Genomic DNA, 282,781 nt, shown 5'->3' with positions numbered 1-282,781 from the left:
ACGGCCACTCCGGCCGGCCAACTTTGGAATAATTTATAGGTTTACAGCCGTGTGTACTAAACGGTCCCTTGCATTTCCTAAATGATAAAAGTGAATAAAACAGAAATAATAGTAAGTACGAGAAATTCACCTTTAGTGACAAAGAAACATAACTCATACTTTTTTATTATTGTCATTCACAAATCAACAATACAAATATAAATTCCGGGGCCAACCCGATTGAATCATAGGCTAAGTGATTATGCACATACTGGTGGTGGTGGTGCTGGTGGTGCATGGGAGAGGAATTAACCACCTTATCTTGCTACCTGATAGAGTCGGTGTGTGCGGATGGCTCTTTTGATGTCAGCATGAAAAGTCAACGCCCACTGAACCTTTATTTGTCACGTGGTATCTTGCTGACGGGTGCCAGCTGTCATCTTCGTGTTTTGCGTGTTTTCTGGGTAGCTTAACTCTTTCCTTATTCCGATCTGCCCGGCGATCGACATAGTGTTATTGTATACGTGCGTGGCGTCTACTGTCTGTAGTGATGAATTGCAGAGAAGTGTGAATTTTATATTTAGGATCTGAGATCACACGAAAATAGTGCAGGCATTATGATTAAAAGATTCAAGCATCGAACCACATGAAAGACTATCAGCCGCACAGTGAAAAATGGGGATGTAGCAAAACCCAAATCGACGTTGCAACAAATGTAAGGATTCAACTCAGAATCTAAAAACTGAGTCGACGTTATGCTGATATGCTTGGTATAGCACAGGCTAATGGATGAGAGGACTGGTAAGACTCTGGCCCATAAACGGCAACAACACTGCATAAACCATCCTTATTCAACAATAAAAAATTTCTTTATCAAGGCATTACTCATTACTTGTATTAAATTACAACAGGTCCACACCATTGCAATTTAAGTCCATCAGAGATTAGCATAGGCAGACACTCGTTAAGACGCGACGTGTGTCACCTTAAATAAAACAAGCATTCACTCCAACAGAATTAAAATGTACAATTTTGCAAATCGTGACCTATCTCATCTTGGAGAAACACAAGACGGCCTAGACCGAATCAAGAATATAATATAGCTAAACGTGACGTATGTCGCCTTTAAGAAACCAGGAATTTATTCATCCAGAACTAAAACATATAATATAAATAAATGTGACCTATGGCAACTTCAAGAAAACAAGAATTTAGTTAAACGGGATACAAAGATAAAATATAGCTTACCGTGACGTGTACGTTTTACTTTAACACAATCAAAAGATGTAATACAACTTGTATGTGACATAGATCATTTTTATTTTTTTAAAAAAATAAAAGTTTACTTCAGAGAATCCGAAGATATGATATAGCTTAAAGTGACGTACGCAATCCCAGGATTTAGCAAAAACAACACCTTTAATTAAAACCACCTCAAATTGTACACTAGCTGGATGTGAGGTGCAGTACCCTTAAACAGAAGCGGATATCCCTTTGTGTAAACAATCTAGACCCATGTCAGTGTGCAAAACCATATGCCCACCGGTCAAGCTTGAATAGGATGTAATAAGAAAATTGTAACTGCCAAGGCTCGCTATGAAACACGCTTTCCAGGCCAGGGACGTCTCGCCTGTACTCCTGCCCGTCCACATGCGGACACACAGCAGTGGCCAGTATTGCGCCGCGTTGTTGCTGCTTGCTCAGCCGAGACCTATGGAGCCGACATCCACCATGTTGTTCCTGCCCGGCCAACTAATGGTGCGGGCCAATAGTACAGCGCCAGCAAACCACGCGTGGTTACACTATAGAATCACGTGACTGTTGACAGAACACTGGCGAGAGATCAAGGCGGCATTATAACTCCCCATTTCTGTTCTGTATTTGTCAATGGATTTCCTGCTAACATCATTACGTTAAATGTGGCTTGTTAAAATACGAGTATTGGTGATGAGTTATTGTTTCAACAGCGTGCCTATTCGGTTTTACAGTAGTTACTCCTTGATTAACTTTGCGAACTGCTGAAGCACATACGGTGTTCCATTACGCACATGTGCTATGTACAGTGTATAATGTAAATACTGCTTATGAGTAGAGACTTGGTCTGAAAAAACGTTTCTTATAATTGTTCAAATAATACTTTGACTTAATGACAACATAATCGACGTAAACAAAGAAACCTGTAATGTAAATACACTCGTCGTCATCTCATTTAACCTATCAATTGTTCCCTCCACACGCTAAATACTCGTATAACACATTTTTAATGGAAAGTTCTTTTCTGGTTTGAATAGTTTGCTACTAGAGAATATCAGCTGCCATAGAAATTCTAAGTCACTGCTTCGCATTTTGAAAGCTGTGAATACGACTCGAGAAACTACTACAAAATTCCAACTATCACTCTTGCTCAACTCTTACTGGAGCAGACCAGAGAGGAAGCAGAATGCTAAACTCTGAAGTGATCATTTGTCAGTTGTTGAAGGCAATCATTAAGCAGACTAGTAATACCACGTCGTGAATGACAAAGGGACGAGAATAACAATTATATTGTCACGTAGAGGAAGGTGTAATTAGATGAATGACGAACACTAACTTCACTTAACGAAGGTTTATTCAGCACTTCCACATACAAGAGCATGGAGCAAACTGCCTCCGGCCAGATCACATACACTATATATACATCTACAGAACATTCCTGTACAATGATTCTTGACATCTGTGGATACTTCTAGAATCTACTCGAACAGAAAACAGAAAATAAAATTGTACAGTCCAGGTGAGTTCTGAACTCACGACCCTCCATGCAACATTCTACTATCATAACCAGCACACCATGGTGCTACTCGGGTTCTGCTGCGATTATATAACAATTTTTATTTTCAACAAAATTTAGTATAACAATGAACTCAGCACTGATCAAATATTTCGTAAGGAGACAACAAAAACTGACCACAAATTAATTAATGTCAATTAAATAATATTGTTTTTGTAAGTTAGCTCCGTACACATAATTTCTGGAAAGCTTTTGTCACCCGTTTTCCCAAATGGTGATTTTGTATCTTGAAATATTCAAATAAAATTGATTTTGTAGTACGATGGCTTCCTGTTGATTCAATGTTCATTATTGCTTCATCGATAGATGTACATATACTGCTGCGAAATTCTAACATAGCTCATGACAAGAGCACTAGCATTACATTTCTTTGCCAGCTTACCCTTGCCTTACTGCAAGCGGTACGGTGTCACCAGTCTTGACCCGTTAATCGGGTCGCCACAAAATTCCAGTGTGCCAACCTCTACGGCTCTGAGTAGTTCGTGCAACCTAAGTTCTCAATTATTTGCTGAATGTCTTCCAATCTGTCTTCATCTTCAGTTTTTGCCATTTGTCACCGTTTTCCACACATTCCTTCGATTCTGCGCACAACATCCTCATTTCTTACCTTATCAATCCACCTAATTTTCAACATTCGCCTGTAGCACCACACTTTAAATGTCCGATTCTCTTGTGTTCAGGTTTACCACAGTTAATTTCACTACCATACAGTGCTGTGCTCCAGACATAAACTCTCAGAAATTTTTCCTCAAATTAAGGTCTATGTTTGATACTAGGAGACTTCTCTTGGCCAGGAATGCCCTTTTTTGCAAGTGACTGTCTGTTTCTAATGTCCTCCTTGCTACGTCCATCATTGGTTATATTGCTGCCTAGGTAGCATAATTCCGTAACTTCATCTACTTAGTGACCATCAATCCTGATAAGTTTCTCGCTGCTCTCATTTCTGCTACTTCTCATTACTTTAGTTTTTCTTAGATTTACTCTGTCCATATTCTGTACTCAATAGCTTGTTCATTCCACTCAGCATACTATGTAATTCTTTTTCTATTTCGCTCAAAGAAAAAAGATAGCAATGTCATCAGTGAATCCTATCATTAATATCCTTTATTTCCATAACTACTTATTCGATGTATTGATCAAACAGAAGAGCAGAAAAGACTACATCCCTGTCTTACACCCTTTTTAATCCGAACGCTTCGTTCTTGGTCGTCACTCATATTCCCTCTTGGCTCTTGACCAATCTCTCCGTATAGCTTACTACTATTTTCTCAGAATTCCGAACATCTTCTATTTTACATTATCGATAGGTTTTTCCAGGTCGACAAATCCTATGAATGTGTCTTGATTTTTCTTTAGTCTTGCTTCCATTATCAGCCGAAACGTCATAGTTCCCCTCTGTGGCACCTTTACCTTTCCTAAAGCCAAAATGGTCGTCATGTAACACATTCAAATTTAATTTTCTTTTCTACTCTTCTGTATATTATTGTTGTCAGTATCTTGGGTGCGTGAGCTGTTTATTGTGCAATAATTCTCGCACCTGTCAACTGTTGCACTATTCTGAATTGTGTGGATGATATATTCCTGAAAGTCAGATGATATGTCACCAGACTCATACATTCCACGCCCTAACATTCATAGTCGTTTTGTTGCCACTTCCCCCCAATGTTTTTGGAAATTCTGATGGAATGTTGTCTAACTCTTCTGCCTTATTTGATCCTAAGTCCTCCAAAGATCTCTTAAATTCTGATTCTAGTACTGGATACCCCGTCTCTACTAAATTCACTCCTGTTTCTTCTTCTGTCACATCAAATCTTCCCCTTCTTCACAGACGCCTTCAGTGTACTCTTACCACCTATCCGCCGTCTCCTCTGCATTTAACAGTGGAATTCCAGTTGCACTCTTAATGTTACGACCGTTGCTTTTAATTTCATCGAAAGTTATTTTGACATTCCTGTATGCTGAGCCTCGCGACGATCATTTCTTTTTCGATTTCTTCACATTTGTAATTCAGCCACTTTCTCTTAGCTTCCCTACACTTCCTAGTTAATTCATTCATCAGCGATTTGTTTTTCTGTATTTCTGAATTTCCCTGAACGTTTTTGTAATTACTTCTTTCATCCATCAAGTGTAGTATTTCTACCATTGCTGATGGTTTCTTCGCAGTTACCTTCTTCGTAGCTGTGTTTCTCTGTCCAACTCCTGTGACTGCCTTTTTCAGAGATGTCCATTGGTCTACAACTGTACTACCTACTGAGCTATTCCTTAATGTTTCATTTATAGCGTTAGAGAACTTCAAGCGTATCTCGTCATTCCTTAGTTCTTCCTTATCCCACTTCTTTGCGTCGTCGCGCATTAATTCTTCCTGACTAATGTCTTAAACTTCACCCTACTCTTCATCACTACTACGTTGTGATCTGAGTCTATATCTGCTCCTGGGTACGCCTAACAATCCAGTTTCGGAATTTCTGTCTGACCATGATGTAATCTAACTGAAATCTTCCCGTATCACCCGGACTTATAGGCACTCAGTCCGGAACCGCGCGACTGCTACGGTCGCAGGTTCGAATCCTGCCTCGGGCATGGATGTGTGTGATGTCCTTAAGTTAGTTAGGTTTAAGTAGTTCTAAGTTCTAGGGGACTGATGACCACAGATGTTAAGTCCCATACTGCTCAGATCCATTTGAACCATTTTCACCCGGACTTTTCCATTTATACCTCCTCCACTTGCGATTGTTGCACCAAGTATTCGCTATTGCTAGCTGAAATTTATTACGATCTCAATTAATCTTTCTTCTCTCATTCCTTTCCCCAAGCCCATGTTCTCCTGTAACCTTAACTCCTTTCCCTACAACTGCATTCTAGTCCCCCCATCATTATTAGCTTTTCGTCTTCCTTTATGCACTGTATTGCACTTGCAGTATCAACATATACTTTCTCTCTCTCTGTCTCTCATCTTCAGTTTACGACGTCGGCATGTACACCTGAACTATCGTTGTCTTCGTTGTTTTGCTGTCGATTCTGATGAGAACAATCCTATCACAGACCTGTTGACTGTAACACCTTTTGTCCTACCTTTCTGTTCATAACGAATTCCATTTCCATTATACCAATTTCTGCTGCTGTTCATATTACGTGTACACTGATCCAATACCGCATCTAGATTGAGTCTTTGCATTTCCCTTTTTAGATTTTCTAGCCTCCCTATCACATTCAAGCTTCTGACATTCCACGCCGAGACTCGTAGAACTTTATCCTTCCGCTGATTATTCAATTTTTTTCTCAGTCACTTGCCCTTTGGCGCTCTCCTCCTGGAGATACAAATGGGAGACTATTCCGGGATCTTTTGCCAATGAAAAGATCATCGTGACACCTTTTCAGTTACAGGTCACATGGTATGTGTCTTTAATGCATTGGTTTCCACTGCCTTCTGCATCCTAATGCCATTTGTTCTTGCTGATTCTTCCGTCTTTAGGGGCAACTTCCCACCACAAGGGGAAGGGAGTGCAATCGCTTATAGAAGTTATTTAAACCACCTTATGTAACTTGTGTTTACTTGCCTCGAACTTCCTGTTCTATCAGGACTACCCAGTAAGTTCGCTCTTACTGGTTTATCGACATGAAATCAATCTCACACAGTTACTATCGATTTGTATGTTACTGATGTTTTAATTGTATCTTGTTTACTAAAGGAATACGAACTATTGTGAAGCAGCAAATGGCTTTCTGTAAAATCTGCCTGCACTTTCCTCCCACCTCTTATCTTATCCTAGGGCGTCCATTGAGATTTCAGCTATGTTCACAACAACATTTTTTATACATTTTGACAGTCTTTCAAAGCAGGTAAGAGGTATGCTGTAACAGCATGAGACACTGTCTCAACAACTGGAATTTCAGCATCAAAATTTATACATGAAACAAATGGATTTGTCTGCATTATACCCAATGCTAAAGATACATTCACTGAAGATGCTAAAGGCACACTCTTCAGTGTCGACACAAGTTCCAAATTCTGAACCTCTTAGTGGCTGGTGAATGAGTAATGTTTCGTAAGCAGCTTTGAGCTTAGTAACAGTAGGATTACTGTTATCATCACACCTCCTGAATGAACTGAAGAACGGGTCAATGTGGTCTTGTAACCCTTGTATGTCAGTAAGAATTAAAGTTTTGGTGTTGGTCTGTTATAATCTCCTTAAACCCTGCCTCAACATAATCAAGGAAATCAGTCTTTCGGTTTGTATACAAAACGGAGGGTCCATTTGCGCCCATCCTTAATTCCTTTTTCAGCTTCGTCCTGTTATCATAACATATGGTTAGCTGTTTGCAATGACATAAGTGCTTCATCTCCTTTGGCAACAAGTTCCTTCTACTGAAACAATCAACAACACAATCCATAAAACGTGATATAACTATTGGCTCATAATCTCTGCAGTCTTCTAGCTGGAAAACTTTGTCAAGGAATTAGAGCATTCGCTACACTGCTACTCAATGTCTGTGCAGTAACTGACATTCATTTTATGACACTACCATGTTCCATCCTTACTTTTGTGGTAAGATGAAGTGTCCCCATTCTCTGTAAGGCAAGCAGTTTCAGTACATATTCTCATTTAATACGATGTATATTGCCATCAAAAATTGAGCTCTTACTAGCTAAGGTATTACACACTATCTTTAATATGTGAAGTATAGCAAGAAAAATGCTCACATTAGCATTACACAAGGGGTGTTTAAAAAAAAATTTCATGTTAGACACTGAAAAACAAGCACCTAGTTTCCCTACCATTACAGTATTCCATCAAAAGTTACTGATATCATCTCAATATCAGCATCTAAAGCAAATTTTAAAGCCTCGTTTTGTAGTGTAGACTTTTCAAGAGCACTTATTCCATTTACTACAAAGTAACCAACTGCATGTTTCCAAGAATTATTAACAGTATTTGCCACATAAATCAGTGCCTCGTTTGGGACAGGAAGGATGTCATAGCAGAGCTCTGCATCATAGTCAACAAACCAAACAAACTTATTTCCGCAAAATTCAGTGAGTTTCATTATAGTAATTTTATCATGAACTACTGACCTTTTATTCTGTGAGCAACTACTGCTTCTTTGAAGATCCTGGACTCCCATCGACAACACTTTACCATTTTCTCAGTGTCTTTGACAAGTAGAGGCTGATTGAAATTCCTCCTTAACGTATCTGTATGCCTTGTTGCTATAGAAATTGAGTCAAAGCAGACATCTGAAGAGCTGCTGGGTACTTTTCTCTTGTTTGACCTGAGCTGCCACGCCTCTGAGGAATCTGGTGGCACCATGTGAATGCAAAATGACGCCCTCAGAAGAGAACTGTAAGGGTAAGGCAACCTGTTCAGCAAACATTCTTGCAAACCCTTCATTCAAAAGCTGTCAATCCTTCCACTTCCCTGTATGTATGTACTAGAAACTTGTACACGTATGGTATAAGAAAGTTTTTGAGACAGCCGGCCGGAGTGGCCGAGCGGTTCTAGACGCTACAGTCTGAAGCCGCGCGACCGCTAAGGTCGCAGGTTCGAATCCTGCCGAGGGCATGGATGTGTGTGATGTCCTTAGGTTAGTCAGGTTTCAGTAGTTCTAAGTTCTAGGGGACTGATGACCTCAGAAGTTAAGTCCCATAGTGCTCAGAGCCATTTGAACCATTTTTGATTTTGAGACACAAATACAAACTTCAGTTTACAGGACCATGACACAAGACAAAAAGGAAAGTCTCATGTCGAGTCAGTAAGGACATCAGATTTTAGAACTTCTACTACAAATAGTACAAATTTCTAACAGTCTTCCAATCAATATTCGTTCAGTATTAGTACACTTTGTCATATGTGTCTAAACTCTTATTCACACATGCTCTGTACATCCCACCACGAAGGAGACCCTAAATTGATGTGATGAGAACACAACAAAACAGAATTAACAGAGACGATTTGTGCGCAGTGCTTATGACCATCTGTACTAGATTTAACAGAGTTAAGCTTTCAGGAGAACCTCCACTTTGACAAAAGTTGCTGCTTTCTCATTTGTATTAAACCGCTGTTGTTTATCTACAACAGTTAGCGTAATATTTACATGAACATACTGATACTTGTCAAAACAATGCCTGGATCTGTGGTAACAGAACTTTGCTCAAAATGTGTGCTACTTCTCATGTAGCTAACAGCCTCAATATTATAATCTAGATTATCAGATAATTTATAAAATTAATAACAGTTTGGAATGTTTTCAATCTGTAAACACTCGGAGTACAGAGTATCGTACGTTAAATAAATCAATCATGAATTCACTTATAAAAATATTCTTCTGAAGATAGGTTATTAATAATTCAAAATTCAAAATTTTCTTCTCTTCCTGTGAGTTGATAGCTGCAAATTAATTTCCTGTTTTTTCCCTGAGTTGCTTTTTCACAACACTTGTCACTTTTCTGGTTATACAAGGAACAGCCAAATCATTTTCAGTAAAACTGACTAGTTATCTAAAACGTTTGCTTCTTCCAGCATTCGCTTCAAAACTGGAATGGTGGCTGAAAACTATAAAGCACTTCTCTGCTGCACCGCTGAACTAAGCGAAAATTTAAACGAAAGAGAATTTTTCCTTTTAGTCTAAAGCATGTCACGCCACTGTAAGTTGTTATGACACTGGTGCTTGAAACATTACTTTACTGAAGCTATACTTTTACAGCTGCGAATTTTTCCTCTTAGTCTAAAGCATATCACGCCACTGTAAGTTGTTATGACACTGGTGCTTGACACATTACTTTGCTGAAGCTATACTTTTACAGCTACTGCTAATACCCTCACAACGACGCATTAACATATCGTAAATATCTAGACCTAAGGAGACGCTTTAGCACGTGAACTTTAAGTTAATCATGATTTGTAACTTAGAGGTTTATGAAGTTCGTGTTTATTTATCGTAAGATGTTCAGGAAAACCAAATTTTATTGGCACGGCATCACTGTGTAGCCACTTCCGTCCAGTCTTCGCACTGTGGAAATAATTCTCCTGGATGTGTTTGGGACAAGGCAAATGTACGAAATAGGCTTGAAATTTTTTCGATTCAGCAGCTGTATCCAAAACAGCCTGCATCCTTCATCGTTAGGGAACTTATAGGGAAGAAAAACAGTATGATTGTGGAAGAATGCTCCAACGAATTTTTGACACTGTGATGTGCACCTGAAAACATATGCAACACTGTAAACCGATAATTTGTAACAGTGTCTTCCCGGGTACAAACATATTTCAGCTATATTGTAGCAGTTTCAGGAATTGCAACTATATTAAACTAATAATACTTACACTTGAAAATTAATGTTAGTGCCCTTTAAAAAAGCTGTCTGCACAATCATAAGCGCAACACAACATCATTGTCTTGCCAATAATCATATGGTATAGCTATAGAGACATCGGTGCCAACAAAATGACGTTATGCTCAGTCAGCTAATATCTATGTTCGAAGCCAGAAACACACTCCTCCCCTCGCCAGCGAATAAACGTCCACTCCTCAAGGAACAGGCAACGTCCTCTGGCGAAGTCGTAAGGTACTAAGCAATTACGTGGCTTTTATGATATCACCAGAGCATGTAGAAATCGCTCATGGTACTCCCCCTGACTTGTCGTGGTTATGACGAAAAAGGATTTCAAAATAAAATTTCCTATCAAATGTTTATTATTTACGAAATATACGTTATTTTAAAACCTTGGAAAGACAAATATTTTATCCAAGTTTAAGATATTTTTGGTCGTTTTCTTTTGTGTTCGTGTTCTCCAGTGTCTAATTAAGGATCAATAATATTCTGCCAACATGCTGCAATTCCATAGCTCCAGAAACCGTTTTTCCATTATTTCTGGTATAATGTCCCGGTGAAAACGATCCTTGTGTTCATCATTTGGATGTTCGTTCAGAGGGAGAAAGTCAAGACGGTAATTAAGAAAATGTAATTCTCTTGACGTATAAAACTTCATACTTTTGAATCATTATTTTTTTATGCAGTCTCTTTGTAGTCATCATATTTACGATAGCCAAAAACGTGCATACAGACTGACTTGGAGGCGTTCCATACATCTTCAGTCTCACGTGACGACTTAGTGAAATCTATATTTTGCATTTGGGGGCCAATTACACTCCCTCTTCAGTCTTTGCGTCGCTGGTACCGTAAATCTTCGTTTTCAAGTGTGTAAATGCTTACCCTTATCTGCCAGCGCTTTTACAGACATCTTAGTTAACCCCATTTCAACATGCAGGGATGGGAAACACACATCTTCAGGAGTTACTGACTGCTCATATGACTTATTTTACGTGGAATGTAGGTGTTTCGCTCAGACGACGGTTTACGTACTTGACGTTCTTCCTTGTTGCTTCTATCCCACTCGCACAGAAGGCAGCAGTACTTCGTGTAACCTGGTTGTGTACCAGTCAATAACCCTATTAGTGCCAGAAATTCACACAGTTTACAGTTATACATATCAGACTGTAAGTAAGTGGGCAAATCTCGCATAGTTTCATCGGCTTTTCTTGTTAAGAGTTATCCAATTGAAACTGAGGGATGTTTATTACCATTATGGAGGACTGCCTTTACATTTGATTTAAGGGAACAATAAGGAATTAGGCTGAAACCTTTGATATCACTACAGGACACAAAACTCTTTGGAGGAAGAGTAAAAGATTTCAAACTCACTCTGGCGTCTCCTACATAAAGTCACTTCGATATTCTGACCGAGTAAATTTAATCCTCGCTATCGCAAATCTAGTAGCTCAGATGTTGCCTGTGACAGATTTAAGCCCATACAGAGGTCGTTAAGTTCTCCCTGCCTAATACCATGAGGTGATGTTGACTCTGGTGGCAATTACTCCCGACCGACGTATGCTGTGCTGGTTGCTGCTGTTGTTTCGTTCACACTGCTGTGGGATATCATCACTTTATGTTGTTCATCAATGATTCAATTACTTGGTCGGTAAAGAAGTACAAAAGAACCTGAACTGGCCGCATGGCTGAGTGCAGGTCTGGATATTGAAGATAATTTTTTAATTTTGTAGAATACACTCTCACTTTGGTCAAGCAAAAAAAGCAATCAGTGGCATGGTCCTTCTGTTCCCGCCAAACCTTCGGCACCATAAATGAGACTGATGCTCGAGAACCCTAGAGCAACTTACGTAAATTACTTGCACAAGTGACATAATAAAGATCCTCAACTCTGCAGCCAAAATACAACTCTTGTGCCTTCTAACAAAAGTACGAATATGCCTCTGCTTTTCACTGTAATATATATTCCCCACGTAAGTAACAAAAAGTATTAGGGTTATTTACACACTCTCTGGGCAATTTGTACAGAAGTTTTTGACAGAATATATTTGTTTATCATAAACTGCACATAAGCACAACACAAAATACAGTAGTAACTGCCATTTCAGCATAGCGCCAATAATCTTTCTTTGAAACTGCATGAAAACTCAACTGGTGGCAACAAAAGGCAAAATTGTCTTCTGTTTACGGGAACTAACACTCGGTGGGTCCGCCGCTCGTGGTCTCGCGGTAGCGTACTCGCTTTCCTAGCACGGGCTCCCGGGTTCGATTCCCGAACGGGTCATTGATTTTCACCTGCTCCGAGATGGCTGGGTGTTCTTGTGTCGTCTTCATCATCATCATTCATCTCCATTACGTTCGGGGGAAATCAACGGCAAACCACCTCCGTTAGGACTCTGCCTAGTACGGCCGTGCGGGTCTCCCGCATCGTTTCCCTACGCTCTGTAAAGCAGCATAGGACTTAATTTCCATTTTCCAACACTCGATGGATAAACAAAGAGATCAAAATACAGAGGAGAAAGTTTCCCTATGACATGTGAATTCAAACTTATTTAAATTAAAGGCTTATTAGAGAAAAAACTAATATCCAAAAGGAACTGTAGTTATGGAGAAAAAGTAACATCTAATCTGGATTCAGCAGTCAGAAATCAGTCATAACCACCTTCTTTCATGCAGAGGGCAAAATGTTGTGCAGTGTGATCAGCTGCCTGTGACGGTGGATCTGAAAATGGGAGTGTCATGAAAATTGCCTCTGTGTGTCTCACAATAAAGAACTGCTCCACGTCACACGTAACATTACTGATTGGCTGAAAGATCTATCGTGTTGCTTTTAAATCCTAGTTTTAGTTAAATACTGTTCTGTTTCTTTTGTATCCTCTTTTTACACTAGTTTCGTGTGGCAAACTATAAATAAATATGCGAATTAGTATTGCAACGAACATGTTGTGTACGTTCAGAGGGCAAATTTTCGTGGAGAACTGATGAAGTCTAGTAATAGAAACTCATCTTGCGTAATGTATTTTTTTTCACATTTGAAGACATTGTCCAATTTCCGCTTTCTGTTCTTAAACTGTTGTTACCTTATGGAATGTATCTTACTTTAAAGGCCCTGAGCGAACCGTGTCTCTAGGACAATTAGATCAAACTCGACAGAACTGGTCCATATCGTTGGAAGCAAATTTTAACATCGCCAAACCTCTTGGAGCACGTACACATAGGTCATAACAAAGACGGTGTTATTAAAAATTGTTTTAAGAGGGGCGAATAGGGTATGTATGTCGCCGACGATTGCGTCATTAGAGATGTAGCATATGCTAGGATTTAACAAAGATAGGGATGGAAATCGGTGACGTCCTTGACTTCAATCAGTTAAGGAAAACTCACAGGAAATCTTACTACAGGTGGCTGGACGGGGATTTGAAATCGCTCCACTCCGGTGGGACATAAGTTCCTTAATCACCGCGACATCTCGCTAGATAGCCCCGATACACTTACTATGCACCAATTATCTCTGGTAACTAGTAGATATGATCCACATTAACACACTGACGCGTGGCGATACCGCTATGCTCTCATTTCTATTAATAGAAACATTCCACTTAAATTAACACCTGCCGCTCCAGCAACAACGCTTCTCGTCGGTTTAGTTGTTAAACTACTTCCTAAACTTTCTTTGATCTTTTAAATAGCGTTTCAGACCGCATTTCTTTTGGTCCAAGCTTAGTCAGCCCCGCTACATTATTTGAAGTTCTTCTTGGCCGTATAAACAGAAAAAATAGCAGCCAAATATACCAATTTGAATTTGTGAGTAAAATGTAGAGATTTTACAACGACCTACTCATCGTTATCTCAGCCACGAATACGAAAATGTCTTTCTGTAAAACGGAAAATAATTTTTTTGCTTAAATTTCACTTCTAAATCACGTAGCAAAGGTCTGTTTCATATGACGTGCTCTACTAAGGTCAGCGGAGATACAGACTGCCCACGTAATTTTCCGCGAAATAGTATAACGTCAGCGGAGATACAGACTGCCCACGTAATTTTCCGCGAAATAGTATGCTCTCTGTCTTTGTTTTTATTTACAGTATCATCTGGAGCTTTCATTCTTTGTTTTCAAAGATAATATGTAGTCAATTCCGCTAATGTTCTATACGGCTGACAAAACATGTCAACTTGGATAAGGTTTTAGCAAATAAAATTAGTATTTCGTACCGTCTCTTATGGTTTTAAGGCTGTTAGCCTCCTACGTATCGGAACCATATTTGCAGCTTCGTCTTTTTTGCTTTCTTAGTGTATTCGAACTGCATTTTCTCTTGTACCAACAATGTACTCTACTCATATATTGCTTATTCAGTAAAGCAGACAGTTTTATATCTGACAGTCTATTGCTCGGGGATTGACAATGTTTGATGCGTTTCACTGAAGTATCTTCATTCCAATGCTGCAACACGCTTTGCGCTTCTAGACATATTCTCTTTGGAATATGAAACTTCACACATGTTTTAATGCAGGATTTCTCAACAAACACGCCGAACAAATTTTATCGGGTTCACAGGCAAGTCACAAAACCATTGTCCATAATCTTTTCCTCAAGTTCTTTATCCCTGGCCCGAAGACTAAAAGGGTTCTTAAAGACGGTTCTGTTAGTCCGATGATAACCCTGTAAGATTTCTCTAGATTTTTCCATTCTTTACGAATTACTCTAAATGAATATGCCACAATAAATGTCGTTTGAGAAGGGCTACACCTCACTCCAGTTACTGCGCAATACCGTGGTCTGCCCCATGTGTTTTGCATTTAATAAAATTTCTGTACAGATCTTCATTCAGTATGGTTTTTACCGTGTTTCAAAACGAGGTGAGTGCGATTCTTCTGGCTTGCTCCCCCCACTGCTCAGCATCATCGCCTTAAGACTGTGAAAAAGTGCTCTGTCAAAGTTTTATCAAGTTGAAACGGTACCATTCAACCGAAAACCAGAGAACGATCGTATTGTATATTACATTGACAACACCTTAAACTGTTTTAAAAATATCTTTTTGGGTGTTGATATATTTGCCTTTCCTCACACAAGTAATAATATATTGCATTTACTTTCATCATCAACTACCACACGTACTTTCAGAATATTCTTAAAGTTGCTACTGCAGTCTTGCAAAGAATTCGATCGAAGCTCTGTTTCTCGGTGGCTTAAATGCAAATCCAGCACATTGCAACAAATTTCCGGTGTTACAGACGTTAAGGTAAGTTGTGATAAGTAAGAAAAGTACGATGATGAGTAACAGGAATATTGTTCCAATCATAAGCAACTCAGACGGTGTTGTTCACGAAGTTCGTTGACGCCGAATCACATCTGAAGTTTCTTCTGATGCATGATAAGACTGTTTACATAATTTCAGCTGATGTCCCACGTGCCTGCAGCGGTAAGTACGTGACTTCGTAATAAGCGTTACTTTTGACTTGCTGCTAGAAACCACTTTTTGAACTTAACGACCCGGTCTACGTTGTTACAGTACAATGGCAAAGAGAACTTTCATATAGGACATCGGTAAACCTGGCTTATGGTTACTTGAGACGTTAGAGTTTAGCCTGAAAAACACATTCTTTTTAATATTATCTCGTCTGAGGTTTTCAATTTAATATTTATATTCTCGAACTAAATACCGTTTGCACAACAATCTTTGGTTCTTTCAAACTTTCTAGGTTTCACCTCCTTAATTTCTTACCTCTCTCCAATTTTTTCAGTTTTGATCTGCAGTTCATAACCAATTGTTATGATCAGAGTCCACATCTGTTCCTGGAAATGATTTGATGTTTAAAATCTAATTTCGGACACAGTCTCACCATTATACAATCTATTTGAGACATTTGTGTCGCCAGGTGTCAGCACAGCTGAACCCTTTCGCGAAAAATAGCGGCTTTAGTTTCTCCTTACCTTCAGCCGTTCGCAGTAGTAACATAGTAAGGCGGTGTGGGCTAATGGACGCCATGTTTGTTTAAAAACTAAACTCCGCTCGATCAGACCACGAAGGCCCAACGGTACCGACCGGCCGCCGTGTCATCCTCAGCCCACAGGCGTCACTGGATGCGGATATAGAGGGGAATGTGGTCAGCACACCGCTCTCCCGGCCGTATGTCAGTTTACGAGACCGGAGCCGCTACTTCTCAATCAAGTAGCTCCTCAGTTTGCCTCAAAAAGACTGAGTGCACCTCCCTTGTTTAGCCTCTCCGTAAACGCCCCTTCGTTATGCCTACTACCTATTCGTTATGGTTGTATCTAAAGTACGGATACGGTACTGTTATACATATCACTGAGGCACGAAATCTACCTCGTGTCGATAATGCTCATTCTTGGAGGATAGAGGTTTTCCATCATACGTTACAAATATTTGTGAACCCTATTCTCAGTAACGGATTACAGTCAACTGGCTGCTGTCATAGGAAGTGAGGTTAATGCTTTCCAGGAGAAAAGTAAGTTACGACTTGCATGTTAGGAAGTAATTCACTATGACCATCATTCTTTGTATTACCTGTCTGGTCTTTTGAATTAGTAGGTTTATCTCATTGTTCATCTGCGGGTATTGTGTATTTCATTCTTTTTTGCGCCTCTTGTGGCCTTTTCCGGTGTATAGGGTATATCCGACGTATCGAGAGCACATTTTCCGTGAAAAGTTATGGAAGAAGTGATCGGAACGTGTGTTATTTTTCCTGAGCGTAGAATTCTAATACCCGACTATAGCATGGAGGCAATGGTGAAGCAATCTCAGTAATCTGTTCCCGAGAAGTGTCCAGCTGGCTTTTTCTGTATGTCAAGAGTCATCTGCGATAAAAAATAATGTAATCAGGTAGTTTGCGGAAAACCGAAGTTACGTAAAAAAAAGTGAACCGACTATCAGAGGCAAGGAAAAATTCAGAAAACGGAAAATGAACACATTGGAAGACATCATGTTTGCGCCAGTGACTGTTAAACTTTTTATTTCCTCTACTGCAATTTCGCCCTTAGGCCATTATCAAGTGCAGATGTTTTGCCTTTAAGCCATGTCAACTTTATACACATCTGCACTTGATAATGGCCTAAGGGTGAAATTGCAATAGTGGAAATAAAAGGTTTAACAGTCACTGGCGCAAACATGATGTCTTTCAAAGAATTTTATATGACTGTGAATCCCAGTTATGAAAAGTTAATAGATCGCATTGGAATTCAAACAGCTCGTTGGAGCCGCCGACGGTAGCAGTACAACAATAGTGTGCTAATGACATGTGTACTAGTCGCAGCTTTAACGTTCAGAGGTAAAAGGTGTGAAAAGTCGGTTTTATACGACAGTAAAGAAGACACTTGCCATCACGACTGCAGAGTGGATAGAACAGCCTTTGCACTGTTAAACTTTAACGTTAAGTCACAATGGATATTTCACTACTGCACAGAGTGAGGTGAAATATGGGTTTTTGGTTCCTTTACAGTAAGTGTGTAATCGGGAACCGGTTCAGTTATTACGATGTTTAAATAATGGTAAAACGGGGATTCCGAAACCAGAATTTAAACTGCAAAATATTTTCAGTAGCAGATGTGGATTCTGACCGTAATTTGTTGGTTATGAACTGCCGAAGAAAACTGCAAAAATTGGAGAGAGGTGTGAAATGGGGGAGATGAAACAGAGATGAGTTAAAAGATCCAGAAGTTTTGAGAGTTTCAAAGAGATTATTAAGCAACAGTTAATGAAACAGGAGTAAGGAAGAAATAAGAGGAATGGATAGCCTTGTCAGATGAAATAGTGAAGCCAGTAGTGGAGCTGTTAAAAAGAAACAGAAATCACAGTAAAAATCCGTGGATAACGCACCAATGTTAGTGTTTCATTATGAACAATTAGTCTGATTTTAAGGAAGCGTGCAGCAGCAATTTCAGTATTTCCAGGGATGACTGACCTCGCCTTATGACATCAGCCCGCATCACTTTGCTGTGTTGCTACTGCGAGTGGCAGAAGGCAGGGGAAACCTACGCAGTCATTATTCGTGAGGGCACGCAGGTGTATTTTATAGTTACATCAGACGGCATCCTCTTAGGTAGGAAATTCGGAGGTGAAATAGTCTCTCATTCGACATTCGTATTTTCGTGCGAGGACTTCTCAGGAAGATGTATTCAGAAAACGAAAACTGGCATTTCACGAGTCGGAGCAGGAACTGTAGGATCCCTTAATAGGGCAGATAAGCACAAAAATTTAAAAAAGGGAAATGAGTAGGATGAAATTAGATACAGCGGGAATCGGTGATGTCTGTTAGAGAAAGAAAGGACTTCTGATCAGATCAGTACAGGATTATAAATGCAAAATCAAATAGGTGTTACACAGCAGTAGGTCTAATTGTGCATAAGAAAACAGAAATTCGAGTAAGCATCGTGAACGCCTTATCGTACCAAAGATAGACACGAAGCTAGCACCCATCGCAATAGCGCGAGTTTTAATGGTATGTAGATGTGCCTATATTGAAGAGATTGAAAGAAATAAAAGAAACTAACAGAGACGAAAATTTAAATACGATGGAAGACTGGAATTACACTCCTGGAAATGGAAAAAAGAACACATTGACACCGGTGTGTCAGACCCACCATACTTGCTCCGGACACTGCGAGAGGGCTGTACAAGCAATGATCACACGCACGGTACAGCGGACACACCAGGAACCGCGGTGTTGGCCGTCGAATGGCGCTAGCTGCGCAGCATTTGTGCACCGCCGCCGTCAGTGTCAGCCAGTTTGCCGTGGCATACGGAGCTCCATCGCAGTCTTTAACACTGGTAGCATGCCGCGACAGCGTGGACGTGAACCGTATGTGCAGTTGACGGACTTTGAGCGAGGGCGTATAGTGGGCATGCGGGAGGCCGGGTGGACGTACCGCCGAATTGCTCAACACGTGGGGCGTGAGGTCTCCACAGTACATCGATGTTGTCGCCAGTGGTCGGCGGAAGTTGCACGTGCCCGTCGACCTGGGACCGGACCGCAGCGACGCACGGATGCACGCCAAGACCGTAGGATCCTACGCAGTGCCGTAGGGGACCGCACCGCCACTTCCCAGCAAATTAGGGACACTGTTGCTCCTGGGGTATCAGCGAGGACCATTCGCAACCGTCTCCATGAAGCTGGGCTACGGTCCCGCACACCGTTAGGCCGTCTTCCGCTCACGCCCCAACATCGTGCAGCCCGCCTCCAGTGGTGTCGCGACAGGCGTGAATGGAGGGACGAATGGAGACGTGTCGTCTTCAGCGATGAGAGTCGCTTCTGCCTTGGTGCCAATGATGGTCGTATGCGTGTTTGGCGCCGTGCTGGTGAGCGCCACAATCAGGACTGCATACGACCGAGGCACACAGGGCCAACACCCGGCATCATGGTGTAGGGAGCGATCTCCTACACTGGCCGTACACCACTGGTGATCGTCGAGGGGACACTGAATAGTGCACGGTACATCCAAACCGTCATCGAACCCATCGTTCTACCATTCCTAGACCGGCAAGGGAACTTGCTGTTCCAACAGGACAATGCACGTCCGCATGTATCCCGTGCCACCCAACGTGCTCTAGAAGGTGTAAGTCAACTACCCTGGCCAGCAAGATCTCCGGATCTGTCCCCCATTGAGCATGTTTGGGACTGGATGAAGCGTCGTCTCACGCGGTCTGCACGTCCAGCACGAACGCTGGTCCAACTGAGGCGCCAGGTGGAAATGGCATGGCAAGCCGTTCCACAGGACTACATCCAGCATCTCTACGATCGTCTCCATGGGAGAATAGCAGCCTGCATTGCTGCGAAAGGTGGATATACACTGTACTAGTGCCGACATTGTGCATGCTCTTTTGCCTGTGTGTATGTGCCTGTGGTTCTGTCAGTGTGATCATGTGATGTATCTGACCCCAGGAATGTGTCAATAAAGTTTCCCCTTCCTGGGACAATGAATTCACGGTGTTCTTATTTCAATTTCCAGGAGTGTAGATAGTAGGAAAAGGAAGCCAAGAAAAGAATGGGAAAACATGGACTGGGGAAAAAGGAATGAAAGAGAAAGCCACTTAGTTTCACAGAGCATAATTTAATCATGGCTAATTATTGCTTCAAAATCGTTAAATAAGACAGCTTACGTGGAAGAGACCTGAAGGCACAGAAAGGTCTCAAACAGATTGTGTTATGGTAAGACAGAGACTGAGACACAAGACTTTAAACTGCAAATCATTTCCAGATGAAGATGGGGACTCTGGCCATAATTTATTGTTTATGAAGTGCAGACTGAAACTGAACAAACAGGAAGAAGCTAGAAAATGGAGATAAAACTCTGGTAAGTTGAAAGACCCATACGTTGTTGACAGTTTCAAAAGGATTATTAGGCAACAATTAACTGAAGCTTGGGTAAGAAAGAAATAGAATGACCTCTACACTGGCTGTTGGAGCAGGGCTGGTGGTGGTCAAGAAAGCACCCTGTACACCACCCTGGACACTGCTGGAGTGGTAAGGTGGTAAGTTACATGTCATAAAAGCAGGTATCACTCTTTCGTTCCATGCCGAAATGCTTGGGACGTGGTGGTGGCAGGCAACGGTCAACACACCAAAGGCGCAGGCCAGACTCGGCCGGTGAGGCATGCTTGGATCTGCAAGCGACCCTTCGTCACGTGCCAGCAGGTGGCGACCGGGCGAGGCGGCGTGGTTACTGCTTCGTCGGTTTGTCACTGACGCAGGCACTGAAGCAGGGTGGTACGTGAAGGTCAGAGCAGGCAGCTGCGCAGACTGGTACAAAGACACAGCTCAGTATCAGACACACTGGAACGTGCTGACTGAGACAGCACAAGCTGTCTCTATGTTAAGTGGCCCAGACACGAACTACGGACCCCCAAGGTAGGTGGCCTGCAGTATGACACGTGGCAATCTGGTGAGCCCGAATGCCCATGTTTCTGTAAATAAAAGCAATCGATCATGGAAGAAGAAAATGCGGTTGCTGTATGAGCAGCGAAACAGAAGTTATAGCGAGTTTAATTAAGAGAGGGGAAGAAGAATTCAGTTTGATATCGAGCGTGAGGCAAGCCGGCGCGGATCGCGGGGTGGCAGTGCCGAATGCTTCCGGAGTGAACCAAGTAGGGTTCTGGCGCGGAGTCACAGTTACTTGCACGAGCCAGGAGGCAGACGAAGGAACACAGCCACGGTGGTGGCGAACACATTGGAAATAGTGGACTGGTCCTATCAGCGCCCTCCAACAAAGAGAAAATAGTTCTTGTAACAAAGAATTCAGATAAAACAGGACGCAGCAGCAAAAATTAGATAGCATAATTCCGTAATTTGAGTGATAGATGGTCAATAAGAATAAGTTGAGCATGTTCGACTTTAATAAAAGTATGGCAGCTGAAGTTATAGTGGAGCAAAGAGAGAGAATGATGGCAGGAACGCCATTCTTAGGCACTCATAGTTCTGATGGGTAACGGGACGGATGTGTGTCAGCGTCGCTTGCCCAAATCTTGTAAATAAGCTTTGCATTTTGGTCAAACTGAGCCAGTGTCTTTGCAGTCACTTGAGAGTGGGTTACGCAATTTTATACTAGTGAATTAAATGTTTGCTTTGGTCGGGGACGATGACAGGGGCGTAGACGAACGTAATTCACTTAGCAAAGCTTATTCTGTGCAACAACACGGATGCCGGCGGACATGCAAGTCAATTTCGGCACTTGCTCATGCTGCTGTACTTCTCATTTGTGATCAAGCAATTATCGACGATAAATTGTTGGTTACGACCACTACTGATTCTAATTGTGGGACACTTGTGCGGTAGTATGGTGTAGTTCCGTGTCGTTCCTTGGGAAAGAAACTGTCGTTGTGTTGGGATGCAACGCGTGCCAAAAAGCGCTTTTAGCGTGTGAGAGAGCAATTGGGATTAGCCTTTTAATTTGATTGGAGGCTGCACCAGTGGCGTAAGCACCGCACAGCGGGAGGGAGGGGGGGAGGGGCGGGCAGGCAAAACCGAAAGGTCGCCGTCGTAGCGGATTCTAAGTCGCGCTGTGCAAAATTTGTGGGATTTTAAAAACGTTGTAAGAAGGTTTTATGAAGGCCAATGAACCTCAAGGATATACATCAGTTTTACGATGCATTTGGTACTTTCTTTAGCAATGGCAAACATTCGCTTCACCGCATTAGGCTTTTGATTTTGTAGAGGAGCAGAATTCAGAGGGTGGTGAACAACGCATGAGTGGTTGCACTGCAGGTACAGTCAGGTAAGTTACGGGCGTAGAAAGTGGGGAGGTTGACTACGCATCTAATGCGCAGGTAAGTCGTAGATAACACACTCCACGCATCTCTATAATGGTATCGCTTATCACATGTCATCCAAGCTGGTCCAGATGTGTTGTAACGTAGTGATTGTTATTCATCCTTCTCCTTTTTAGACACCGATGGTAGTTCTTATTTTGTTTTTGCTGGTGGTGGTGACTAATATTGTCCGTCTCAAATGGGCAGAATACAGGGTGAATCTCATAAAATTTGCACCGAAAATATTGCGAGAATGGATGATAGATGTATTGATATGCGGTTTTCACAGAATGGCTTGGCAGTCAGCGGCTCGTATTGCTAGCTACTAAACATACTGTAATAATAAAGTGTATTTTTGTCCGAACATTCAACTTTCTAAATGGAGTAATGCCTATTGACATTTACAAATAGAAAGTAGGCTGAAAAAGAGTGTCAGTAGTTTAAGAACTTTCAGAATTGCAGTAGTGTTTGTTACAATATTCTAGTGCGAGTCGTTTCGAAGATATCGTATTTTGAAATTTCCCCACTGATACTAGTGTGTTCCATACAAGCTGCTTAGTTACCAGGCTCGATGTAGTTAAATTAGCTTACAATGTGCTTGTGTGTTCCTTAAGTGCACTACGACTTGCTGGTCAGTGTGTCACAGTCCAAGCAGTAGGTCGTGAGTTCAAATGGCTCGGAGCACTATGGGATTCAACTGCTGAGGTCATTAGTCCCCTAGAACTTAGAACTAGTTAAACCTAACTAACCTAAGGACATCACAAACATCCATGCCCGAGGCAGGATTCGAACCTGCGACCGTAGCGGTCTTGCGGTTCCAGACTGCAGCGCCTTTAACCGCACGGCCACTTCGGCCGGCTGTAGGTCGTGAGTGGACGATGGACGATGGGATTTACCAATGCAGAAGAATCTGGCATTCTCGTGGCGTATAGAGAGTGTACTAAGAATGCATTTCAGTCTTGGATGGCGTATGTGGCAAGATATCCCAACAGATATCAACCATCTTGGCAATTCTTTACCAACTAGTTATATCCAAGTGACAACATAACAGAAGGAAGCAAATGACAACAGAAGAAGGAAACTAATGTTCTTGCTGCTGTTGGAATTGATCCGCACGTTAGCTCCCACGCAATTGCACGAGGAAATGGCACGAGTCAGGCAATTATCCCACGCATTATCCATCGACATCGATTCCATCTCTAGTACCTTCCGCCGCGGAAGTCGAACACGCGGCAGAACAAATGGACGTGGTCAGCCCATAGAGGGCTATTACGCGCTGCGGCTCTCCCGCAGGGAGGGCGCCACCGCTAAGCCACGTGCAGACAGCGGCCAATAGCCGCTCCCTCCGGTTTCGTATACAGGGTGAGTCACCTAACGTTACCGCTGGATACATTTCGTAAACCACATCAAATACTGACGAACCGATTCCACAGACCGAACGTGAGGAGAGGGACTAGTGTAATTGTTTAATACAAACCATACAAAAATGCACGAAAGTATGTTTTTTAACACAAACCTACGTTTTTTTAAATGGAACCACGTTAGTTTTATTAGCACATCTGAACATATAAACAAATAAGTAATCAGTGCCGTTTGTTGCATTGTAAAATGTTAATTACATCCGGAGATATTGTAACCTAAAGTTGACGCTTGAAACCTCCGACATTCAGTTGCGTGTTGTAACAACCACGGGCCACGGTCGGCGAGCAGCATCTGCAGGGACACGTTTACGATGACGACCGTGTTTACGAGTGTGGCTGTAGTGCACTGTTGTGGTTTGGTCTAGCTGTCGCAGTGACCGCATGTAGCGCTTGCTGCTATTTTTATTCTGCGTTCGTCTCCGCACGCAGACCAACTGTAGTACACCGTGTTACCAGACGTGTGTGATAGTGTAGTGTTGTAGGAACTGTGACCATGGTGTATTCGAACTCTGAAAAGGCGGAGATGATACTCATCTATGGCGAGAGTCGACGAAATGCAGCTGAAGCCTGCAGGGTGTATGCAGAACGGTACGCGGACAGAGAGCATCCAACGTGCTGCACATTGCAAAACATCTACCGCCAACTGTATGCAACAGGTATGGTCGTAACACGCAAACAGGTCCGTAACAGGCTCGTCACAGGAGAAGCGGGTGCAGTTGGTGTGTCAGCTGCTGTTGCCATGAACCCACACATGAGTACACGGGACATTGCGAGAGCCGGTGGACTGTGTCAAAGTAGTGTCATGCGTATACTGCATCGTCACCGCTTTCACCCGTTTCATGTGTCGCTACATCAGCAATTACATGGTGATGACATCGAGTGCAATTCTGTCAATGGGCATTAACAGAGAATGCGTTGCAGTTCTACCTGTTTACCGATGAAGCGGGTTTCACAAACCACAGGGCAGTGAATCTACGGAACATGCATTACTGTCCGTGGACAATCCTCGCTGGCTCAGACAGGTAGAGCGACAGCGACCGTGTATGGTGCGGAATCATTGGCGACCACCTCATTGGTGCTCACTTCATTGCAGGGGCCCAAACAGCCGCAACATACATCGCGTTTCTACAGAATGATCTGCCAACGTTGCTCGAAAATGTCCCACTGGAAACGCGTCGACGTATGTGGTATCAGCATGATGGTGCACCTGCACATTCCGCAATTAACACTAGGCTGACCCTTGACAGGATGTTCGACGGGCGTTTCATAGGACGTGGAGGACGCATAAATTGGCCAGCCCGTTCTCCTAATCTTACACCTCTGGACTTCTTTGTGTGGGGCACGTTAAAGGAGAATGTGTACTGTGATGTTCCTACAACCCCAGAGGATATGAAACAACGTATTGTGGCAGTCTGCGGCGACATTACACCAGATGTACTGCGGCGTGTACGACATTCATTTCGCCAGAGATTGCAATTGTGAGCAGCAAATGATGGCCACCACATCTACCCCTCCTATCAACTTTGATCCTCCCCCCCCCCCCCACTTCCTGTGTCTTTTCCTTCAGGCACCCTCCCACCGTTCTCTCTCCTTTTCCCCCCATCCCCCTTCCTCCACCCCTCTTCCCCCAGGCTTCCCCTCGCCCTTCCTCCCTTCCCCCAATCTCCCCTGCCCGTGGTATCTCTGCTCTCCTCTCTCCATCCCCCACCCTCCTCCTCTCTTGGCAGGTCCAACGACTCGCACACGCTCAGTGAACATTCGCGCGCTGATCATCGCCATCAGTGCCTCGTGTGTGTGCCTTTGTTTTGTGTTTAGTGTTCTTTCGCCGTCACGCCACCACTGTTCACGTGTGCCGTCGCAGTCATCCGTGTTATGTGCACCGTGTCAACAAGTGTTAGTGTTTTTTCTCCTCCAGCGTGAACGGCTTCATGTTTATTGTTTTTCGTGTCTACAGTTTTTTGCCCGCCGTTTTTATTGTATTATCTGTGCCACCTGTGTGTCATGTTATTGTACCACTCACGGCTGAAGAGCAGCGTAATATGCTGCTGACAGCCCGCCTTGTATAAGGTGCTTAAAACAACAATAAAGAAAAAAAAACCTAGTCCAGCCAGTCTGGTACTCGCTCTGGATTTCGTTTCTATCTCCGCGGTACTGCGTTCTGGTCGTTGCTCGTTGTTGACATTTGCCTGGCTCTTGTTCCGAGTGGATTTGTGTTTGGTGTTGTGGTTTTCACAAGCCTCCATTGTTTATCTCTTCCTTGTTGTGTCGCTCATAGTCGGTCGTGGTCGGTAGTTGTCAGTTGTCGTTGGTCTGTCGTCCGACTCGTCCTGTGTTAACCTGCTGGTGCGTGCTCCACCGCCGGTGGCTTCCCCGCCTGGCGGCTCCGATCAGCAGTCCAAGGCGTTCCCGTTGTTGGTTGTGGTTATAACATTTGGCGACGAGGTAAACGGAACATAGGAGTATGGAAGAGAAATTACTCACTCTCTTAGAGAAACAGCAGCAGCTCATGCGACAGCAGCAGCAGCGGTTGCTCTCGGACAGGGTCAATAAGCGGGATTCCCTCCCACCTCTTGCCCCAGGTGCCCCGCTTTCGGACACGTTCCCACGTCCGCCGTCGTTCCCACCGTTCAACGACGCAAAAGAGGATTGGAAAACGTACCTGCATCGTCTGAAGCAACATTTCACGGCCATTCAGGAGTCAGATGACTCTCTGCAGCGGTCGTTGATCTTGTCTTGGGCCTCACCGGACACGTTTTTCTTGCTCCGCAAGTTGGCACCGTTGAACGACCCCGTGGCTCTCTCCTTTCACGAGATCTGTGTGTTGCTAACTAACTATTATTCCCAGCGATTCCACGTGGTTGCGTCTCACTTGGAATTCCATCAATACCACAAGCAGCCGGGTCAGTCCTACCGTTCCTGGGTGACGGATTTGCAAGGCCTCAGCCGCAAATGCAACTTCACGTGCACCAATCAGCTGTGCAAGGCGTCATACGCAGATTCGGGATGTGGTTGTTCAACTGCGCCCGATCCAGAAGTCCGCACCGCGGCGCTAAAGTTGGACAACCCCTCGTTGGAAGACATTCTGCGTATTGCCCATTCCTTCGAAATTGCTCAAGCGACGAACGAACGTCTCATGGCGCGGCCCCAGGTGGCAGCGGTCGAGTCCACTTCCCAATTCACTCCTTATCGCCGTCGACGGGGTGCAGTCTCCATAGGGCACCGCCGCTGAGATTCCTCGCTGTCTGACGTCTCTATGGCGTCCAAATCGCCGGTCGCCCCTCGACGTCGGCCGCGTGGCCCCCTCCCGTCGTGCCCCCAGTGCTTCTCGGCCCACACTCGACCTGACTGTACCCATCGCTGGAAGACCTTTTCGCTCTGTGGGAAAGAGGGCCACCTTCGATCAGTCTGTCGTAGCAGCTCGACCCGCCCCTGTCCCGCCCCTGCAGGCCAGCAGGAGGCCGCCCATGCTTTACACGCAGTCGCCCCTCGGACCGACACATTGGCTCAAAGTTATTCCTCACCCTACGCATCTTTAACGAGGACGTCCGTTTCCAGGTCGATAGGGGGGCCACAGTTTCTTTGGTCAATCTGACGACGTATGCACGTCTCGGGTCTCCAGAATTGTCCCCACTCTCTCGGAGGTCGGTCGCCGACGGCGACGGTTCCATCCCTCTCCGTGGGCAGTTTTCTGTCATGGCCATGTACGAAAACGTTCCCCGGCCCCTTACCCTATTTGTGGTGGACCACCCGTCGGCTTCGGACATTTTTGGACTAGATGCGTTTACACGGTCTGGCTTTTCCATTCAAGACGAAGTGCAGTTCGTTTCAACTACGATTCCATTTCAGGTCCTAGACGATCTGTGCGCGTCCTTTTCCTCCCTGTTTTCGGCAGACCTGGGCTGCGCTTCCGATTTCCAGGCACACATCACTTTACTGCCGAACGCACGGCCTCGCTTTTGTCGGGCTCCGCCTATCCCGGTAGCTTTGCGTGCGGCCGTCAAGCAGGAACTCGATCGGCTCCAGGCTGCGGGGGTTATCAAGCCAGTACAATCGAGTGCCTGGGCAACGCCCTTAGTGGTCATCAAGAAACCCAATGGATCGCTTGGTCTTTGTGGGGATTTTGGGACTACGGTCAACGTTCAGTCTTTGGTCGAAACTTATCCCATTCCTCGACAGGAAGACCTTCTCGCTAAACTGGCAGGTAGCGAGTACTTTTCTAAGATTGATCTGGCAGAAGCCTATTACCAATTGCCGTCTGATGAGGAATCCCAGGCCATTGTCGTCATCAACACGCCTTTCGGTCTCTATAAATACAAGCGTCTTCCGTTTGGCATTTCCTCTGCCTCTGCGATTTTGCGGCGGTATCTCGAGCAACTTACGCAACCAATACCGGCTTGTGTCAATTACCTCGATGATATTTTAGTCACGGGGCGCACGCGCCAGTAACATCTGCGCAACCTCAGTTCCTTATTTCACGCCCTGCAGGCTGCGGGTTTACGTTGTCGAGTGAGAAGTGCAGTTTTTTTCAACTTAGGACATTCGCTCAGTAAAGACGGCATTCGCCCTTCGGACCGCATTGTCGCAGCCATCGATGCCCTTCCCCGTCCACAAAACTTATTCGACCTCTAGGTATTTTTGGGGAAAGTCAATTATTACTTAAAGTTCTTACCCCAAGCCGCCCACGTCGCGCATCCTCTAAATCGCCTGCGTCGCAAAGGGGTACCTTACACGTGGACTTCTGCCTGCGATCAGGCTTTCACCCGCCTGAAGACGTTGCTGAAATCTGCCCGTTGCCTGACGCCTTTCTCTCTGGATCGTCCCTTGGAGGTGGCGGCCGATGCCTCAGCGTACGGGATTGGGGCAGTCCTGGCACACAGGAATGAGGATGGGTCGGAACAACCTGTGGCATATGCATCCAAGACGTTAGCCCCTGCGCAAAGGAATTACTCTCAGATCGAAAAGGAGGCTCTTGCCATAATTTTTGCAGTTCATAAATTTCACATTTACCTGTTTGGGGCCCAGTTCACCCTCCTCACGGATCACAAGGCCTTAGTGTCGCTTTTCGGGCCCCATTCGCACCTCCAAGAATGGACGGCTCGGCGTCTCCAGTGCTGGGCGTTGTTCTTGCCTAATTACACTTACACCATCCGCTATAAGCCCACCAGTCAACACACTAATGCAGATGCCTTGTCATGTCTCCCAGCAGGACCCGATCCGGAGTTCGACCAGCAGGAAGTCCTGTGCTTCCACATCGACTCTGCCCGCCGGGAGACTCTCGATTGATTTCCTCTGACAGCCAAGCAAATCGCCGCTTCCAAGCGCAGGGACCCCATTCTGCGGCAAGTCCTCCGCTATGTGACACATGGTTGGACTCCCTACCTTACCCGACATTTGAAAACTGACTTCAGCCCGTGGCGTCACGTCTCACACAGACTTTCGGTGATGGAGGACGTCCTCGTGTTGTCCATGGACTCGGACGCCCATCGGGTGATCATCCCTCCGGACTTTCGCCACAGCGTCCTGCACTTATTACACCGCGGACACTGGGGGATGTCCCGCATGAAAGCGTTGGCTCGACGACATGTCTATTGGCCAGGGATCGATGGAGACATTGAGCACCTGGTCCGTGGTTGCACAGTGTGTGCGCGTCTTCAGGCTAGTCCTCCACAATCCTTCGCGCCCTGGCCAACACCCAGCCAACCCTGGGACAGGATCCATCTCGATTTTGCAGGCCCCTTCTTAGGCTCCATGTGGCTCCTCATCATTGATGCCTATTCCAAATACCCATATGTGGTTCGCATGGCGTCCACCACCTCTGACGCCATCCTCACCGCCTTGGCCCAGGTGCTGGCCATTGAACGCCTTCCTCAGACATTGGTCACACATAACGGGACCCAATTCACGGCATCCTCGCTCCAGACCTTCTGCTCCGCTAACGGTATCAAACAAATTCGCTCTCCCCCCTTCCGATCTTCATCCAATGGCGCGGCGGAACGCCTGGTCCGCACTTTCAAACAGCAGCTGATGAAATCCGTGGAGCCGTCGGCCACCAACTCGGACCTCGTCTTGTTTCTAAGCACCTACCGCACTACACCGGTGGCCAGTCATAGTCCTGCCAAACTCCTTCACGGGCGACAACCTTGGACCCTCCTCCACCTGCTGACACCATCCCCTTCTGGACCCCGCTCTCGCCCCTCCCGGCACTATGCATGGCCGTGTGGGCCCACTCCTATGGCAGCACACCTGCATGGTCGTCCGCTGCGGTGACAGCGGCTCATGGGCGGCGAGTGACGACCGTACAGACACACAGAGGGCTCAAGTGTCGCCAACTCCTCCCTCAGGTCCCTGCCTTGATTCCTCCCCCACCGCCTTCCCTGCTTCCTAGTGTGGGCACGTTCCTCGAGGTGGCGCCCTTCCCTTCAACCTCCATCTCCTCGCCGGCTCTGCAGACACTCCTTCCACCTCGCAGGGGTATATAGAGACACCCACTGAACCCCTGCCCGCTGGTGACACCTTGATGGATGCCGTCCTCCACTCCACCAGTGGTCCCTCCGGACGTCTCACAACCCTTGCCCTCGTTCCGTCCTCCTCGGCCTCGTCCGGGGCATTTCCGCTCCTATGCACCAATTTCGGGGGGGGGGGGGGGGGGGGGGAGGGATCTAGTACCTTCCGCCGCGGAAGTCGAACACGCGGCAGAACAAATGGACGTGGTCAGCCCATAGAGGGCTCCGCCTCCGCAACGGCTATTCCGCGCAGCGGGTCGCGCGCGGCGAGGGCGCCACCGCTACGCCACGTGCAGACAGCGGCCAATAGCCGCTCCCTCTGGTTTCGTATATAGGGACCCGCTCTGCCCTAGCCCAGCGCCGGCCGCGGTGGTCTAGCGGTCCTGGCGCTGCAGTCCGGAACCGCGGGACTGCTCCGGTCGCAGGTTCGAATCCTGCCTCGGGCATGGGTGTGTGTGATGTCCTTAGGTTAGTTAGGTTTAAGTGGTTCTGAGTTCTAGGGGACTTATGACCTGAGATGTTGAGTCCCATAGTGCTCGGAGCCATTTGAACCATTTTACAACACTGTTCCGCTGCCAGCCCACCTTGTATGGGGTGTCCAAATTACAATAAAGAAAAAAAAAAAAAAAAAAAAACCTAGCCCAGCCAGTCTGGTACTCGCTCTGGATTTCGTTTGTATCTCGGCGGCACTGCGTTCTGGTCGTTGCTCGTTGTTGACATTTGCCTGGCTCTGGTTCCGAGTGGATTTGTGTTTGGTGTTGTGGTTTCCACATGCCTCCGTTGTTTATCTCTTCCTTGTTGTGTCGCTCATAGTCGGTCGTGGTCGGTTGTTGTCAGTTGTCGTTGGTCTGTCGTCCGACTCGTCCGGTGTGTACCCGGTGGTGCGTGCTCCACCGTCGGCGGCTTCCTCGCCTGGTGGCTCCGATCAGCAGCCCAAGTCGTTCCTGCTGTTGGTTGTGGTTACAACACCATCCATGCCACATCTCCCTCCATCAAGAGCTGCATTAAACGATTATGAGAATCGTGCTAACTTCTGTACGTGGGCGTTAAGACAGGATAGGCCGGCCGGTGTGGCCGAGCGGTTCTAGGCGCTACAATCTGGATCCGCGGGAGCCAGGTTCGAATCCTGCCTCGGGCATGGGTGTGTGTGATGTCCTTATGTTAGTTAGGTTTAAGTTCTAGGGGACTGATGGCGTCAGAAGTTAAGTCCCATAGTGCTCAGAGCCATTTGAACCAGGATACTCCAGACGTATCAAGTACCCTGTTTATTCATGAAGGCACAATTACCAGTCATAGCTAAATAAACCGCCGAAAAACGAATCTCCGTTCATTTCGTCATGGAATGTGAACGTGTGGTGTCGGGTAGTGAACCATCAGCTCTTAAGCCAGTTTTTCACATTAAGTTCTCTGAATTCGCAAGTATCGCAGTTTCCTATCAGACCATCTTCAAGGTACAAGAAGGAACCTGTGGTGCCAACACGATGGCTGTCCAGCTCATGGTGCACGATGTACTATAGCATGCCTTCACGAATTGTTTCTAGATCGTTAGGTTGGAGCCAGAGGACCTGTACCTTCGCCCAGCCCGTTCCCCGGATTTGACGCTTGTATATATTTTTCTGTGGAGAAAGCTGAAAGACTGTGTCTACAAGGACATACCATATACACCCGATGACATGAAACTATCTGTTACTACAGTCTGCTCTGAAATTTCGAATGAAATGCTAGCACGGGTACAGCAGTCTTTCCGTACCAGACTGGAAGGTGTGTTGCCGCTGCCGGTAGTCGTTGTATACAGTTTCTGATGCTCAGTTGTCTCGCTGCTGTCAGAATCCACATAACTAGTGAATGCACTTGTATTATGTTTTAGCGTGTGCTACAAAGCGAATTTCTTATTTACGATACCGTGGATCGCAGCTCCTATAACTCTGGAAGATTATTACTATTTCAATTTTACATTCAGAATTTAGATGGAGGCGATGAACTTCACGACGGCGCTTATCAACAATAGAGGTACGTGAATGTGTTCATTTCTTTCCCTTCCTTGCCGTCAATGTCAATTTCGATAGTTAGGTCATATTTTCCGCGAAGTCAGAACCTGCAATCTTTCTTTTCACTTAATTGCAAAGTCCGATTATTTTCTTTCTCAGATGAATAAATGTATTTTAACGACAATTCGTTTTACTCAGGCCAGGGGGAATGACAGTACTTAGAACATACGCGCCTCTATCCTGATCGTAAGTTCACATACAACTGAGTGTGTACCGACATTGCTATACTTATGACCCATTTCCATGACAGTAATAATTCTTACTTTGAACCACTCATCTAGGCACTACAGTCTGGAACCGAGCGACCGCTGCGGTCGCAGGTTCGAATCCTGCCTCGGGCATGGATGTGTGTGATGTCCTTAGGTTAGTTAGGTTTAAGTAGTTCTAAGTTCTAGGGGACTGATGACCTCAGCAGTTAAGTCTCCTAGTGCTCAGAGCCAGCCATTTTGAACCGCTCACTCGCGAATGTACGTTCCCTCTTATATTGTGTACTCAATCGGGTGTATTACTTAATTACATTATTTTTAATATTCAGTAGCTTAGTCTCCACAATAATTGAACTTTGCCTATGTCGCAACGGCGCTTCAGGCGAAATATTTATTACGCAACATTCATACGAATTCTCATTTCAAAATTACGACACCGGCTGACTGTTTCCAGCAATTTAAACAGGGCGGTTGCATGTGTTACACATGGTCAGTTTACTGCTGCTACGGTGGGGAGTACACTTCTCCAGCCGCCTGTTGCTCATCACACTGCCAACCGTAGTTTCCTGTCGCGAAATATACGGGAATCAAACCGTCAGGGAAATGGATGGTTCCATTGACACTCTTTATACCACAGCGTGAGGCCTTTTTATGCCGATTCTGAGCGGCGGTTTGGCTGTAATGTTTTCCTCGGCTACTCATAAGAAAATTCCGAGAGTTCAAATCCGGTTGTCATGGTTCTGATCTCCATGTGGGGATCAAATGTGGATAAGAGGAGCTGCAATGATCTTTCCATCATGTGTTGCGTCCACGGTGCCGTTGTGAAGAACTGTGGTGAAATTTCGTGCCAATAGGATACCATTAACAAACCTTAGAACTTACATGAACTTCAGAGCGTGGCCTTCTTTCCCCACGTGTCGACACCTTGCTGTTTGAAGTGTTGCCGAACCCGAGGGTAATGTCGTAGGGAGCTTCCGATTTGCACCATTACAGAATAATGTTGTAGGCACCTTCGGGCAAATTTCAATCTTGTGTGCCAACAGAAGGCTATTACGAGGCATCTAAAAAGTGGTCTTTAAATCCAGTTGCGCAGTGTAAATGCACTAAGACTGAAAATTTTGTCAGTGAAGTTGTTGCACGAAAGTACTTCATAGAAGTTCAGCCTCTGAAAATTTATTTTAAAACACGTAACATCATGCGCATGTGCGGTCGCTCAAAGATGGATAGAGGTGAAAACTCGCCGTGTCGGACCACATATTTTCCCGACATCAAACTGTACCTCTAAGGGATGGAAGCGTCATACACGTTCCTTACACATGTAGTTACTAGAAAAATTTGACTACATACTTTTTATTCTGAAAGCAACAATTGTACGTGCAGTTCTCTTAGTTCCTCAAAGCTAGCCTCCACTCTCTGAGAAAAAAAGAGGAGGAGGGAGAAAGGTAGGAGGAAACTAAATGAAACTTCATGATAACAGGGTGTGTGGTGTTATTAAATGATTAAAAAATCGAATTAACTTTACGATGAATTTGGCAGTATGAGCCCACTTGCATGTATGTTGTTGCACCCCTTGTGGACTGAATGAATGCATTATTTGAGTAGCAAGGATATCAAAGCATCTGTACCCTTGCCTGAGGCAAGTTAGCCCGTAACTGTTGTAACTGGTCCTTGACGTCCGAGCTGGTCGTAGACATTTTGTACCGGGGACAAGTCTCGGGAAACTTGTTGTTCACGTGAGTGCCGCCCCATCACGCAGTTCATAGGAAAACGTGTCCTGTGTGGACGAGCATAGTTGCGTTGAAAAATGTCACCACGATACTGTCATACGCGAGGTAAAACTTGATGTTGCACTCTGTCAGTGACGTACTGCTCTGCCATCAGTAACGTCAATGACTAGCAGCCGTGACCTGAAGTCATACCTAATAGCTGCGCCTCTGCAAAACATTGGAAGAAGAGGGACCTATCCCCAAGTCTCTGCTATAAATGGGGTAAGGATTGTGCAGAGCCGCAGTTCATTACACACAATGAGACGCCATTTACCAGCAGTCCACGCATCCCGATCAGGGCATCACTCGAGATACAGGCAGCCCTTTCTGTCAACATTAGCCTATATATTGGTCGGTGGTACACTTGCTTGTGAAAGGTAAAAGTCTCTTGTTTGAGTTCTAGTCCTTTTTGTTTTTTGTTTTCTAATCATCGGTCTTCAGCCTGGTATGATGCGGCACAGTGGAGTAGCAATTGCAATCTACGTCGTCCTCAATTATTTCAGGGATGTGTCCTGTGTCGTCTTCCTCTCTAGTTTTTAACTTTTACACTTATCCCTAGTAACACGGAAGTTATTTCCCGATGTGTTAACAGATGGCCTATCAGCCTGTCCCTTCTTCTTGTAAGTGCTTGCCACATACTCCTTTCTTCGCCCATTCTGTAGAGAGTGTCCTCATTCTTTGCCTTATCGGTTCATACAGTTTTCAACTTTCTCCTGTACGTCTGATGCCTCTATTCTGTTCTCTTCCAGTTTTGCCACTGACCATGTCTCACTGTCATACAACGCTGTGATCGAAACGTTCATTGTCGGACACTTCTTCCTCAAATTAAGGTCTGCCTTTGATACTGGTAGACTCCTTTTGGCCAGGAATACCCCTTTTGCCAGCGCTAATCTACTTTCTGTCTCCTCTTTCTTCGACCATCTGCGTTATTTTGTTGCCCAGGTAGCTGAACTCATTAACTTCATCTGTTTCGTGATCACCAGTTACGTTGTTAAGATTTTTACCTGTTCTCATTTGTGCTACATCTCATTAACTGCCGCGTTAGGTAGCCGCGCGGTCTGTGGCGACTTGTAACAGTCCGTGGAGCTCCACCCGTCGGAGGTTCGAGTCCTCCTTCTGGCATGGGTGTGTGTGTTGTCCATAGCGTAAGATAGTTTAAGTTAGATTAAGTATTGTGTAGGCTTAGGGACCGATGACCTCAGCAGTTTGGTCTCATAAGCTCTTATCACAAAAATTTCCAAAAATTTTCTCATTAATTTCGTCCTCCATCGAATTATTCTCAAACCATATTATCTATTCAATCCTGTTCCTTCGATTCAACAGGGCCTCTAATTCTTCTTCCCTCACTCAGGACACCAATGTCATCAGCGAATCTTAACACTGATATCCTTCCCACTCTTCACCTTTCTTTTATTTCAGTCATTGCTTCTTCGTCATATAAATTGAACAACAGTGACGAAAGACTACAACTCTGTCTTCCACACTTTTTAATCCGTGCTCTTCGTTCTTGGTCTTCCACTCTTATTGTTCCCCCCCGGTTCTTGCACGTATTGTATATCACCCGTCTTTCCATATAACTTACAGCTATTTTTCTCAGGACTTCGTATCTCTTGCATAGATTTATGTTGTCGAACGCTGTCTGCAGGTCGACAAACGCTATGTGCATGTGCAGATTTTTCTTCAGTCTTGCGTCCATTATCAGCTGCAACCTCAGAACTGCATCTCTGGTGCTTCAATCTTTCCTAAAGCCAGTTTATTTCACTTAAATCGTTGACCTTTCTTAATCTTGAAGGGGGCCGCTGAACACACTATTTAATCAGCCTGAACAGGATATCGTCTCATGGAAAGGAAGAGTGCTGGATGTAAACGGTTAATCATTTCCTCAAGTTCATGCATAGTGAAGTTGGCAATCTGCATTATCAGAGAATGACTAGCAAGTGGGACAGTCGCAGTTACACTGCAGGCGGAAGACATAGTCCCATTGCAATGTAACTTCCTACACATAAAAACCACTGGTGGGTATGTAACAGCACTGCAGATTCACTGTGGTAGGAAGGACGATCATCAGAATACCTTAGTGATGAGCATTACTGTTGTTACTGGAGCCTAGTATGGTATATGAGACGTGCACAGCTGAAGAATACGAAGATGGCGTGTAGGCATGTGGGACAGGGTTATCAGCGGTGGGGAGACTTTGAAATGCGTCTCATTGTGGAGCTCCAATTAGCCCACTGGTCGATTCGTGCAATATCCAGGTATTTGGGGCATTCGGATGTGACAGTGCCCCTATTTTAGACTGCATGGTCATGTGCACTGGCGATCAACGGTCAGGTGGAATACGTTTGGACATCACAAGTCAGAATCGGAAGGCTGTGCGTGCGCGAAGCACATTGTAACGCCTTCACATGTGTATTACCATATAAGAAAAACTAATGGACTTCCAGCAACATTGTGTATCATATCACATCACAGGGCGGAGAAAACCAGCAGAGGCGACGCAAACGATCAACTGTTGTAACATTATTTGTTTATGGTTCAAGTCAATTTTTAAAATTTTCGCAAATTGGGACTATATATGTAAAGTTTGTTGTACTAGAGTTTGAAGTTCTTGGCACTGTATGTAAGTAATGTATGTAAAACACTATGTAATTTGTTTACTACGTTAAATAACTTTCTGATGACATATTGTATTTAAAAATATTTGTTTCTATAAATTGTTCATGTTGATGTAAATCTGACAATTTAAGAAATGGTCACGCTTAAGAACAATGTAAGTAATAGGTGTTATGTATAGGCCAGAGTGCTTTGGTTTGAAACGAAAGTGGCTCTCGGGAGTGGAAAAGATGGCAAGGGCGAATTGGCGTGTTACCTAAAGAAAGTCACACAGTCTGTTGGCAGCAGTGATTGAGGCAACACCTTTGTGGAGCAGGAGAAGCTTTGCCTTCGAATTTGCACAAAAATGCCTCGAATGAAAACTGCAAACGGCCTACGGCATAGCTGCGAGTTGTTGAGCTACTGTACATAAAATTGAACGACGCCAAGAAGAGACATTGAGACTATACAGCAAGATGCTTGCAGGCCGTACTGTCGGTAGTCTAGCCGTCGTAATTGTTCGGCACAACCACGCCTACAGCCACCACATAAGATTTTTTTTTGTATTTTTAGCTGTATACAGCGTGAATCATTAATTTGTGATTTAATAATCATTCTTGAACTTTAAAGAAACTGGTTCACCTTGTCATTTCGCCCTAATAATACATCTATATAGGGTTAATTCCTGGTGTTTGATTAATCCGAGTATCCTGTTTTCCAGACTTACGAAGTGCCAAGGTATTATAGAGAGGCAACATTTAAATTGTTTTTGTGTAAATAATAATGTTTCCTTAACTATTGAAAAGTGGTCTAGTAAAAGTTTGCTTACGTAAAATTCAGAGTGAAGCCAAGTTACTAAACCTGTTAAATGACTATACCCAATTAGTTGGAAGACTAATAGCTTTTGAAAGAAATTATAGTAAGAAAGAGTCTTTCTTGAAGTGAAATTTTCAGTTTAAATAGTGTGTGCTTTAGTATCTAAGTATTTTAGTATTCAAGTCTGTTGATTATGGAAAGTGCTTTTCTAAGGTCCCCCTCAACCAAATTTTTTTAGCTTCCTTGATGTTACATACCGGGTTTTTTCTCTTTTAGAAACTTAATGAATAATGGTGTACTCCAACATTAAGTGGAGTCATATTGATTTGAAGAACCAAATTAAACAGTGGCAAGAAGGTAGGCAAAATTCATACTTCTGCTTTACCAATACTTCACTATTTCATTGCCTGGATAAGCTGGCGACCATTAACACATGTTTTAAACCACTAAATGAACTTGGAACTGAGTTGTCCATGCTTCAGGATATTATTCATACTGCGTTTCTATCTAACCGCTGGGTAAGATCTTAGGAAAAGAAGTGAACAGTCTGATTTACTTATCCATTAAACAGAACACATGGTCAAATCCTGTAAAAAGAGTAACTCTATTGATTAGCTTCCCCTGTAAACAGGACTATCCTCCATTACTGCACTTTATTTCGAAACTAAACTCAAATTTACTAATAGGATTAAATGTGGCAACACACATAGGCTTTCTGTTATTTAGGCAAAACCATACTAAATTACAATAGTACTGGTAGCGTTATCCTGTGACCTTATCGCAGGAAAGAATAACTACTCCACTGTTGGCATATGACAGAGGCATGCGATACGTAGCACGGATAGCTCATCAGACGTTGCTTCGATGAGTCCCCTGGTCACATACGGTGGTCACACGTCTTCTGTAACAGGTCAGGCGTTATCCGAACACGAAAGAGAGAATCACATCGCCATCCACATCTACGTGGTTACTCTGCATTTCACACTTAAGTGCCTGGCAGAGGGTTCATCGAACCACTGTCATACTACTTCTGTAACATTCCTCTCTCGAATGGAAAGTGGGAAAAAGGAACACCTAAATATTTCCGTTCGAGCTCTGATTTCTCTTACTTTATTATGATAACCATTTCTCCCTACGTAGATGGGTGTCAACAAAATATTTTCGCATTCGGAAGAGAAAGTTGGTGATTGAAATGTCGTAAATAGATATCGCCGCAAAGAAAACCGCCTTTGTTTTAGTGACTGCACCGGCCGGGATGGCCGAGCGGTTCTAGGCGCTACAGTCTGGAACCGCGCGACCGCTACGGTAGCAGGTTCGAATCCTGCCTCGGGCAAGGATGTGTGTGATGTCCTTAGGTTAGTTAGGTTTAAGTAGTTCTAAGTTCTAGGGGACTGATGACCTTAGAAGTTAAGTCCCATAGTGCTCAGAGCCATTTGAACCAACAGTGACTGCCTCCCCAATTTGCGTATCATATGAGTGACACACACACCCCTATTGCGCGATAATCCCCATTGCGCGATAACACGAATCGAATGAAATTGGGAGTTGCAGGACCAGTGGGACATGATTGCCATTTAAATACTGATTGATATTGCTTGCTTAAAACTGATTAGAGATAATCGAAGAATGCACACAAATTTAATTATGGTACAACGGGAAGAGTTAGTGGTAAATTGTTATGAATAAAAGAAATTTGTGTTGATTTCTTAAAACCGAGAGTACATTTGTTTACGGCGCGGCACGTGCTTTATATAGAAAGAGGACAAAAAATAGTCATATCAGTAGTATCAAGGATACACTTCCGAGCACTGGCTGCCAGTTGCTAAAGGAAGCTTTCCTTTATTTTGTTCCATTACTGTTCACATTCCGTTGTGATCAAATATACACTCCTGGAAATGGAAAAAAGAACACATTGACACCGGTGTGTCAGACCCACCATACTTGCTCCGGACACTGCGAGAGGGCTGTACAAGCAATGATCACACGCACGGCACAGCGGACACACCAGGAACCGCGGTGTTGGCCGTCGAATGGCGCTAGCTGCGCAGCATTTGTGCACCGCCGCCGTCAGTGTCAGCCAGTTTGCCGTGGCATACGGAGCTCCATCGCAGTCTTTAACACTGGTAGCATGCCGCGACAGCGTGGACGTGAACCGTATGTGCAGTTGACGGACTTTGAGCGAGGGCGTATAGTGGGCATGCGGGAGGCCGGGTGGACGTACCACCGAATTGCTCAACACGTGGGGCGTGAGGTCTCCACAGTACATCGATGTTGTCGCCAGTGGTCGGCGGAAGGTGCACGTGCCCGTCGACCTGGGACCGGACCGCAGCGACGCACGGATGCACGCCAAGACCGTAGGATCCTACGCAGTGCCGTAGGGGACCGCACCGCCACTTCCCAGCAAATTAGGGACACTGTTGCTCCTGGGGTATCGGCGAGGACCATTCGCAACCGTCTCCATGAAGCTGGGCTACGGTCCCGCACACCGTTAGGCCGTCTTCCGCTCACGCCCCAACATCGTGCAGCCCGCCTCCAGTGGTGTCGCGACAGGCGTGAATGGAGGGACGAATGGAGACGTGTCGTCTTCAGCGATGAGAGTCGCTTCTGCCTTGGTGCCAATGATGGTCGTATGCGTGTTTGGCGCCGTGCAGGTGAGCGCCACAATCAGGACTGCATACGACCGAGGCACACAGGGCCAACACCCGGCATCATGGTGTGGGGAGCAATCTCCTACACTGGCCATACACCACTAGTGATCGTCGAGGGGACACTGAATAGTGCACGGTACATCCAAACCGTCATCGAACCCATCGTTATACCATTCCTAGACCGGCAAGGGAACTTGCTGTTCCAACAGGACAATGCACGTCCGCATGTATCCCGTGCCACCCAACGTGCTCTAGAAGGTGTAAGTCAACTACCCTGGCCAGCAAGATCTCCGGATCTGTCCCCCATTGAGCATGTTTGCGACTGGATGAAGCGTCGTCTCACGCGGTCTGCACGTCCAGCACGAACGCTGGTCCAACTGAGGCGCCAGGTGGAAATGGCATGGCAAGCCGTTCCACAGGACTACATCCAGCATCTCTACGATCGTCTCCATGGGAGAATAGCAGCCTGCATTGCTGCGAAAGGTGGATATACACTGTAGTAGTGCCGACATTGTGCATGCTCTGTTGCCTGTGTCTATGTGCCTGTGGTTCTGTCAGTGTGATCATGTGATGTATCTGACCCCAGGAATGTGTCAATAAAGTTTCCCCTTCCTGGGACAATGAATTCACGGTGTTCTTATTTCAATTTCCAGGAGTGTAGTTTCCCAATCGCTCTTGGTTATTCTGAAACTTCCTGGCAGATGGAAATTGTGTGCCGGATCGGGAATAGAACCCGAGACCTTTGAGTTCCACAAGCAAATGTTCTACCGGCCCAACTATCCAAGTACGACCGTCGATCTGCCCTCACAGTGCCCACTACCGTCACTACTCCTACTTTCCGAACTTTACAGAAGTTCTCCCATATACCTTAAAAGACCAGCACTCCAGCAAGGAAGGTTATTACGAAGAAATGGCTTCGGCTATTCCTTAGGAGTTTCAAGAAAAAATGTTCACTCTGCAGCGGAGTATGCGCTAATTAGAAACTGATCAAGCCTTCTACCATCGAGAAATAAAAACCGGGCCTCGAACCTGGGACTTTTGCCTTTCGCAAGCAGGCGCTTTATCGACTCAGCTGGTTTACGACACACTTCGTACGAGTATTAGGGAGGTTGTTGGTTACGATTGCTATATTCTCGGTAATGCTGTAATTGCTAAGTTGACAGACGACGAAAGATGTATTCAGCTTGTAACACTGACAGGCGGCACCGTGCACTTTTATAGCTGTAAACGTGAAATATTCAACGTTATAATTTGCTACGCTTGGTTACGTCTCCGATCCGTTCGAGTAAAAATGGTTCGAATGGCTCTGAGCACTATGGGACAGAGGTCGTCTTACCCCTAGAATTTACAACTACTTAAACCTAACTAACCTAAGGACATCACACACATCCATGCCCGAGGCGGGATTCGAACCTGCTACCGTAGCGGTCGCGCCGTTCCAGACTGAAGCACGTAGATCCGATCGGCCACACCGGCCTGCTCCGTTCTAGTATTTAATGGTTCAAATGGTTCTGAGCACTATGGGACTTAACATCTGTGGTCATCAGTCCCCTAGAACTTAGAACTACTTAAACCTAACTAACCTAAGGACATCACACACATCCATGCCCGAGGCAGGATTCGAACCTGCGACCGTAGCAGTCGCGCGGTTCCGGACTGCGCCCCTAGAACCGCTAGACCACCGCGGCCGGCGAGTATTTAATCTCTTAGTCGATATGGAATCCGTACAGGTCATACTGCCGTTCTGCACGGTTATACAAATAAGTGGCGAATAACGATATGGGCAGAAACACTTTAAAGTCTGAAAGTGAGTCAGTAATGTGCAAAATAGTTTTAAAGAAACATATGGCTTGCTATATTACGATCCAGAACTGCGAGACCCTCGCGTTGTGCGACGAGCAACCGCGGACGTGCGTCATTTGCGGCTCCGCAGTATATCTAAAACGCGGACGCCCGTCTACCAAACCGCAACGTCAAGCCCGCGTCAGTGAAGCAGGAAGACCACCACACACGCAAGTACTGGTAGACAAGCCGTCACCAGGCGAAGAGCTGCCGAGGCCGAGTGCGCAGGCGCACGCCGAACCCGGCGCGACGGTAAACAACACGGCAGGAAACCGCGAGCCGGCTGCCAGTGGCGCAAACACAAGTAGGCGGAGGGACGGTTCCGACAAACAGAAACTTCAGTATGAAGACACAGGACACCAGCCTACAATACACCGTACGCAGAACTACGAGCGAAGAAACCTGACGTTATCTGTCATATTACAATTTCGAGACATTTTGTGCGTACGCCGGCCGCGATGACCGTGCGGTTCTAGGCACTTCAGTCCGGAACCCCGTAACTGCTACGGTCGCAGGTTCGAATCCTGCCTCGGGCATGGATGTGCGTGATGTCCGTAGGTTGGTTAGGTTTAAGTAGTTCTAAGTTCTAGGGGACTGATGACCTCAGATGTTGAGTCCCATAGTGCTCAGAGCCATTTTTTGTGCGTACGCGAAAACTATAGCAGCAGGTGACGAAAAAGGTGACAAAGAGAGCAGAAATGACGACACCTCAACGGGCATATCGGCCACCGAGAGAGTTCATCATAGGCAGCAGTCTCCGAAATCCAAACGAACGGCGGTGAAGCAGAAGCTCGATGAAATACAAAAATGAAGAGGTCAAGTATTTTTTCGTAACTATTTAGACATCGAGTGGACTGCTGAACTAATTGTTCAGAATAATTTCCCTCAGCACGATTTCGGGCGACCTTTTATGTGTGCTTCCGACTTTAAACATAGATTTTCGCCAACATATCGAGGGTGACTTCAACTTGCCCTCGATATGTTGGCGAAAATACATGTTTAAAGTCGGTGGTAGGCATTAAACGTCGCCCGAAATCGTTCTAAATGCCTATTCAGAAAATAATTTTGAGCCCACTCGAAGTGTAAATTGTTGTGAAAACGCCTTGACCTCTTAGCATCAAAAAATTCTGACGAAACTAGGAGTAACATGACAGATAGGGGTTAGTGACCACAAAGTTATTGTAGAGAGACTGAATACCGGAACATAAAGACCAATCACAAATAAAAGCACAATACATTTATTTGGAAATACAGATAAAAATTCGCTTAAAACCTTCGGGAGACACAGCGTTCACTCTTCCCAATCCGACTTTGAAAAAATAGACAAGATGTGCCTTAATTTCAAAGAAACAGTATCGACGGCCGTTGAATGATGTACACCACCTATTTAATTAAGAGATGGTGCTGATTCCTCACAATACTATTGCAGATGCAACGAAGAAAGCATGCCAAATTTAAGAGATCGCAAAATCCTCTAGCTTAACGAAGATTCTCAGAAGCTCGAGATTTAGCAATAACTTTAGTGCGAGATGCTGTTAAATTTCCAAAACGAAGCTCTATCTCAAAACCTGGCAGAAAATCCAGAGAGATTAGATACCTCCAGCTACCCTTAGATATTGCACCTTAGAAGACAGTCATCTTTAACCCGCCGTTTGGGTTGTATAAGTACAAGTTATTCCCCTTTCGCATTACCTCAGCCCCTCCAGTATTTCAGCGATTTCTGGAATAGTTGATACAGCGTATTCTGTCTTACGTCAATTACCCGTAAGACCTTACTGTAACAGGATCCTCCCAACGGGAACATTTGGAAAACCTTTGCACGCTGTTTACCACCCTGTGAGACGTGAGCCTTTGTTACTTGCCGGCCGCGGTGGTCTCGCGGTTCTAGGCGCGCAGTCCGGAACCGTGCGACTGCTACGGTCGCAGGTTCAAATCCTGCCTCGGGCATGGATGTTTGTGATGTCCTTAGGTTAGTTAGGTTTAAGTAGTTCTAAGTTCTAGGGGACTGATGACCACAGCAGTTGAGTCCCATAGTGCTCAGAGCCATTTGAACCATTTGTTACTTGGAGAAGTGCAGATTTTTTCATCAGGGAGTGGAGTACTCAGGGCACTGGTTCTCTAAAGATGGAATCGAGCCACCTAATGAGAATGTTGCCGCCTTAACATCTTTACCTCACGTGACGAACTTACCTGAATTACAGTCATTTTTGGGAAGCTCAGCTATTATGCTAAATTCTTACCCCACGTGGTCTACGTTGCACATTCCCTGTCAGTTGCGTAGAGAGGGGACCCGTTATACCTGGACCTCTGCCTGTGACTAGGCTTCTGTCGAATTGAAAACCATGATAAGATCTGCTCAAACGTAATTTGAATCGCGCGCCAAAACCAAGACAACCAATCAGAGACTGTGCTCGACATCTATTGAGCAGCCCACAGAGCATCCCAGGGTGCCCCAGAGAGCATCCCAGAGTGCCCCAGGGAGCTAAAACACCAAGAAGAATCGCTTCTCGGCTTTTGGCAAGATCAATGTGTAGTATTTGTGGCCCTTAAAAGGGCCGATTTGAGAACTGCTTTCAATGATTATATAAAGTACAATCACCCACAATACGACAATTTTCCAAAGAAGCAGGACCACTAGCCTTCACCCATAAGTGAATACTACAATCGGAATTTATCTTACAACGTCTACGACAAGACAAAGACAAACTCCCGTGCGGTAAAAGGTAGGAACCCTCACTAGCAATAATAATCTCAGAAACAGGTATAGTACGATAAGCTAGTATTTCCCTAGTTTCAAAGGATTCCAAACCTGCTCTTCCTGCATTGTTACAAGCAACGAAAGCTACAGTTATCCATCCGCATCCGTTACCCAAACTGGAAGATGAAGAAACTTTCATTAAAGAAAAATTTAACTTCGCACCACAAAATAAAGTAGGTCCATGAATAAGAACAAATTGAGTAGCTTTACCTACTCCTCTTACTTCATCCATTCCCCCGAATGTCCGTTCGTTGTGACAGCTGATGCATCCACCTCTAGTATCGGTCTTGACCCATAGGAAGGGATGGTTCCAAGCAGCCTATAGCATACATATCCATGACCATGACTCTGTCACAGTACAACTATTCACAGACCAAAAGGATACCTTGGCAATAGTGTTCAGTCAAGAAATTATTCTCTAGTTATGGATCAAAAATCTGTTGGTGGTGTTACTGATGCCATGTTCCAACCTCCCAGAATGAAAAGCCCAGTGCCTCTAGCAATGACCGTTGTTCCTCAATGCCAACAATTATGCTATCCCATACAAGCTGATAGTTCAGCATTCTGAGATTGAAACATTGTCCCACCTACCAGCTGGCCCAGACCCTTATTTCCACCAACAGAAGGTCCTCTGGTTCCACATCAATGCCAAATGATATGTTGGAGGGTTTTTCCTTTATAGTGACGTGTGTTGCCGCTCCAATGTGCTGAGACCCCACCCTCGACAGGTCCTTTGCTATGTAATCGATGGCTAGCCCCATTATGTCACTCGTCAGTTGATGACACAACTGCGCCGCTGTAAAAAGCTTTCTTTCAGTTATAGATGATACTGAGCTGAATGCATATTGAGTGGTTATTCCAGCAGAACTGCTTGCTGGCACGCCGCCATGTGTACTGGCCCGAGATCAATGGCGACATCAAAAGTAGTTGCACAGAATGTGCCCAACACCAGGCGGCATTCCCTCAGTCCTCCGCCCCATGGCCCACACCTAGCCTGCCTGGGACTGGGTTCTATGCGACCACTCATTGTGGATGTTTATTCAAACTACTCCTGTCATACACTTTGCATCCATCATGCCCAAGGCCAGCCATACTGCCCTAACCCACGTTGTGACCATCAAATGGTTCAAATGGCTCTGAGCACTATGGGACTCAACTGCTGTGGTCATCAGTCCCCTAGAACTTAAAACTACTTAAACCTAACTAACCTAAGGACATATCACACGTCCATGCCCGAGGCCGGATTCGAACCTGCGACCATAGCAGTCGCACGGTTCCGGACTGCGCGCCTAGAACCGCGAGACCACCGCGGCCGGCTGTGACCATCAAACGGCCACCTCACACGTTAGTCTTTGACAATTGGCCACAATTCGTGGCCTCTGTCCTCAAGGATTTCTATGCCGCCAATCGTAACAAGCACATCTGTAGGCCCAAATTTCACCCTTCCTCCTGTGGTGAAGCTGAATGTCCGGTCTGGACTTCTAAGCATAACATGAAGAAGACTATCAAATTCTCCACCACTGTGATGGCCCTTGCTTTGACCAGTTACCGCACCACATTAGTTGACAGTCATGGACCCACAGAGTTCCTACAGGGTCGCCAGTTCGCTCGTTTCTTCATCTGCTTGCACCGACGCTGTTAGAACTTCACTAGCGCTCTTCCCAGCGTTACACCCCTGGCACAGTGCTGTGGCCATGCTCCTATGGGAGTGCTGGGGATTGCACGGCAGCAACGGTAATGCTGGTCGACTGGCAATGAGTTATGCCAGTCCAAATGCAGAAGGAGCTCGAGTGCCGTCACCACAACCAGCTTCATCCTCGGATAGAAGCATTACCTTTGCATCCCCCTCCTCCAGTGCCTGCAGGTGACACGAAGGTCAGAACCCCAGGCAGTTATTGTGAGTAGCTTGTTATTGCTTTGACCCTACCCTCAGAATCCCTTTGGATCAGTGGCTCCCCCTGGCACGCCCATCTCCATTGTTCTTGCAATAGACACTGTAGACCGCACTTCCTCACCACAGCCTGCAGTAGCCGAGACCGCACCTCCATCCATACGTTCGATACACCTCCCATGGCACTGTCCAGGCGTTTCTGCCTGTATGCACCGGTTTTGGTGGGAGGGATCTGATACCTGGCTTCAACTAAGTTGAATGACCACCGGAACAAAGGGACCTGGATGGACGGTAGAGGGCAGTGGCGTGGTAGCGCTGCACTCACCTAGCGAGTGCACCACAGTCTCGCAACGTGAAGACACCAGCCAATAATGTCCCTCGCGGCCTGCATAAGTACCGCCGCACCTCGACCACTCGGTCAGTCGTGTACTCCATCTCACACCGTTCGTTACTATCCCCAGCGTACTAGTGGCTACTAGTCGACTACTTCACTTAGTTTTCCTCTTTGGTCTCGATTTGGATTGTGGCTCGTACTGTACCTGTTGACAGCTTTGTGCCGCAAGTTCGTTGCACTTCGTTGTTACATAGGTTGTTCTATTGACTTGCTCTATACGTGTTGGGTCTGCCGTTCTGTCACCCCTGTTGCTCGACTCCGGCGAGGATTTGAGTCCCATCGACAGGTGGTCGTCCAGCCGCGTGTCGTCATGGTTTCTTCTTTTTCTGGCTTGTGCACCGGTGTCCGGCTACTCGCAGATATAGCATATAGGACACGTTCCTCCAATTGAGAGGGAAATGCCATATGTCTAGGAACTCCCGGCGGGCAGACCGTCCGCCTGGTACAAGTCTTTCGAGTTGACGCCACTGCGGCCACTTGAGTGTTGATGGGGATGAAATAATGATGATAAGGACAACACAACATCCAGTTGCTGAGCGGAGAAAATCTCCGATCCATCCGGAAATCGAACCCGGACCGTTAGGTTGTTAACGGAAGCAACACTAAAGAAAAATAGAGAGACGTTCATAGTATCCGTCGATCACGAAAAAGCGTTCGACAATGTAAAATGGTGCAAGATGTACGAAATTCCTTAAAACAGGAGTAAGCTGCAGGGCGAGACCTGTCATACACAATATGTACAAGAGCCAAGAGGGAATAATAAATGTGGACGACCAACAATGAAGGGCTCGGATTAAAAATGTTGTAATACAGGGAAATATTCTTTCGCCGCAACTGTTGAATCTGTACATCGAAGAAGCAATAATGGAAATAAAAGAAAGGGTCATGAGTGGGATTAAAATTCAAGGTGAAAGGATATCATTGATAACATTCGATTATGACATTACTATCCTGAGTGAGACTGAAGAATAATAACAGGATGTGTTAATGGAACGGTGGAGTGCTGAACTTGGATTGAGAGTAAATCGAAGAACGACGAAAGTAATGAAAAGTAGCAGAAATGTGAATAGCAAGAAACTTAACACTAGGTTTGACGGTCACGAGGTCGATGAAAATAAAATTCTGTTATCTAGGCAGCAAAATAACCGATGACGGACGGTGCAAGAAGGAGATTAATAACAGATTAACACTGGCAAGAAATACATTCGTGTCCAAGAGAAGTCTAATAATATCAAACATAGGCCTTAATTTGAGGACGAAATTATCTGAGAATGTACATTTGGAATACAGCATTGTAAGGTAGTGAAACATGGGCTGTGGGAAAACCTGAACAGAAGATAATCGAAGCATTTGAGATGTGTTGCTAAGGACGAATGTTCAAAATTAGGTGGCCTGATAAGGTAGGAGTGAGGAAGTTCTGCGCAGAATCGGAGAGGGAAGGAATATGTGGAAAACACAACGGACAGGATGGGTGGACATCGTTAAGACTTCACAAAACAACAAGAAAATGCCATTTGGTGATATGTGACAACACAATATGTAAATCCTAAACCCAAACTTGTTTACTTCTCAAATATCAACTGACGTAGTCAGATTTATATCTTTCTGTAGATGTCAGATGAAGCGTACTATAATAAAAAATTCAGTGCTTATAGTGTTAATATACAACTACTGTAATCACTGGAATACGATATGGCAAAGAGAATTATGAAGTTTAGGATAGGTACGTCGTCCTAACAATGACTCTGAAACATGGCATGCGTGGGAGGGCACGCTGGTATCAGAGAAGCAATGCAGTCGGTGGACGCGTTATTACCAGCAGGTCTGAGCCGTGGGGCGGGCTCGTAAACCGAAGATTGTCCTGTCTGGGCTGCAGGGACCAAAGAAGAAAACTCTGACAACAATTTATGGCACTTTGCAATATTAATTCGGATATGGATCAGTTTTTGAGAGTGGTTGCCGTCCACCAGCGTCTCCTCAAGATTCGACGACACCAGAATCAAAATACTGTAAGATTGAATCTTAATGTGACGAGTAATTTAAACTACAAATCCCAGAGGCTCCCTAGAAGACGGTAATTGTCCTATAATTTAGATTTTTGTGCTAAAGTAAATTGTGTGGTGTACTACACTATTGTCCTATGACACTGATCGCAATATTTCATTTGGCATGATTGTCATTAATATGGAACAAAATTAAATGGCTCAAATGGCTCTGAGCACTATGGGACTTAACTGCTTAGGTCATCAGTCCCCTAGAACTTAGAACTACATAAACCTAACTAACATATGGACATCACACACATCCATGCCCGGGGCAGGATTCGAACCTGCGACCGTAGCGGTCGCTCGGTTCCAGACTGTAGCGCCTAGAACCGCTCGGCTAAACAAAATAAAATAAAATATGTTAGTTACCAGCACTCCGCTGCAGAGTGAAAATATAATTCTTCAACAAATCTGTAGTAAGGAAGCCCCGATTTCTGGCTTCATTTCTGTCGAAAATATTGGTCTTTAGGATGTAAGTTTGCAAGCAGGTTTTTCAGCGCTTTGCTGTCTTCCACACAGACCACAGTGCTGCACCAGCTGAGGCTGTGGTGCTACTGCTTCACCCTGCATACTGGCAGCGTTCTCGGCGGCACCTGCCGCCTGGTGAGTACTGCAGAACAGGACTGCTCCTCTGGTGACACGTGGACCACAAACAGCCTCTCAGATCTCTGTTACATCAGTGTCTACAAACACCTAAAACATTGAAAAGTTTCTGTTTGATCAAAACCCTAACGATAACAAAGTGTGAGATGTTCACAGAGACTAATAAATGTGGTGTCATCTCAATATAAGAAGCGACATTCCAGGCCTACCAGGAGGCATCTCAGTTACTCTCAAATTTGCTTTTTTGGAACACCAAATTTAATTTCTGAATTTTAATGGATAATGAACTATTATTTAGCTGTTCCTATACAAATTCCTGGGTACCACTGATTGTTTTATTGAAAAACCAAGAACGTCATGCAGTTCGTGGTGGGAAGGGGCAAGGGAGTGTGAGGGGTAAGATAAAATTTACATTCTCTCTTCAGCTAATACGTGTAATGTAAAAAATATATTTATCTAACACGAACTAGAAATTTAATTACAGACGACTAACTCTGTGGTTTAACTAAGTAAAAGCACTTATTTTGTTCACAATTTACTAAAAACTATTGACCGTGTTTATTTTACATCTGTTTCCAGATAAAAAGGAAAAGTAATGGAATTCTGTAGATTTTGAACTTGACTTGTATAATAGCCGTTGTTTCGGCCTAAAGGGGAAACGTAGGGAGAGAGAAAATGGTTGGGGTTTTCGGGAAGAGGTATCTGAACAAAACTGATGGAACGGGAAGTAACGTGGTATGTAGGAGACGAATCGTGATTGCAAAGTAAAAAGGGGATTCCGTTATATGTGGGATGGAGAGCATATCACAAGGTTATTTTTGAGCGGGTTTCAGAGAATATAGATGTAACGTTGAGGTTATTTTTGAGTGGATTTCAGATAATATAGATGTAACGTTGAGAATATGACCCGCTTTCTGTTCTGTAAAATACAGCATTTCAAATCTAGGATGGATGTGATAGAGTAAATATGGTTAAAGGATTAAGAGATAAAGAGGGAACTTTGGGAGTGAAGAAATATAGGCAATAGTGACTTAGGGGAGACAAGGTTAGATTATGCCTATGTAATTTTGAAGGACGGAAGATACACTCAGTTTCCGAGTACAACTGTAACTAGTTTTGGTCCATTGTAGGGTCTCTGCAGGTAAGTGATGTTTCTTGTAAATTTATTATCAATCTTTCATACCTTACCGTATCAAATGATTGGATACGATGTTTGCAGAGGGTTAAGTGAAAGGTCTGTAAATGGACTCTACCTGTGCTTCAAATATGCACTGGATTTAGGTAGCAGAACTCTTTTTGGAAAACCAGCATGCAGGATTTGAATTATAAGGATAGTAGACAGAGAAGATGTACACTACTGGCCATTAAAATTGCTACACCAAGAAGAAATACAGATGATAAACGGGTATTCATTGGACAAATATATTATACTAGAACTGACATGTGATTACATTTTCACGCAATTTGGATCCATAGATCCTGAGAAATCAGCACAGAATCCAGAACAACCACCTCTGGCCGTAATAACGGCCTTGATGCGCCTGGGCATTGAGTCAAACAGAGCTTGGATGGCGTGTACAGGTACAGCTGCCCATGCAGCTTCAACACGATACCACAGTTCATCAAAAGTAGTGACGCGTATTGTGACGAGCCAGTTGCTCGGCCACGATTGACCAGACGTTTTCAATTGGTGAGAGATCTGGAAAATGTACTGGCCAGGGCAGCAGTCGAACATTTTCTGTATCCATAAAGGCTCGTACAGGACCTGCAACATGCAGTCGTGCATTATCCTACTGAAATGTAGGGTTTCGCAGGGATCGAATGAAGGGTAGAGTCACGGGTCGTAACCCATCTGAAATGTAACGTCCACTGTTCAAAGTGCCGTCAATGCGAACAAGAGGTGACCGAGACGTGTAACCAATGGCACCTCATACCATCACGCCAGGTGATACGCCAGTATGGCGTTGACGAATGCACGGTTCCAATGTGAGTTCACCGCGATGTCGCCAAACACGGATGCGACCATCATGATGCTGTAAAAAGAACCTGGATTCATCCGAAAAAATGACGTTTTGCCATTCGTGCACCAAGGTTCGTCGTTGAATACACCATCGCAGGCGCTGCTGTCTGTGATGCAGCGTCAAGGTTAACCGCAGCCATGGTCTCCGAGCTGATAGTCCATGCTGCTGCAAACGTCGTCGAGCTGTTCGTGCAGATGGTTGTTGTCTTGCAAACATCCCAATCTGTTGATTCAGTGATCGAGACGTGGCTGCACGATCCGTTACAGCCATGCGGATAAGATGCCTGTCATCTCGACTGCTAGTGATACGAGGCTGTTGGGATACAGCACAGCGTTCCGTATTACCCTCCTGAACACACCGATTCCTTATTCTGCTAACAGTCATTGGATCTCGACCAATGCGAGCAGCAATGTCGTGATACGATAAACCGCAATCGCGCATTGGCTATAATCCGACCTTTATCAGAGTCGGAAACGTGAGGGTACGCATTTCTCCTCCTTACACGAGGCGTCATAACAGCGTTTCACCAGGCAACGCCGGTCAGCTGCTGTTTATGTATGAGAAATCACTTGGAAACTTTCCTCGTGTCAGCACGTTGTAGGTGTCACCACCGGCGCCAACCTTGTGTGAATGCTCTGAAAAGCTATTCATTTGGATATCGCAGCATCGTCTTCCTGTGTGTTAAATTTCACGTATGTAGCACGTCATCTTCGTGGTGTAGCAATTTTAATGGCCAGTAGTGTATGTGCTTACCACTGGACAAGAATTTGAGACAATCGGTAGTACGGTTTATACGAACAGGAAGATGCTAGTTGCACATTTTATGAAAGCATCAGTAAAATATCCTTTTCTAAATTACAGTTACAGGAATGAGTCTATAGGAAGCATGTAATTATTAAAGTTCGTTGTCTTTGAGAAAAACTACGGTCCGGAAGTTTTCTACTACTCACGACAGCAGTATATGTGAAGGAACACATTACACAGGCCCGCAAGAGCGCTAGGAAAGAATTATGGCATCCTTTGATAAGTCTGTTGTGACAACAGTGTGACTAATTGGTTGTAGCGTGCTTTATGATACACATGTTAAATACTTCTGATAACCGTGGTTTCATAAGCTTCGTCTGTGATACGTTGCACAGTTACTGGAAGCTAGAAGCAAGGGGTGACAACGAGTTATGAGTGGTTTAAGAACATCAAAGAGGAAGGACTGTTGTGGGTGCCTTTGTCAGGGTAATAACTCTATGGGCACTGTGATAGGAAGTGAGGGTGTTCGAAGTTTTCAATGCGTAGAAGAGTTGAGAGAGAGGAATTAGAGTTTTACAAATGTTGACCCAAATATTAAATTAATGTTAAATTAATATTTGGGTCAACATTTGTAAAACTCTAATTCCTCTCTCAAACCCCACCCTATGGGGAGAGAGGAGAGTTTTAGTTTTAGAGAATCAAAATTTACGGAGTAAATAAGTATTTTTTATTTATCCGTAACCATTTTCCATGCAAAAATGAGAACATGGATTTTCTTGAATTACAGCGCCAACTACCAAGAATCAAGCCAAATGTTTAAGACACAATGTACATAGTTTTTAATGTAGAATCTGATTCTGTAATAAAAATTGGGGGTTTCCATTTGAAACTTTGAAGTTGCCTCCTGACCCACCTCAGGGGGCTTGGGTGGCGGGCTAATTTTAGCACCACCAGATGTATCCTTCGAAAATAATCAACTTTGGATTCCACACATTTTTTTCGTGTGAAGCTTATTTTGCGAGTTATTCTGGTTTGTCAACTTAAAATTTACACCCTGTATGTTATGTCCTTTATATTATTTTAAAAAAATCATTAACAACTGTGTACCAATAAGATTGTAACAATAAGTCCTTGCTGTTAGATTTAGAAGTATCCGACCCTCCTTAGATTTCAAAGTGGTGGGTTATTCTGTACTGTTAATGAAAGAAAGAAAGAAATGTGCAGTGTTCTGCGGTGCCCATCGTTCTCTCGTACCTTCCCATATCAGGTAGGACTCAGCGCTATAGCAAACCACGTCGATTGTGCAATAGTGCGACAGATCGGCCAGCAGTCTCTTCTTAACCGCTGCCGACTCAATCATGGCTGCCCAGGCATGCGTTCATTTACATCCAGCTCACTCGTCCAGAGGTGACCCTGCTTCCTTAAGATGTGACATCTTCTGAGAAACCCGGCGTTACCGCTTGCAGCACATCGCGGCCTCATTGCTTGACTCCGGAACGCGCTAGTGCAGTGTCCCCCTCGCTGTCAGCGCCCTCGCAGTTCGGCGCTGCGCGGGCATGGTTCTAGTCTCGGGACGTGGGGGCTTTTAACTTATATTGCAGACGGTAACGTGTACTGACGGCACATCCATGCCGCCACAAAACTGAAGCCTTGCGGTAGAGATGATGCTGCTGGGAAGCTCGCACATATCCATTAATGAACCAGAAGGCTGCCATAAAGAACACAGCTTTTACAACCTTAACCTTACATAAAAGAGACACACGACTACAAAAAACATCTCCACTTGAGTGGCCTGTACCTCTACAGGCATAAAAAATGAGTTTACCAAAATCGTAGACCACCACAGACAAGAAACCTCCATTAAAAGCACGTACATCAATTATTTCACAACCTATATCTTTATCACTTTGCCATCACCAACACCCTTAAATATATCTGTTCTTCAATACAAATCTACCTTACACAACTATCAGTTATGTTGAGGCATTTCAGTCGATGTCAAAAGACACAAGTAAAACTAGACATACACATACAGAAAACCTCCAGAAAACTAATGCTTAATCTGAAAGAAAGGCGCTAAAATTACATTAACTCTTTGGATGTCCTGCCATCGAGATAACTGGAGTGATGAACCGTACTGTAAATACGTGACCCCAGAAATGGAACATGCTTACGCAAGACCACACCAAAATAAACATTTTACAAACGTCAGGATAGTTGTCTATAAAGAAGTGGTCCGCCTCCCCACTTTAAAGTGCTAAGCAATACTTACGAAAAATTGCCGGATTCTATGTCACTTGAATTTACACAGGTCAAGCAACTTCAAGGTGAACACCAGTTCAGCATGTCCCACGGCGCCAAATATTCCCTTCAAATATTAGGTACTCCTCAAGTAGGATTAGCCCAGTTATGCAGAGTAACCGACTCAACCGCATACTTAAGAGTCTGGAACTAGCGTGATTCGGTTGGCGCTTTAACATAGGTTAAAATATTTAAATCTCGCTTGGTGGGACTTGATCAACCAAACGCGTACTCGCAGCCGAGCCTGAATAGTTCCCCCTCTTCAACATAGTCAAAAATACTCGAAAAGTTTTCCTTAGAGGACATTGACTGATTAGATGTGTACACGCATCCACGCGACGCAGGGTGAGTCAGCCCCTCCTCGCCCCCCCCCCCCCTTCCACCTTCAATATGGCCTTCAAATACCTACAAATAACAATGATTGTATTCAGATAGTGATATCCGTCGGTATCCTAATAGTGATAATGGGGAAGAACCGTTTTAGGGGCGCAACACCGCACGAAGTGGGTCCCATCCTTAAACCGTCAAAAGAACTGATAACATGAACATACATTAATGAAGGTCTTCCCTACAGCCTGTAATAGCACCATTCTAATTGGCCATAATGAAACAGAACAATAAACAGAGTAGTATTTGGCACAGTGAGGAACTTACACTGCGATACTAAAAATAATAAAGTACTGTCTCAATTAATTCTGCTTATAACTATCAGCTCCCAACACCCATAACCATGCTCTGCCACCAAAATCTGCTGTTCCTTACAGCATTAGGACTGGGTTGAGCTGCCAGCGATCATACTCTTTGAAAGTTCCATTTAATGAAATATGAAGAACCATTTTACAATGAATTTAAAAATGTCTTTGATTTTAAAATTCGAACATTCAGTAGTATTAACGGGTTAATTGCCCCTGAAAAAGACCAAAATTTCAATGTGTAACACTTAAGATATAAAATCAGATACGTGTAATAGACCTCGAGGGTATCCACATAATATTAAAGCAACTGACATAACTGAATTACCGAGGGCTCCTCACCACAAAAATTTTAAAATGCATAACAGATAAAAAAAAGTATTTTACCGAGGCCAGACCACTGCATACAAACCTGTTATAGTTGTGAGAACTCTTACATGAAAGCTTGAACTAAATATGGTACACCCAGCCTGGTCAAGAAGAAAATAATTTACCGGCAGTATTATCAGACACATGCAGTATCGAATCAGTTTGAAAATACCAAAAAAATGAACAAATTATTTCACAAGTTCTTAAAATAATTTAGATCTTGCACTCAGAACGGGCTTATAACAACAAATCACTCAGAACAAATAAGGTTTCTATCACACTCCCTGCAAGAGGCAACCAGTGAAGACTCAAGCACTTTTGCAGAAAATGTGCCAAGGGTTTGTTTCGATAATACATGCTCATGTGAGTTGGCAACAGGTATAACAACATACATAGTTCATCGACTATTATAGCAAAAACTGTACTGTATAAACAGTACACCGTACTCAGAAACGACCGTAATTTTGTAACAAGCCCTTGCAACTCACACTATAAACATCAGTCGCTCTAACGCTGACTAGAACAGTGTGTACTCATAAATTAATGCACTCTCCTATTGGGACACTACCGATCAAACCAAGGAGATAGTAAACAAAAAGTTGCACCAAGAGTTAAGGGAAGCTCTGCGTGGCAACACACGCACACAGGTTAATAGCGCTGCCCCATGCTGTCTCTGACAGGAAGCGGCAGAAAGCTCCTTAGTGAACAGTGCCGGAAAGCCGTAACTTCACTGCTCGGCCAGTGCACTCTTCATATCAGCCGAGTATACTACACCTACTCAGGCGCTTCTACAGATCTATCCTGTTGGCTGGATGGTGCTTCTTGGTTCCCCCTGATGTGCTGTCTCTGCATTCCCGGATCAGGCAGGACACGCAGTTCTACAGCAAACCGCATCGGGCATGCTGTTCTACGACTGATCGGCAAACACACTCTTCTTAATGACTGCCAATTCAATCATGGCTACCCATATATGCAGTCAGATCCATCCAACCTGCTTGTCTGGCAGTGCTTCCAAATTCCGTATGATGTGCCCTCTTCTGCGATGTCCCACGTTCTCACCGGCCGCTGTGGCCGAGAGGTTCTGGGCGCTTCAGTCCGGAATCGCGGGGCTGCTATGGTCGCAGGTTCGAACCCTGCCTCAGGCATGGATGTGTGTGATGTCCTTAGGTTAGTTAGGTTTAAGTACACTGCTGGCCACCGTAAATGCAACACCAAGAAAGACAAGAGGTAGCACAACAAAATTTATTTTGTAGATAACATGTTGACCAAGTATCAAATGATTACGTTTACAGACGTCTGTGACATGTGGTTCCTGCCAGAATCAGTAGCCAGAGTAGCCGCCATTGTTGAAGATCACCGCTGCCACACGTCTCGGCATTGAGTCAAAGAGACGTTGGATGTGTTCCTGGGGTACAGCAGCCCAAGCAGCTTCCACACGTTGCCAAAGATCATCCGGTGTGGCAGCTGGGGATGTAATCTGGGTCACTCGTTGAGCAACCATGGACCACATGTTTTCTATCGGCGAAAGATCGGGAGAGCGAGCCGGCCAGGGAAATAATTCAATCTGGTTATTGACGAAGAACCTTTGGACAATGCGTGCCACGTGTGGTCGCGCATTATACTGTTGAAATATGGCTGTGGCCGAGCCCTGAAGGTAAGGAAGGACAACTGGCTCCAGCACCTCGAATATGTAGCGCCGGCTATTTAAAGTACCGGCAATGCGTACTAGAGGCGTGCGAGAGTAATATCCAATACCGCCCCATACCATAATACCCGGTGCAAGACCCGTGTGGCGGTGCATAATGCAGCTGTCCAGCATCCTCTCTCCACGGTGTCTCCACACTCAAATCCGACCATCGTGGTGCTGCAGACGGAAGCGTGCCTCGTCAGTAAAGACAACGTCATACCATTCTGCCGTCCACATCCGTCTGTCATCACACCATTGGCGACGGAGACGTCTGTGGTTCTGCGTCAATGGTAGACGAAGCAATGGACGTCTTGCGGGCAGACCACTCTGCTGTAAACGGCGTCGAATGGTACGCGCAGACACTGGATGATGCGTTACAGACGCAATGTGCTGTGCTATGGTTCGGGATGTCACTGAGCGATCCGTCACTGCCATGAGCACAATTTGCCTATCAGCACGTACAGTGGTGCACCGACGTGAATGCGATCGACCACGTCGGTCCGTCGTACTCTCCCGCATCCAACGGTCACATATCCGCATTACAGTTGTTTGGTTTCGTCCAACACGACTAGCGATTTCTCTATATGATAATCCACAATCTCGGTAAGCCACTATCCTTCCTCTGTCGAACTCGGATACTTGATCAAAAGATGTTCGCTGTTGTCTACGAGGCATAACTGATCGTCTTGTGAAACAACCACAAGGTGAACACAAGTGCCGAACGTACACTCGTCGAAATCGCCAAGCCTTAAATGGCGCTATGGGGTGGCGCCACAGGCGCGCGCGATGTGCGTCTGCGCTGAAATTCTAATCAGTTGCATATCTCATCGCTGCAAACTCATGGTGTAAATTTCACTTGATTTGGATGCTTCCTTCAGGGTGTTGCATTTACGGTGGCCAGCAGTGTAGTTCTAAGCCTAGGGGACTGATGATCTCAGATCTTAAGTTCCATAGTGCTTAGAGCCGTTTGAACCAGACTGAACCACGTTCTCGTTTGCAGCGGGCCGCAGCCTCTCTCCTTGGCAACAGAGGACGCTGGCTTAATGTCACGCCTCCTGCCAGTGTCGTCACGTTGCAGTACCGGTACTGGCACAGCTCTAGGAAAAGGAGACTTTGATTTCTTTTTCTTTTGCAAGAGTTACTTGTGAATGTGAGAGCCTGACGTATCGAATAGTGAGTAGTAGGATTATAACATACTGTTGCGGGGTCACTCGCTGCGTGGCCCAGTAGCTACTCAGGCGCAAGTGGGCACTGCAATAGTGCTGGGCTGACGTTCTGCAGTGCAGCTGTAAGGGGTTGCGACCGGAAGGTGTGGATGAGCAGTAGTCACTTGGACGCGGGTGGAGGTGCAGTCGATGTAGGCAGCCAACACTTTGTTAACAATCACATCCGAACGTTGAGCGCTGTTTATGCAGCAGGTGGGCAGCCGGTGGACTCCGAGCACATCTGCACCTATGTGATGGCAGCGTAAGGCAGGGCAGCAGGGCAGCAATGAAACAGCTGGTAGCCAGGGCTTGGCAGGCATACCTAGCACGACTACCCAGTGACGAACGGGCTGGGAAGCAGCAGCGGTTGGCAGCAGTTGCCTACTAGCCCAGAGCTGGCTGGAACTCGCCGTGTGCCCCATTCCATGAGGCAGTGGCAGAGTGCTGCCTAACTAGGTTCAGACAGTTCAGTAGTCAGGTCATGGCAGAGACTCTGTTCGTGGTGTAAATACAATGACAACTGGCATGGAATGTGCATTATAGTACGGCCCAGCTGTGCCGATGATGACGGGCTGGGGTATAAGTACTGTTGCTCTGGCTGACTTTGTGGAAGAGCCGTGTTTCTGTATCACATGGAAACATCTGGATCAAAGGTCTTTGGCCAGGACACAGTTGTCGTCACGCACCAGTTGATCACTATCCCAGACTCGGCAGGTGGTTCACAGATATGGACAACATGGAAACAGTGGCCTCTACTGAGTTTCCAGTATAGGAAGGGTTGTTGACTGGCTGGCCTGCGGGGACAGCCTCATTTTGGTGCTGGGCTGCGCTCTGCGACCCTGCAGTTGAATGCCGCTACGAAGTTGGCTGTTTTAGCAGAAGTCTAAACTGCTACGGATTGTGACATCACGCAACCTATCTGATTAGAAGTAAGTTATTGTCACAAATCACTTGAGTAGAGCGAGTATAAATACAACCAATTCAGCCGTTAGCACCACTTTCAATGGTGCCATTCACTCGTTTGTCTGCATGAAAGTCCTTAGTCATATGTGTAGCCAAACAGCTACAGCTTCACTAAGCAATACCATCTACTAGTCTGTGACCACCAATTAGCTCTGATGGCACCAGGCTTCGACTGGATTCGCCGAGGCGACGCCCCTCTTTCGGCTCCATCACCTGACGCTCCTGCCTACATTCAAGAGTCCCAGGATGGACGTGGAGTTTCTGCTCTCCCGTAACAGCTTCCTTGGGTTGCAGGCCGTGTACACCAGTCCAGCAAAACCTCGCAGTACGGCTACGGCGCAGCTGGTCGCTAGTCTTGCGTCAGCAAGGCCGCGTCGCCAGATGCTGCAATTACACCGTCTCAGCAATCTACTGCCTCAGCCTCTCTCGCTGCCGCCAGCCAGGGTCAGGACATAACTGCAGCCGACGATCTACCGTTTGAGGAACGCCAACTAATGAAGTTTTACTGAGCCAGCTTTCTTAACTCTACATTCACCATGGTACTGGAAGACGCCATTCCTACAGTATCCTGCGCAAACCATTTTTGGGGCAAAAGTAGTCATGCTGTATGTGGCACTGTTGTCGGTGTAGTGTTCAATGCAAACAAGTCACGATTACTCTATACTTTATTGATAATTTTCTGAGTTTAACCCTAAGTTAGTCAGTCAATTAGCAAGTGTAATTTCCCATGGATCATTTGTATGATTAATAGTAATGATGTGTAATGGCTCATTTTACATTCACTTTCATATCTGAATATGGCTACACGCTGAACATTTACCTGTTTCATTTTTCATAAAAAGATGTCGGTGAAATAATAAGCTACCAAAAGTGAGTAAGTAATATATCTTTTTAAAACGGATGGTAAAAATAAGTGTAGTAACTACAGAGGTAGAAGCCTCCTGGATTTATCTTCCGTAAAATACGCTTACATTGCCAATAATTGTACGCTGTAATATTGATGTTGTATATGAAATGAGGGTTCGTTCATCTTCACCAGAAGTTCTTTGGCATGAATACCATCACAGCAACGTATATTCTGTGCGTATATTGTTGTCACTTGCCAAGGCGGTGTAAAGTTTAATCAGAAATCAAACCAAACTACAGGCAGGCTTAATAAACAGGAGTCATACTAAAACTTGTTTGCACAGTCGTCTGATCAGCTTCCCACTTGCCTCCCATTAGCAAACGCATCGTATTTATTACTTATATTTATTTTTCGGCATCACCTTTTATGTAAAACCTCTATCGTAGCTTGTTGACGATGTACAAATCGACGTATTTAAGAAGAATTAAGAACTGAAATTCATCCGGTGATAGTTTCAAAGTGTGACTCTGTGACTGGTGCCGTGTATGCTGAAAATTCTACTGTTTGGAACACTTCGCACATTTCCTTCATAGATGAGAATAATTAGACCGTCAATCGCTTCAGTTCGCGCGCTCTTCGTGTCGCTTCGGCGTAGTAGACCTTCCACGTTTGGAGTTAAATCGTGTAATACATGCACACATTAAGAATACTATTGTCGAAGCGGCTGATTATACCTGCTGGGACAATATAAAACTAAAGCCGTTAACAATGATTCCCTTTTCTCCCGTCACTATCAACTTTATCTAGTACACAACATTATTTTCAATGGATCTCCCTTTTCAGTTACTAAGATAAAATCAGCCTCTATTATCCATTTTATTTCAGCGAACTTTAACACAGCGCTTCACCTCTGTTTACGTAGATGCATATGTAACAAACACAGTACTGGGATTCGATTTCTATCGATTCTGCTTCACCCGATGACCCATGCGGCGAGTTCGATAGTTTGTGCCCGGCGAGTTGAGCACCGTTGTTGCCGATTAGAGGATCTTTGGTTTTCCCTCTGGTGAACAGAGGAAGTGGGACGTGCGAAAAGCAAAGGGGCGGTCGCAAATCGGCCGTTATGGTGGATAGTGTATCCGGTGGAACGTACGGGCTTCCTGGAGAACAATTGGTCAGCATTGCCGGCGCACCGTTTTCTGCGTTTTCAGCGTTTTCCGTGCAGAGCGGTGCGATTGTTGACGTGCCTTGCTGGGCCAGCACAGGGCATCCTGGACGCATCTATTCTCAAAGTACCTGGTTCCTCCCGGAGAATTTGGCACGACTTGACGAAGACTACCGGTCATATCCTCTTCTGCACTAGACTGGCACAGATTCAGCAATTTCTTCGGGTTACTTACTAGAGAAGAGAGCCCGGTTCCGCTTCCTTATATTTATGGTGAGCATGTATGTAGTCCAGCTACTTGTCTCCATCGCCTGCTGTTGGCAGTTTTGAAGCAGTTTGGCGCTGGCCTTCACCACTTTTTCCTTTTTTTTTTTTGCGCTGGGCTCCTCCAATTTTAAGTAAAGTGCAAATTGTTATTTGGTGTTTTAATTATAAGGTCTAGAGCCCAGCACCTAATTCTAGTCGCATCTTATCACTATATTGGCCTTATAAAAGACATCTTAGTGGCACTAACCAAAACTGAATTAGGGGACCATTAAATACTCTGTTTTATACTGATGACAAGATAATTATGCAGGAAACACAAGATAATTTAAGAAGAGCAGTATTTGTATTGAGCCAAAACGCAGTATATTATATCTTAAATACATCAGCAAATAAGTCTAAGGTAACTGGTCCCAAAGGAAGGAATCCAGTCAGATCGAAAATAATAATAAATGAGAAAATTATAGAACGACTATCCCACTTCAGTTATCTAGGATGTGATATTGGTTTTACCTTGACAAAGACATTAAGAAGAAGGTTAATAAATATCGGGCTATCTGTAGAACAATTGGAAGAATTGTGGGAAGAAAAATAAGAAAAGAAAAAGAAATGAAATTCTATAAAGTTACGTTTGTACCTACTCCCGTATGCGGTTCCGAATCATGAACAGGAACATAAAAAAATCATGTATACAAGAGGCTGTAGTAAAATCGATAAAACAAGGCGTGAAACAATAACATCAGATTTAAAAATATTTTCAGTTAATAACATGATAGAGGGAATAGAAGATGGAAGGACTATGTTGACAGAATGACAGAAAGTAGATTGCAGCCGGCTGCGGTGGTCGTGCGGTTCTAGGCGCTGCAGTCCGGAACCGCGTGACTGCTACGGTCGCAGGTTCGAATCCTGCATCGGACATGGATGTGTGTGATGTCCTTAGGTTAGTTAGGTTTAAGTAGTTCTAAGTTCTAGGGGACCGATGACCTAAGATGTTTAGTCCCATAGAGCTCAGAGCCATTTGAACCATTTTAAAGTAGATTGCCAGAAAAGATAATGAGATACTGGTGGACTCGAAAGAGACAGCTAGGTAGACTCGTAAGAGATGGACGGATAACAGAGGCCGCAACAGGTCATTACAACACCTAATACTTGGAAGGAGATGATGATTGATGATGGACTTGTTTCTTACAACCACCAGGTTTTTCCTTTCCTACTGGATACAACTTTCAAGAAAAATAAGTGGGGTTTTTTGTATGACGTTTAAATAATGCCTCACTCTGTTGAATCATATGTAAACTTTGCTAAAATAATCCCTCGAGAGCAATTGAAGGTCTTAAGAACCTATGACAGAATCATTAAACTAATATCTTGGGCTGTGGATGCTAATTTGAAGGCTGCATCTGCGTTGATTAAGATGCGGGTAATACAGGTTCCACATTTAAGATACTAGTATTTTGATCGTTAGCTGGTAGTGATTCCGACTTTAAGTGTGTATCTCGCTCGAAACTGTGAACTATAGTTAGCATCACGAGGCAAGTTAGCATTCAGTGGCGCTTTAATCTTAACTTAGTATGAGTAATTGGATTTCTTTTAGAGTCGGGACAAAGGATTTGGTTTTATTTAACCTGTTCACTTCTTAGGACACCTTTGCTGCACATGGTTTAGTTCAGTACCTATCCTCTCTCAGCTTGTTGTCGCAGGGGGTATGGATCCAGATGTCTACGTCTGGGGTCTGTTGTATCGTCTGGTGTTTGTGCCCTGACCTGACGTCTGGCCGCTCTATTTCTTCATTGTAATTTTCAGGTTCTGGTGTGCCTCGGCATGACTTCCAAACTAAATTACTGTTGTTTGATGAATCGTAATTTAGGTGAAAAAGACTTTAAAGGATATTTAAATGGTTTCGCGTCTGGTGTTTCGTAATTAATGCCTTATTGAGTGGGAAAGCTCAGGTTTAGTCTTCACTGTGGTTTTTTTTTCTTAGTTGGGAATTGTATTGTTGGTTAATAAATGGTTTTCAAGAGTACTTGGTAACAAATGATGTTCAATACTTTTCCCCAGGCCTGTTAGCCGGTGTCGCCCTAGGATACAAGCTTCTCTTTCCTGTGTCATCCGTCAGCCTTACAGTTGGGAGTCGTCTTAAAGCGGACGCAGTTTCTTTAAAATATATGGAAGAGGGACTGAGGCAAGGTTAATCCCTGCAGAAGTGGTTTCTTAAGTATCCCTTGAATTACTTGATAATTCTGCGTTTATAACCAGCAACCAATCAGGTAGCACCTCTAACAGTTTATGAATAAAGGCAGCTGGCATTTTACGCTTCCAATATTTCTTGGATGTTGGAGGGAATTATGTGCCCTCATCTCTATTATCATATGGTCTAATTACCGCTGCAAGTGAGCATTCTGAGTTGTATAAAAAAGTGTTCTGTTCGTACCCACCCTCCCTGTCAGTCTGGATAACGCTGTGTTCCCTGATTATGAAGCGCTCATTTGTTGTGAGCCCAAGCTCCAAAACAGCACCTACCTGCTGTCTACGAGAGGATCCTTGGAGTGTGCAGCCCGATAGAAGTGGTCCCGCAGATTCTCTCGGGGTGTTTGGTGGTCACGAGAGTATGATAAACTCATCCTGATGCTCTACGAACCACGCATGTACACTGCGAGCTGTGTGGGACATTTCATTGTTCTGCTGGTAGATGCGAACAAGCCGAGGAAAAACAAAGTGCGTGTAGGGGTGAACATGGTCCCCAAGGATAGATACACAATTCTATTGATCCATTTTGTGTTCCGAAATCACATAATCATCAGGGGTATGAAACGAAAATATTTCGAAGACAATAACGTTCCGTCCTCCGCTATGGATCCTTACAACGATTGTTGTATGGTGTTTGCTTTCAGACGTTTTACGCCGAACACGCCAACGGCCATCTGTATGATGAAACATCAAGCGCGCGAGTCAGTGGGCGTCCAGTTGCGATATTGGCGTGAAATTTCAGCCTCGCTGATGAACAGCAGTTAGCATGGGTGCAGGAACCTGGCAGCTATTGCAGAGGCCCAAAAGTAGCAACTATCGATGATCGGACTTTCAGGAGACATTGTCGGTAGTCCCTTGGTTGATCTGGATGGTCAGTTGTTCAACAGCTGCACATCTATGTGCACATCTCCACAACCATCGTTCACCCCCTGACCCATGGTGCACCGCAGGTGACTTGGCGCCAGTTTTGGATAGAGCCATTTTGCCACGCATAGTATAGTTTAACAACGGCTGCAAGTGGACAATGTACAAACTTAGGTTTTTTGGAAATGCTTCCAACCTTGGACCAAAAGTCAATCATCATGCCTCTTTGGACGTCAGACAGATCGCTCTGTATCCACATAACGACAACGATTGTTTTCCGTCCCGCCCCCCCCCCCCCCTCTCCCCCCAACACGCTTTATATATCCCCCAATGTTAGTGCGGCCATCTGCCGTCTGTGAGTGGTTATTGCACGTAGGCGGTGGTCGCGTTAAAGAGACTGTACTGCTTATTCAATACTGTCCATATTACATTATAGCGTAGATTCCATTGCATGCTGATGGCCATTAAAATTGCAGTACCATGTAGGCTACATTTACAAACGTTACAGTACCATGCTTGCGCATACAAATCTTTAGCGTTTCACTACAACCACATAAAGTTGGTAAGAATGGTGCCACGCACACTCTGCGTGTGAGAAAAGCGGATTTCCTATTCATAAATCGAAGCTGAACGTCAGCTGGTTAAGAGGATGCAGTGTTACACCTGGAGTAAAAGCGAGGAACAAATCGGACTTTGACAGCGGCAGCATGGTGGCCTGTCGAGACTGCAGGTTATCGTTCTGCGGTGTTGCTACTCGGATTAGTCGGCATCCCACGACTGTCGTCTGAATATGGAATCGACAATTGTGCAATGGCCATACAAAAATCTACAAGGGATTTCAATGGCTCCGTGTGACCATCGCTCGAGAAGACAGACATTCGGCCATGCCGGATAGTACAGCCCGTATAGCCACGACACTGTCTATTCGGCAAGACAGGTCTCAACACTGGCAATGCGAGGACACCTCGAGCACCATGGACTACCATCACGGCGAAATAGTTGCAGATATCCTCGATGCGTCAGCACAGGCAGTCGCGCCGACAGTGCTGCGATGAACGATACCGGCGGCCTCAGAAATGGCAGCACGAGTCACTGTTCTGTGCACAGCATCAGGATGGATGTATCCTTGTAAGGGGGCTCCGAGAAGAGCGACCACGCTAGACCGCGTTGGTCGTCGTCACGTGGGCCTAAAAGCTATCATGAAATTACGAGGTGAGATCGGGCACACAACATAGTCTCTACTTAACACAGCAGGTAAAATGGATAGCAACCACCACGCTTGTTACGTTTTAAACAGGTGGTTGTGCGCTGCCTTCGAGATATACATGAGACTATATTTGGTATAAGATAACTCGAGACCACATCCTGCCTCTGCTGTCCCGACTTAGAGAGTTTATTCCGCTAGTGCTCTGACCAACTCTTTCTCTAAACATCCTACTCACGAAAAATTTCAGGTCACTTGCAGGGATCGCCGAGAGGCTGGCGCCCCACCACTCCCCAGTGACTGACACTGATGTCTGGTATAGAGTGGAAGCGGCATGAAGTGACGAAAACGCATCTGTCATCCCAGTTCAGCTTGTCTCGAGGTCCAGCCGTTGTTGCTTCCAGACGTGGCAGCTGTGCGTACTACGTATATTTCTCACGCTGTACTTCCCCGAATCATTTACACATTTAATGGTGTACTCTCCCTGCTGCGTAAGCAAAATAAAAATCATTTGTTATACGCCATACCTCAGGAATTTCAGTGGTCAATAGAGTAAAATTCCATTAACTGTTATCGCTATTCTGGAAAGTAATGTATGCTAACGATTCAGATATGCATGAAGCAAGTTGCGGATGTCCAGTGCCGATCCCTCCTTTCATTTCAACAGTAGTCTCTTCACTGTATATTGAATTCATGACACAGACAGTAATTGATGTGGGAGGACTTTACTACTCGACTGATGTGTCAGAACAGAATGCGATGTAGAAGTCTTCCGCTTTGATACCAAATTGCTTTGTAGTCTTCTCCCGACACGAAATTTAAGTGAATTTTCTCTAAGAACCTGCAGGTGAAAAATAGGTCCGCAACTTTTTGTTTTACAATTGAAATAAATTGTTGTATTTCAGTCATAAGTTGCATTAAGAAGTATTTTCCTTTTTTTATTTCCTGATGGTGACCACTTTCCGACACCTGTGTCCATTTTCCTACAAAGAAAATTACAGCTGACATGACAATTTTACACAAACGAGCCGCGCGGAGTGGCCGCGAGGTTTGAGGCGCCATGTGACGGATCGCGCGGCTCCTCCGGCCGAAGGTTCGAGTCCTCCCTCGGGCATGTGTGTGTGTGTGTGTGTGTGTGTGTGTGTGTGTGTGTGTGTGTGTGTGTGTGTGTGTGTATGTTGTGTTATTTGCATAAGTTAGTTTAAGTAGTGTGTATGTCTAGATACCGATGACCTCAGCAGTTTGGTCCCTTAGGAATTCACACACATGAATATTTTGAACACAAACGAGGCAAATATTCATACTGCAGTTTTGGTAATATACAGGTAGATATTTGCAATACAATTACACTAATGCAGATGTAAGGAATATAAATTTGTCTTGGTTATTTAGTTTTACGCGTTGTTTAATAGTTAGAAACTATATCGTAAGTGTAACAAATCCAGGCGGTATGGCCCATTCAGTATCGGTAAATTGACCACATAAGATGGACATTAGGGAACTGGAGTGCAGAGACACCATTGGTTATTAGGTAAAATTCTAGAGGCCACTGACAGCGGCGCGCGTCGAATATAAATTTTTTACTGACTAAACAATACATTCTTTTACTTTCGTTAGTTTAATATAGACTTAGAAACCCTGCAGGGGCAAAAATTCTTTTGCTAAGACCGCTCGTTGGTCTCCAGTTGGTCAAAATGCACCAAATACATATATATTACGTCATAACATGACATCACGTACAGAAAAAGCTACAACTGCGTGAGCTGCACACAGTAATTATACTGTTATGCATTGCGCATAATTTACGTCTGGTCCTTAAAAAGATACAAGTGTTTACTACGACTCTAAACCAATAAGTGCTGCAGCCCCCGCTCCAAAAATAATTTAGCCCGCCAATGTACAAGAAGACTGCTCATAAGTAGGTCATCGCAGCTGTAATATATTTAAAAAAAAAACACAGCAAAACGGTTTCTCGTACAGGGACTGCGGCGAGGCGGGGTCTGTCGTCTGCCTTCTCTCTAACACTTAACGAAGGTCCACCTACCTCAATATGCTTTTTTCCGACGTCCCTTCACTCTGTGGTAGCAGATACGTGCTACGCAGTGTAAAGCAGCGTTGATGAAACCACCACCTTATACCTACCACACAGAGGCCGCGTAACTCGAGTTGAAAGTCAGTTCCTGAAAGTTCATATTTAAAAAATCGGGTGTTCGGCGGATGCAGTCCACTTGCAGAAAGTACTTAAAATTAGATTGAATCTACTTTTTCATATAGAAACACATGAAATGATAGCAAGTCTGTATTTACTATGGTAATACTCTATCATTCAAAGTTCACTGTTTGTACAACATAGTTACGCTCGAAAAGCAGCCAGAATTCTTGCAAGACCGACCCAACATTCGGTCGCTTCAATGGTCTTCTTAGTAAGAAGTGCTGGCCAAAGTATTCCGTACAGAGCACGAAACATGCCATTTGGAATTGCTACTACGACCAGAAATTTCACACGCTCATAATTTTCAAACTATTTAATATAAAAACACCAACCTTTCATTAAAATGTTCGTAACACCAGTCGCTTCAGTCACGAGGTATTCGAACTCACTATTTTTTTTATTTTTCAAGAGTATTTTTACGCAGCTATATAACATGGTGTTATGCGTAGGCCGGTTACCAAACGACTATCTCGAACTATTCTACTCGCTGCCCACTCCACTAGATTCGCACGGGAACAGCTTAGTTCTGATTGGCTGTTGATCTAAATGACCGATCAGAATGTTCCTTCCAGGTCATTCTCGCGGCAAAACTTGCCTTATCCAACCGATAATATGATAGTAATTAACTTCATGAAAACTACAATTTCTGGTACATTGTTCATCAAAATAAGCGAAGTACGAATTATCTTCCAAATTGATAAATTAACTTATTCCGTCTCTAACTTTCATTCTGACTGCTTTTATACAAAAGGAAGCTCACACCGCCGTACATCATCTGAATCATGGTTGCACCATAACTTTCCCACGGCCTGTTTGCAAAACGTTTTATGAAAAATGACATATTAAGTTTTAACGTATGTCCCACACAGACTCTCTCAATCATTCTCACGCACTCACACAACAAAATATAATCAAATAATAATTTTGACCGATTTTTGTATTATGTAATGCACAGTGACTAAAGTGTTAAAAGAAGAAAATTCTGATTGATTGATTTTTACGCACTGGTAACTTTGTAATGGCTTCAAATGATAATGACAGTCAGTCTGTTCTTGTTCCTAACTTGGCTTTAAAAGACAAGCGTTGGTTTTAGGAATTTTAGGTAATTTTCATTATTTCCAGAACTATAATAGAAAAAATCTGAAATTTTCACATTGTTTCATTAATAACAAAAAAATGTATACCAAATTTAAACAAAATCGAATAATAACTAATATGGGTTATTTAGATTCGTAAATGGTATGAATCTTTGTATTGATTGACTGTTACGCTATGGAGTTCCCACGACAGGCAGTGTCAGCTGCGCTGTGAGTAAAGCGACAAAAAAAAACATAGCCATCCTGTAGCCACTGTAGCAAACGGCTGCGTGCGTTCCTGCAACGAATGTCATCTCGTAATAACTTGCTACGTGTTCCAAGACTAAAAAGTAGACTCAAACAACCAGCCTACAGAAAATCACTCATAGAAAAATCACTTCTAACAGATTTACACAATTTCATATATTGTGCTCTGATTAGGAAGAATTACATTTCCTTTTTTGCAAACTAAACAGCGCAAATGCATCCAGTATTGAAACTTAAGCTCCACTAATTAGCGATACCGATGAAGTGAGCGAAATTCACATTTTTTAAAACATTAAGGAACATCGTAAAATTAACAACACCTTTCCTTCTACACAATAAAAGTCTTATTATACAGCTCAGCTTAAATCTTCAGTGCAAACTGGTGCGAGAGCACACCCCAATATTAAAACTTAATTAAGTTACAATAAAACAGCGGAATAACGAGAACCAAATAAATAAACAAACCCCACCATCCCTCTGGAAATAGGGACATTTTTGGGTCACCCTTCGCCGGTTCAGTTCTGAGCCACTTTTCCCCTCCTGGGAAATCCTCCAGCCCTCTCCTCCCCTTCTCCTCCCTCATCTGGAAACTGGCAGGAAAAAGGCTCAGTCTGTTCCGAGCTGTTGATGGGAAAATATATCAAGACACAAAATTCAAATCAGTGTCAACTGACATAATAATATTCTTTTTTTTCATTTTAATAGTTCTTTAATCGGGGCTCCTGGCTTCCTCACCTCTACTTGGGTAGAGTTCACGCCTGCACTCGCTGGCCCCGCTAGCCATGTAATAAGAGTAATCACTGAGGAATGGGACGAAGTGCGATATATTAGCCGCTGTTTTGGGTCACCCACGCGTAAATAAACCGGTCAGGCAGCCAGCATGCTGTTGTCCGCGCCTGCCCGCCGGGCGCCGCCAGAACCAGGTGGAATGCAGAGCCTGCGGGCCAATGGCGCATTTCGAGATTGCACGCACCAGCGCGCTCGTTGTCGTTGTCACGTGGTGACCCGTGGAATTATCACGAAATAGCGTATGTGTCAAGCGCCCATCCTCCACTCCACACAGAGCCTGTCGGGAGCCACGTAGTCCGCCGGATAGAAACCACTGTCAGAGACAGCACAGCCTGCTGCCGCTGGGAGCCGCATGCGCTGATACCGGTCCAATCTGACATACATGCGTATCTGCTCAAGGAACCGCCGTTTATTCCCATGGCCGTCGAACAAATCCTCAGACTGCGGCATTCCTTTGATGGGGGAATTCCACATTCGATTCTTTCTCTGCCTCTCTCCGCTTGTTACTTCCTGTTTGTGTGAACACCAGCATGAACCAACATGCCCGAACATGCAGACTGAGGTTTTCATCTCTTTTTGCAATACTGTGTCCCTATTGGCTAATTCTGAATCAGTGGACCAATATAAACCCTACCCTCACCCCCCAGCCGTCCTCATTCTGCTGTCGTCCGTGGCTGAACCGAGTGGTCAGCATGGTTATCATCTTTCACAGTCTTCATTTGTTTGATTGTGTGCTGCTCGTTTACGTTAAAAAGTGAAACGTTCAGCCAGCAACAACAGCCATCGTACTGGAAAACGCCATAGGCAAGGAGAATTACCAGGTAAGCACATATTCTACGTGATTACTTTAGCTTTTCTATCTCACAATTCATTCACTAACAATTGTATTGAATACATGTCTTCTTCTTATTGTTTCAGCGATGAGCTTGAAGTTGAGAGGCTGAAACAATAGCAGCAGTAGAATCAGCATAGTAAGTACGTAATGTCTTCTTCCTAATGCTGTGTGAATATGTAATATCATTTTTTTCCATTAGAAATTTATTTCTAAAATTAAAGCGCATTGCTGTTTGTATGCATGGTACTTTATTGTCTGAGACACATTTTTTGTTGTTGTAGAAGATTTAGAGGAAGAGAAGCACGAAGGGGTAGAGGCTGTGATACCTTCTCCATCACTGCTGTCGTGTAAGTGCATATTCTAAAAACGATTTCGTAGTTTTGTGTGTGTATATATTTTTATTTTATTAGATGAAAATGTTGCAAGTGGTTTCAGCGAGATGGATCGATGGATTCGCATTAGTCTGGGCCAGAATAGTTTCATGCCTGATTGGGTAGAGGTGGTGGAGACTGAACTGCATCAATGTGATGAGATACCAGAGGAAATTACCAGTGACCTGAGGGATACGTCACCGAGCGAAAGCACTATAGGCAATTTTTATACATTCACTGCTTGCACGTAATCAGTGTTCTTTACTTGCTGTAGTAGCGGCAGCAAGTAATGTCTATAACACGGTAATTTTTTTTGTTTATTGTTCTTCTTCCAGCAGGTGTCTCACCACAATACACCATGGCGCAGGAACAGGGTGTTGTAAGGAAACTACCAACACGACGCGATCCTGTGCAGCTTGCTCTGTAAGATGCCACTCGTTGCCGTGAGAGAAGCTGAAGCAGCCACCACTGCAACCTACACCTCCACTGGCCCTGCACCAGCTCTGCTCTGGCGTCCGGCCACTCTCTCTGTAGCAAATAGCTCAGCGGTGCAGCAACAACCATCTCCGCAGCCACAGCCAGACTGCTTATACAGTGACAACGCACCATCTCTTACTCTAACACGTTTTCGCCTGAACTGCAGGGTATGTGGACCTTCCTCCTCCTCCACACAACTGCCCCATCAGCAGCAGTAGCATGGTCGTCAACTAGTTGTAGGTAGAGTAATAGTAGGAATCCTATGGCTAGCGACAGCTCTCCCCCCTCCCCTCCCCCTGCCGTTCTTTTAGTGGAGGACATCATAATAGTAACACATACTGCAAATAGAATACTCGGTGACTGCCGACGCCTTTGAGGAGCGAATCTCGTTAAATAGGGTCAACAATCCATCAGGAGGGTACCGAGACCCTGAAAGTTTTCTGCAAGCGTGCCTTCCTGTTATGGAAATGGAGCTCCTCAAGGTTGTTAATGAGATATCCCACCGTTAAATGCAGTGCCAAGCTGTGCATCGAACTGTCGCAGCTCCCCCCCCCCCCCCCACCCACCCACCCATCCCCAAACCGGGATCTGGCACTGAAGAGATAACCTATCTTTGCGGGGGGGGGGGGGGGGGGGGCTAATGGCATGATACTGAGGAGCGAATCAGTCATCGATTGGTTTTGTGAGTCCACCTCGAGTACTGTACTGGACTGGTTTTTCGAGAGTCAGCCTAAGCACTCAGCTGAATACTACGCATTGAAATCCATACACATGTATGACACGTCCAGTAAATGGAGGTTCAAGCTACTGATAAGACGACATGTATTAATGTCGAAAATAAAACCGACCAGGGTTGACTTGTACGGTCAGTCCTGGCTTGCGAAAGAAATTGCATAAAAGATCCATTGCAAACGCCTCAATAGAATAGATATCTTGACATTCATAAGTGTTTTAACTTTGACAGAATCGAATTCACTGTCAAAATCGATGACATTTGGGGTGGAGAATACTGGAATATCGGATCATGTTTATGAGCTGAGTTCTCAAAATCTGATGGGTGTAACATGCATGTGAACATGCTGCCATTCTCTACAGGAAAAAGACATCATTTTGTGTTGAATCACGGACATGTCTCGACTCATTCCATCCCAAATTAGTAAACACACGCATAAACAGTAATGAACAGGATATTTACTTAAAGTGTCAGAATGCCTTTTCTTCAGACAAATTATTAGCAGCACATCTAGCAGACTGCGCGTCCAGCGATCCAATATGTTTTATTATGCATACTGAGGAAAAGAAATTCATGAAGAATGCTCACCATCAAGAGCGATGCCTAATTGTGGTGTATGCCGACTTCGAAAGCCTGTTATCTCCTGTAACATATTATGAAGGTGACCCTACAGCCTCACATACTACCGTCACAGAAAAACACGTACCACATGCAGCAACATACCAAGTTGCATTGTCCTATGATTCGAGTCTTAACCGACACAAATCTTATGTCAGGGGCAATCCTGTTATTTGCCTTCTCACTGAGCTTGAAAAACTTTCACGAGAGGTGAATGAATATTTGTATAATGAGGCTGTTCACTGCCATATTTGTGGGTTGCCACTAGATACAAAAGCAGAAATGCTTCATAGAGGCCACTACGATCTTACAGATATTTCTTGTTGAACACTTAGCTAATTTGGATGTGGAGAAAGATCAGGTCAATGTCCTACCTGATAGTGTTGAAAAACGTATTTCATTCTCCAAACGAAAGATGCCAAGAATTATTCTCCACTTCCTTGACTCGCTACGTTTTACGTAGGAACCACTCGAGAACCTTATTGAAACTCTGCCTCAGAAGGATATGTACATCGCTCGAAGTGCATCCCTCACCGTAGAAAAGTTTCAAATTATGAATAAGAAGTATTTGGATAGTATGGCAAAAGTCGACGAAACCACGCTACTGGGCATAAGTACATTCTCCAGCAAATTTATAGGTAGTGCCATAACGAATGCAGAGTGTGAGAATGCTGTGAATGTCTGGTGGGAACTGAACATCTAGACTTTAGGAGAGTATATACCGCTTTACACGGAGACAGGCGTGCGCTTGCTCACAGATGTTTTCAATAAATTCCCGAGTCTATGCGTCACAACATATTTCTGGGTCCCACCTTTTATTACACAGCACCTGAGTTGCCTTGGGACGCTAGGGTCAAGGGAACATAGCGTGGCATTGAACTATTGACCAATGCTGATATGCTTGTTTTCTTTGAGTGAGGGATCTGCGGAGGATTTCATCAATGTGCCATTAGCCGCGACAAGGCAAAGAACATACATCTGGGTGATAAGTTTAACACATCCCTTGTTTCGAGTTACATCAAGTTCTAGGATGTCAATAACTTATACAGGCACGCTATGCAACAATTATTGCCGACTAGCGAGGTTCGATGGGTGTCCGAACCTGAATGTAAGGGATTAGGTGGAAAAATTGATAGTGTGTCGGATGATTCTGATGTGGGGTGTGTAATGGAGGCAGAAGTCACATATCCTTTTAGCTTGCGTGATGCGCACGCCAATTTGCTGCTCTGTCCAGAGCAATTAGGTCCTCGAGGAGGCGCCAACTCAACATTAATAACAACAATGGGAAATAAGCAGAGATACTCCCGTAATCTCCAGCAGTGTCTCAGATTGGGATGGAACTGGGTAGAATCATTTGAGCTATCTCCTTCATGCATTCCATGAGGAATTCATTTGAATATAAAACAAAGAGCTTCTGCGATATGTAAATCTGACACGTATTTTTTAATTAATGAATAATTCAGTGTTCAACGAAACCACAGAGAATTTGAGGGAATGTCGTGAAATTTTTATTAGAACTTATTGGGATGGGCGTTGAGGCGTAAGAAAAGGCATCAACCAACCAAATTTTAAATGGGTCACAATATTCAATGGGAACTTCGTTCTGTGGAGATGGCGAAGGTTGCAGTACTTTTTTTTTTTTTTAATTTGGGGTAAGGCCTTATGGAGCCAAACTGCTGAGGTCATCGTTCCCTAAGCTTACGCGCAACTTAAACTAATTTGCGCTAAGGACAACACACACACACCCATGCCCGACGGAGGACTCAAACCTCCAACAGGGGGAGCCGCACGGGCCGTGAAAAGTCGCCTCACTTAGACCGCGCGGCTACGCCGCGCGGCTCAGTACATTTCACAGAACCTATGTGGCGACGTGCAAACTAAACCTCTCAAAATTACACATATAACACTTTCATTACGAGTTTGCGAAACCTCATTTCGATGATCCTAAGTTACATTGTATTGACACATATTTCTTAATCTACTGGGTGAACAGCTGTGATCCATATGAAATAATAAGTTGCCACAATGAAGAATTCAACAAGTCTTCATAGTCGGCCAATAATTCTAACAACATTGTTCCACAGAACGAGAAGATTATGATAGACGAGGCGAATGGATCACCAGTTGTTGGGTTTGTAGGTCTGCACATTTGAAGGCGGCACTATGAGGTGGGCTTGTAGTTTGCCTCTTGGGGCATCGAGTGCCTTTATAGCAGTGTTCATTGTACACCACTGCAACTGCAGCATATGGTACTGCAAACGAGTATTCGATCAAGAGAGGAAGAAGTGTACACTGTGTTGCAGTTTAAAGTCAATTTGACGCCTCATGACGATAAAAGTCATTTGTGATGACGGGGTTGAAACTAACCCCTACCAACGCTATTCACTTGTTGAGGAAGAGGGGATGGGGGTTATGATTCAGTGGGAGGGAGGGAATGAGACTGGGTGTAAATGTTGCAGAATAATATGACCCTGCTATCATAGTATAAGTAATTGTATGTGTGTGTGTGTGTGTGTGTGTGTGTGTGTGTGTGTGCACTCGCGCGCGCGCGTCTTCAATAATGTTCACACCTCAAGATGCTATGGTGAAGCGCTCTGGTAAAGCTCAACCACTGTTCATTTATACAGCTCATTGCACAACACCAGTGAGATGGTAATAATTAATCATATGGTCGTGTAGAACTAGAGTATATGCTGCAGTGTTTTCTGGGAAATTTTCCGGAGCTTCAAATTCATTCCATACATCTACAGGTCCGGATTTAACTACCAGTATCTCGTTCTGTTTTGGGCAGTCTGTTTCGTCGATTGTCACCAGCACCTTGAATTTCCGTAGGCTGGGCAGACATCCTTCCCCTTCATAGTTATGAAGCACAGAACCTCGCATACTTTCACGTGCTAGACTGTATACATTTTCATTCCACTGCAGGTGTAAATTATCGTACGGGTAGAATTCGGTTTGCAGATAGACTTTGGTAATATTTAACCTGCTGTTGTCAAATCTGGTGGAATCATTCTCTACACTCCCCCTTCTATCTGTCTGAAACGCATGTATGATGAACCTGGGCGTCTCTCGGATTAAGCTTCAATAGCCGACGCTCCTTTGTTTGCAGGCGGTCCTACTGGGTACTCGAAAGCCTTCCATGAATGGAAAGATAACGGTAGAAATGCACCACCGTTACGAACTTTTAAAAGCTTCAAACGCTGCTCATCTGATGCTGCAAAGCGTGACTATTTCCATATAATTTCAACGATGGTGAACTCGTTTTTCTCTCGAGCTCCTTCAATGTATGAGTATTGTTATCTGCAGCACTCCGTATCAGAATAAGTTTCTGTTTAACATTCAGAACAATTCGTCACATGTCTTCAAAGTATCCCATAAGAAGTTTTGGAGAGATACAGGTTGATCAAAAAGTCAGTATAAATTTGAAAACTGAATAAATCACGGAATAATGTAGATAGAGAGGTACAAATTGACACACATGCCTGGAATGACATGGGGTTTTATTAGAACAAAAAAAATTTAAAAAAATACAAAAGTTCAAAAAATGTCCGACAGATGGCGCTTCATGTGATCAGAATAGCAATAATTAGCATAACAAAGTAAGACAAAGCAAAGATGATGTTATTTACAGGAAACGCTCAATATGTTCACCATCATTCCTCAACAATAGCTGTAGTCGAGGAATAATGTTGTGAACAGCACTGTAAAGCATGTCCGGAGTTATGGTGAGGCATTGGCGTCGGATGTCATTCAGCATCCCTAGAGATGTCGGTCTATCACGATACACTTGCGACTTCAGGTAACCCCAAAGCCAATAATCGCACGGACTGAGGTCTGGGGACCTGGGAGGCCAAGCATGACGAAAGTGGCGGCTGAGCACACGATCATCACCAAACGACACGCGCAAGAGATCTTTCACGCGTCTTGCAATATGGGGTGGTTCTAATAACACCGCATGCCATTCTAAGCATGTGTGTCAATTTTTACCTCTCTATCTACATTATTTCATCGTTTATTAAGTTTTCAAATTTATACTGACTTTTTGATCACCCGATACACGCACTAAAACTCTTGTACTCTTCCACTGTTCTACCCCCTGGCTCGTCTATAAACAATCCCGCATTTTCTAAGCCGTTCAAAGCCGAGGGAGAGGGAGAAACATACGTTTTAAGATTGGATGCTATGCGTACATTTTGTGTACGGTCAGTCTCGACCCCATTAAATTCATATCGTATTTCATCAAACAGTAATGCCAGAGCATTACTTGTAAATTTCGATACCACTGTAAAGGTAGTATCCCTTTTCGTAAATGATCCCTCAAACCGTAAGAAACTCTTGCTTGGAGGTTAAAGCATCTTGGTACTGGATGACAATCGTAATTTCATCGTTGTTATTAAATGTGGCTTATGCATGAGTTTTATCCGAGAAAAATTTGCGGTGTGCAATACACTCACCATATTCCACTGGGCTAGTTATATCGAACAACGCCATTGCGAAGTTTCAGACCTACTGATTTGAGGAACAGGTATTTCGAACATATTATCAACTTGCTGCCTTGTTGCGCCGCACTGTGCGATGTAAGTTGGTTTTATATCTTATGCCCATCTTGTTTTCTGTGACAATACGAGGATGCTGGGAAGCTGTTGCATGTTCTGGATAGTTGAAGTTCGCCGCCGCCGCTTCTGATCCAGCAAGTTAAAAGTAGCTGCCACAGCTTCCGGTCTTCCAGCAAGGCGGCGTCTTTGTTCTTGCTGAGAGGTTTTTCTTAGCTGCTTGAAGGTCGCCGCCACTTCCGGGTCTCTGCACATCAGAGATAACTGCCGGTATCACTTTGGATGTAGTCGTACAATGATTTTCTCAACACGAAAGTTGATGAATTAGTTATTCTGGTGACAAAGCACAGCTCCAGATACTACATTGCCATAACTGTTACTGGGAGGTAAATAGCGTGGGTTTTTCGTTTTAATATAGAGGTGGAGCCCCTCCACGCCCACACCGGCAAGATGGCCAACAGAAAAGGTCTACTGCCGTCTCTGCAGGGGGTTAGTTCTCACTAAATTGAGGTCTCGCAGGGTGTGGGTCCTGCGATGTCTGCGTACGTCTGGTTAAGGTTAATCATTAAAACGAGCTCATCTGTAGATGAGCGTTGGTAGGTTTCTCAACGATTTTATACCTTATTCCAGCTGATGAGAATACCGTAAATTGTACGAATCAATCTATTGTTGATATAAGAGTTTGTTGCAATGTTACACTCGACAAGCTTTGTAACGACAGGAAGTAGATTAACTGACTGGTCGGATCTCTGTTTGTGAAACCCAGTAGCCATCCTATCGAAACTTTTTGCTTCCAATCACTCCATTCGGTGTTTTAATTTCGTATATAAGTGTATTGATGTTTGCACGTAGCACAATTGCATTTTCAGACCGTTTTAAAACGTCGTTTAAACCGTCTGTATCGTATGCACCAGGTTCTATTTCCACGACTTCTTTTTCATCATTAATTTTCAGATGAAGTTCGTTGATGGCCTCTGTGATATTCGAAATGCTGTTACATTGCCTTGGCTTTATCAGCTAAAATTCGATCTTTAGCGTAACGTCGTGGGAGATCTTTATGTTTTGCATATGCAATGTCGTGTTCCAAACACCCGTCGTCAATCACGTTAACCCATTACCGGCATAATCCAAACGTTTTTCAAGGCTTTGTACCAGGTAGTTAAACCCAGTAGTTATACCCCAGAATGTGAGTTCAACTGGAAGTTTGTCGACAATACCACCACATCCTATAACATGTCCCCCATCAAGCATGTTAAGCTACAGTGTTGTCTGTGCTCTGTTTGGCTGTGCTCTGTGCACCCCATTATAAAGCCTATCATCAGCGTCAATACAATTGTTTTGTGTTGCAGGAAAACCAAGCCATTTAACTAGTTCTCTATTCCATCAACGTCTTATGACTCGCTCTTTGAGAAACACATGTTGTTCTGAGCTCTTCTGCATTTCTTCTGTGTAAAAGCATCCTGAAATTTCAGTGCCACTGCCAATCCTTTAAATGTAAATTCTGGGACTTTTTTCTCTGCAGTTAGAAAACTGTGAATACTTCACTCGATCAATATGGGAGGTATGACTGCTCAAATACTGTCTTGCGTTTTGAGATACAGCATCAAATCACCTACATTAGATTTCTGTTTACATGGATTCAGCATTTTAATATGACAGTATACCGTATCCATGAGACCCATATCGTGAACATCGATTGGTCTCATTGTCATTGTGCTATATTTCATTCGGTTATGCGGCGTAATTATTATTTGTATGAGGTGAGAAGAATAAAACACATCCACATTCGACCTATTGTTCTTCTGTTCAGACTTTCCACAATACTCGCCTTCAGGTGGGTGTATGTTGGGTAGTGATGTATTCTATACTGCTGCATCACGGTCTTGAAGTACTTCAAATGATTATCAATTAATGAATGGTTATCTGGAAAGTAGTTTGCAAACAGAAACTGGGGGAAATTAACCAATGTGGAACTCTGCAGACTACTGTAAGTTTCGTGTACTACAAAATTGGTCTAGATCACCGCCCAATTTAATTAAAATAGGGAAAATTTAATATAAGAATAGAATTAATCACTGAATTAGTAAGCATAACTAATATGTTAATATTACTAAAAATATCGAAGTGAATTTATGGAATGAGCATATTCGAACAAATAAGTACAAACGTTAAATCAAATAATTCAGAGCAAACAGGAGCTTAAGATGCAACAAAGAGAATAAGATACAAATGGTTCAAACGGCTCTGAGCACTATGAGACTTAACTTCTGAGGTCATCAGTCCCCTAGAACTTAGAACTACTTAAACCTAACTTACCTAAGGACATCACACACAATGTTCGAGGCAGGATTCGAACCTGCGACCGTAGCGGTCGCGCGGTTCCAGACTGTAGCGCCTAGAACCGCTCGGCTACCGCGAACGGCAATAAGACACAAGGCCTGCCTTTTTCCCTCCAAAAACGCTAGATGGGATACTTTAAAAATAATCTTACAAAATAGGACATGTTTACCTGAGAAAGAGTCACCACTGTTTAACATAACCAATTAAAATAAAACATATTAAAAATGCACCACGTAATTGTAAACTACGATCTGTCGCTGTCTCTTATTTAATTAACTCACTTACATTATTATTATATTGAGTGTTGAGGTTTTGTTTAATTTAATCGTATGGCTGGGGTCCCCCGTCGGGCAGGCCGTTTGCCGGGTGCTGGTCTTTCAATTTGACGCCACTTTGGCGACCTGTATTCGATGAGGATGGTGGGATGATGATGAGGGCAGCACAACACCCAGTCTCTGGGAGGAGAAAATTTCCTGACCCAGCCGGGAATCGAACCTGGGCCCAGAGGATTGACAATCCGTCACGCTGACCATTTTTTTGTCTATTTTTTATTTATATAGATATCAATGTGAGAACAGTCATCGTTAATCAAGCCTGGAAAACTAAAACAGAATGAAGACACCATCGCAGATAGTAAACATAAAAAACATGAAAATAAAGCTACCACTTCGTAGTCAGGCTCCCCAGCGACTGCGCCCAGTGATAAAGACAGTTCAATATGTGATCGTTTGCAGTTCTTTGTGACCTCATCTACCACTGCCTGGAACATTACAGCTACACGGCGGACTGTGAAAGCCTCTCCATAGGTAGTTTGCGAAGCATTGTCGATATCTGGTATGCCCATAAATAGCATGATGTCTTTCTTGCAAATAGAGCTAGAAGTCGAGTAAATTTTTGTGTCCGTCACGACAGAGGTAATGGGCCGCATGACCACGTATCCATGTGACGGAGTTGGTTCGAGTCTTGGGGTAAAATGTCTCATCAGGAAACAATAACGTGCGTGCAGATATATGCTCCGGCATAACTCGCAAGAGAGAAGCCAGCATCTGCCGCACTAGGTGCCAAACCGGTTCCGCCTCTCCACAGCTGAGGCGGTGCTCGTCCGAATCTACTGTATTACAACCCACACAATTGGGAGATTCTGCCATGTGGATATTGTAGAGACGTGCTTGCGTAACCAGCTTCCCATTAACGACTCCGTACCATTGGGAAACAACATCGGAATCAAGAATGGCATCGTGTACAGTCTTCCACACCACGCGCCTCCGTACGTCAGGATATTTTAGTTCGACCACATTTAGGGGGTGGCGTTGCAGCATGTCGTGATATAGGCGTCGAGTTGTGGCCATTCGTGGTGGCGTGAGCGCTACACTGGAATAACTTTGTTCTAAATAGAAACATCCTATATAAAAGAGGGGCGCTGGGATGTCCTGTAGTGACATGGGCGCTCTTAGTGAAGCAGGTCGTAGCGCCGTCAGAAGCAAACTCGTGAGGCTTGTAGGACAACGGCGCAGCAGACATAAATGTGAGCTAACATAGGGGGCAATGGCCCTATCATGGACGTTAACTAGACCGAGACCACCTTTTTCCTTGCGGAGGGTATGAGATACGTATCTGAACTTCAGTGACCAAGTATCCCAGCGCTGCCATAATGCTACGCGCCAAGGGGTTCGGAACAGGTAGCGTTTGGGCGACATGCGGTATGCGGGACGCAAGGTATACATTGGCATAATACGCCCGCTGAACGATGTTGAGGGATCGCAAGCACTGATTTGTACCTCCGGCCCGAATTTGGTTAAGAAGGCGTCGATTATTGATCGTCGTCGCGCGTCGCATTTCGTTCATGGAATCTAAGCCCAAGCAGCGGACAGTATCACTGAAGCGTGAGGGGACAATTTGTTTCTGCGGTAGCCCAATCCCGATGCTCAAGGCGACGGACTTGTAAACGTTGATTTGGCTACCAGGAGCTGTACCGGAAGTTGCAATCCAGTCCAAAGCTGCCGCCATATCGTCAGCTCCACGTATGACGAACATCAAATCATCCGCATATGCGGTGCAGCGATAGATGGAGCCGCCGAACTGTATCCAAGTGAGCCTGTCTCGGAGGCCACACAACAAAGGTTCTAAGGCCAATGCAAATAACAATGTTGATAATGGACATCCCTGTCGTACTGATCAGCGGATCGGTATGCGTGCCGTCAGTCTTCCATTAACAAGAACTCGAGAAGTAGCACCATGCAGAAGGCGTGTCAGCACTGTGATAAAGGGGTCGGGGTATTCCGTGCGCCGTAGAACGGCCGTGAGGAAAGTGTGGCCCACAAGGTAAAAAGCCTGGCTAAAGTCCATAGACGCCAGTGCAGCCGGCAAACGTATCACCCGTGCAAGGGATACGAGATCTCTGTAACGACATAACGCAGTTCTGATGTTGTTGGGTCCCCTCAAGGACGCCTGATCGCTGGACAGGACGTGCAGCAGTGTGCCGTGAATGCGTTCTGATAGCAGCCTCGAAAAGATCTTGAAGTCACTGTACAATAACGTTAAGGGGCGATAATTGTGGACATGATTCCGTCCCTTCGGCTTATGGATGGGGACAATCAGTCCTTCCAAGAACGACGCAGGCAACGGTATACCCGGGGACATCAATTCCTGACAAATTTCAACCCAACACGGTACCAACAGTTGTTTAAAGGCTCGATAGAACTCTAATGGTAATCCGTCGATTCCTTGTGATTTATGGGGAGCACCTATACCAATGGCGTCGAGCACTTCCTCTTCTGTCACTTCTCCCAGTAAAGTCGGTACCATGTCTGGTGGAACTGTACCGTGGATATGTGCTGAAACGGTGTCTACCGTCGCCATATCAGGGAGCACTGCCGAATAAAGGTGGGCATAATGCCCATAGAAGGCTTCTGCTATATCTGCTTGTTCTACCACGTGTCGACCGTCGTCCGTCCGATGGCGTACTAAGGAGACGAGCTGCGCTCTCGCGCGATTGACTATCACCTGCCTGTCAGGTGAGGGCTCCATAGCAAGACATTCCCGTAGGACGGTATAATAAAAGTTTTCCCTGATCGTCCTCCATGCCGCCGCTTCCCGGCCGTAAGCCATCAAGGTGCGCCTAAGAGCAGAGTTCGCACATTCAATCCGCCAACTGAGGGTCGATTGGTAACGACCAGGACGCTGTAAGGACGCGTTCCACGACTCTTCTATAGCACCTTTACATGCAGGCTCGTCCAGATGGGCGACGTTCAGTTTCCAGGGGGGGCTACTGCGCCACACACGTGCTGGTTGGAGGGCAATGGTGCAAATATAGGCTGTGTGGTCGGTGAATGCAGTTGGCCAGAGCTCTGCTGCTCACGTCGCTGTCGAAAGCGTACTTGTGACGTAAATGCTATCTAACCGACTGGACGAATGACCTGTATAATGGGTGTAACCATGAGCTGGGCCATGGATGTGGCGCCACGTGTCGATCAGGCGGAAGTCACGCACTAGCATTTATAATTCCGCACACGGGACGTGATGTGGCTGCTGATTAGACGAAGATAATGTACAGTTAAAATCTCCTCCGATCACCATATCGTCTTTGCGGCCCATAAATAGACGCGTAATATCTTCCGAAAAAAAGCGGGCCAGATCGTCTGCCTGATCCTGAAGGGGCATATACATTGATGAGTCGTACACCGTTGACAGTTACGGCCATGGCTCTTGCACTCGGTAAGTACAGTACGTCCGTAGCCGCCAAGCCTTCCCGTAGCAGGACAGCCACACCACAATCGGTAGAAGAGGCGTGGGAGATGTGGACGGTATATCCGCAGAAGTCAGGGAAACTAGCGACACATACTTCCTGTAAGAGGGCCACGTCGATGTCCGCCGCATCGAACATGCGTTGTAGCATTGTCAGTTTGTGTGGTGCCCTTATCGTGTTGATATTGATTGTGGCAAGGCGAAAGGTATGCTGCCTAGCCTCTTCACCTAGGGTAAACGCCTTGGCAATCGAAGTCTTTCACGCTAGGAGTGGCATCCCCAATGCCACCCCCTCCCCTGTCACCCGAGCCCTCTCCAGGGAGTTCCTCAGCATCGTCCGACCACAGTGGGTGCCAAACGTTGCTGTGTAGTTGATCGGCACCTAAATCTCTCTCACGCACGTCGTCTTTGATAGAGGTAGACGGAGCGCCATCCATCGACGTGACCTGCTGCATCTGCGGTGCAAGAAGTAACTGGGCACTCGTAGTATGGGCAAGTGAACCGTCTACACCACTTAGAGCCTCAGCAGGCGCAGCGTCCATGCCGTCTGACAAGATGTCACCTTCTTGACCGGCCGTGTGTAGGAGGCAATCGTCAGAAGGGGTCCGCCGACGTCGCTTGCGTCGTCGAGGCGAACGTTGCTTTCGAACGTCGACATCCGTATCCGAATGAGGGAGGCAATCCAGCGTCGTATCACCTTCCGCTAGGAAAGCAGCGGTCGGGACAATGTTCGCGTCCACGTCCATCTCGTCCTGAACGTTACATTGCGTCTGGATTCCGTGGGACTGTTGCTGCTGTTGTTGCTGTGAAGGAGGCGACATATGGGTTGGCACCGGGGGTCCTTCCTCTTCCTCCCTTGGTCCTTCTGACGTCGATGGATGTGCCCGATCGCCCGTTTCATCCTTATCTATGGTGCGCATCGTCGTCTGAGCGTACGTGAGAGGCAGGATTGTCGTCCCCGTCGGGGAACGGAGTCTCCCACTAATGTCTGCGTAATTCTACGTTGTAAGCAGCTCGATCGAACATGGCCTTCCTGCCCACATCCGGAACGGGTACACGGTTGATTGCACGACAGCCACCTATGTTTAAATAGGAGGGCACATGTTTCTTGAGGACAGGTTTAATTTGGCGATCACCATTGTAGACCTTATACGTCGAAAAAGTTTGCCACTTTTCTGCAACATGGCTGATGACATTGCCATATGGTCGGAAGGCGTCCTTGACAACTTGCCGGCAGCGGTGGCCGAGCGGTTCTAGGTGCTCTCTCCGGAACCGCGCGAATGCTACGGTCGCAGGTTCGAATCCTGCCTCGGGCATGGATGTGTGTGTGATGTCTTTAGGTTAGTTAGGTTTAAGTAGTTCTAAGTTCTAAGGGACTGATCACCACAGCTGTTAAGTCCCATAGTGCTCAGAGCCATTTGAACCATTTTGACAACTTCCTCTGGGACCTCGAAGGCGAACTCAAAAACCCTTACAGTCCTTAGGCCAATGTCTGCATGATCCACCGTCACTGCACCCATATGCCCGTCAGAATGTTTGAATCTGAGTGAGTTCGCGTATTTAGACACCACTGTCGTGCAGACCTCTGCACTGGCCATTTTAACATAAACCACACTCGCCGTTATGGAAAAATGTAGTCCGACGACAGTCGCCGGATCTAAACGTAGATCGTCGCGTATGAACTGTTCAATTTCATAGACTCGAGGACGGGCGTGATCTGGTTGGAAAGTAATTTTGATCGTATCGTGGCGCCATGTGTGTGCCATAGTCGCACTGACCTCGGAACAAATACAAGTCGCGCCGCGAGAAGGTAAACACAAGCAAGCGGTCACGGTCGCGCACGGCAGGGCGCAGCGGACGTCCTCGCCCCACCGCAGCCAAAAGCAGACTGACCGTTTAGCTACCGGGGGCGGACAGTGTTGAGGTACGCTGCAGTGATAAATAAAAAAGAAAGCTTAGGTGCATCGAAAAAGTTCACTTAAACATACACGATTCACACATACAAGAAAAAGAATTGTGCCCTTCACAGTAAGTCAAAGGCTTAGGAGTTCATCCCTATCGTTGTGATTCAGTATTGAGAATAAGAATACCATGGAATACTTTCCAACAAAGAAATTTATCTACGTCACCTTGCACATGAAACTACCGTACAGTAGCATGAAACAGCCGCAAATGCCATGGATGTTCATGAACAAAGCAAAATTGTTAAGAACAAGAAAACTTCAAGGACACAGGCGTAAACCTTATAGACACATCTATCAACAAAATACGAGACAGGACTAAGAGTAAAAGCTCTTTAACATGGGCCGGCCGTGGTGGCCGAGCGGTTCTAGGCTCTACAGTCTGGAACTGCGCGACCGCTACGGTCGCAGGTTCGAATCCTGCCTCGGGCATGGACGTGTGTGTTGTCCTTAGGTTAGTTAGGTTTAAGTAGTTCTAAGTTCTAGGGGACTGATGACCTTAGAAGTTAAGTCACATAGTGCTCAGAGTCATTTGAACCATTTTTTCTTTAAGATGGTAATGAAATTACACACAGTGAAATCACCATCACGTGTTATGAAAAATGCTACACGAATTTAAAATAAAAACGAAATTAAAAGTAGAATGCGTAAAACACATACAGACGAGGAAAGCTCACATATAATTTCCAGTTAAATGAGAAGTCAGCCAACTGAATTTTAAGCCAATGCTGGAGTAACGACGTTCCTACACCACATGTCCTGCCTACACAGAGCAAGGACCGGTAAAACTTAGTACATACAGAAAAATATAGTCTGAAAAATTTAAGAATTCGATTACTGAACTTGACAATGAACTAGCAGGTCAAACGTGTACATCAGTTGGAATAGCTATACACCATCACACATTAACACACTCACCAGTGCAAAGTCGCTCTTAAAATCACCGTCTCCACTCACCAAAGGTCCAGTCTCGTGTGACGAGACCATGCTCTCCCTGCAAACGAACTTCCCCCCAGGTATCCCGAAGAGGTCGGAGAGGTCCTCCCCGCCACTAGCTTAGCTACTGTCGAATGACTACGAAAGGGTACAGAATCTCTTTGCCTTGACTGAGAAAGCTACGTTGGGTACACTGCTGTTACCACAGCACACAGCCAGATGCTGTAATGTTACCGTGCATAATACAAATTTAACGTACACACTAACTCACACATTCAGAAAGGATTTGGGAGCACAAAATATAGTTAATGCACGTAGGATTACATGCTTACTGGAAAAATTGATACTTTAATGTAATTTTGTGCCACTGAATGGGGACAAACACGAAGGACAAAACTAAATTACAAATAACTGAGCAGGACAGCACGAAATACAAATTAAATAACACGAAACTAATCTCAGAGAGACGTTTCAACCTATTATAAAACATTCCACTGTGACCGGTTTGGAGGTTATCTGGGTGTCAATTTGTTCCTGTCCGCAACAAACACTCAAACATCTCTGCGACATCTCTCACCGTCTTTGTCTCTGCAGGAAATGTCCAGACAAATTTGGAGTATCATTAACCATTAACATATAATTGAGCCCATTATTTACATGTGAATATTCCCACATATCTACAATATCAGTCTGCCATAAGTCATCCAAACCTGTAAACATAACGTGCCTATGAGGGTATGTATTACATGCTGGTTTGTGCAGTTCTTGAACTACTGTCTCATACTTACTCGATTACACGTCTCTCTCTAAGCTCAGAGATTACTGAAACAACCTAATTCGAATGAGCAGTATTATCAGTAGCAGTTGATACCTTGAGCAGTCGCAGTCAATCTTTTAGCTTACTGAGGTCGCCATAGTATACAGGGTGGTCCATTGATTGTGGCCGGGCCAAATATCTCACGAAATAAGCGTCAAACGAAAAAACTACAAAGAACGAAACTTGTCTAGCTTGAAGGGGGAAACCAGATGGCATTTGGCAATACGTCCGCAGCTCGTGGCCGTGCGGTAGCGTTCTCGCTTCCCACGCCCGGATTCCCGGGATCGATTCCCGGCGGGGTCAGGGATTTTCTCTGCCTCGTGATGACTGGGTGTTGTGTGCTGTCCTTAGGTTAGTTAGGTTTAAGTAGTTCTAAGTTCTAGGGGACTGACGCATGTTGTCAGGCGTTGTCGGTGGATAACGATAGCAAACATCCTGCAACTTTTCCCCACAGAAGGAAATCCGGGGACGTCGTATCCGGTGAAAGTACAGGCCTGGTACAATGCTTCGATGACCAATCCATATGCGATTCAAAACCGCTTCAACCGCACGCGAGCTATGTGCCGGACATCCATCATGTTGGAAGTACATCGCCATTCTGTCATGAAGCGAAACATCTTGTAGTAACATCGGTAGAACATTACACAGGAAATCAGCGTACATTGCACCATTTAGATTGACATCGACAAAATGGGGGCCAATTATCCTTCCTCCCATAATGCCGCACCATACATTAACCCGCCAAGGTTGTTGATGTTCCGCTTGTCGCTGCCATCGTGGATTTCACATTGCCCAATAGCGCATATTACGCCGGTTTACGTTACCGATGTTGGTGAATGACGCTTCGTCGCTAAATAGAACGCGTGCAAAAAACCTGTGTTCGTCACGTAATTTCTCTTGTGCCCAGTGGCAGAACTGTACACGGCGTTCAAAGTCGTCGCCATACAATTCCTGGTGCACAGAAATATGGTACGGGTGTAGTCGATGTTGATGTAGCATTCTCAACACCGACGTTTTTGAGATTCCCGAGACTAGTGCAATTGGTCTGCTACTGATGTGCCGATTAGCCGCAACAGCAGCTAAAACACCTACTTGGGCATCATTATTTGTTGCAGGTCGTGGTTGACATTTCACACGTGACTGAACACTTTCTGTTTCCTTAAATAACGTAACTATCCGGCGAACGGTCCGGGCACTTGGATTATGTCTTCCAGGATACCGAGCAGCATACGTAGCAAACGCCAGTTGGGCATTTTGATCACAATAGCCATACATCAACATGATATCGACCTTTTCCGCAATTGGTAAACGGTGCATTTTAAAACGGGTATTGTATCACGAAGCAAATACCGTCCGCACTGGCGGAATGTTGTTTTTTTTTTTTTTTTTCCTTTATTGAATTTCAATTCCCCCCGAAGGGGGCGGGCTGGCAGCAGCTTAGGACGCCGCTCTGCAGCCTACAGGTTTTCTGACAAAGAGCAGGAGAATAAATAATAATAAAAAACAGGCGATAAAATCGGGGACTCATTGAGTAACAAGGTGAAAAGAAAATGGGGAAATGAAAACAAACAACAGAGGGATGATGAAGCGAATAAAAATACATATGGAGCAGACAGGGGAAACAATAGACAATTAAAAAAACACGGCGACAGTCTGGATTCTGTTCGCAAAGTATATAAAACGCACACCCAGCGACAGCATGGTTTCTGTTCGCAACACAACACTGAATAGTCACTAGAACACAGCACGAAAAAGTCGGCAAAGGTGACACCACAGTCGAGAGCAGGTGGGGGGAAACTGAACAGGAGATGGGAAAACAAAAAGGGGGGGAAAGGAGAGTAAAAGCGAAGGGGGGGGGGGAACCGGGAAAGGAGCTGATGGAGGATGAGGACCCATAAGAGGGGTGGGGGGCAGACGCGACAGGGAGGGGGGTAGGCAGAGGAGGGGAATACTAAAGGACTGGGGGGGAGAAGGGAGGTAGGGAGAGGTGTAGTGGGGAGGAAACAGGACAGAAGGGGGGGGGGGAGGAGGGAGCCCAGGGAAAGGACAGAGGAAAGGAGGGGGAGGGAGGATCAGAGTTGATAGGAAGGATAAATGGAGGGAGAGAGGGCATCATCCGGGAGGGGGAGTTGACGGAAGCCACCTTGGGAAAGGAGATGGAGGGTGTAGAGATGGAGGGTAGGGGGGACACAACGGTGAAGACGGGGCAGGGGGCGAGGATGGGAGAGGAGAGGAGCAACCAGGGGGTGAGGGGGTTCAAGACGGCGGGAGGTGTAGAGGATGCGGATATGTTCGAGGAAGAGGAGCAGATGGGGGAAAGGAATGAGATCATAGAGGAGCCGCGTGGGGGACGGGAGGCGGATACGGAAGGCGAGGCGGAGTGCATGACGCTCAAGGAGCTGGAGGGACTGATAGAATTTGGGGGGGGGCAGATATCCAGGCAGGACTGGCATAACAGAGGATGGGACGGATTAAGGATTTGTAGGTGTGGAGGATGGTAGAGGGGTGCAACCCCCATGTCCGGCCAGAGAGGAGTTTGAGGAGGCGGAGGCGGTTGTGGGCTTTGGATTGGATGGATCGGAGATGAGGGATCCAGGTGAGGTGACGGTCAATGGTGAGGCCAAGGTAGGTGAGGGTGGGGGTGAGACGGACAGGACGTGCGCAGACAGTAAGGGAGAAATCCAGGAGCCGGAAGGAGCGAGTGGTACGACCTACGATGATTGCCTGGGTCTTGGAAGGATTGAGTTTCAGGAGCCATTGGTTACACCATGCAGCAAAAAGGTCAAGGTGATTCTGGAGAAGGCGTTGGGACCGTTGGAGGGTAGGAGCGAGGGCGAGGAATGCGGTGTCATCAGCATATTGCAAGAGGTGCACTGGAGGGGGGGGGTTGGGGCATATCTGCTGTGTACAGGAGGTAGAGGAGAGGGGAGAGGACAGAGCCCTGGGGCACACCGGCAGAGGGGTAGAAGGTGCGGGAATTGGCATGATGGATGGTAACGTAGGAGGGGCGGCGGGAGAGGAAGGAGGCCACCAGACGGATGTAGTTGATAGGAAGGGCGTAGGTTTGGAGTTTAAACAGGAGACCGGGATGCCAGACATGGTCGTAGGCCTTTTCAAGGTCAAGTGAGACAAAAATGGCGGAGTGACGGGAGTTAAGCTGGAGGGAGAGGAGATGAGTGAGGCGGAGGAGTTGGTCATCAGCAGAGAAGGAAGGCCGAAAGCCACATTGGGTGTTTGGGAGGAGGTGGTTTTGGTGGAGGTGGAGAAGGATGCGCCGGGAAAGGATGGATTCCAAGAGCTTGCTGAACACCGACGTGAGACAGATAGGACGATAGGAAGAGGCATCAGATGGAGGCTTATTGGGTTTGGAGAACATCAGGATACGGGAGGTTTTCCACAGGTCGGGATAGAAGCCAGTGGCAAGGATGACATTGTAGAGGGCGGCAAGGAGGGAAAGGAAGGAGGGAGGGCAGTGTTTGAGGTGGCGGTAGGTAACGCAGTCGTGGCCGGGAGCAGTGTTGCGTTTAGTGCGGAGTGTGAGGCTGATGTCCTGTGTAGTGATGGGAGTGTTAAGTGCAGATGGTGGGGTGTGGCCCAAGTACTGGAAGCTAGGAGCAAGGGGAGGAACAGAGGTATTCGTACGGTCCATGACATCAGGGAAGAGGGAATAATCAAAGTGGGGATCATCTGGGATGGAAAAAACATCAGAGAGGTGGGAGGCAAAGTGGTTGGCCTTACTGAGGTTGTCAGGAAAGGGACGGTCATTAAGGAGGAGAGGGTACTGGGGGGTGGGGCGGTTCCCAGTAAGGCGGTGGAAAGCAGACCAATACTTGGAAGAGTTGATGGGGAGCGTGGTGTTGAGGTGGGTACATGTCTGGCGCCAGGCTCGGCGTTTCTTCGCAACAAGCAGGTTGCGGATGTGTCGCTGTAATTGCCGGTGGCGGGTAAGTGTATCCCGGTCACGAGTGCGGAGAAAAGAGCGGTAGAGGCGGCGGGACTCCCGAAGGAGAAGGACGGCCTGTGGAGGCAGGGCGGGGCGGTGAGGGTGGACGGCTTTGGTGGGGATATGGGTGGCGACGGCGTCAGACAAGGTCTGGTGACGGAAGGCAGCAGTGCGAGAGATGTCATCAGGAGACTGGAGGGTAAGGTCGTGGCTGTCAACCTGGGTGTGAATGGAATCCCGGTAGGCATCCCAGTTGGCACGGGAGTAATCATGGACAAGTTTAGGAGGGACGTCAGGGCGAGGAGCGTGGCGGGGATGGCGACCGTTAGAGATAGTGAGGAGGACAGGAGCATGGTCACTGCCAACGAGGTCAAGGACATCCGCGGTGATGCGCCCAAGGAGGTTGGGAGAGGCAAGGACATCATCAGGAGTGGTGTTGGATTCGGGCCGGGTGTGCTGGGGCAGGGGAACCAGGTCTCCCTGGAGAGTGGTGAGAAACTGATGCCACCGCCGGAGGTCGGCAGGATCGCGGCTGTGGATATTGAGGTCGGCGGCAATCACGTAGGTGGAGAAGGTGCGGTCAATGTGGGCCAGGAAATCATACGGGATGGGGGTGCGAGGGCGGACATAAATGGTGGCACAGGTGATGGTAAGGGCGGGGAAGAAGAGGCTGAGGGTGAGATGCTCGGCAGGATTGTTAAGGAGAGGTTGGGGCCGGACAGGGAGGTGCTTGAGGTGGCCTATAGCAACTCCGCCACGTGCCAGAGGGTACGGGTTATCGGTACGATGTAGGGTGTAAGGGGCAGTGGAGACGGAGATACGGGGCTGAAGGAAGGTTTCATTGAGGACGAAGGCATCCACGCGGTGCTGACGTAGGGTGTGGAGAAAGAGGAGTTTGTGGGTGGGCAGGGAGCGAATGTTGTGGTACAGGATACGGTACGGTTGTTGTACCATGGGAGTGGAGAGTTAGACGAGGGTGGTGGCGGAATGTTGCGTGATACCACGTACTTATACGTTTGCGACTATTACAACGCCATCTATCACAAAGCGAAAAAAGTGGTCCAACTAAAACATTGATATTTCTTTACGTACTGCACGAACATTTAATAAAAAATGAGGGTTCCTATTTAAAAAGCGCAGTTGATATCCGTTTGACCTATAGCAGCGCCATCTAGCGGGCCAACCACAGCGCCATCTGGTTTCCCCCTTCAAGCTAGACGAGTTTCGTTCTTTGTAGTTTCTTCGTTTGATGCTTATTTCGTGAGATATTTGGCCCGGCCACTATCAATGGACCACCCTGTATATAATGCTGGGGTCGATAGCTGACTCTTTTATACAGGGGATCAACACCAATGCTGTATCGAGCATCTAATATATATTTATATATATATTTATATATTTATATATATTTATATATTTCGCTGCACTGGTTTCCCACATCCCAATGTACACTAGTTAACTGCAGTATTTCACCATACATCTCCAGATATTTGGATGAATAATTTACAGTTTTTGTGGAATTTAGATAAATGAGGTTCATTATACAAGTTGTTCTTTGAATTTCCTTATCACCTATCAGTGTCGTCTTTTCTTTTTCCTTTAATTCATAGGCGGTGTACCCAACATATATCCTTTTTCACAACTGACATCAAATGTTCTTTCTACCCAGTACCTGGATCAGAATAACAAACTGACTGACGTTAATCTGTTTACAGGGCTGCTACCATAGCAACGGCGAATCAGAGAACACGCTTGGTCGCACCTTCTGTTCTGTTCGCCGATGTCAAATATCTCTCCTATTGCAGGTAGCGGCTAATGCAGACGGCGCTCACGGTCGATAACATAAACAGTTGTGACCTGTTTCATTGTGTCCTTTGTTTCTCTGTGCGGCGAGTTTATTTTGCGCTATGGATTATATGAAGCTTGTAGTGTAAGTGTGCAAAAACTGTGGATATTAAACGGAATATTCAACGATCTGCACGTATTTTGCATGGTCAGACTCGTGAGTTTGTGTGCCTGGTTCGAGAATTTTTCTAGATGGAGAGACACAATCGTGCAACGCTGTTGCCTCTAACTAAGGTAACTGAAAGAACTGCAGACGGTTTGAAGATAGACAAAAATTCTGTGTTCAAAAATTTTAAGGAGAAACACTGTGCAGAAGGGGAAGAGCCTGGTTCATCCAAAATGCAGACACCCAGTAAAAAGAGGACAGAACCAAGTGTAACAAACTTGTACTCCTTTCAACAAGATGGTGTTTGTCACCACATACAGAGAAATCAACGTCCAACGATAAAAAAATTGTGCATTACTCTTCATGAGACAGAGTTATTCAGTAGCAGCAAGATGTCTTTGTTAACGGATGTTAGAGCACTCAGTTTTCGGCACAAAAGATTAATGGATAGGACATTATAGTGGAGAGGGGTGACATCGTAGTGTGGCGGTGTAGGTTCTTCAGGAACATCGTTAAAGTGGCATTTGAAGACATTGTGTGGCACGACAAAACCTGGAGAAACACAAGTTATTCCGTCAGAAAAGATTGGACAGATGATAGCGTATGTGGAAGTTCTGCAGTTCCTGTCAAAAGGGCGCAAGAATAATTGTCCTGCACGCTGGAACTGCATCCGGTTTCGTACCTAGCTGTCTCCTCGTTCACAAATCGAGGAAAATAAGTGAACCACGATAGTTTTCTGAAGTGGTTCAAAGGACAACTATTGGAAAGCTTAAATCTGCCAGCTGTCATTTTAATGGATAATGCCGCCTCATTCAGTTATTAAAGATAAACCACCAGCGATGGCAACGAAAAAAGCCGACAATGTTGAATGGTTGAAACGACACAGTGTGAAACTTCAGGAGTGTCAAAGTTCAGGACGATTTATATAACGCGGAGCTCATGGAAATAGCGGGAAAAAACCACAGTTTCTACAATATTTCGTGGACGAGGTAGTTAAAAAAATGGCCACAGGGTCCTCACACTTCCAAAATACCACTGCCACTTCAACGCCATTGCAATGATTTGAGCACATATTAAGCATTACGTGGCAACAAATAACAAAAGCTTCGCTGTGCAGAAATTGAAAGATGTTAGACGACGCAGTTGCACAAATAACATTAGAGAAGTGGAGTAATTTACGCTACACAGAAACGGTTGTTGAAACAGCATGGGAAAGTGAAGTGAATATAGGGAGTAATATTGAAAATATAATTGTGTCCTTGGGCAATTCCAACGACTCGTCCACAGACCGAAGCTCAGATAACGACAGATTTGAGAAAGAAAGTGATTCTGAACTATGAGGCATTTACCGTTTGCCTCAATTCGTCTTTATTTTTGTGTTTATGTTACGTTATTTTAACTGAATGGTTTATACTGCACTTGTACAATACATCTCATCTCATTATTAAGAAATACATCTCTGCCCAAGAATGACACTCTACATGCATACAACAGTGACTGGTAAGTATGCAAGCAGTTTATTTTATTTTTATGTTGTTGGTTATTGTATTTACATGAACGATTCAGATCCTTTTTAACACCTCTTTTGTATCGAATACGACAATTGAGGGTGATTCATTCAGATTGTTGTAAAAGATAGTGCTTCTATTGAGATACACAAATAATAGGATTTTTATCGTTTTAGACACGGGAGTGCGTTTGTTAACCTACAAAGATATTACAATCCGAAAAGCGAACTCAGAGTCGCACGTTAAAAGACGGCGCGAGAAGTTAGTCCAGTAAGGAAACACACAGCTATTGCTGCTGCTGCTACAACGGGTGCGCACGCAAGTGCAAACCGACAACATCGCCCCCTTCCATGCTCATCTGTGCTTCGCTGTCAATTACTTTATTATTCTCACCTGGATATAGCATCACAGTGATGATTAATACACTACTGGCGATTAAAATTGCTACACCAAGAAGAAATACAGATAATAAACGGGTATTCATGGGACAAATATGTTATACTACAACTGACATGTGATTACATTTTCACGCAATTTGGGTGCATAGATCCTGAGAAACCAGTACCCAGAACAACCACCTGTGGCCGTAATAACGGCCTTGATTCGCCTGGACATTGAGTCAAACAGAGCTTGGATGGCGTGTACAGGTACGGCGCCCATGCAGCTTCAACACGATACCACAGTTCATCAAGAGTAGTGACTGGCGTATTGTGACGAGGCAGTTGCTCGGCCACCATTGACCAGATGTTTTCAATTGGTGAGAGATCTGGAAAATGTGCTGGCCAGGGCAGCAGTCGAACATTTTTTGCATCCAGAAAGGCCCATACAGGACCTGCAACACGCGGTCGTGCATTATCTTGCTGAAATGTAGGGTTTCACAGGGATCGAATGAAGGGTAGAGCCACGGGTCGTAACACATCTGAAATGTAACGTCCACTGTTCAAAGTGCCGTCAATGCGAACAAGAGGTGGCCGAGACGTGTAACCAATGGCAATCCATATCATCATGCCGGGTGATACGCCAGTACGGCGATGACGAATACACGCTTCCAATGTGCGTTCCCCGCAATGTCGCCAAACACGGATGCGACCATCATGATGTTGTAAATAGAACCTGGATTCATCCGAAAAAATGACGTTTTGCCATTCGTGCACCCAGGTTCGTCGTTGAGTACACCATCGCAGGCGCTCCTGTCTGTGATGCAGCGTCAAGGGTAACCGCAGCCATGGTCTCCGAGTTGATAGTCCATGCTGCTGCAAACATCGTCGAACTGTTCGTGCAGATGGTTGTTGTCTTGCAAATTTCCGTATCTGTTGATTCAGAGATCGAGACGTGGCTGCACGATCCGTTACAGCCATACGGATAAGATGCCTGTCATCTCGACTGCTAGTGATACGAGGCCGTTGGGATCCAGCACGGCGTTCCGTATTACCCTCCTGAACCCACCGACTCCATATTCTGCTAACAGTCATTGGATCTCGACCAACGCTAGCAGCAATGTCGCGATACGATAAACCGCAATCACGATAGGCTACAATCCGACTTTTATCAAAGTCGGAAACGTGATGATGTGCATTTCTCCACCTTATTCGAGGCATCACAACAACGTTTACAGCAGGCAACGCCGGTCAACTGCTGTTTGTGTATGAGAAATCGGTTGGAAACTTCCCTCATTTCAGCACGTTGTATGTGTCGCCACCGGTGCCAACCTTGTGTGAATGCTCTGAAAAGCTAATCATTTGCATATCACAGCATCTTTTTCCTGTCAGTTAAATTTCGCGTCTGTAGCATGTCAGCTTCGTGGTGTAGCAATTTTAATGGCCAGTGGTGTAAAATCAGGTACACCGTCATCTTTCCCTAACATCGCTGGGAATCTATCAAGAGATTCAGTAACTGGTTTAAAGGTTTCTCTCTGTGTCTACTCTCAATCCAAATGTCCCAACCTTAGCAGTCGTAACTTTCTTGAAACAGCCTGCTGTGGCCCATTGACCTTATGTGTAGTCAACATCTTCTTACATACTAAGTGGGGTGCATCGTACATACATACCGTCCAATTTCATCAGCCTTTACAGTACATCTATTTTATTTCCATCAATATTTACATGTGAGTTGCCTGCTTTCTTTCTCAGAAGGATCTGGGTGTATGTCTCTGGCTCCTAAAGCGTAGCACCTAAGTCGTTGATCTTTCTCAGCAGGGTCTCAGCTTACGTCTCTAGACCCTTAACTTTATGTTCCAGAGGTTTAAATTTTCCATCTATGAATAGAAACATTCTCTGTCTATGCATACCTATCCTTTTGGGCTGAGTGCCTGACATATGAGTGAACTTGCCCGTTGTGTGATGCAAACGCAGGTACTCATCAATTTTTTCATATCTGTAGGGAAACTCCTTGCAATTACGTCTATGCCTACGGTGATTCAGTTATCTTGATTTATCAATAACTAGAAACCCCCATTGCATATCATTTCAACTATCTGGGCAAATCTTTAAAAAATCATTGAATGGTTGGCGCGAGGTATATGTGTTTTAAATTCATATTGTCTTGTTTGAAAGCTGAAATGAGATCTGCATTATGTCTCACCAGCTGTTTCAGGATTCTGGAATATGTCTGACACAAATAAAATATTCCAGCACCCGTATGACGACAACAACAGAAATATCGTAGAATTTGATCCTTGTGTCCCCCAGCACCACCATTTAATATGAACATATGAACATGATATTTGGCTTTACTTTTACTGGCGGAAGAATTTGACTACTTTGACAGCAAGTCACGGATGTTGCAACATTGATCCTCTGAAGTATCTATTGCAGTGACTGGTGCTTGGTCTGGAACGGCGTTTTCGAAAATACACATTCATGCTCAAAGTGGACTTCAACCATGTGTGTTAGCAGCGACATGAGGATATTTGTCTTGGCGAAGCTGGATGCGCCTACAATTGTCATCCATTTATTATTGGGTAGCAGAATCCCGTTTTCTTCTTCTCGTCTTCTTCAACACCATCAAAGGCCTAGTCACATACAACAATGTGCTAATACCTTAACCACCTTGCCATGATATCAACTACATCAGGTTATGGTGTGCTTTTTTTGGTCTATCATTCAGTTTAACAATGACTGATACCACTGCCTGTGGTGATGAGGTGATTCAGTGCTTCAGACAGCTTGGTGCTGCTGCAGTATTCTGTTCATTGGAATGAAAATACCGGTAGCAGTAAAATTATTATGAAACATATGAACAAAACGAAACACGGGTTGCAGTAATATACATATTTTTATTCAACAGCCATATGTTTGGGGTACTACAGCAAAATATCAACTCGTTCTTTCCTTACCTTCACACCTGTACAGAATTTAGCAAATAAAGCTTTCTCGTATCCACAGAATTCAGTGTGTATTTCTCTCAAACTGGAGGGTGCTCCTTAGCTTCTTCTTTGACGCAGTTTTCTGAATCGTCTGCATTCACTCTATACATACGGAGATAGTTCACATTGTCTTTATACACAGTTTGAACAGATGGCACCGGAAAGTTCAGTCTTTCCAACACAACAAATAACACTATCCATAGGACAAATAAATTTTTAGCAGTGGAGTGTTGCCAATAAATGGGCCAACCTCTACATCCTACATCTCATCATGAGTGCTGCACTGCATATAATGAATCTGTAGACAATGTCAGGCATACACATTAAATATCTGGGGGAGTGGACAAGATGGACAAGATTCAGATGTCATCTGTTGATTGATGTAGAGTCCTGCACGACACAGTTCATCTCATTCTAACTTTGTAAACCGAACTTTGACATTTCTCAATGCATTTTCAGTCTCTAATACACCATACTAGTCACTGTCCATTGATACCTATACACCAATAATTAAGCCCTTTCAACAGCTAGCTGTTAAATTACAAGTTAAAGCGGAAAGCAGTAGAGTACAGGGAGGAATCAGCATCTCCTCATACACCACATCAACACTTCATCCTTGCAGTAACACCAGAATATTCTGGGATGGAGCATGTGCCACAGACCCATACTGACCTGCACTGTGTGGTGTAGGGCCCCCTGCGAAGTTCATCCGAGACTTGGGGACTGGCTGGATGTCTTAACCACACTAAGCAATGAGCTGGATAAATTACAGCAGCTCATTGATCTGCTCCAACACGCTGATTTGGAGCACTACAGGATCCCATGGTGCTACTGCAGCTGCTGGCCTCAACAACCAGGAGGTCGCTGCAGGTCCCGACAAATCAGAGGTTGCTGCAGGTGCAGATATGCTACAGGTCGCCGCCAGTCTGGACAGGCTGGAGCTAGCAGCCAGTCTGGACATGCCTGATCTCACTTAACAAAGAACATTGAACAATAGGATTCCAAAACAAAGACATGGGTTGAAGAAAGACATGGAAGTGAACCAAATGTACTTACTTTTACGCTTCTTCTGTTAGCTGGATATGGAGGAGGATCTCAGATGCTGTTGGCACTTCATGGCTCTTTCACTGGCTGACTGTGACTGACATCACATCCATCTCATCTTATGCCAGTTGACACCGATTTCAATATCATATTAACAATCGTTCCACACCAACAGATCTGCACAGACTGAGTCTCTTCCCCATCAATTTCCAGGTTGTGAATGGGACAGGCAGGGGATAGGGGGAGGGGAGAGCGGGGAGGGGAGAGGGCGGATGGGAGATTTGCCAGGCCGAACGATTGTGCTCCAGCCAATATATGTCACATGTGAGGACCACAAAGATAAGGTACGAGAGTGGAACAGGAGGGGAAATGACAAGTAGTGGTAAGAGGTGTCTTTCGCCATGCACACACAACAGTGTAGTTGTAGATGCAGAACAGAACTGGGAAGGAGGGGGGGGGGTGGATTACAAATAAGTGTGCATTTCCCAAAGGATGTAGAACGAGGAGGGGAGAGGGAGAGGTGGAGGTTTCTCAGAACGATGGATTATCATAAAACAATCCCAAGGGGTCATAAATAAATTAGTATAATAATCGGTTAAGGAGAGTGGAGGGTAGATAATTTGCTTCTGATTGTAAGTTGCTCCCGAATGTATGCAACTCACACAAACAAAATGCACCAGAACTGGCTTCACCCCAGTGCAATAGGTTAATGTCCTCTACAACCACCAATATTTCGACTGGCGAACAAGTCGTTATTTTAAAGGCAAGGCAAGACTTTGGTTGAAAACTTAAACCCTGGTCTGGTGAGGCTACATCACATCATATTCACTAAAACTGCTCTAGTTCTCAGTGTCCAAGATAGTAGGAAGTGAATCTCATCCCACAAAATAACCATAGCAGTACAAGGTAACTGGATGCACATTTACCACATATTTGATCACTGAGTTTTATGTCTAAAACAATTAATATGGGCAATACAATATGAATCACTTACAATCATTTATTGAAATAATAATATAATCAACTAATCCAACACTCTGAGTTGTGTAATCCAAAGATCTTCAATAAGAACAGCTCTGTTTAATAATTTTAGTCTGGTTGTGGCTATGGATGATTGGTTCAAATGGCTCTGAGCACTATGCAACTTAACTTCTGAGGTCATCAGTCGCCTAGAACTTAGAACTAATTAAACCTAACTAACATAAGGACATCACATACATCCATGCCCGAGGCAGGATTCGAACCTGGGACTGTAGCGGTCGCTCGGCTCCAGACTGTAGCGCCTAGAACCGCACGGCCCCTCCGGGCGGCTACGGATGATTAGCGCCAGCTGGAACTGTAGGCTGGGACAGTAGCAAGCAAGAACTGTAGGACGACAGGAACTACTGGGGAGCTGATCTAACTTTGTAGTGTAACCTAAATTGGTTCCAATTCATAAGCACTGTATAAGCAACGATAGTGGCACGTCTCTAGGTATCACTGTGTACCCTTTGACTGCATACACAGCATTACACCAGTCAAGAAATACAGCACACACTGTAAACAATTAGGACTACCAAACAAAAGATGACTGCATATGTTGTCCATTGTTATAACTCTAAAGCAAAAAAAGAAAGGAAACAACATACATTGAAAGACTTATCTGGATGGGACATAAATCGGTAAACATGATTTAAATGTGAAGACAAGAAAATTATTACGTTTTCGCAAAAATTAAATGATTTATTCAAGTGAGAGAGAGCTTCACAAACTGCACAAGTCAAAAATGCATTGTTCCACACCTGGCTCATAAGTGGCAGGGAGTTGGTGGCACAGGTGCAGTTTTGATATAAAATTGATATGCAAATTAATTATATTGATGAGTTTATGACTCCCCACCATCCTGCCAACCCCGCACCAGACCAAGCGCATCACCACCACTGACCACATCCACCCCCACTTCTGGGTATTGTCACGTGTTCTTCTCAGCCTGCACATGGACCCCAAAACCCCTCCCTCCCCTCTCAACCCTCCTCATCCACCAATGCAACCTACTGGCGGGAATTTCGAAATTAGGCGGGAATTTCTTTCTCCCAGGGCTGTTCCTGATGTCCCACCCCCCCCCCCTTCCACCCCCCCACCCCCACTTGGGAATATGCGGGAAATTAAAATTGGCCGTACACTTTCTGGGACTCGAACCCTAGTCCTGGAAAGAAAGCCCAAGTGCACGCCCTTAACACAATGACACCACCAGAGGCAGTTGGAATTGACGGAAAATTAAAAAAGGTGGTGCCCTCTCTAGCTCTCGAACCCTGATTCTACTAGATGGAGAGCACAAGTGCACCCCACAACACATGGAAACTCTCCAGATGCAGGAGAGGAAGGTTATGTTAGTGTACTTTATTTACTTTGGTCAGGAAGCCGATACAAAGATCGATCCTAAATACATAATTAATCATAAAGATCAGGCCTAATTACATAAGGATAAACTAAAATCGCAATACATTTCAAAAACTGACGATACCATGCAACTGGCGTTATCCTGTTGGGAAAAAATTTCGCAGTAACACTCTAAACTAGTCACAGACACACTCAAACTGTACCCTACACTTACAAGCTGACAGCAAAAAGGCAGAGGTGAAAGGTACCCTTTATTCTTTCGGCTTAAGGGATCCTGGTGTTCACCGGATGGAAGAACCACCAACCAAATACACTCCTGGAAATTGAAATAAGAACACCGTGAATTCATTGTCCCAGGAAGGGGAAACTTTATTGACACATTCCTGGGGTCAGATACATCACATGATCACACTGACAGAACCACAGGCACATAGACACAGGCAACAGAGCATGCACAATGTTGGCACTAGTACAGTGTATATCCACCTTTCGCAGCAATGCAGGCTGCTATTCTCCCATGGAGACGATCGTAGAGATGCTGGATGTAGTCCTGTGGAACGGCTTGCCATGCCATTTCCACCTGGCGCCTCAGTTGGACCAGCGTTCGTGCTGGATGTGCAGACCACGTGAGACGACGCTTCATCCAGTCCCAAACATGCTCAATGGGGGACAGATCCGGAGATCTTGCTGGCCAGGGTAGTTGATTTACACCTTCTAGAGCACATTGGGTGGCACGGGATACATGCGGACGTGCATTGTCCTGTTGGAACAGCAAGTTCCCTTGCCGGTCTAGGAATGGTAGAACGATGGGTTCGATGACGGTTTGGATGTGCCGTGCACTATTCAGTGTCCCCTCGACGATCACCAGTGGTGTACGGCCAGTGTAGGAGATCGCTCCCCACACCATGATGCCGGGTGTTGGCCCTGTGTGCCTCGGTCGTATGCAGTCCTGATTGTGGCGCTCACCTGCACGGCGCCAAACACGCATACGACCATCATTGCCACCAAGGCAGAAGCGACTCTCATCGCTGAAGACGACACGTCTCCATTCGTCCCTCCATTCACGCCTGTCGCGACACCACTGGAGGCGGGCTGCACGATGTTGGGGCGTGAGCGGAAGACGGCCTAACGGTGTGCAGGACCGTAGCCCAGCTTCATGGAGACGGTTGCGAATGGTCCTCGCCGATACCCCAGGAGCAACAGTGTCCCTAATTTGCTGGGAAGTGGCGGTGCGGTCCCCTACGGCACTGCGTAGGATCCTACGGTCTTGGCGTGCATCCGTGCGTCGCTGCGGTCCGGTCCCAGGTCGACGGGCACGTGCACCTTCCGCCGACCACTGGCGACAACATCGATGTACTGTGGAGACCTCACGCCCCACGTGTTGAGCAATTCGGCGGTACGTCCACCCGGCCTCCCGCATGCCCACTATATGCCCTCGCTCAAAGTCCGTCAACTGCACATACGGTTCACGTCCACGCTGTCGCGGCATGCTACCAGTGTTAAAGACTGCGATGGAGCTCCGTATGCCACGGCAAACTGGCTGACACTGACGGCGGCGGTGCACAAATGCTGCGCAGCTAGCGCCATTCGACGGCCAACACCGCGGTTCCTGGTGTGTCCGCTGTGCCGTGCGTGTGATCATTGCTTGTACAGCCCTCTCGCAGTGTCCGGAGCAAGTATGGTGGGTCTGACACACCGGTGTCAATGTGTTCTTTTTTCCATTTCCAGGAGTGTAGATCACATCTTGGTGGACCTGCACTTTAGCCATAGAGTCATGGACGACAGATCGTATAGAGGAGCCGACTATGCGTCAGACCACTTCCTTATTGTGTGCAGGCTTAAACTGATGTTCACCTACATGTATAAGAAGAAGGGGACACTAGAACCTACTCTGAATGCTGAGAAACTACGAGAAAGTGCCATTAAAGAACAATATGCTATCGAAATCAAAAACTGATTTGAAGTCCTAGAGATCCTGGAATCGAGAGAGAACGTGGAGGAAAGGTGAAAAGAAATAAAGTCCACGGTTCTAAGTGTACCGGAGGATATATTTGGAAGAAATAAGATAATGAAGAATAGGAAATGGTTCAACGAGACATGCCAGAAGGATACACAAAAGAGAAGGAAGATGAGAGAGAAGTGGCTAGCTCACAGGGAGAATGAGCAGAAAAGAGAACTTTTATCAACATCAGAAGGGAGACAAAGCGAATCGTAAGAGCAGAGAAGAGAATATATCTAACCAGTTTGCTAGAACAAGTTGAGGCAGAGAGCCAGAACTCAAGACAATTTTTCCAATTCATAAAAAATCGGAAACGTTGATTTCAGAGCCCTACTTTTTTCACTAGAGATAAGAACGGCAACTTGATAAATAACAAGGAAAGAATTGTAGAAAGATGGAAAGAATACTTCTCAGAACTGTTGAATCGCCCAGACCAAGACGAGATATTATCTGCACAAACTACAGAGAAAAGGAAAGATGAAGAAGAATGTGAAGTTAGTGAAGAAGACGTGCAGATCGCAATCAAAGGACTCAGAAACATCATAGCCCCAGGGGAGGACAGAATAACATCACAGTCAATCAAGGAGGGAGGTGAGAGCTTACACTTAGAGATATATAAACTGATCCAGTTGATATGGGAGAAGGAGACACTGCCAGAAGAATGGAAATTGGCTATAATACGCCCAATATACAAGAAGGGAAGCAAAATGGAATGTGGTAACTACAGAGGAATCAGCTTGTTGAATGTAACGTATAAGGTGCTGTCCATCATTATCCTCAGAAAATTGCAACCATTCATAGAAGACAATATACAGGAGTACCGAGCTGGCTTTCAACCAAACCGATCGACAACAGATAACATTTTCACACTAAGACAATTGTTTGAAAAACACTGGGAATATGATAAAGATATCTACAGCCCGTTCGTCGATTTTCAACGTGCATATACAGTCGAGGAGTATGAAAGGGAAGCAGTGGTTGGGAATGGAGTGAGACAGGGTTGTAGCCCATCCCCAATGTTATTCAATCTGTATATTGAGCAAGCAGTAAAGGAAACAAAAGAAAAGTTCGGAATAGATATTAAAATCCATGGAGAAGAAATAAAACCTTTGAGGTTCACCGATGACATTGCAATTCTGTCAGAGACAGCAAAGGATTTGGAAGAGCAGTTGAACGGAATGGACAGTGTCTTGAAAGGGGGGTATAAGATGAACATCAACAAAAGCAAAACGAGGATAATGGAATGTAGTCGAATTAAGTCGGGTGAAACTGAGGGAATTAGATTAGGAAATGAGACACTTAAAGTAGTAAAGGAGTTTTGCTATTTGGGGAGCAAAATAACTGATTATGGTCGAAGTAGAGAGGATATAAAATGCAGACTGGCAATGGCAAGGAAAGAGTTTCTGAAGAAGAAAAATTTGTTAACATCGAGTATAGAGTTAAATGTCAGGAAGTCGTTTCTGAAACTATTTGTATGGAATGTAGCCATGTATGGAAGTGAAACGTGGACGATAAATAGTTTAGACAAGAAGAGAATAGAAGCTTTCGAAATGTGGTGCTACAGAAGAATGCTGAAGATTAAATGGGTATACCACATAACTAATGTGGAGTTATTGAATAGGACTGGGGAGAAGAGGAGCTTGTAGCACAATTTGACTACAGGAAGGGATGTTCTGAGGCATCAAGGGATCACCAATTTAGTACTGGAGGGCAGCGTGGAGGGTAAAAATCGTAGAGGGAGACCAAGAGATGAATACACTAAGCAGTTTCAGAAGGATGTAGGCTGCAGCAGGTACTGGAAGATGAAGAAGCTTGCACAGGATAGAGTAGCATGGAGAGCTGCATCAAACCAGTCTCAGGACTGAAGACCACAACAACAACCTAACAGCGTACACAGGAATAGCCTATACAATGCAATGCGTGACTTCAGAATCCCTGAGAAGCTACTGAGAATGCTGCAAGATTGTTTGGAAGGGTCAAAGGTAGCAGTATGTTTCCGAGGAGCCACATCATAAACATTCGAGATTAAGACAGTACTCAGAAAAGGGGATGCTCTCTCATGTGTTCTATTCAGTGTCATCTTAGAGAAAAGGGGACTGATGACCTTAGAAGTTAAGTCCCATAGTGCTCAGAGCCATTTGAACAATCATCTTAGAGAAAGTAATGAAAGTGTGTAGGCAACAGGAGTGGGCTGCATGAGAAATGGACGGTAACTGCAACTGTGTCGCATATGCAGATGACGTAGTACTACTAAGTGAATCAAAGCATGAGTTGAAAGAAATGTACCAGAAAATGGACTATTATGCAAAGAAGGTAGGGCTCAAAGTGAATCGAGACAAAACAGAGTTATTGCAGTTAGGAAGAAGACAGCAGGAAGAATTTCTTGAGATAGATGGCAGGATTCAAGAGAGTACACCAGTTCAAATACTTAGGATCTTGGTTTACCACGGACGACAACATAAAAATTGACATCAAGGAAAGAATAGCAGCTGGAATGAAATGCATGCATTCCCTCAGAGAGACGCTCGTCTCTAAATCGATCTCAGTGAACACTAAATGAAAATCTACAACACAGTGATATGCCCAGCAGTAATGTACGGTTCAGAAACATGGAGCATGACGAAGCGAGAAAGAGAAAAGCTATTAATATTTGACAGAAGAGTAATGAGGAAGATATGGGGACCAGTTTTAGATAACTGAGAATGGAGGAGGACGAAAAACAAGGAAATATACCTTCTAATGTGACAACCTACCATCCTACAGAAGAAAAAGAGCAAAAGAATACAATGAGTGGGCCATGTAGCCCGTATGCCATATGGAAGACAGGCACTAGCAAGGAAACCGAACACCAAACGCCCCATTGGACGAAAAAGGCAGCGCTGGATGGACGACCTGGTGAAGGACCTAGCAGCCTTGGGAACTGAAGACACCTAGAGGAACCCGGCACAAAACAGGAAGGAATGGAGGCAGTTTGTGGAAGCAACGCGTGGTCTGCAGGGCCTGTGATCGTTGAATATCTATCTATATTTTTAATTAACTAACCAATAATAATGATAAATTAAAAAGTTCAAGATTGATTCATCAAAATTAATTTTGTAGTGGAGATGAGAAATCGCAAGTATCTGCGTGCAGCCACTATCGTCAGCCAGAATACGAAACAACCGCATAGTGGGAAAGAATTTCTGCTTACTGCCTCACACTAAGGGAGAAACATGTGTTACTAGTTAATCGCAGCAGAATCTTTAAAAAGTGCGATATTGCTAATATTGAAGTCAATTCTTCATTGGTAGAACTGGAAAGGTCCACAACGGCTAACAAAATTATGGTCATGGCAAAACTAGCAAGTTTCTGAGAAAGGGAGCATACAGCTGGGGTCAGACTTGTAATTTCCAGCCACCACTGCAGTCATGATCTGCATTTGAGTTGTAGAATGATCATAAGCTTGTACGGTATTTGCGCATGAGGCGATGAGGCAGAGACGAAGTCATTGTATCGAGTAATAGGTTTCCTTTTCTGCATTAATTCACGTAGGCAGCCAGCTGAACTCACCATACACTTACGCAAGGGAACTTACTTTCCTGTTAGCTAATTCAGCATTCATTGGTAGTTTACACAGACACAAATAATTGTACATCATTATGATCATTTCCTTACAAATCCCACTCATCTGTGCCAACGTAGCACTGTGAATGTTTAATAATACTTTTTAACCACCTTGTACATAATACTTGTATGTATCATCTATTCAGTGTTGGAGTCAAGAACACGTGTTTCAGCAGTAAACAGGACTATAATGTGATCTTTTGTTTCAGTCTACAGATGAAACACTACTAATTATAGTGTATCTATCCGAAATACAGTACCTATTTTTCGTGGAAGACTGGGCGACCCCTGTTTGAATTCAGTCATAGATAGTGTTTTCAAAAACCAATACTCATAATATGGGAAATCACGTCAGAAAGACTAGCTTGGTAAGGCAAAAAGGCTACTTCTTTACTCTCAGAAGTCGCATGATCACCAGCTGGTCAATAGTGGGAAACGTGTCTGATTTGTCCCTTTCTGCATGCAGTTTGGGGAAAGGTAACCTCAAAATAAGCTACCACAGATGAGTAACTTTCATGGACTGAAACGACATGGGCTATATGAACCACACAAGCTGGATGTTGGCAACTTTCAGTCTAAATATTCCAATTAGTGTTAGTTGGTTTACTCTGTCCTATGGTTTTCTGCACCGAGGATTTATTTTTCCACGCGCAGCGATCCCTCGTTTCATTTGTGCCTTGAAAATGAAGGGGTGCTCATGTGACGAAATATCGGTAGTTTTGAGTAAGATTTCTCGACGCATTTCCGTATGTTATCCAGATATGCGATTTGTCGAACTCTCAGTATAGTGGAAAAAAGCACAGGTTTGCTAACCCGTTGTAGGATCTGTCTAAGTCTCTGGTGCATGCGGTGTGTATGCCTAGTCTTTTCCATTATAATTATCCGGGCGGTGTTGGACCTTCCATCGAGCTACAGTCCCCCTTGAAGATGTCCTCCGCAGACGAGGACGAAACGGTGGGAATTGACACAGAATTCATCAACTGACAACGGCATAACAGCCCTTATAATTATAATGGACATGACATTTCCGGCCATGAAAGTCTACATTTTAGTATGCCTACTAAAAACAGTTAACATACATCTCTTACAACGCTTATACAACGCTTCCTTATACGTAATGGTTTTCAATGCTGATTGCTCTCTGGTTAACAATTCTTGACGTTTTTTGTCATTTCACATACCGTTTGCAGTCTGAGCAGTGTGCGCATGTTAGATTTTGTAGTTTGTCGCAATTACTAAGATCATTGCAGATCAGCATATAAGTGTAAAGACTTTCGTTACGGAACTTTTTGCTTTCGTAAATAACTGTAGCACTTTAGAACCTGCCGAACATGGAACACCGCCTGATTGCGGACGCAGAGAATGTAGACAGCTTCTAGCCACTGCCGTACTTTGTTAAGTTAGGTAAGCTCATCGGTAGCAGTGTCCGCCCCGATTGTTTGTGGGTTGACGCACACACGTTAGTCCCGTATAGTGTAGTTTCTTCACACTTTAGATGGGGAGTGGTTACGTATAGTTAGGAAGGCAACGCCTGAAGAGGTAAGAATTCATTTTTGTTTGGCAGGGACACAAGTGGCGGTGCCCCGTAGGGATGGCTATGATTTTGTTTCATTTCTTTTGTTAGGAAAAAAAATAAAAATTAAAAAAGATGTCGAAGTGATTAGCACATCTGCCTCTTAAACACGAGATCCGGGTTCGAATCCCAGTCCAGCACAAAATTTTTAACTTTCCCCATTGATTTAAAAAAAGAAAAATAGCTGAGTGGTCAGCGTGACGGATTGCCGTCCTACGGGCCCGGGTCAATTCCCGGCTGTGTCGGGGATTTTCCCCGCCAGGGACTGGGTGTTGTGCTGTCTTCATCATCATTTCATCCCCATCCGGCGATCAGGTCGCCTAATGTGGCGTCGAATGTAACAAGACCTGCACCAAGGCGGCCGGACTTGCCCTGCAAGGGGCCTCCCGGCCAATGACGCCAGACGCTAATTTCCATTTCCACCGGTAGTAGTTTATATTTGACCAAGGTATTCCGCTGTTAATTGTAGGAAGCGTTCCACTTCAAGTTCTTGTGCCGTTTACGCTCCACGCCAGCCCACATTTTGTTATATTTTATCATACAGCGCATACAGGTTTGCGCTGCTGTGTATTACCTAGCAGGTAAATGACGCACAGCCATAGATGACGAGGACGCGACCAAGCCGTGCCGAAAAGTGTATGGAGAAAGCAGTGATTCACCCGTTAGCATTGGCACCAAGCGCATAACTTTAATCATCTATATTTACTCTGAAACTGTTTGCGTAACGGTACATCTACACTGATGACCTCATCCACACTGCTGGTTTTCTAATTACGATTTCAGAAACTCTAACTGCACACTCCGACATTAGTTAAGGATTTTATTTCGTTTATCATTGGTAGATTGAACTGACAATAGCTGCACCTTGAGCGTGCAGGCACGAAACTATTGTCTAATCCACTTATGCAGTCCAGAGCATGCTTTCCGTGAAGCAATACACCTGTGCGTAGAATACTGTTCATCACACAGTTTGTGAATAACTTCCATGCGGATAGTATGTGATATTCTGGTATCACGGGCTGAAAAGTGAACTACGGTTAAACCAGCCTTGGAAATGTTTCTGAACACAGTCTATGTGTTCACAAACATACGTGTATGTGGAAGATGTTATGTAACTCAGTACAAAAGTGAATTTCTTGATAAAACTGTCTCTGGAACATTGTTGTGCTGTTTCTATATGTCGACAGAGTCATGTGATGATTGCTGAGATATACTATTACAGCGTGCAACAGTGACAGTTAGATTCCGAGATCCCTTATTCAAATTTTGTTACTAGACTGGCTCATATTGAATCCCAGTATCTTGAACATTCATTACCATAATTTTAAATATTCCACAATACTACTCCAAAGATTCACTGTTTCATGAATGCACTTTAGAACTCGAGGCCGACGGAGAAGAAAAAATGGTTCAAATGGCTCTGAGCACTATGCGACTTAACTTCTGAGGTCATCAGTCCCCTAGAGCTTAGAACTAATTTAGTCTAACTAACCTAAGGACATCACACACATCCATGCCCGAGGCAGGATTCGAACCTGCGACCGTAGCGGTCACGCGGTTCCAGACTGTAGCGCCCAGAACCGCACTGCCACTCCGGCCGCGACGCAGAAGTAATCCAGTTGGGAGAACGTGACAATTATACAAGACGCTAAAGGACGATTTGGGGAAAACACTGGAGTTTTCTCACGATTTACGGAACCTAGCTCTCGATATGAGACATTCGCAAAGAAAGGACGACATGCCCCGTTCGCATGGCTGATGCAGTATGTGTCAATTCAGGAACATTACATATCTCATTCTAATTAGTTAATTAGTTAGTTAGGCAAGGGATAAGAAATTAGTGGTCACACTGTATGAATCTTGTTCAGATTACCTGGCATCGCATTTTTGATGATACAACTCACATGTTTCACAAATGGGTATGTAAGAATCAGGCTAGATATCACTGAAAACAACTTTGTCCAGGAAATCGTCAATGCATTTCTGATTCTATATCGACTGTCTGAAATGACATACCGGAAAAGGCTCTAACACAGCTTTAGATTCACTTTCTATAGTGACAATACAATAACGTACATGAAACTATCTGTTAGTCTTGCTGACACTGCTTCTCACCAGCTGGTGTTGAAGAAGTTATTTTGTCCTGGCAGTACCAAAGGAAATTTTATGTGGATGTAGCTTCCAATTTGTCAGAGAATGTTAGTTTTTCCACCTTGCATCAACGTCCGATGCTTTTGTTCACTACTTCCAAATTACAATGCATCCGTGTTAAAGGGATTACTAGCACTGATTCTTCGTCCACTCCAACTTCCATTATGGAGCTCAGTAGCCACTATCGATATGAGCTCTGCTGTGTGGCAGTGGCACAACCATCGTGTCATCTTTGTTGGATACATTCGAATACCCTCCAAACGTTTGATTTTTTTTTTAATCTTCCGACTAATTTATTGTAGCCTTGCTACCTATGTCCTCAGTTATTTGCTCGATGTATTCCACTCTCTGTTTTCCTCTACAACTTTTACCCTCTGCAGCTCCCTCTAGTACCACACATGTTCTATCATCCCATCCGTTGTTCTTATGAGTGTTTTCCATACACACCTTTCCATTCTGTTTCTGCGGAGAACCTAAACTTTCCTTACCTATCAGTTCACCTAATTTTCAACATTCTTTTGTAGCACCGTATCTCAAATGTTTCGATTCTCTTCAGTTCCAGTTTTTCTACCTTCTTAGAAATTCCTTTCTCAAATAAAGGTCTATGTTTGATACTGCCAGATTTCTCTTGGCTAGGGACGCCCTTCTTGCCAGTGCTAATTGGCTTTTTACGTCCTCCTTCCTCTGTACGTAAAGAGATATTTTGCCGCCTAGGTAGCAGAATTCCTTACCTCCATCTACTTCGTGATCACCAACACTATTGTTAAGTTTGTCTGCTACTTTTATTACTTTGCTCTTTCTTCGATTTACGCTCAACCCTGTAATTCTTCTTCACTTTCACTGAGAATAGCAACGTCGTCAGTGAACCTTATCATTGTCATTCTTTCACCTTGAATTTTAATCCCACTCTTCAACATTTCTTTTTTTTCCGTCATTGCTTCTTCGACTTATAGATTGAACAGTAAGAGTGAAAGAATACATTCCTGTCTTACACCCTTTCTAATTCTAGCACTTCGTTCTTGTTCTTCCAGTCTTATTGTTCTCTCTCGATTCTTGTCTTTATTATGTATCTCCTCTTTTTCCTTACCGATTACCACTATTTGTCATCGGAATTCCGAACATCTTGCATCATTTCCCATTGTCACACACTTTATCAAGATCGCAGACCCCATGAAGTCGCCTTCATTTATCTTCAGTCCTGCTTCGGTTATCAACTGTAGCGTCAGACCTGCCTCTACCTTTTGTAAAGCCAAACTGATCGTCATCTAAGAGATCATCAGTTTTGTTTTCCATTCTTCTGTATATTCTTGGATGCATGAGCTGTTAAGCTAATTGTGTGATTTTTTCCGGATGTGTTATAGTCAAACTTTGGCGTGGCTCAAGTTAAGTTTATGGGACATGTGATCATGGGAGACAGAATTACTTGAGACCCATCGATGTGGATTTCTTGGGCTCTTCAATTTCTGTTAGTGGTTCATCAACATGGAGACTTTACCAGTGCCATGCCTACGTGAATTATCAGGGAAGAAGTCACTGTGCATACAGCACAATACTGCAGAGCATTTATTTCAGGCCTTAAAGAGAGCACTGGTGGAAAAACCGATCCTTGCACAAATTTATATATCTAAAGAGTTCTGTATGATCACAGATAGCACGAGGACAGGATTAGGTGAAGTTTTGTTACAATATTTCGTAGAGGAAGCTTGCAAGGGAAGCAAATGCATTTGCTATTAGGGTCCTGTCGAAGTGCAAGGAAAAATACTCAATTACAGAACCTGGTGCACTTCCCGTAGTGTGGGCTTCAACAAGTCCGGCTACTTTTTGTATGGAAGGGAAACTTGAGTCCTTTTGGATCACAAGGCGCTACAGTGCTTGTTAACCACCAAGCTAGCTTACAGATGATTACTACGTTGGATACTGTACTTACATGAATTCTCATTCATAGGGAACATTCTGGCAAGTGCTCTATCACACTCTCCAATCGGTTTAGCAGAGACTGATGAAAAAGAGCTGGAGGGTGATCACTTTAGCCTCTTTTATACAAAGAATGTGAGATATCGAAGTAAATAGGATCATGATCCAGCACTTGTTGAAGAACAATGTGAGAGACAGGGAAGAAACGGTAATCTGATAACTTCATCTGCTGTGGAAGAGACTTTTGTTTCAGCAACGGAAGCTCTAGTATTTAATCTGTCTACTCTGCACATCCGATTAGCTCATCAACAAGTCAATCTAGTATACTCATTTGAGATGCGCCCACAATGAACCATTAAAGTGTTTCTTGAAGTTATGTGCAACATGTTACTTTAACAATATTTGTGAACGATCAGGAAGATTTTGTCGTTATGCAAGCTGTATAAGAAGTCCATGCCATCCATCACATTGCGTCAGGCGCCACTGTTTCTGATTATTCCGGAGAAATTACGTCAGTTTAGGGTCAAGGATCTCCTAGGTCCATTTCCGAGGGCGAGAAGCGGGTTCTGTCTGTAATGGTAGAGCTGATGTCGAAATTCGTGATTTTCGCTGTATTGTGGAAGAGATCATGCTCCGCGGATTATCAGTTTACTCGATTTTCAAGAGATCATAAACAGCCTTCTGCCACTGCTCTTACACCGATAACAGTACTTAAGAATCACATGGCAGAAGACAGGTTTAATGAGCTGGTGCAGTTTCCAACTAGTCAACATCAACACCATAACGAAGTAATCTCCTTGGTCATATAGGAAATACGTGTGGTGGAAGAAAAAGAAAGGAACTACCTACAGAAATGGAAATTTCAGGCAATACCACGTTTGTCACAAAGTGTTTATGAAATAGCATAATGGCTACAACAATCTAAGAGGCTTGTATCACAAGCTTTTCTGTGGACCCATTCACGTTAGATGCATTGTACGCACTTACGTTACTGAAGCAGAGTCTCTAAAGTCACGCGTATCGCATGTTACCTACCATTTGAGCAATTTAAGTCATGTATGGAATCCACAGTGACGAAGCACGCAGAGGAAAGATGAGGCATTGTTTATGGCGCATAAGATGTGGTCCTAAGATCTGTGTTAGTATGTGACATTGATGCGGTCTTTCCTGGGGCAGTGAATAGGAGGTGAATATAAATAAGTGTTTAGACAGAACCTGTACCGTTGATAGTAACTGCCATACCAAGCAGTCTTCATTGAGAGGATCACTGAGGGTATTACATTTTGTCATGTGGTGTCTGGAAGTTGTTAATCCTTTTAGTGTTGAGTAAGGAAGTGAGTAATGTTTCTATTCCCGCGCTGCAGAGCATTTGTGGTTGTTCATGGAGTTTTGTCGATTTTTGGCCCATGTCTAGTGATGTTCAGGTTGCATTTTGCTGATTAGGTTCTATTTTGTCTTCTACTCTCACGGAGCTGGTGATGGGATAACGAGGAGGAGAGAAACCTGGCATATTGTCGTGAAGTCCGCGTCACAAAATGTTCATACGTAATGTGTCGCTTCTTCTTGATGACCGTGGAGCGTAGGTGTACGGTTTGACAGTACTCATGTAATGCTGTGGTGTTCTGTTTCTGTTTGTTGACTGTAGATACTAGAGATCCACCATGTAAGGAAAAATAGAAAGGAGAAATGCAGGATATCAGGAGGAGAACCATATTTTGAGCAGTGGCGGCAGATTTTCCATCTTTGAGTATATAAGAAGGATACAAAGTAGTAGGCTTAACGAGTATACAACCAAGTAAAAGGTACACTGAGAAACGGCAGCGTTACTTACAGTAAATAAATAGATAAATAAATAAAGAAAACGAAATATAATGAAAGGAAAGAATAGTCTTACGTTCGGTCCAGATTTGAAGTTTCAGTAGAGGGACACTGATTTAAGAATAAGGTAAAGGATAACCATTAACTTGTTGGAGATTTGTGTGTGTTGTAAGCCTGTTACAGTTTGAGCTGAGAAGTAGAGGAGCTGGTCCAGGCTGAAGAGGTGTCGTTGACTTAAAAGAGGGTAATTTAGTTTCGTTTATTTGGCATGGATAGGAGCATATGGTCAGTATTATCGTTTGTGATTAATCATGAAATTGTTGCGTTGGTAATGTGTATTGTTAAAGGTAGGTGCATGAGGTAGAAGATGTAACATAATCAGCTAGAATAACACATTAACTCTTAACTAAATACCATTGTAAATCTTACTGTTTTTTACCCATACAGGAACAATACAGGCTAAGTGCCCTTGCTTTATACAAGTTATATTTAACACACTATTTGACTAGAACGCAGAGTCCCCTCAGGACGATTAACATCTGACATTTTAAAGGGGGCACTAGAAGGAATGATACCTGACACACTATAAGGAAAGTATGAAGTGTTCTTTATATATCAACATTGTTCGCATCACTCGAACTGGGACGTATTGATTGAGAAAGGGTTCATGCTTTCCACTCAGGGAAGAGTAGCAGGCTGAAAAGCAGCGTCCGATACGAGTAGGCCATTGCACTGAATAGCAGAAGTGGATACCTTTGGTGGCTAATTCCTCTTATGGCCCAGCAACGCACGCAGATTCAAATGCTAGTGTAGATGGTCTGCATTCGCTCAGGCCGTAAGAGTTGTTGACTAGGAGGACAGCAGTTTGGTTGTAAGCCCACAGTGTTACCTGGAACGGATGCAGATTGGGCGTCTGCTGGAAGGCAGCTTGGTGCGTGCGATTGCTCAAGTCACTATACCCAGCATGCTGCGGCTTGCGCCACCACCCCTAGGGCGATCAGGCACCAGTGCAGGGGACTGCGTTGGCCTTCACTTGGCCTCTTTATAAACCTCCACTCTCGGCTGGCAGACAGGACACGTACACAGCGCCCACACAGTCGCTACCGTGTGTGCCAGAAGTCATGCACCAGGTGCGCAGTTGCCAAAGGCCTCTGCGTTGCCTGCTCAAATGTATCTCCACAGATCTTACAATCGACTATCAATTATAACTATGACAGGCGTCGAAACCTTCCACAAAGTCCTGGTATTTTTCGACTTAGTGCCTCTCTGGTGGAACCACTGGTTCTGTAGAGTCTCTTTACCAGAGAGGATTGTGGTGCGAATGTGATCCGCGAGGTGGCAGCGTGAGACGGACAGCGACTGGAGCTTTGAGTTAGCAGCGGCACGAGGAAGGTGGCGAGCGAAGTCCTGTGCTGGGACGAGCCCAAGTATTTGCCGGAAAACGACTTGGTCGTATCTGGAGTGATAACGTGGTCTAGTTGTAGTTGACAGCCGTTGCTTGGAAAGCTGTAATTTGGAAATGATCTCTCCTTTTGCTTGCAAGAGCGATTCGGTTGCAAAATACTGCTGTTGCCTAAACGACGTCGGCAGGTAAAGCAACAACTGGAGGTCCGTAGAGCCATCACTATACTGTCACAGGGGCCTGGTTGCATTTACGACGAGTGCTGGATAACTTCACTCGAAGTTGAGTAACTTTATTATTGAGTACTCGTACTTGCCCACGTGAGTGTTTTAGTTGCTCATCTTCCAAAATTGTAAGTATGTCTGCCCTTGTGGGGTGCCATTAGTTCCACTGCTTCGTGACAGGTCATTTGCTTGTTTTAACTGTTCATGTAATATACTGCCAGGAAGTGTGTGCAAGACTGACGTGTGAAACAAAATGAGACTGCAAGATTACAGCTCTGTAAATCCATTGAGGTAGCAGTGGATAAATTATAACGCCGCAGATTTGTTCTTAAGTAATAACATTTGTAATTGAACAGTTCACGTCCCTTAATTTGGCGTTTGTCTGAAGGAGTGTTGCACCTGAACTTGTTTTGAAATTATTTAGTACTCTCTACAGTAAATGACCAAATTTTAAGAAGTGTTCTTGTACCCCATGGACAGAGGATCCCATTATGTGATTCCTGTTTCAGACGCCCTAAAAACATTAACTTGGGGCCCTGTCATCGCAAAAAGTAGTAGCAAACAGAATTTTGCATTGATATGTGGTTTACTGCTATTTGATACAGTCAGCGAGCAAGTCACTCCCTGTGGAGTAATATGCAACTCGTTTATGAACCTGGGCAGTGCGAGATGGTACCCATTTGCCTCGTGCCCAATGAGGTCGATGGTACAGCCTCCTCCCTAGAGAGCAGCGGGCAAGGGCAACAGTGGACCGTTACTGCCGGCCGCGGTGGCCGTGCAGTTCTAGGCGCTACAGTCCGGAACCGCGGGACTGCTACGGTCGCAGGTTCGAATCCTGCCTCGGGCATAGATGTGTGGGGTGTCCTTAGGTTAGTTATGTTTAAGTAGTTCTAAGTTCTAGGGCACTGATGACCTAAGATGTTAAGTCCCATAGTGCTCAGAGCCATTTGGACCGTCACTACGCCAGCCAGATCGAGTTCAAAGTTATGGCGTGGACCTCAAGGGGCTTCGGATGCAGTCGCCTTCCATAGGAAGTAGCCCCATCCCTTTCTGCCGAACGAACTGTCCTAACTCCACATCTTATCTTCTGTCAGCGCGATGTGTCAGTGCTGTGTGATGATGTATGACGCCATATTACATGTACTACGGCATATGCATTGATCCATCTTAGGTGATATGTGTTATTTTAATGGAGATTTCAGTTATTTGTACGTAATCGTATTTTTCTCTGTGTAAATCGTGTAAACTTTTTTGTTTAATGTTATGTTCTTTTTGATTTTAATTAGTCTTTCGCATTCTTGGACCCTCATTTTGTTGCCAGAAACTTCACATTTTACAAATGATATATTGATTGATTTCATTACTCAATGTAAATTTTTTATGTCATTACATAGAATTTTGCTAGAATTAATTTTTTGGACAAACTTTTCTTCATGACTTTGCCTTTTGGTAGCTTGATGCTGTTTCTCCTAAAATAGTTTGTTGAACATTTACAATCATCCGAGAGGTGTCCCTATGGCTCATTAAGTGACCGTTTTGGTCACCATGCTAAACATACTTTGTAATTATTTTTACTGGTATAGCCTCATTCAATTCTACACATGCTCTGTAACCTTGATGCTCACATTTAAATTAGCTTAGTTTAAAACTACGAGAATTTCCAGTGAATTGCTGTGATGTGTTACAATCCCATATGTGACTGTGTAATGTTTAGTGTAAAAATTTTGATATGAAGAGTTAGGCTATTCGTGTACTATGGAATATGTGCATAGTGATTCAGCTGCCGACTACACGAACTACTCGTGATGTTCGACCTTTCTTGGTCCCTACCGATTGAGCTACTACACCACCAGCATAGACGGCTGCTTCTCTAGTATAATTAATTTAAACGTGCCTGTGAGAGTAATGAAAGGAAACAAGTTTTGTAAACGTTACGCTAAAATACTACGTTAACAATTCGATTCAGACTTAACCCTTAGAAGCACCAGTTTCTTAGTGAGAGGGCGTGACGAATGCAACTATGTAACTGTTTATTTCACGCTGTTAAAATTCACAAAACTGTTATGTAAAATTTACACAAACGTCAGTTTCACTAATTTTACGTTCTCGAGAAAGCCGATAACGAAGTACGGCCAGTCGATGAAGACCAAGAAAAGATGGGATGTGTAAAATAATTCGTGTAGTCGTAAATCTTTTACAGTGGTACGAAGGAATGCCATGAACAACATACTGGAAACTCTGACTAGATGGGTGCTGAGTGTGGGAATGGGAGTTCATTTGAAGGTCAATTTTGTACTCATTCTTGAATAACTCGGAAACTACTGCCTCTGGCGACAATATATACCAGTACTAAATTTACTACAAAAAGGTATGGTTCATTTTTTCTGTAGGTCTGACTATTAAATCCTAGAAAACGAGAGAATATTAAAATCTCGTGTGTGGTTTTTGAAGGCCAGATACAACATTGTGGGCTGCATAAAGCAACATCGTTAGGAGCAACTGAATCATCATCTTGGAGGTATTGAGTGCTGTCGCTGACGAGGTAACGCTATCGAACTGCGTGTCTTACGATCTGGCCGACCAATAGGGAGGCTTGGAGGCGGTCAAGTGGGGGTGCAACCGCGGCCAGCTGCTGGGAGCTGACACGCTGTTCGTTCTCTTTTGCTGGCAACTTCCGAACGGTTGAGACGCCCTCCTCTCCTGCCCTCTTGGGCGGTAGCCCATTCAGTTCCGGCGGCTTCTCTAGGCCTGCCTGTTTACGGCAGTAAACTCACGGGTGCCTACAGCTTTCCCCTCGTGGCCAATCCTGACGCATTAACAATGCTGTTGTAGGTAAACCATCACTTAATTTGCATGAGCGTGTGTTTCTGTCTTCAGTGCTGTCAGAATGTGTTGTTTCACTGGAACGTTTGTGCCCGACGCAATGGGACTGTTTTGAACTAGATCCTATGGCAATGTATGTGGTTATGTTGCTGCCTAATTTTTTATTGTATACAAAGTAAAATTTGCACCAACTGTTGAATGTTAGAGGGTGATGGATCGACCCAGATGACTAAGGCATTACAGCAGCAAATAAACTTCTCTGGTAACGAACGATAGTAGGGTGGAGGCACAAAAATTTTCTTAAGCTTCCCGTGCTGAGAACATTCTAAATAGGATAACGTCGGCACAAATTTGTATCCGGGTCGGAAGCTGACGAAATGCGCCAGGCAGTAGCCAGCCTGGCGCTTCTATCTATTTAAGCACGTTCATTGAATCAGTAGCATGATAGGCAGGTCATTGAATCAGTAGCATGATAGGTTTTGTTCTCTAGAATGTAGTGTATAAGTGAGGTGACAAAACCCTTGGGATATACCTCCTAATATCGTGCCCGACCTTCTTCTGCCCAGCGCAGTGCTACATCGGTAAGGGCAGCTAAATCATCCTGCAGTTGAACCTTCACTTAGTCTGTATGAGCGTGACTTAGCAAGGAAGTCCCATGCAGAAACAGTGAGCCATACTGCCTCTATAGTCGACCATAATTGCGAAAGTGTTGCCGCTGCAGGACGTTGTGCACGAACTGACTTCTCGATTATGTCCAAGAAATGTACAATAAAATTCATGTCCGGAGATCTGGGCGGCCAAATCATTCACATGAATTGTCCAGAACGTTCTTTAAATCAATAGCCAACATTTTTGGACCAGTGACGTGGCGCATCGTCATCCATAAAAATTGCATCGTTGTTTGGGAGCGGTCTCCAAGTAGCAGAACATCACCACTTCCAGTCAATAATCGGTTCAGTTTGACCAGAGGACCGAGTTCACGCCACGTAAGACAGCCCACATCATTATGGAGCTACCACCAGCTTGCACAAAGCTTTGTTGACGACCTGGATCCCTAGCTTCGTGCGGTCTGCGCCACAGTTGAACACTGTCATCAGCTCTTACCAGCTGAAATCGGTTTGTGTTGCTGTCCAGACTACGGTTTTCCAGCCGTCTAGGGTCCAACTGATATGGTCATGAGCCAAGGAGAGACGCTGCAGACGATTTCGTGCTTTTAGCAAAGGCACTCGCGTCAGACGTCTGTTGCCCTAGACCTGCGCTTCCCAAACTGTGAGCCGCGACCCATTAGTGGGTCGCGAGACCAGGTGGGTCGCCGGACGATGTTTCAAATAACTGAGTAAAATATCTTACTGACTGAAAATATGAAATCTTATTTCAAGAGGACAATTTTATGATCTGAACACTTATGTACAGAATCATTCTAAGGCAGAAACTATTGTGGCTTCATAATATGCTCTGGGCGAAACGACAACAGCACAGGCGCAGGAGCCATCGGTAATTCCGATTATGCAAGACCGCTTTCCCTTCACTTGTGACAACGTGACTCATGACTGTGAGAACGTCCTTTATTTGTTTGTTGGTATAGTGTGTGCATGCGTGTTTATTGTGGCAGCTTGATTCAAATGGCTCTGAGCACTACGGAACTTAACATCAGAGGTCATCAGTCCCCTAGAACTTAGAACTACTTAAACCTAACTAACCTAAGGACATCACACACATCCATGCCCGAGGCAGGATTCGAACCTGCGACAGCAGCGGTCGCGTGGTTCAAGGCTGAACCGCCTAGAACCGCTCGGCCTCACCGGCCGGCCTGTGGCAGCTTGTATGATTCTATTTCACTAAGGACGCTTGGATTAAAATAGGATCGTACCGTAAAAGACTTACGTAATTACGACGAAGCTTCCACATCCAACACGAGTGCTTCATGTAAGACACCTAAAGGTGACCGTGCTAGTGAAGTTAGTGAACTGAACTCCTTCCAGAGAAGGCGAAATCTTGCTTTCGTGTATACAATGGTGATTATTTGAAATATGGGTTTGTGTTTTCTGGCATAGATCAAGAGCCGCTTCTTCGGCGTGTTGTGTGTTTTGAAGTACTTGCTAACGAGAGTACGAAACCCTCAAAACTGAAAAGATATTTACCATGAAACATCCAGAATACGCACGAAAGTCAATTGATTTTTTTCCAAAACATAATACGATAATTTTTTAAGACAAAATCAGTGATGACAAAACCCACTTCTGGGGAAAAAATAAGCAAGCTACAATGGCTTCATATCGACTGTCATTACTGATAGCTAAAAAAGGGGCAACTCACACCGTAGGAGAGAATATTATTTTACCAGCGGCCAAAATAATATCTGATTCTTTATGTAGCGAAAAGCACACAAGACTAATTGACGAAATACCCACATCAAAAACAACGATAAAGAGAAGGATCGATGAAATGTCAGAGTTTGTAAAACAGTCCATGGTAACAGTTCCCCAGCAAAGTGACTACATTTCACTTCAGGTTGATAGAAGCACAGATATACCCGACGAAGCGTTTCTTTTAGCTTTTGTTAGGTTTGAATATGATGGGAGTGTAGAAGAAGAAATGCTATTTTGTAAACGATCGCCAATGACAACAACAGGGGAAAAAATTTTAAGTGTCTTGATGGCTTTATGCTAGAAAATGAAATAGAGTGGACAAAATATGTTGCACTGATGACTGATGGTGCCCGTGCCATGTCTGGCGTTTACTCAGGTTTGATTGATAAAGTTAGGGGCAGTTGCCATTTCTGTTCAATGGACCCACTGTAGCCTGCACCGAGAGGCCCATGTATGTAAAGATCCGTCTGAAAGCCAAAGAAAATAATTAATGATACAGTGAACATTGTGATTTTGATTAAATCTAGATCTAAGAATTCAAGATTGTTTGCCAGACTGTGCGAAGAGACGGGCAGTGAGCACAAAACACTTCTCCTGCACTGTGAAGTGCGCTGGTTATCAAGAGGAAAAGTGCTATCAAGGTTATTTGAACTTCGAGATGAGCTAAGGATCTTCCTGTTGGAGCACAAAAGTGATGCGAAATCTATGAGAAGTTTGTTCCTCATGTTAAACGAAAACTGGCTAATACGTCTTTCATATTTGGGTGATACATTCAGTGCTCTTAATAGCCTCAATTTATCGCTGCAATGGAAGGATGTCCACATGTTCTATGCTCAAGATAAAATAGAAGAAACTATTAAAAAACTTGAAAGATAGTCCAGTAAACTGAAAGAGAGCTGTTTTGGTGCATTCCCACTCCTCAGTGATTTCTTAGAAACATATGGATCAAAGTTAACGAGGAAACAGCAGCTGCCGTGAAGGAACATCTTGAAGCACTGGCCTCTAGTTTCAGGTACTTATTCTGAAATAATTTTACTAGTAATCACTTAGATTTGAAGTATTCGTTATTAAACATGTTTATAATTTTCATCTTATTGTTTTTCACGCAATACAGAAAAGTAACAATTAAGTTCAACCACCTCCATTTTTAAAATGATAGTTAGGCCGTACCTACATAGTGAAATCAAAAGAATCTGATAGCATCACGTTAATCCAACTGATAGTTGTTATTCAAGAGTGTTACTTAATATTGATTTCTTGTTGCAGGAATACTTTCCAAGAATTCCTGACGAAGTGCTATGGATAAGAAACCCGTTTGAAGAGGACAACCTTAAAAAGTTAAAACTGTCGGCATCCGTTCTTCCGCCTTGATTGAACTATCGTCTGATTCTTCTTTGAAAACATTGCATCAAGAATTAAGCCTAATCCCATTTTGGATCAAATTAAAAGGAGAGTATCGAGCGCTTGCAAACATACCTTTGAAGGAACAACTGGGATTACTTACTTATGTGAACGTGCTTTTTCTAGCTTGGTTTTACCAAAAAAAAACAAATATAGAAAAAATGGAAAGATTTTACGACTAAAACTAATGAGCTTCAGTCCAGATGTAGAAAGTGTCATTAACATCAATACTAAACAATAACACAAATCTCATTAAGTTCACCATTTAATTTGCATGAAAAAAATTCTTATGGGCCAAAATATTGTTTCTTTCCTTTCATTATATTTCCTTCACCATTTTCAAAATTATTACCCAGCAAAGCATTTTTTCATACAATACTAAGTTCAGTTTCATATTATATATAATTTTTATGTTATTATTAACTAATACATAATGACTGTAGTGGCACAGTATACAGACGAATATACTGAGTCACGAAAATGTTTCCAGAAAAATAATGGTCACATTACAAAAAAGTTTGGAAACCACTGCCCTAGACTATTAATGCCACATTACGCCGCACTGTCCCGACGGATACGTTCTTCCTATGTCCCATACCGATTTCTGCGGTTATTTCATGCAGCGTTACTTGTCTGTTAGCACTAACAACCCTAATCAAACACCTCAGTGCTCGGTCGTTAAGTGAAGGCAGTCGGCCCTTCGTTGTCCTTGGTGGGAGGTAATGCCTGAAATTTCGTATTGTACATTTTCTAAGCGCATTCTTGACTCTGTGGATTTCGGAATATTGACTTCCCTAACAATTTCAGAAACGGAATGTCCCACTCGTCTAGCTCAAACTACAGTTCCGCATTCAAAGTACGTTAATTCCTATCATGCAGCCATAATCATCCCGGAAACCTGTTCACATGAATCATCTGAGTAGAAATGACAGCCCAGCCAACGATCTTTTGTACGCTGTATACGCGATATTACCAGCGTCTGTATATGTGCATGTCGTTATCCCATGACTTATGTCACCTCAGTGTACATACCGTAGGGCTTAATTATCAAGAGGCTTGTGTGCTAAGATTACTCATTCCTCATTATAATACATCTCCTGTACTGTCTCTCTGTGTAGGTAGAAGGCAGGACAGCAGAGCGATGGTCATGGAATATCTTTAGAAGGGCTGAAGGCCAGATCAGCGTATAAGGAACCAGTCGCCGGCAAGCCATTTTATAAGTGAGGGCTATGGGTCGTTTCACCATTCTCCTTTAGGTGGGATCGCAGTTTCCTCGCCTGGACTGGCGTGGTTCGACAGCCGCTCTCGCATTTCCGAGAGGACGAGATTTTTCCATAGAGCGTCTTCACGCTGCTGTTGACCACCCACCCGGTGGGCGGAGTCGTTCAGTGTGCAGGCAGTAAAAGCGTACGACTCTAATTCTTCGACTTCCTTGGGAAGATAAGATCGCTTAGTAACGTGCGAAGAGCAAAACGCCACCATTAGGGCCGGATCTGTAGTTTGCCGATACCTCTCTGGGGCCGCTACCAAAACACAGCCCACGTGGAGTATAGGTGTGAAAGTAAGGATGAGTTACGATTGGTCGGCGTTCGCAAACTGTGAGAACGCTGGATTACTATTCATTGGCACTGACAACTTCCTGAAAAATATCGAACTATTTTTCTTTATGAGTGCACAAATTTTGTGGTAAAATTGTCCGTTGGAAGACCTTGAGAAGTTCGTTTGGATTTCCTTACAAGTAGTTTTTGGCAGGATCGTGAGATCAGAAGTGAAGAGCGTAAGGGGGGGATTCCATTACTTATTTTTACCCTGTGATAATTTACTTGCGACTAGAGACAACTGGGACAGAGTCTTCTATAGAGAACATTCAGACAGGAGTCTTGTTGAGGAGAAATGTATGTGGTAGCCTTCTTCAGAGACACTTGAGTTGTGGACAGCAGATCGTGGAAGTTGATGCGTCACACACTTGGCGGACCATTACTCGCAGCACTTCTTGTTCACAAAGCATTGTGGCAAGCAAGTAACACTCGCGAGGGAATAGGCATCTTTTGACGCCTTGGTATTAATCTGTCACTCTCTGTGCTAGACCCCTTGGCCATGGCTTTGTTGTAGGAGTTTCTCGCACGTTTATCCAATACACTATCATATTGATGCAATCATCACAATTAATATAATTTCGCTTGTAAATTCTATTAGATTCTGAGTGAAGCTTTGATACCAGAATAATTTCAATTGTTTTATGTGCCATAAGTTAAAGTGATTATTTCATGAACTCATGTTAGGCATACATTTCTTCCCAGAGAGAGAGAGAGGGAGAGAGAGAGAGAGAGAGAGAGATGGAGAGGGAGGGGTGGGAATTTCATTACTTATTTTTGTCCAGTGATATTTTACTTGCCACTAAATTGTCATATGTTTCTGAATTCCAGTCGCTATGTGTCCCCAATGCTTCTCTTACATTTCTTAGTTTCAAACCAGACCCACAGCTACTGTTCATGACAGAGCTATCCTTTCCTTCCATTTCCTTAGGCTTGCATCAGTTCCATTCATTTTGAATCGTAATGGGGTGGCTTGCATATCGAGACTGGATACTCAGTGCATATGAAAGACTCATTTTGTGAAATATAGCATAACCCCAGTGGCATCTTGCAATGTTTCGACCCAAATTCGATCATTCTGACCGTTCTTTTAGTTTGGCCAATCCACATATTCCGTTTATCGTCGATTCTATAGAAAAAACTCTGATTTCTCACCACTCCCCCTGATTTTCCACATACTTCTGTAACATCACATCTGAAACCCGTTGATTTTATTTCTTGCTTTTCTTACAGTCCGCAGTTCACTTCTAAACGAACATCATCAATGATTTCTTTCTTAAATCAAGACCTATGCTCGAAGCTGAATTTAAATCCTAGTTCGCCCTTGCAGACTGTCAAGCTGGGTCATATGAAACATTCTAATGTCATGTTTTCTTACGTGGTTTTATATCCAGGAGTGTACTCTATTGCTTACACACCGTTCATACTCGCTTGGTTTGGCACTAACGGCTATGCTAATACCTGTGCGCATGTTTCCATTTGAGATTTCTGTCTGGAGGTGATAATTCTTGAAATTACAGACGCAATAAAGTATTGTTTGACAGCTGTAGCCGAAAACAACCGTGTTTAATAAATGGAAATGTCAGAAATAAGGTGATGTTGCTCTCATGAAGCCATTCACGGCAGAGAGTGCAGCGGTCTATGGTTTATATCAAATTACTGCTTTAAGCTGTCCTCACCTGGGGCGCGTCTGTCATCGCGAAGCACGCCACACGTGTTGTCGTTCGTGGCTGCTGCTCCTCTTTAAACGACCTGCCACGTCTCTCGGAACACATGCTTCTAGTCTATTTACTTCCACACCGCTCTCCAACGGCTGTTCTTGGTTGCATTTGGCCTCGAAAATCATGAATGCTTGTAAAATAGTTGTGTGAACACTCTTAGAGATTGTAGAGGAAGAGTGGAAAAAATGGCGAAGAATATTCTGAACTCGTCTACGGCTTGAACAGCGATTTGCTGGTAAAGGCGCGCTACGTAATGTTATCCGACGGTGTGAGATGCGTGCTACTATTAGTTACTCGTTAAACCATTCTATTTCCATCTCATTTTCGCTTTTAAATCGAATACAGTGGAAATGTAGGGTCTAATGTCAGTCTGTGCATTCATAATATCCATATATCGATGTTCTACTGACTACCATCGCTCTGTAATAACGTAATTCATATAGGTTTCAAACTCAGGATTCGATTCGTAATTGCTTCGAATGGAAGAGGAGGAATTTTTCGAAGCTGCTCATCACATCTGGAAAAAAATATTTAATGGCAGCATACGAAGGTGAGGCAGACCATACAACCAAGACATATATATTATCTGCAGAAATTTTCATAACAGCAGGAACTTCCAGTGTGTAACTTGTGTTTACGTTTAGACATAGAATGAGAGTCATGTTAAAATTTGTGGCCAAGGGGGAAACATTCCAGACGTTAGCCTATGCAATAATATTTGCAGCATATACATTGTTTGTAATAAATAACATCAAATACTGCAGATAATATTTCTGTTAAAGTAATAAGAAAGATGCAGAAACTTTTAGAAAAGAAAAGATAAAAAAAATTGGAAGTAGCTAAACTCAAATCTGCTACTTCTCTCTCTGTAGTTCACAGCACTATCATCTGCACTTTACGCAGCGCCTCCGTCAGTGAAACGTGGAATTCCACACCATGACGTGACCAGCTCTTCGTCCACGTACGTTTCCACGTCCCGTGAGGATGTGGCTTTTGGGATTATGAGAATAAAACAACTTACTGCAAATCTGGAGGCCCCTTCTTCCGTCGGTCCACAAACAAAAGCAACTGTTTACTGAGTAAGTAACAGTGCTAACATGTGCTCTCTCCTCTGAATATTTAATGCGTTGTAGAACATACATTTAAACATAGATACAAACTGCCAGAGAAATCCAATGGTTAGCTTTGTTGTCGTCTGTGGCTGAGGTTGTTGTTTCATTTGTCATCTGCTTGTCCTTCTCAGATTAAACTTTAGTCTATAAGCAGAGTTCTCGACATACGAGTCGCAGGAGCGTAATAAAATTCAGCCATTCACACGAAATCCAGTTTCATGACGGCAGTTACGGAGAACGGGGTCTAGCGTTCGCAGGAGAGGCAGAAGCGCGCAGCGCAAGAAAGCTGGCCCAGTAATGAGGAAACTGCGACTCAACGCGCTAATAATTACAGCAGATAAAAGAAGACAAAGACCTCTGCCAGAGGACTGCTCAGTACCATGTTAAACCGACCAGCCTCTGCTTGAAATATTGCTGACCGTAGCCCCCACGATAAACTAGGCAAATAAAATTGGGGACTCGTTTTAACTGATTAATACGTTTTTCATCCTAAAACAGGGAATCGACTGTATTCTTCCCTTGTCAGCAATAACGGCCAGCAAAATAGGGTGTGTTCTTTACATAGCTGAACGTGCAGCAACGTATCGACTTATTATTATCAGAGGGTCAACTGACAGCAGGAGCAGACCCAAGCTTGTCACTGCTGAAATTGACTTTAAAACGTACCAGCCGTCTAATAAAGAGTCTCAACACTACAGAGCTTATACTGACGCTGGATGAACTTGTTAATGGCCGAGGCTAAGTTCATAATGTCTCCTGACAAAGCCCATGTGAGAAATTCAACAGGCAGTTACAAACTGAAAGAACGGAAAAAGTGTCGCAAAACGTGTAAATGGATAGAAAGAGGAACGTCTATTTGCCGGAGATGGTATAATCATAAATCGAACAACATCACCTTTAAGGCAGTAAACATTACCCTTTCCACATATTTTTACAAAATTCCGTCAAAAATCTTTACATTGGTTACGGAAAGCGAGTGAGTATTAAAACCTGAACAATTTCCTTACGCGACACTTCCTACAGGATTACAACTAATAATATTAATGATAAGATTCGTTAATGACATAGCTAACCTCTTGAATAATATGAAATGGATTGGAGCTCAGAAAGGAATGTAAGGCGAAAGTATTGAGAAGTAGCAGAAACTAGATTAGGAATAAATGTGTAACATACAATAGATACAGGTAGTTAGTTAGTTACTTGTTGGATCGTTTAAAGCAGTCTTTTGTCGAAATTATATGGAACGAGTCGCTTTACAGGATGCATGTACATGATTAGTGTTAACGTTAATTATGAAATTATTTTTAGGCCTATTGATGCCAGTAAAAACTAGTGCGTACTTTGTTGCATATTTAACGCCTTGTTGAGCCTCTGGCAGCTGTAATAATGGGCAATAAGGGTCATTTTTCCCATGTTGCTGTTAAGCATTCTTCTCATATAGTAATGGGTTATTTGTGACGAAATTCATTAGCGTTTATAAGCAATGTGATGGTGCAGTTGAAATGCCAAACTCCTTGAAGAAGTGCATGATAGAGGGTACTTCAGCTTTTATACGTTAATTATTGGGGCTTCTTCTAATTCCATTGGCATTTGAGAAGCGGGAAGAATGATTGCTTAAACGCCTCTGTGCGTTCTGTAACTAGTTTTGTATGTGGGCTGCTTCCGTGTTGGCAGCGCTTTGTAGCGCTTTGCATTGGATCTCTGACTGCGCTTTCTTTGTAAGAGACACGTTGTTGAAAGGTAATCGCCAGTACTGTTGCGCAGTTGGAAGTTAGTCGCCAGCAGTGATGGAAATACTACTGGGCAGTTCGAGGTGAACAGCCAGCAGTGATGGATGTTAGATGTGAGACGTTAGCGTTGATGGAAGGTAGAGGTCTGAAGTGTTAGCATAGGCTAACGATCTGGAAGTTCCGACTTGGAGATTGAAAATTATTCATGATTATACATCTTTGTACTGGATGCCAATGACGATTTATATTCGTGTCTGAACTGGATGTCACATTATTAAGGTAGAAAAATACACTATTTAGTTTGCAACAAAATCTTTCCTTTGCTAACCACATGCCTATGTGGCTTTAGTAGTTAGAATCTTTTATTTAGCTGGCAGTATTGACGCTCGCTGTATTGTAGAAGTTCGCGTAATGAAGATTTTTGTGAGCTAAGTGCGTAATGAAATGTATAAGTTATTGCTAAGATTTCTTTTTAGTCAGGGCCATTCTTTTGAATTAATTATTTGAACTCAGGTTGTAATTTTTTGAGCACCCAGACTGCGTTGCGCTAGATATTGTGGGTCAGTGTTGACATGATAAGAAAAAGTAAAGAGAAAGTAGGATCAGTACGTTCAGTTTTACTCAGCTGTTTCAGAATCAAATAACGTAGAAGTTTCATCTTCTCAGTCATTCAGCCATTTAAGTACAGACTCACACATTTAAATAAAGAAGCTTCAGTTTAATGTGCTTTTGTAACTAGATTAATCTTGGTTCTTGAAATTCTCTAAGAAAACTTACCGTGATAGTTCGCAACTATGCTCAAACGTCTGGCAGTTAACAACAAACCTGTAGAAGTTCGTGTTGCTCCTCTATGTATGTATTTAGTATCCACTCTTTATTTCGTATGGGTGCCACAGACATCAGCAATATTCTAGGATGGGCGGCACGAGTGTTCTGTAAGCAATCTCTTTTGTAGACTGATTGCATTTTCCAAGGATCTTACCAATGAACCGCAGCGCGGAGTGGCCGCGCAGTTAGAGGCGACATGTCACGATCGCGCTGCCGCTCCCGCCCGGAGTTCGAGTCCTCCCTCGGCACGGGTGTCTGTGTGTGTTGTTCTTAACATAAGTTAGTTTAAGTAGTGTGTAAGTCTAGGGACCGATGACCTCAGGAGTTTGGTCCTTTAGGAATTTACGCACTTCTGAAGATTTTTACCAATGAACCGACATCTGATCTACAGTATGCAGGGTGTCCCAGTAGGAATGGGCAGTATTCAGTGATTTGACAAGAACGATCATTCGAAGCAAAAAGTCCAGTAAACATGGGCTGTAAATCGCATAACTTAAGAGCTACGAGCATTACTTCATTTTCATAACTGTGAAGCAAATGTCTTCTGCTGCAAACTTTCCATATCTCTAATGAACATGGGCTCTAAAATGCTTGCCTTGAAGCTATGGGCACTTGTTGAGTAGAAGAGAGGTGTTTGACAGTGGCAAACATGAACAAGTGCTCATAGTTCTTAACTTAAGGTATGCATTTTAGAGCTCATGTTTCTTAGACATTTTTACTTCGAATGATCGTTCCTGTCACATCCCTGAATACTGAACATTCCTCTTGGGACACTCTCTATCATGATTAAAATGAGGGCTAACTCAACTGAAAATTCTATACAGAATCTGATCACGGTCCTATTGAGCTCTGGAGATTTGCTAAATTCTACGAGTAGTATTCAATTAGTAATCCAACACATATTTCTGAAAATAGATTGGTTTCATTCAGGATTCCAATACACTATAATTTTCGCCACTCTTTTGGCCACAAAACGCTGCCTCCGATGAATGCGACGGCCTTACACCATGTTACCGAGAGCGCCTGTATGCCCGCTTGGTACCACTCCACTGGTCGACGTCAGAGACGATGTCTCGCTGCATCAATAACCTGTCCATCATACATGTACTGCTTCGGGTGCAGCGCAATCTTCACTGGGCCAAACAGATGGAAGTCGGAAACGTGCGACATCCGGGCTGTATACTGGGTGAGGAAGAACAATCAAGAACAACTGCCAAGATGAGAAACATAGTAGATATCCTCGGAATAACGAAGCAGCTTAAATCACTTAATAAAGGCAGGGCATCCAGTCCAGATTGTACACTAGTCACGTTCCTCTCAGAGTATGCCGATAAAATAGCTCCATATTTAGCAATTATATACAACCACTCGCTCACAGAATAATTCGTACCGTCTGGAAAATTGTCACATCAATACCCAACAAGGGAAGTAGGAGTAATCCGCTGAATTACAGGCCTATATCACTAACGTCGATTTGCAGTAGGGTTTTGGAACATATGCTGTTTTCGAACATAATGAAGTACCTCGAAGAAAACGATTTATTGACACATAGTCATCAAGGTTTCAGAAAATATCGTTCTTGTGAAACACAACTAGCTCTTTACACTCATAAAGTAATAAGTGCTATCGACAGGGGATGTCAAATTGATTCCATATTTTTAGATTTCCAGAAGGCTTTCGACACCGCTCCTGACAGGCGGAATATCGACTCAGTTGTACGACTGGATTCGTGATTTCCTGTCAGAAAGGTCACAGTTCGTAGTAATAGACGGAAAGTCATCGAGTAAAACAGAAGTAATACCGGCGTTTCCCAAGGAAATGTTATAGCTCCTCTATTGTTCCTGATCTATATTAACGACATAGGAGACAATCTGGGTAGCCGTCTTAAATTGTTTGCAGATGATTTACCGTCTTGTAAAGTCATCAGATGATCAAAATGACTTGCAAAATAATTTAAATAACAAATCTGTATGGTGCGAAAGGTGATAGTTGACCCTGAATAAGGAAAAGTGTGAAGTTATTCACATGAGTACTAAAAGAAATCAGCTAAATTTCGATTACGCGATAAGTCACACAAATCCAAAGTCTGTAAATTCAACTAAATACTTAGGGATTACAATTACAAATAACCTAAATTGGAAGGATCACATAGATAATATTGTGAGAAGAGCAAACCAAAGACTGCGATTCATTGGCAGAACGCTTGGAAGGTGCAACAGGTCTACTAAAGAGACTGCTTACACCACGCTAGTCTGCCATATTCTGGAGTACTGCTGTGCGGTGTGGGATCCGCATCAGGTGGGACTGACGGATGACATCGAAAAAGTACAAAGAGGGGCAGCTCCTTTTGTATTATCGCGAAATAGGGGAGATAATGTCACAGGCATGATACGTGGAACGGAGTGGCATTCATTAAAACAAAGGCGTTTTTCGTTGCGATGGGATCTTCTCATGAAATTTCAATCACCAGTTTTCTCCTTCGATTGCGAAAACATTCTGTTGGCACCCACCTACATAAGGAGAAATAATCATCTCGATAAAATAAGAGAAATCAGAGCTCGCAAAGAAAAATTTAAGTGCTCGTTTTTCCCGCGTGCCGTTCGAGAGTGGAACGGTAGAGAGACAGCTTGAAGGTGGTACATTGAACCCTCTGCCAGGCACTTAATTGTGAATAGCGGAGTAATCACGTAGATGTAGATGCAGAACATTCTAATGAAGTTTTGCGAACTCCTCTTGGGTGCGCAGACTTGAGTGAGGCCTTGCGTTGTCATGGAGGAGAAGAAGTTCGTTTGCATTTTCGTGGACACAAACAAGCTGCCGTCACTTCTTCAGTTTACACTTCAAAGTTGATCGTTGCACCATGAGGAAGCACATCAAACAGAATAATCCGTTCAGAGTTCCAGAAAACCGTCGCCATGATTTTACTGGCTGAGGGTGCGGATGTGACCTTTTTTCGTAGGAGAGGTGGTTTGAACCCATGTTTCATCACATGTAACGATGTTCGACAAAAGATTTTCACAATCAGCCTGGCAATACGCTAGCAATTCCGCGAAGATGGTCCCTCGTTGCTCTCTAACGTCTTGTGTTAGGCGGCGAGGAACCCACCGGGTACCCCAACTGTTGGACGAGTGTGTCAGCACTGCCACCAGAGACGACGAGTTGTGCAGAGAGGTGTTTTATTGTAATCCGTAGTTCAACTGCCGGTACGTTCCAACGTTGAAGGAACCACAGTTGGATGCGGCAGGCCGGCATGTGGGAGATCGGGTAGATTTCCGCGACTTTGTAGCCATGATGACAGATCCCTCATCCAACGACTCACCGTGCTTTTGTTCACTGTCATGTCTCCGTAGACATTCTGCAGGCACCTGTCAATGTCTGCGCAGCCTTGATTTTCCACCAGAAGAAATTCTGTTCTCTGCCTACAACGCACGTACGCTACACACGTCATTTTGGAAGCTACATATAGCATCATCTATCGGAACTTCATGAAACTAATGGGGCTGAAGCGAGAATATTCCACGATGTCCCAAAAGAAATTCCACATTTTTCTAATAGAAATTTACCGAGAAAAAATGCATTGCACTACTAACAGAACCCCCCTCGTAGCCATTTCAGGTTACGCAGTGCCACTAGCACTAACAATCTGTTTGACTCATCACTGCGATTGTGCAAGCAGTGGGACACTACTTCTGGACTATTATTTGTAAAGAAATATTTCGGAACGAGGTTCATCATTTCTCTTTTTGTTTTTCTGCCGTCAATTTCACATCTTGTATCTTCATTTAATTGCCATAATCACAAAAATGACTCCGAGCACTATGGTACTTAACTTCTGAGAACATCAGTCCCCTAGAACTTACAACTACTTAAACCTAACTAACCTAAGGACATCACAAACATCCATGCCCGAGGTTGGATTCGAACCTGCGACCGTAGCGGTCGCGCGGTTCCAGAGTGTAGCGCCTAGAACCGCTCGGCCACTCCGGCCGGTCCATAAACACAACAAATAGTTAAGGACGTAATTGAAGAAGAGACAGAAGCAGAAGAGCAAACGGTGGCGAGTCGCACCAAAGCAGCCAGAAGAGTAATGAGCCAAAACTGAAACAAACACTCTGAGATTCTTTGGCGCAATCTTCCGGGAGAAAACCGGCGGACGTCATCGGGCTGCGTGGCAGGATGTGTGCAGGAAACGTCGGTCTCACTGACGCAGACTGCGGCCGCCGCCGGAAGAGGAGCAGCGAGTGTCCCAGGCAGCGCACAGTAGTAGCGGCAACGCTAACGTTCGCCCCTCGCGCTGTAACACGCTCGTAAACAGGTAAGCACAGCAACCATGCGCCTCTAGCCGCCTCGCTGCACCGCCTCTGACATTTGTGATAACACATCACGAATCCAATCACACACAATCCGGGTAGAAGCTGTTTGTCAGGAAAGGCGACAGAAGCCATCCATAAATAAGGACTCGAGATCCCTTGTCGACAGCATCAGTCATATCGTGTGTATGAAGTGCAGGCCGCCCCCGGTAGCTGAGTGGTCAGCGCGACAGAATGTCAATCCTAAGGGCCCGGGTTCGATTCCCAGTTGGGTCGGAGATTTTCTCCGCTCAGGTACTGGATGTTGTGTTGTCCTAATCATTCATCATTTCATACCCATCGACAGGCAATTCGCCGAAGTGGCGTCAAATCGATAGGCTTATACGCGGCGAACGGTCTACCCGACGGGAGGCCCTAGGCACACGACATTTATGAAGTGCCAGTCGTGTTTCATGAGAACTGTATGTGTTAAGATATAATGTTTTCTCCGAGGTATTTCTAATATGTTCCTAAATTCTGCTACACGGCAACGTCAGTGACATTGCTCCATAATTCAGCGCATTACTTCTATTTCCTTTCTCGTGTGTTAATCTGACCTGTGCACTTTCCAGTCTTTAGATACGGACCTCTGTATAGCGAGCGTTTGTTTATGATTGCTAAAAACGGCGTTATTTCACCATGAGGCTTCCTAAGGCAACTTTCCTTTATTAAGCGATTTAAATTGATTCACTACACCGAAGAAATGTACTTAGAAATTACTCATGTAGGCAACAGTTCCAGATTAGAATTCCAGTATATTTGCTCTACTTTCTTTAACGCAATAATTCCGTAAAACCGTTGTTACTAACTCCACTTTCGACACCATGTCGGCGGTAACATTACCATCGTTATCACGTAGTGAAGATATGAACAGTGATTTGTCGATAATATGTTTCTGAACAGGCACCGCAATATTGTTGCCTTAAGTTCACGGAACACGTAATTATGGATAGGCAGAAAGGGACATATATTTTTATGCCGTCTCTCATTCAACACCTGCTCCAGCACTGGTACATTAGAAACTCGGTGCCTGTATCTGAACGGCAGAAGTCGTGATGAAGATGTATATATTACTGAGTAAATTTAGGCTCGCTGTATGCAATATGAGCTTTATACTGCTTATACTGCGAGATATAGCGTAGTCCGTATCTGAAAGGGAAACGGTACCGTCTGGAACTAATGGAGGTGTTGTTTGTTCAGGACATCCGTGTTCCTTTTTGTTATATATTACTTCTATAAACATATTAATAGCACATACTGTGTCACATTCCATCACGAGGGCCCGAAAGTTTTTCCATACGAAGCAAGACGTGGCACAATCCTACTCTCTATCCATCTGGTCCAGCTTTTTGCGTCATTCAGTCCATGAACACGTCCCGTCCTAGATGAAAAATTCACAGTGCCACATAAACTCACTCCAAAAGACACTGAGGAAAGATTTAAGTTATAAGCCACAATGTTGTCTAAAAACACGGTTTTCAGAAACTTTGAATCACATCTCTAATTACGCTTTACTGCCATGGGTCTAACAAGAAAGAGGTTTAATGTTGCACCATCCTATTCATATAGTTCTGTTTCTTCTCATGTATTATTAACATGTTTGTTGTGCGATATATAGAGAGAGGGAGAGAGAGAGAGCGTTACTAACTAAACCAGAAAACACTTTGAGGTATTGTGAAAAGAGCATGGAGCAAGAAACGGAGGATAGAATAAACCTTTTGCACTTATACTGCTGCGAACGCTTGCACTGTGATGATATGAAACCCTCATCGTCGTTCTCCCCGCACTCTGGTGGGCACCTACATGAGAATATACGACTACAGGCAGCGAAGGAGGATCATATGTCTAGGAGAGTGTGTGTGTCAGTAGTACACACATGTCAATCGGGCTAAGCCGATGTACAGCACGTCAAATATTTTCTTTAATTATATTTATTTTGTCTGAAAATGACATAAAATCATTGTACGAGCCTGCTGTCATTACCACTAGTCACTGTAATAGACGGTCTTGGTGGCTATTAAATGTTTATATTTTTAAAAAACACACCTTAACGCGATTGTACCACAGCCATAATCAAATCATGTTACAACTCTACACGTGAACTAACGAGACCTCGTGTATCGAGTTTTTTAAATGTGATTCAGATGATGACGGTGGCCGAAATATATATTTAGTTAGCATTTGCTTGCATAATTAATGTCCATCTGTATTTTAACAAATGCTTTTCGTGTACGGAACAAACTGCAACGTGTGCTTTATGTTTCCTCTTGTCTTGAATTTGGATGTCTCTTTTTTTTCTGTAAAGAAAAAAAATACAGCTCTTGTTTTGTTTTATTACTTACCGATCTTTACTATGGCCTCAATTCCCAATAGAAGATATAAATAACTGTTCTTTGGATGAAGTTCCGTTATGCACTGTTTCTCGAAGCTGTGATGTCGGATGCCATTTACGGGTATCAGTTCTCATTCCCAGTCTGTTCCTGCAGACAACCTGTGTCATCATTGAAACATTTCGCTATACAGTAGAACATTGTTTCGTTTGTGACGGCGCGTCATCGTACCCGTAATTCTACCCTTTCTTCTTACGCATGACAAAGTGTGCTGTTTCTCCGTAGACTGTGTTGAGTATTCCTGTAGGTCTTGACTATCGAATGGTTAAAGTCTGTCCAGTCCCGCTATTTTGACTCATTCGTAGTTCGGAAGGTCCCAGAAGAATGAATAATACTGCACAACTGTCCAAATGTTACTGCAGGTCGACTATGTGTCGCCGTCGAGTTCAGAAAGTAAGGAAGTACAAGCGATCACTAACAGTGTTTGTTTAGTGTTTATTAATGTGATTTTATCAACAGAATAGTCAATTATATTGTATAAACATAGCTACAAAAATAGTGCTCAGGACAACGATGTACAATTTCTCTCATCTTCCATAACGTATTGTCCATAACGTATTGTCCATAACGTATTGTCGACTTCCAGAGGGATGACCAGCCTGGTAACATCCAGGTTAACGAGGATGACAGTACGTGGTAGTGCGTCTCGACATTTTCGTAGATCTTTAATTCTGGTCTTCCACAAGCGGCAGTGAAGTACATCCCCTTGAAGAAGTATAATATATCCAATCCAGACCTTCAGAGGTTTGAATTGTTATTAATTTGGTGAAAGGTCCGAAGGAGTAATAAATACTCCAACGTTTCCAGAAGTCAGCAGCACAAATTGTCATAACAGATATGCTTAACACATCTGTTGCTTTTGTTGTTAGCTCAGGGCCTGTGGGTAAGGTTGTAAGTCCTCCTCCCACAGGAAAACGAGCAGGACAAGCACTTGGTCCTCAGACGCTGTGATGGGTCCCGAATTGAGGGCAGCTTTTTTGTCCACAAGTGTAGTTTGTAGGACTTACTCGTCAGTGTTGCAGCGGTTCAGTTTCTTGCAGAGGCATCGTTTAACTGAGGCGACCAACCGCTACCACCATCCTCCCCACCGCTGTTCGTGGCGTTATGAACTTCCATGAGGTACCGTTTTGTGCGACGAATTGGTGTCTCTTGTCAGCAGAGACAGCGATCTATATTTCTGTTAACTCTCGGTTAGCTGGACGGGGAGTTTGGGTTGGGGGTTGGGTTGTTTGGAGGAAGAGACCAAACAGCAGGTCATCGGTCTCATCGGATTAGGGAAGGGCGGGGAAGGAAGTCGGCCATGCCATTTCAAAGGAACCATCGCGGCATTTGCCTGGAGCAAAATTAGGGACATGATGGAAAACCTAAATCAGGATGGTCGAACGAGGGATTGAACCGTCCTCCTTCCGAATGCGAGACCAGTGTGCTAACCACTGCGCCAACTCGGTGGGGAGTTTGGGTGTTATCACTATGCATAGTATGTGGAATATGAAGTGTTGGCAGAAGAGCCAACACCGTGTTGCTAGAGGAGGCCGAAATGCACGCTTTTAAGCTCACGTAGATTGGCGTGAGGTCTGGAACAAGGTAAAGTAATTATCCTATAAAGAAAAGAACGTAGTTCTTGGAATACTTAACTTTAATCGACAATTGGAGAACATCTCTCTTGACTGTACATGCTTCACAATATAAATATCAAATGCTATGGCGCCTTGCTAGGTCGTAGCAAATGACGTAGCTGAAGGCTATGCTAACTATCGTCTCGGCAAATGAGAGCGTATTTGTCAGTGTAGCTTCGCTAGCAAAGTCGGCTGTACAACTGGGGCGAGTCCTAGGAAGTCTCTCTAGACCTGCCGTGTGGTGGCGCCCGGTCTGCAATCACTGACAGTGGCGACACGCGGGTCCGACGTATACTAAAGGAACGCGGCCGATTTAAAGGCTACCACCTAGCAAGTGTGGTGTCTGGCGGTGGCACCACATTCCTCCTCCGCAAATCGGCGTACGGTTGTGTTATAAGGCTTCCGCCCGCCGTGGGGAGGACCCCATGTTGACGTATGCGACGAGGTGGGGAGCCTAACAACAGGCGAGGCTGTGCCACCCGTACCCTGCCATTCGGTCCGAGGGGAGCTAGGAAACGCCTGAAAACCTAGTCCAGGGTGCACGCCAACATGCGGTGAATGTGCCCGTAAAGAGACAGGAGGGGCCGTAGGGTCGACCTCCATCGCGTCGGGGCACCCGACGGGCGAAGACGCCATCTGGTCCGGAGCGGGCAAGAGTTCCATGTCGGAGGACAGCTGGTCACGGGAAGCGATCGGCGGCAAGTGACCCAGGGAGGCGCTTGGCGGCTGCAGCGAAGCGTCCACCGCGGGCGTCGCCGACGGGAGAACAGGCGGCGGCGGCGGCGGCGGCGCGTCGTCATGGGACAAAATGGAAGGCAGCGTCGGTAACACCTGGGGATGAGGCGAGCCAGTAGATGGGTCCCCAGGGCGCTGACCGGACGGCACCGTCGCTGAAAGCAGACGGGAGCGGCAGAACCCGTGCGACGACAGAGGCGCAGCTGAATGAGATGCCGACGCACCTCACCAGAGGCCCCCAAAACCAAATACATAGCGCGGCCGAGGCAGCGAAGAATGCGCCCTGCGAGCCAACGCTGTGAACCTCGATAGTTGCGATAGTATACAACGTCACCTGGAGCAAAAGCAGGTGGCTGCCGCTGCACAGGAACCTGATGCGGGGGATGCAGCAAAGACATCAAGGTTCGATGAGGACGACCGTGGAACAACGCAGCCGGCGAGCGACCATCTCGGGGCTGAGAGCGATACGAAGACAAGAAGAGCAATAACGCGTACTCCCGAGAATGCGACTCTTTCAACTTCAACATCTGTGACTTGAAAGTCCGGACCAATCGTACAGCGGCACCGTTCGACTGAGGCGAAAACGGCGCGGATGTCAGATGTTGAATACCATTGGCCTTGCTGAATGACTGAAATTCTGCGGACATGAATTGTTGGCCATTGTCGGAAACAATAGTCTGTGGAAGACCTTCAATACAGAAGATAGCAGATAACGCTTGGATGGTGGCAGACGATGTCGTGGAAGACATCCGGACAACAAAAGGAAAATTACTGAATGAATCTACCACAACCAACCATCGAGCATTCCAGAATGGACCAGCGAAATCGATGTGTAAGCGTTGCCAAGGGGAAGTGGCTTTCGGCCATGCAAAAAATTTACGCGGTGGTGCGGATTGTTGTTCGGCACACGCCATGCAAGAAGAGCACATATTCGTAATCGCAGCATCGATTCAGAACTAAGTACAGTGCTGACGAGCAAGTTGTTTCGTTCGCACTATACCCCAATGTCCTTGGTGGAGAAACCGTAAGACAGAGGACTGTAACGAGCGTGGGACCACGACCCTGGACTGATCATTATCAGAACGCAACAGCAAAACACCACGTCGAACAAAAAGTCTCTCCTTGTGAGCAAAAAATCGGCGAACCAACGGATCCTCGATCCGCGACTTTGACAAGGGCCATTGCGTAGCAACAAAACGCAAAACTGTAGCAAGGACAGGGTCAGCAGCAGTGGCTGTAGCTACACGACGAAAATCAATCGGAAACGATTCGACCACTTCATTGGGTTCCGCATCAATGAACATGCAAGCAAGTTCGGAAGAATCGAATGCTCTATCCTCAGCAACAGGCAAACGGGACAACGCATCGGCGTTTCCGTGCTTAGCAGTGAACCGATACAAGATATCGTAGCGGTAGTGCGAGAGGAAAATAGACCAGAGAATGAATTTCTGCGCTGTACGTGGAGGTACAGGCTTGTTTGGATGAAAAAGTGACGTCAAAGGTTTGTGGTCCCTGATGATGGTAAAGTGACGACCATACAAGAAATCATGAAACTTAGTAACATCAAATACGAGAGCCAAAGTTTCTTTCTCTATCTGTGAATAATTTCTTTGCGCAGACGAGAGCAATTTGGACGCAAAGGCAATAGGGCGATCATGCGATCCATCTTTGTGCGCAAGCACAGCACCGATCCCGAAATCCGATGCATCTACCATCAACAAAAGGGGTTTCTGGGGATCGAATGGCGTAAGGCAAGTATTGGAAAGCAACGCCGATTTCAACTGGCGAAAGGCGCGTTCGCATTCCGTCGTCCAGATAGTTTGCTGCAGTAGGGACCGACGCACAAACAGTTTGCAGATATTGCTGAAACAATGCAGGGGCGGATGCACACCCGAATGGCAGTCTTTTGAATCGATACAAACCAAGATGCGTGTTAACCACCAAGACGCGCTGGGATTCGTCGTCCACTGGTATGTGCAAGTACGCATCTGCGAGGTCCAACGTCGAAAAATATTTACCTTGGCACAGTTTGTCAAAAAGATCTTCCGGGCGGGGTAAAGGATAAGTTGCAAGCACTAGTTGTGGATTCACTGTAGCTTTGAAGTCCACACAAAGTCTCAATTTTCCGGAAGGTTTGGGCAATGTTACCAAGGGTGATGCCCAGAGAGAAGCCTGCACACGTTCAATCACACCTTGTGATTCCAAATGGTGTAAGGTTCTTGTGACCTCATCACGCAATGCGTGGGGAACATTGCGCGCTCTGAAAAATTTCGGTTGCGCGTTGACTTTCAGTTCCAAATGGGCTTTATAGTTCTGAGCGCAACCAAGGCCCGGTGCGAAAATGTCTGCAAACTCTTCACATAGACGAGAAACACTGTCGGAAGGCACAGATTGGTACACTGATAGGACCTGATTTACTATAGACAAGTTAAGCAACTGAAATAAATCTAAACGAAACAAGTTCACTGCAGCAGAAGAACGAAGGACGTACAATGACACAAATTTTGTTTGTCCCTTGTATGTCGCAAGAAGGCTGCACTGTCCTAACACAGGGATATTCTGACCGGAATAACTATTTAACTTAACATGTGCGGCACGCAACGGAGGTGTGCCCAGTTGTTGGTACGTGTCTTTATTGATCAATGAAACAGCAGCTCCGGTATCAAGCTGGAATGGTATCACGTGGCCATGAATGTCCAAATCTACAAAAAGTTTATTGTCCTGCTGACGACAAGAGCGACTGTCTCGTGCAACGTGAACCAACACTGGTACAGAATCACTTGCGACTTGACGTGATTTCCGTCGATGTCGACGCACACTATTTGTGGGACGAACACAGTCACCGTTAGAGAGAGTGGCACTGAGCGGAGTGGAATTAACTACATGAATGTCCATGGGCGAAGGTTCACGAGCCGGAGTATTCTTGGTTCGATTCCGATTCCGTCGCGAAGCAAAGGGCCTGGAATGGTTGTAGTGTCCGTTCTGAGCTTTTTCTGGCAAACACTTTGAACATGTCCTTTTTTATTACAGAAAAAGCAAATAGCTTGGCGTGACGGGCAATTCTCACGCGAATGTCTAGTAGCACACCGCGGGCATGACTTGAGCACTGCATTTGCTTGCTTGCGCGGCACACGCGGCTGAGCGGACGGGCGCGAGTGCTGTGTACTGTTCCGAGCAACTCGCCCGGCGGGCCGGTTAATGTAACACACGGTTGGCGAAGTTTCAAATGATTCCTGAGCAAGGTCAAGTGTGTCTTGCCTATCCAATATGTCCAGCAGTTGTTGAAGGGAGGGATTGACTAGTTTCAAAATCTGTTCCCTTATACGAACATCAGAAACGTTCTGTGCAATTGCATCACGTACCATAGTATCTGAATAAGGGAGTCCACATTCACACTCAAAAGCACAATCCCTAGTAAGGCCTTGCAAAGTTGCAACCCACTCCCTATTAGTCTGACCGGCCGTACGTTTTGTACGAAAGAAAGTATACCTTTTTGCAACTACATTGACTGAGTCTTTGAAATATGCATCTAATGCAGACAAAATTTCTTCGTAGGACAGAGTTGCTACGTCGCGTCGGGGAAACAATTTCACTATCACACGGTAGGTGGACACTCCTACGCATGCCAACAAAACAGGCTGCCGCTCGTTACCTTGAATTCTGTAGGCGACGAGATGGAATCCAAATTGGCGTGACCACTCAGTCCAGCGTTCCAGTGCCACATCAAAAGGACGAAAAGGTGGTGCAACTGCGTGTTGTGGCTGCGGTAGCGGTGGAGCGGCGGCGGCCGCATCGTTTTGCATGGCACGTTGACCCTGGACGAGCTGTCCAAGGGCATCCAATAAGGCCTGCGTCTGCTGATTCTGCAAGCAATAAAATTCGGAAAGTACATCTGGCGAAGCCATGACACAAGTAATGCAGTCTATCAATACGAACACAAAATCCTCAGCGCCATATGAAGTGTTGGCAGAAGAGCCAACACCGTGTTGCTAGAGGAGGCCGAAATGCACGCTTTTAAGCTCACGTAGATTGGCGTGAGGTCTGGAACAAGGTAAAGTAATTATCCTATAAAGAAAAGAACGTAGTTCTTGGAATAATTAACTTTAATCCACAATTGGAGAACATCTCTCTTGACTGTACGTGCTTCACAATATAAATATCAAATGCTATGGCGCCTTGCTAGGTCGTAGCAAATGACGTAGCTGAAGACTATGCTAACTATCGTCTCGGCAAATGAGAGCGTATTTGTCAGTGTAGCTTCGCTAGCAAAGTCGGCTGTACAACTGGGGCGAGTCCTAGGAAGTCTCTCTAGACCTGCCGTGTGGTGGCGCCCGGTCTGCAATCACTGACAGTGGCGACACGCGGGTCCGACGTATACTAACGGACCGCGGCCGATTTAAAGGCTACCACCTAGCAAGTGTGGTGTCTAGCGGTGACACCACAGAATACACGCCAATCTATAAACCTTTGGAACGAGGGATCCGATGTCCAGTCGGTCGTTAGTCCCAAATGTGCCGGTATGGTTACAGCATAGATGATTAATGAGATACAACATTTATTTATAGTAATGCTCGATTTTGAGTGTAGGGGCCTAGCGAAATCAGTTCCAGAAACCTCAAACGGCTTGTGAGGTTTCATTCTATCAGCTAGTAGTGGCGCTTCTGTTTGTTGGCCAGCGATGTTATGTGCAATTTTGCATGGAGACAACTACGGGGGCCGTTTTGATAGCACGACGGGCTAGTAGTTCTGTCAGGCGCAAAAGAACCACTGGTACTTCATGATGGTGTAGACTGATATAATATCAGAAGTTTAGTGAAGTGATGGTGTCCTAAAATATTGGGATGACGTCTTTCAATAGACACCTTAGCGTTTTGCCGGTGACCTCCTAAACGTACTAAATCGTCATCTAAATATGGGTTGAAGCATTTTATCTTGCATGTGCGAGGATGTAGAAGACCTTTGCTTAGTGTGATGATTTCCGAAGATAGTTTTAATCCAATAAAGATGGTCTTCTGCTACCTCTTTTGTAGTTTATTCTTCGCATGTGTCTGTTTTCTGAAGAAGTTTACTTCTGAAGAGGAAGATGTAAGCAGTGGTGTGTAACAGTTTTGACAAGGAGCTGAATGTGGTAACTGTATTGGCGTGGCAAGACAGTCAAGCCACTCGGAGGTAGCCGAAAGGCACGCGTTAAGCTCACGTAGATTGGCGTGAGGTCTGAAACAAGGTAAAGTAATTATCCTATAAAGAAAAGAACGTAGTTCTTGGAATACTTAACTTTAATCCACAATTGGAGAACATTGCTCTTGTTTAGACATTATTACACTGAATATAAACTGGTAATGGCACCTTGCTAGGTCGTAGCAAATGACGTAGCTGAAGGCTATGCTAACTATCGTCTCGGCAAATGAGAGCGTATTTGTCAGTGAACCATTGCTATTAACGTCAGCTGTACAACTGGGGCGAGTGCTAGTAAGTCTCGCTAGACCTGCCGTGTGGCGGCGCTCGGTCTGCAATCACTGACAGTGGCGACACGCGGGTCCGACGTATACTAACGAACCGCGGCCGATTTAAAGGCTACCGCCTAGCAAGTGTGGTGTCTGGCGGTGACACCACAGTAACATTTATAGATGAGTGTGGTGCCTGAAGAGATTTATCTAACTTCCCTACTTCCAATAAAATTTTAGTTGCAATATTATGTGTCGGCAGCTCGGCCAACATCTTGTAGATCGAGATGGCTGAAAATGCACGCTAGACTAACGCAGACGGGCGTGAAGTACTGGAACAGGCTACGTAATTAATGCTATGAAGAAAAGTACGTAGCTGGATTAATACTTATCTTTAATCAATCATTGTGGTACATCACTCTTGACTATACACAGGAGACTTTAATTACAATCACTGTAAGGCTAATGGCGCCTTGCTAGTTCGTAGCCATTAACTTAGCTGAAGGCTATTCTGTCTCTCGGCTAATGAGAGAGAAAGGCTCCGTACATCTAGTCGCTAGCTAGGTCGTCCGTACAACTGGAGCGAGTCCTTGTTCGTATCACGAGACCTGCCTTGTGGTGGCGCTAGGTCTGCGATTACACAGTGGCGACACGCGGGTCCGACATGTACTAAATGGACCGCGGCCGATTTAAACTACCACCTAGCAAGTGTGGTGTCTGGCGGTGACACCACATTCCTCCCCCGCAAATCGGCGAACGGTCGTGAGATAAGGCTTCCGCCCGCCGTGGGGAGGATCCCATGTTGACGTATGCAATGAGGTGGGGAGCCTAACAACAGGCGAGGCTGTGCCACCCGCACCCGGCCATTCGGTCCGAGGGGAGCTAGGAAACGCCTGAAAACCTAGTCCAGAGTGCACGTCAACATGCGCAATCCGAGACTTTGACAAAGGCCATTGCGTCGGGGTAGCCGACGCGCGATGACGTCATGTGGCCCGGAGCGGGCGGGAGTTCCATGGCGGAGGACAGCTGGTCACGGGACGCGACCGGCGGCGCGTGACCCTGGGAGGCGCTTGGCGGCTGCAGCGAAGCGTCGAATACGGGCGGCGCCGGCCGGAGTACCGGCGGCTGCGACGGCGGCGGCGGCGGCGGCGGCGGCGGCTGCGGCGGCGCGTCGCCATGGGGCAAAATGGAAGGCATCGTCGGTAACACCTGGGGATGAGGCGAGCCAGTAGATGGGTCCCCAGGGCGCTGACCGGACGGCACCTTCGCTGAAAGCAGACGGGGAGCGGCAGAACCCGTGCGACGACAGAGGCGCAGCTGATTGAGATGCCGACGCACCTCACCAGAGGCCCCCAAAACCAAATACATCGCGCGGCCGAGGCAGCGAAGAATGCGCCCTGCGAGCCAACGCCGTGAACCTCGATAGTTGCGATAAAATACAACGTCGCCAGGAGCAAAAGCAGGAGTCTGCCGCTGCACAGGAACCCGATGCGGCGGATGCAGCAAAGACATCAAGGAGCGATAAGGATGACCATGGAGCAACTCAGCCGGCGAGCGACCATCTCGGGGCTGAGAGCGATACGAAGACAAAAAGAGCAACAACGCGTCCTCCCGAGAATGCGACTCTTTCAATTTCAACATCTGTGACTTGAAAGTCCGGACCAATCGTTCAGCGGCACCGTTTGACTGAGGCGAAAACGGCGCGGATGTCAGATGTTGAATACCATTGGCCTGGCAGAATGACTGAAATTCTGCGGACATGGATTGTGGGCCATTGTCGGAAACAATAGTCTGCAGAAGACCTTCAATGCAAAAGATAGCAGACAACGCTTGGATGGTGGCGGAGGACATAGTGGAAGACATCCGGACAACAAAAGGAAAATTACTGAAGGCGTCGACCAGAACCAACCATCGAGCATTCCAGAATGGACCAGCAAAATCAATGTGCAAGCGTTGCCAAGGGGAAGTGGCTTTTGGCCATGCAAAGACTTTCCGCGGCGGTGTGGATTGTTGTTCGGCACACGCCATGCAAGAAGAACACATATTCGTAATCGCAGCATCGATTCCGAACCAAGTACAGTGCTGACGAGCAAGTTGTTTCGTTCGCACTATACCCCAATGTCCTTGGTGAAGAAGCCGTAAGACAGAGGACTGTAACGAACGTGGGACCACGACTCTGGACTGATCATTATCAGAACGCAACAACAAAACACCACGTCGAACAAAAAGTCTCTCCTTGTGAGCAAAAAATCGGCGAACCAACGGATCCGCAATCCGAGACTTTGACAAAGGCCATTGCGTAGCAACAAAACGCAAAACAGTAGCAAGGACAGGGTCAGCAGCTGTGGCTGTAGCTACACGACGAAAATCGATCGGAAACGATTCGACCACTTCATCCGTTTCCGAATCAATGAACATGCAAGCAAGTTCGGAAGAATCGAATGCTTTATCCTCAGCAACAGGCAAACGGGACAACGCATCGGTGTTTCCGTGCTTAGCAGTGGACCGATACAAGATATCGTAGCAGTACTGCGAGAGGAAAATAGACCAGCGAATGAATTTCTGCACTGTACGTGGAGGTACAGGCTTGGTCGGATGAAAAAGCGATGTCAAAGGTTTGTGGTCTGTGATGATGGTAAAGTGACGACCATACAAGAAATCATGGAACTTAGTAACACCAAACACGAGAGCCAAAGCTTCTTTCTCTATCTGGGAATAATTTCTTTGCGCAGACGAGAGCAATTTGGACGCAAAGGCAATAGGGCGATCATGGGAGCCAACTTTGTGCGCAAGCACAGCACCGATCCCGAAATCCGATGCATCTACCATCAACAAAAGGGGTTTCCGGGGATCTAAAGGCGTGAGGCAAGTATGAGAAAGCAACGCCGATTTCAACTGGCGAACAGCGCGTTCGCATTCCGTCGTCCAGACGAACGGAACACCTTTACGGCGTAAGCGATGAAGCGGAGCTGAAATGGAAGAGGCATTGCGCATATATTTGTGATAATAGTTAATTTTACCCAACACACTCTGTAGCTGTTTCACATTGCGAGGGGAAGGTAAATCTTGTATGGCACGGAGGTGCTCTGGACTCGGATGTATGCCTTGGGCATTGATGACATGGCCCAGGTATGGTAAGTCACGAGCAAAAAACACACATTTGTCCTTCCTCAAGCGAAGACCATTTTGTCGCAAGACCTGAAATAACGTTCAGAGGGTTTTCTGGCAAACACTTTGAACATGTCCTTTCCTATTACAGAAAAAGCAAATAGCGTGGCGTGACGGGCAATGTTCACGCGAATGTCTAGTAGCACACCGCGGGCATGATTTCACTGCATTTGTGGGCTGGCGCGGCACACGTGGCTTAGAGCGCGGCGGCAGCTGCGTTTGTTTGCGCGAGGGCAGGTGACCGGGCCGCGCAGCTCGCCCGGCGGGCCGGTTAATGTTACACACTGCTGGCGAAGTTTCAAAAGATTCCTGAGCACAGTAAAGTGTGTCTTGTCTATCCAATATGTCTATCACTTGTTGAAGGGAGAGATTAACTAATTTCAATATTTGCTCCCGTATGCGAACATCAGAAACGTTCTGTGCAATCGCATCACGCACCATTGTATCTGAATAAGAAAGACCACAGTCACAGTCAAAGGCACAGTCCCTAGTAAGTCCTTGCAATGTTGCGACCCACTCCCTATTAGTTTGACCGGCCGTACGTTTTGTACGAAAAAACGTATACCGTTTTGCAACCACATTAACTGTTTCTTTGAAATAGGCATCTAAAGCAGACAAAATTTCCTCGTAGGACAGAGTTGCTACGTCGCGTCGGGGAAACAATTTCACTATCACACGGTAGGTGGACACACCGACACAAGAAAGCAAAAACGGCTGCCACTCATTACCTTGAATTCTGTAGGCGGCGAGGTGGAAGGCGAACTGGCGGGACCATTCCTGCCAAGTCTCGTGGTTCGGGTCGTAGTGCCTAAAAGGCGGTGCAACTGCGAGTTGTGGCTGCGGTACCGGTGAAGCGGCGACGGCCGCATCGGTTTGAATGGCACGTTGACCCTGGACGAGCTGTCCAAGGGCATCCAATAAAGCCTGCGTCTGCTGATTCTGCAAGCGATAAAATTCGGACAGTACATCTGGAGAATGTGGCAAAGCCATGACACAAATAAATTAGGGCAAAGTAAAACACAAGATCCTTTGTAGATTCGTCGCCATGTGATGTGTCGGCAGCTGGGCCAACACCTTGTAGATCGAGATGGCTGAAAATGCACGCTAGACTAACGCAGACGGGCGTGAAGTACTGGAACAGGCTACGTAATTAATGCTATGAAGAAAAGTACGTAGCTGGATTAATACTTATCTTTAATCAATCATTGTGGTACATCGCTCTTGACTATACACAGGAGACTTTAATTACAATCACTGTAAGGCTAATGGCGCCTTGCTAGTTCGTAGCCATTAACTTAGCTGAAGGCTATTCTGTCTCTCGGCTAATGAGAGAGAAAGGCTTCGTACATCTAGTCGCTAGCTAGGTCGTCCGTACAACTGGGGCGAGTCCTTGTTCGTATCACGAGACCTGCCTTGTGGTGGCGCTAGGTCTGCGATTACACAGTGGCGACACGCGGGTCCGACATGTACTAAATGGACCGCGGCTGATTTAAACTACCACCTAGCAAGTGTGGTGTCTGGCGGTGACACCACACAATAGATGCATGATGATTGCTGTCATATACTCGGATGTTGTGATAGCACTGGTGGTCCATTCCATCCGATGTGTGTCGTCTTGAAACTAAGCCCGATAAGTTGTCTTTGTCTGGACAGTGTCTCCACTGAGAAGGTGTGGTGAGTATATTTCTGTTACTCTGTTGTATAAAAACATTTTCCAAGTGGCGGCCTCATCTAAGGGTTACAACGGAATCAGTCAAAAATGTCGCTCCGGTAAGGTCAGAGATTGAGACTTTGCTGTAGTACAGTAGTAGTCTGGCCGCTGTCAGTGCTGCTGGCAATTCAAATCGAGGAAATATTATTTTCTTTGCGCGTGATAATCTGCTTTTATTACACATCAGTTTGAAAATCCTATAACTAGAAGTGATCTACTAAACGGTGCCATATGCTCTCTCAGATGCATCACAGAAAACAATATAGGAGCTACCTTTTCTGACAACTGAATTCGACTTAGAATAGTAACATTAGATAGCTCATGAAGGTTTGATATCCAGGAGCGCAGTCTAACCAAACGGTTGTGAGACAGGGATTCGTTCCAACCTAGACCGTAATAAAATTCGCCGACACGGAAGTTCTAGCTGTAGAGAAGCACTATCACACGCGCTTGTTCAGAGAAGCTGTGGAAACACAAAAACACGCGAACAGTTTGAACAAGAAAGAGGAAAGCCTTAAGGTAAACGGATCCTGGCTTCCCGTACTGCAGCGAACGACCGTCGCAGGTAGCAAGAGGAGAACCGCACCGGAAATGACCGCGGAGAAGCCCTCGGACGTTGGCGCGCCAGGTACATATAGTCTGCGGCAGCGAGCTCGGCTCCAGTTCACCACCGGCAATGGAGGGTGAAGCTTTGACAATGCCAGCCACTCGTGCTGGCGAAACGTCAGAAAAATCATTAGATGAACGTCGGCCGAAGAACCCGAGACAGAAGCCAATAGGCAGTTTGTTAACAGTGGATCATTAGGACAAGCTCAGCACGAGAGCGTATACTGCTGATAATGAAACACCCCACTCTCAGGCACTTCTATTTCTCTCTCTCTCTCTCTCTCTCTCTCTCTCTCTCTCGGGCAAATAGGAGAAACGCCACGTAATCATTTACATTGTTAAGACAATCTCCGTGCCCTCTTGCGTACGGAAGCATGGTCCCATAATACGAAGGTGATAGGTGTTATCTGCTTGTTACCCGTTTGTTCTATTGGCATGCTGTTGTTTTCATCTAGAAAGTCTTGATTTCTGTTAGCTATGTTGCCGCTTGGCAGCTTGAACAATATTTTAGCAGGTATCACTGTTACCGCTGCGTGCTTCGTATTAAATATGTTTTCCGGTATTGGCCATTCAGTGGTGTTTGCTGTCTGCAGCACTGTGATACACATTGATGGCCATATGCACATGCAGGCTGGTCAGTTGTTCGTTGCCAGGAGTGTCCAGTTCTTGAATTTTTAAAACTTTTTTCGATTATTTCAGGTATTATCTCCATCTGCTGTACTTGGCTCTGTTGTAGTCGTTTTCAGATTCCTAGAGATGTCTCCAGAACTGTATTGTGGCCTCTTTCTCAGGCTTTTCAGCTTTTATATCTGATGGTGATTCTGGCTCTTGTATAACTGCCTCTGATTGGACTAGATAGTTTCATTATTATTGTTATCTTCTTTTCAGATTTTCACAGTTCCTTGTTCTGCTGTTTTGTTTTGTTCTTAATCAGTATGTTAGGATTATTAAAGAAAATGTGATGTAACGTTTTGCTCTGACACTTTTGTCCAACTGAATAAGCACAAACGCACTTGGGTGAGACGTGTTTTATCAACGGCAATAATTTTCGTTGTCCATTACTTTGTTCTTAAGAAATGACGAAGTGGCATAGTTATTCCCAAATTGATTTAAATCTTCCTGAAAATAAATTCTGATCTAGTTAAATAATCGCCACAGCTGTTCTGAGAATTACGTAACGGAACTTTGGGGTAAAAAAGAAACATACAGCAAAGAACCAGTGTCCACTGTGTGTTTTCTGCGTCGTAAATGTAGTGGAGAGATCGAAATTCATGCAGCATCATAGCTTCTTTATTTCAGTTACAAACTGCACTCTAATAAGCTTTTTAAGTAAGAAAGTGAAAATACCGTGTTATCAAGGAGGGTGACGCAGTCGTGAGACAACAGTTTCGTATTCGGTGATCGGCGGTTCAAATCGACGTCCACTCATCCAGCTTAAGGCTCTGCGTCATTTTCTCTAATTGCTTTGTGTATTCGGTAGCGGAAAGGGTCTCAATAAAGTCTGAATGCTTCTATATTTCCTAAGGTTTATATTTACTGATAGTATCATTAACAAAATTTACACCGTTAGGAGTTTCGACCGGGCTTGAAAACTACGAGGGAGAGCTGAAGAGTAATGCCTCAGGATCTTTTAGTCTCTTTTCAATAACGGTTGATGTAACACATGTCTCGTTCGACATTCCCGCTATGCTGACGCAGGCTGCAGCCCTCTGACGCTATAGGGCTCCGGATTGTGGCGTGAGAGACCCTCAGAAAACTGAAAGTACGTATTCGATGAGTTCATCGACACACAGAGCACCCTCTCCTTCAGCATGACAAAAACAGACCACACACACGTGCGCTGCGACATCTGCAGTAATCCGACGTCTGGGGTTCATTGTCGTCGTTCATGTTCCATACAGTCCCACCTTGGCCGCATCCGATTTTAGTCTGTTTCCAAAACTTAAATACGCCTCCGAGGACTTAATTTTGCGAATGATGAATCGGTTCAGGCAGTGATGAGGTAGTGGCTCCGTCAACAAAGTCAAACATTCTACAGTGACGGTGTCCACAAACTGGTCTCTCGTTTGGAAAAAATGTGTTCGTTGCCATGGTGACTATGTTGAGAATTAAATATGTAAACTTTGAAGAATAAAGACCTAGAACGCTAGTAACGCTTGTTTCATTTTAAAATCTTTAAGAATTGTCACATGCACAATCCGCAGGCATTATTTTTCAGCACGCCTTCGTAATTCTGATGATGACCATTGCACTGTCGAAATTCGTGACAGTACGAAACTGATTTGTGAATATGTTGGTGAACAAACACTTGTGAGTATTTACCAACTTCATTACGAAATTACGTTATTCATCGCTAAACTGTTCAATTTATTCCAACATGATTTCAATAAAACGAATTTTGCGCACAATTCTTATCATACATTCCTAGAACCCACGAAAGTCTCACGTGTTTAACTCACGAAGAAAGGTTAAAAGCATATAAAAATGTGTGTGACCCAACGTTCCTGTGACTTTTTCTGTGAGGTCCTCAGAGATCTTGTACTTGCTAATTTTTCTTCCTGCCTGCGTCACCGCTTGATGGCGGCGTTACGCGAGTACTAGCACTGTGGCCTAATAAGAGCGAAAAACCAATAATAAAGGATGAACATAAAAGTGCAAACTGCATGGACGAATTCCTGACTGGAAATGGAGGAAAAAAGGTTCTTTGAACTGGTGTTCTGAAATAATCGGTGTGCGTCCGACGACAACAGATTGTTCCAGCACAGAGCTGCATCGCGTCAACGTCTCAACAGATGTTCAACGTGGCCTCCATGGAATGCAATGCACGCGTTCACACATTCCTGTCATGCAGGATACACATAATAGTACTTTCGCGTACACTATGATGGCGGGCCACTTGCCTGGAGTTTGCAGTAGAGTTAATCTCAATAGTCGTATCCTGCAGAAGCCGGGCCTCCAAATCTCGTGCATGCACAGTGACCCACCTCCCTGAACTTTCGTCTGTCTGAGAAGACCAGAGATCACACAAACGACTTGAAATGTTGTGTGATGTCATTGGTGTCTGTGAGGGTACTTGTCTTGGTATAGCGCTGCTCCCTTTCGACCGTTCCGTCTACTTGGCCATACATCATCTCGGCTTGTTCCCGACCTGCATACCGGACTATTCTGCCGCTTACGTCAATCACACAGCCTGCACCGCAAAGGAACATCCGCCGCATGATCCTAGGAACTTTCATTAGTCAGAACCATCTAGATTGGCAATGATGCATTTCCGGACACATGTTCATAGGACCTTTCTTCTTCCATTTCCAGTCACGAATCCATCCCTGCAGTTTGTCGGTTTTATTAAAGTCAAGCCTGTACATACAAGATGGAATGGTTCTACCCCTTCAGAAAGTAACGCTGACCTGATGGTTAGTTGCAGAAAAAGCCAAAACTTTCATCCACATTTCAATAAGAAGCTTCCAAATGGTTCAAATGGCTCTGAGCACTATGGGACTTAACTTCTGTCATCAGTCCCCTAGAACTTAGAACTATTTAAACCGAACCAATCTAAGGACATCACACACATCCATGCCCGAGGCAGGATTCGAACCAGTGACCGTAGCGGTCGCGCGGTTCCAGACTGTATTCTTTCAGGTATTGAGAAAGATATGTAAGAAACTATCAGCTTCGAGTGCGGTAGTAAAACCAACCTTTCCCTAGGTTTGAGCCCAAATAATTGAGCCTTCTTCAATTATTTTGGCTGAAACCTAGGTAAAGGTTAGTTCCATTACGGTAATCGAGGCTGATAGTTTCTTATATATTATATTATCACCATTGCTGACTGTGCTCCAATGCTGAAAGTACAAAAATATTAAGAGAAAGTTGGTTGAAAGTACTAACTGGAACAGAAGCCTATGATTCTAAAAATTTCACTCCATTTTCTGCGCTTTTAGTACAAAATATTTTTGTTGCAATTTATTATAATAAATTCTGATGTTATCGTAATCTATCAGAAAACTGTAAAATGTTAGCTAATTAAATATAAAATTTTGTCAATAGGTTATCCAGAATCTCAAGAAAATCGAGCTAACGGAACTAAGCCATGCCAGCCAATTTTCGAGATGAAGAACCAGACAATCCCGCTTCAGACGCTACACAGCCAGACATGATGACTAAATCAGCGCTGGTACATGAAGAAGATAGACTGTACCCCTCGTGTTCAAGTGCAAGCAGTTCAGATGCCGGGAGCAGCACCTCTATAGCATTTGGACACGAGCTTACTGGAACTTCACCAACACCTGCAGCGAACTCAGAGGTGAAGAGCAGGAACTCAGCTACATCTCAAGATGAGGAGACGGGATTTCCAGCAACATATGCGGCAGAATCAGACACCGAGGATAAGACGACAATCGCATTTGATGACGATGCGTCGTCAACTACAACTTCAGAAGATTCGGAGGCTGAAAACTATTGCTGTAAGTATCTACTTCTCTTCGCTGTATCGTAATTAATAGTGCAAGCTGACACGTCTAAAAGTATAAAATAAGAGAAGCAAAAGCGTACTAGTGAACATAGCTCCACAATCGAGCCGTTTGTGAAGTGATTGTTTAGTTAAGAGCAACGACTGACTCCAGTATGAAACACTGTCCAAGTTAGTACAAGTTTGGCGTGCAGAGCAGAAGTGGTGCACGTCCAAAAACTGGCTTGGAGAATTACAGAAGTACGAAAAAATTAATAATAAAAACTGTGCCATAAAATTTCGGACCCACAGCTGCATAAATTTAACTTCTTCTAATACTTATACCGTACAGTCATCTTCAGAGTGAGCCGAGGTGACTGACACTCCAGCATTTGCTCCGTCCTCTGAAACCCACGGGTCTCTGAAGATGACTGGACTGTATAAAGCTGAAATATTAGAAGAAGAAGCGAAATTTATTCGGCTGCACGATCGAAATTTTATGGAGAATCATTGCGCCGCGAAAATATGAGGGAGAAAGATAAGAACTGTTTGTCAACTACACAGTTTCATCTGTGACATCGCTGCTTATAGAAGCAACAAACATAATTATATTTTAACGCTGCAAATATTCAATTCTATGCTAAATTACTACGCAGTTACTATTAAACATTATAGCTGAGTGGACTTACAATGCTTCTGCACTGAATGTTACAGTCATTGCAAGTGAACTCGAAACGAGAATACAGTTCTTTACATGTTAAATGTCATAGAGTGCTTCATCATCGTCATCATCATCTTGTCCACTGCTGCAGGTATGGACTAGTCATCCTGATCTGGTATTTAAAATCACGTTTTGAGAGAAAACATGTCGGAGAAATAAATCTTTCTCTTCTCTTCTGTCACTGGCCCTCTAACAGCATATATTTCATCTCGTTGAAGAACACTTTAGAGAACTCATAGGGCGACCCTGACACTTTTTGAGAATTGCTGAACAGAAACCGATGTCGAATTGTGTGTTTCTGGAAATTTAATGGTGAAAGGCACTCCCTTCCTCCTATTTGCTATCAAATGGCAACTCCTTTATTTTCAACCAGTTTACATCCTTTCAACCAATGGCCGTTTTCCGTTCTGCTACAGATTTTTCAAGCGCCCGAGTAGACAACATCTCTTAATGTTACATCACAGTCAGCTGAAACGTCTTTCAGCGTGTCAAACCAATCACCAATCATCTTTTACTTTTTCGTTTCTGTATGGTTTTCCACAATTGCGACAAGTGGTTCTATTATTTCTTGATCATACAGAAGCGTTTCTACTTCTTTCACGCCTTCGTGCCAAAATCTTATCAATTTCACCTGAAATTTGAATCAAATAAGACTGTTGTGTGTTTTTCCTGGAATGTTATTAAACCGTAGTTACTTAATTAAGTATAATTGTTTAAACAAATTAGGCTTAGCTTTAATTTTATATTCCTGATTTAGCTATATACAACCGACCTCGATAGACAAATGTATCTGTATATACATTTTGCGTTTTACCTTCGTTCCATGAATGTTAGGAAGATTTGTGCCAACTCCGTTGTTCATGTTTAATCAGTTCACGAAGTTCGGTATTAATATCTTCACTGCTTAAAACCATTTCTCACAGCAGCATGCACTTGTTCTACTACAGCACTGAAAAAGGACGTAATTTTTAACGGCAGTACGAGTGTGCTGCACTCGCTAAGAAAAAGGAGTGTCTGTAAATTGGCAAATGGAAACGCTCAGTGGGCTTAGTTTACATTTGTTGCTAAAGTCAGGGATGTTAAGGCACTTATTTTTTATTTTTCTCGCCTTTCTAAGCACGATGTCATCGGAAGTTCACTGAGGCTTTTTGCAGATGATGCTGTGGTGTATCGAGAGGTTGTAACAATGGAAAATTGTACTGAAATGCAGGAGGATCTGCAGCGAATTGACGCATGGTGCAGGGAATGACAATTGAATATCAATGTAGACAAGCGTAATGTGCTGCGAATACATAGAAAGATAGATCCCTTATCATTTAGCTACAAAATAGCAAGTCAGCAACTGGAAGCAGTTAATTTCATAAATTATCTGGGAGTACGCATTAGGAGTGATTTAAAATGGAATGATCATATACAGTTGATCGCCTGTAAAGCTGATGCCAGACTGAGATTCATTGGAAGAGTACTAAGGAAATGCAATCGGAAAACAAAGGAAGTAGGTTACAGTACGCTTGTTCGCCCACTGCTTGAATACTGCTCAGCAGTGTGGGACCCGTACCAGATAGGGTTGATAGAAATAGAGAAAATCCAATGGAGAGCAGCGCGCTTCGTTACAGGATCATTTAGTAATCACGATAGCGTTACGGAGATGATAGATAAACTCCAGTGGAAGACTCTGCAGGAGAGACGCTCAGTAGCTCGGTACGGGCTTTTGTTAAAGTTTCGAGAACATACCTTCACCGAAGAGTCAAGCAGTATATTGCTCCCTCCTACGTATATCTCGCGAAGGGATCATGAGGATAAAATCAGAGGGATTAGAGCCCACACAGAAGCATACCGACAATCCTTCTATCCACGAACAATACGAGACTGGAATAGAAGGGAGAACTGATAGAGATACTCAAGGTACCCTCTGTCACACACTGTCAGGTGGCTTGTGGAGTATGGATGTAGATATAGACATATAAAGGAAAAGAAGAAAAATTACATACCTAATAAGTCATTACATATTTCGGAACCCACAACAGAACTTGAAAAAAACCACACACACAAACAGAATGCAAAGCACGTCTTAAAGACGAGAAAAATGGCTGGACTTTTCGGTGAATTTTCGATGGCCTACAAATTCTGGTCTGGAGATCCTCTAAAGCCACGATGGCGGCTGGAGGACAGCATCCTCCCTGTCTGAACCAGAGGAGGCTAATCCGCTTGGACTTGTCTCTGAACCCTCGGAGAAAGAAGATATCACATGACTGTCTGACATCACGAAAATATCTTTAGATACATTGCTTTGCCCGCCCACCTCCTATCTTTTTTGAAGAACCAGTCTGTAGAAGCTCATATGACCCTGCTCCCCCTTCAAAGGAAGTTTTGTGACTTTTGCTCATCATGGAACGTCCTGTGGATGGAGCATTCTGATTAGTTTGCTTAATTTACCTGTAGAATTGCTGATGGTGTGGGAGCACTGTCTACCGCTTTCAGCAGACCCACAAGTTAGGAGAATTTCGCCAGAAAGAACCTTTGTATAGATCGAGAATAATACAGTAGTCATATTGCACTGACAGTTAAACATATTCAGTGGTCCCATTACACTCAGCAGGTATCTCAAATGGGAATCCCTGGAGGAAAGACGATATCCTTATTGAGGCACACTCTTGAGAACTGATATATCAAGCTGACCACAGAAGAAGCCTACTGCAAGCAACATGCACTTCACGTAAGGATTGCCCTATTAAAAACATGGTGACAACGATTATGTTACCGTCACTCTGCATAAAATGTGGTCTTGCGTTTATAGGCATACACAAGAGTCACTGATGATGTTACGCTACTCGGTAGAAATGCTGTGAGCTATTTTGTATCAAGTCTTTCCATTCCACCACATACTTGCGTTGAATCCTATGGGGACGACTTTTAATGATTACAGCCACTGGTGAATCACGTTCGTGCCACTCTCACATCTCGAAACGAATCACCTTTTTCGAACCTATCTGCTAAGGATCCCATACAGCAAAACTCCAGTGTGGTTTTTTAGACAGTCCCTCTGCATCTTGTAACTGTTCCTCAGTCTCTGTCTCGCTCTCGCTGCAAGTGTTCATCCCAATTTTAGTTGGAACTGAAAGTAAGTCTGAGAGTGCTGTATCTAAGACCTTCTGCATCCCATGGAGAAACGGGGCGAACTGAGGTAATGCCGTTTTTGACCACTTGGTGGAAATTGGAACACGTTATTGTAGTTCTGCCAACCATGTACAGTGTGTAATGCCAGAGCCTGCTACACGAGGTAGTAGAAAAGAGAGTAGGATGGCTTTTGTTATAGGGAACCTTAGGAATACTCCACATAATATAGGAACTGGACGAAGGACGAGGATTTTGCTACTGCATTATGGTGAATCTCCAAACTACGTACAGGTACTGCAGTCCAAAGGTGGTCTGCATCTCAGTGGATGCAGTCATGTTTCTCACCCAAACATTTTCTCCTTTCTCACGATTTTGTACCATCCAACAGAGAAGAATTACAAACTATAAAAACTGTGCTAACATTACCAAGTAGTGAACGCTAAAAGCTATTACCGTGCCAATGTCTACCAATACCTTGAATATAAAGACCTTCTGCATGCTTGCATCGAGCATATGTGGCGATCCTATTAAATATGCAAGTATTGGTCCATTGGATCATTTGGCCTTAAACAGAAGTCACTTCCACATATCACTGTAAATTTTCGTCACCTGTACTGTAGGAGGACCATATCCCACAGATTATCAAGAGCAAGAGAGCGTTCCTGTGTTGTTCTTTCATATTGATACATTGTTTTTTTCTGCTGTAACACATCCAGGCAGTGTATGACTACGGCTTTGTACACTGCCTTCATTTTGTTTTTTCCACCACGACTTCAAGATCTGTGTCAGGTTCTAAACCAACATTAACACGACTTGATCCAATGGCTCTCACTGAAAGCTGGACATCATTGGGTGTAAACAATGGTGCTCGCACAATACACAATATGGTTGAAATGAAAGACACAGGCAGCGTTTCTTATTGACAAAAATGTGGAAGACATCATGTCATGGGTAAACTGGAAGAGTTTGCGGCATTGTGGGGTGATTCCAAACAGCTGCCCAAAGATGACTGATGACCTCTACACATTTTCACAGTGACGTGGTAGCAGATGTCTAGATGTTCCATTTCAATTGATTCCTCATATTGCAGTCATCCACGCGATCTCTGTTTCATGGAGGCCATCCACAGAAGGCGCTGCTCCTGCCAATACTCTCCACATCTCAGACAAATGGCATAAGTCAATCACTATGTAGTAATCAACAGTATACCAGTGGACAGATGGGATGGAAAAGACACTGTAGATGTATTGTCACAAACACCTCACTTGATGGTGTGATCAGGTTCAGCAATTTCACCAGTTTTCCCGTAATTTCAACACTGACCAATGACACAACAGCATGCTTTCCAGAGTTTGCATCATTGCTAAACCACACCTGCATTACTTTGTGTGTACCATATAGTACATTGCAAATGTAGATAGATGTCTGTGCAGTACACCCATTCGTGGTTAATTCTCGAACATATACACCAGTGACCTACACCAGTGCATTTAGATTACCTACATATTTGTAGCACTTCGATTGTAGTATGTGTTTATGATTACAGTTACCCATCTTTCTCCATGTGGATCAGATTCACAGAGCATTCTCGCGTTCTTAGGGTAAAGTCTGAGACTAAAAGATCCCCCAGCATTGTCTTTAACCAACTGTCCCTACAACACTGTCCTCGATTTAATTTGCAGTTTATCAGAAGTAATGGGGTACTATACTTGCTACCTTGCATGTCTTGATAAGGAAGAGAGCGGGCCATGTCCGCAATTCCTGCTCAGCGAAGACTGTTCTGAACTAATCTTACTCAAGAAGGTATTGGTAATGGAGAAAATAAACACACGCATCAGGCTAAACAGTTCTGCAAGTAAACATGCTGTAGTGCTAGAGCAGTGCGCTTTCCGACCTATTAGTCGTGTGTAATGCAACACTACCAATATTCCAATGTAAGAAATGTATTTCCAGTGCATGACATAAATTCTCCAAGCAAGTTCTGTATGGTAAACTATGGTGAAAACCTGTAAAGTGATAAAACTACTACCTTGCACAACAAAGATACCATTGATTCTATGTGACACAAATACTACATAGGTTACCAGAGGTATATGACGCCTGCTGTTTAAGAAGTGCAAGCCAGAGTATGATTCAGAAATTATGATATGTTCACAACAGTCTTATAAAATGAAAAATGCGTACGAAGAAACAGTGACGTCTTTTGAGGAAATAAACACCCCCATCAGTAGCCACCCCCCCCCCCCGCCCATGAACCATGGACCTTGCCATTGGCGGGGAGGCTTGCGTGCCTCAGCGATATAGATAGCCGTACCGTAGGTGCAACCACAATGGAGGGGTATCTGTTGAGAGGCCAGACAAACGTGTGGTTCCTGAAGAGGGGCAGCAACCTTTTCAGTAGTTGCAGGGGCAACAGTCTGGACGATTGACTGATCTGGCCCTGTAACAATAACCAAAACAGCCTTGCTGTGCTGGTACTGCGAACGGCTGAAAGCAAGGGCAAACTACAGCCGTAATTTTTCCCGAGGGCATGCAGCTTTACTGTATGGTTAAATGATGATGGCGTCCTCTTGGATAAAATATTCCGGAGGTAAAATAGTCCCCCATTCGGATCTCCGGGCGGGGACTACTCAGGAGGACGTCGTTATCAGGAGAAAGAAAACTGGCGTTCTACGGATCGGAGCGTGGAATGTCAGGCCCCTTAACCGAGCAGGTAGGTTAGAAAATTTAAAAAGGGAAATGGATAGGCTAAAGTTAGATATAGCGGGAATTAGTGAAGTTCGGTGGCAGGAGGAACAAGACTTTTGGTCAGGTGAATACAGGGTTATAAATACAAAATCAAATAGGGGTAAAGCAGGAGTAGGTTTAATAATGAATAAAAAAATAGGAGTGCGGGTAAACTACTACAAACAGCATAGTGAACGCATTATTGTGGCCAAGATAGACACGAAGCCCACACCTACTACAGTAGTACAAGTTTATATGCCAACTAGCTCTGCAGATGGTGAAGAAATTGATGAAGTGTATGATGAGATAAAAGAAATTATTCAGGTAGTGAAGGGGGACGAAAATTTAATAGTCATGGGTGACTGGAATTCGAGAGTAGGAAAAGGGAGAGAAGGAAACATAGTAGGTGAATATGGATTGGGGGTAAAAAATGAAACAGGAAGTCGTCTGGTAGAATTTTGCACAGAGCATAACTTAATCATAGCTAACACTTGGTGCAAGAATCATAAAAGAAGGTTGTATACATGGAAGAATCCCGGAGATACTAAAAGGTATCAGATAGATTATATAATGGCAAGACAGAGATTTAGGAACCAGCTTTTAAATTGTAAGACATTTCCTGGGGCAGATGTGGACTCTGACCACAATCTATTGGTTATGAACTGTTGATTAACACTGAAGAAACTGCAAAAAGTTGGGAATTTAAGGAGATGGGACCTGGAGAAACTGATTAAACCAGAGGTTGTACAGAGTTTCAGGGAGAGCATAAGGCAACAATTGACAGCAATGAGGGAAAGAAGTACAGTAGAAGAAGAATGGGTAGCTCTGAGGGATGAAGTAATGAAGGCAGTAGAGGATCAAGTAGGTAAAAAGACGAGGGCTAGTAGAACTCCTTGGGTAACAGAAGAAGTATTTAATTTAATTGATGAAAGGAGAAAATATAAAAATTCAGTAAATGAAGCAGGCAAAAAGGAATACAAACGTCTCAAAAATGAGATCGACAGGAAGTGCAACATGGCTAAGCAGGGATGGCTAGAGGACAAATGTAAGGATGTAGAGGCTTATATCACTAGATATAGATACTGCCTACAGGAAAATTAAAGAGACCTTTGGAGAAAAGAGAACCACTTGTATGAATATCAAGAGCTCAGATGGAAACCCAGTTCTAAGCAAAGAAGGGAATGCAGATAGGTGGAAGGAGTATATAGAGGGTCTATACAAGGGCGATGTACTTGAGGACAATATTATGGAAATGGAAGAGAATGTAGATGAAGATGAAATGGGAGATACGATACTGCGTGAAGATTTTGACAGAGCATTGAAAGACCTAAGTCGAAACAAGGCCCCGGGAGTAGACAACATTCCATTGGAACTACTGACGGCCTTGGGAGAGCCAGTCCTGACAAAACTCTACCATCTGGTGAGCAAGATGTATGAGACAGGCGAAATACCCTCAGACTTCAAGAAGAATATAATAATTCCAATCCCAAAGAAAGCAGGTGTTGACAGATGTGAAAATTACCGAACTATCAGTTGAATAAGTCACAGCTGCAAAATACTAACACGAATTCTTTACAGACGAATGGAAAAACTGGTAAAAGCCGACCTCGGGGAAGACTAGTTTGGATTCTGTAAAAATGTTGGAACACGTGAGGCAATACAGACCTTACGGCTTATCTTAGAAGAAAGAGTAAGGAAAGGCAAACCTACGTTTCTAGCATTTGTAGACTTAGAGAAAGCTTTTGACAATGTTGACTGGAATACTCTCTTTCAAATTCTAAAGGTGGCAAGGGTAAAATACAGGGAGCGAATGGCTATTTACAATTTGTACAGAAACCAGATGACTAATAGGATAGAGAAAGCACTGCTCTTGCATTATAGCATGTTTAAGTGCAGAACCATTCAGATTCGGGAATGTGTTTATGTACCACAATATTTCTCTTTTTCTGACATCTTGTTGGTACAGACACCAAATACTGGAAAAATATCTCAGAATTGATACCATAGTTGATTTATGTAAAATGTTTCGAACTGTGCGCATCTGGAGCTCCATCACTCATAAACTACACATTTCATCTTAAATGCATTTTATATCATCACAACTCATATCTACTATACATTGATAAGAGGTCATAATCTGCTTTACAAGCGCCCATCTGGAGAGATCTTGTGCACTTGGGTGGGCACCGTGAGTAAGACGTGTGTAACAATCTTTGCTGAACAGCAGTTACAGACATGATTTGCTCTGTTCCTTCATGAGGTATAGAATGTAGCAGGTGTAGTACCCTCCTACTTCTGAGTAGTTGCAAATTAAATCAAGGACAGTGTTGGGAGGTCTGGTCAAAGACAATGCAGTGAGATCCTTCAATCTCCAAATTTATCCTAAGAATGTGATAATGCTCTGTGACCCACCCACACAGGGGAAGATGGGCAATTGTAATCATAAATTACACACACACACACACACACACACACACACACACATATATATATATATATATATATATATATATATATATATATATATAATCACCTAAATGCACCAGTGTACCAGTGTATGGCACTATGTAGTATACGTCGACGTATATGTTCGAGAATTAACCAAAAATGCACATACTACACAGTCATCAATCTACATATGCAATCTACTGTATGATACACAAAAGTAGTGGACGGATGGTTTAGTGATGATGCAGAAACTGGGAAGCATGTTGTCATGTCATTGTTCAGAATTAAAATTGCAGAAAAACTGGTACAATTACTAAAATGGATCGCACTATCAACTGTGGTGTTCATTACAATATATAGACAATGTCTCTTCATCCCATCTGTCCAGTGATATACTGTCTATTACCATATAATGATTGACTGATGCCACTTGTTTGATATGGGGAGAGACTTCATGGGAGCAGCAGATTCCATGTATGGCTTGCATCAAACCATGATCATGGACATGACTGCAGTATGAGGAATCAATTGAACTAGAACACCTATACATCTGCTCCCACATCACTGTGGAAGATGTATTTAAACTGGGGTCATCAGCCACTTTCGGCAGCTGTTTGGAATCTAGCCACAATACCACAAATGTTCAGGTTTTCATATGCCACGATGTCTTCTACATTTTTATCAATATGAAACACTACCTGTGTTTTTTTTTATTTCAATTTATTGTGGGATCAGCGTAGTTTACATCCTGAGATGTGCAGCTTTCAGTGAGAGCCTATGGATTGAGACATGTTAATATCAGTTTAGCTTCTGACACAGACCTGACACTACTTGTGTTTTTTTTTATTTCAATTTATTGTGGGATCAGCGTAGTTTACATTCTGAGATGTGCAGCTTTCAGTGAGAGCCTATGGATTGAGACATGTTAATATCAGTTTAGCTTCTGACACAGATCTCGAAGTCGTGGTGGAAAAAAACAAATTGTGTAAGTGTACAAAGCTGTAGTCATACTCTGCTTGGATGTTTTAAAGCAAAAAAAAAAAACAATCCATCAATGGGCTTATGAAAGAACAACACAGGAACACTGCGTTGTGATTAATAATCTGTGGGTATGGGCCTCCTACTGTATAGGTGAGGAATTTATAAGGAGTTTGGGAGACAGACATGATTGTGCCCTGAGAGATGTAGATCCCCTTTGGACTGCAGTAGCTGTATCTAGTGTGGAGACACACTGCAATGCAGTACCAAAATCCTTGTGCTTCTTCCAGTTCCTAATTTTCCCAATTAAAAAAAAAAAACATCCTATTGCTCATACTATCTTTTCTACTAGTTTGTGTTGCAGCTTCGTTTGGCGAAGGCCTTACACATTGTACATAGTTAGCAAAGCTATAGCAATGTGTTCCCATTTACACCAAGTGGTCAAAACATGGCACCAACTCAGCTCACCCTGTTTCTCCATGGGTTCCAGAAGGTCTTGGTACCAACTTAAATTAGGAGTCTCACATGGACAAAGCTACAGACGGGAGAGGGGGCAGAGACTGAGGGACAGTTAAAAGATAGAGAGGTACTCTCTAAAACAGCCATGCTGGAGTTTTGCTGTATGGGATCCTTAGCATATTGTTTCAAAATAGGCGTCTCATTTCCAAATAAGAGAGTGGTGCGAATTTGATTCACAGCTGGCTGGAATCATTACATGATCCTTTCATAGAGTCCAACGGAAGTATATGGATGGACTTGATTCCAAATCGCAGACAGCATTTCTACCAGGAAGAGTAACGCTATGTGTCTGTAGAACCAAGACCGTCTTTTATGCAGGATGATGGTAACATAATGGTTGTGGTCGTGTTTTTAATAGCACGCTCCTTACGCAAAACGTATGTTGGCAGGGGTAGAGTCCTTTTGTGGTCAGTTTCAAATCTCGGTTCTCAATAGTGTTCCTCGAAAAAAATATCGTATTCCTTCCAGGGCTTCTCATTTAAGACGCTTGTGAGTGTAATAACACTGCCGAAAAAAATTACTTGCCACGCAAAGTGACTCTAATGATCAGTTTAATTAAGTAGCCTGCCAATTTGATATCAGAGATATGCCGCCTGGTGGATGGTAGCGATGGATAGGGTACCTTGGATATAGTTCTTGTGTTGGAGCGATTACCTTTTAAAAAAATGTCAGCCCCCCCCCCCCCCCCCCAACGTAATAAAATCGGATGTGTTACCGAATTTATCAAGTGAAACGCAATATAAACCTGATATTTACAACGCCTCTGTGCTGCTACCTTAAGAGATTTCTTATATGGCGAGGCATTTGGTTACTTTAAAGGAGTTAGAAAGCGAGAAGGCATCCTGTGATAGAGGTAAATCTTAGTACTCCGTCAGGAGTCAAAAATCAGCTTAATATTAAAGTCTCTTGCTGTGGGACATAATAGATTTTCAGATGATTTGAACAGAATTTTTCTATCTCGTGAGCAAATACTTAAAAGAAATATTGTCTATGCCATACTGTTACAAGATTTTCAAAACAAGTAACGATTCTTTAGCGGTCTTAAATTGCGTTTATGCCCTGATTTATTCTGTATTTGAAAATAACGTGTATAGAAGGGAGCAATCTACATTTCACGTGAGAAATTCGTGGCGTATAGTCAATAACATCGCTGCCTTGGATTGGGTAAAGTGGATTTTTTTAAACTGGATGCTCTATGTCGGGGTGACAGTACAAAATAGTTTGTCACTAAAATTCTCGTAATTTGTGCATCCGAAGAAATTGGCGTACAGCACTCCCACATCAGCAGCAGCAATTTGGCGAGTAAATTCAAGAAGAACCAATCAGAATGCTCCATTCACAGGACGTTCCATGACGTTCAAGGGTCACAAGACATCCTGTGTGTGTGTGTGTGTGTGTGTGTGTGTGTGTGTGTGTGTGTGTGTGTGTGTCTGGAGTCTCTACAGACTTGTCCAAAGAAGATGCGTGGCAGAGCAATTTATCCATAGATAGTTCCCTGATGTCTTCTTTGTTCGAGTCTTCAGAGACAAACCTAAGCAGACCAGGCTCCTTTGGTTCGGACAGGTGGGCGCTGTCTCTCCAACCGCCAGCCTCCAGACCAGAATTTGTGGGAAATCGAAAATTCACCGAAAATTCCAACCATTTTTCTCGTCTGGAGGACAGTGGTTTGCATTTTGTATGTGTGTGGTTTTTTTTTCACGATCTGTTGTGATTTTCGAAATATGTCATGAACTGTTATCTATTTAATTGTTCTGATTTTCCTTTCAATGTCTAGACAGCTTGCTTCAGACAGTGAGGAAAATAAAAAAATAGTGCCTTAACATCCCTGGGTGCAGCAGCAAATATAACTAAGCCCACTCAGGGTTTCCATGCAAAGTGATAATATTAGAATAAAAAAGCTCTGCAATTGTTTAAATATTCCATACTGCCTTGTCACCCACAAATTGTTTAAATAAACAGCATGCCTTACACTGCAGTCCATATTCCGACAGTATTCAATTAAATAAATAAACTGTACTCCAAACACTGCCTTGCATCCCACAAGTTGCTTAAATAAACAATTTCCCACACATTGTCTTATCTACAAGAAATTGTTTGAATAATATTCCATACACTGCAACCAATTTTCCGCCCAATGGACAGTTAACTGACTCTTTTTCCAAACAATTTCCATGTGAGGGATGGGAGATGGATGGTGGGAGGTTTTCCAGAGGAGGAGGAGTTAGTTAACTATCGATTTATTTAATTAGTCAATTAAATTGTGCTTGTATGGGCAAGGGATTTGTCTGAGGGGTGGGGGAGGATGAGAGGGAAGGGGAAGAGGAGGGGTAGGGGTTTTGGGAAGGGCACATTATCTCCAGGTCGTCATAATCCACTCAGCAGATAAAATAGGTTAAAAAACTGCCAGTTGAAGGAGAACAATAGGTTTTCCCCTGAATGTATGCTTGCTCCCCCCCCCCCCCCTCCCTCATTATAGGTAACCGTCAAAGCGGATTGACACCCCTGTAGAGCTATTACTGACGCATATGGTCCAAAGTTTAGTCTGTGTGAGCTCGTATAAAGTTTAGCCTGTGTTAGCTCTACTAGTTCCTCTCAGAAAGTATTCCGTAGAGCCTGACATTTCGTTTATTACTGCGGTGTTGTATTTTTTGTTCAGCACAACTCTCTTCAGTTAAACAGAATCTTGTTGTCAGCGATGTTCGATGTTTACCCTTCGCTATTTGTTCTCGTTATGAAGGATGTTCTCAGTTCCAGTTGCTGTTTGCTCAAAGAGACAGTATAGGGATTCATCGTCACAAGCCTTTAAAGATGAATTGAAATGACGGAAGAGAGGGATGAGAATTGTCAGTTTTAGTTGCATAGTCGCATAAGCAATGGGTCCTACAAATTTCCAAGGAAACTAAATTATAATACCATGCAGAAATAATTTCAAGATTTAGTTGACAATAAAGCACCAGTCTATTGGTTCAAATGGCTCTGAGCTCTATGGGACTTAACATCTGAGGGCATCAGTCCCCTAGAACTTAGAACTACTTAAACCTAACTAACCTAAGTACATCACACACTTCCGTGCCCGAGGCAGGATTCGAACCTGCGACCGTAGCGGTCGCGCGGTTCCCGACTGAAGCGCCTAGAACCACTTTGCCACACCGGCTGGCTAATAAAATAGCAAAAATTACAATGATCGCTAGGCTGGGAAAATTGTTTTGTACATAGAGAAACACTTTGTTTTAAATTTGCACCTATGGAGCACGTGAAGAAATTGATGGTATGAATAGTAAAAATTTTTAAGTCAGGAGCATTATTCTACTTTCAGTTGCAACAGTTTTAAATCGAATTGAACGTTGAGTATGGAGACTCGATATACGTAGGGCGTTTATCAATGAATGTTGCGGTTTAAATATTAATAATAAATCGATTTATTGATTTATATGGGTAAAACTTACAGAATAAACAACAGGAATTGTCCAAGTTTTTGATGCACTACCCTCTGTTCGCTTATCATGCTGATTGCACAGGCGTGTGTTTCGAAGATGAGGCGTCCAGATCTATGGTTTCAGGGAAGCATCGAAAGAACCACCACAGAAGAATAATATAGGTAGTTCCACTAAAATCTTTTCAGTTTTCAAGCCACGTCAATTCGAATAAAATTCTCGAGCTTTCAATGGCTAGCTCTGTCATCGTCGTCAGGAGTAAAATTACTGGTTCCTGGGGGCTGGTATTTTTTTCTTTATTGTCTCTTCCGGGGCTGGCACTATTTCCTGCTTATATACCAACGATTACGGCTGCTGTCACCAATCAGAGATGGCCGAAACGACGCGTGCATGGAATCTAAGTTGGGCAGCTCATAGGAGCTCCGACCCGCCGCACGACTGCATGACGTCTGGTGGCGCAAGGGGACGGCGCCACGTTTGAAAATGCCGCTCTCGCCTTCCTACAAGTGTTAAGCATCAGTCGTTGCTACCTCTAGACATTCAAAAACCGCCCCCACGCCCTTCCCAGTGTGTAACCCTGGTTTATGTTGAAATTGTTACCGTTCAATCTAATCTCATCCACCTTTTTGATAACGGAATCCCATTATGTTGACGCGTGAACCAAGACTCTCGTGTTCTCAAACTGTATTTTGTGTCGGCTTTAGAGGCAATAGCTATGGCCGACTTGTCGAGTTCCCTTTCCTTAATATGCTCCTTGTGCTCAGTACAACGCTCTGCAACTGTGCGAATTGTGTGGCCTGCATCGATGCTGCCGCACTCACAAGGGACACCATACACACCAGGCACTATGTCGTCTTTAAAAGGGCGCAACATGTCTCATATCGTATTTCTGACGACACCACCTACAGTCTGAAATGCAGCAATTGAGGCATGTGTTCAGGGAGAATGGCTACAGTAAAAGAGACATTGCAAACGCTTTCAGGACGCCTTGTGAATCGACAGAAGCCTAGCCGGTGGCTTTCCTACCGTACTGTGGGCCAACGAGCAGCAAGTTAGGATGTTTATTGCAGAGACATGTATTGAACCAGTGTTGTGGCCCGCCCCCGAGATACGAGGTATGTTGCGCCTTGTAATTCCTGTTTTAATGACAAAACCTTTCACGTTAAAATTGTCCACGACGTCTATTACAGTTTGTCACCATAGTTCATGGTAAAGAAACCTGAAAGAAGGATATAAGAGTACGTCGTGCGCTGGAAATATATTTTTTCATTAGAATATTAACAGCGCTTTATTCCACATGACTAATAGCTAGGAAACTGCAACGTTCTAACATTATATCCTATTTTAAGTGTGGAACCGTCTGGCCTTAGGGGTGCATGTGTTCATGTTCTCTCTTACCAATACCTTCTTGGTACTGACCCTAGACACTATAACAATATTTCAGAACTGATAGTGCCGTTGCTTTACGCAAAATGCTGCAAACTCCATCTGTATGGAGCTCCATCATACATACAAAAACCACCCGTTTCTTGTTTTTAGCTGTCTCTTATATCACCACAACAGTTTCGTATCTATTATACACCTATAAGGGGTGCTAACCTCCTCGACATTCGCTCATCTAGAGAGATCTTGTGCTCTTGGATGGGTGGTGGACAGCAGTTACAGACTCGGTTCGCTCTGTAGCGGCCTACTTCTCGTCAGCTGCAAATTAAATCGGTGATAGTTTTGCGGGGAGCGTTGGTCAAAGCAAGGAGATCTTTCAGTCACTAACTTTATCCTAAGAAAGCGAGAATGCTCTGTGACTCCCAAATGCATAGGGAAAGATAGGCAATCATATGAAACTTCCTGGCAGATTAAAACTGTGTGCCCGAATGAGACTCGAACTCGGGACCTTTGCCTTTCGCGGGAAAGTGCTCTACCATCTGAGCTACCGAAGCACAGCTCACGCCCGGTTTCAAAACTTTACTTCTGCCAGTATCTCGTCTCCTACCTTCCAAACTTTACAGAAGCTCTCCTGCCAAACTTGCAGAACTAGCACTCCTGAAAGAAAGTATATTGCGGAGACATAGCTTAGCCACAGCCTGGGGGATGTTTCCAGAATGAGATTTTCACTCTGCAGCGGAGTGTGCGCTGATATGAAACTTCCTGGCAGATTAAAACTGTGTGCCCGACCGAGACTCGAACTCGAGACCTTTGCCTTTCGCGGGCAAGTGCTCTACCATCTGAGCTACCAAAGCATGACTCACGCCCGGTCTCACACCTTTACTTCTGCCAGTATCTCGTCTCCTACCTTCAAAACTTTACAGAAGCTCTCCTGCGAACCTTGCAGAACTAGCACTCCTGAAAGAAAGGATATTGCGGAGACATGGCTTAGCCACAGCCTGGGGGATGTTTCCAGAATGAGTAGCTCAGATGGTAGAGCACTTGCCCGCGAAAGGAAACATCTGGAAACATCCCCCAGGCTGTGGCTAAGCCATGCCTCCGCAATATCCTTTCTTTCAGGAGTGCTAGTTCTGCAAGGTTCGCAGGCGAGTTTCTGTAAAGTTTGGAAGGTAGGAGACGAGATACTGGCAGAAGTAAAGCTGTGAGACCGGGCGTGAGTCGTGCTTCGGTAGCTCAGATGGTAGAGCACTTGCCCGCGAAAGGCAAAGGTCCCGAGTTCGAGTCTCGGTCGGGCACACAGTTTTAATCTGCCAGGAAGTTTCATATCAGCCCACACTCCGCTGCAGAGTGAAAATCTCATTCTGGATAGGCAATCATAATCGTAAATTACGGCCTAGGATCGAGGTGCTAGAAATATGTAGATCGCTGTCTGCTATACTTTGGTGTAATAAGTTCGAGAATTAACAATGAATGGACGTACTGTACAGTCTATGTACATTCGCAATGGTACTTACAGAGTACAGGAGGGGAGATTTAGTGATGACACAGAAATAGGAAGTATGCTACCTTGTCACTGGTAACCGTTCTAAAAAAACTGGTAAATCTGCTTATTACAGCACATCGGTGGTGTCTTTTCCATCCCATCCATCCACTGGCATGCTCTTCATTACCACATAATGATTGACTGACATCGCTTTTTTGAGATGGAGAAAGAGTCTTGGTGGAGGGACAACACTTTCTGGGACAGTGATCGCATACATGACAACACTGAGCCATCAGCTACCCCGCCACTGTAAAAGATGAGATGCAACGCGTAGGTCATCAATCACCTTCGGACAGGTTTGAAAAAGCTCCACAATGTCGCAGAACTCTTCCAGTTTCCTTGTGTTGTGACTGTCTTTTATTTCAATCATCCAATGTGTATGTTGTGGCAGCAGCAACATGATTTACACCGTGCGATGTCCAGTTTTCTGTGAGAGCCAATGGATCAAAACGTGTTAACAACATTTTAGAACCTGACACAGACCTCGAAGTCGTGGTGGGAAGAAGAAAATGTATGGTGGTGTACAAAGCATGTTACAGCAGAAAAATAGAATGTACCAAACAACATAACAGGGACCCTCTCTTGCTACTTATAGTCTGTGGGATATTGTCCTCCTACGCCGGCCGGGATGGCCGTTCGGTTCTAGGCGCTACAGTCTGGAACCGCGTGACGGCTACGGTCGCAGGTTCGAATCCTGCCTCGGGCATGGATGTGTGTGATGTCCTTAGGTTAGTTAGGTTTAAGTAGTTCTAAGTTCTAGGGGATTGATGACCTCAGAAGTTAAGTCCCATAGTGCTCAGAGCCATTTGAACCATTTTTTGTCCTCCTACAAAAATTTACACTCATCTGTGCAAGTGACGTCTATCACTGGCCACCTGTTCCAGTGAATCAGTACCTGTATATTAAATAGGATCACCGCATATGCTCGATGCCAGCATGCAGATGGTATTTGTTCTTGTTATATTGGAAGATAGAGATGCTGTAAAGATCTTATTGGGTTCTCTGTCAGATGAAGTTAGTGGAGTTTTTATAGTTCGTAGTTTTTCTCTGTCTCTGTCAGATGAAGTTAGTGGAGTTTTTATAGTTCGTAGTTTTTCTCTGTTGGATGGTACAAAATTACGATGATAGAATGTTTGGGTGACAGATGTGAATGCACCCTGGGGGACACAGATCTCCTTCAGAGTGTAATATCTGTATGTAGTTTGGAAACATATCACAATGCAGTAGCAAAATTGTCATCCTTCATCTAGCTCCTGTATGATGTGGAGTCTTTCTAATTTTCCCAATAAGGAACACTACAGCAGTTGCTGTTACTTTCTTTTATACTACCTTGTGTTGCAGGAGAATGTATCGTTTTGACTTAGACCTTACACATTGTACTCCGTTGGCGAAGCTATGACAACATGTTCCCATTTACATCGAGTAGTCAAAACACGGGCCTGTCGCATTAATTCAGCTTGCCTTGTTTCTACACAGGTTGCAGAAGGTGGTAGAAGTGGCGCTCTCCAATATCTGTTCAGTTCCGACTTAAATTGAAACGATCACATATTCAAAGCTGTAGGGGCGGCGGGGAGAGGCTGAAGAGAGTTACAAGATGCAGAGGGACTATTTAACGTTGGAGTTTTATTGTAGCAGATTCGAAAAAGGTGCCTCCTTTCTAGATATGACAGTGCCACGAATATGATTCACTAGTGACTGTAGTCACGAAAAGATTTCTCCATACGATTCAACGCAGATATGTGGTTGAATGGAAAGACTTGATTCCAAACCGCAGACAGCATTTTTACCAGAAAGCGTAACACTATCAGCCACTCGTGTGTGCCTGTAGAACCAAGACCGCTTTTTATGCAGAGTGACGGCAACTTAGTCGTGATCGTGTTTTTAATAATGTGGTCCTTAGGCGTAATGTATGTTGCGGTAGTAGAGTCCTTTTGTAGTCATCTTCAAATGTTGGTTCTCAACAGTGCTCCTCGAAACGAATATCGTCTTCCCTCCTAGGATTCCCATTTGAACTATAGGGTGATTGTAATCCGACTACTGAAAAAGAAAAATTACTTCGTATGCAAAGTGACTCTCATGATCAATTTATTGTAAGCCACATGGCGCTTAGCAAGTGTAGACGATGGTTAGCGCACCACACATATCATTCTTCACTTAGCGTTTCTTTCGTTGTGGCGATATCTTTTAACGATATTTCACTCGTCCACCGATACATGGAGAGACAACCATCGTAATAAAATCAGATGTGGTACCGTCGTATTTATGAAGTGATACGTAGTATAAAACTTGTATTTACAGCTTCTCTGTGCTGTTACCTTAAGAGGCCTCCTATGTGGCGAGACATTTGGTTATCATATGAGAGAGTTCGAAAGTCAGGGAGCATTCTGTGACAGTGGTAGACCGTAGCATTCCTTCATGAGCCAAAAATGAGGTTAGTTTTCCAGTCCTGTGATGAGTGACATGACAAATAAGAAAATATATTTTTCTACCTGATGAAAGAATACTTAGAGGGAATATAGCCGATGCCGTACTCCTGTACACCAAGTAACGATACTTCAGCGATGCGAAAACGCGTGTATTTTCCGTTTTATTCTATGTTCGAAAATTCATAAATGGGAGGAATCTACATTTTGCATGAGAAATTCGAAGTGTATGGAATACAACATCGGTATGTTGGATCGGGTAAAGTAGATTTTTTAAACTTGCGGGACTGTGTTGGGGTGGAATTGTTTAGAACTACTGTATACATCCAAGCTGCAGCTGCTTGTTTTGCAGATGGATGAACTACTGTATACATCCAAGCTGCAGCTGCTTGTTTTGCAGTGCACTGCAGTTGCCTGTTAGGGCGGTCACTAGAAGTCGGCAATTGAAAGTAATGGATTAGCTCAGCCTTTGATGTGTACAAAGAATTTGCACACTTGTCAGATCTTGGCCAGAGCAGCGAGGCTGACCAAGTGACCAATGTGCTGGGTGAATGTGACAGAAACGGACGTGTGTGTGTGTGTGTGTGTGTGTGTGTGTGTGTGTGTGTGTGTGTATCGTAAGAGAAAATTCGAAATGATGGATATCTGCCGTGGACGTGCTGATAACATCCGAAATCCTACCACTCCAATAATCCCCAGATGCCCTCCATGACCAGGCGTGGTGTATTCTGGCATACGTGTGCATCCACGACTGCAGCTGTAATTTTCATTAACCTTTTCACATCAGCGCTGGCCATGTATGAAGGGAACAGGAGTGCTGTGTGTGGACGTCAAGGAGCTGAGTGCACGGTATGTGTAAGTGTTTTCTGCTGTATCTGACGTCGAGCTATGCATCTTATTGCTGCAGACTGGATCATGATTTAACTGTATCGCGTGCAGCACTTCTCAGAGCATCACAGTGGACTCTGTCTTGCAGTGGCATTTGCTGTTGTCTGTATTCTATCATGCAGTAGAACCTTCCTCCCTCCTCCCGAATGTAATGGAGAGAATGATTTAGGAAGTCTATAGCACTTTCAAAAACCCAATCGCGCCATCAAATTTCCGATTGATCAATGTATTGTTTCCCATAGTTGTATTGCGTGCATGCATGCGGTCAGTATGGGCGGGCATAGCCAGGTAGGGTCTCTCTCCCTCAGCTGGTGCAGAAAGGGTCAGCCCTGCAGTCGACGCACGGCGCGTGCCTAGCGATCAGTAGCTTGTGTAATCCTCGGGATTCTTTTTCAGCAGATATGTTTAGTGTAAACGTTCTGGTGGAGGAGAGCACGTACAAGAGCTATATTTAGCGGTACGATCTATTTGCGACGGACTTTTCATTTCTTGATTTGTATGTTTCCCTGAGATATTCAAACATTTAAAATATGTTTTACTATGAAGAAGGATCATTGTAAGGCGGAAATTGTTAAAGAGTTAAACAGTCAATTTGTCAGGGTACTGCAAATGGATTATTTAACCCTATTTTCGATATCGAAATTGCGTCGGCTTTTCCTTTCTGTCCAGCATTAGCCAAAAAGAAACAGTATTCTGAGGAGAGATGAATATCTCTGTCTTCGTGTCTGTAGGTTTTGGTTCACACAGACAAGCAGGGAGTGGCTTCTTGAGAGCGACAGAGGCAGGAAGTGAGTCTGGAATTTGCTGATCAGCAGAATGCTGCCACTTGATGCTTTGTTTGGGGGCACTGAGATCAGAGGAGGCCCATATCCAATCTGTGATCAATGGTATTTGGTAAGGCGATCTGTAATTAGGACATTGGGCTGTTTTGACCTTTGTGGCACCACCCTGACGATGGACACACTCACAAGAGACCCCAAATGGTGGATTCCATTGTGATTACAGTTATTATGTCATGAGGCCCAAGGGTGGAGGGGGGGGGGGGTGCAGTTACGATGCCTACACAACTGGGGGAACCCAGTCACTTGCAAACTGAGTAAATAAAGAATATGTAGCAATATATTATTGAACTTGATTTGAGTCTCATTTCATGAGACCCTTCTTCTCCAGCACAGTGTAAGTCGTTTTCCTACCAATTTTTTCTGGGAGGGGTTGGGAGGGAGGGGACGGGGTGGAACATCTCCTGGCAGTGGCACCGTGCACTAGCTCAGTGGGTCCCTTCATGTCAAGGTGAGCACACACAGGAAAATCTTCCAGTAAGATGAAACCTTCAATCTGCAGCAGTGTAATTAAATAATTATTACATGAAGTTGCTGGATGTGAGCATTTCCCACCAAATGAAAGTGAGATCCAGCCCCTGCAATTGAAGTTTCTAATTAAACAGTATATCCTACTCTATATGATTGAATTTCTTGTCTTGAGATGCTTTCTCTCCAGCACAGATGGCTGCTTAGATCGCAAGGCAGAACCCATTCTCAGTCAGGAATTTGCCTTGGTGAAAGTTCCAGCCTGTCAGTCATGGGGCCCCACATGGACACTCCTGAACAGGTGTGTAGTGCAGCCACTGATGTACACATAACTTTGGAGAACCTTGAGGGAGCTGCTTGTATGGTGGTATGAGCTGGCACTTAGTGCAAGCTAGTGGACATGGGATGGCAAACGGTGTAATTAGCAACCGAAAGATTTTTCACAGAGAAACAACGTATGATGGGTGTTTTATGATGACATTCCATGCACATATGGGATAAAATGCCATCGATTTAATTACTTCTTTACAAAACTTGCTTCTCCCCAAACAGCAGATAACCCCTGCAAACTGAATTTTTTACAAATATCCCATATACCCTTTTGCTGCGAATTCAATTTTCTGTCGTGAGATCCATCCTCTCCAACAGACAGCCGCCAACTTCCAGTTAGGGGAGGGTTAGAGTTGACGGGAGGGTTGGGGGAACAATAGGTTTAGGACTGTGAGTTAAAAGGAAGGATTATCATTATTGGATCAAAGTCCTCTTAGCAGAAGAACAGATCAAGGACATGTCAATCAAAAGAGAAGAATTGATTTGCCTCTGAATGTATACTTGCCCCTGATGTAGGCAACCCACACCAACAAAATGCGCTCGAGCCCGATTTGCCCTACTCCTTACCTGCTGTGGCCACTCCCATGGCTCTCACTCACAAAAATGCAAGCTGCCAGCCCAGTTATCCCCATTCACTTCTCCCCGTTGAACATTAGTGATACAGTATTACCATGTCATCTAATACAGTTACTAAATAATACATAATTAACTTCATTAGTTATACAGTAAATACAGTATTCCCATGTCATCTAATACAGTTATTAAATAATAAGTAATTAACTTGTATGCCATGTGGTCCTAATAAAAATATTTCATTAGGATGAGGCACAAAATATGTGGTTAATTGAACATATTATCAAAGCATAACGTTGATTGGAGGCTCAATCCTAGAAAGGACATTTCCCTACTTTTCATACCCAGTTACACTTCCTACCGAACACACTCTTTCGTGTGTTTGGATTCCAGCCAGCGGCCGTAACAGTACACAGCCTCAGCAAGACTTGATGAGAGCATTGATTACTTACCATGAATAACTCCCTGTAAAAAATTTAACTAATTCTACTAATGTCGGTTGCAGGAGCAAATTTTGTTCTACGTTTCTAAAGGAAACGTGAACGTATTGAAAATCTAACTTGAAATTTATTTTAGCAAGCTTTAGTTGACTTTACTCATGTGCACTTCTGCTGAAAAGTTACCTGTGTGAGTGAAATTTTATATCTTTGTGTACTCAGATACAATATGGAAAAGTAAACTGGACTTTTATTCCACTTTAGTGTAAATGATACTGATGCAACGTTATTGTTATGTACAATGACCAAAAATACACTGAACTGATGTTAATCTTCAATAATACTTAACAATAACTTCTTCCATGAAATGGATGATAAATTTTTTTAACCAACTGAGCTATAAAAATCAACCATATTGTCTTTTCAGTAATTGACCTGCTCTGAAGGAGCAATAGCATCGTAATTTCGTCTTTTACTTTCTAATAATTCACTTAGTCATGTATTGTGATATTTAAACTGAATTTACTTTAGAGAAAGGGAAATCTGTTTAAGGTAAAATAACTTTACAAGAATTTCAGTGACTTGGTACACAGGGTGGTCCATTGATCGTGACCGGGCCAAATATCTCATGAAAAAGGGGTCAAACGAAAAAACTACAAAGAACGAAACTTGTCTAGCCTTAAGGAGGAAACCAGACGGCGCTATGCTTGCCCCGCTAGACGGCGCTGCCGTATGTCAAACGGATATCAACTGCGTTTTTTTAAAGTAGGAACCCTATTTTTATTACATATTCGTGTAGTACGTAAAGAAATTACAATGTTTCAGTTGGGCCACTTTTTGCGCTTTGTGGTAGATGGCGCTGTAATAGTCACAAACATATGGCTCTCAATTTTAGACGAACAGTTGGTAACAGCTAGGTTTTTTAAATTAAAATACAGAACGTAGGTACGTTTGAACATTTTATTTCGTTTGTTCCAATGTGAATACAGATACCTTTGTGAACTTATAATTTCTGAGAACGCATGCTGTTACAGCGTGATTACCTTTAAATACCACATTAATGCAATAAATGCTCAAAATGATGTCCGTCGACCTCAACGCATTTGGCAATACGTGTAACGACATTCCTCTCAACAGCGAGTGGTTCGCCTTCCGTAATGTTTGCACATGCATTGACAATGCGCTGACGCATGTTGTCAAGCGTTGACGGTGGATCACGATAGCAAATATCCTTCAACTTTACCCACAGAAAAAAATCCGGGGACGTCAGATCCGGTGAACGTGCGGGTCATGGTATGGTGCTGCGACGACCAATCCACCTGTCATGAAATATGCTATTCAATACCGCTTCAGCCGCGGGCGAGCTATGTGCCGGACATTCATCATGTTGGAAGTACATCGCCATTCTGTCATGCAGTGAAACATTTTGTGGTAACATCGGTAGAACATTACGCAGGTAATCAGCATACATTGCACCATTTAGATTGCCATCGATAAAATGGGGGCCAATTACTCTTCCTCCCATAATCCCGCATCATACATTAACCCGCCAAGGTCGCTGATGTTCCACTTGTCGCAGCCATCAAAAATGGTTCAAATGGCTCTGAGCACTGTGGGACTTAACATCTGTGGTCATCAGTCCCCTAGAACTTAGAACTACTTAAACCTAACTAACCTAAGGACATCACAAACATCCATGCCCGAGGCAGGATTCGAACCTGCGACCGTAACAGTCCCGCGGTTCCGGACTGCGCGCCTAGAACCACTAGACCACCGCGGCCGGCGTCGCAGCCATCGTGGATTTTCCGTTGCCCAATAGTGCATATTATGCCGGTTTACGTTACCGCTGTTGGTGAAAGACGCTTCGTCGCTAAATAGAAAGCGTGCAAAAAATCTGTCATCTTCCCGTATTTCTCTTGTGCCCAGTGACAGAACTGTACACGACGTTCAAAGTCGTCGCCATGCAATTCCTGGTGCATAGAAATATGGTACGGGTGCAATCGATGTTGATGTAGCATTCTGAACAGCGAGTTTTTGAGATTCCAGATTCTCGCGCAGTTTGTCTGCAACTGATGTGCAGATAGCCGCGGTAGCACCTAAAACACCTACTTGGGCATCATCATTTGCTGCAGGTAATGGTTGACATTTCACATGTGGCTGAACACTTCCTGTTTCCTTAAATAACGTAACTATCCGGCGAACGGTCCGGACACTTGGATGATAACTTCCAGGATACCGAACAGCATACATAGCACACGCCATTTGGGAATTTTGATCACAATAGCCATACATCAATACGATATCGACTTTCAACGCAGTTGGTAAACGGTCCATTTTAACACGGGTAATACATCACGAAGCAAATACCGTCGGCACTGGCGGAATGTTACGTGATACCACGTAGATATACGTTTTTGACTATTACAGCGCAATCTATCAAAAAGCGAAAAAAGTGGTCCAACTGAAACTTTGATACTTCTTTACGTAGTACACGAATATGTAATAAAAAAGGGGGGTTCCTATTTTAAAAAATGCAGTTGAAATCCGTTTGACGTATGGCAGCGCCATCTAGCGGGCCAACCATAGCGCCATCTGGTTTCCTCCTTCACGCTAAACGAGTTTCGTTCTTTGTAGGATTTTCGTTTGATGCTTATTTCGTGAGATATTTGACCCAGTCGCTATCAATGTCCCACCCTGTATTGTTCCTATGGTGATCACAAACTGAAATGTCAGACTGGCGGTTTCTGACCGTATCTGAAAGTTACTGAACAACAGTTTTCTGCCTTGCTTTTCGTCTTCACGAGTTGAGAGGCCGCAGTTGAGATGGACAGGACGAGAGGATAATGACTTCACGTCTCTGCACTGGTAGCCATTGTTGCATACACGCCTTCGTACATTTCTACGCCGTCGATCCCTGGTTAGGTACACGCCAAGTTGCTATCTTGATGATCAAAAATTCCCACACTCCGACCATTTGCGTCATTACGGAGCGACTTTTCCTATTATCCAAACCCGCTTCCTTTGTCTTCATGCCACTCACGTTAACAACTGTACACCTGACATTTTCGCCAGGACGGATCTCACTCGCGTTCGCACACGTGCGCCTGCCGTAACGACTCTGCCTCGTCTCACCACTGCTTCCTACTTCGTCTTTGCCCGTGCTTTTTGCACGCAGCACTACCCACATGTGAGGCCATTCAACCCTAACGCTTGTACAGTGTTTTATGAACTAGAATACAGTAAAAATAAGGAAGCACCAGTCTATTACTTTATCAACAAGTACGTATTGAGCAAGTCAACATAAATAACAAATTATGAAGCAAACGAAATGAGTTAAAATTTGTGCTATGGCCGGGATCCGAACCCGGTTCTTCTTGCTTGTAAGGCAGAAATGCTACCATTACACCAGCACAGCGCGGTGGCCAACCTTGCTGCACGAACTACCTACGCTTAGTGCCCTCCCCAACACAAACTTCAATTCATTTTTCCATTGCATGTTGTCACTATGTCTCAGGGAAACATTTAATTATAAGTAAATAACAAAATTTAGATTTTACACATTGGCACTTTGACATATGGTACATCTTACATTCAAGTGTTATGGCTTCCACAGGTTCGAGCATATGGACAGTATGAAAAATTTCTCGCTTTTGAAGTCACATACCATGACAAATTTACACTCAAAGCCAGGTTACGTTACATGGAGACGACCTGGACTGACTCTAGCCCGCCATACAGTCCAACAACCAGAAGAGATGGTCTGGGTTGCCTTTTCTTCTCACAGAATAACCCCTTTGGTTGTTACCAGCGGCACGCTCATTGCACAGCTGTGCGCCGACGATGTTCTACGCCCTGTTTTGTTGCCCTTTATGGTGAGTGATCCTTTGCCTACATTTCGGCAAGATAATGTCCTCTCACACAGGGCGAGAGTTTCTATTGCTTGTCTTCGTCCTTGCCAACACTACCTTGCCAGCAATATTGCCAGACTTCTCCTCAATTGAGAACGTTTCGAATATTATGAGCAGGGCTCTCCAACCAACTCGGGATTCTGACGATCTAAGCCACCAATTCGGCAGAATTTGGTACGACGTCTCGCAGGAGGACATCCAACAACTCTATGAATCAATCCCAAGCCGAACAACTGCTTGCATGAGGGCCAGACGTGGACCAACGCGTTATTGACTCCCTCAGTTTGTGAACCATCCTATTGTTCTGAAACTATAATCATTTGTTTGTCTGTACAAGTATAGCACATCTACCGATTTTTGTACCACTCGTATAATTATACAATTAAGGCTTTCACGACCAGATGTTTTAGCTGCTGAGAATTTTTCAGGGTTGTATGGCCGTGGTCCATGGAACTCTTCAGTCCCTGACGTTTCGTCCAAAGCTACGTTGGTCATCTTCGGAGATGCTCCTGGTCGTTCTGAGTCTTGCCGACTGACTCAGCACAACCAGGAGCACCTCCGAAGATGACCAACGTAGCTTTGGACGAAACGTCAGCGATTGAAGAGTTCCATGGACCACGGCCATACAACCCGGAAAAATTCTCATCATTCGGATAATTCCTTTGAAGTGTTTCGTTTTTTCTGCCTTAAAGTGTATGTAGTACGTATGTATGGGGTGAATGTGTTGTGTGTTGCCTGTGCATGAAAAGTTTTTTACCGTCACAGTTTACATAAAAATCGGCGGAGAGATGGAATGCTTCCATGCACATTCGGCTGCGTGTGTGCTTGTATGAATAAATATGTTTGAGGATGTTTTACACTGACTGTTTCCTGTTACATACACATTTATTTTTGTCCAGACGGTGGAACTTCTCGCAAGCCGCAGTCAGACCGTCCACCGCCGTACATCGACCTCCTACAGGAATCAAAGCCGAAGCCCCCACCGGCGTTTGAAGCGGACCCTGTGCGTTACATCTTAGGTAAACAGAAAACTGCAGTCGCTACACTTTGAAATTTTCAATAGAGTACATATACTGTTATCTTGTCAAAATTAACTGCTTGTTGAAAATGGCACTTCGAACATTCGACAGAAATGAGTTAAATGGCCCACATCAATATTTATTATTTCCTGAATATGTCATTTACTATTTCCCGAATATATCCATGTGATGCAATTACGGGCAGCCTTTTCGAAACTGTATCAGTAACTGCAGTAACGCACTCTGCAATGCCTGAATTAGAGACGAACCAACAAATAGTATCCTTAAACGTAGAGCTGAGCAGACACTTGGCACATGCTGCATCATATATCTGCACAGATGAAAATATCGAGCACGTACGTAGAGTGAACTAGACGATCGGTCGTAACATTAGTGTTTTTTTCCAATCATATGATACATCTTGCCAGGGTAAACCATTTGTAAAATGCTGCCAGGAATTGTGCGGTGTCACATCTTAAAATAATAATTTGACTGGATGCTTCTGGTGTCAATCATTCCACTCGTACGAATCATGTGAGTGTAATCTGTACGGCATGCAAATCTATATTAATATACTGAGAAGCAAACAAAACAGGATACTGCAAATTATAAGTATATAAATTAAGCACGTGTGGAGAGGCGACTTGATTCCGAATCAAAGAAATGTTCTGCACGTGCTCAGTTGATCCACTGCTAGCTGACGTAGTTCGTAGGCCTGAACATTACAGGTAATTAAAATACTTAGCTGCGTAGATACTAATATAAGACATTTGGAAAGGAAAGTTCACTTAAATGCTATCTTATGCATAACACCACGTAAGCTTTTGCTAATATATTATAAGTGGTGAGGACGAGATCAGATTTAGTTGGTAGCATTTGTAAACAAATCTGATAAACTTTAATATAAGATGAAAGTAAATAATTGTGCTCAATATTCGTGTACGTGGGCTTCAGTTTCACGAAGAAAAACAGTCGTTTAGTACATATTTCTCAACACTCGGGGTAACGCTTGACAGATAGCTACTAAAGTTGTAGGTGACATGCTTACCGCCGAGAGAGGCCACGTAAGCATTAAGCAACAGCTGCTGATGAGATACTGAGTGGATATCCTTACCCATGTGGGTACGAAGATCAAATCCATTCACAAAACAAGGAGTTCTGCTTCACACGAGACGTCACTAAAATGACTACTGGCATGAAAATAACTGAAGTAGACAGAAATTAGTGCAGAAAATTACAACACTAAAGCGTTCCTTAATCGAAAGAGTGTCATGCGATCTCTCCATTTAACCCTGCACATGCTTCCGTATAGGTCTACTTCTGGTCAGCTCTAAAATCACGATCCCAGCCCTGATGGGCCTCTCTTCGAAGAACTCCTCGGAACATAACTGTCGCTCTGCCACATGTCACCTCGAAGATTGTCGTGCAAGACGTAGATCAAACGACACCTCCACGTATCTCTAGAACACATCGCGTACAGTAACTTATGATGAGCAGTGAAGCGAAGGGAAATGCCACTTACGCCGGCCGAAGTGGCCGTGCGGTTAAAGGCGCTGCAGTCTGGAACCGCAAGACCGCTACGGTCGCAGGTTCGAATCCTGCCTCGGGCATGGATGTTTGTGATGTCCTTAGGTTAGTTAGGTTTAACTAGTTCTAAGTTCTAGGGGACTAATGACCTCAGCAGTTGAGTCCCATAGTGCTCAGAACCATTTGAACCATTTTTTGAATGCCACTTACGTTTCACAGTGATTAGTGCATAAACTGCATAAGTCACTGGGGTGTGATAATAATGAGTATGGCGCACTATACGCAGAGAATTAGTTATCAATAGCTTTGTGTAAGCTATGTGCATCATTCGTTGAATACGACAACGTGAGATTATGGGCCTGCATTAATGCAAAACATTTTTATTATTCATTTATTTATTAGCAAAGTAGTTTCAGTGACAGTGACGCCTTCATCAGTAGGTTCTAGGATTCTAAAACATGCAAAAATAGCGTTCTTATAAACATTTACACATTGTTGTATGTCCACTGTTTGGTTCCAAATATTGTTTGCTGTGAATAGTTTCATAAGACTGTATTTACTTTACGTCACGGCATGGTTTTTACGATTGTTGCCGCTGTTTCCGGTATATTTTCTCTGTTTCCTGTTGTTGTTTTTCTAGGCATACATCACGTCATCTGCAACAGTATGAGTGGCTGTCAGTAAACAAATACAGAAACGTGTACTGGTGTATGTCAGCGTTATACAGTTGGGATTATGGTAGTGCTGATGATACAGTTTTGTACTAGGTTGTTACTTAGTGTGTTATGTACTCATGTTCATTGGACAGCTTGCAGCTACTTTTAGATAGAAAAACATAGCTTGTGCACCTTGCTAATAATCCAAAACATTACGGCATCTTGCTGTTCGTGTCTGTAGAACGAAAATTGTTTCGGGAGTTCTGAAGAATTTTGTTCCTTATTTATGCCTCTATGACTCTGTGAGTGATGGGGTATTGGTTTTGTCTGTGTGTGTGTGTGTGTGTGTGTGTGTGGTGTGTGTGTGTGTGTGTGTGTGTGTGTGTGTTTTCCTGTTCTGTGTGCTGAGTCAGTTCTCTTAGAGCGGTAAAAAGTGTGCTGTTGCAAAGTATTGCGTTTTCGTTTATTGCGTTTTTCCCTTACCCTATGGCCTTTTGTATGTCATATACAAACACAGATCAATGTAAGAGTTTAAATTGTTATCCGTTCAGTAGTAACTAAATTTAAACACGAAAAATAGTTCTCTGCAGCCTTTGGACCATTTTACAAATGAGCTAACTGATACTGTGCACCGATTTAATGTTATGGATGAGAAGTGAATATCTCCCTTCACGCCAGAAACGAAACAGTAATCCGATTTCAAGAAATAGGCTCCTTGCCAGTGTCCATTTCAAACTAGCCATCTCCTCTGTGGTCTTTCGTGATTTCGTCTTCCTTGTGTTTCGTAGCTCAGTTCTTCTTTTGCTACGCATATTCCTGGTACCCTATCAAAATATTCCAGTCATTTTACTCTCATTTGTTTCATTAAACCTTATTTTAATAAATTCCGAACTCAGCTCTGAAGTCTGAATTTTTTATCTGAACCCGCAGACTGCAACATTTCGTTTGTCTCAGAATTTATAGTTCAGTGGCTTGTACACTCCTGGAAATTGAAATAAGAACACCGTAAATTCATTGTCCCAGGAAGGGGAAACTTTTTTGACACATTCCTGGGGTCAGATACATCACATAATCACACTGACAGAACCACAGGCACATAGACACAGGCAACAGAGCATGCACAATGTCGGCACTAGTACAGTGTATATCCACCTTTCGCAGCAATGCAGGCTGCTATTCTCCCATGGAGACGATCGTAGAGATGCTGGATGTAGTCCTGTGGAACGGCTTGCCATGCCATTTCCACCTGGCGCCTCAGTTGGACCAGCGTTCGTGCTGGACGTGCAGACCGCGTGAGACGACGCTTCATCCAGTCCCAAACATGCTCAATGGGGGACACATCCGGAGATCTTGCTGGCCAGGGTAGTTGACTTACACCTTCTAGAGCACGTTGGGTGGCACGGGATACATGCGGACGTGCATTGTCCTGTTGGAACATCAAGTTCCCTTGCCGGTCTAGGAATGGTAGAACGATGGGTTCGATGACGGTTTGGATGTACCGTGCACTATTCAGTGTCCCCTCGACGATCACCAGTGGTGTACGGCCAGTGTTGGAGATCGCTCCCCACACCATGACGCCGGGTGTTGGCCCTGTGTGCCTCGGTCGTATGCAGTCCTGATTGTGGCGCTCACCTGCACGGCGCCAAACACGCATACGACCATCATTGGCACCAAGGCAGAAGCGACTCTCATCGCTGAAGACGACACGTCTCCATTCGTCCCTCCATTCACGCCTGTCGCGACACCACTGGAGGCGGGCTGCACGATGTTGGGGCGTGAGCGGAAGACGGCCTAACGGTATGCGGGACCGTAGCCCAGCTTCATGGAGACAGTTGCGAATGGTCCTCGCCGATACCCCAGGAGCAACAGTGTCCCTAATTTGCTGGGAAGTGGCGGTGCGGTCCCCTACGGCACTGCGTAGGATCCTACGGTCTTGGCGTGCGTCCGTGCGTCGCTGCGGTCCGGTCCCAGGTCGACGGGCACGTGCACCTTCCGCCGACCACTGGCGACAACATCGATGTACTGTGGAGACCTCACGCCCCACGTGTTGAGCAATTCGGCGGTACGTCCACCCGGCCTCCCGCATTCCCACTATACGCCCTCGCTCAAAGTCCGTCAACTGCACATACGGTTCACGTCCACGCTGTCGCGGCATGCTACCAGTGTTAAAGACTGCGATGGAGCTCCGTATGCCACGGCAAACTGGCTGACACTGACGGCGGCGGTGCACAAATGCTGCGCAGCTAGCGCCATTCGACGGCCAACACCGCGGTTCCTGGTGTGTCCGCTGTGCCGTGCGTGTGATCATTGCTTGTACAGCCCTCTCGCAGTGTCCGGAGCAAGTATGGTGGGTCTGACACACCGGTGTCAATGTGTTCTTTTTTCCATTTCCAGGAGTGTACATGCGTTTTGTCTCACTTTCTTATCCACGACTCTGAGCTACATGTCAAAACAGCTGTACCCATTGCTTCCTAAAACTATCTTTTCGATTTTTTTCCGAACTTTGTTGCGTAATGTTGTTTGTATTGTATCACACATGATCTCATATTTATTTAACTTATTTTCTACGTCACTTACAAGTTGGTATCTCACGCCACAAACTAAGTGGATAAACGGTGACTCTTTTTATTAAAGCGTAACCATTGTGCAATATTTTGCAGCGTTAAGGCTCTATTTTTCTTCAGAAGCCATAATACTATTCTTTCTATGAGAAATGTTAAATTCGTATCCCTTTCGTAACTGCTATAGGCAATGTATTTCTCTTTGCAGATACTCCTAATTCTCTTGTAAATAGATTGGGTACTGAGTGAACATCATGGTGTATGCCATGGGGAAATAGCTTTACTCATAATTCTCAGTCAGATCCGGATATACTCAAATACGATGATCAAAGCATGAGAAAGCCAAAAGATCTTAAATTTGGGGTGTGTTGAAAATGCTCACATTGACTGTACGAAGTTAAGCGAACGACGAAGAATGCTCTAATAGGACTCTGAAACAAAACACTAACTGCTGTAGGCTGCGGAAGTCTCCTGAACCAACTGGATGAGAATACAAATATCACAACGGGCCTGAAATGTAAATGAAGAATGTCATCTTTGATTACAAGAATAAAAAGTTCCTTGATAACGAGGGATTCGAAGTACTAAGTGCTGACACATCCACCCTATTCACCACATTTAAGATATCGTGACTTGCGCCTGTCCGCTGCATCTGTATAAATTTCTAGGCGCTTCAGTCCGGAACCACGCGCCTGCTGCGGTCGCAGGTTCCAATCCTGCCTCGGGCATGGATGTGTGTGATGTCCTTAGGTTAGTTAGGTTTAAGTAGTTCTAAGTTCTAGGGGGCTGATGACCTCAGATGTTAAGTCCCATAGTGCTCAGAGCCATTGGATTTGTATAAATTTCTGGATGGAAAACCGTTACGGTCAAGTAAGGAGATTGTGACAGCTGTAGCTCGATGTTTTGCAGTCCTTCCAGAATCGAATTTCAGGAATGAGATCTACCCAGAGTAAAACCCTTGAGCAAAATGGATTGATCTAAAATCAAAAGGGGGCATATTAACCTGAAAAATACAGTTATTATATGCAGTACTGAAAAATTATCCAACGCCCTTTCGTTTGAACTGGAGGAATTTAACTTCACAATAATGGCTGGAACGTCCGCTACTGAAGCTTTCATTATTGGCTAGACATTGTTCCACAGAAATGGGTAGAATGAGAACGTTTGGGACAGACATACGTATGTGTGTCTCCATAATCCTGCCTCTATAATTCCCGATCACACGACAATGTTGAATACTATATGTAAATTTTTAGAAATGTTAATTTATTAATTGCGTACGTTTCTTCTGACAGTTGTAACTGATATCGTCGTGAAGTAAACCTTATTCAGTTCATTAATAGGCCAGTTACCATGTTACAATCTAATAGACAAAACAAAGTGAACAATGAAACATGTTTACAATTTAACAGTGAGTTTAGCGTCCTGGGGCCTTTGCATGAACTTTTCATGGGGGAGGAAGAGTAGGTGGAGGGAAAAGTACTACGTAGAACGTCTGCCATGACGCCACTGAAAACAATGGCACTCTCATTTTTCGTAAGTGGTACACTTCCAGTTTAGTGTTACTGCCGTTGAGTTCCTGTTGGCAAGACAAGCATTTTTTGGCGCAGTGGGAGATCGTCTCCATTAAAAGTAGATTTCGAAGATTTATACTTACGTATAAAATACGATACTGTGAACTGAACAAGTATCCCGCACGAAGCTCACAGCCCCGCTCCGCCGATGCTCTCCACCCATCTACCTTAATATCGACACACACACACACACACACACACACACACACACCTGGAGCCGGTTAAAATGGAATCTTCAGCTACTAACGGTCGAGAACTTGCTTTTGCAATCGTGTTTATTGTAGATTACTCTTTTGCAGAAATCTCAATAACTACACTACTGGTCATTAAAATTGTTACACCACGAAGATGACGTGCTACAGACGTGAAATTTAACCTACAGGAACAAGATGCTGTGATATGCAAATGATTAGCTTTTCAGAGCATTCACACAAGGCTGGTGCCAGTGGTGATACCTACAACGGGCTGACACGAGGAAAGTTTCCAACCGATTTCTCGTACACAAATAGCAGTTGACCGGCGTTGCCTGGTGAAACGTTGTTGTGATGTCTCGTGTTAGGAGGAGAAATGCGTGCCATCACGTATCCGACTTTGATAAAGGTCGGATTGTAGCCTATTGCGATTGCGTCTATCGTATCGCGACATTGCTGCTCGCATTGGTCTAGATTCAATGACTGTTAGCAGAATATGGAATCGGTGGGATCAGGAGGGTAATACGGAACGCCATGCTGGATCCCAACGGCCTCGTATCGCTAGCAGTCGAGATGAGAGGCATCTTATCCGCATGGCTGTAACGGATCGTGCAGCCACGTCTAGATCCCTGAGTCAACAGATAGGGACATTTGTAAAGCAACAACCATCTGCACGAACAGTTCGACGACGTTTGCAGTAGCATGGACTATCAGCTCTGAGACCATGGCTGCGGTTACCCTTGACGCTGCATCACAGACAGGACCGCCTGCGATGGTGTACTCAACGACGAACCTGGGCGCACGAATGGCAAAACATAATTTTTTCGGATGAATCCAGGTTCTATTTACAGCATCATGACGGTCGCATCCGTGTTTGACGACATCGCGGTGTACTCACATTGGAAGCGCGTATTCGTCATCTTCATACTGGCGTATCACCTGGCGTGATGATATGGGGTGCCATTGGTTACACGCCTCTTGTCCGCATTGACAGCACTTTGAACAGTGGACGTTACATTTCAGATGTGTTACGACCCGTGGCTCTACTCTTCATTCGATCCCTGAGAAGCCCCCCATTTCAGCTGGATAATGCACGACCGCGTGTTGCAGGTCCTGTACGGGCCTTTCTGGATACAGAAAATGTTCGACTGCTGCCCTGGCCAGCACATTCTCCAGATCTCTCACCAATTGAAAACGTCTGGTCAATGGTGGCCGGGCAACTGCCTCGTCACAATACGCCAGTGACTGCTCTCGATGAACTGTGGTATCGTGTTGAAGCTGCATGGACAGCTGTACCTGTACACGCCATCCAAGCTCTGTTTGACTCAATACCAAGGCTTATCAAGGCCGTTATTACGGCCAGTGGTAGTTGTTCTAGGTACTGATTTCTCAGGATCTACGCATCTAGTGCGTGAAAATGTAATCACATGATAGTTTTAGTATAATATATTTGTCCAATGAATATCCGTTTATCATCTGCATTTCTTCTTGGTGTAGCAATTTTAATGGCCGGTAGTGTACATGATTGAAACTAAGGACCATGAACTGTGTAATAAAAAGGAGTTCGCTTTAGGCAAAAGAAGTATTTCATTGACTATTCTGGGTTGAATTTTCATAGAAATCCGTGTGAAGGCAACTGTTTAACGGACAGTCGTCCATTCTGATGAAGATAGGTTTCCATACATACCGCGTACTGACAGCTCGCTGCCCATGAGAGAGGGTTCCATGCTCATCACTCAGAATTTGAAGTTTGCTGTAACCTAATTACTGTGTAAGATTTGCAACATATTATTAAGCATATAAAAATGAAAAAAAAGTCTCTTCATCCACGATATGCTCCTGGGTACCATACAGTATTCTTTGGTTAGATGCAAGGAATACACAAACACTGTCATGATCTTCATCCAGAGCCTGCTAAGTAAAGAATGATAAGATGGGAGCGCCATCGTTGCGACAAAAGAAGTATTTATTTCACGCTCACACTGACACAAAATGCCATACATATACCCAAAGATTAACAGAAATAACAGAAATCAGCATCTCTACATCTACATACAAACATACTCCGCAAGCAACAGTACGGTACATGGTGGAGGGTACCCTGTACAACTACTAGTCATTTCCTTTCCTGTTCAACTTTCAAATAGAGCGAGGGATAAACGACTGTCTATGTGCCTCCGGACGAGTTCTAGTTTCTCTTATCTTACCTTCGTAGTCTTTACGCGTATTGTATGTTGGCGGCAGCAGAATAACTTCCCCGTCAACTGCAAATGCCAGGTCTCTTAATTTCCTCAGCGATGTTTCGCGAAAAGAGTGTCGTCTTCACTGCAGGGATTCCCAGTTGAGTTCGCGAAGCATCTGCGTGATACTCGCGTTCTGATCTAACCTACCGGTAACAATTCTAGTAGCCTGCCTCTGAGTATGTCTTCCTTTAATCTGATCTCGTAAGGATCCAAAACACTCGAGCAGTACTCAAGAATAGGTCGCACCAGCGTCCTATATGCTGTCTCCTTTACAGACGATATTCTCCCAATAAACAGATGACATTCTCCCAAGAAACCGAAGAAAACCAACCACGTACCCCACTACCGCACTTACCTGCTCCTTCCGTTTCATATCGCTTCGCAATGTTACGCTTCTATATGTTTAATCGACATGCTACTCAGGATACCACTAATGCTTCGAACATCACAGTTCCATTTTCCCTGCTCGTCTGTATTATTAACTTACATTTTTATACATGCACAATAAGGTGCCAGTCATCACACCAACCATAAATTTGACGTAAGTCATTTGTTTTATACTACAGGCACCTAACTACGACAACTTCACGTACGTAATGACGTCATCAGCAAACAGCCGCAGATTTTTGTTCACTCTGTAGGTGGTAGATCATTTGCGTTATGTGGAGAAAAAGAGGGGTCATATTACGCTTTCCGGGGACACTCGTGATAGCGCCCTTATCTTCAGCGATCACTGGCCGTCGATGACAACGCACTGCGTTCTATCTCATAATGAATCTTCGAACAACTCAAGTATCTTGGAACCAATTTCGTACGCTCGTACCTTCGTTACCAGTCTGTAGAGGGACAGCGTGTCAAATGCTTTCCGGAAATCCAAGAATACGGAACCTGCCTGCTGCCTGTTGCATATTGTTAACAGACAAGGACCTCCCGAAGTTTATAAGACCTGTGAAGTGCATGGCCGCGCGGAATTAGCCGAGCGGTCTAGGGCGCTGCAGTCATGGACTGTGCGGTTGATCCCGGCGGAGGTTCGAGTCCTCCCTTGGGCATGGGTGTGTGTGTGTTTGTCCTTAGGATAATTTAGGTTAAGTGGTGTGTAAGCTTAGGGACTGATGACCTTAGCAGTTAAATCCCATAAGATTTCACACACATTTGAACACTTTTTTTGTAAAGTGCATATAGTTCCGTTCTGATTGCACAGCATAAAAGTTCAGACAGACTTCAGTTTATAGCAGTGTACTTTCCCACAGTATGAACGTCAGCCGTGGCTTCCTGTGTTTCAGGAATGAAGCTGCCTATCGCCGACAGCGGGTTCTGCGCCTGCAACCACCTGTCTTCCGCCTACTCTACGGTCTTCTTCATCATTGTTAGTATGTCTTCTCACCTTTCTGCAACACATCTATGACACGTTTTTACGATTTTTACTAACGATCGTTTCTTTTCAGTGTTACGCCTCTTTCCTGATAGCTGATGCCTATCATGGTAAGTACTACAATGCCCAAACCGTTTTTCTCATTTTTTATAGTTATGCGAAACAGAGTCAAGAATGCTGATGAGTCTACCGGGCTGTATGGCCGTGGTCGAAGTGACTTTTCGGTTTCTGACGTTTCCTCCGGAGCTACGCTGGACATCGTCGGAAGTGTTCCTGGCGACGTTGAGTCTTGCCGACTGACGAATCGGATGTCGGAGAGCGAGATAAATACTGTGTAAAGTGGGCATAACAAGCAACAATCGGTAGTTAAGTTTTATGTCTGACAAAGGCTACCTCTGCTGATGACGCGCGAACTCTTTCACCACCGCTTTAGGAAGTATTTATCTCGTTCTCCGACGTCTGACTCGTCAGTAAGCATGACTCAGCGTCGCATGGAGCACCTCCAGAGATATCCGATGCATCTCTGGACGAAACGTCAGGAACCGAAAAGTTTCTTCGATCACGGGCATACAGCCGGGAAGACTCGCCAGTAACTATGACGTCCGGCCGTGAACACCTTCACTGCATGAACAGTCCGGATTATTAAGTTCAAATATTAAAAGCTTCCTCGAATTCAACGAATGTGACTAGTACTCCTGCTTCTTTAGTAATAACTGAGTCAGTGATCAAGCTCAGAAAACAGTGCGATGCCGACCGGCCGACACGTCATCCTCTGTCTAGTTCCGGTGTTTAGAAACGGTTTGGAGGGTCATTGGGTTAGCACTGCGCTCTCCAAGACGTTGTCGATTTTCCACAACTTGGAGCCACTACATCTCATTCAAATATTTGCTCATTTACATCAGGAGTCTGACTAAACCGCCCTCCACTCCTCGCACCGAGGAAAAGTGCCTGGCAGTGCTGGAAATTCAACCCAGGTCCTCCTGATGGCAATAGGAAGCACTGACCACTCAATTAAGTATGTGGAGTTTTAATATAACTGCGTCCTTTACTTTGCAAACCTCTGTACGGTATTTGTGAGGGCTATGGTCTTTCCAGTTGTGATGTATGGATGTGAGACCTGGACCATTAGAAAGGCTGAACGGCGAAGAATTGACTCCTTCGAATTGTGGTGTTGGAGGAAACTTCTTAGAGTTCCATGGACTGCAAAGAGAACCAACAGATCAATATTGGAGCAAATTAAACCAGATTTCTCCCTGGAAGGTCTAATCTTAAAACAAAAGCTGACCTACTTTGGACACACAATGCGAAGGCATGCCTCGCTGGAAAAAACATTAATGCTGGGGAAGATTGAAGGAACTAGAAGAAGAGGACGTCAGAGGATGAGATGGATCGATGGCATCACAGAAGCAATGTGTTCCAACCTGGAAGGTCTACGGGAGAAAGTGCAAGACAGGAAAAAGTGGCGTGATTTGGTTCATGCGGTCACGAAGAGTCGGAACCGACTAAACGAATAGAGAGAGAGAGAGAGAGTACGGTATTTTTCCTCTTGAAACTCATCAAGACTAGTCTCCTACACAAAATGTGCTTAGTTCTCCGTTATGCATGATAATAACATGAGTCACAAGATTTCTGATTTATAAACTTTTATTCTGTAAAAATTCACAGAAACCACCCACGTCCCTTATTCGAAGAAGAACATATGAAAACGGTAGCAAGCAAGGAACTGCGAGTGGCCACGCCAGAAAGAAACATAACACATCACTCAGGAATAAATTGATTTTATTTAATAAGTTGTGAAAACTGTCATGTGGAGTCTATTTAACACGTGAAATTTGACAAACGCAAATGAATGAAATTATTTATAACAGCCCAAGAAAGTCAGCAACAAACAATTGGTGATTAAAATTTGATCAATATTAATTTGAAATTTCAAATCGTGACATTGTGTCGAGCCTCACCTCACTCAGCTGGTTCTGTCTCAAAATAAATTCAGCTAACCACAGTATGAATACAGGTACAACTACAACAGACAGGAAATATTTCAACTAACAAACGTTCCAGATTTTATATATATATTGCATGCCGGAGGGTACCATGTACCGCTACTGGTAATTTCCTTTCCTGTTCTAGTCACAAACAGAGCGGGGGGAAAATGGCTGTCTACAAGGCTCTGTACGAGCACGAATTTCTCTCACTTCCGTAGCCCCTAAGCGAAATATATGCTGGTGTCCAAAATTAAAGCAACAAACGGAAATTTTGCAAGGTTACGTTTATTTTTCCACAAAACAGTATAAACAGGTGATAGTAAAGTAGAAACACTGTAAATAATACAGAGCGTTATTAACTGCAACACGCATAATGGTAGACAAAAATGTTCGTATTTTTTCAACATAACGTGTTTGCTCGCACATTCTGACAACTGGACAGTGTGTTCAGTATCGGATGTGATCGCCTCTGATACCAATAGATCACCTCACAACGACTGGACATTGTGTGAATGATGTCATCAATTTCATGTTGAAGCGATAACGCCCATTCTTCCTGCACAGCTCACAAGTCTTGGAGAGTGATTGGCGGATGCTAACGTGACGCAACCCGTCTCCCTAGTGCACCCAGACATGCTCTATGGGATTCAAATCGGACGAGCAAGGAGGCCCCGCCATGCGCTCAGTATCTTCCGTTTCCAAAAAATAATCAACCACCCGTGTGCTCTATGAGGTCGAGCATTTCCGTCCATCAACGCGAAGTCTTGGTCCATAGCCCTGGCAACAACGGTGCATGAGATCTCAAGAACCCCCCACAGTAACTGACAGCAGTTAAGTCTTTCTGATTCACCTTAAAATCCCTGCCCACACCATTAGGGATCCTTCTCTTTCGAAACTGTGTTCCACGTGTCCTTCAGATGCAAATCTGTTGAGAATCACTCTCTAGACCAAATCGGGACTCATATGTGAAAAGAGCATTGGAAAACTGTTAGATCGCCCTAATGGCATATTGATGGCTCCACTCCAAACGTTTCCGTCTGTGAAGATACGCAAGAGTTAAACAGACAGCAGGTGTCCAACAATAAAGACCACTCAGCTGCTGCCTTCTGTACACCGTTTCCCTCGATACAATATGTCCATGGGATGCTGCGAGGTCAGATAACAGTTGCAGTGCAGTACTAAGGCGGTAGGGTCGTGCCCGTACAACCAAATAACGATCCCCTGTTTCTGATGTGACACGTGGTCTGTCCTGCCCTGGGCTCAGGGATACAGTTTCGATCTCTATAAATTGTCGCCTCATTCGAGAAACGTGTTACATTAAGCCATCGGACCACGTCAGTTTGCGACTCTCCTGCTTCCATTCTTTATATGGCCTTCCACAGCACAGAATCTGTGGGCGTCTTCTTTGTGCCATACTGCATCGTCTGTGAATGTGTACACAGCGATTGTGCATGTGGGACTGTCCCGCAAACACTACCCCGCTTGATAGGTGTCAAAAATGGTTCAAATGGCTCTGAGCACTATGGGACTCAACTGCTGTGGTCATAAGTCCCCTAGAACTTAGAACTACTTAAACCTAACTAACCTAAGGACAGCACACAACACCCAGCCATCACGAGGCAGAGAAAATCCCTGACCCCGCCGGGAATCGAACCCGGGAACCCGGGCGTGGGAAGCGAGAACGCTACCGCACGACCACGAGATGCGGGCTGATAGGTGTCCAGACGTCATTGTTGGTGTGGTTGCCCGTTGATCGAATGCCATCTTCCGTGCAGAACACGATCGTAATGACATCTGTTGACAGTTTATGCGGTTGTATCGTGAATTAGACAAAGTACGGGGAAACAGAGGTTTGTTGATTTAATTTTGGACACCAGTGTACATTTGCGACAGTAGAATCGTTCTGCAGTCGGCTTCAAATGCTGGTAATCGAAATACCCGCAATATTGCCTAGCGAAAAGAATATCAACAAACATTTAGTTGACACCAGATCACAACGGGCAATATGCAGCTGTAAAAAAAAAAATGTGAACTATTATGTGGTTCCGTAAACTCTCTCATGTCGAGTCTGCAGCCGGAACATATCGTCATCTGGACACAATATTTCGGCGGTCCACCTGGCCGCCATCATCAGGTGGGTAATCCGTCGCGCTAACCCGCCATATATTGTATCCAGATGACGATATGTTCCGGCTGGAGACCGAAATATGAGTATCGTGAACTGTCATATGACACGTAAATCAGAAGAACACTGTTAGAATTTTCATAAACTAGAAGCGGCTGTCTCATTAAAGTGCCCAAGCAACTTAAATTAATCCTGAGTACAAAATAAATCACAAATAACCAGCTCATAAAATGTTCATAAATTATCAATAGGGCTCGAACTCGATAGAGCGAAAGCAGAAAAACCGCCCCAAATATCGCCAACAAAAACAGTCTTAGCAATGTAAACAAGCCAGGTTGGAACCAGTAAACTTTTTAAATCAAACTGCGATTAACTCAATCATAAAACAACACAGGATGTTACAACTTTGAAATTATACAGAAATTTACTGATGTAATTTACAGAATCGACATATGCGTCATTTTCTAGCAAACAACCTCAAGATTGATTCATGCAGTTGATCAGTAGCCCATTCTGCTAACAGAAGCGCCAGAGCAGAGCTTCCCAGATCGGTGGATTGACCATGAAAGGCCTGTCGCATGGCCACCTCGCTCCCCTACTTCACACCTCTGGAGTTCATCCTCTGGGGTTTCATTAAATACCACTTGTATGTTCCTTCTCTACCAAACAATTTAGCTGACCTGAAAAGTCGAATCTGCGCTGCCATTACACAGGATACACCCGATTTGCCTCAAAAAGGGTGGGAAGAATTTGATTATCGGTGGAATGTTTGCCGCATCACAAATGTAAGTCACATCGAAGCAAAATGACACTTGACACTTTTGTGTGAAACTTGAGGTTATTTGCTACAAAATGACACATCTACCGATACTGTAAGTTTTCTCAATAAATTTCTACATCATTCCAAAGTTATAAAGTCCTTTTTGACTCATTATGTATATCACACAGAGAATCTTGCAGCACAGCGGATAGCTCCTACTAACAGTTCGTGGAGACTACACGCTAAGGTGCTCACCAGATAACTCCAATAAGCGTCGATGACTGGCTCGTGGGTTGTTTGCAAGGAGGGAAGAAACAACACTGAAAAAAAAAGGAAACTGAAAGATTTTCTCAGAGACAAACTGATCTGAGCTACATTTCCGTACCTTCTTACCTTATTATACAAGCAGTGCCGCAATAGATTTTTTGGTGGATAATCATTAAGATGCAATCTGTAAGCCGACTCGAGAATAATTCTTCCGCTTTTGCACAGGAATGTATGATGTAATAAACGTCCTCAAACTAATGCTTATGGTTTTCGGTAATGGAACTCAGAACCGTGTCGTTCGAGCAGGATTCCTACTAAAAGTGCTCTCATTCATCTGTGTAGCTTTATGCTGTTTCTATCACTTAAACATTACACTTTTGTTTGTTGTGCACATGTTGCAAGACATATCAAATCTCTGTCATCCTTTTTTTCTTTTCAGAGATAACGCCCATTATTCGATGTCTCTACGCCTACAAATTCCAACTTTTCCTCTGTAAGTATTTTCTCTGCAACATATATCTCTAGTCTCAAATTCTCATTGTAAAATATATTCGAGCAGATTTTGATTAACAAAAAATAAATTTGTCTATTAAGTTCAACGTATCGTATAGATCATATTTCGGTGTACATAGGTTACTTTAACTGAAAGCCATTGTTTGTTTATTTAAAATCATATTAAGATAAAAAGAACGTGTGGTTATAGCTTGCCAGCTATCAATAATAATTTCTACACATCATGGAAGTTTTTGAGAAATAGCACTACACTCTTCCATGTTGACCACAAGGGTACAAAGAATCACGGCACGCCGACAATTTGAGCCGCATTCTACGTACAATCGACTTAGTGTGGTATACGAAACGTATAATAATGAGCAGCGAAAATTGACCAGGACGAAAATATACAATAATAGAAGAAAAATCTTTCCAGTAACATGTATTTACAAATGAGCTGTTTGCGAAACGATTGTGAATGTGTGGCTAGATATCTGAAATTTGAACGTATCGTACAAATAATCGAGGGTATTTGATGCAAGAACCACTCTAAGGTGAAGAGATCACGTAGAAGAGGAAGGCATGGCCGGCAGTATCAAATCAGTAACAAGAACGATGACGCAAAATAAAAATAAAAATTAGATAACAACTAAAAAGCTTCACCTTTAAAACGCTTTTCAAAAACCAGCTGGGGTCCAGAACTAGTCAAGTTATGCTGTTTGGAACAAGAACACGGTTTAACGTAGCATTAATATGACATCTTTCCAGAATGTTCGCAGCCGCAGAGAATAGAACACACTGAAAGGCGCTAAATGTGGAGTTCTGCATTCTGTCTTTCTTGGAACGACGCATATGTGTTGCTTCCATCGGACAGTAATGTTTTAAATTCAGAATATCCATTAATAAACATCATTACTTGTCCACCATTCTACTCGCAACCCAAAACCTGCACCAGCTCCAGAAGTGTCTGACCAGTCTGATATGCTTTCCTCCTCAGCTGCGATACTCACCGTAGACACTGTGGATCCGACACCAATGCCGCCAGCACACGACCGTAACTGGTATAGGTCGCCCGTTTTCTGCCGTCCTCACACATTCTCATTACTGTATGGCACAGCATTGTGTATAGTCGGCATCCATGGACAAAAACGGCGTGGCAACTGGCTGATCCTGCACTGCACGAAGAGATGTACACACATCAACAATATTTTGCATCACCTGTGTTGCTAAAGTTTACGAACCTGTACAGAAAATTGGAACACAGATCTATAAACACATCATTTCCGCCATTTCTATTGCTCATGAAAACCACACGTTGCATGTTGTACCACCATACTACAAGACCTTCACAGGTGGTGGTCCCGATTGCTGTAGACACCGGTACCTCTAATACCCAGCAACACATCCTCTTGAATTGATGCATGCCTGTAATCGTCGTAGCATACCATCCACAAGTTCATCAAGGCACTTTTGGTCCGGATTGACCCACTCATCAACGGCGATTCGGCGTAGATTCCTCAGACTGGTTGGTGGGTCCCGTCGTCCATAAACAGCCCTTTTCAATCTATCCCAGGCATGTTCTATAGGGTTCATGTATGGAAAACATGCTGGCCACTCAAGCCGAGCGATGTCGTTATCCTGAAGGAAATCATTCACAAGATGCGCTCGATGGGGGCGCGAATTGTCGTCCATGAAGACGATGGCCTAGCCAATATGCTGCCGATATGGTTGCACTATCGGTCGGAGGATGGCAGTCACGTATCGTACAGCCGTTACGGCGTCTTCCATGACCACCAGCGGCGTACGTCGGCCCCACATAATGCCACCCAAAAACAGCAAAAACCCTCCACCTTGCTACACTCGCTGGGCAGTGTGTCCAAGGCGTTCAGCCTGACCGGGTTGCCTCCAAACACGTCTCCGACGATTGTCTGGTTGAAGGCATATGCGACACTCCTGGGTGAAGAGAACGTGATGCCAATCCTGAGCGGTCCAATCGGCTTGTTGTTGGCCCCATCTGTACCTCGCTGCATGGTGTCGTGATTGCAAAGATAAACCTCGCCATGGACGTCGGGAGTGAAGTTGCGTATCATGCCGCCTATTACACACAGTTCGAGTCCTGGCTGCACGAAAAGCATTATTCAACATGGTGGCGTGTTGCTGTCAGGGTTCTTCCGAGCCATAATCCGTAGGTAGTGGTAATACACTGCAGTAGTAGCCCTTGGGCGGCCTGAGCGAGACATGTCTCTCTGTATCTCCTTGATATTCGAACAACATCGGTTAGATTGACTCCGAGACGCCTGGACACTTCCTTTGATGAGAGCCTTTCCTGGCACAAAGTAACAATGCGGACGCGGTCGAACCGAGGTATTGACCGTCTAGGCATGGTTGAACTACAGACAACACGAGCCGAGTACCTCCTTCCTGGTGGAATGACTGAAACTGATTGGTTATCGGACCCCCTCTGTCTAATAGGCGCTGCTCATACATGGTTATTTAAATCTTTGGGTGGGTTTAGTGACATTTCTGAACAGCCAAGTGACTGTGTCTGTGGTACAATATCCACAGTCTACTTCTATCTTCAGGAGCTCTGGGAACTGGGGTGATGCAAAAGTTTTCTTCATGTGTGTTTATTGGCTGGCACACGTGACAGGAGGTTACCTTTATAATGCCCCCGTTCTTCGCAAACGTATTGGCACAGAAAGCCCGATGCAAAGAAGAGAGGACGTGAAGAAATCAAAACTGCCTTGCTCTCATATCACTTTCCTGAAATGAACTTTTATCCGTTCTAAACCATAGGCAGTCTGTGCTATTGAACCCAATACAGTTGAAGCATTTTGCCATCACAAAATCAAGCTCGTCTAAAACAGTTCTTGCCTCTCGATTAACTATTCCCAAAGAATGACACCCCATAATGTATAAGATTTTACCGCCGTCAAATATACACTATCTGGTCAAAAATATCCGAGCATCCCAATGTAATGTGAAACGGAGCTCTGAGTGTCACGAGAGGCGGACCCGCCAGTATAATAGGAGGCGTGCGGCATTGTCACTAAAGAAGCAGTAAGAGCAGAGTGGGTGGATCAGGAAACCTCAGAGACTTCGAATGGGGACTAGTCACTGGATGTCACATGAGTAACAAATCCTTCAGAAACATTTTAACCCTCTAAAGTTGCCCATGCCGCCTGTTGCTCGTGTGATTGTGAAGTGGAAACGCCGAGGAGCGTCCACAGATAAGTCATCACCCGGCAGACCTAGTATACTGTCGGGAAGAGACCGTCCGGTGTTGCGGAGGGTGACTGTAAGAAATCGCATTATATCAGTGGGAGGAATCTCTCGTGAGCTCCACAATGCTACCAGCAGTCCAGGCAGCACACGAGCTTTGGGAAGGGAGTTATAAAGAATGAGGTACAATGGTCGAGGAGCTCCTCGTAAGTCACAAATTTCTGTAGTTCAGTGCTAAGTGATGGTTGGGTTAGAGTAAAGAGTGACACCACTGGGCAGTGTGTGAATGGAAACGAGTAATCCCTGGAGAACCTTGCCTGCTGTCATGTGTACTGCCAACAGTAAAGTACCCTGAGGTGGGGTTACGGTATGGGGTTTGTGCTTTGTAGATAGTGTGTTGTCACGTTACTGCGCTTGAGAAAACGCAAATTGCGGAAGGAAGTGAATACATTTTACAGCATGTGTACTGTGTACAAATGAGGAAGACATCGGAGATGATGGTTGTGTGTAGCAAATGCATAGTGTATCCTACCATAAAGCAGAATCTGAGGCAATTGTTTGAGGACAACAACATTGTCTTGCCGCAGGAGAGGGTGCTCGGTGTGTGGACGAACGCTACGAAATCGAGAACTCGATTACAGCATGCTGCTTCTCACGCACCGACATAGTTACTTTACACACTGCCATGTTACACACTACAGCTTGGAGCCCTCTAGCGTCAGAGAGTTGCAAATATATAGATACGAAGAATAAAGAATGTTAGAACGTTCGCTTTAAGAGATTTTACATAAATAATTCAGGGTTATTAGTCTTTTTCAAAAAGAGGTGGAGCCCCTCCACGCCCACACCGGCATGATGGCCAACTCAATAGGTCTACTGCCATCTCTGCATAGGGGTTAGTATTCACTAAAGTGAGGTGTCGCAGGATGTGGGTACTGCGATGTTTGCGTACGTCTGGTTAAGGTTAACCATTAATACGCGCTCATCTGGAGATAGATTGGGTCGAAGTCGAACGAAGGGTGGTGGTCTGAAGGGAAGAGGTAAAAAAGTGCCAAGGCAAGAGCCAAGGGAAAAAAAAAACCTCTGCGATAGTTAGGTCGGTTGGTAAGAGCAGTAGCGGATGTCTTGCTGCTTGCGATAGGTCGTGCAAGGGTAGACTTTGTTAGTAGTGAGTATCATGCATGTCGATACCTTTGACGTTGTGCGGTTGTGTTGCTCGGAGGCTGGCGCTGGTTGCCGGTGCAGAGCTCTCTTCAGCGTCAGCAACCTGCAACAGTTAGGTTTACTATTTTTTGTGTCAGATACGTCATATATCGGATGCACAGTGTAAGGTAATGTTGGCGGTTTGTTTGTGCGTCAGTGGGCGAGCTCGTCGGTGTCCCTGCTTTTGGTCGGCTCTAATAGCAGCTGGTAATTATCAATCAGTGTTGCTGATGTGCAGGGGCTTGCCGACGTTTTTCGCTTCTTTGTGTATGTTAGTTTACCATGGGTGGATATGTCCTAGCTAGTAGTGTCTTTGGCCGCTTGTGGTTCCACCTGTGGTTGTGATCGTAGTTTCCCAGAGTGAGGATGAAAGGATTGTTCGACTGTCTCGAGTTCCTGTATAGTCGTGTGGTGTGTTTTTTGAATACTTCCTTGAGGGTATATAGGCGGTATTCTTGGTGAAGATCCACGGTGCGTGTGTAGCGTGGAGCGTTGCTAATGATTCGTAGCACTTTGTTCTGTATTACCTGCAGGCGGCGCAGTCGTGTAGGAGCTGCATATCCCCAGACTGGAGCTGCGTACGTCATCAGAGGTCTAATCAGTGTCATGTATATGGACCTCGACACCCTCCTCTTCAGCATTCTCTTATATATATGTGCATACATACGAAGTTTGTGTGTGTGTGTGTGTGTGTGTGTGTGTGTGTGTGTGTGTGTGAGAGAGAGAGAGAGAGAGAGAGAGAGAGAGAGAGTATGTGTGCGTGTTAGTGTTTGTGTGTGTTTACATGTATATATGCGAAGATGTGTATCTATATGTATATGTACACATATGTGCATATTTGTGTATGTTTCTACACTGGGTGAAACAACGTTACATCTGTATTTGGTTCATTTGCAGACTAATAACTACAGCCTTCGTCAGTATCGTGCTTTTAGGTTGGCTAGTACATCCAAGTTCACGCAAACTATGAGGTGTGATTGGAAAGTTTTAAGAATGGATCCGCTACTGCTTACTGTTTTGGCGGGCCTGTACACGGACGGTGGTGAATGCGTTATTGCCTTGTCCTTGAATTCCCTCTGACAGGAAACTGCATTTCCTTTATTCAGTTCATTGTGGTACCTGGTTGAGAGCGGGTCTGTTAGGGCTTGTTGCCGGATTCTGTCAGAACAATGAGTTTGTGTGAAATTTTTATTAAAACCGGGAAATCAGCTTTGGAGACTTACGAACTATTAAAAACAGCTTTTGGAGGTAATTGTATGAACCAATAAAATGTTTCTGTTTGGTTTAACAATTTAAAAATAGCCGCGAATCATTTGAAGATGAACCACGATGCGGCTGTCCTTCCACCTCAAAAATAATGAAAATGTTGTGAAAGTTCGCGACTTAGTGTGCTCTGATCGTAGACTTACAAATAGGGAGATGGCTGATGAACTTAATTTAAGATTTTAGGTAGTTCAGTCAATTTTAACTGACGATCTTAACATACGTCGAGTGTCCGCAAAATTCTCTCCAAAAGTGTTGTCAACTGACCAGAGACAATACCGACTTGAAGAGTGCCAACAACTGATTAATCAGACTAGAAATGACCCAGATTTTTTAAATAGGGTAATTACAGGTGGCGAATCGTGTGTATATGGATATGATCGTGAAACCAAAGTGCAGTCTTCGCAGTGGAACACTCCAGGTTCACCACGACCGAAAAAAGCACGGCAAAGTCGGTCGGAGGTGAAGACAATGTTGGCGATTTTTTTCGATTCTACCAGTATTGTGCATCATGGATTTACCCCTGAAGGACAGAAAATTAACCACGAATACTACAATTGTGTCCTTGAGCGTTTGCACGAAAAGGTGCGGAAGAACAGACCTGCATTGTAGAGAGACAGGAGTTGGGTGCTACACTATGAAATGCTCCAACTCATCGTGAATTCTCCATCGTTGAATTTTTGTCCAACTTCAAAATTCCTGTGCTTCTACAATCATCATATTCTCCTGATTTAGCCCGTGCGGACTTCTACCTGTTTCCTAAACTGAAATTTTCTCTAAAAGGGAAGCGATTTGACTCGATTGAAGACATCCAGGCAAATACGGAGAGCGTCCTCAATACACTTCAGGAATAAAATTTCCAGGAATTTTTCCAATAGCGGAAACACCGTTGGAGTCGGTGTGTTCAGTCAGAAGGGGACTATTTTGAAGGAGATTCATCACAGTAGCATGTGAGTATGTACAATTGCAAGCCCATTCTCAACACTTTCCAATCACACCTCGTATTAGTCCCACAGAAAAAAAATGAACATGGTATTTTTGTAGGAAATGTAATGTAGTCATGTTTCCTATTGGCATACGTTTTCGCTGGAGGCTACAGTTTTCCAGTTATTAAAGAAGAACAAATTTATATAGATCACCTTTGATGTAGTAGTTGCACATGGTAACTAAAGGCGTTGCGGGTTGCGTAAAACTCATAGGTAGGGGCAGCGAAATCACCCTGTGTACATAGCGTAGTTTGCATTACTTCTAACTATTATGTTCTGCTACGTTGAAATGGAAATAAACGCACTTCCAAGAAAGTACCACGTTTCACACCTGCTTGAAGTCTGTTGATGGTTTGCAGCTTTAATGGCCAGCAGTGCACTAGAAACGGTAAGGGCTCGTAGCTCTCATCTGCCTTACAATTGGGGCCGCTGGCGAACGCTCGTGCCACAGCTGGGACGCTGCGACGTAAACAGCGGAGCGGAGAATGCGCGAGCAGAGTTTAGCGGGTATCGAGTGTCGGCTGCGTCCGCTGTTGGCCGTCTGTGTGAGAACGGGGTCAGGCGCGCGGCGCTGCCGAAACGCAGCACGGTCCGTTTGCGACTCCACTGGCTGTGCGGTGCCACAGGGGCCTTAACACGGCTATGTATTTAGTGCCAAGTATATCTTTGTATAATTTGTTTAATAAGTATATGCATCTACTGTGGCGGTATGCGGTTCCAGTGTTCTGCCAGTTACATAGATCTCGACCATTTGTGACAAAACTGTATGCTGTATCTGATCTGAACACTTGCCGCTCACAGTCTATCGAATGAGCCACCAGAACTTATAACACAGAGTGACTCAAGCTTTGATATTAGTAAAAAAGACTTACTCATTGCTTCCAAACTTACGGACGGCGTCAGATATGCAGTAAAATCTATCGCTGCCACGGGAACGAATGCAATGAAATCTTATTGTCACGCATCTTATTCCATAGGTGGAACATTTGATGATTATTAATCATGTTCAAAGCACTTAACAGTTGATATCTGATTAAAATAACGAATATAGGTAACTGGCGACAAATATTCTTTTATTGTGCATAGAAAGGTACATAGCAGAACATACACAGTAATGTGTTCTGAAACGAAATTGCTACGTAGTCTTCCTTTAATATTGTGGAGTCTGTAAGGTAGATATTAAAACATATGTAGATTTTTAGTGTCACCTGACACACAATCCATGAGGTGGTACAGGAGGCATGGGAATATGTGACGGTTACAGTCTTCTTTTAGAAAAAAATAAAAATAAAATAAACGACCGTGTTCAACCTCTATGTTGCTGCATTTTATGATGCTAGTAGTAAATGTTTTAAGAACAAAATTACTTACTGTTCACAATAGCACTCACAAGAGTTCCTCTGACGCCCATCCAAAGGAGATAACTTGGGAATTTTTCGTAGTAAAAGCGTATTTTTATGATGTGCGTTACGCGTCGTCTAATGCATGCAGAATCGATAAGACACAACATTTTGGAGGGATCATTCGCAGTATCGGCGGCCTCTTTGTCATTGTGTTCCCTTTCACTCCTGTTCGTAATCATTATATGACTTGGGTGCGATTCGTCCGTGGTTTTTTTCTATTTTTTTTTTAATTCAGAGAGTGTATCATGTTACCATACTGTGATAACTTAACCACCTTATGGATCATTTCTAGAGCATGGATGTCGTCTGTCCATATTACTGGGCCGGCCGGAGTGGCCGAGCGGTTCTAGGCACTACAGTCTGGAACGGCGAGACCACTACGGTCGCAGGTTCGAATCCTGCCTCGGGCATGGATGTGTGTGATGTCTTTAGGTTAGTTAGGTTTAAGTAGTTCTAAGTTCTAGAGGACTGATGACCTCAGATGTTAAGTCCCATAGTGCTCAGAGCCATTTGAACCATTTAGATGGCTCCAAGCTGTAGTGTGTAGCATGTCAGTGTGTAAAGTAACTATGTCGGTGCATAAGAAGCAGCTGCTGTAATCGAGTTCTCGATTTCGTAGCGTTCGCCCGCACGCTGAGCACCCTCTCCTGCAGCAAGACAATGTTGTTGTCCTCAAACAATTGCCTCAGATTCTGCTTTATGGCAGGGTACACTATGCATTTGATACACACAACCATCATCTCCGATGTCTTCCTCTTTTGTACACAGTACACATGCTGCAAAATGTGTTCACTTCCTTCGGCAATTTCCGTTTTCTCAAGCGCAGTAACGGGGCAATGCACTAAGTGCTAGGGGACTGATGACCTAAGCAGTTCAATCCCATAGTTCTCAGAGCCATTTGAACCATATTGCTGGGATGCTAATATCCTATAGGACTTAAGAAGTCACATGTGGTCAGTCCAAGCAGCTAAAAGAACTGGAGAGCTCGCGTAACGGCCACTGCCTCTGCCAAAAATACTACTGTTCTGAGGGAGCGATTGCCACCAATGTATCCCAGTTCAAGCCACACTAGGCGATTAAATTCCGTTTAGCACTAATCCTCATTTTTTACTATAGTCATGATTTCATGCGTCCCGTAGCGAATTGCTCACCTAGGCCAACCTCTTCATCGCAAAGCAGCACTTGAAGCCTTTGGGATCTATATCTATTACTCCTTGACGTCTTAACACAGATCCTGTCATTCTCTCCTTCCTACTTGGCAACGCTTTCCGTGTGTTTCTCTCCTCACAGGTTCTGTGGACAACTTCCTTCTGTAGTACCACTTCTTAAACGAATAGAATACCTTCTTTTAGCGAATGGTTCACAGTCCATGATTCGCTTCCGTACAGCGCTGGCCTTCTGAAGTACAAAGTCAGAACTTTCCCCTTCCAACTAAGACTCATGTGTGATACGACTTCTTTTGATCAGCAATACCGTCTTTACTTGTGTTAGTCTTGTTTTATCTCTGCCATGCTCCTCCGCCATGTGCTACTTTGCTTCCTAGGTAGAAATATTCCTTCATTTCGCGTCCTAAGTGGCCCCAATCTCGATAAGTTTCTCGCTAATCTCACTTCTGCTACTCTCCATTACATTAATCTTTCTTCCTCGCCCTATCAATGAAACCTAGAAAAAGAAACTTTGCACCACAATTGCATCACGTGATTAAAATATCACTGGATTGCATTACAAGCATTTTAATTAATTATTTGCCGTTGTAACACTTAACGATTAACGAACGAAATTATATATACTTTATAAAAGACTATGTAATATCAGTATGGCCTTATTTTAAAGTTGTTTTTGTAATCCATTTAGCCTGAAGATGAGGTTTACCTCGAAACATGTCGCTAAATGAATAAGTAATCCAAAAGTTGACCAAGTTTGTGACTGGTGGCGGTAATTTAAAAAAGACCTTTACATATTTCTTGAGATGGTCATCGTCAAAAATAGTCCAAATGTCTTCAAATCCTTATAAATGCTAATCTGATAGTTTCAGGAACATTCCAGAAGGTAGAAAATAGGAAAAAGTATTCTATATTACCTTTAAACATCTCATTTTCACACCGATATTTTCAGCAATAGTGATAACAATTATTATTATCAAACGACACCTGAGGGGAAACTCTTAGTCAGAAACCGATCAGAGTCGTGTTTGGATTCATTGTTGGCTACGTCGTTTTCCTCTAATTGAGAAACCTCCAAAGAGTCCAATTCTGGTGTTAATTTTTGTTGTACGTTTATAGCAGAACAAAGCCATAGCCTTAATAAAATTGTTTCCCCGCAACGTATTCACATGCACACGGATAGTGAACTTTTATTACACACTTTCACCGTGTGAGACAGCGCAGTGCTGAAGGTGCTGGACTGCACTCTACCTCCTGCCAATCCGCTTATGGGCTCCTAGTGATTTCTCCAAATCACTTAAGGCCAATGTCAGGATAGGTCCATTGGCAACAATGCTTTCGACATCCATATTCAGCCACCAATCAATTCGAGGTAAGGTCACGTCTTCCAATAAAGTCTACACTGTCGGGGCAATAAATAATAATCCCCATTGCTTGCTTCCTTCCATCATTTTTCTACCGGGACACAACTTTACACTTCTTCCCCGATTTTTTTCGTGATTCCACCACTATCTAGCGTGGTTATTTTTTCGCTATGATTTGTAGCTTTCTTTAGTTTACTGTGGATCTGAAATTGAAGATGAATGTACAAAAAAGTTAACGTACTTTAAATTATTAAATTAATTATTAAATTAAATTTTATGAAACCATCAGCTATGGAACCCCGCACATACGTCAGAAAAAGTATTTAGGAAGCTGATATTTATAACCATATAAATATTTCGATATGGATTTTCATTTTGGGTCAAAATGTTATTAGTCTATTTACACTCGAACTTACAGCTACGAATATTGGCGTGAAAGTAGTCACTTCGTCATTAGAGAGGAATAAGAAAGTTCGAGAGAACCCGAACTCAAATAAGGGGTCGTAGCACACAGTCTTGCCAAGTTTGACAACTATCAACAAGTCTGTAATGCATACGTCATGGTTCCAATACTGGAAGACAGTGAGGTAGGCAACTAAAGCAGGGCAGAATAAAACTTCAGGATCTTCCGTATGTAATATTGCATGAGTTCGCCAGCTGCAGTACGTTTGTGTCGATACTCACTGACTGACAACAAATAAAAGTAAAAAACAAAAATTAGTACCTGAAGGAATGGTCGTTGTTTGCCATCAACCGTTGTAGAAATGACTAGAGATGCATTAGTGTTGTGACCAAGTGATCATGTTGCCAGGCTTCAAAAAGTGTAATTATAAGAAGTATGTGCTGTGACTAATGGTTGGTGAACACCGACAGGGACTACGAAGGATGAGATGTGCTTACATTAGACATCGTTACCAGCATTTGACGGCATTTGAAAGGGGCAGCACTGTGTCTCTGTACATGGCATACAGATAGAATCGTGCAATACTCATGCATGTTGGGCGTTGGAATACGACACTGGCTCGATGTTGGACTGGATGGAAATTTAAGGGAAGCCATAAGAGTCCTAATATTAAGAGACAATAGCCATATTGAATGAAATTTTCACTCTACAGCGGAGTGTGCGCTGATATGAAACTTCCTGGCAGATTAAAACTGTGTGCCGGGCCGAGACTCGAAGTCGGGAACTTTGCCTTCCGCGGGCAAGTGCTCTACCAACTGAGCTACCCAAGCACGACTCACGCCGCGTCCTCACAGCTTTAATTCCGCGAGTACCTCGTCTCCTACCTTCCAAACTTCACAGAAGCTCTCCTGTGAACCTTGCAGAACTAGTACTCCTGGAAGAAAGGATATTGTGGAGACATGGCTTAGCCACAGCCTGGGGGATGTTTCTAGATTTAATTTTCACTCTACAGCCATATTGCGCACCAAGCACATTTTAGCCCGGTCCGATGTGCACTCACAATTGACATACATGTAATGGATTCACTAAGCAACTCTATAGAATCCCACACCGCTGATCTCAGACTAACAAAAACTGTACTACCGTTACGTCTTTCCAAGCAACAGCTAATACAGAGCGATGGCGTACCAAGGAAGCATAGACTGCTAGCGACAGGAATCGCATCGTTTCCAGCAATGAATCTCATGCCCATACTGCCAAAATTTACAATCACTTGCAAGTATCTAGGTACCATGAAGTGAGGACATCTTCCGCCATTGTTTTGGAAAGATGTTTACTATCTGATCAAACATATTCGGACAGCCATATGTCAGGTCGAATTCACTAATAGATGTCACGAGAGGTGACCGCCCAGTATGAAAGAAGGGGTCTATGTGTTTTCAGTAGAGAAGCAGTGATAACAGAATGGGTCGCTCCGGAGAGCTCACTTACTTCAAATGTGGACTAGTCATTATACAGGGTGAGTCATTAACTACTGCCACCTAGAATAACTCCGAAAGTATGATAGTAGCTGAAAAGTTTGTGGGACAAATGCTGGATGGGACAACGGGGATCATACACTCCTGGAAATTGAAATAAGAACACCGTGAATTCATTGTCCCAGGAAGGGGAAACTTTATTGACACATTCCTGGGGTCAGATACATCACATGATCACACTGACAGAACCACAGGCACATAGACACAGGCAACAGAGCATGCACAATGTCGGCACTAGTACAGTGTATATCCACCTTTCGCAGCAATGCAGGCTGCTATTCTCCCATGGAGACGATCGTAGAGATGCTGGATGTAGTCCTGTGGAACGGCTTGCCATGCCATTTCCACCCGGCGCCTCAGTTGGACCAGCGTTCGTGCTGGACGTGCAGACCGCGTGAGACGACGCTTCATCCAGTCCCAAACATGCTCAATGGGGGACAGATCCGGAGATCTTGCTGGCCAGGGTAGTTGACTTACACCTTCTAGAGCACGTTGGGTGGCACGGGATACATGCGGACGTGCATTGTCCTGTTGGAACAGCAAGTTCCCTTGCCGGTCTAGGAATGGTAGAACGATGGGTTCGATGACGGTTTGGATGTACCGTGCACTATTCAGTGTCCCCTCGACGATCACCAGTGGTATACGGCCAGTGTAGGAGATCGCTCCCCACACCATGATGCCGGGTGTTGGCCCTGTGTGCCTCGGTCGTATGCAGTCCTGATTGTGGCGCTCACCTACACGGCGCCAAACACGCATACGACCATCATTGGCACCAAGGCAGAAGCGACTCTCATCGCTGAAGACGACACGTTTCCATTCGTCCCTCCATTCACGCCTGTCGCGACACCACTGGAGGCGGGCTGCACGATGTTGGGGCGTGAGCGGAAGACGGCCTAACGGTGTGCGGGACCGTAGCCCAGCTTCATGGAGACGGGTGCGAATGGTCCTCGCCGATACCCCAGGAGCAACAGTGTCCCTAATTTGCTGGGAAGTGGCGATGCGGTCCCCTACGGCACTGCGTAGGATCCTACGGTCTTGGCGTGCATCTGTGCGTCGCTGCGGTCCGGTCCCAGGTCGACGGGCACGTGCACCTTCCGCCGACCACTGGCGACAACATCGATGTACTGTGGAGACCTCACGCCCCACGTGTTGAGCAATTCGGCGGTACGTCCACCCGGCCTCCCGCATGCCCACTATACGCCCTCGCTCAAAGTCCGTCAACTGCACATACGGTTCACGTCCACGCTGTCGCGGCATGCTACCAGTGTTAAAGACTGCGATGGAGCTCCGTATGCCACGGCAAACTGGCTGACACTGACGGCGGCGGTGCACAAATGCTGCGCAGCTAGCGCCATTCGACGGCCAACACCGCAGTTCCTGGTGTGTCCGCTGTGCCGTGCGTGTGATCATTGCTTGTACAGCCCTCTCGCAGTGTCCGGAGCAAGTATGGTGGGTCTGACACACCGGTGTCAATGTGTTCTTTTTTCCATTTCCAGGAGTGTAATAAGACGTCGGCTTTTTTGTTGCTAGGTGGGGTGCCGTTAGAAATATGAAGGTCACCTTTGTTTTTTTTTTTAAATGGGATGCTGTAGTTTGCTACCTAGTTTCTGACAGCGGTTATCGAATCGAATCCAATGATGTGTAACAGTAAGGTCATTGAAGGTCAACGAAGGTCAATAAGGTGGCATGAACGTTCATTGACAGAAGGTGTTCGAAGTGATAACCATTGGTATCAGTGCAGTGCTGCACTCTTCTTATCATGGATTGAGTGGTATTCCTTATGACATCGGCAATTATCGAAGCACATATACGACAAATAGGTCTAAATTCGATTACATTATCCCTTTCTCCCCTTTTATAAAGGGATATCCCCTTCCAAATCAGTGTTCATCTTATCCCAATGGTGTGTAAAACTCTATAAATACAGGACCAGCTGTGTGGCAGTATTCCGAATTTAATTGTTCATTTAACTCAATTCTGTAAACACTTAAAAAAAATTACGTAACTTCTACGTGAGAGAAGTTGCGTTTCACTCTATATCTCAGTCTAAAAGCTTAAGGTGTTTCCGTTAATGAGGATATTCCGGCAGGTTATCCATATCACTTCCCATATGGAACGCAAAACGAACAGCAACTCATAAATTATACACTCCTGGAAATTGAAATAAGAACACCGTGAATTCATTGTCCCAGGAAGGGGAAACTTTATTGACACATTCCTGGGGTCAGATACATCACATGATCACACTGACAGAACCACAGGCACATGGACACAGGCAACAGAGCATGAACAATGTCGGCACTAGTACAGTGTATATCCACCTTTCGCAGCAATGCAGGCTGCTATTCTCCCATGGAGACGATCGTAGAGATGCTGGATGTAGTCCTGTGGAACGGCTTGCCATGCCATTTCCACCTGGCGCCTCAGTTGGACCAGCGTTCGTGCTGGACGTGCAGACCGCGTGAGACGACGCTTCATCCAGTCCCAAACATGCTCAATGGGGGACAGATCCGGAGATCTTGCTGGCCAGGGTAGTTGACTTACACCTTCTAGAGCACGTTGGGTGGCACGGGATACATGCGGACGTGCATTGTCCTGTTGGAACAGCAAGTTCCCTTGTCGGTCTAGGAATGGTAGAACGATGGGTTCGATGACGGTTTGGATGTACCGTGCACTATTCAGTGTCCCCTCGACGATCACCAGTGGTGTACGGCCAGTGTAGGAGATCGCTCCCCACACCATGATGCCGGGTGTTGGCCCTGTGTGCCTCGGTCGTATGCAGTCCTGATTGTGGCGCTCACCTGCACGGCGCCAAACACGCATACGACCATCATTGGCACCAAGGCAGAAGCGACTCTCATCGCTGAAGACGACACGTCTCCATTCGTCCCTCCATTCACGCCTGTCGCGACACCACTGGAGGCGGGCTGCACGATGTTGGGGCGTGAGCGGAAGACGGCATAACGGTGTGCGGGACCGTAGCCCAGCTTCATGGAGACGGTTGCGAATGGTCCTCGCCGATACCCCAGGAGCAACAGTGTCCCTAATTTGCTGGGAAGTGGCGGTGCGGTCCCCTACGGCACTGCGTAGGATCCTACGGTCTTGGCGTGCATCCGTGCGTCGCTGCGGTCCGGTCCCAGGTCGACGGGCACGTGCACCTTCCGCCGACCCCTGGCGACAACATCGATGTACTGTGGAGACCTCACGCCCCACGTGTTGAGCAATTCGGCGGTACGTCCACCCGGCCTCCCGCATTCCCACTATACGCCCTCGCTCAAAGTCCGTCAACTGCACATACGGTTCACGTCCACGCTGTCGCGGCATGCTACCAGTGTTAAAGACTGCGATGGAGCTCCGTATGCCACGGCAAACTGGCTGACACTGACGGCGGCCGTGCACAAATGCTGCGCAACTAGCGCCATTCGACGGCCAACACCGCGGTTCCTGGTGTGTCCGCTGTGCCGTGCGTGTGATCATTGCTTGTACATCCCTCTCGCAGTGTCCGGAGCATATGGTGGGTCTGACACACCGGTGTCAATGTGTTCTTTTTTCCATTTCCAGGAGTGTAGATTGCAGCGATCAGTCGTCCTTTTTAAATTTTATTGTGCAGATTAAGATTTCGGCTAGAAGCTAGCCATTTTCAATGCACTATTACTTTCGCTCAATGCATGTAATGCCTGTTGGTCGGGCTTAATCCACAATTCATTGAATACAGTATTCAATGAATTGTGCTTGAAAGCATGGAAAGGTCCGGCTGCCTTGGTGCAGGTCTTATTACATTCGACGCCACATTGGGCGACCTGTGCGCCGAATGGGGATGAAATGATGATGAAAACAGCATAACACCCAGTCCCTGAGCGGAGAAAATCTCCGACCCAGCAAGGAATCGAACCCGGGCGCGTAGGACGGAAATCCGTCACGCTGACCACTCAGCTATGGGGGCGGACACTGTGGATGAAGTCCGACCAACAGGCATTACATGCATTGAGCGAAAAATAATAGTGCATTGAGAATGACTAGCTTCTAGCAGAAATCTAGATCTGCACAATAAAATTTAAAAAAGGCTAGGTCGCTGCAATCTATAATTTATAAGTCAGTATAACAGTCACTGAGTGCAACAGCCTTCCGAAATGGAAGGTAACCTGAGCAACTCTTATTCCAAATCGAGAGCACAAAGAAAAGGAAAAGCATAAAAACTGATCAGAATTTTAAAATTATCTAGCCGTTACTCCGAAAGTGAGTTACTGTGATGTGTATGTTAAGTGCAGACTAGTGAACATGCTCCTACTGTAATGCAATTTGTTTTCCCTCGTTTCTTCACCCAACACCTGTCAAGTTTAATAACATATGCTAATTTAACGGCCTTTATTTTCAGCGAAGGAGCAGCAGTACGTCTTACACGGATGGACAGGAGTGTTGCTGATTATCTCCGCTTTTTTTTTGTGGCTGGGTATTTTTCTTGTAAGTTTATTATCATTATTATTATTATTATTATTATATTATAAAAAATTATAAATGCAAATATTTTTATCAAACTTACAGCACACAAGGCGCTATTTTCTTTTCAATAGTTCTTCACTGGACTTTGTATGTCTCTACATATTTAAAAATCATTCATCCAACTACTTCTGCCAAACTATTTATTCCAATCTCTGTCTTCTTCTACAGTTCTTACAATCTTTAACTCCCTCTGCTGCAATCGAAATTATTCCTTGCTTTACTAATACACGTTCTATCATCTTGTCGCCTCTTTCTTTCGATGTTTTCTGCGTGTCTCGTTCTGCGCTGATTCTGAAGAGAACCTCTTCATTCCTTATCGGTTCACCTCATTTTCAACATCCTTCCATGCGATCACATCACAGACACTTCTGTTCTACTCCTTTTCGGTTTTTTCTCCGTGATTCCCTATCATACAATTCTGGGCTCCACTCGTATATTACCAGACATTTCTTCCTCAAATTGAGGCCCTTGTTTGATACTAGTAGAGTTATTTTTGCGAGAAACGCCCGGTCTCCTTGTCTGTACTAGTTGACTTCTCATGTACTCCTAGCTTCGTCGGTCATGTGTTATTTTGCTTCCTAGGTAGGAGTAATTCTTAATATGGTCTACTTCGTAATCACCAATTTTGATTCTAAGTTTATTGCTTACCTCATTTCAACTACTTCTTACTTTTGACTCTCTTCGATTTACTTTCAATCTGTATTCTCTATTCATTAGAATTTAATTCCGTTCAATATGTCCAACAGTTCTTCTTCAGTTTCACCGAGGAAAGACATGTCATCAGCGAATCTTATCGTGGATATCCTTTCACCCTGAATTTCATCCCATTCTTGTAACTATTTTTTATTTCCGCCAGTGGTTCTGCGATGTATATAGTTTGAACACTAGTGACGAAAAACTACAAATGCGAGCGTTTCGTTCTTGGTCTTCCATTCTTAATGTTCGCTCTTGTTGTACACACATATGGTACACTTCTAGGCTAATGGCTCTGCGCACTATGCGACTTAACTGCTGAGGTCATCAGTCGCCTAGAACTTAGAACTAATTAAACCTAACTAACCTAAGGACAGCACATACATCCATGCCCGAGGCAGGATTCGAACCAGCGACCGTAGCGCTCACGCGGTTCCAGACTGAAGCGCCTATAACCGCACGGCCACACCGGCCGGCACACTTCTAGGTCAAAAGTATGCGGTCGCCCCTATGTAATGCGCCATGAACAACTAGCTGTCACAAATGCCGACCTGGCAGGATGAAAAGAGGTGGGGAGTATTATGTTGTCTGTACAGAAGCAGTAATAGTAGGAGAGGCCAGTGACTTCAAACGTGAACTAGTCATCGGATGTCAGCGGAGTAATGCATCCATCAGGGACATTTCAGTCTCTCTAAAGCTGCCCAAGCAGATTGTTGGAGGTGTGATACACGAAGGAAGAACCACAGGTAAGCCGAGACTAGGGAGATCTAGTGCACTGGAGGAGAGGGAGGGTAGATGTAAGAAATCACATGAAATCGGAGGAATTACTTTTGGTTATAAAGTGCTATCAGCAGCCCAGGTAGCACGATAACTGTGAATAGAGAGTTTAAAAGAAAGGGGTTCGAGCAGCTGCGCAAAAGCCAATAATTTCTGTAGCCATTGCTTAGCGACGCTTGAAGTGGTCTGAAGAGCGACGACTGTGGATAGTAGACGACTGAAAATGAGTAACTGAGGGTGACGAATCATGTTAGGCCCCGTGGCAATCCAGAGGAAGGGTTGGATTTGGCGACAGTCAAGTACGAAGTATGGTATGGTGGTGTTTTCCATGGTTAGGGTGTATTTCCCTTATTTAGTTTAACAAAACGCTAAATGTGGAAGCATATGAACAATTTTTGCAGTGTGTTGTACTGCATACAGTACAGGAACAGTTTGGAAGCAATAATTGTATCAGGATGACAGTGTACCCTATTATAAAGGAGCATCTGTGAGACGATGCTTTGTGGAAAATAACGTTACTGCAGTGGATTGGTCTGCCCAGAGCCTTGACAAGAAAGTAATGGTACACCTTTGGGCTGGGGTAGAAAATCGACTTCACTCCAGACCCCAGCGTCCAACATCACTACCATTCCGGTGTCCACTCCTGAGGATGATTGGCCGCTGGCCCTTCGCAGAATTTCAGACACCTCATTGCAGGAGTTCCCAGTAGAGTTACAGTCATAAAAAAGATGAAGGGTGGACAGACACCATATTTATGTTCATTAATAAGTATCTGGATAGGTTTGGTCGGATAGTATACACTATCCCTCATTCTCCATAGCTCACTCCTATTTTTCTCGAAACCTCTTGCATCTTTTCAACTTGTCGAACGGTTTTTCTGTCAACGTATCTCTATTATTCTTATGTCTTAGGAAGCGCCACGTCAGAATGACGGGTCAGGAAGGCCAACTGACCGTCATCTGTCAGATGCTTGACCTTTTTTTTTTCGTTCTTCTGTATATTATTCTTGTTGGATATTTGGACGATCTGTTAAACGGACAGAAAAATAGTTCTGACACTTACCTACCCTTGGTAACTTCGGAATTGTGTGGACGATGTTTTCCAAAAGTTTTATTGTATGTCCCCTTTATCATTCATTCTAAACACAAACCTTAATAGCCATTTAGATGCCACATTCCTCAACGATTTTAGAGATTTTGAAGGGATATTATCTTACATTAATGCAAGTCTTTGAAAGCTCGATTAATCTCTAGCCCTGGGTCCCCTATATCTTCAATATCGACTCCCATTTCTGCCCATATCTACCCATCTTAGAGACCCTCAATGTACTCTTTGCATCTGTCTGCTTTCTCCTCTGCGTTTAGTAGAGGAATTCCGTTTGCACTCTCAATGTTGACGCCTCTGCCTTTTCTATTACGCTGAATCACTCCTTCCGAACCATATCCTTTTCTGTCTCTTCCCACTTCTCTCACAGCCATATCGCCTTGGCTTCCCTGCACTCCCTGTATATGTCGTTTCTAAGTGAGTTCGGCCTATATTGCTGTAATACTATCATTCTCTGCAAAGTTTCCTATTTCCCTCTTGCACCCGTCAATTGAAGTACTTCTTTAGTTACCCAAACTTTCCTTGTAGTTAAATTCCTTGTGCCCATATCTGTCTGTCCAAACTTCTGCGTGCGATAATCCTTTTTTGAAGCGTTCATACCTCTTCAGATGAACTGCATACTAGATATTTTCAAACTTATCACATCATTCCTTAGTACTTCAGTATCAAACACCTATCCACATTGATTCTTGCGACGATTCTCTTAAACTTCAGTCTACGCTATGATTACTACATTATGATTCAAGTTTACATCCGCTCCTAGGTGCACCTTGCAACCCAGTAACTGACCTCGGAATTTCTATCTTACCATGATCAGCTGGACCCATACTGTATCTCCAGCCATCTTTCCAGTATACCTTCTCGTCTTTTTGTTTTTGCTGTATTCGCTGTTACTGGCTTAAATATATTGCAGAACTCAATTAGTCTTCCTCCTCTCCTCACTCCTGCTACGAATCCCATATTCTCCCCTAAACCTTTCTTACATAACGTCCCCTATTACAGCGTTCCAACCCATAATGGTTATTAGATTTTTACGTTCTTTTTATCATGTGTATTTTTGAGTCATCAGTCTTCGGACTGTTTTGATGCGGCCTTCATGAATTCCTCTCCTGTGCCAACCTTTCATCTCAGAGTAGCGGTTGAAACATACGTCGTCCATTACTTCCTTTATGTATGTGAGCCTGCCTTCCTCTACAAGCTTTAAGCTCTATAAGCACGAAACTTATTTCCTGAAGTCTTATCAGATGACCTATTATCCATCCCCTTGTCAGTTTTTTCCATGCATTCCTTTCCTCTCATAATCTGTGCAGAGGTTCCTCATTCCTTATCTTATCAGTCCACCTTATTTTCAACATTTATGGCACCACATCTCAAGTGTTTCGACTTTTTCTGCTCCGATTTCCCCAGAGTCAATCTTTCAGTATCATACAATGCTGTGCTCTAAATGTAAATTCTCAGAAATGTCTGCCTCAAATTAAGGTATATGTTTGATCCAGTAGACTTTTCTTGGCCAGGAGAGCCGCTAATGAGAGGGCGAGTCTGCTTGTTATGCCCTCCTTGCTCCGTCCGTCATAGGATATTTTGTTCCCTAGGTGCCAGCCAAGGTGGCCGAGCGGTTCTAGGCGCTACAGTCTGGTACCGCGCGACCGCTACGGTCACAGGTTCGAATCCTGCTTCGGGCATGGATGTGTGTGATGTCCTTAGGTTAGTTAGGTTCAAGTAGTTCTAAGTTCTAGGGAACTGATGACCTAAGAAGTTAAGTCCCATAGTGCTCAGAGCAATTTGAACCATTTTGTTCCCTAGGTAGTAGAATTAATTAACTACGTCTACTGCATGGTCGTCAATTCCGATGTTACGTTCCTCGCTATCCTCATTTCTGCTACGTCTCCTTACTTGCGTCTTTTTCAATTTACTTTCAGGCCACATTTTGTACTCACTATACCGTTCATTCCATTTAACAGTTACCGTAATCCTTTTTCTCTTTCACTGATGGTAGCATTTCTACTACGTCTCATTAATTTCTTCTTTTTGCAGTTTACTTTCATGCCACATTTTGCACTCATTATACCGTTCATTCCATTTCACAGATCCCCTAATCCTCTTTCACTTTCACTGATAATAGCAATGTCGTCAGCGAATCTTACGGTCGTTATCCTGTCAACTTGAATCTTAATCCCATTCTTGAAACTTTCTTTTATTTCCGTCATTGCCTCAAATCTACAAGCTGAATAGTAGGGGTGAAAGGCTAAATCACTGTCTTATACCCTTTTTAATACGAACTCTTCTATTTTGGTCTTCCAGTCTTATTTTTCCCTCTTGGTTCTTGTACGTATCGTATATTATCCGCCATTCCCTACTGGGTATCTCTATTATTTTCAGAATTTCAATCATCATGCACCATTTTATATTGTCAAACGCTTATTCCAACTTGACAAATCATATGAACATATCTTGATTTTAGTACAGTCTATCAACCGCAACGTCAGAACTGACTCTTTTGTGTCTTTACCTTTTCCAAAGCCAAACTGACTGTCATCTAAAAGATTATCAGTTTTCTTTTCCATTCTCATGTATATTATTCTTGTCAGAAACTTGACTGCATGAGCTGTCAAGCTGATAATTGTCGCATTTGCAGGCTGATATTATCTTCGGAATTGTGTGGATGATGTTTCTTCGAAAGTCTGATGGTGTATTGACAGTCAAATACATTTTACACACCAACGTGAACAGTCGTTTTGTTGCCACTTCCCCCAATGATTTTAAAAATTCCTTTAAATATTTGTTCCATCTGCCTTATTTGATAGTATGTCTTCCAAAGCTCTTTTAAATTCTCATTCTAATACTGGATCCCCTATCTCCTCTCTGTCGACTCCTGTTTCTTCTTCGACTACGTCAGCAGACAGGTCTTCCTCCTGGTAGAGTCCTTCAGTGGACTCTTCTCATCCATCCGCTCCACATCTGCATTTAACAGTGGTAATTCCATTGCATCCTTAGCGTTAGCGCTCTTTCATTTAATTTCACCGAAGCCTGTTTTGACTTCTTTATATGCTGCGTCAGTCTTTCGTGTATTCATTTCTTTTTCGATTCTTCACAATTTTTGTGCAACCATTTCACCTTAGCTTCCCTGAACTTAGTACTTATTTAATTTCTAAGTGACTAATATTTCTTTCTTACTGAATTTCACTGAACAATTTTCTATTTCCTTCTTTCGTCAACCAACTGAAGTATTTCTTCTGTTAAAATGTTTCTTCGCAGCTGCTTTCCTTATACCCCTGTTTTTCAGTCCAACTTGTGTGATTTCAATTTTTAGAGATGTTTATTCCTCTTCAAATGAATTACCTACTGACCAGTTAATTGTGGTAGAACCTGTAACGTCATATAACATAAAGTTATCTCATTTCTTTCTTTCTGTGTGCCATTTCTCTGCGAGGTGATTTTCCTGACTTGTATCTTGAACTTCAGACTACTCATCATTAGTAAATTTTGATCTGCTCCTGTGTGCTCCTTACAAAGTAATATCCGATTTCGGAATCTCTGGCTGACCATGATGTAATCTAACTGCTATTTTTCCATATCACCTGATCTTTTTCAAGTATACTTCCTCCTCTTGTGATTCTTGAACAGTGTATTCGTTATTACTAGCTAAAATTTATTGCAGAATTGAATTAGTCATCTCATATTTCATTCCTGCTACCAAGCCTATGTTCTCCCATAAACCATTCTTCTATTCCTTCCTCTACAACCGCATTCCAAACTCCATGACAGATTTTCATCTCCCTTTACGTACTGAACTACCCGTTTACTGTCGATTCTGATGAGAACCACCCTGTCACTGAACTGTTCACAGTAACTCATTCCCTGGTCTGCCTTGCACCTTCCCATTCATAATGAATCCTACTCCTGTTATACCTTTTCCTTCTGCTGTTGATGTTACCCTATACTCGTATGACCAGAAATTCTTGTATTCTTTCCGTTTCATTACACTGACTCCCACTATATCTAAACTGAGCCTTCGTATTTCCCTTTTCAGATTTTCTAGCTTCCCTACCACGTTCATACTTCGGACATTCCCCAGCCCGACTCTTAGAACGCTATCCTTTCGTTCGTTATTCAGCCTTTTTCCCATGGTCGCCTCCACCTTGGCAAACTCCTCCCAGAGATCTGAATGCCAGACTAGTCAGGAATCTTTTGTCATCGTGTATTCAACGTTCTCACGTACCTTGTCCGTCTCTTCACAATCTGCTTGTAACGTCGGATTGTGTACCTGGACAATTAACGCTGGCGCTTGTTTGCTCTCGATTCTGATGACAATAATCCTATCACTGAACTATTCAAAGTATCTTACTCACAGACCTTCATGCCTAATCATCAATAATCCTACTTCCCTTATACGATTTTCTGTTTCCATTGATATTACCGTACATTTGTCGGCCAGAAATCCTCCTCTTCACCGACCCCCACTACGTCTAGTTTGAGCCTTTACCTATCCTGACTTTCTAGCTTTTGTACCACGTTCAAACTTCTTACATGCCACGCTCCGATTAGTTGTATGTTACCACGCTTCGATTAGTAGTATGTTATCCATTCGTTGGTTATTCAATCTTTTCTTCACAGTTACCTCCCCTTTGATAATGCCTTCCCAGAGATCCGAGTGGGAGAGTAATCCGAAATCTTTTGCCAATGAAGATATCATCATGACAATTTTTCCAATTACAGGTCACACATCCTATGGATACACGTTACGCAACTTTAACATAGTCTCCGTTGCCATTTTCTTCTTTGGCGTTGATCATTGCTAATTCTTACACATTTTAGGTGCATTTTCCTAACTCAAGGGCAACAAGGTGCTTAAATCTAATCCAGTTCTCCGCCCTTTTTCACAAAGTCGCTCGCAAAACTAGGGTTATTCCCTATCCTGGTGTCTGTGCGTATGAGGTTTTTTTCACGTATCATCACGTCTGTATCGTTGTAGACCGATTCTCATTTACAGCCATATTGACAGCCTTAGAGAAAATGGGGCTTTCGCACGGGGTCTTTAGCGGAGCCTACACATTTCAACTTTTCTTCCCGACCCGTAAAAAAATGTTTCCTATCTCACCTTGCAATTCTTTCACCAATGAAGATCTAATAAGTTGACGTTCTTCTCTCAGTACCTTTCAAACTCTACACTTTTAATAAATCCATAGTGCTAATGGTGATAATTAGAGTAGGACTACATAGTACAGAACTCAAATTGTTAATATCCTTATATCCTTATCGTTGACTGGTTCCATGTTCTATACATCACCTAAAATTTTTACCGAAATTGTATAAAAGGATGACGACATATAAGTGATTTCTTTGTATGTATGTCTACATCGAGGCCATTTACTTGTCAGTAAACAACTCGATAACTTAAATATATACCAACATTACTTTTTGATATCATTCACATTAGTGAAACAAATTTTACAACGGAAATAAACAGTTTGTGTTCTGTTAAGTTCACGTGCCAGTTTTTAACTAAGCTATAATAATAGAGGTCCTAATTAAATTCTCTCTGGGTTGGACATCTCCTTTGATATCCGTAAGATATTTTTATGCTATCTCATATATGACCAAAGATTTTTGGAATCTTGTATTGAGCGTCTTTCTTAGTCTCGGACAGGTTTGCTGAAAAATAACGATCTTAATTTTTCTCTTTAGTTTGCAGCTCTGGAACCAATTTGTGACGGTTTCATTAGATAAGCTTCATTAACAAATTTGACTTCTATTACGTTGGTGCAGTTATACTAACTTCTTAAACGGCTGCCTACACCACGACAGTGTTTGAAATTAATCTCAGTGCTGCCTTTCGTGCTATGAAAGAGACGACGCATCGCTTCTGTGTTATCAAAGGATGGAAGTAAGTGCACAGTGTTAGCATTTTGAGGCAGCGTTGATCCGGGAACTCGTCCCTGAGACTGTTTATTGACACTGTGGCACTTGGTCCGCCACTCCCATACGGGATAGAAGCTAGTACCATTCTCCTTCTGAGACTTTTCCCGAAGTAAACGCTCGCTTATATGTAAGAGGGGCTGATGGTCCTACTCTGGCCACGATAAATGAACGTCTGTTGTGGTCTTCAGTTCTAATTGTACTAGTTTGATGCAATACTGCATTTCTGCCTGTCTTGTGCAAGCTTCTGCATCTCTATATAACTGCAGTGAACTATAGCCATTTGAAACCGCTTACTTTGTGCAAGTGTTATTCAACAATTGTTACCAACTCCCAACCATACCCGCACCCCCACCGCCCACGACCACGTTTCCCTCTGTTGCCAAACATTATTCCGCGCTTTAGAATTCCGATCCTTTATTTTAGTCAAGTTCTGCCACACATTTATTTTCTACCTTATTAGATTCAATACCTTTTCGTTAACTACCCTACCAACCCGCCTACTCTTCAGCATTCTTCTGCAACACTATATTTCAGATCTTCTGTCATCGACTTGTATTGTTTATCGTCCACAGTTTCACTTCCGCACAAGGCTACACTCCAAATACCTCCGGAAATACTTCCTAACACTTACAGTTCTATTTTTTATGTTTGATGAAGTTTAGTTTGTGGAGCGCTCAACTGCGGTCATAGCGCCACTACAAAGTCCCAATTTTTTCACAGTCCAATCTTTTCACATGCCTGACAATATCAGAAAAAATAGGGAAAAGATGAGTAATATACAGTATGTGTAAGAGCCAAGAGCGAACAATAACAGCGGAAGACCAAGAGTGAAGTGCTCGGATTAAAAAGGGGTGTAACGCAGGAATACTCTTTCGCCCTAACTGTTCAATCCATACATCGAAGAAGCAATGACGAAAATAAAAGAAAGGTTCAAGAATGGAATTAAAATTCAAGGTGAAAGGATATCACTGATAAGATTCGCACATGGCATTGCTATCCTCAGTGAAAGTGAAGATTTACAGGATCTGTTGAATAGAATGGTCCAATGAGTACAGAACATGGATTGAGAGTAAGTCGAAGAAAGACGAAAGTAATGAGGAGCAGAAGAAATGAGAACAGCGAGAAACGTAACATCAGGATGGTGATCACGAAGTAGATGAAGTTAAAGAATTCTGCTGCCTAGGCGGCAAAATAACCCATGACAGGCCGAGCAAGGACGACATAAAAAGCAGACTAGTGCAGGCAAAAAGGACATTCCTGTCCAAGAAGTCTACTAATATCAGACATAGACCTTAATTTGAGGTAGAAATTACTGAGAATGTGAGTTTGGAGCACAGCATTGGAATGTCGGAAAACCAGAGCAGAAAAACATCGAAACACTTGAGATGTGGTGCTACAGACGAATGTTAATAATTAGGTGGACTGATAAGGTAAGGAATGAGGAGGTTCTGCTCAGAATCGCCAAGGAAAGAAATGGAAGAAGAAATGACCAAGATGGCAGGGCATTTGTTAAGACATTAGGAAATAACTTCCATGGTACTAGAGGGAGCAGTAGAAAGTAAAAACTGTAGAGGAAGATAGAGATTGGAATACACTCAACAAATAATTGAGGACGTATGTAGCAAGTGCTCCTCTGAGATGAAGAGGTTGCCACAGGAGAGGAATTCTTACCGCGCCGCATCAAACCAGTCAGATGACTGATGCCTCAAAAAAACAAGATCTTACACAAACGTAAACAAATTCCTCTTTTCCACAAAGTTTTTCTTGTTAATGCCCATGTACAGTTTACATCTCCTCTATCCATACACCTTGCTCAGTACACAGAGTGAATAGCCTCAGGGATAGATTAAACTTCTTCTGAAATACTGCTTCCCTTTCATGTTCTTTTACTCTGATAGATTAATTAATTCAAATATTTCATGTCTTTCAAAACGTTGTAGCAAAGTCCTTTATAACGGGAACAAAAATAAAAACTGTTGCAATTGGCAAAACTAAACAGACACCTCTTCATTTAAAAATTCTTCCTAATGTTATGCCCCCCGAGTCTACGCTATGCAGCTGTGAAAATTTCAGTATATGAATAAATGTAGAAGACGTCTCATTCGTGTGCAATGTTTCAGATGATAGTTCTTGTAGCGGTGGCTGAATTTTAGGTTGCTCCATGCAGTACCTTACGAGATGTCAGATGTGACACTGTGCTGTATGCATGTTCCGGAGGGAAGTCCCTGTTCTGTTTAAAGCGTTACGATGTACGTATCTGGAGCTTCCTAAGAGAACGAAAGTTGTCACATCATATTTGTCATATAGGCGCATCACCTGACGTGGTGATATGATTTTCTGATCACCTGTGGTTCGCATAGCCGCTAATTTGTAAAACAGGCGCCATATTTCTGACTGGACAAGACCGGTGGGTCTGTATTATCTTCGAGGTCTCTGTGACGTCGAGAATGTTGCAGACAGCAGATAACATGACATTTCCATCGTTAGAAGCTTATCTACATCTACATGTACTCCTTTACTAGTCGGAAAACTTAAGGTATTTGGCATTTAGGCCGGCCGGAGTGGCCGAGCGGTTAAAGGCGCTACAGTCTGGAACCACACGACCGCTACGGTCGCAGGTTCGATTCCTGCCTCGGGCATGGATGTGTGTGATGTCCTTAGGTTAGTTAGGTTTAAGTAGTTCTAAGTTCTAGGGGACTTATGACCACCGCAGTTGAGTCCCATAGTGCTCAGAGCCATTTGAACCATTTGGCATTTAAACAAAAAAAAATTGGTGGAGATGTGGACTGGTTGATTCACAGACACATATCATCATCATCATCTTGGACAGTTTCCAGCCACCGGCTGGGTCTGTCGGGAACACAAGCCTCTCCACCGTGTTCTGTCTTTCCACCATTCCCCCTCTTCCACCTTCGTCCAGTTCTCTCCTCTTCTCATCACACATTCCTTCACTCCCTTCACCCATCTATCTCTTGGTCTTCCTCTGGGCCTCTTCCCCTCCAGTTGCAGATCAAACATCCTCTTTGGAATTCTTCCCTCATCCATTCTCTTCATGTGTCCATACCACTGCAGTCTTGATTTTTCTATCCTGTCCTGTACTGGTTCCTCCTTTAGTCTTTCCCTCACATACAAATTTCGCAATCTGTCTCGTCTTGTTACACCCAACCTGCTCCTCTGGAACTTCATTTCACTAGCCTGTATTCTACTTTTGTCGCTTTTGTGCATTACCCATGTCTCACTTCCGTATGTCAATATGGGGACAAAGTAGGTTGACATACGGAAGTGAGACATGGGTAATGCACAAAAGCGACAAAAGTAGAATACAGGCTAGTGAAATGAAGTTCCAGAGGAGCAGGTTGGGTGTAACAGACACATATATTGGACCTAATTCTGTGCAAGCATTCGTTAGGAATACTTTTAATAAAAAATTGTTCAGATGGCTCTGAGCACTATGCGACTTAACTTCTGAGGTCATCAGTCGCCTAGAACTTAGAACTAATTGAACCTAAGTAACCTAAGGACATCACACACATCCATGCCCGAGGCAGGATTCGAACCTGCGACCGGAACGGTCGCTCGGCTTTTAAAAGGAACAAATGATGTTAAAATGGCCCATTAATAAAATACTGCTACTGTCTAACCCAGAAAACAAAACTCACTCTGATCAAAATAGGAGATTCAGTACATTCTTAATGTCTCTTCAATTTATCCAAAAGATAACTAACTATATTAGATCTTAGAATTTTTTCATTAAGCGTAAAATTAATTCAATCTTCCTAGAACCAGTGGAACAGCGAGGGCTTACTCTCGTGTGATAAACAAGTTCAGTCGCAAACAACCAAACATGATCCAGCAAACAAATCCGTCCCACATCACGTAGTACAGGCATTCGTCAAATAAATACCAGGCGGCAACTACTAGGACATAGACAATTATGACATTAATCCCATGCTCACACCCCTCTTGCGTACTCTGATCAATTCTAAAGGGGTGATGCGGTACTCTAAAGCGGAGGCCGCCTGGTATGTGATTTCTGCAGTTGACGCCCACAAAAAAAATACGAAGATTGGAACTTTAATAGTGGCAACAAATCAGTAACAGCTTGCACTGTACGTGGTTGAGCACTGTCATGCAAAATGATGGGCAGGTCCTGCAGAAAGTGTCATCATTTCTGTCTCCAAGCTGGTCGTAGGTTGTTTTCCAAAAATGAACAGCATAGAGACAGAAGTGATGAAACTTTTTGCAGGACCTGACCATCATTTTGCAGGATAGTGCAAACTGTTATTGTTTTGTTTGACTGACAGAGCTGCCAAGTGCTATAACACCTACTGCGCTCCCCTGACTTAAGCCCTCGTAAGTTCAATTCGATTACTAAACTGAAGGGAACACTTCACGGCATTCGCTTCAAAACTGCTACAAATCCGTCGGGCAATAGACCGCACCGCTCGAACTGTCAACACAACTGGCCCTGCTAAGAGTGTCCTACGACTCCCGCATCGCTGGCAACGGGTTATACACAATGCTGGTGACTACTTTGAAGGTCACGAAAACTTTGAAACACGTATCGATTTTGTACGAGCTGCAAATAAATAGTTGCCACGAGTAAAGTTCCAACCCTCGTACATGCGGAGCCGGCTTTCGTATCCAGAGTATAGAGGCATTTAGGGGCACTTCTCATGCAACAAACAGTCCTCGTCCCTTTGAACAACAGCAATTATCCGCCCGCAGTCTGCTTCACTACCGGCGTACACCCAGTGCGGCATCAAGACTCCTTCAGCTGCACCACCGCCTGTGCTGTTAGTTTTTATCGCCGTTCCTCCTCTGCACGCCGACAGCGTTCGTTCATGTGCCGCGCGTCCGCAAACCAGGTCAACGGCCCACCACTCCGTTTCTCTCTCCCGCCCCGCACGGCTGTCGTGTGCCGGCACCCACAAGCTACCCATTCACACCAGGTGGCGCGGAATCGGGTTTCCAACAGCCGATCAGCCGCGCGGCGAATTCGAAATGTGCGGACAACCGGCACAGTCAGCATCTACACGACTACTCTGCAATTCACACTTAAGTGCCTCGCAGAGGGTTCGTCGAACCACTTTTACACTACTCTATCGTTCCACTCTCGAACAGTGCCCGGGAAGAGCGAACTCTTCAAGCTCTCCGTCAGAGCTTTGATACCTGTTTTATAACGATGATCATTTCTCCGTATTAATATGGACGTCAACAAAATATTTTCGCATTCGGATCGAAAAACTAGTGAATGAAATTTCACGAAAAGATTTCGCCCCTACTCGCGTATCATATCCATGACACTCCCTCCGTAATGGACTGCAGTACAAAGAAAAGAAGCTGCCCCTCTTTGAACTTTTTCGGTATCCTCTGTCAGTCCTATTACCGACCTCTCTCTTTTTCATTAGATGCAGTATAGCATACTGTTGCTGTGTACCTTTAATGTTATCATGTTTCAACTTATGCCGAACCGACAAACAGCAAGCAGTTTTGTAAGAAACCCATCTGAATTGCTACCATCAGTTTCGTTACCGACTGTTACCTGCTTCCGTGATCCCTCCCGGCGGAGGTTCGAGTCCTCCCTCGGGCATGGATGTGTGTGTTTGTCCTTAGGATAATTTAGGTTAAGTAGTGTGTAAGCTTAGGGACTGATGACCTTAGCAGTTAAGTCCCATAAGATTTCACAAAGATTTGAACATTTTTTTAGGTGATCCTCGATGCCACACATGGGCGGAACTAAAAGAGGCCGATGAACAATTGTTCATTCATCGATTTTAAGAGCTACATTTACCTGTCTGCACATCGATTCTGCGCGAATTGTCATGCTGGATTCAGTGACGTGATTTTGCCGTAACTAATACTGTATCTTCTGCTGGTATTGCTCCCACCACCTACCAGAACAGCAGGCACATACAAATCTCAGCCAGATAATCTCTAGAGTGCTATCTCCTTAGACTACTGCACACCAGTCGACAACAATGTGAAAAATTATAATTCTCTGGCGTCAGTAGCAAAGAAGTGTAGCGAAAGTGGGATTGCCTGGCAGTACGTGCAAACAGTTCTAGGTACGATCACTGAGTGCTTGTAAATAACAGAAAAGCGTACTCAATTATCTGATGACAGTGTGCATGTCATTACAGCCACGAAAAGCAGGAACTTCGCATTTCTGTCATTACAAAGCTAACAATTCTGTGTGCAAACATTTCATGTCACGTGCTGTTAATTGCATGCTGTGGGAAGTAGGTCACCAGCTGTAGAACTGCGTGTCATACTCACAAATTATGTTATTAGTACGCAGTTATGTACAGCACTCTGTTTCCACCGGTTATAGCCGCATGTCTCTCTTGAAACACATTCACAAACGGTGGCGAGAAATAGTTATTTTTATTATTTTCAGATCATTCTATCTTATTACGAACGTCTTACAAAATGCTTTATAAGTTATGTTTATACTTTTCGCCTGAATGTTATTCAGTTAGGGCATGAAGTCAACAACACTTGAAGGGCCGAAGTAAATTAAAAATCGTTTACAAAGAGAATTCTTCATGTGAACTAGGTGTTCCACAGGAGAAGCTATATCAGCATAACGCAGTACAAAATTCATAGAAAATTCAATATAATTCACGGTAGATAACTACCCAGTATGAATACTACTGGTTTAAAAATTTTACTGCAGAAAGTACATATAGTTCATTCCTTTAGTTTTCAACATATGTTTCTGGATATCACGATATCCAGAACACCAATCTCTGACACACAAGAACACAGCGACGAACCAGGTGTATTCTGTGACGAAATCCCTCTAGATTGCTTAATATACACTGTCGACAAAAAATAAATAAATAAATAAATAAAAATGCTGGACCCTGCTGAAGACGAAGGTCATTTTATTGAGGATTGAGGTGACAGGTAGTTCATCATCACAGGTATATATGATAACATATCGAGATCAAATGTAACACACACGTCACGATAAACGGTGGCTAAGTAGTCACATCGAAACACAGTGTACCAAACCCCTGGCGGTAGCACAGACGTATTCTTGCATGCACACTATCATAAAGGTGCCCAGTAGCAACCTGCGATAGACTCCGAAGCATCTTGCGCCTTTTCTTGCAATTCGACTATAGTTCTTGCAGTCCCAGAACATCGAGATAGATCCCACTTCATTGTGTCTCACTCGAGTTCAATTGACGAGAGGTCTCGGAGGTCTTGCTAGCCAGGGCAGTTGTACAACACGAAGAGCACGTTGCGAGGCAGCTGTCTTATGTGGACGCGCATTGTCCTGCTGATAAAGCACATCAACTTGCTGTCGGAGATATGGCAGTATCACGTGAAATGTTGCGGCCCTGCGGAAACAGCTTATGTGTTCGCGAGATGTAATTGTTGTGTCTGATGGTGTAAGGAAACTGGTTCTCTACTTCTGAAAAAAAACCTTTTAAATAATAAAACATGACCTATACAAGGAATCTGACTACCCCTGTTAGTCATGGACGAAAAAAAAAGTTTTGGCATAGTCTTTGTCAGAACGTGCAGATTCTTATGTGAGGCTAATTAATAAGAAGTCAATTTTAATCTAAATATGGTATGCCAATGTTTACATAATAAAAAAATAAATTAGGTAATTCAGTACAATTATTATATAGATGAGATAAATCACTTTAACGGGCGACAAGTGAACAATTAAAGTCAATATAATTCCAGTAAACCTGTAAAAGAAAAAAAAAAGTATTGTAGGGGCCTACATAGACGTCGCGCATCTGCTAGATGCCCACGAAATACGTAATTTTGTTTTGAAACTGACAACCAATGAGAAAATAGGTGCAAAAATACTATTGGTCAGTTTTCAAGCAGTAATGGCGTATAGCATCAATTGGTAATATACGTAATTTTATGGTAGCTAATTGTAATGCACAACAAATAACATATGTTCTCCCTCCAAAAGAAGTTACACAAAAACATTAAAATTAAATTATGATGAGCAGCAAAATGTCTGAGAAGAATTTTGAAAGAAAATTATTAATTGAACTTTAATTTGGCGGGTTTTCAACACTGTCAACAAGACGAAATAATGGAAAGAATATTTATTGGAATTAAACAAAATTGAACCTTGATATTGTGACAGTATTTTTAAAATAGATAATTTTACTGCAATTGTCTTTAATTTTGAAATGATAGAGAGCGTAATAATTTTCTTTTAATGTCTTAACTGTTGCTCCAGGCAGTGGGATGACGTCAGAGGCGGTTCGTGCGGACGATGTGTGAAGTTAACCCTGGTTCGTGGCGTGAAGATAATGATGGATCCTCCTGTTTCATTAATATTCCAGTTACGGTGGTGGTCCACGTCTCCGTTGTAGTGAAATCAGCTGGTAGCACTGGCGCAAAATAATAGTTCCAGTGTGTGCGTTGTCGTTACGCGCGCGACGTTTTATTATTAAAAGTTTATTTATCACGCTGTGCGGGTAGGTCGGAATTATGCAATGTCTTTAGTATTTACGATATATAGCCGGTTAATGCCAATACTTCGCACAGTTCTTTCACTGTGTTGTCACAGGAAAACAGTCAACTGTGTTTATCACTATAACAGTGAGTTAAACATGAGTTCAATTTACGTCGTCGTCTTTAAGACAGTTTGGATGATATCATAAATGTTTCTTGATCATATCACAACACTGTTCTTTTACTTAACATTTTGGTTTCCTCCACTTTCACGCAATTCTAACAGTTAGTGTCTCCACACGACAATGGTGTCTTGTTCACGGCTAATTGTCACAAGTTCACGCAGTATGTAAAATCGTCACTGCAAACACTCAATATACTTTTCAGTTTTTACTGTTCGCTTGATAATGCACGATCTCCTATTAACACAGCGGACGCACTGTAATCAATTGTTCCTCCGCGTATCACCGTCTTTCACGCCGAACTTTGCAACGTTTCTCTACCCGCGAACCGGCCACGATACCACAGCAACTCGCACGCTCTCTATCGATAGTCGTTCGCTGTCTCTCTGACACAGTACTTCTCCTAACCTAACCAAAGATTTACAAAGCATATAAAACCAGAACATTCATATATGTAAAATATAAAACAGTAGCAAAATGAATGAAGAAACGATGTGACGTATTAACAAATAAAGAATAGTTGAAATAAATGATACATACATACTATGACAAGGTAATACACAAAAGAAAAAAAAAATATTATCGACTTTCGGGGAAAGCAATTTCTTTACAATGGAACCCCACACAATGAAGCCTGTGATGGAACTTGTGTGTCTGGGTGAATAAACGCTGGAATAAGAAGCACAACAGATCCACGCCATCACTCAGTTACAGACAGAATCTACTGTCTTCACCGAAAACAACAGATCTCCATTGCACCCTCCAGTCAACGCTTTCACGGCACTAGAGTAGCCGTACTTGGCGGTGTCGTGGCATCAGCGGGAGCCTGGGCAGAGGCACACGTCATCTTAATCTTGCTGCTAACATATGGTTCCCAATGGTTCCTGATCCCACAGCAGGTGCAACATGTGCCCGGATATGATCCCTGTATGATGTTCGCTTGGCTAGCGCTGCTCGCACAACGCACTGATCTTAACGTGTGTCTGTAATAAGCAGTAGGCCGATTGATATTTTTTAAAAATAATGGGAATCCGGTATATCGATATTTAAGAAGATATCATTATCAGTTCTCAATATATCGAAGAAAAGTATCGATGTATCGACGGTGAAAGTATTGGCATACCTGGTAACTGGACCATCGAGATATATGGGCCCTGTTACGCTCTTGTGACGTCACTATAGTCGCCTTGTCCGGCACTCTTCACGGACACTCGACTCCTGCAGGGCCCATGGGAAATCAATATTTAATTGAAATGATGCCAACTAAAGGCTTTAATATTATCATGTACTATCGAGAACTTGTAGGCACTTAAACACGCAGTCACTCGTTTGAAATACTTACTCGCTCCCTGCCGAAGATTTCTGCCGGCGACCTTGCCGGCGCGAGCGACCCAGCAGTTGTAGTGTGAAAATTGCCTTGGTGATGTTAAACGTTGCAGTTCCTGTTAGTAGCACTGAGCGCCGATTATGTCAGCATTTCCCCTCGCAAGTCTCCGCCCACCGTCATGAGCAGTCTTGCCATTCAGATATCATTTTCAGCAATTGTTTCTGAACAAAACAATTTTTGACACAACTGGAGTGCTATTTCTTCACGTCGGGAATCTTGTTATTCCACTCACATCCCCACCCCCCAGTGCAATCGGACTTCTTCTTTCGTGCCACACACACTTACTTCACAGAGTCAAAGAGGAAGATTGTACGTGATGACAGTTCAAAAAGTAATGAGACTCCTTCACACAGTGAAAGTAAAATTAAGTTCTACTGCAGTTTCAAAAGAAGAATTTCAAATATTTACCGCAAATTGTGAAAAAATTTTGATATAAAGTAATAAAATCCGTACTCGATACTGACATTTTGATATCGATACATGGATACATGGGGTAAACAGTTTTGAAAAGATGTCGATATATTGATATTTTTATCAGCAGTCCTACTACACAGACGTCCAAAAATTTGTCTACAAGTGCGGAAAAATTCCTCGTATCACTAATGAAGGCAGCGACACATCGTTGATGTATTGGGCCCAAAATGTGCAGCAATCTGTTGATAAATCAATCCCGTTTCTCGCAGGTCCACAACGTCACGCCGCTCAACTGGAGCACGTACTCGTCAGTGGGGTTTGGTTGAGCCGCAAAATGATTCTTGCAAACACTTTTCATCTCTAAACTCAGCATTAGTATGTTGAACGAGAAAGAAAGCGTTCATTTCAAATTCTACTGTTGGTAAGGGTTTTTACTCATTTCATTGTGTGAAAGATTGCGGACTTCCTTCGGCTGTCACATGATTCATTCGATCGCGACATTTGTCTAGGAAACGATTCACAGCTATATATCTTCAATGGAAAACGTCTACGCATGGGTAGCCAGTGACAAGTGGTAGCCTTTACCACGTAGAACATGGACTGAGCGGCTGATCCCGGCGGAGGTTGGAGTCCTCCCTCGGGCATGGGTGTGTGTGTTTGCCTTAGGATAATTTAGTTTAAGTAGTGTGTAAGCTTAGGGACTGATGACCTTAGCAGTTAAGTCGCATAAGATTTCACACACATTTGAACATTTTTGAACTACGTAGTAGAATGATGGAATGCGGGTCACGTTTTGTGGCTTCGGTCTTAGGCGGACACAGCAATCAGCCAAGGGACATGCGGGCCTGTCGCCCAGGTAACTTTGCAGTTAAACGCTGCAATAGGACGGCGTAGTGCTCCACCGTAAGTGTGGGCTGGATTGCTGCAACATGTTGTAGCATGAAGCAACGATTCGCAGCCAGCTACGTAACGGGAACTGAGCACTTGTCAAGACACACCTGGGTAGGGCAAGCACTTGTGTCGTCAGTTCAGCCGGTAGCTTCATTCCATCGGTGCCGTGTTCTCGTCGAGCGCAATCAGATGTGCAGCCAAAGGGCTGTAGCCTTATCGAGCAGCACCAGCAACTAGACAAAGCCACTGTCTATGAGCCGTCATCTATCCCTGATGGTTCCAGGCTCCGACCGAGAGCTGCCGAGGCGAGGACTCTCATTGTATGCCACCGCCTGACAGTCCAGCCAGTCTTCGAGTATTGTGAGTTCAAACCCAGGACGCCACACGCTCCTGCCTACCGCCTTGGATCATGGATAGAGAGCATCAGCACGACCGTAAGCCCGCCTTCACACGGAGCCACTGACGAAGGCTACTCAGTGGCGCTTCCGCTCGCAAAAGCTTCGGTTTAAATGGAAGAGCAGCGCCACCGATGTTGTGCGGCGCTCACTGGCGGACTACGGTTACTAGTAGTTAGTAGCTCAGAAGCGCCAGTGCCCCACCACCGGAGGAACTACGCCTCCAAAAGCGGGCTTCACACGACGCCACTCGGTGGCAGCGCTGACTGGCCAAGCAGGGCAGCATGTTCACAGTCGCCTCGTGACGTATTGGGATTGCTTGCTGCTTCTGTTACTTTGGTAGTACGGTGGTGTAGCTCATATTGTTGGCTAGTGGTGGAAGTCAATACAGAAGATTTCATCTGTGAAGCTGAAAATCATCCATCGATAATTGACATGCAGTATGGAGTGTGAGGAATACCCAAATACACTCCTGGAAATGGAAAAAAGAACACATTGACACCGGTGTGTCAGACCCACCATACTTGCTCCGGACACTGCGAGAGGGCTGTACAAGCAATGATCATACGCACGGCACAGCGGACACACCAGGAACCGCGGTGTTGGCCGTCGAATGGCGCTAGCTGCGCAGCATTTGTGCACCGCCGCCGTCAGTGTCAGCCAGTTTGCCGTGGCATACAGAGCTCCATCGCAGTCTTTAACACTGGTAGCATGCCGCGACAGCGTGGACGTGAACCGTATGTCCAGTTGACGGACTTTGAGCGAGGGCGTATAGTGGGCATGCGGGAGGCCGGGTGGACGTACCGCCGAATTGCTCAACACGTGGGGCGTGAGGTCTCCACAGTACATCGATGTTGTCGCCAGTGGTCGGCGGAAGGTGCACGTGCCCGTCGACCTGGGACCGGACCGCAGCGACGCACGGATGCACGCCAAGACCGTAGGATCCTACGCAGTGCCGTAGGGGACCGCACCGCCACTTCCCAGCAAATTAGGGACACTGTTGCTCCTGGGGTATCGGCGAGGACCATTCGCACCCGTCTCCATGAAGCTGGGCTACGGTCCCGCACACCGTTAGGCCGTCTTCTGCTCACGCCCTAACATCGTGCAGCCCGCCTCCAGTGGTGTCGCGACAGGCGTGAATGGAGGGACGAATGGAGACGTGTCGTCTTCAGCGATGAGAGTCGCTTCTGCCTTGGTGCCAATGATGGTCGTATGCGTGTTTGGCGCCGTGCAGGTGAGCGCCACAATCAGGACTGCATACGACCGAGGCACACAGGGCCAACACCTGGCATCATGGTGTGGGGAGCGATCTCCTACACTGGCCGTACACCACTGGTGATCGTCGAGGCGACACTGAATAGTGCACGGTACATCCAAACCGTCATCGAACCCATCGTTCTACCATTCCTAGACCGGCAAGGGAACTTGCTGTTCCAACAGGACAATGCACGTCAGCATGTATCCCGTGCCACCCAACGTGCTCTAGAAGGTGTAAGTCAACTACCCTGGCCAGCAAGATCTCCGGATCTGTCCCCCATTGAGCATGTTTGGGACTGGATGATGCGTCTTCTCACGCGGTCTGCACGTCCAGCACGAACGCTGGTCCAACTGAGGCGCCAGGTGGAAATGGCATGGCAAGCCGTTCCACAGGACTACATCCAGCATCTCTACGATCGTCTCCATGGGAGAATAGCAGCCTGCATTGCTGCGAAAGGTGGATATACACTGTACTAGTGCCGACATTGTGCATGCTCTGTTGCCTGTGTCTATGTGCCTGTGGTTCTGTCAGTGTGATCATGTGATGTATCTGACCCCAGGAATGTGTCAATAAAGTTTCCCCTTCCTGGGACAATGAATTCACGGTGTTCTTATTTCAATTTCCAGGAGTGTATAATGCAGAAAAATTTTTCACAGGACGTTGGAAGCAAACGTTCTACAGGGAAGACGAAGAATGGTGAACTTGACTCTCATTCCTCCCCACTTATGGTGAGACTGTTGACATGACGTATGCAACATAATTACTCAAATCTGTATCTGTCTCGATCGCGGAAGAGAACAGCATCACACAGTAAGTTCTTCTAATACGTTCAGCAGACTCTGGGCAAACATTCGGAGGCCAATTAAGAAACCTCCATTCTTTAACAAGAAAGCAAAAATTACATTCTACATATTTTCTGGCTCTACAGTGATTGTACCCGAAAACTCCTTGAAAAGAAACTGTCTCCATATTAACGCAGTAAGGAACATGACATACCTAACAATAATCACCAATGATTATAAGAGGAAATTAATTACAGCCTACGTACAACTGCCTGCTTTCAATAAATTTAATTTCATTGTCAATTAACTTCTTATGAGGCAATCAATTATTGATCACTGATCGATTCTGCCATCTTTTACTTGCTCCAACGTCAAATATCATGGGCCTGTGTTCGGAATCACTCCTGACCGCCAACAATTAAAAAAAATGATTTGTTACTGTAATAAAGCGTCCTTGCTTCTGGTGCCTCCTCCAGTTGTGTGCCGGGTGACCCATTTTCATCCGCTATGGTGGTACCCATAGTAGTAGCTTCTGGTATAGTGTCTTCATTCATTTCAAATGACCAAACCATATCAGCTGTTTATGTTATATGTCGTCAGAGATACTCCTATCAATTTTCATTCTTCGTCGGATTACGCCATTTCTTATTCCATCAATGCTAGTACAGCTTGAGCTTCGTCTCAAGTAATCTATTACAGCGGCAGGCAAGCAGATTTTTTGTTTGCTATTGTCCTAGGTTTCTGCTGCGAACAAACGTACGCTCTGGACTGTAGTTTGCACATCCTCTTCTTCGTTGTTCTTCTTATCTTTTTGTTCACAGAACAGAGTTCATTGCCCTTGTTACAGCTCGCCCTCTATTAATCCTATTCGTGATTTCATCATTACTTGTGCCCTGTTCCTTTAATAATACCCGAAGAAATTTTGCTTTTTCGATGGCTGCAATTACTGCTGCGTCCATCTCCAAATTATTTTCTTTTACCGTTCCAACAGCCTCGTTCAATTTCAGGGCATCCTTATTGTATTCCTCTTTAAGCTTTCTTATCATATAGCTCAGATTAACTTCATCTTCCGCAAGTGCAATTTACCTGCGAAATATTCTGCTGTCACTCCCATAACCTGGCGCCTTCTATATCATGTCTGCAAGACTACCTACATAAAGCTTATTATGTATTCCGAAGTCTATCATGTACGTTGTATAACTGATCAGTATCAATAAAGTACAGCACAAGGAGCACTGTGATTTTCACATAATAAAATGTATTGCGGCTATATCTTTTTTTAATGAGATGCTGTCGTCAGCAATGATGGAGAGATGAAAATTCAAATGTTTTTTTTTTCCAGTATTTGATCAAAATATTAATTCCTTTGAAGATGACCGGTTTCAGTCAGTAATGACCATCTTCAGATCTTTCTGCACCATGTCCTAAAGTGATAAAGCCTAATGGTAGAACAGATCTGAAGGTGGTCACTGACTGAAACAGGTCATCGTCAAAGGAATTCGTACTGTGATCAAAGACTGGAATAAAAAACATTTGACAGTATTGGATCACTGTTCGTATTCGCGACTATGTTGCAGCTGGTGAGACATGTAAATTATTGTAATTTCCATGTCTCAGATGCCTAGTTCTAAGTATCTTCCGTATTAAGGACGTGATTATTTTCACACATTGGTTACACTACTTACGTCAGATACGAAAGTATAAAATTACACATCTTTACACTGTTTATTTTTCGACTAGACTAACGACCTGGCGTATTGTGTCACATATAGGTTTGACTGTAACCACTTATTTCTAATAGAATGCCGCTCTGCAACAGAATACTCTGCCATCGGCGTGCTTTGCGGAGCAGGTGCCAGCTGACGGACGCAGCGGCTCTGCTCTGCCTGCGGCGCTCTTTCTCCTGTTTGGAAATCGCGGTTGCTGTGTTGACAGAGGAGCCGCTCGACGCTGATGGTGTGGCTGCTGGTGATGCTGGTGTACGTCGTGATGGGCCTGGTGACGTGGCTGCTCGGCATGCTCCTCAGCTTCGCGGCGGACGGCTGGAACACGCACTCCACCATCGCCGTCTCCGCCGGCTTCCTGGATATCGGTACGGCAAACTACCAGCATAGCAGGTCGCCTCTGTCCACTATTTCCCTCAGACTAAACATGCGTCGTCGCGTATATGCCATTACAAATGCTCTTCAACCATTGTTGTCGTTGTCAACCTCAATATGAAGGAACTCAATTTTAAAAGTTCAGTGCCATTTCTGGATCTGAGTTTTTATGAGAGGTTTACGTGGTTACTACGTAGGAAGGATTTAAACCCAAATGTGTAAGGGCATGAAATGTATTAAGCCATTCTAACATGTCTGTTCGAGTGCTACATGGCTTTTGTGGAGTTCCACTCCGCTGGTTTAAGGTTCAGTTAGACTACGACAAATAATTATAGATCCCGTTCACTAGGCAAGTAGCAGTAGCATATAGACCAGTCCACTTAACCACTTGTTATTCGGCGACAGATCCATATGAAGCGACATAAATCCAGTTTATTCTCGACGCGACAGTCATTGGAAATACCTACCGTTGCTCACCCTCCTAAGAAGCGAATATTCGATCTTCATACAGATGCGTCTAAGCAGAGGGACTCTAACGGCTGCGCTGCTATTTCCTGAATATATCATCAAGATTTACTTATCTACAGTATTCGGCTTGAGGGAAATTTGGAAATTTGTGATAAGGTTCTATGGGACCAAACTGCGTAGGCTTGCACACTAATTAAACTAACTTACGCTAAGGACGACAAACACACCAATGCCCGAGGGAGGACTCGAACCTCCGACGGGGGGAGCCGCGCGAACCGTGGCAAGGCGCCTTAGACCGCACGGCTCCACCCCCCTCCCCCGTGGTGACTTGTGGGAGTGGGAAGATAATACACATGTAGTCCACTTGATTCAAATAAGAAGCACATGGACTACGTTTTGATACAGGAAAGAGAAAATGTTCGAAAAATTATAAGACATTGCCAGGAGTGGATATCAATTCATGTCCTGTTAATAAAATTATTTATATAAATAAGTACTTAAAAGGTAAGAAAATAAGTACAAGAATAACTCGAGGAAAATGATATACAAGTACAGAACCCACCAGATAACAGCGACGATTGTTGGATTAGTACGAAAAACTGTACACCGAAAGCATCAGATGAAACAAGTGGCTTCAAAGACCAGGTTGGAGAAGATAGAAGAAACAAGGAAATATGCAAATTCCTTTACGGGAGATGGTACAAAAAGTTATATAAGGCTCTAAGTAATCAACTACAAAAAAGAAACTGATAAATACGGGGAAGAATGGCAACAACAGGAATATTGAGAAATTTAGGCACTAGACAGGAAGTGGCGATATTGTTTGATGTACTGCAATAAAGTAAGTAAAAAATTCAGAAGGGGAAAGAGAAACAATATGTGGATGATGAAGGATGAGAGTGGTAATGGACCTGCAAAACAGAAAGGAATATAGCGTTAATTATATGAGGCAAAAGGGCGTCCAGATGCTTTTAATAGCCGGCCGAAGTGGCCGAGCGGTTAAAGGCGCTACAGTCTGGAACCACACGACTGCTACGGTCGCAGGTTCGAATCCTGCCTCGGGCATGGATGTGTGTGATGTCCTTAGGTTAGTTAGGTTTAAGTAGTTCTAAGTTCTAGGGGACATGACCACAGCAGTTGAGTCCCATAGTGCTCAGAGCCATTTTTTTTGCTTTTAATACGTGGAACAAAAAATAATTACTGGAAGAGGATAGTTTACCAATCACTAGCAAAGAAACTGAGATGGCAATGAAAGGAACTCAGATGACAGTTAAGGAAAGAAAATGTGGAACGTCTACGTGGGTTTCAGATTGAACTGGTCAACGTATTAAGCTAAGCAAATGTGGATGTACTGCATTTGTGTTATATTGATGAGGAAGATGAGTGGCCAGATGATTTCACAAAACCAATGATGCTGCCAGTACCAAAACTATGAAAGAACCACAAAATTCTCGTGATATAGAACAATGCGTAATACCTAATCCGCCAAAGAATTGCAATCTAAAGTTGAGAGAGAATTGGATGAAGAACATTTCAACTTTAGAAGCGGAAAACATACAAAAGTGCAGTTCAATGCTGCGAATAACTGGGGAAAGGTGTCTAGAAAAACCTAGGGAAGATTTTGTAGTTTTTATTGACTTCGAAGAAAACGTAGTGTTCGTGAACTAATCTTATGTATGCCCTGAAGAAGATCGGTAGGAACTGGTAAGAAGGATACTAATAGGGGACACTAGTAAGTGAGACTAATAATCCATTTTTACAGGCTGTTTGATTATTAGAAGTACAAACGAAACTAAAGAACAGTGAAACAAGCGGTTAATCCTAGTAAACACAGATCTATAAACCAATGGTTTCCCTCATATTCCTTACTCAACTCTTAGATGAAACCTCAGAGTCCCTGAGGATCCATTGCTGCAGAGCTACACTTGAACGCTTTTCAACAATATTTCCATATGGTCACCGTACACGTGTCCGCCCCGGTAGCTGAGTGGTCAGCGTGACAGACTGTCAATCCTAAGGGCCCGGGTTCGATTCCCGGCTGGGTCGGAAATTTTCTCCGCTCAGGGACTGGGTGTTGTGTTGTCCTAATCATCATCATTTCATCCTCATCGACGCGCAGGTCGCCGAAGTGGCGTCAAATCGAAAGACCTGCACCAGGCGAACGGTCTACCCGACGGGAGGCCCTAGCCACACGACATTTCCATTACCGTACACGTGAAGACAGGCTACAGGACGTCTGGCTTCGGAGGAGTACCTGAAAAGTTAAAAGCCTTACATATCAGAAATACCAAGCTTGTATGTGATAGCAGTTCCCAAAATATTTCTACATTTGCATCTACATACCATGGTATTTCAAAATCTTCCTGACTAACGTCTGCCGGTGATATATTACGTCATGAGGAACAACATTTGTTAGAGACGAATTTTTTTTTTTTTTCGCGAGGTGGTGCGCCACAGCTCCTATACTTTATATTCGAAAAATGTCATATTATCGCCTGCTAATAAAATTATTTATACACGCTGTCTCAGTCGTCTGACCATCAACAGGGTCATAAAAGTATTCACAGCTTTTTGTTAGGCGATATGTAAAATCGTTATCTCCACGTGATAAAACTGATATCAAACCGTAATATGCATAAATTATGTACTCAGTGATAGCACAGTTTTTAGATCCCGACGTCGTAATTTGTATTACTGAAACCTGGTAGTCAAGGAAGGCAGGATTCGGTTACGACTGTGGACGGGGCCGTAATCAGCCACTATTGGCCCACTTTTGCAATTAAACACGTTTATTTTAAAACAGTAATTCCAGACACAGCAATAAATCAAGATATCACACGTTATTAATGAAGGAATAAACAACTGTGTAATTAATAGCGCTTTCAGTGCATTACAATTTACCAAATGGGCATAAAATACACACACAGCATATAATGTTTTAAAAACAAGCCAATGTGATCAAAATTAGAATTTTAAGGCAAGTAACCACAGTCACGGCTGAAAGCCTGTAACGCCAAGAAAGGCAATTACTAAAAATTTACAAACATATTTTACAACAGCAATACAGTAGCAAAGGTTAATTTAAAAAGACAGGTGACTGATCACGAACGGGTGAGACAAAATGATGGCAAACTTGGTACCACAATCACTTAAACCTGCTGAAACGCCAAGAATGGCAGTTATATAGAAAAATTTGAATCAATAAAACAGCAAATAAAATAATAAAACACAATGGCCAGTCACAGACGGTGCACCAGGAATCGACCTCTGAGTAGGTCCAGCAAAAAACAATTTCGCGAGCCGTGAGATAGGCAGCCAAGAGTTGCAATCACTTCACAAAATGGTAACTCATGCTGGTGGCAGTCTAACAAATGACTAATGAAAATCTTTCTGAGGCTACCTGGCGTCCAATAAACCAAATGCAAAGATGTAAAAATACGCCAAAGCCGGAACTGGCGGTCTGGACTCTGCCCACAGAATACTGTGGAATCACTGTGGAACGACTACCACCAGGGTAGAAGAATCACCAACCAACCTAAATCAAGAAAGCTGTCAAAACTACGCGCCTAACCAGACATCAGCGGCATGGCGACGAAGCGTACACTGCTGTTACATACGTCAACCCCAAGAGCATGTAAATGGGGCGTTGGCGGCCACGAGGCAGGAAAAATACCGCTTGTTGAACTGTTGAACTTAACAAATAGTAACAAACTGAACGCAAAAATAGTAATTAGATGTCTAGGAAAGCCAATCAGATCCGCCTTCCCCAAGCACTCCACTCGGTGCTCTTCGCCTCGGCAACACTACGAGCAGCAACACGAACCAAAGTCACTGGAGAATCGTAAGATCTCGCAATGCTGGAGGTTTCTCTACTTGGATCCAAATGCACTCAACTTAAATATTGCAGGATCCGGTTTACGACGAGGTCATGCCTTTCGTGACCACAGGCCATTGGTTACGGCAATCTTTGTATGCTGCCAGCGGTCCCAGCATGTACCCGCACTGTGCGGACCTGGCTCCTGCTGAGTCCCCAACCGAACTGCACACTGACACGACCTGGAAGAACAACGACGTCGCCCCAAAGATAGGGCGACTGTTACTACATATCAATAACCGCCGCTGCTGCCACTAACGGGCAAGCGACGCTTGCAAAGCCAAGTGGTGCCAGTTAACTCGAGAAGACCAACAACCGCAACCATGTCAGCTAAGCGTTACGGTCTGGCCTCCAACAGAGGACAGAAACCTATAAACAGAACCAACATGAGCCACTGCACAGCTCAGTTACGCTATAATAACAGTGTATTATCCATGGTTTCTCCATCTGACAATAACGATTTCATGTTTCGTCTAACATGGCGCTGTAAATATTTTTATGAACCTACTTATTTTCGCCGTTTCAATTAATTATTGAAAACTAGTGTATGCCGACATTAGCGTGTGATGTTATTTATATGTATTTGACGATGCTGGTGCTGATTCCGCATTTAACATTTGACGATGCCACAATGGCTGCAGTACATTAGGACTTTGTTTTTCTGAAACAGGTATGCCTCTTCATATTTAAATCGCACAAATGTAAATTTTGTCAGTACTACTTTTCATTATGCTCTATATATTGTTCTTAAGCTGTATACAGTTTGCGAGTGTATTCATGTTTTTCCCATTTTTGCTGCAGATCTGATGATTGTCATTAAAGACCGAAACCGGTAATCTGTTAACAAAAAGTTTGTGACCGTAGACGTAAATTAAAGGAAACTTAGTCATGAAATTAGTCGTGATTAATAAATAATTGTTACGCAACTGTTGCAGTTTTCGTCATTTGAAATTTGTCTTCCATTCGCTTTACTGATACAAATTTTAGATCGTTTCTAATATTATTCTTAAGTACACGTACGATATGATGCGCTTAAGATGTTCACCAGTATTATTGTAATCGGACGCTGTTGAGTTCTTTCCCTTATTCATAGGCTCTGTCTTGTACTGAGGGAACTGTAAAACTGCTGTTCATTACACCACACAGAAATTTTCCCCAAGATCCTCTCCATTCAATTAAAATCGTCCATCGACGTTTTTCTGTATATTATACCAAATAAATTAACAAACGACGGAGCTGATCCTCCTTGCTGCACAAAACGGGTTAGAACACTATTGCAGAAACAACGAAACAAACATGCCAAATTTAAACAGACGCAAAATCCCCAAGATTGGCGATCTTTTACAGAAGCTCGAAATTTAGCGCGGACTTCAATGCAAGACGCCTATAACAGTATACACAATGAAACTTTGTCTCGAAACCTGGCAGAAAATCCAAAGACATTCTGTTCGTATGTGAAGTATGTTAGCGGCAATAAAATATCAACGTCTTCTCTGCGCTATAGCAATGGAGATACTATCGAAGACAGGGCTGCCAAAGAAGAGTTACTAAACACAGCCTTCCGAAATGCCTTCACAAAAGAAGACGAAGTAAATATTCCAGAATTTGAATCGAGAACAGCTACCAACATCAGTAACGTAGAAGTAAATATCCTCGGAGTAGTGAAGAAACTCAAATCACGTGATAAAAGCAAGTCTTCTGGTTCAGAACGTATACCAATTAGGTTCCTTTCGCAGTATGCTGATGCATTAGCTCAATACTTAACAATCATATACAACCGTTTCTCGACGAAAGATCCGTCCCCAAAGACTGGAAAGTTGCACCGGTCACACCAATATTCAAGAAAGGTGGTAGGATTAATCCACTAAAGTACAGGCCCACATCGTTAACGTCGCTATGCAGCAGGATTTTAGAACATATATTGTGTTCGAACATTATGAATTACCTAGAAGAAAACGGTCTATTGAGACACAGTCAACATGGGTTTAAAAACCATCATTCCTGTGAAACACAACTAGCTCTTTACTCACATGTAGTTCTGAGTGCTATTGACAAGGGATTTCAGATCGATTCCGTATTGCTGGATTCCCGGAAGGCTTTTGACACTGTACCACACAAGCGGCGCGTAGTGAAATTGCGTGCTTATGGAATATCGTCTCAGTTATGTGACTGGATTTGTGATTTCCTGTCAGAGAGGTCACAGATCGTAGTAACTGACGGAAAGTCATCGAGTAAAACAGAAGTGATTTCCGGCATTCCCAAAGGTAGTGTTATATGCCCTTTGCTGCTCCTTACCTATATAAACGATTTGGGAGACAATCTGAGCACCCGTCTTCGGTTGTTTGCAGATGACGCTGTCGTTAATCGACTAATAAAGTCATCAGAAGACCAAAACAAACTGCAAAACGATTTAGAAAAAATATCTGAATGGTGCGAAAAGTGGCAGTTGACCCTAAATAACGAAAAGTGTGAGGTCATCCACATGAGTGTTAAAAGGAACACGTTAAACTTAGGTTACAGGATAAATCAGTCTAATGTAAAAGCCGTAAATTCAATTAAATACCTAGGTATTACAATCGCGAACAACTGAAATTGGAAAGAACACATAGAAAATGTTGTGGGGAAAGGCTAACCAAAGACTGTGTTTTATTGGCAGGACACTTAAAAAATGTAACAGACCTAACGAGACCACCTGCACTACGCTTTTCCGCCCTCTTGAAAATACTGCTGCGCGATGAGGGATCCTTACCAGATAGGACAGACGGAGTACATCGAAAAAGTCCAAAGAAAAGCAGCACGTTTTGTATTATAGCTAAATATGGGAGGGAGTGTCACAGAAATGATACAGGATTTGGGCTGGAAACCATTAAAAGAAAGGCGTTTTTCGTTGCGACGGAATCTTCTCACTAAATTCCAATCACCAACTTTGTCCTCCGAATGCGAAAATATTTTGTTGGCACCGACCTCCATAGGGAGGAACGATCGCCACATTAAAATAAGGGAAATCAGAGCTCGTACGGAAAGATATAGGCGTTCATTCTTTCCGTGCGCTATACGAGATTGGAATAATAGAGAATTGTGAAGGTGGTTCGATGAACCCTCTTCCAGGCACTTAAATGTGATTTGCAGAGTACCCGTGTAGATGTCGATGACCTGTAGATGACTTCAGCGTTAGCGAAAACTCTCGTAGTGGTGCTAATGTTGTGTGTTTGATGCCGTGTAGCACAGTGCGGTGACGCACGCGACTGAGCGGGCGGCGGTCGGCACTTGTTGCAGGCCTGGAGTTCTACCTGCTGCACATGGTGTACAGCTACAACCGCTACATGCACGACGAGGCGCCCAAGGTGCAGTACTACGACCCTCAGTTGGCAGCCGCCCGCGAGGTGGAGCTGGCGCGCCTGGGCTACCGCGAGGTGCACATCCTGGGCATCCCCATCACCGCGCCCATCACCCCCACCGAAGAGCACGACTGGCGGCCAGGCTTAACGACGATCGTCTGAACACACATCCTACTTCCCGCAAGATCTCGCCAGTCTGCTGCAACGCATGAGCTGTTTAGACCTCCCGCAGAGACTGTATCTGATTCTGAATCACAATTTTTGGTCTTAAGTTCTGCATTTCTTCCCCATTTTCTCTGAGGGTAAGATATGTTCCCAGCGAATCTTATCACTGATATCATTTCACTCTGAGTTTGAATCCCACTCCTGACCTTTCCTTTTTCCTTCAATGTACAGGTTGATCGTTTCTAATACGAGCGCTTCGTTCTTGGTCTTCTATTTTTTCACCACAGCTCAAGTACATATTATGTATTAGCCGTTTTCCCCTGTAGCTTACACCTGCTTCCCTGATAATATCAACTTATCTGCCATATGTGCTGCCATGCTACGAAAGCTTCACCGCAAATCAACATTCAGCTTCTACCTTCCCTCGCACACACGAAGGGATCTCTCACTTCCACTTACATTTCAGAGACGGCGTTTCGGGAGTTACCAATGTGCAGCAATGTGCAATGGTGTGAAGGTGAGAGAAAAAGAGCGAGAGAGAGAGAGAGAGAGAGAGACTCTCCTGCTTCGGTAAAATTTTGCCTTTTTTCCAAAAACAAATACAGCAGATTTGGAGGCCGAATGAGTTTTCATCAAACTGTAAAACTGCTTGACTTGAGAAATGGGTACGAATTATGACTGAATATATGACTTAAGATTCAACGGTTCTCCAATGACAACACACTTCACCATCGTACGAAGTAATTTCCGAAAAGGAAATGACGTTGTGCGTTATCTGGATATTGTTTCTCTTACAAGGAGACGGCACGACCGTGGGGTCCGGGATTGGTCCGAAATTTCGTGTGGTGAAAGAGGACTCCTAACACCTCACTGGTTAAAATGTTAGGACGCACTACTCGGAAAATCCCGAGAAAAATCGATCCAAAGTTTCTTAGGTGCCTTATGAGTGTAAAATGTTAGTCCACTGCCGAGCCGCCGTCTGGCCTACATGGTTAGCGTTGGGACCCTTACCCAAGAGGTCTCGGGATCGATTCCTCCTCCGGCACTTTTTTTTCTTCTGTTGCTTGCAAAATTGCAGCGTATTGTTACAGGAGAATCGTGAAATCAATTCCCGGGAAGACTGTATAAAAATTAATTCTATAATTCACCATCAGTTATCGTCACCAATATTCCGAGACATGATTCAATATGCCTGGTTTGCTTCAAAATTGTCAGAAACTCGAAACATTTTCGTAAATGTTAATGGGGCATATTTTTGCACCGATTTATTGCAAACGCCCTGTGATTGTATAAAATCCGATTTTATATGTTGCACAAGATGTCGCAAAAATTATTGCTTTGTTTGTTTTTACGATAATTACCACTGCGGTTCTTGTTTATAATTATTATATGTGTAAAAATTGAATGTTTTCCAATCTAATTTGTTATTCTGATTAAAAACCCAATGATTCTCCTTATATACTTTACAGTGAAAAATGAAAAACCCACCGCCATGAATTGCGTTGTTGGACAAAAAGGAAATAATTTTTATTCAATAATGTAACTAATTTGTTAAAGATAATGCTGGTTTGGGAAACTTTCTGAATAATTGGTGGAATAACAAAAGAAACTGAAAAAAAGTGCCAGAGAAGGAATAGAACCCGAGACCTCTGGCGTAAGAGTCCGAGCCCTAAACTTCTAGGCCAGGCGGCGGCCCGTCAATGGACTAACATTTTATACTCATAAGGCACTTAAGAAACTTTGGATCAATTTTCCCAGGATTTTCCGGGTAGTGCGTCCTAATATTTTAACCACGTTAGGTGTTAGGAGTCCTCTTTCACCACACAAAATTTCGGACAAATCCCCGACCCCACACTCGTGCCGTCTCCTTGCTAGTTCGCGATAGTTGTAATCTTCCTGCAATCTCCAGAGGTTTATACTCTATCGAAAGTAAAGTAATACGAGTAAAAGTATCCATAAAAGTAGTTCAGATTCCTATGTCAGTATATGTGTAATCTTTCACCCCTTTCATGAGGGCATAGTTCATGTATTCTATAATTGTCAGTATTTCTCATTCATTCGACATTTACATCCTCAGAAAAAAAAGATTACTTATATCTCGACTTTCCCGACTGATACTGACTTCGAAGCTACACTTCAAAACCAAAACCTTCTCTCTCCTGTACCAGTTAACCTACTCCAGCTCCACACATCGATTTACTAGACATTTTAATTGGACTATCAACCTGTGCTGTTATTTTATGTCTAAGATATGCGTTCTTACTGTTAACAGAGATAAGCAAAACAGAGAGAATTTACAGAAAGAAATACGTAAGGCACTGGCAAATGAAGCGATCACTGTGCCTTTGGGTGGTTCTTCAGTCGTTCAGAAAGTGGACACTGGCTCCCAGTCCAGTTTCGAAATACCGTTCTTTTAACAAGAATTGACAACACATTCCTCTGCATTGATATCAATGTCGTTACTACTTCTTTTTAATTCCGTATACTAAAATCGCAAAAGAATTGTATTAAACATTACTGAATTACATATTAAGTATTTTATTACATATTAATTACTTCATTGATTCTCTTTAGTGATTTATTGTCGTATAATGGTATGTTAATTGAAAATTGCCTTTCTTCTTCCTTTATAATTATGCATCCTGTATCTTCACTTTTTAATGGTATGTTACCATCACGTTTAAAGAATTTATGATGCATTACGCCGGTCATACACATTTTTTTCGCCACTGGTTCGAACCAACACATTCTTACTTCTTAGGCCAGGAGAGAGTAACATCAACCGGTAATGTAGAGGCATCGCCTTCGATTCTCGGTATCTGTCTCCAAATTACCTATATCAGAATTGTGGTGGCTCGAGAACTGAGAAGTAATATTTATATTGTTTCGTGAATTGAAATGTGATCTTTAGACTGTCAAAGCCAGCTGCGTCTCATGCCAGAAAGTAAATAAAGTTGTCAGTTTCTACATTATGAATTACACGGCCAACCTTTAAATTTACAATATGCAACTGATAGCCACCGTTCACACATCATATCCCGTCTTAGACTTCACGCTCATCGTAATATTTTTCTGCGGAATGTAATGCTGTTTCTCTTTAACTGTAAATTTCTCAAGGTCGGATATAAGGAATTAAGTATAAATTCGAGTCAGCTTCGTCAGTTATTGATAAGTCAATTCAAGAATAACGTTTTCCACTTCTTGCAAACAAGAACATTGTAGCACATGCCTGTGTTAGCGTTGAGCGTTTGAGACGGACGAAAGGATATACCATTATTACAATTAATCAAAAAAATAATATTATCTAACATTGTACTAATACTGCAGATTATAATAACAAGATACAATACTATGTTTATCCTTGTTTTCACAGCTTTCCTACACTAATATTACATTTGTAAGTATCAGGATTTACTAACATCACGCATTATTTTATACCCGATTGTGCCCGTTTTTTCTTACATAATGCGTGAAATTTAACATCTTGAACTATATTTACAATACTGTTCTGTTGCATCACTCCTGTCTACGGCTTCGTTAATGTTTACTTATGAATTATTTGCAAGTTACTAATAAAAAAAACTTACCTAAAGAATTTATGGGTGCTCCAGTATCAAACCTAATCGTCGTAACACATATCTCTGAAGAAAGGGATTTTACAGCCGTTACTTACTGCAGTGCCTGTCGTAATAAGAAGATAGCGAAAAAACCTTATTGATAGACGCTAACAGACGAAGTGTGCCTTACCAGGCACCCTAAGTCGCCCACTTGCTGAATTTCAGATACCTTTTATAATTAGTTTCTTACCTGAATTTATTTGGTATGGATAAGGAATGAACAGTCATAACAACATAGTACAGTTCACAAACAGGGATTAGACCTAATTAATTAAGTCAGCACGACTTCCATATGTCGTGCCAGTAGAAGGTGCAACCTTCTCCATCTTATAGTGAAAGGAGTGACTTACGTTTTAGCGTAGTCCACTTTTAGGCTAATGCACTTTGTTGGGAGTTTCTCCATTGAGTAAATTACATACCTATAACACGCTTCTAGAATATCTGTACAACACCCGCAGCTACTACGTAGTGCCTTCGTTGCACTGAAAACATTTTCCAGCAATTGAATTCTTTACACGAGGGGACAGATGAAAGCCAGAGCGCCTGATGATAAATGGCTATTTTCTTCTCAAATCCCCTGCAACCAAGCATGTTCGTCCAATCAACCCAAATTACGTATTCGTCAGATATATAACGATGAATCTTAAAGTTTTAATAATCACCTCCAAAAAATGTACATAACTGATTTTTTCTTTGTCTGCAGTTCTAGTACACACTGAAATCCCTCTGCCGTAGGACTGCAGCACGCTTCTTGAGGTGCGAAAACAAAACGAGGTAGCCAAATCATAATGTGGAATAATGTGCAATAATTCCTTTTCGGCATTTGGAACTGAATGACGCTGCAACAATCCACGCTCCGTTGGTGCAAGGGTACGTTCACATGCACCTTCACGTGATGCTGTTGTTAGAAGGCGTAGACGATTCAGTAGTGATTAGACAAGTCCAAATGACGAAGAAAAATATGGTTGTCCATCACTCACAAGGCGACTAAATGGCAATGGGATTTTTGTATGCTTTTATGTTTATGCTATGTGAATTTCAGAACTCAAATATCAATTAGCAAAAGCAGTTAGGTACAAGTCCAAAGAATTCTCCAGAAAATTGACTTTGAAGTTTCGAATTTTTCCGATTGTGTTTGGTACCCTGAAATAAGGTTGATTATTTTCGACAGGCAGTGTGGCTCTGTGATATGCTGCTCGTCTGCCACGTGGGCGCTCCGGGATCGCTTCCCGGGTGATGCAAATTTCTGAGCAGTCCATGAAGCGTAAAATGCATAAAGATGGTAAAAAAAATTGGCAGCCCTCCATACTAGTAATCTCTGATTCGAGTCACCTTTCCGTTGTTATTTTATTCGTTTTTTTACGTTCAGTTCAATCTAAATATAAAACTCGTCAAATGTATGATAGTTAACACATATAAAATGCACGCCTCCTTATTTCTAATTACACATCAGACACAAAAATCGAGTTTTCGTTGCATATATAAATTCTTAATTACCAACCTTTTATAAAAGATGGTTATTACGTTTGTTTCAAGAAAAGAAAAAGTGACAAATATTTTTCTTCATTATTGATTTAACTCTTCATGGAAATGGACTTAGAACATGCATCTTCCTTTAAAAATTTACCATGGCCGCGAATCGAACCAGAGCCGCCCATATGGCGGGCAAGTACTCTATCACAGCGCCATACTGCTTGTTCGAAAAAAAATCGTTCTTACTTTGAGGATTAACAACACTCAGAATAACTTCAAAGTAGATTTTCTCGAGAATTTTTGGCAGTTGTACTTAATTGCTTGGTTAGATTGATACTCTACTTGAATTCTGAACTTGACGTACTATACAGATAAAAAAACTACAAAAATCCGATTGCCGTGTGGTTTCCTTGTCAGTGAGGAACCGAGAATCGCAAGAAAAGTTCTGGTGCTCTATTACATGCATACTACAGTCGATAGTTTAAAGGCTGAAAATCAGTCATGGATCAGTTTTCAACACCTTATGTAAACGTGACAAAGTTTGTCACCCGCTGGGTTACGCGACTGCTCTTTCCCATTCGGAAAGCCTACCGTGTCCGGCTGGCCAAGACTTCTTGAGCCACGAAACCGTCTTCAGGTGAGGTGCTGCTGACTCTTCTTTGGGGCTTTCAGGGCGTGGCTACTCTCGTAAGGAGCAAACCAGCAACTGGGCGGTACTACCTGAGTCTCCTGATGAGGGCCGCGAGGGGTAGCCGCGCGGTCTGGGGCGCATTGTCACGGTCCGCGCGGCTCCCCCCGTCGGAGGTTCGAGTCCTCCCTCGGCATGGGTGTGTGTGTTGTACTTAGCGTAAGTTATTTTAAGTTAGATGAACTAGTGCGTAAGTTCAGGGACCGATGACCTCAGCAGTTTGGTCCCATAAGACCTTACCACCAAATCTTTCCTGATGAGGTTCAACACGAAGCAGCGCTGGAAGCTGTCCAAAACGAGTCTTTCTGCTCCCATCTCATTCTCTGCAGGACACGGTACGGTCGCAAGTAGACTGGGCTTCGGACGCACACGGCCCCCAGGCTTCAAGTGGCGTCAAGAAACAGCTCGCTGGAGAGCATGGTGGAGGTCTGTTATCTTTTCCGATGAAAGCTGGTTCTGCCTCTGTGCAGTGATGGCAGTGTGTTGGTTAGAAAGAGGCTAGGTAAGGACCTACAAAAAACCTGTCTGGATGCTAGACACACTAGAACTACACCTGGAGTTACATTATGTAATCAAAAGTATCCGGACACCTGGCTGAAAATGACTTATAAGCTCGTGGCGCTCTCCATAGGTAATGCTGGAATTCAATATGGTGTTGCCCCATCCCTAGTGTTGATGACGTCCACTCTCGCAGGCACGCCTTCAATCAGGTGCTGGAAGTTTTTTTGGGGGGAATGTCAGCCCATTCTTCACGGAGTGCTGCACTGAGGAGAGTTATCGACGTCGGTCGGTAAGGCGTGGCACGAAGTCGACGTTCCAAAACATCCCAAAGGTGTTCATGTCGTGCATTATGAACAGGTACTCGATCGTGTTGAAGGATGCAGTCGCCATCCTTGAATTGCTCTTCAGCAGTGGGAAGCAAGAAGGTGCTTAAAACATCAACGTAAGCCAGTGCTGTGATAGTGCCACGCAAAACAACAAGGAGTGCAAGCCCCCTCCATGAGAAACACGACCACGCCATAACACCACCGCCTCCGAATTTTACTGTTGGCACTACACAAGTTGGCAGATGACGTTCACCGGGTGTTCGCCTCACCCACACGCTGCCATCCGATCGCAACATTGTGTACCGTGATTCGTCACTCCACACAACGGTTTTCCGCTGTTCAATCGTCCAATGTTTACGCTCCTTACACCAAGCGAGGCGTCGTTTGGCACTTACCGGCGTGATGTGTGGCTTATGAACAGCCGCTCGACCATGAAATCCAAGTTTTCTCACGTCCCACCTAATTGTCATAGTAGCTGCAGTGGATCCTGATATAGTCTGGACTGTGTGATGGTCTGGATAGATGTCTGCCTATCACACATTACGACCCTCTTCAACTGTCGGCGGTCTCTGTCAGTCAACAGACGTGGTCGGTCTTTACGCTTTAATGCTGTACGTGTCCCTTCACGTTTCCATTTCACTATCACATCGGAAACAGAGGACCTAGGGATGTCTAGGAGTGTGTAAATCTCGCGTACCGACGTAAGCCACAAGTGACACCAAATCACCTGACCACGTTCGAAATTCGTGAGTTCTGCGGAGCGCCCTATTCTGCTCTCTCACGATGTCTAGTAACTACTGAGATCCCTCAGATGGAATACCTGGTGGCAGCACAATGCAGCTAATATGAAAAACGTATCTTTTTGGGGGTGTCCGGATACTTTTGATCACATAGTGTACGATACGGGGAGCGATACCTTTTGACGGCAGGAGCACTCTCGTGTTTATACCACAAGGCTTTCCTGAGCAGATGTTTCAGCTGGTGAGAATTTTTCCGGGTTGTATGGCCGTGGTCCATGGAACTCTTCAGTCCCTGACGATTCGTCCAAGGCTGCGTTGGTCATCTTCGTCGGTGCTCCTGGTTGTGCTGAGTCTTCCGACAACCCGGAAAAATTGTCTGCAACTCTCTTGGTTATCCCACGCACTCTGAATGCAAATTTGTACATCAGTCTGGCGATTCGACCTGCTGCCATTCATGAACGAATTCGATGGAATGTGTTTCCAACAGGATAACGGTCGCTCACATACCGCTCTTGTAACCCAGCATACTCTACAGAGAGTTGAAATGGTACCTTGGCCTGCTTAATCGCCAGATATGGGACATCATCGGACGACAACTCTAGCCTGACCCACAAACAGCATTAACCGTGTCGAGATTGCTTCCGTTTTGTTATTCTTATAAAGTGTCGTGTCAATTGTAATTTCGGCGGCCGATATTATGAGGGAAGAAGAGAATTCAGCAGTCGTAGCATGTGCAGCATCGGAAAAAAAAGAACGAGTATGGCAAACGTTCTCTCTTTTGAAAAGTAGGGAGCAGTTGGTGAGGCAAAATTAATGTCTGACCTCAAAGCTGAACTGAAATTTCACTAGGAGACGCGTCTCAAGGCCAACCCAGTGCCAACGCTTTTATGTTATCGCCGACAGTTTGAACCGTAACCAAGACCAACCGCTTCATTGGCTCCAGTTCGCCAGCCGTACACATTAAGCATATCCCTGCCAGCATAGCCGTTTGTTCTCGTTCATTGGCATTCGTTGGCCTAGTGTGTACGCGCCTTCACAAGAACACAAAGCTTTTCTTATGCAATTAGTGTTTTATTTGACAGCAACATACAAGTTGCTATCATTAGCAGAAAATACCTGACATACTTTACAAAACGGCACACAGCGGATCATTTCAAACTGCAATACGATCTCCAACGACAACCGTCATAGTACTGGAAAGAATTACGTGCTGCATCAAATGGATGAATAGGGACAAAAAACATATGGGACCAAGGACCTGCCCAACGCGCTGCCTACAGAGCGGGAAGGCGTGCCGGTCCTCGGTACGAATCCGCCCAGCGGTTTAGTGTTGAGGTCCGGTGTGCCAGCCAGCCTGTGGATGGTTTTTAGGCGGTTTTCAATCTGCCTCGGCGAATGCGGGCTGGTTTCCCTTATTCCACCTCAGTTACACTATGTCGGCGATTGCCACGCAAACACCTTCTCCACGTACACGTACACCATAATTACTCTACCACACAAACATTTGGGGTTACATTCGTCTGGTATGAGACGCTCCCGGAGGAGGGAGAGGGGAGGGGCGAGGAAGGCACAATGGCGTGTTGCGGAGTTGTGAACCACTGAGGGCTACGGCAGGACGAAGCGCCTGCACCGTTTCTAGGTCCCCGGTTCAATATACAAGGTATATACAAGGTACCTGTCTGGCTGATATTACTCTAACGAGCATTTAGACATTCTGTATCTTGTGGTTAGACGCTGCTAATGGATAACATTAATTATTCAGATTTTAATACGTAAATGGGGCAACATTGACAATGTTCTCCCAGAGACCTGACTGTGTACTACGCTAGGAAACAGAATTTTTTTTTTTTTTTTTTTTTTTTTTTTTTTTTTTTTTTTTTTTTTTGCAGTGTTAGTAATAGCATACGGGAAGGGTTTGTACCTTGAACATGTTTGTTTGAATCGTCAGAGAAGATGTAATAACTGGGTTTTTTATGTGCGCCATTCGTGAGTGAAACGAGGAAGGGTGGATCAGTTAGTGGTACTCGAAGTACTCTTGCGGTGTACTGATGAGGATGTAGATCTAACCACTTTGTTATTTCTCTTATTTTCCATCAAAAGAATCACAATACATAATCAATTTAATAAAAGGCTGCACCATATAGATAATTTTTCAAAATGTTGCATTTGACTCGAAGTAGAATGTGGTCCTGTACCATGAGCCCACAAGCCACGGCTAAAAATAAGTTATCAAGTCATATATTATGAACAGATTTTATTGAACATAAGCATAGGGCTAATAAACCGAACATCCAAATAAACACGCATAAAAGTAATTTTTTTGGTTAACAAACTAGGCCTAAGAGTTCATGTTAGTAAACATTTAAAAGTAATATATTACTTGTATTCTTTTAAGCAATTTCAGCAATTTTAGCAATTTTTTATTGTTGAGCTCTATTTCCATACCTTAGGCCATTATCATAGTGCAATATCAGCAGCTGGCTCCAGGTCCAATTTTCGTCCCACTTCAATAAATGGTTAACATAACCAAAAATAATAAATAATAAAATGGCGGGAAAATTAACAGCATGTTTACTGAAACAGATGTCTATAATAATTATTAACCATTTAAGATTAATTTTAATTTGTGAATAACTGGAATAACATTGAACTAAGAACAGGAAAATTTACTTTCAGGTGAAAAAAACACTGATGTATGTAGGAAATTAAAATATTTGCTCCTTTATTTTGTAACAATAACAGCCAATACTTATACCAAAGTAGGGAACATTTGATGTAAAAAAGACTAAACTTAGAGAGTAAAGATCAGAAATACGTATAAGACTGACTCCAGGTAGGTGCCCGCTCAAGATGCAGCCTGTCCCCAACTATTTCCAAGCCAAATCGCTACCTCATCACGAGCTTGTCCCATAGATGAAACAAAAAAAAAACATTTCACATGACATTCTATTCATTCCCTATATTTATTAAAAGGAGAAAGACGCTCTTTACATAGTCACGAAAAAATGGATATTATCTGCTAGAGGGGAAAAAATGCCGTTTCATTTGTAACAGTGTGCAAGGAAGTAGAAATCATCTGCCCTTTGCTTTCTGTTCTCCTTCATTAGCTCTCCTGTCTGTTTCTTTGATATTACGTTTCTCTTTCCCCTACTGCATTTCCTTTTTCATGCTTAACATGCATCATCAAACTGGGAAACGGTACTGTATGGGGTAGATAAACATATTACAGTTTTTACTGCTTTGTCACGCCGCTAAAAATTTCATGTGAGCTCAAGCAGCCGCGGAACTAATGTTTTTAAAGTGCTTTGCTGCTCGGCCAAAAGCGCTGGTGGCCTAGGATTTTCATTTGTAACGTTAATTCGTAACTGAAAATTTTCATTAGTAAAATTCTCTGTGTGGAAATGACGGCATTTTGATTTGAAAACGCCTGCTAAAGCCCTTAATGGTTTTGTATATGATATCGAATGACCAAAGCATCAACTATGAACAGCTGCTTTCATTTCTGCCCCAATTATATATTTCAGTACTCCTGCCGGTGTACCATAGAACATGGTTGTTTTATTGACAGATAGTCGGTTGAGCTGAATGATTCTTTTATTTAAATCTTTACTGGAAAGATATGTGGAGATGGTATCTGTTTTTTCAGACATGTCCGAAAGAACAGATACCGTCTCCATATATAGTTCAGGCTAATCGGCCGTGATCTTCTTCTGTGCGGATGCACACATATTGCCCGAATTCTTAAGGGCTTGGTCAGATTGTCTGCCGCGAGTAATAAGTGTAGTGGGCAGTGGCACTACGAAAGTAGTGTGTGGACATTAAGTTGGGAATGTGGGCCTCAAAGGGGGCGTACAAGGGATAAATCCCTGCGGTCGCACTATCCTCTGTGCCCTCGCTGGCTCAGGTGGATAGAGCGTCTGCCATGTAAGCAGGAGATCCCGGGTTCGAGTCCCAGTCGGGGCACACATTTTCAACTGTCCCCGTTGATGTATATCAACGCCTGTCGACAGCGCAAGGTTTTGATTTAATTATCATTTCTTACTAGAATGAAGTCCACCTGTGTCTTCGGGACGACTGCTTCCTAGTTATCTGGGCCAGCTATGGCGCAGCTGCAGAATGGCTGCGGGAGGAATGCAACCAGACACAAGGAACAGTGTACTCTGGAACCTAGAACTGTATAAATAAAATGTGACACTCTCCTTACGGCGCCGCTGTGGATTTGGGAGTTGGAAATATTTTCAAACTGTGGTACCAGCATAAAACAAAAAAGCTCTTATGAATAGCAACGATTTAAACCATTCACTAAAATCATTTAGCATTGTCTAAAACAAACACGTTTCGCCAAAACACCGAAGCCACTGCCCACAATAATATCACTCAAGTCTCTGATGGACGGCGAATTTGAAGCCGTAGCAACGTATTTACAATATCTCAAAATTTTCCGAAGAACCGCCCGACACACAAAGAGACTAGCACAATGCAGCACAAACGGATAATCAACACAAGCGACTACCGATCAAACCATTAATAACAATGTTCATTAGATCAAACACAATAACTCTACAGTGCCTCCAGTTATTAAAGTTACTTCTAACGTAACTTTACTGCAACAACCGTTTGCTATGACAGAACTAGTGCAGATTCTATACCGTGCATCACATGATTCGTGACTTAGCACCAAGTATCGTTAAGAAGACGTCAATGGCCGTTATTACTAAGTTTTACTTAAGCTTTCGGGCACTAACCTGTTTTTCTAAGGTTGCAGTACCCACTACACTAAACGTACTTTAGTTAAATTTGGGGAGTAGTCCTTTCTTCCCACTCTGATATTAGTGTAAGACAATCAACTTTTATAATACAAACTTAATTTCGTCCTAGTCCTTGGTGAATGTACTAATGCTGTTTGCCACTGACAAACAGTATGTGACACCGCGCCTTTCCCTGTAGATTCACTTGGAATTAAATACGGTGAGTATATCGCACTAACTAATGTATGTTGTGCATAACAACCAACCCTCACAGGTTAGCAAAGTCTCCACCAAGGACGAAATGACTGAAATACACCAAACAGTCGCCGGCCGCGGTGGCCAAGCGGTTCTAGGCGCTTCAGTCCGGAACCACGCTACTGCTACGGTCGCAGGTTCGAATCCTGCCTCGGGCATGGATGTGTGTGATGCCCTTAGGTTAGTTGGGTTTACGTAGTTCTAAGTTCTAGGGGACTGATGACCTCAGATGTTAAGTCCCATAGTGCTCAGAGCCATTTGAGCCAACACCAAGCAGTCACAGAGCCAGATGAACAAAAACAAATTTTCCACCCACATGTTTGCGACACTTTCTCAAGGATTCTCACCACAGACGAAATTAGATAACCACCCTACATGAAACAGAATCCAAGCATTCACGTCCTTCAATATACTTACTATGTTTCTAGGTTTTCAGATAACCAAGAACAAAATCTGCAAGACGTGCTGAATATATTTTCATCGATCCAGAGCCTGAACAGAACTCGCAGCCACCGTATAAGAAAGAACATCGAGCTCCAATGCAAATGCATGTGATCCAACGGCGTCAGTCAACAGCTTGTACTGCTCAGTAACTAACAACTACAACTAGCGACTTAGCTTCCAAGCAGTTCCATGCGAAGACAAAAGTATATCTTCGAAACACCACGTCATGTAATTATATAAAGCCGGCCGCGGTGGTCTAGCGGTTCTAGGCGCTCAGTCCGGAACCGCGCGACTGCTACGGTCGCAGGTTCGAATCCTGCCTCGGGCATGGATATGTGTGATGTCCTTAGGTTAGTTAGGTTTAAGTAGTTATAAGTTCTAGGGGACTGATGACCACAGATGTGAAGTCCCATAGTGCTCAGAGCCATTTTTTTTTTTGAATTGTGTAAATACCACTACCAAGTAAAACTCGATTTCTCAAAGCCTGATGTCACTGTGCCCCGAAAAACGCACTCGAGTACGCATTAACAAATTTCGCATGGAATTCACCTAGACCACTCCTAACGTAAAGCCGAGGTCTAAACATGGCCGATTGCCTGATGCATACGACTCACAGTAGTATGCAACCGCCAGGTGACTACGAAGTGCAGAAGAACCGCCTCACATCCCGATGGATATAAAAGGCAGTGTCGGTACTGACTTACTCATCATCGTCCAGCCCAAGCCGCTTGGGATAGAAACTTGAAACTTGGAGAGGATGGCGAACTTATGCTTTTTGCATCGTTTAAGAAGGGATTCTTCTAAATTCCACCCCTCAGAGGGTGAAGCAGGGGATGAAAGGTATTTTGAAAACATGTAGCTGTTAATGCAGTTTTGAAGCTAGAACTACGAAATTTGATATTTTACTTCTGTACGGGAAATTTAAAAAAGTCGTTTTTCAGTGTACTTGGAAATTCAGCTCCTAAGGAGGTGAAATAGTGGATTACAATTTTATGAAAATACTTCGTAGCATTAAAACAGTCTTAAAGCTAAATCTATGAAAATTTGTACTTGACTTCTAAAGAAATATGTGGTAGGGGATGAAAGTTTCTATGTCAATATCACCACAAGAACAGAAAAGGCAGGATTAACAAAGACCTTTTCGGAAAAGACCGTGCATATCCGGTGTTAATTAGCGAGCAAAGATTAGAACACATTGCATTCTGTGAACAACAAAAAAATTCGATTAAAGAAAAACAAAAAATATCGGTACATACCACACAGTCAACATGAGCGAAGCTAGTCAGCAGTTAACACGAATGTAGACTTCTCCGCAACATAACAGGTGACAGCGGGTGAAGGCTCCTTCTACGCTCCTCGACGGCACTAGGCGCTCTCACATGCTCGCCGGATTACGCCCACAGTTCTGGGCTCACGGCCGTGAGTGCGCGCCAAAGCGGCTAACGGCGCTGTGCAGGATTACCGACAGTAGTTCAATTTCCCGCGGACAATGAAGACTTGACACACCGGTTTCTCCTCTCCCTCATAACATTTGTCTCATAATTAAACCTAGACCTCAAATCGTAAGGTAAATAAAAAGTAGCCAAATGTTAGTTCCTCGCTTACGATGGCTATCTAGAAGTAACGGTCGATCAGTGGCGAAATGGAAACCACAATGAAAATCAAAGATATTTTATTTGCAACAGTTTGCTGCACCTTCCAGCTACTTCTCCACATAGTCGCCGCTCCGATGTAGACGTTTTTCGTAGAGTTGTACCAGATTCCAAATGCCCTCATCATGGACGGCCAATTCATGTGCTTACCGCCTCTTCTGTACTCTCGTCGGCAGTTCGTTGTGCCAAAACGTGGTCTTCATATAAAGGGGCTGTTCTGAACAGATATGAACGTCAGTAATTGTGCAAGGTGGACTCCTGACAGAACTCGGAAACTCACAAGTGATTTGTTCCACTGAGTCTTACAACCACCCTCCGCAGCATTCGAGGCTCACTGTCCGGTAGTAGATTATGCCTTCCTGGTCTTGGTTTAACTGTTATTGTTCCTTCATGTTTCCACGTCACAGTCACATCATCAATGGTGGACTTCTCCAGATAGTCGCCGCTCCGATGTAGACGTTTTTCGTAGAGTTGTACCAGCTTCCAAATGCCCTCATCATGGCAGGCCAACTCATGTGCTTACCGCCACTTCTCTACTTTCGTCGGCGGTTCGTTGTGCCAAAACGTGGTCTTCATATAAAGGGGCTGTTCTGAGCAGACATGAACGTCAGAGGGAACCAAGTCCGGGCTGCATTTTGGGTGATCAAATATTTCCCATCGAAATTGCTCTGCGGTCTGTGTGGCTGAGCGGTTCTAGGCGCTTCAGTCCGGAACCGCACTGATGCTACCGTCGCGGGTTCGAATCGTGTCTCGGGCATGGATGTGTGTGATTTCCTTAGGTTAGTTTGGTTTAAGTAGTTCTAAGTCCAGGGAACTGATGTCAGATGTTAAGTTGCATAGTCCTTAGAGTCATTTGAACCATTTTTTTTAAGTTTCTCCTGCTGCGTGGGGCTGAGAATTGTCATGAAGAAGGAAACGCGTGACCGGTACTTCATGTGGGGGTGCATGAAATCAGGCTAAACCTCTCAGCGGACACCCGTACTTGGCGGGGGACGCTATTGTTCTAGGAATCTCTACGTTCTCACTGTGTGCTCAGAACTTTTCTACTTAAATGCAATACGGCGTCAATAGACCAAAGATGGACTCGGTAGCAGCTTTTGCATCGTGAACTGAGGCAGGGAGAATAAAGAGTAATAAAAAAGGAACCTGTCACTGGAGGAGACGGGGTGAGGCAGATTCAACAAGTACGCTTTGTAGTAAATCATGAGTTACTATAAAGTTCAGTTTAATACTAGAAAGTAGGAAAATGGTGGACAAAGAGGAAAATAGAATGTCTCTTGTTAGGGAAAGGCTTGGAGGAAGTGATACTGTGCCGCGTCCATGATGATGGAAACGGTGGTTGAAGGATACAAATTGAGCAATCTGTTCGGCGGCAGACTTATCAGGGGCGGCCACAACGCTTCTCTGAATCCGACAACGTTCTCCAGCACGCGGGCTCCAGCTGCCGTCATCGGCAAGATATCAGCTGCAGGGCTGGCAGTCTCCGGCTAAGATTACGAGAAAAGTCGGCTCATTATGTCAAGGCTGTACAAGCAAGTGACCCAGTCGCAAAGCTGTCAACCATTTAATGCGAGACTGTTACCACATTGGAGAGCAGACTGTGAATAAAAAGGCTTATGGGTCACCATCTGATAATGGGAATTAACTATGTAATGCAGGTTCAGAAAGAAGTTGATTATTCAGGGTAATATAAGCTTCATAACAAGTTTTCTGAACTACTGATTTTTCTTTCACAAAATACAAGCATTGGCACCTTACCTATCAACCTCTGAGTGCAGCGCAAGATAAGAGCAGGTATGACATGACCTGATATTACCACCTCAAGAAGAGCATCCTGAAGTCTTCATGTAAGTGGACAGTGTAAGTACCTACAACTGTAGTCAAATTCGTTCGTTTGAACAGTTACGTTTCTTGTGTGGGTTGTTGCTGGAGCCACCATTACACTTTTCTATCAGCAGTAATTTTAGTGAAAAATTCGGTAAAAGCTATCATTATTTTTTATCATTGTTATATAAGCATGGGCTTGAATAACTCTAAGATGTCGAGAATTGTAAATAATAGATTACAGCTATCAGTCGTCCTTATTTCAATTTTTATTAGCAGATCTAGATTTCAGCTAGAGACTAGCCATTCTCAATGCACTATCATTTTTGGTGAATGCATGTAATGCCTGTTGATCGGGCTTCATCCACAGTTCATTGAACAGTACTCAATGAACTGTGGATGAAGCCGAGTGGAGCCGAGTAGAGGATCTGAATCAGAGGCTCAGGCGGTTCTACTTGCGCCATTGGGGCTGGGTTTTTATGTTTCGCTTCATAGGTCAGCAAGCGGCTATACGGTCACTGGGGGCTGTTTGGAGCGGTCTGGACGTTTCCTACGTTGGCGACAATAAATATGTCAAGTTAGCGGTAGGTATAAATGTCCACTGAAATTGTAGTCCATGCTGTCTATGAAGATTATTTTGAACAGTTCCCCACAACTGCCATTACATGCTTGTCCCACTTCATATCGCTCTGCAATGTTACGCCCAAGTATTTAATCGACGTGACTGTGTCAAGCGCTACACTACTAATGGAGTATTCAAACATTACGGGATTCTTTTTCCTATTCATCAGCATTAATTTACATTTATCTATGTTTAGAGTTAAGTGCCATTCTTTACACCAATCACAAATCCTGTCCAAGTCAAGTCAAGTCTTCAAAAGCTGAAGATTAAGAGGAGGAGAAAATATATGAGGGTATTGAACAGATAATTCAGTACGTAAGATGAAAACCTAATAGTCACGCGGGACTGGAATGTGGTTGTAGATTGTTGATAGTAGGAACGAGAATGGAGAAAGACTAATTGATATCTGCAATACCCTCTTCAGCAATCACAAGAGGCGGAATTATGCTTGGAAAAGGCCGGAAGATACAGAAAGGTTTCAATTAGATTACATCATAGTGAAACAGAAGTATCGAAATCAGATATTGGATTTAAGGCGGATCCAGGGGCAGATATAGACTCAGATCACAATTTGGTAATGATGAAGAGTAGACAGAAGCTGAGACTCGGCAGGAAGGTTCAATACGCAAACAAGTTGGATACGAAAGTACTATGGAATGGAAAGAGAAGCTTGAGGTTTTCTGGGGCCATAGATAGAGCGATAATAAAGAGCACAGTAGGCTGTCCAGTTGAAGAAGAATGGATGTGTCTAAAAAAAAATACAGAAGTTGGAGAAAAAAGCGCATCTATAAGAAAGGTAAATGTGAGGAAACCACGGGTAACAGAATAAATACTTCAGTTGATCGACGAGAGAGGGAATTAACGTTGAGGAAAATTCAGGAATATAAAAATAAAAGTTACTCAGGAATGAAATGAATAGGAACTGCAGGGAAATTAAGGCGAAATGGCTACATAAAAATGTGAAGAAATGGAAAAAGAAATAGATGGCAGAAGGACTGACTCAGCATATGGAAAAGTCAAAACAGTTTCCGGTGAAATTAAAAGAAAGGGTGATAACATTAAGAGAGCAAAGGGAATTCCACTGCTAAATTCAGAGGAGAGAGTAGATAGGTGGGAAGAGTACACTGAGGGCTCCTACGAGGGGGAGGACTTACTTAATGGCGTGATAGAAGAAGAAGCAGACGTCGATAAGGAAGAAACAGGGGATCCAATATTAGAATCAGAGTTTGAAAGAGCTTTGGAACACTTAAAATCAAATAAGACAGAGGCGACAAATAATATTCTACCGAAATTTCTAAAATCATTGGGGAAAGTGGAAACAAAACAAATATTCACGTTGGTGTGCAGGACGTACAAAAGTGACTATATACCGACATATTTTAGGAAAAACGTCATTCACGCAATTCCCAAACTCTGCAAGAGCTGTCAAGAGCGAAAATTATCACACAGTCAGCTTAACGGCCCATGCAGCCAAGTTTCTGACAAGAATAATAAAGAGAAGAATGTAAACGAAAACTGTGTATCTGCTAGATGACGATCATTTGGCTTTAGGAAAGGTAAAGGCACCAGACAAGCAGCTCTGACGTTGCGGTTGATGATGGAAGCGAGATTTAAGATAAATCGGGACACGTTCATACGATCTGTCGACCTGAACAAAGCATTCGACGATGTAAAACCGTAAAAGATGTCCGATATTCCGGGAAAAGTAGACGTAAGCTATAGGAAAGATGGGTGATATGCAGAATGTACAAAAACCACGAAAAAACAATAAAAATGGAAGAACAAGGTGCTTGGATTAAAAATAGTTTAAGGCAGGGATGTCGTCTTTCAGCCCTCCCGTTCAGTTTATACACCGAAGAAGCAATGACAGAAGTAGGTTCAAGAATGAGACAAAAACACAAGGTGACAGGATACATCGATAAAAATGCGCTGATGACATTGCGATCCTCAGTGAAAGTGAAGAAGAATTAAAGAGTCTGCGGAATAGACTGAATAGCCTGAACTGAGAAAAGTGATCACGAATTATACGAACTTAAAGAATTTCGCTACCTAGGCAGCAAAATAACATATGTTCGACCTAGCAAGGAGAACATGAAAAAGTCTTGTACTGGCGAAAAGGCCTTTCCTGGCCAATAGAAGTATGCTAGTATCAAACATAGGTCTTAATTTGAGGAAGAAATATCTGGGAAAGTAGATTTGGAGCACAGCATTGCAATTAAAATCACTCCACTTCATAACTATCGCGGTGGCACTTTTACCAGTCTGTAATTTCTCCAGATTGTCTGACGATGCCTAGAACGGGAGAAGTGCGTCACATATGAAGATTAAATAAAACTGTCTTGTGCAACTAAGTTTCTTTTGCATCAACACTACTGGCCATTAAAATTCCTACACCACGAAGATGACGTGCTATAGACGCGAAATTTAAGCGACGAGAAGAAGATGTTGTGATATGCAGATGATTACCTTTTCAGAGCACTCACACAAGGTTGGCGCCGGTGGCGACACCTACAACGTGCTGACATAAGGAAAGTTTCCAACCGATTTCTCATACACAAACAGCAGTTGACCGGCGTTGCCTGGTGAAACGTTGTTGTGATGCCTCGTGTAAGGAGGAGAAATGGGTACTATCACGTTTCCGACTCTGATAAAGGTCGGACTGTAGCCTATCCCGATTGCTGTTTATCGTATCACGACATTGCTGCTCGCGTTGGTCGAGGTCTAATGACTGTTAGCAGAATATGGAATCGGTGGGTTCAGGAGGGTAATACGGAACGTCAACGGCCTCGTACCACTAACAGTCGAGATGACAGGCATCTTATCCGCATGGATGAAACGGATAGTGCAGCAACGTCTCGATCCCTGAGTCAACAGATGGGGACGTTTGCAAGACAACAACCATCTGCAGGAACAGTTCGACGGCGTTTGTAGCAGCATGGACTATCAGCTCGGAGACCATGGCTGCGGTTACCCCTGACGCTGCATCACAGACAGGAGCGCCTTCGATGGTGTACTCAACGACGAACCTGGGTGCACGAATGGCAAAACGTCGTTTTTTCGGATGAATCCAGGTTCTGTTTACAACATCATAATGGTCGCATTGTGTTTGGCGACATCGCGGTGAACGCACATTGGAAGCGTGTATTCGCCATCGCCATACTGGCGTATCACCCGGCGTGATGGTATGGGGTGCCATTGGCTACACGTCTCGGTCACCTCTTGTTCGCATTGACGGCACTTTGAACAGTGGACGTTAGATATCAGATGTGTTACGACCCATGGCTCTACCCTTCATTCGATCCCTGCGAAACCCTACATTTCAACAGGATAATGTACGATCGTATGTTGCAGGTCCTGTACGGGCCTTTCTGGATACAGAAAATGTTCGACTGCTGCCCTGGCCAGCAAATTCTCCAGATCTCTCACCAACTGAAAACGTCTGGTCAATGGTGTGCGAGCAACTGGCTCGTCACAATACGCCAGTCACTACTCTTGATGAACTGTGTTATCGTGTTGAAGCTGCATGGACAGCTGTACCTGTACACGCCATCCAAGCTCTGTTTGACTCAATGCTCAGGCGTATCAGGGCCTTTATTACAGCCAGAGTTGGTTGTTCTGGGTACTTATTTCTCAGGATCTATGTACCCAAACTGTGTGAAAATGTAATTACATGTCAGTTCTAGTATAATATATTTGTCCAATGAATACCCATTTATCATCTGCATTTATTGTTGTTGTAGAAATTTTAATGGCCAGTAGTGTAAATAACCATAGCATTGTTTGGGAAAGGGACATGGACTGTGGGAAAATCGTAACAATAGAGAATAGAAACATTTCAGATGTGGTGCAACAAAAGAATGTTGAAACTTAAGCGCATTGGTAGGGTAAGGAATGAGAACGTGTGAGTTTCCCTTCTCCCTACATACAGAGTGCACATGCGAGGCAACGTAATTTATAGATGAACAGTTAGCAAGTTATGGATTCGAGCTGTAACCGTCTACCGCTGACAGCTCTACACACATACATATATAGAGACCATGCATGCATATTACTAATCGTGAAGTCTCGATTTCAATCACTAATACGTTATCCAGTGACCCACAACCAAATGTTCTACGGATGCAATGCATTCGCTCTATATTCTGTATGTCTATGTCCATGCGTGTGTCGTGGATGGCTCCAATAAACCCCAGCCAGGCGTCTCGCTGGTGGTTCTACCTTCGAATCCTACCCCAAGCGTATCGTATTGTGGATCATCCTCTAGACAGCGTTCCCGATATAATGTGTAGTGGATCCATCTCCAAACTCTGTCCCAGACACAGTGCATTTTGAATCCATATCTAAATTCTGTTCCAGATATAACATGGGGTGAACTGATATTCTACGACTACCTCAGACCTACCTTGAGCCATGGGATCCACCTGCAAGGTGATGGTAAAAGGGAGGTTGGCTAAAAATAATATTAAAGAGGTCCATAAAAGGAAAGCTACTTGATGGCCAAATTTTCTGGATATTTATGAAGGGCTCCGAAAGGGTGACCAAGACGTTGTTGCCCAGATTTTAGGTCTTTTTCAGATTAAAAAGGTTTCTCACTCTCTTGGTTAGTCTACACTGTCGTGCATAACGCAACTCAAGGGTTCATTAACACAGTGTTTGTATGTTTGTTACACAACTTGTATAGTATTGCATTCTTAATTCCCTGAATAGAATTTAGTTAAAATGTACTGCATTTTGGCAAAACTGTAATATAAATACAATGATGGTTTATGTGGTGTCACCGCCAGACACCACACTTGCTAGGTGGTAGCTTTAAATCGGCCGCGGACCCGCGTGTCGCCACTGTGTGATCGCAGACCGAGCGCCACCACAAGGCAGGTCTAGAGATACGGGATAGCACTCGCCCCAGTTGTACAGACGACTTTGCTAGCGACTACATGGACGAAGCATTGCTCATTAGCCGAGCCAATAGTTAGAATAGCCTTCAGCTAAGTCAATGGCTACGACCTAGCAAGGCGCCATTAGTAACATTGCATGTATCTAAAGAGTCTCACTTGTATCGCCACAATCTCCAGATGTACCAAAAGGATGGATTAAAGTTAAGTATTCCAGAAGCTACGCACTTTTCGTTATAGCATTCATTACGTATCCTGTTTCAGAGCTCACGCCCATCTGCGTGAGCGTAGCGCGTGCCTTTTGGCTTCCTCTCATTGTGTCTAGGCTGTCTTGTCTAGACACAACAGTTTACAAACTAGAAATGTTTTTGGCTGCAATGCATTATACTTTCTAATTTCATGTGTACCCATAAGATTACATTTACTAGAGTGAAGCACTGAGATGTCACACACGTCTGTCATCATTGACATCTAGATGCTGTCTCTGACGCCACCTACTGGCAAAGATGTTTACCTCGTAAAATGCTGTACAGCATGAGCCAATTCAGACGTTGATGTTATTAATGCTCATAAATGACAAGATATTATGTGTCGACGTAAGGCATGTAACCCATCTCCACTGTTTCACTGCAATATACTTTACTCTACTTTGTCTTATGTTACAATTTTTTACCTCAAATGCAATTACAGTTATATGAAAATATGTCATGAGATGTGGAACTAAGGAAAAAGAGAAGTGTAGTCATGGGTGTCAAATATGGGAGCAGATCCCTTGAAAGACTTCTTGTGTAAAGTGGTTCTCAGATGAACATCAATAAAGGTAAAACAAGGATAATGGAAGGTAGGTGAATGAAAACTGGTTATGCTCATGTAATTGGATAAGGACATGGGAAACAAAAAGTAAATGATGAGTTTTGTTATTTCTATATGGTGGTGTTGTATTACATCCCTTATAAAATGCAGCAGGATAGAACACTTGTTAATTTACATGGTGAGATTGCTACGCTTCTACATATTTTTGGGCCAAATCGCAGTCATAGTTTGGCTACAGACATTCCAAGCCCCTGCGCATATGACTGCCACGTCCCCACAGTGACTTTTCAATATCAAGATGGTGGGAGTAGGAAATTAAAAAATGCATGAGGGGGGAATCCCTAGTGGCAGTGGTGGGAAATTCAAAATTCCAAGATGGCGTAAGTAACCCTACTGCGCTAACAAAATGTTTTTAAAACAATCTGAGTTGGTTAAACCAGCATTCTTTGCAACCTCTCTAATGTCACAATCCGAGACAGCGGACCTGACTTGTATAAACTGACATCTTGTTCAAAAGTATCCGAATGGCCTGAATTATTTAAGAGAAATACGTGAAGATACTTGACATTATTAATGCATCTTACAGTACTTCCATTTGCATGTGTAAAATTTCCGTATTATTTTTCACAAGTATGCTGGTAATAGACACATTGTTTAAGTGAATATCATTTCCAATCATAAAATGTCTCCAGAAAAAACATTAAGGGTGTAGGTTTTATTATTTTCACATTTAAAATGTCTCAAAATACGCATGAAACTGCTGACTTAACTTACAGGTTAAACTGCACTGAACAATGAAAACAGTTCGAGCATTATACCACACTTAGTGCAAGGAATAATGGAGTCCCAAATTAAGTGTTATCACATGTATATGTTCTATAATAGCACAAAACACATGTCGCAGTTGTAATAATTGGAACTTCTACTTATGCCTAAATGAAGCTATGTTACTCATGGTGCAGAAACTAAGTTTCATCAGCTGACCAAGTGCCCGTTTACAAAGGAAGAAGACAATGCACCAAGAAAAATACAGTTGATCTTACTGACCGGAAAATGTATCTTATTTATTACCTTTGATCTTGTACATCACTGTAATTATATTCCACTAACATGCTTATCCACCAACGTCAGATTACCCGACACTTCAGACAATGAGCTTTACTAAAATGGCACGTTTTGACGTGAGCTTTAATGCGTTATATCACTTAATCTGAATAGTTTCGTAATACACAAGTAGAGGGCCGAAATATACCGAATACAACGAGCAAACACTACATGTCTTGTTTATGTCATAGACAAATGGCTCTGACCGCTATGGGACTCAACTGCTGAGGTCATCAGTCCCCTAGAACCTATAACTACTTAAACCCAACTAACCTAAGGACATCACACACATCCATGCCCGAGGCAGGATTCGAACCTGCGACCGTAGCAGCAGCGCGGTTCCGGACTGAAGCGCCTAGAACCGTTCGGTCAAAAAGTCCGGCCTTCATTTGAAGCTCAAAGCAACCGACTAATTGATATCGACGTTTCTGATAAAAAAGTGACTGACGTGAAAAAACAACTGTTGGCCTGTCCTGCAAAGTCTTTTTGACATTTATCTCAGGAATTTGGGATTTCATGGAGCACATGTCGCAGAGCTGTGAAGAAAGACAGCATGCAGTTCTACAGAAACTGAATGTCAATGACAAAGACTAACGCATTACATTTTGCCGTTGGTGTCAGGAAATTATTTCTCAGAGACCAGAGATACTGCAGTACACGGGGTGCAGTGATGAGGTGTGGTTCCCCCTCTCTGCCTATACAAACTCCCAGAAAATGAAAATCCACATGCACTCGTCAAACAACCCCTGCATTCACAAAAGACTGATGTGTTCTGTGCAATATCACATCGTCGTATCATCAGACCAATTTTTTTCTAGTTTACTGTGACAAGCGCAGTTTACATCGTATTGTTTTGGAAATTTGTGAATCTGTTTGACGATGAATAATTTACACTCGGCTGCTACCAAAAAGATGGCGCCAAATGTCACACATCTCGCGCGACCATGGATGAGATCTAATCATTTTCCCCACCAGAGTGATTTCGAAAGGACTATGGCCCGCAACGTCACCTGATTTAACACCACTGATTTTTCTCTGGGATGACCTAAAGGGCAAGATCTACAGAAACAAACCACACAACTTGGAAGACTAATGAGAGAATATCATCCGTGAAATCCAGGCAGTGATACAGGAGGTTTTGGTGGCAACATTCGAGAACCTGCAGCGTCATGTTCAAATGTGTTTACACCTGAAGAGCGGTCATTTCCAGCACCTTTTGTGATTCTCTTTTATTAACCCACGAACAACGTATTATATGTTCACTTAATTTCCTAATTTTTATGCAAAGCCTTTAAGTGTAATTTAAGCAAATGTTTGTTTCTGGGACCTCCTTTGAGAGGGACTTCCTGTATAATAGTATGAAACACATGTGTCACTACTGCTGCCGTTTATGTGTTCTGTATCAGTAGAAAAACATAAGTAGCTTGCAAATTGGCACTAAAGCTGTTTTGACAACAAGCAAAATTCAGGCACTGTACTCCACTTCAAAGAATGTTTCGCTTGAAACTTCCTGGCGGATTAAAACTGTGTGCCCGACCGAGACTCGAACTCGGCAGCTTTGCCTTTCGCGGGCAAGTGCTCTATCATCTGAGGTACCGAAGCACAACTCACTCCCGGTACTCACAGCTTTACTTCTGCCAGTATCTCGTCTCCTACCATCCAAACTTTACAGAAGCTCTTCTGCGAACCTTGCAGAAATAGCACTCCTGAAAGAAAGGATACTGCGGAGACATGGCTTAGCCACAGCCTGGGGGATGTTTCCAGAATGCCAGGAAGTTTCAGATCAGCGCACACTCCGCTGCCGAGTGAAAATCTCATTCTGGAATGTTTCGCTTATTGGCACTACCGCTCTAACTTACAGGTTAAGGCATATTTCTCGACAACAACACTTCAATCCTTGTGCCACACTTTAAGTAAAAATGAGTCCAAACGAATATCTTATAAATTGCCAATTAAACTGACAGTTACCGATAAGCATCAGATAAGATCAGTTCTTTTGTTTTGCGTACTGAATCACAGTTTATCTTAACCCTGTTGCCGTTAATTCTTTGATATTATATAAATGAATGCTATTGGGGTAATGATGGCCATTTGACAAGGAGACTGTCATTACCTCCACAATCATGGTGATTACCATCACAATGAATGCATGGTGAATATTACTTCGGTAATGATGGTCATTTGACATGGTGACTGCATTACCTGATCATGTTCAGTACCATTGCGCTGAATGTATGGTATACTGTAATAACGTAGACCACTGCCAGATGCTAGAGCTGTGACTATGGCACAACTACCATGGATTGCCACATTCAATGGCCTGCCAACACAGCACTGCAGCAGAAGCAGGCGCTTCCACGTCATACCCATCCACAAAGCAATAGTGTCCCAGGACACCGACCATCCATTCAGGAGACTTCTGTGTGATATAGGAATTCAGCAATGTTACAGTATGTCTTCCCCATGGTCAGCCCAAGGAAACTTTATTCAAACCCATGGCCCAGTTTAATAAGTTGTGACATGACTGGGCTGCGTTATGATGCCTGCTGTGTAACCTGTTGTGAGACTGACACTGTTGTACCAACGAAATAATAATCTCTCTACAGCTGGACTATGCTGTGCCAGATGACGCTGTACTTATAACGCAGCCACTACCGCCTCTCCTGGACCGCGAACCATCAACCACTACCTCATGGTCTAAAGCACAAACGGACTACCATGCGTCTCTATACCACTGGGGTCTGCCAGCTGCACACTACTCCTCTGCAGCCATTGGTCCACTGTTAGACTGGGCGACGCCGTCCTCTGCCACAACACTAGATGACGCTACCGGCTGTCTCTTGGCAGCAGCAGAGCAGTTTCAAGTACTTTACTTGGCCATCGCCACAACTGTTGTGTCGGCATTCTCTGAATAAGCAGCTTCCCTTCCCGCTGTGTGCCACCACTACCAGGCTGTATGCTACCATGCCGTTCTGATGCACAGACTATGCAGAATGACGCCTCTCTAATACAATTGTTCAAGCCTAAGAGAATAATAAACGACTGCCATGTTTACTGATGGTTTTGCTGCAGCTACCAGTACCGTCCTTCAGTCTCTTTCGCCATCATCCAAGTCCAGGAAGCCCCAGGTGGGAGTCGAGGACGGAAGGTTCCCACAATTGGCCTGCTACACTGTGGAATGGCTTTGAGACTGACCGATGGAGAGGAAGGCGGCCTGATGCATTCTGGTGGCGGAAGCAGATGGAGGCTGCAATGGTTTTTAGACTTAGACAGCAGCATATTAAGGGTTTTTGGCAAGGAAAGATAATTATTTAGAATAAGTAATTCTGGATAAAAAATTATATATGAACATAGGCCAGCAAATGTTTCGTTATGAAGGTATGGGTACTGAAAGGAACTTTAATTCTGCAAAACTGATGTGCACAAAGTGAACGTATACGCAATACAACTGGGCCATAACGCGATTTTCTTGTCAACAATGCACGGGTAAATGCCATGTTTACGCTATACAACCTACCATGTGTTATGGTCATGTGACGTACGTAATACACTCACCCGTTGTTCGCGCAGTTGTGGTGTGTAAGCCACATTGTGTAGTGTACCGGCGACGGATCGGTTAGCTGTGTAGTGTATTGTGTTAACTGTGTTCGTACAAGTGCTGCTAACACTGCTACACTTCTGCAGTAATGAGGAATACGCTGATATGGTTATGTTTATGGCTTCTGCGATGGTAGTGTTACCGCTTCAAGAGAAGGATACCCCAGGCGCTTTTCGATTCGACGATTACCTGATCGCAGGGTGTCTACCAAAGTGTTTATCACTTTGCGTGCAACAGGCTCTCTTCCAAATCGACATTTTTCGTCCGAGCGTGCACGTCAACAAACTTTGCAAGAACAGGAAGAAATTATCACAAGTGTAAGCGAAGTCCCAGTACGAGCATACGGAGACTGTCCCTGCGTATGAATGTTCCATAGACACGTGTATGGAGAACACTACATGTGGAAAACCTGTACCCATTTCACATACAGCATGTCGAAAATCTGCACGTTGGCCAAAATGCCCAACGACTTCAATTCTGTCACTGGGTAATTGAGAATAGTCATTTGATTTCGTACTACTATTCACAGACGAAGTCCAGTTTTCACGACGTGGAATAAACAACACATGCAATAATCATCGATGGTCACGGGAAAATACACACACTTTAGTGGATTGCAATTTCCAAGTTCCATTCCCCATAAATGTTTGGTGCGGCATGATCGGTAACCTTTCGATAGGTCCATTTATTATCAATCAGCGATTGACGGTAGAGAGGTACCTACATTGTTTTGGAAAATTCATTTGTGGCACTATTGGAAGACGTTCCTTTAGCCAAGAGAACTGGAATGTACTTTCAACATGATGGGGCCCCTCTACATGTTACCTTACTTGTGAGGGACCATCTCAACCGCACATACCCTAATCGCTGGATTGACCGTCGCGGTGCTTTTAACTGGCCTCCAGATCACTTGAGCTTACAGCTTTAGATTTGTGTTTATGGGGTTGGATGAAATCAGAGGTGCAGAAAGTGAAGGTATATACACGAGATGAACTGCTTCGTTGCATCATGGCGCTGCTAAATTGATCAGGAACCAACCACAGGCAACTGAACAAACATTAAAACATGTTATCACCAGAGCACAAAAGTGCATTGACGTTCGTGGTGGGACATTCGAACCTGTTTTGTGAACTGTACATCTGTGCAGTAAGTGTTAAAGCCGTTTGCAAAAGGCATGGTACGTCTTTTACAACTGAATACATGTAACATGCATGTTGTAATGTATTATGTACTAAATGCAAAGTAAATGAACATTATGTAAAAATTTGTAACGTAACTATACTTCTTTATAACATTGTTTCCAAGAAAATCACGTTACGGTCCAGTCGTATTGCGTATGTATTCACGTTGTGCACACAAATTTTGCAGAATTAAAGTTCCTTTCCATACCAATACGTCCCCAACGAAGCATTTGATGACCTATGTTCATATAACATATTTTTTTTTTTTTTTAGAATTACATATATTATCACTGTGTAAAATATTGACCTTTCCTCCTCAAACACCCTATATAAATAGCAGATCAGATTTTGAATTTTACTCTTGCGATACCCTGATGTCCCTATCCTTGTATAATTAGATTACCGCTGTCCTATTTTTCAGTGTTTCGTCACGTTACGGTCCAGTCGTATTGCGTATGTATTCACGTTGTGCACACAAATTTTGCAGAATTAAAGTTCCTTTCCATACCAATACGTCCCCAACGAAGCATTTGATGACCTATGTTCATATAACATATTTTTTTTTTTTTAGAATTACATATATTATCACTGTGTAAAATATTGACCTTTCCTCCTCAAACACCCTATATAAATAGCAGATCAGATTTTGAATTTTACTCTTGCGACACCCTGATGTCCCTATCCTTGTATAATTAGATTACCGCTGTCCTATTTTTCAGTGTTTCGTATTTAGAGTCAGTTTTATTTAGTAAAGACCTCTGGTCTGAACCATTAACACATGTAGTACACATGCACTGCAGTCTACTAGGATACAGCTCCATTCTTTGAATCACACGATGTAGTTTGCTGGGTATGCCATCAAAAAGGGCAATACGCCAGCCAATGGGGAGAGTGTGCTTGGCTCAGGCGTGGGAAACAGTGGGTTCCACGAAAGCTCAGGAATACATCAAAATAGCAACAATTTTTTTCTGTAGACAGGAAATTTTGCAAAATAGAGTACATGTTTAGGTGAGAGATTAAAGGAACTTTTAGTTTATATTTACATTACTTATAATGTGTACTGTAGCACTATGGGTAGTAGAAACTTAGTGTGTATAATTTAGTAGGAAACGCTGATATCTGGTAGTTCGATATTATGAATGTAGGGGACAGGGTTGTCTGGTGGTATGACGACCACAAGAGCAATAGTTTTAAACAATATTTAGCTCCCATACGTAAGGGAGATGATAAGGTGAAAGTAAACAGTAATGGTGCAGTGCTGGCAAAGTATAACATGTTCCAAGAATCACAACAGTATCGTATTGTTAGAATTTCCTGTCTTTGCATCGTGCGGCACTAAGTTAAAGCGGTAAGCCGCCGAGGCACCACATGGATAGAAGACGAGTCATTGAACCTGACGTCGTCAAATTGGTCGAAGTCCCTCGAAATACAGTGAGCATGACAGCACAAAATGCGTCCGGGCTAGAGATTTGACATTAAAGATAACGAGTCAGGTACTAAGAAGAATTTTGAAGTATGTAAGGCAGACTAAGAGTACCGAATGGTAGCTGATAAGCGCCTGAAACGAAGGAAGTGAGTCCACGGTATCAGAGAGCTCTTGAAGCAGAACAACTGGATTAGTCTCTCGGGCTGAGCGGTAATAGTGAGTTGAGGTGTTAAGGTATCTTAAAATGAATTAAAGTTTTGCTATTACGCGATACTGCAATGAAAAGGTGTTAAGATTATTATTATGCTGAATTATTGAATATGATGATGTACTACGTGTATTACTGAGGTACTGTGAAGACGAATTGTATTCATTGTGCCATAGAACGATAGTCCTCTTCACAGTCAATTTAGCTGAGAATACGACCCAACAGTGCTATCGCTGATTCCTTTCTTTTGCAAATAGTTTTCCTTACTTCCTTTATCATAGTGATAAGGCAACAGAATTGATTAGCGTACATGAGATCGCACAGGTTCGCACAGCGGTTACTGCCTTATTTGAAGCACCGGAGGGTGCACGAGATTGTTTGTCCATGTTAACAAAGGGCGTGCCTTAACAAAATTTACAAGAATTTTTTAATACTACTTAGAGGTATGCTGCGTATGTATTATGAAAACATGCGAGAGACGGATTGTAGTATGATACGCTTTTGTGGAGAGTCTTTGGGTCATTAATTCCATTGAACTGAGGGATAAAAGTTCGTTGCGCTAGTATGCAGATAGTGGTAGGACTAGCAAGGTTGTGTTGATAAAATGATTTTATGATTCCCCTCCCACACGGTGAAATAACACAGCTGCTAATAATGGTTCAAATGGCTCTGAGCACTATGGGACTGAACATCTCTGGTCATCAGTCCCCTAGAACTCAGAACTACTTAAACCTCACTAAGCTAAGGACATCACACACATCCACGCCCGAGGCAGGATTCGAACCTGCGACCGGAGCCGTCACGCGGCTCCGGACTGAAGCGCCTAGACCGCACGGCCACACCGGCCGGCCAGCTGCAAATAGAACTGAAGAGAGGGAGTTGAAGAAATCAGTGCAAACTAGGAACTAGAGACTATGTTGTGAGAGAGTGAAACGGATGTAAAGAGATAAATGGAAGGATTAGCAAGGTTACGCTGATAAAATGCCTTCCTGATTCCCATCCTCCTCCGAGAAGGTGAAACAACACTGCTGCTAACAGAACTGGAAAGAAAGACTTGAAGAAAACAGTGCAAACTAGGAACTAGAGACCGTGTTGCGAGTCAGTGAAGTGACTCTTGAAAGAAAGGGACATGGTGGGATGCAGGTTCTTCCAGAATGATTACCATCGATTCGAGGTAGAGTACGTTAAGCGTAAAAGGAATAACAATATATTTGCGATTTTACATCCAGTTATGTCAGTCTCCCCAAATACTTTGCACATTAAGAAACGTTGCTGTCACCGTCTTTAAATTATGTTCTCAGAAGTGTTACAGGTAAGTCGTCGAACGGGAAACTAAAGGTAAATACAACAGCAAAGTCGCCATTCTCTATATGTCATCCCATATTAAAGCTCAACTTGCAAATCCTCTCTTTGTACTAAGAAATAGTATGTTATTTGCATTCGTAAGAAATGTTACAAATTATACAAACAGCACTGACATGTGCACGGGATAGATTCCTATAAGGAAGACTCGACACTAAAACCTCTTGGCTAAACATCAATTCTTTTTATGGACTAAAGATCCATTCTTCCAATTAATGATTTTGTTTATCCTCTAGAGAATGTTTTCTTCATGTCCAGGACTTGGAGACGCGATCAGTTCGCACGTCTCAGCATGGGCTACTTCATCCCCCACGATATTTGCCTGCTCGTCCGCCGTACCTTGCGGCAAACTGTTGCCAAATGTATTGAACATAGTGGCTTGATTGTCCTGCACTTCAAGTCACTTACCTCATCCCTGTTTTCACTCACGGTTGACCGTAGTCTCCATTTGGACCTTGTGGCCACATTCATTCCTACTAAGAATTTATTTACTCTTGACACAACAAATCAAATCTAGCTAGAAATCTAGAATGACGCATTGCTGTACCACTATGCATATTAACTCTTGGAGAATTTCGGCTTACTTCACGTGCACATTTTAAACAAAGTAACTCCTCCAAAAGAAAATTACAGGAAATGTCAAACACAGCATGCAGTCAAACAATTAAAAAAACGTCCAAAAAACAACGCTGATTCGAGACACATATGGAAATGTGTGATTTCTGAAAATTAGAAGCATTAGCTAGTAAACAGCATCCTACTATCTGGCTGTTTAACAGAAGCCCTATTGAGCACGATCGACCACATGAAAGCTGTCTACTTCTTAGAAATCGGACGACTGATTTAAACTAGTATCATTTAGCTTTGATTTTTGTTCAGCCCTGCTACATTCTACTCTAGCAGCCAGGTCTTGATTATGGACTTGATTTTCGTCACCTGGTACGCCAATTGAGAGAATGTTCATAAGATACATGACGACGGCGTCCCACTATATTAATTATAAAGTGATTACCTGATAATGTGCAAAGGCTGATGATACCAGGATTCTGTTAAGTATGTGATAGTTATAGAGGTAACAGGGGAGATTCACGTCTTGAGCAATGCAACTGCTGACTTGAATTTTAAGAAGGCTAACCTTTTTGTAATAGTCATTGTACTAATGGCTCAAGATCACATTATTCACGGTTTTGTGGGCCCACAAAGGGACTGGTGAAGGGAAGTGGTGATAAAATTTGCTGTTTGATTATCCAAGACGAGGTCTAGTAATTGCAAGGATGATTTATAGTCTAATATTCTTGAACGCAGCCCTTCTCGTGGCATACAATCGCATGAAGCAGAGTACACAAACAGACTGGCATCTCACATACGAACATTGATCGGTTAACTGACAGAAACTCTCCACAAATGTATGTGACCAATATACTTAATCATGATCAAGATGAACTAAGTTTAGAAATCATTCCAACCACGGATTTGATAACTTTGAACTAAGATACACATGGCAGCCTGATGTGCAAAAATCAGTTTCCGAAAATTCAGAAACTGTGACATTATTCACAAAAATGCAGGCGTCCTGGTATTCACGAAACGTCAGAGTAAGGAAACCATGCATTTAACATGATTGCAAAATTATACTTCGAACTGATTCGCACTTGGTTGCCTAATTGGAAAAAAAAATCAGTCAATTCAAGAACCATGGAGTATGTCACAAGAGTGCGGCATTGAATTCAGAGAAAAAAATGTAATAAGGACTATCACAAAATCATAGCATCAGACAAAAAAACACAGTATGACCTGATGGGCGAAAATCAACCAATTTACGAAGATTCAAGAACTACAAAAATCTTATCAGTCAATTTAATTTTCAATATTCTTCCGTAGCATCACATCTGAAATGTTTCGATTCTCTTCTGTTCCGGTTTCACCACAGTCCATGTTTCATTACCATACAATTTCGTGCTCCAAACGTTCACTCTCAGAAATTCCTTCCTCAAATGAAGACCAGATACCAGGAAATGTGAAGGCCATATACCAGTAAATTTCTCTTGGTCGGCAGTGCCCTTTTGACGGTGCTAGTCGGCATTTTATATCCTACTTGCGCCGTCCGTCTTGTGTTATTTTGCTGCCTAGGTAGCAGAATTCCTTAACTTCGTCTACTTCGTGGTCCCCACTTCTGATGTTCAGTTTCTCACTGTTCCCATTTTTGCTACTTCTCATTACTTTTGTCTTTCTTCGGCTTACTCTCAGTCCATATTCCGTACTCATTCTGATCATTTCATTCAACAGATCATGTAATAGCAACGTCATCAGCGAATCTTATCATTGATATCCTTTCACCTTGAACCTTCCTTTCAGTTCTGCCATTGAACAGTGATTGTAAAAGTCTACACCCTTGTCTTACACCGTCTGTATCCCGAGCACTTCGTTCTTGGTCTCCCAGTCTTCTTGTTCCCTCTTGTTTGTTGTACATATTGACATTACCCGTCTTTTCCAATAGCTTATTTGTCCCAGTATGGCAAACATTAGTCCAACAGTTTTCTAAAATTCAAGAACCACAAAATAATTCGCAAAAAGAAAAACCCATTAAAATTTGACTAAAATAAATAGGCATGATTCAATCCATGAAAGAAAACAAGAGGTCTTTCCAAATGATATTTCTCATCTTTACACTAAAAAGGTTGCTTTCAAGGACCCCAGGTATAGCGGTTATTTTCACAGCAGAAAGAACGACCCAGGGAGATCCGGGGAAAAAAAAACGATTAAATTTAAGCCAAAAACTTCACAATGAGCGAAATCTGTGACGGCTGTGCGCACCGAGCGAGTGTACAATCCTACTTCAAATACAAACTGACGCAATCCGACAGAATGCATTATTCATGGAATCAGAGCAAACTGGCAGAGCGCGTCTGTAACTTCCTGACATCCAACGGACGGTGACGAGCCCCTGTCCCGTGGCGCGCCTCTACTTCGTGCGAGGGAAAGGGGAATGGCTCTTGTTGCCATATTTTGCACTTGCACTCAATGAAGACGGCGCATCCGCCCAGTATCGAGTGACGAGAGTCTCTGGTTTCATCTAAGATGATTGGAAATCTAGATTGGTTTTACGAGTCTACTGCTCTAAGAGAACCTCTGAATACCTTCACTTCAAACCTGCTGTATCCTCCCATTTGCACAAGCTCACAAGCACACGCGCAGCAGGAATATAAAGGAGAAAAACGGACTGCATACAAACGAAAAAATAAATAAACATATGTGCATTCTCCCTTACCAGAAAATATGAGTGGTGCTGCAGTGAAACAAAAAAGTATGTGTATAAACTAGTCGCTGGCAACAAGTTAAGGCAAAATTTATATACATCTTTTATAAATGTGGGTTTTATTCATCCGTTTCAAGGTGATCATACGTTTATGGCAGCAGTGGGA

The 282,781-nt window shown here is 43.9% G+C and overlaps 1 protein-coding gene across 1 annotated transcript; it reads left to right on the top strand.

Moving 5' to 3' along the window:
• The first annotated feature begins 134,899 nt into the window (after positions 1-134,899).
• LOC124783268 lies at positions 134,900-249,039 on the top strand. Its single transcript, XM_047254007.1, has 9 exons — positions 134,900-134,996; positions 154,745-155,160; positions 182,780-182,899; positions 192,935-193,017; positions 193,097-193,133; positions 198,600-198,653; positions 215,573-215,658; positions 239,877-240,033; positions 247,659-249,039. The coding sequence occupies exons 2-9, from the start codon at positions 154,788-154,790 to the stop codon at positions 247,880-247,882; spliced, it is 1,134 nt and encodes a 377-aa protein (XP_047109963.1). The 5' UTR covers positions 134,900-134,996; positions 154,745-154,787; the 3' UTR covers positions 247,883-249,039.
• Positions 249,040-282,781: the final 33,742 nt, after the last annotated feature.

The sequence above is a fragment of the Schistocerca piceifrons genome, chromosome 1 (genome assembly GCF_021461385.2).
Source record: "Schistocerca piceifrons isolate TAMUIC-IGC-003096 chromosome 1, iqSchPice1.1, whole genome shotgun sequence".
NCBI classification, from domain to species: domain Eukaryota; kingdom Metazoa; phylum Arthropoda; class Insecta; order Orthoptera; family Acrididae; genus Schistocerca; species Schistocerca piceifrons.
This window is presented reverse-complemented; position numbering and strand designations above follow the sequence as displayed.

Coding starts and splice junctions, on each gene's coding strand:
- LOC124783268 (XM_047254007.1), top strand. CDS start 154,788: ATGCCAGCCAATTTTCGAGATGAAGAACCAGACAATCCCGCTTCAGAC. Junction 198,654..215,572: donor CAAATTCCAACTTTTCCTCT/GTAAGTATTTTC, acceptor CTTTATTTTCAG/CGAAGGAGCAGCAGTACGTC. Junction 215,659..239,876: donor TGTGGCTGGGTATTTTTCTT/GTAAGTTTATTA, acceptor CTGTGTTGACAG/AGGAGCCGCTCGACGCTGAT.